This window comes from Oryza glaberrima, chromosome 10, assembly GCF_000147395.1.
Source record: "Oryza glaberrima chromosome 10, OglaRS2, whole genome shotgun sequence".
NCBI lineage: Eukaryota > Viridiplantae > Streptophyta > Magnoliopsida > Poales > Poaceae > Oryza > Oryza glaberrima.
This window is the reverse complement of record NC_068335.1, coordinates 20,541,782-20,766,709: the sequence shown is the minus strand read 5'-3', so window position 1 is coordinate 20,766,709 and position 224,928 is coordinate 20,541,782. Positions and strand designations below refer to the sequence as shown.

Here is a 224,928-nt window from a genome sequence, read left to right as displayed (position 1 = left end):
CTATTTATACCCGAGAATTACAAGATACGTCCATAACGAACACGACTATTATCTCTAACAAATTCTAAGATACCATAAGTCTTTACGGCAGACTTTTGCCCAAATATATCTCTAAGGAAATTACACAGAATATCCTAATTAATAGATACAATTGCCTTCCCAGGACTCTATCCATGCATGGCAATCATCTTGAAGCACATCAACTTGAACCCGATGACGTACACCGAGTCATATTATCGGAATCGGCTGTATCGGCTAGCCCCGTCCGACTCGAACTCTGCCGACCTGACCTTAGCCGATTTGGACTGCAGCCGATTCTTACTCTGTTTCCGCAACGATCTTCATCTTGGATTCCACTTCGATCTGATCTTCACCTCCGATGCCAATAGTGATAGAACTTACCAAATTTGGTCGTTAACAGGAGCAACAAGTACAGGGGGGTTTGATAGGTAGCGCTTGAGTGCAATAAATGCCTCTTCGGCTTCCTGTGTCCATATAAATTTGTCTTGTTTCTTCAATAGAGCGAAGAAAGGTTGTGCTCGTTCTCCCATCCTAGCGACGAATCTGCTTAGTGCTGCCATGCATCCAGTTAGCTTTTGTACCTCCTTGAGTCTCGTGGGCGACTTCATGTTCTCGATTGCTTTGATCTTCTCGGGATTTGCCTCTATTCATCTACCAGAGACAAGGAATCCGAGTACCTTGCCCGACGGTACTTCGAATGTGCACTTCTCAGGATTGAGCATGAGGCGATATCGTCGGAGGTTGTCGAACATTTCCCGCAGATCGTCAATCAATGAGTCGCTTGTCTTGGTTTTGACAACGATGTCGTCAACGTAAGCCTCGACATTGTTGCCAAGCTGGTTGCTAAGTGCGCCCTGGACCGTGCGCTGGAAAGTATTCCCGACGGTTATCAGTCCGAACGGCATCTTAACATAGCAAAATACCCCGAACGGCGTGATGAATGCTGTCTTCTCTTCGTTCTCTTTTGCCATGCTGATTTGGTGGTAGCCAGAGTAAGCGTCGAGGAAGCTCAATAGCTCGCAACCGGCTGTTGAATCCACCAATTGATCTATTCGAGGGAGAGGAAAGTGATCCTTGGGACATGCCTTGTTGAGGTCGGTGAAGTCGACACACATTCTCTATTTTCCGTTGGCCTTCCGCACCATGACTGGATTGGCTAGCCACTCTGGATGAAGTACTTCTCTGATGAAGCCAGCTTTGAGAAGTTTGTCGAGCTCTTCTCGTATGGCTTGTTTCCGGTCTGGTGCAAATCTCCGCAGTTTTTGCTTTACTGGCTTGGCATCGGGTCGCACCATTAGTTTGTGCTCAATCACCTCCCTAGGGACCCCCGGCATGTCGGACGGCTGCCAAGCGAACACGCGGGCATTATCGCGGAGGAAGGTGATGAGCACGAGTTCCTATTTCTCGTTTAGTGTCGCCCCGATCTTGACAGTCTTGTCGGGATTGGCACTGGAGAGTGGAACGATCTTGATGGCGCCGTCCGGCTTCGGCGTCTTATTTGTCTTGCTCACTTTCTTGGGTGGCTCAGTCGTGGCGGGTGGGCTGGGCGTTTGCTCGTCTATGTCGAGGCTCCGCTTGTCGCACTGCACCGCCAGCTTTGCGTTCCCCTGAATAGTGATTGTTCCCTTCGGTCCCGGCATCTTGAGCACTTGATACGCGTAGTGAGATGCGGCCATGAACTTCGCAAGTGTAGTTCTCCCGATGATGGCGTTGTAAGCTGTATCGAATTCAGCGACATTGAAGGTGATCTGCTCTGTTCGGAAGTTGTTGGCTTGGCCGAAAGTCACAGGCAACATAATCTTGCCCAAAGGTCTGGATGATGATTGGGGAGTAATTCCATGGAAGGGTTGATCAGTTGGTGTCAACTCACTTTGCGGAATTCCCATTGCGTCTCGAGTACTGGCGAAAAGAAGATTGATCGAGCTGCCACCATCGATGAGAACTCGCGCTACTTTGATGTTCCGAATAATGGGTTCGACCACGATCTGACATCGTCCTGGGATAACGGCGGTCTTGGGGTGGTCTTCTTCCAAGAACTCTGTTTTCTGCTCAAACCACTTCATCTTGGGTGCAGCCCCCCGCCATGTCGAACAGACTTCACGTTCTACTTTCTTGTATTCTCACTTGGAGGAGTACGTTGTGGAGCCGCCGAAAATGTGTGAGATTGGAGGTCGGAGTCTGGATACGCAGAATCTGATTCGTGAGGAGCCGTCTCTTCGTTCTTCTCGACAACGCGTACTCGCTTGCCTTTTTCAAACGCCATGTGCTTCTCGAGCGACTTTTTGAAAACAAGGCAATCTTCCAGAGAATGTCTGTCCGTCTTGTGTATGGGGCACCAAGATTTCTTTGTGTCGCTGCCTTGTGGGTCTGGGCGCTTGGGAGGGTTCGCGTATTCTGCTGCGAGGACTTCCGCTTGAGCTTTCATTTTCCCATTTTTGCGATTTTTCTTCTTGCTTGACTCAGATGCGTCTGTGGCTGATTTGTTCTCTCCCCCGGTCTTCGGCTTGTCGTTCTTGCGTCTTAGCGCATCGTCCACATGGGCGCATCGCTCAACGATCTCGAATAACCTACGAGTGGTTGTGATGCGTCTTGTCGCCAATTCCTGGGTAGTGTAGCGATCTCTGACACCGGATTTGAAGGCGCGGATTACAGAAGCGTCGGTGATTTCAGGAATTGTGTTTCTGCATTTGTTGAAGCTTCGAACATATTCCCTCAATGATTCACCTGAGTTCTGTGTCAACGCGTGTTGGTCGTCTTCGATCGCGTGGCGCTTGTACGTTCCTTGGAAATTGGCGACGAATTGTTGCCACAGGTCTGCCCACGAAGAGATTGAGTAGGGAGGAAGATGCATCAGCCATGAACGTGCAGAACCCTTCAACGCGGTTGGTAAATAGTTCGCTAGCGCGTTGTCGTCTGCTCCGGCAGCATAGAGTACTGTGGAGTAGACTTGAAGGAATTCTTCTGGGTCGGTGCTCCCATCATACTTTTCAATTGCTCCGGGTCGGAATCTCTCAGGCCATCGGACATCACGTAGGGAACGACCGAAAGCCCTGCACCCAGCGTTGGGGGCGGTGGATTGTCGGCGGTCGTGTGTCCTTCGTGGATGTCTGTCTGACGATGAGGAGGACGCAGATGATGATGATGACGATGGGTCGCTTGGTTCCGGCGTATGATTACGAGGATGACGGCCTAGATCTCGGGAATCCTGTCGTTGTCTCTCGCTGTTGTCTCGGCGCCGATCTCCATTATTGTCGTCGTTACGGCGGCGGCCATGACCAGTATTGTCTGGCCCCCGTCATTCGCGATCATTGCGATTGCGGTGGTTGTCGTGATCCCGGTCCTCGTTTGAGCGGTCTCCTCGATTTCCGTTATCATGGCGCCGTGAAGAGACATGACGCCGAGAGCGATTTACATTGTCTCGTGTGCGTCGTGCTTCTCGGCGGCCATTGATTTGATCTCGGAGATCGCCAGCGCCGCGAGGTGGAGGAGTGGCTCGTTGAGGTGATTCCCTCCGTTCCGGATCTTCACCATTGGCGTCGCCAGTTGGCGGCTGATCTTGGTGCGCTGCGGTAGCGGCTTCTTCAAACGCGTTGCTGAGGTTGGTCACCGATTCCCGTAGTCGTTCTGTCCAACGCTCGAGGTCATCATTCAGAACGGGATCGTAAGGAGTTTCCCTCAGTATAGCTTGAACGGCCCTGATGTGTTGGGCTGGAGTAGTCGATTGATTCGCCGCTTCTGCGTTGACTTGCGCTGACGTGCCAACGTCATCGATAGCCAATACCTCCCGCGGCACGCTCATTGTCGATGACCCATAGTCTTCGAGAAGATGTAAGACCGATGGTTCGTGAGGATCGATATCGATTACCCCAACGAATCGATCTAAGGCTGGAGTCGCTCCTTGTTCCTTGCCGTTATCCCAGACGAGGACGTATGACTTAGAAGACGGAGCTTTCATGGCGCCGAGGAAGACTTTGCAGCTCGAGAGGTCATGATTCTTTGTCTTGTGAATAGGACAATAGACATCCCGAGTTTGAGAAGTACGCTGAATTCCACATTCTTTGCAGGCGCGAATTTCAGCACGGACGTTGAGGAAAACCCAGCAATCTTGCAGGGTGTGTTTCTTGGTTTTGTGGATAGGACACCAAGACCTTGTGGCTTTGGAAGTCATCTTTGCCGGCTCGTGGTTCATGTCGGAAAGACAAGGTTTGGCCGTATCAGAATCCTTCCTGAGCTTGGATGTCGTCGATGATCCATTCTCCATTTCGACGGGTGGATTTTTCGACATGAAGTCGCCTTGGTTTGTAGCCACTGCATTCTCGTTTCCGGTCATTGGAGGACCGGTTGAGATCGGCGTCGTGGTGTAAACCGGGAAGACGATTTCGCCGACTTGAGTCCATACCAGCATTGTTGAAGCAGGGAGCGCTTGGCTGAGGTTGGTGTTGACGTTGTTGTCGACGAAGCTGGATAACATAGTAGTAGAACCTTGAATACCAAGTCCCCCTACCTGGCGCACCACTGTCGACGGGTGATACCCGTAGATCGGATATAGAGGGTATTGGGGTACGTTGGTACAAGGATCTACGTAGTACGACATCGAACAATCAAAAGACAAGAATTATACTGGTTCAGGCCCCTTGGTAGGTAATAGCCCTAATCCAGTTGATATGAGATTATATGGTGGAAAACACAGGTTACAAAGGGAACGATGGAACTTGTCGGATCCGGCGAGATCGTAGTCGAGTGGATTCGACTAGCTCTCGATGACTTGGCTCCTCGCAGACTTCGGCTTTGTAGGCTGTGTGGGTTGTGTTGGCTCTGAGATTCGATGATCTATGCCCTCCCCGGGGGGGTCCCTTTTATATCACAGATCTGGAGGTCTCCAAGTAGGACTCGGAGATATCAGACCCAATACGATACGTCGACGACCCAGTTCTGTCCGAGAAGGACTCTTCCCATCTGTAGATTTCGTGAAAGGTTTCCTTAGGATATGTAGAAAACATCCGCGTGCGCGTGGGTATGCCATGTCGATATGTAACGTATATCGAAGGGTAGAGGGTATGCCTGACTCGTAACCCTAACAACATGTCCTTTGTTTTAGACTAGGGCAGTGTTTTGCCACTTAGGACAAGTGACTTTGAGTACTAAAGTTAATTAGTGTCTACTAGGTGTCATTGTCAATCTGTCTTTGCACAACTTCTGCTAAATATGTTGGTTTTTATAATGTGTAGAACTTGAGATATCTTATATCTTGTTGTATGCATTGCATGTCACTAGTTAAACTCAGTTTTTGCCAAGAAGAAGCTTCATTCTCTAGTGCATATTGCTGGCTTGATTTAGTTGTGTCGACGTTGTTCAGGTGGTCTCAACTCTCAACCTTTTTCTTGGTTTATGCTTTCCATGCCCTGAACAGTAAGTAGCAACATAAATCATCAGCCACCAATTAACTGAAAAAAGCTTTGTTGTTCACTCGAAAAAAATATGGCAAAAAGGGATCAGCCACGTGCCCAGGAAGTGAGTGTTGCCCCGTCATTGTCGCCAGAAAGCGAAGAAAAGCAAAGCAAATCTAGTCGTTTCTCTTCACTCCAAAAATAGCAAAGCAAACACATCCGTCTCTCTCTCTCTCTCTCTCTCTCTCTCTCTCTCCCCCCTACTACTATCTCCTCCTGCCCTTCCAATTTATGTTACGAACAAATCGTTGGTTCCTCTTTTTTCTTCAGTTTGTTTCAGTGCAACTCAGTTCTTGGAAAGAAAGGTTGGATTTTTACTCTGAACAAAGCGAAAGGTAAAACCATCTCTTTTGTAATGCAGCAATTTATGTATATTTTGGCGTCCTTTCAGTTATTTTGTTTGATCAGGTGTGGCAATGGGCGGCAGCGGAACGCTGATCTCCATTTACCCTGAGGATCTCACTTTCCTATGTAAGTTCAGAGGACTTCTTGAGATTATCTAATGTTGTTAACATTTACGGATGGTTAGCCTTAACCCACTTGTGTGGGTTCTTCACTCCATTAAATTCTCGTGTGTAGTTGAGCTGGATAAGCGGTGCTATTGCAATCTCAAGGTGGTGAACAACAGCGAGCATCATGCTGCATTCAAGGTCCATGGCCTTCCATTTCATGACCAATATTTTCTGAAACTTGGCGAGAAGGTTTGATGAAAGTTTGTTTCAGGTCAAGACGACATCACCGAGGAAGTATTTTGTCCGGCCGAACGCGAGCATTATCCAGCCATGGGATTCTTGCACAATAACAAGTAAATAGTACCTTCGCCGCATAATTAGTTAATCTAATACGAGATGTGACATATCCCAGTACTTGTCTAAATTCATAGTACTAGTATATATCACATCTTGTATTAGATTAATTTATTCTGGGACGGAGGAAATACATGTTCCTAATTTGGCCATTTTATGGTATGCCAAGCCATGGCTCTCTTCAGGCTCCTTGTTTGGTCTTGATATTTGGATATCTGCATTGTTCTTGGGTGATGTAGTTACGCTCCAGGCACAGAAAGAGTGCCCACCAAATATGCAATGCAAGGATAAATTCTTGATCCAGAGCACCAAGCTAGTAGCTACCAGTACTGACATGGATGAGATTCCCCCTAATACTGTGAGCATAAAATGCAAATAGATGATTTGCAAGCTTTATTAGTGATGCATTATTGTTACAATGACATGACTACTGACCCACCAACTATATGCCATTTTTGTATCGGTCCAGTTCAACAAGGAAGTCGATAAGGTGATTGAGGAAATGAAGCTTAAGGTTGTTTATACAGTTCCCAGTGGAAGTTTTGATGATTCTAGTATTACATCTTTAGGAAGCATGAGCTTCAAATTGGGGTCTGACGATCTCACGGTGAGAATACTATGCTGGAATCTTGTGTAATGTTGAGCAAACTTCTGTGCAAGGGGACTCACATTTTGCACTACAACTATATGCAGATGTTGAGGAATGCAAGCATTGAAGAGGTAATGCGATTGATCCTAAAGGCATTTATCATTTTATTGGGAAACTACACCTAGATAATAGTATGACAATAAATATCTCTCATGAATTCTGACAAGAAATTATCATGCCATTTCGGGCATTACCATGATAATGCTTTTCTAGTGAGAGAAGTAATGATTCATCTAAAATTACTCCATAAGAGTTCTTTTATTTTATTCACACCGTTTTCTGGCAGGTGGGGCCCCCGCACCTTCGCACTCTCTGTTGTTCGTGGTTGCCGCCGTGCCGCTGGTATCGAAAGGGGAAAAAAGAAGTGGTGGCTTGAAGAATAGGCTAACTTAGCTTTGGCTTTGGCTAGCTCGCTTTCGCCACGTCGGATGGCAATTCTTTTTTGTTTTTTTCTTGGATATGATTTATTTCTCTCTCTGTTTTTTTTTGTTTTAGGATTTCTAAGTACTGCTTCCTCTATTCCAAAATGTAGCTATTTATAGCACAGTAGCTTGTCCTAAAATGAAACTATTTTTTTTCATCTACCTCCTTCAACCAATCACAACCATTTTTCATTTATTTATTTCATCAACTTTCTATTCTTAACCAATCACAACCTTCCTTTAATCATTTCTATCAACTTTCTTGATACACATGCCCATCTTAAAAATGCCTACAATTTAGGATAGAGATGTGCTAGTGGTTCTTTTGTTATTGACACGTCACCTCACTCTTGGCGTTGTCATATGGTCAATTTCAGCGACATATCTGTTGAAGTCACAAAAATATATACTCCCTCTATTCCAAAATATAAAGGATTTTGGATAGATGTGATGCATTTTAGTACTATGAATCTGGTCAAGAAGCTTGTCCAGATTTTTAGTACTAGGATGTGTCACATCCACCTAAAATCTCTTACTCCCCCCATCCCAGAATATAAGAAGTTTTAGTGTTAGACACGATTATTAAAAAAGTAAGTAGAAGTGAGTGATAGAGGATTGTGATTGGATGAGTAATGGAGGTAGGTGTGAAAAGTGAATGGTTAAGGGTTGTGATTAGTTAGGAAGAGAATGTTGGTGGAGAAGTTGTTATATTTTGGGACAAATCCCGGAGGCTAAAAGTTGTTATATTTTGGGACGAAGGGATTATATTTTAGGACGGTGAGGTATATAAGAAGATGATGTGATACATAGGACAATCAAACAAATATTATAAATTGATATTAAAACATAATGCATTGGGGGTGTTCAGTCTTTCCTGCAAGCTGCAATTGCCACCGTGAACTACTAGCGAATACCCCCATTGACTAACGTTGTGGCTGATTGTCTGTCCTCATTTGTCTAACGTGTGATATCAGTCTATGTGTAATGCTCTTGACACAAACATCACAACGTTTGCAATGCTCTATCAGTAGACACAAATAGTCAAATAGGTATAAGAGAAGTGTATGCTAATTACGGGAAGAATGCTTGATGTGTCTGTAGACATAAGTTGAAGTATCCTGGAGCACGATTGCTTGATTTCTAAAACAATATTTTCAACAACCACAGGTGCTAGCTTGCAACATATGGATTTTCCCACAACGGCGTTTGGATTGAATTGTTTTTAGCTATAGGATTGAATTGTTTTCAGCTAGGGTGCCCATTATGTTTTCAGCTATTTGATGATCTCCTTTTCATGAACGCGCAAAAGGATTACACGTCAATACATTAGAAGAAGCATATTTTTTTAAAAAAAAAAGAAAATACACGTCACAATGGCTGAAGGCCATTGTCAAGGAACAAAAGGAAAAAAAAAGGCTTTTCTTGGCTCTTCTTGCATTATGCTCTATCAATATACTTGCAACATATGTTCTTTTCCACGACAACGTTTGGATTGAATGCTTTTAGGTATTGGTTTGAATTGTTTTCAGCTATTTGATGCTCTTCTTTTCACGAACGTACAAAAGTATCGTACGTCAATATATTAGAAGCAGAGTTTTTCAAAAATATGCATGACGCAACAACTGGATGCCATTGTCAAGAGGAACGGGAGAAAAAAAAAGGCTTTTCTCCAGGACATTGCGCAAAAGAATAAATTTGATGCTCTCATGTTCTATCAATATATAAGACAATCTTCTTTTTTTCTTTTCAAATTTTTTTCCAAACTCAAACTCGTGTCTCCACTGCTATCCAATAGAGGTCTTTCTCTAGTGCTAGCCAAGTGTTGTCCATTAAAATTTCAACTACTTAATCAGCACGCACAGACCTATATCAGTCCCTAGTATTGGTTCCAACCGATCGAGTGATGTGCTCTCATCCATTCATTGCCAGATTGTCCGTGCAATTGTTTATTTTCATTGTCAAATATATGAAACTTAAGTGATAAAAATGTTTTTTTGTTTGTGTCAATCGCATTGTTTCTTGGTTAATTCTCTAAAAGTGATAAAAGTTTTTTTTTTGAAAGTGCAACCTAATGAAATACTAGATTTTGACATGCATCTTGTGTTTCTCGTGACTGCAAGAATATCAACCTGTCACTAGAGAAGGAGAATAGAGAAGATTAAAAAGATATGCAAAATGAGGTGTACCATTAGCGTAAGATAAATTGAGTATTAATCATTTTAAACCTGAAAAATGGATTAATATGATTTTTAAAACAACTTTCTTATAGATTTTTTCTTAAAAAACACACCGTTTAGCAGTTTGAAAAGCGTACGCATGATAAACGAGGATATTTTCTTTTCAATGTGCTTGAAACGACCAAGGATTGTTGACATGTCCTTTGTTTTAGACTGGGCAGTGTTTTGCCACTAAGGACAAGTGGCTTTGAGTACTAAAGTTAACTAGATGATGTTAGATATTGTGAAATGGTTAAATGATTTGGGTTGAAATATTATGAAAATGATTTGAGAATGATGATTTAGTATGTGTATGTTTAGTTTTAGAATGAAATAAATTGTAGATATAATTAGTATATGCTTACATGTTGAGCCTTGTGTGTTTAGTGTGTTGATGTGATATGCTTGCATGTTAGATTTTAGGAGTGCTAATAAATACTATGCTTGCATGTTGAGCTTTAGGTATTTAATGGGTATTAGCTTTATAGAAAGAATAAGGGATTAGTGTCTACTAGGTGTCATTGTCAATCTGTCATTGCACAACTTCTGCTAAATATGCTAGTTTTTATAATGTGTAGAACTTGAGATATCTTGTTCTATGCATTGCATATCACTAGTTAAACTCAGTTTTACCAAGAAGAAGCATCGTTCTCTAGTGCATATTGCTGGCTTGATTTAGTTGTCTCGACGTTGTTCAGGTGGTCTCAACCTTTTTCTTGGTTTATTAGTCATGCCCTAAACAATAAACAATAACATAGATCATCAGCCACCAATTAACTAAAAACAGCTTTGTTGTTCACTCGAAAAAATATGGGGGAAAGGAAACTGCCACGTGCCCAAGAAGTGAGTGTTGCCCCGTCATTGTCGCCAGAAAGCCAAGAAAAGAAAAGCAAACACATTTGTTTCTCTCTCTTTCTCTTCACTCCAAAAATAGCAAAGCAAACACATTCGTTTCTCTCTTTCTCTTCCCTGCTACTCGCTCCTCCTGTCCTACCAATTTATCCTCGAAAGAAATCGTTGATTCCTCTTTTTTCTTCAATTTGTTTCAGTGCAATTCAGTTCTTGGAAATAAAAGGTTGGATTTTTACTCTGAACAAAGCGAAAGGTAAAACCATCTCTTTTGTAATGCAGCAATTTATGTATATTTTGGCATCCTTTCAGTTAATTTGTTTGATTAGGTGTGGCAATGGGTGCCAGCGGAACGCTGATCTCCATTTACCCAGAGGATCTCACTTTCCTATGTAAGTTCATAGGACTTTTTGAAAATATTTAAAGTTATTAACATTTACAAATGGTTAGCCTTAACTTCGTTAAATTCTCCTGTGTAGTTGAGCTAGATAAGCCATGCTATTGCAATCTCAAGGTGGTGAACAACAGCGAGCATCATGTTGCATTTAAGGTCCATGGCCTTCCATTTCATGACCAATATTTTCTGAAACTTGGCAAGAAGGTTTGATGAATTTTTTTTTTTCAGGTCAAGACGACATCACCGAGGAAGTATTTCGTCCGGCCGAACGCGAGCATCGTCCAGCCATGGGATTCTTGCACAATAACAAGTAAATACATGTTTCCAGTTTGGCTATTTTATGGCGTGCCAAGCCATGGCTCTCTTTAGGCTCATTGTTTGGTCTTGATGTTTGGATATATATCTGCATTGTTGTTCGGTGATGTAGTTACGCTCCAGGCGCAGAAAGAGTACCCACCAGATATGCAATGCAAGGATAAATTCTTGATCCAGAGCACCAAGGTAGCTGCCAGTACTGACATGGACGAGATCCCCCCTAACACGGTGAGCATACAATGCAAATATAGATGATTTGCAAGCTTTATTAGTAATGTATTATTGTTACAATGACATTGACTACTGATGCACCAACTATATTCCATGCATTTTTGTGGTTCAGTTCAACAAGGAAGTCGATAAGGTGATTGAGGAAATGAAGCTTAAGGTTGTTTATACAGTTCCCAGTGGAAGTTCTGACGACTCTGGTATTACATCTTTAGGCAGCAGGAGCTTCAAATTGGGGTCTGACGATCTCACGGTGAGAATACTATGCTGAAAACTTGTGTCACGCTGATCAAACTTCTGTGCAAGGGGACTCATGTTTTGCACTGCAACTATATGCAGATGCTGAAGAATGCAAGCATTGAAGAGGTAATGCAATTGATCCTAAAGGCAGTACCAATTTATTGGGAAACTACACCAAAATAATATGACAGTAAATATCTCTCTAATGAATTCTGACAAGAAATTATCATGCCATTTTGGGCATTACCATGCATGATTCATGGCTTCCTAATATCATCTTATGCATGGATACTCTGCTGCCTCTACATGTGTATAATGCTTTTCTAGTGAGAAAAGTAATGATCATCTGAAATTTCTCCATAAGAGTTCAAATGCAAGACACGCTTGTGAAGTGATATTGAGATGCTGGCATTGATTAGTAAGTTCATGTCTGAGAATTAGGAAGATAATGAAGCAACGATATAGATGGTTGAAATGATCATAAAGTAATAGTTTCCTTTATCTTGATTGACATATTCCAAATAAGCAATTTGGATAAATTTTTTGTTTCCTAAATCTGGATAAAGAGTTTGCCTTATTAAATGTGCCTTGTCTTATGGCAATTCTCTACAATTTTAACCAAGCTTGTCTGAGCAAAGAAACATCTTTTGTGATATGTTCTGTTATCCTTTTTGTTTCTTACTTAGTTCCTTGTTTTCTTCTATCCAGATACAGACAATACAACGCCTAAAAGACGAACGAGACACCACCCTGCAGCAAAATCAGCAAATGCAACGTGAATTGGTCAGCCTTTTTTTTTCTTTTTTGCACTTCATTTTGTTTTGTGATCATCACTTTATTTCATTGTAGCTTTTATGTTTCTCAATATTGACACCTGAACTGTGAACCTTATACTGCTCTTGCTCATTTGTTATCATTTGAACTCGCGATGAAAAATGTTTAGCATGGAGAAAAAACAATTGGTTTTGATTAAATATATATGTCTGACTTTGAGAAAAATGCAAAAGAAATTATTGGTCCTTGGTGGATAACAATTTTTATATTTCTACAATTGTGATCGATCAACTTTTCATTCATAATGCAACTTTAGTTTGCTCAACATTTATTTCTTTAATGGGTCGCTGAAACAAATGTGTCAAGGGAAACAAAAGCAAATCAATAAACGTTTCCTACTATTTTACAGTTGAAACTGAATAATTGTAGGAATGCAGATGTGAAAAAAATCCCATTGCTCCAAGCATTTCATGGATGTAAAATATCCTTGTTAGCAGTAAAGAATTCAAGATGAATCGTTTGTGTACCCCCTTTCTCCCTTATATTGTATTTTCTATTTTTTTTCAGGATGTGATCAGGAGGCGTAGAAGCCGCAAAAGCGATGCGGGTTTCTCCTTAACGTTTGCTGCTTTTGCTGGGCTCATAGGTGTCCTGATTGGGCTCTTGATGAGCCTCATCTTCCCTCCCCCACAGGCTGCTGCTTAATAAAATGCCAATTTCACAACCAAGTGATACATGTTCAGCTTAATGCCCAACAATGTGGCCATTATCGATCAAACAATCATAGCTAGGTTAATAATCGAGTCAGCTGCTCTGGGGAGGAAAAATATATGGAAAATTCTACTTTAGTCTCAATTATTCTTTTGTTCTTTGCATTGTAGTTAATATGCGTCACATCAGAAAAGGGTCACGATGTTTCATCAACCCAACTCCCCCTTCCTTTTTTTATTAAAAAAATTGTATTTTCCCTTCTTATGTAATCTTTTTGTACAATTTAGTTTGACATAAATATATATCAGGGAGAAGCTGTATGCATTCACAGATTGGATATAAGGTCATGCTCAGTGAAGGACAACTTCATGAGCTCTCCTCATGTCCCTATATGTTCGATTCGATAAACTAGGATAGGTTTGTACGTGTTTGATATGATAAACTGGTCCTCTCATGAAAAAATATTCTCTAGAAGAGTGGTAAGAGGGCTGCCTGGGCCACCACCGTTAGCACGGACCGGCGATCATTTGCCACGTCAAAAAAAAGATCTCTTGGAACCCGAGGATGAGGGTTATAAATCTGTAATGCTCCTATAGTTTCTTCTGTACATAATCAGCCGTTGCCAAGATTTGAATTTGAAAACTTATTTAAAGTTGATTTGAAAGTTTTTATCCGAAGTTTATTTTTCAGCAATGGCACTTAAATAGTTAAGAATAAATATATAAAAATTTTATTGACAAATTATTAATTTAGCCAAATATTAACAATGCGCCAAATGACATGTTAGCAACAATAATAATAATAAAATACTTTTGTAAATATGAAAAAAATAAATGTAAAATTTAAAAAAAGTTCCCCTCATCCCCTCCCCCCCCCCCCCCCCCCCCCCCTCTCTCTCTTCCCCAATCCAAAACCTCCCACCGAACAGCGGCAGCGACACCCCCCCTCCTCCCGCCTCCCATGGCGACGGCCCCGCTCGCCTTCCACCTCCCATTCCCCTTCCCCTCCGCCTCCCGCCCGCCGCCTAGACTTCTACCCCCCTCACGCCGCCCTCCCGCCGCCCGCCTCGCCGCCACGCGCCGCTTCCGCCCGCCCACCGCCGACGACGAGCCCCCCGAGGCGGCGGAGGACTCCTCCCATGGCCTCAACCGCTACGACCAGCTCACCCGCCACGTCGAGCGCGCCCGCCGGCGCCAGCAGGCCGAGCAGCCGGAGATCACCCCCGACCACCCGCTCTTCTCGTCCCCCCCTTCCTCCCGGGAGGCCGGCAGCTACGACCCCGACGACGAGTTCTTCGATGAGATCGACCGCGCGATTGCCGAGAAGCGGGAGGAGTTCACGCGGCGTGGGCTGATCAAGCCGTCCGCCCCGGCGCCCTCGCCCTCGCAGCCCGAGGAGGAGGACGGCCTCGCCGACGAGCTCTCCCCCGAAGAGGTCATCGACCTCGACGAGATTCGGAGGCTGCAGGGACTCAGTGTCGTGTCCCTGGCCGACGAGGAGGACGAGGAGGCGAACGGCGGCGGTGGCGGGGTGGATTACGGCGACGACGGGGTGCCCCTCGACGACGACGGCGAGGTGTTCGATGTGGCCGATGAGGTCGGCATCGAGGGAGCGAGGGTGCGGTACCCGGCCTTCCGCATGACGCTGGCGGAGCTCCTGGACGAGAGCAAGCTCGTGCCCGTGGCGGTGACCGGCGACCAGGATGTCGCGCTCGCCGGGGTGCAGCGTGACGCCAGCCTCGTCGCGGCGGGGGACCTCTACGTGTGCGTTGGGGAGGAAGGGCTTGCTGGGCTCACCGAAGCTGACAAGCGCGGGGCGGTTGCCGTCGTCGCCGACCAGACCGTCGACATTGAGGGCACCCTTGCTTGCCGCGCGCTGGTCATCGTCGATGACATCACGGCAGCTCTCCGTGTGCTCCCTGCCTGCCTCTACAGGCGGCCCTCGAAAGACATGGCGGTGATCGGTGTCGCTGGCACGGATGGGGTCACCACCATGGCGCACCTCGTCAGGGCAATGTATGAAGCCATGGGTGTGAGGACTGGCATGGTGGGCGTTCTCGGGGCCTATGCGTTTGGCAACAACAAGCTGGACGCACAACCTGATGCCTCTGGTGACCCCATTGCCGTGCAGAGGCTGATGGCGACGATGTTGTACAATGGCGCTGAGGCGGCTGTGTTGGAGGCAGCCACCGATGGTATGCCGTCATCTGGTGTGGACAGCGAGATAGATTATGACATTGCTGTGCTGACTAATGTTAGGCATGCCGGCGATGAGGCTGGCATGACCTACGAGGAGTACATGAACAGCATGGCCTCTCTGTTTTCTAGAATGGTTGACCCTGAGCGCCATCGTAAGGTGGTGAACATTGATGATCCAAGTGCTCCATTCTTTGCTGCACAGGGAGGGCAAGATGTTCCTGTGGTGACATATTCATTTGAGAACAAGAAGGCTGATGTGCACACTCTGAAGTATCAGCTTTCCCTGTTTGAAACGGAGGTCCTGGTACAGACACCACATGGGATCCTCGAGATTTCGTCAGGCCTTCTTGGGAGGGACAACATCTATAACATCCTTGCATCTGTGGCAGTTGGTGTTGCTGTCGGTGCACCACTGGAAGACATAGTGAAGGGCATCGAAGAGGTGGATGCAATTCCAGGCCGGTGTGAGCTAATTGATGAGGAGCAAGCATTTGGGGTGATCGTTGATCATGCAAGGACTCCAGAGTCTCTTTCGAGGCTTTTGGATGGTGTGAAGGAACTAGGCCCACGTCGAATCGTCACAGGTATTGTACTTTCGTCCATAGCTTCATTAAGATTGTGAATATGTTGGACATCTTCTCTATTTTGGTTGTAGTATTACGCATTGAAGTTCCTGCTATGATGTTTGATGTAGTTATTGGATGTTGTGGTGAGCGAGAAAGAGGGAAGAGGCCAGTGATGACAAAAGTTGCAGCTGAGAAAAGTGATGTTGTTATGTTGACATCCGACAACCCAGCAAATGAAGATCCATGTACGGTTCTTTCTATTTGATTATGATATCATATTGTGATGTAAATGCATTGGGGGAGCTGAAGTTTTACACAAATTCTGTGTCCTATTTCTTAGCAGTGGATATCCTGGATGATATGCTGGCGGGAGTAGGGTGGACCATGGAAGAATACTTGAAGCATGGCACAAATGATTATTACCCACCACTGCCGAATGGACATAGGATATTCCTACATGATATTAGAAGAGTTGCTGTACGAGCTGCTGTCGCGATGGGTGAACAAGGAGATGTAGTTGTAAGTTTTCTATGAAGTTCTTATTGTCAAGTAACATTTCCTGTGGTTCTTACAACCTTACTATATATAACCCTGTAGATTGATGAATCATGCTACACTTGAGTCGCCATGCATATACTCCTGTATAGAAATGCTTAATAGAGGCCGGACTTAAAATTTCAAGAATGAAGTAGTTCAAGTACCTAATCCCATTAGATGAGGAATAAAAACTTGCAAAATAGGCTACTGTGTTGCGATCTATCTGTTTTTGGGCAATTCTATCTAGTAATAAGCTGCTCTAGTTTTTGTATATTTGCACTCTCTTTCCATTGGAATTGCTAGTTAAGAGTGAGTTGGTAGAATTGATCTTCTGAGATAACAGGCTTGGTTGTTGAAGTCATAAATTATATGGTTTTAGCATTCACCATCTGCCCCGCTCTCCAGTTGGGAAGTAAGAGTTGGAGAAGGGCAAATGCTCATTCTTCAAACCAACATTTAAGATCAAAGAGACAGGTGGAGCACTTCTTGTTCATCTTGCTGACAGTTCTGCTTCTCCTTCAGGTTATCACTGGGAAAGGGAATGATACTTATCAGATTGAAGGCGATAAAAAGGAGTTCTTTGATGATAGGGAAGAATGCCGAGAAGCCTTACAATACGTTGATCAATTGCATCGAGCTGGAATAGACACCTCAGAATTTCCATGGAGGTGTGTTTCCTTTTAAACCGCTAATTGTTAGGGCTTGTTCACTTTCTGATACTTTAGGCTTTGCCTTTGTTTTACCAAAAGAAATCCAGAAAATTTTCCAGGCAATCACCACCTTTTCATCTAATGCACACTTTGTGTTTTAGTTTAGCATAATTTCTTGTTTTTAAGAAAAAGTTTGGTATAACTTGCTCAGAGTTATTTTATGAAAAAGTTTACTTCAAACCAGACCCTCTGTTATACTGATTCTGTCACTCGATTTCTTTTGTTTCATGTGAAAACCACCAAATTACTTATTTTGCTTCGTTGTGATTTCCGCAGGTTACCCGAAAGCCACTGATTCTGATGTATTCAATATAGCCGGGCTTCTTTGCTTGCTCAAGGAGCAGCATTTTAGACTCTCCCTTTTTGCTACGGTAGGATGTACTTCAGGCCAGCGGGTGCTCAAGGTTGACTACTTGACCCCCAGTACTAACTGCTAACTTCTCAGTGATACTCAGTAGTAGGTACAAAATATATGCAATGCAGCTTCCCCTTAATTTCTGCTGCCATTTTCTATATGCTTTAGTCTAAGTTATACATGTCCCATAGTCACAATTCAGTAACTCAACACACAAATACGTACAATGAAATCCTGATTGTGGTATATGTGCCAAACATCATTCAACTAATTCTGATTCATCAGAATGGAAGATTGGCAGGACATACCGAGGAAAGCGAATACTTGTATGGATAAACTAAAGGTGCAAAACGTCATGATCGGAACCAGAGGCCCCTTTGGCATTTATCAATCACCATATTATAGTCCAGCACCAAAAGGTCACCTGGGGGATCAGGCATTTGGATATGCAAGATGCCAAATCCCTTATCTTATTCTTCTCTTACAACAGCCAAATTCAGAGATCACATAAATTTTAATATCCACTTGAGCGGTCAGCACACAAAGACATTGAACTTGGCTGTAACTGGATCCTCTACATGATTTTTAATATAAACAGGGGCATCTTTTTAATCCAAAGAAAAAGGCAGAGAGACATGGTATGAATGATTATGAAATTGCCCACGTTTTGGTCTGATTCTGAATTTCCTGATAGGATTGCGACAAGTTCAGAATTCCGGAGGAAAGTCGCCTCCTTCGTGTCCCACTTTGTCCATGTATATCACTGTTCCCCGTGTTGCTGCTGCTGCCTGGGGCTTCAATTCCTCTCTCTCTCTCTCCCCTCCCATGGCGTCACTGTCGCCTTCTCCTACGCGAATCGAGAGGACAGCTTAGCTCGATGGATCCGGCGACGCGCACGGCGGCGGCGGCGGCGGTGGAGAAGGTGTTCGTGGCGCTGCCGGCTGAGAAGGGGAAGACGACGCTGTCGTGGGCGCTCGGACATTTCCGCGGCAACGGAGCCAAGCTCGTCGTCACGCATGTGCATGTGCCGCCGCAGACGATCCCCGTCAGTACGTGCCCTGCCCCCCCCCCCCCCCCCCCCTCTTGATCATCATTAGATGTTTAACTGTTCGGTTTAAGAATGTGTCGTCTAATGATCCTCCATGGCTGCCTGTCCTATCAAGGAAGCTCGTGTGCATCGTGAAAGATTCGTGGACTGTGACTCTTTTGTTCCTTGGGGAAAGACAGCAGTAGGATGTTCATGTTGTCCTCTTTTGCAAAATACATTCTCTAAATATTAACTAAGATTATCTTCTTCTTTTAATCTCAGTGGGAGTTCAGTTTCATGTTAGTAACGTGAGTCCGGAGCAAGTAAGCTTGTTCAGAAGAACTGAGCGTGAAAGGGTGAATAAGCTTTTAGACGAATACGTCCATCAATGCTGGAAAATGAAGGTGCTATCCATTTTCCCCGTCTTCCTCCATTTCTCCTGCAGTTTCATGCACCTGGCATCAGATTTTTGTGCAGTAGTTATCATTAAGATGACCTTTTGGCTGGTTGCTGCCACATTAGTAGTGGTACTTTTTTTTTCGCGAACACGCAAAGGATTGCACGTCAATATATTAGAAGAATAGAGTTTTTGTTACACGACGCACTCAGCCAGACCAGCCTATGCCAAGGAAGGAAGAAAACAAAGATAAAAAACAAGGAGGAAAAGGAAAAAAACTCGATACGACGGTAACTCTACTCCAAACAGCGGGAGGGGGCAGAAGTAGTAGTACTAATTACATTAACCGTTGAAACTTTGCACAGAATCAAAATGTTTTCGAAGGTGAAGATTCATGCTTAACCTTGATTTACAATGGTTCGTATATTTCAGGTCAAATGTGAGAAACTAGTCATTGAGAAAGAAGATGTTGTAGCTGGTCTTCTTGAACTTATTGCCTCTCATGGCATCACCAAGTTAGTAATTGCAGCTGCTGCAGACAAGCACTACTCAAGGTACATCTAGCATTACAAAATTGTTTCGGTGTAAAGATTCAATTGTGCTATGTATTTGGTAGAATTAGGAAGTTCAGATTATATTTATCCTTCTCGGTTTCAGAAAGATGGACAAACCAAAGTCCAAGATAGCAACAGAAATCATGCAGAGAGCTGACGCATCATGCCAGATTTGGTTTGTGTGTAAGGAACAGCTAATCTGTACCAGGTATAATCTGATGTGTTGCACACTTTTCGATTTCTGATGACTATTGAACATCGAACCCTCAGAATCTCTGATTCAGTTCTCCATGACAGGGACAAGAAAGTAGAAACCACACAATCAGTTACACCTCTCAGCCAACTTTTCAAGATTGATACTCCTCCCAGCCCTGATATTGGTCAGACCATTCTGCAACCGTCAGCTGAACAGGAACAGGTTTCATCAGATTATGCAGTAGATATTCTGATTTTTAAAATTGTATATTCAAAGCATGAGTATAACATGATAGCGGTGCTTTTGTTTTCAGAATGACAATGAGATGGAATTGGGGTTTTCTGATGAGCTCAATGATGCACGCGTAGCAGCTGAGAACTTGATGGAGAAAGCTTTAAGCGAATCTTTGAGGCGCCAGAGAGCAGATGAACAAGTGGTTTCATCTCTTCAGAAAGTAATTATGCTACCCATTTGACTGATTTCTTCATAAATGCTAAACTAAAAGTTGGCAATTCTATTTATTTTAAAAGATTTTGATAATAACTCTGAACCTCCCAGGTCAAACAATTCGAGGAGTTGTACTTGGAGGAGGTGAAAAGGAGGAAAGAATTGGAAGGAGCTCTTGTCAAAGCAAACTTAGAACTTACACGGTTAAAACAAGAAATGGACATACCTAGGAATCACCAGAGCACAATCTTGGGGGATCGACAAGAAGTGATTACCGATAAATTTATCTTGAGACAACAAACTGTCGACATGAAGAGTGATTTCGGAGCCACAGGACAACTAATCAAGCCACAGCAGGAGTATCTTCAGTTACATCCTGACCATGACAATGGTGTCAGACAACCGGAAACGTTGCTACACCGAAGGAGCCTGACTGCATTTTCTCCAGCATCAACTATACCATCACAGTTTGATAAAGACTCCATTCCTTCCCACTTCATCTGCCCGATTTCTCAGGTTTCCATATCCTCAGACAAACAAAATCTCAAAATTCTGTACTTTTCTTTACAGTAATATAAATACTGTTGACAAATTATGTTGCTTCAGAAGAGACGTTTGAGTTGACCATGTTTTGATTTGCATGTAATTGCAGGAGATCATGAGGGAACCCTGCATTGCAGCAGACGGGTTCACCTATGAAGCTGAAGCGATCATCAATTGGTTTGATGAAGGGCACGAAGTGTCTCCCATGACCAAGCAGCCTCTTGTGCATCGCGACCTGATCCCAAACTTTGCTCTTCGTTCTGTAATCCAAGATTATACAAGGAGAAAACAGTATTCATTTTCCTGATGCTATTTGCTCCTCTTCCCCTTCTCTGACTCACTCAATTTTTTTTGTGAATATTGTCGTGGGTGACATCTCACTGACAAATGGATTCAGCTGAAAGCAACAGCATTTTTAAACAGTTGTCATGTGTTGTTTGTTTTGAGCTGTCAGCTAGTGCAGCAACAGAGATGCTTGTGTTGATGACCTTTTTTTGCCTCTTTGATTTATAACCAATCAGGTCAGACAAGATTATGTGCTGGCATAAATCATAATATCCCTTAATGTCACATTTTGCACGATGAAGCCTAAACAATCACATGAAAACATGATGGAAATGCAGCCCATCGTTGATGGCAAATATAGTAGCAAGCTGATACTTTCTCTCCATCGTTGCCAGAGCACAGGAAGATATTTGAAATAATAATAATAATAATTAAAAATCAGATTGAGAATTGTAGAATCAGTTGATGGTTCAGAAAGGAACAAAACAATTTCAAGGCAGCGAAACAACTATGTTAGCATACGTGGCACCTCATTAGCCAAGAAATACAGCTCTTAATGCTTAACCTAGAAGGTCAATTCCCATGTTTGTTGACAAACTTAATACCCAAATTGTTGTATCTGAGACGCTAATTTATATCAAAATTATTCAACCAAATCAGAGTACTCTCACAAGCATTTCAGCGCACTAAATTAAAGGCATGTTTGATTCAGCTTAGGATTATTATAATCTAGATTATTATGAGCAAGCTAAAACAAACAGATAGCTTATTATGATAAATTATTATAATCTATAAGCCAGATTACTATAATATGGTAATCCACTCTAAAAATATTTTTTTTAATTATTGGGTGGCTAACAACTAATAATCCAGAAAATCAAACAGGTAACAGCTTATTTTATATTGGCTTATTATAATTCAGTTTATACAGTTTATAGTAATCTGATTTAATAATTTATATTATATAATTATCTTAAGCTGAAACAAATAGAGCGTAAGCTCTCTACGGGAAGAAATGGAGGAAACGAATTTTTGGGAAGAACCAAACATGTGTTCCTCCCTGCATGGCCATGATCATGAGACTCCAATACAAGTTCTCTTCCTCTTCGTTGCTCCATCTTTTCTGCTTACACGTAGGCCGTGTCATTGAGTTATGTGCTTGCGATCACCTCGATTGAAGGAGAGGAATGGATGGGTGCTTTGTTCTGTACTCCATGCCTCAGCCTCTTCTTTTCCTCCTTCTTGTTTTCTCCTTTTGCTTTGGTTCTTCTTTTGTTCCTTTCTCTTTTTCTCTCATGTAAATCTTGATGACAGGTATCAGAGGATGCCTTTGTGTCGTTTTTTATTTCGTGTAAACCTTCTGCTGGTTTACCTTCTGATTTTCTGAATGAGAAAATACACCCACTGAAATAGTGAGTGATTTCATGCACTGAATAAGCTTATCACTTAAAAGAAAACTTTAATTTTGGAACCTAACTGTGGAGTTTCTTTTTGTCATACTCTGTTTTTCAGCTTTAGCTTTTAAACCGTAAATAATATAGATATAAAAGATTTACTTATAAGCTATTTTTATTATTTCATTTATGTTTTCATGACTTATCAACTAAAGCTCAAACGATCAAAGCCCAAAGGCACAACAAATCACTTCAGCTTGGCCGCGTTCTTTCCAGTGGTTGGGTTTGGACGATTAGCCAAATGTAAAACGAGAAACACGAATAACATAAGTATTAATTATTAAAAAAAATTAAAAAATAAGTTTATTTTTTCTTTAAAACATCTTTTATAAAAAAATTTCATACAAAATACACCGTTTAGTAATTTGAAAAGCGTGCTAACGAAAAACGAGGAATGTCTAAACGGAACTAGCTGTCTAGAATGTGGACCCTGTTTATATCACGTGTCGTTTGTCAATGGCACGTATTTCTCATGTGATTACACAGCTCCAACCTTTCACAGCGATGATATAAAACTTTCACTCACTGACAGCATATATATTTGTAGTCATTGTTTTTCTGAGCGGTATATTTTTAGTCATTAGCCAATAAGAAAAACAACTTTTATCCTGGAGTAAATAGTAATTAGCTGGTAATCACATGGGCAAAGTTGTAAAATTACCTAACAGCGGGCCCCACAGGTCAGGCCCCATCCCGTCAGGGGTTTAATCCAGCCGAAACGGCGAGTCGTTCTCGTTCCCCTGAGGCCTGATCACCACCCTCTCTCCTCCCCTTTCCCTGACCCCGTGACCGCGCCGCGCGAGGCGAACTCGCCGCTCCGATCTCTCTCTCCGGTGACGCCGCCGCCGCCGCACAGGTAGTCACCGGAGCCCTCCCTTCCGATCAACCCTTGCGCGCAATCTACCCATGCATGTTCATGGACATGACCTGCTGCGTTTGTTTTTCACTGTTCATTCTGATGTCTCTCTCTCTCTCTTTTTAATTTAATTTTATTTATGTTGTTTGATCCGTTTTTGTTTGTGATGGTTGGGGAGTTAGGGTTTTGCTCTCTCTCGCGCGGAATGGAGAGCGGCGGGGTCGACGGCGAGAGGCCCCTGCTGCGCGAGGCGGGGGATTTGGGTGGCGAGGACGGCGGCGCAGGCGGAGTCCCCGAGGAGGGGGATGCGAAGGGCGATGTGATGGCGGCGGCGGCGGCGCAGGGGGGCGATGGCGGTGAGGGTGTGGAGGCGGTAGATGGGGACGGGAGTAACGAGGAGGAGGAGGTTGTGCAGACGCCCGATGTGAAGCAGACGCCCGGCGCCGCGGCCGCGGCGGCCTGGCGGGAGGCGGCGTGGGAGGAGGCTGACGGCGAGGAGTTCGTGGATGTCTTGGAAGGGGACGTGGATGAGAAGCGTGAGGATGGATCGGCCTTGGAGAATGGGGAGGATTTGGTGGCCTCCCGTTCTCTCGCTGTCGAGGGTGACGAAGAAGGGTATGGTTCTTGTGCTGATATTGGTATAGAAGAAGACGCTGAGGGTGATGCGAGTCGGGAGCGCTTGGAGGAGGAAGCCATGGCGGAATCAATCAGGGAGTATGTGACAGAAGCTGTTTTGGCTGACCATATCCAGGAGCAACCGGACGAATCGAAGAGTGAATCTGAACATGTGAAGGTTGCTCAGCACAAGTCGCAGATTGCGAAGGGCAGGGAAGAGGGACCCAAACAATCTGGAGGCGAACCGTCCGTTGTTGTCGAGGAATTGAATGGATCAAGCTCGTCTGATGATGAGAGTAAAGCTACCTCCGCTCCTCCTGCACGATCCATTAGTGGTGCTGCAGGTCGTTCTAATGGCCCCTCTTTGCCATCTCGTCCTGCTGGGCTTGGAGCATCGACTTCCTTGTCGCAGCCCTCTGCTCGACCTGTTCAGCAGACCCGCGCTAATGGTCCAGTTGCTGTGGACAGAGAAACTCGGCAGGATGTTGAATCTCCTGAGGATGGAGACGAAAATGATGAAATCCGTGAGAAACTCCAGATGATCCGGGTTAAGTTTCTGCGTCTTGCTAACAGGTTTGGGCAAACACCTAATAATATGGTGGTTTCTCAGGTTCTTTACCGACTTGGGCTGGCAGAACAGCTTAGAAGAAATACAGGCCAGGGTGTTTTTAGTTTTGACCGGGCACAAGATATGGCAGAACGTCTTGAAGCTGCTGGAAACGAGCCCCTTGATTTTTCTTGCACCATCTTGGTTCTTGGTAAAACTGGGGTTGGCAAGAGTGCTACCATCAATTCTATTTTTGATGATGCCCGGTTGGAAACAAATGCTTTTGATACCAGCACTAGAAAGGTTCAAGAAGTAGTTGGTGCAGTTGAGGGAATCAAAGTAAAAGTTATCGATACTCCTGGCCTGTCATGCTCATCTTCAGACCAGCACCACAACCAGAAGATTCTCAATTCTGTCAAGCGACTTATCAGCAGAAACCCTCCTGATATTGTTCTTTATTTTGATAGACTGGATATGCAGACCAGGGACTATGGTGATGTGCCTCTTCTGCAAACCATTACAAGAGTCTTTGGAGCATCAATCTGGTTCAATGCCATAGTTGTGCTAACTCATGCTGCATCTGCACCACCTGATGGTCTGAATGGAATTCCCCTGAGCTATGAGATGTTTGTAACCCAAAGGTCTCATGTAGTCCAGCAAGCTATAAGGCAAGCCGCTGGTGATGTCCGTCTTATGAATCCAGTGTCCCTGGTTGAAAACCACTCAGCGTGCAGGACCAATAGGGCAGGCCAGAGGGTGTTGCCAAATGGGCATGTCTGGAAACCACAGTTGCTATTGCTTTGTTTTGCCTCAAAGGTTTTAGCAGAGGCCAATGCGCTTCTCAAGCTGCAGGACAATCCTGCTGGTAAACCTCGTATGAGGATTCCTCCACTTCCTTTCCTATTGTCTTCGCTTCTTCAGTCTCGAGCCCCACTGAAGTTACCAGAGGAGCAGTTTGGTGATGATGATGATATTGAAGACGATTTGGCTGATGATTCGGATTCAGATGATGGTTCAGACTATGATGACTTGCCTCCTTTTAAACGCCTCACAAAAGCTCAGCTTGCAAAGCTAAACCATGCTCAGAGGAAGGCATATCTTGAGGAGCTGGATTACAGAGAGAAGTTATTCTACAAAAAACAGCTAAAGGAGGAAAGGATGCGCCGTAAAATAATGAAGAAAATGGCAGCAGAGGCCAGTGCAAGAACAGATGACTTCAGTAACAGCAATCTTGAAGATGATGGCAGTGCTCCAACAAATGTTGCAGTGCCTATGCCCGACATGGTATTGCCCTCATCGTTTGATTCTGACCATCCTAGCCATCGCTACCGTTTCCTGGACACACCAAGTGAATGGCTTGTCAGGCCAGTGCTGGAGACCCAGGGATGGGATCATGATGTTGGTTATGAAGGTCTAAATGTTGAAAGGTTGTTTGCTGTGAAAGGTAAAGTTCCTTTATCAGTGTCTGGTCAACTTTCAAAAGACAAGAAGGATTGCTCCCTCCAAATGGAGGTCGCAAGTTCACTTAAGCACGGTGAGGGGAAAACCACTTCACTGGGGCTTGATTTGCAGTCTGTTGGCAAGGACATGGCATACACTCTTCGTGGCGAGTCGAGGTTTAAGAACTTCAGGCGCAATAACACGGCTGCTGGGATATCCGCCACACTCCTTGGAGATTCTGTATCCGCTGGTGTGAAGGTTGAAGACAAGCTTGTTGTGAACAAGCAGCTCAGGGTTCTGGTTAGTGGAGGCGCTATGAGCGGGAGGGGAGATGTGGCTTACGGAGGGCGGCTTGAAGCAACATTGAAAGACAAAGATTACCCAATTGGCCGCATGCTTTCTACCATAGCGCTCTCTGTTGTTGATTGGCATGGGGATCTTGCTGTTGGCTGCAACATCCAGTCTCAGATTCCTGCTGGAAGAGCTAGCAATTTGATTGGTCATGCGAATCTAAGCAACAAGGGAACTGGTCAAGTTGGCATTCGCCTCAACAGCTCGGAGCATCTTGAGATCGCCCTTATTGCCCTCGTGCCTATATACCAAAACATCAAGAAGTTATTGCAGAGTTAATCCGTATCAACCAGTATTTATGTAAGCGAGAAAAGGCAGCAAGATAAATCCATTAGAGTTAATGCAAGCATAAATTAGAACTAGAGTTAATGCAAGCATAAATTAAATTAGAACTATCTATTTATTTTCTTCTTCCCTTACCTACACGTAATAGTGTTTTCTTCCAAGTTTTTTTTTTTTTGATGAAGTTGGATTTGCAGAACACATCCTTTTCAGGATTTTTGTTGTTATCCTTGTACTCTCAATAGCTGATAAGAAAAAAAAAATGCACTACTGTTTTGAAGGCTGCAACCGCCGAGTATCAGATCGTTTTGCTATATTTGTTAATATCGTTTTGCTATATTTGTTACTCATATTAAATTGTATAACCATATATTCTTGTCCCAATCGACTTGGAAAATACTAATACTCCACATTCTATTGTGTATAGATATTGTTTGGTCTTATGATTCTTGTGTTGTCATTATTGCCTCTAGTGGAGTGGTTTTCAAGAGTGATGTGATAAGTTACAAGAATAATTTGTCTTTCAGTCAGCTTGACTGCTTCAAGTGGGAAAGCAATGAATTAGCCCCATCATTTAGCAGTTTGGTTGTTTGAAGGCAAAGGCAAAACAACATATTTACAAATGAAAAATAATTTATAAATAAAATTTTTATATACGTGTTCTTAACAATATAGAAATAAAGATTAAAAAACAAACAAACGATGAAAAAAAACTCTAAAATCAACTCTAAATTAATATTGAAAATTTAAATTTTGGCTGATAAATATAAACGAAAAGAGATGGTACCAAATATGTATATTTTCACCAGTCTTCCCATACAAAACCAATTAACGTCTCAATTGGGTCCCACTGCCTTAGGCAGTTGACTACTTGACTTTGATTCCCGCCAAGTCTTCGGGGGCCCCACCTGTCAGCCGTGGACCCGCGCTTCTCCCGAACAAAATGAAAACGACTAGTCTTTATAACGAACAGAGTAGCATCATATCTCCAGTTTGTTAGACAAGTTAGGATCCTTAAATAACGTCCTAAACTAACCCAATCTGCGACATAATCTCGTTTAGTTCGTGGACTTAATCCGCGTCTCCGTTGGTTAATATAGTTACAGCTCTAGCTCTGGATCATCGCGAGGGAGTTAATTTAGTTCGTTAATCATTTGGGAACACACACGTCGGCCGTCTCGTCTCGCGCCATTTTTTTTGATGGGCTCGAGGGGCGGCGACGCCGACGCGTGGGAGACGGCGAGCGCGCGGAGCGGCGTCTCCTCCTCCTCCTCCGGCCGCGCGACGGCCGCGGCGGCGGCGCCGGCGCCGGAGAACAAGGTGTTCGTGGCGCTCCCGGCGCAGCACAAGAGCGGCAGGTCCACGCTCGCGTGGGCGCTCCGGCACGTCGCCGACCTGGCTCCGGCGGCGATCGGCGGCGGCGGCGAGGTGGTGGTGGTGGTGGCGCACGTCCACTCGCCGGCGCAGATGATTCCGATGAGCAGTACGTGTGTCCTCCCGCTTCTTCGCCTTCTCTCGTCGTCGCTCTGCAAACCCCAACGCCACAGGCTGCAGGGCTTATCTCAGCCGTTCGATTAGCTATGTACGGTCAGGATTCAGACGGCCCTGATTGGCTGATGCATTTTTGTGAGGAAGCCCCTGTAATTTTTTCGTATTCCATTCTGATGCGTTTTTGTGAGGAAGCCCCTGTACTTTTTCGTATTCTATTCTGAACTCCTTTTTAGTTCACTACCGGGTCCTGAATCCCCCAATGCGGCGCCCCCTGCCTCGCCGGGGACGGCGGCGAGGGGTGTCGCGACGGCAGCTCGCTCCGGCGACGGCGAGCATCTTCGCGCGCACAATTATCCCGAGGATGTGGCTGGGCTAGGTTCGTGCAGAGATTCCCGCTTCCTTTTGGTCCAAATGCGACTGGGTTTTAGCCTTTTAGGGCAAAGGGGAAGTATTATTTCCTACTGAGTTGTTCATCGATTCGCTTGTCTGAATTGCCAAATTTGGTTAGTGTCTAGGTGATTGTATTCGTTTTTTTTTTCAAACTCTTAGTGCGAACTGATAATTTCTAGGATTGGTGCCCATGGATGCACGCCGAGTCAGTTTAGAATAGAACTGAAGAAGCGGTCAGTCCACAGTTCACAGTAAATGTTCTTTTTTAGAAGAACAAATCGCGTGAAGGTTGATTAGATGTTGTCCTCATGTGTTAAATTTCAGCTAAACCGACTATTGCAACTTTCAAATGGCATAATTTGTTCGCGTGGTGTACTAATTACTAAACATCTCATCTAATTATACATCGTAGTGGGAGGCAAGTTTCATGCAAGTAAATTGAGACCGGAACAGGTCAGTACTTACAGAAAATATGAAAGGGAGCAGGTGGAGAAGAATTTGGATGAATACCTCGAGCAATGCACAAAAATGAAGGTTCAGGCAATCTTCTCATTCATTCTTAGTATTGAAGTCTGAATTGCTATGGGGAACAAGTTAAGTGTATTATATTTTTCAGGTCAAATTTGAGAAAATTGTTATTGAGAATGAAGACATTGCTAATGGGATTACAGAGCTTATTTTGCTGCATGGGGTAAGTAAACTCGTCATGGGAGCAGCTGCTGACAAGCAATACTCCAGGTGTGTCTTCATTTCTGCTACCGATTTGTACTTTTGTTGCATCATATATCTAGCTAAGTGATGCCTCAAAACTCTAATTTCAGGAAAATGAAATTGCCCAAGTCCAAAACAGCACTCTCAGTCATGGTTAAAGCAAATCCTTCATGCAAGATTTGGTTTGTTTGCAAGGAGCATCTGATATACACTAGGTATTAAGAATCTAAAGTATTGAAAGTAGTAAACTTTCTCAAAACCTGATTGAGCCACGTAAGCTACAAATTAAACACCGTCCAATGCATGCAGCAAGTAATATAAACCGTTGGATTATATTCTGTACAAACCAAAGATCAAGCAATAAGGCTTCGGGAGCTGGCCTTCAAGAAGCTTCCAGCAGAAAGCTCGCGAGCCGGGAAGCTCCACGAGACCAGCACCACTGAACGTGCATAAATAAACTACCAAAGTGATCTCTAAAAAAATTAAATGTTGTAAAACAATGGGAAAAAAAAAGCCTAACATCTCAAAACAGTTTATATTATGGTTGTGACTATGATACTTAATTTTATTCAAAATTAAACCTATAATATTTATGAACAGAGGAGTAATAGTAAAATTCTACAGCATTAATTTCACAAATTTAGCATAATCATTATAAACTATTAATTTGCATGAAAAAAATTATTTATTACATATGAAGATAAATTTATTTGTGTTATGCTTTCTTGCCAAATACGTTTTTTGAGCAAGTATCCAAGTATGTAAAAGATAATTTGCTAAATGAAGAATGGATAAAATATAATAGGAAAATAAAGGGCTCCTGCTACAACAATATAGGTGGCCATTGGTGATTTGCGGAGCTATCGTTTCACTTATTCGCGGAATAAGCGAAACGCCATATTTGCAAACGAAAATGATTTTGTGAATAAAAATTTTATATATGTGTTTTTAATGACCTAAAAGTAAAGGCTGAAAAATAAACTTCGATGAAAAAACCTTAAAATCAACTCCAAATTTTAAGGTCTAAAATTCAAATTTTGACTGATAAGCATAAGCATAAGCGAAAAGGTGAGCCTATTTGGTGGCAAAGCGGCAGCTAAGGCGCAAACAAAAAAATAGACGGTTATGGTTGAGTAAATAATTAGAGGAAAACTGTGACAGAGAAGATGAATATGAACCCTAACCATATCTGTTACACTAACTGAAACATTTAATTATTATGTATGAATTATTTAAAAGGTTATAAATAAACTGCCAATGTATGTTTCAAAACCACGAATTGCAAACACATTTTGTATAGAGAGGGTTAAAGTCGTGCAAATGCACGACTATATATGCTAGTCTAAAGTAGTGAAAGAATTAATCTTTCTTGAATCCTAATTTAGCGACGTAAGCTACAAATTGTCCACCGTTAGATGCAGGCAGCAAACTGTATAAACCGTTCGATTCGTACTTCAATACTCAAAAGACACTAGCAGCTTCCAGTAGAAGCCTCGCAAAGCTGCAAGCACCGCATGTTGGGCGGGCGAGTAAAAAAAAATCAACGGCATAGTTACGTTCACACTTGAGTTTCATACCAACTTCATTACATTCATTATCTAATGGTGGAGCCATGAACATCGCATTCTATTAAGTGTCATGCTTCTCGAGCTACATATGAAATTCTTAAAATATTGTTTTAAATCCATTTTAAATTTTATAATAGTTAATAAATTCGTGTATACTCCTAAATAAGTATCACGAATTATTCAACAATTCAATTTTTTTTTGCATATATCGTTTATATTCCATTCAGTAGAAAAAGGGCCTTAAAAAAGACCTAATATATCATCATAATAGTTCATTAATTATGCGGTGCTCTAGAGAAGCATTTTATAGTGTTGTATTGTTACTTACATCTTAATCAAATGAATATTTGTATATACTGGTGAATTTATATTGATTGCCAATGAGAAATCAATACAATGAATTAGCTTCCCACGCTTGGTTCCGTTATCTCGATAAATATGATTATTTTTTAAGTACTATTCATTGTACATATTTTTCACTTCAATATATATTAAATATTTTTTTACAGGTGGGTATATATTCCTTGTCGCACAAAGTGCGACTTAGTGGCTAGTATGATCATGAGCAGTATGCATGCCATACCTCTGGACCGACCAGTCATCTGTATATTCATTTCATACTGACTTCATATATTGTTTCCTAGATACTAACCATTCTGTTAGTGTTCTCCCTTTTCCAAAATCATTTTGAGTAATTCTCTCTTTAAACTGTGTTCAGAGATTTTGTTGCTCCTATTTCTGCAAATTCACAATCACCTGACACTATCAGAGGCTCAATATCCAATCTAGCTGCACGGGGAGGAACTACAAACCAATATGCAAACAATGCAGTTAACGGTTACGTACAGAGGTCCATGTCTGAAATGGTTGTCCCTGCATCTAGCAGGGTATCATTGCAACTGCATTCTCGATCATCGTTACAGGAGTCCCTTAGCAGGCTAAACATGGAGGGCACCTCTGTTGATTCCTGGGATAGAGGAAGCTTTCCAAGTTCATACCGAGCTTCTTCTACTGTGACTGAAGAAGTGTTGAGCGATTCTAGCTCATCTGGAATACCTAGAGATGGCATCTCAACACTTGCAGGTTGTGATTTTCCAAACTCAGCACTGCACCATGAACAGGTAAGCTCTAATACCAAATTTAAGCTTTGGATGATTAGCTAGGAATCTCATTCCATTACATGGTGCTGTATCCAGGGTGACGCAGGTTCAAATGCTAACCTATTTGATAAACTTGAAGAAGCCTTCGCAGAGGCTGAGAAGTATAGGAAGCAAGCATATGATGAGTCACTGAGAAGACAAAAGACAGAAGAAGAATTGATTTCATATCACCAAAAGGTAAACCCTTCACCAAGTTAGCATAAAAAATTGCAGGGTTTTTTACACAAAGATCTAATGGACCTGGTTACAGGCCAGGAAATCTGAGGATTTGTTCTTAAATGAGGCCAAGCAAAGGAAAGAGGTTGAGGAAACCCTAGCAAAGGCAAATGTGGAGATACAATTATTGATGGAAGAAATGGATGCACTGAAACACAACCGAGATGACCTCAGCAGTAAGCTTTCCGAGGTGAGTGAACAGAAAGTGACACTAGAGCAACAGGCCGTGGAATATGGAAGCATTATCATTGATCTCAAGGATACAGTTGCAGCAAGCCAAGCCCTCATTGATTCAATGCAAATGGAGTTTGAACAATTGAAGCATGAAAGGGACAATGCACTCAAACATGCAGAAGAGCTGCACAGAGAGAAACAAAACATGGTATCGAGCTCAGACTTGGAATGGAGCACTGAATTCTCTTTGTTGGAGCTGCAGCAGGCAACACAAAATTTCATTGATGCAATGAAAATTGGAGAAGGTGGGTTTGGGTGTGTCTACAGGGGTCAGCTTCGTAACACAACTGTTGCAATTAAGATGCTTCGCTCTCAGAACTTGCAAGGGCAGTCACAGTTTCAGCAAGAGGTAATAGATTAATAGCAACTCTGAAACCATAATTGCAAATTGATTTTGTATTTCTTTAGTTGTACTAAACTAATGTTACTGGGCAGGTTGCTGTTCTTAGTAGAGTAAGGCATCCAAACCTTGTAACTCTTGTAGGTTATTGCTCAGAAGCTTCAGGTCTTGTGTATGAATTCTTACCAAATGGAAGCCTTGAAGACCATCTAGCTTGTGAAAACAACACGTCTCCGCTTACATGGCAGATCCGTACACGGATCATCGGTGAGATATGTTCGGCGCTCATCTTCCTTCACTCTGACAAGCCTCACGCAGTCATCCATGGTGATCTCAAGCCAGCAAACATTCTTCTTGATGCAAATTTGGTCAGTAAGCTTGGTGACTTTGGAATCTCTCGCCTCCTAAATAGGTCTAGCACAGTGTCCACGAGCTTCTACCAAACAACAAATCCAAGGGGAACTTTTGCTTACATGGACCCTGAATTTCTTACAACTGGGGAACTAACAGCACGGTCTGACATATACTCATTTGGCATTATCATACTGCGACTGGTGACTGGGAAGCCAGCTTTAGGCATTGCAAGGGAGGTGGAGGTTGCACTTGATAAGGGTGAGTTGGAGTTGCTTGTTGACCGATCTGCTGGAGACTGGCCGTTTGTGCAGGCTGAGAAGCTGATGCTTCTTGGCCTGCAGTGTGCAGAGCTTAGCAGAAGGAAGCGCCCTGATCGTATGAATCATGTGTGGAGCGTCGTCGAACCCCTTGTAAAGTCTGCTTCGCTGCCAGTAGAACCAGAATCCATTGGACATTGGGTGAATAAGAACCGCACGCCATTCTACTTCATATGCCCAATTTCTCAGGTATGCATGTCCAACCTCTCCGCGGTGCAGTAAATATAACATGTCATAGACTTTTTTTTTTGCCGGGCCAGCCAAGAAAGGCCAAGCAAATTTACTTAGGATTGAAGAATATATATAAATATACAAAGTTATAACTTCAACAAGAAGCTGTCGAAGTAATGGAAGTTGTCACCGGAGCAACCTCCCAAAAGCAAAAGATTACACTAAGGATTACTCTCCTATATTTCTAAAAACCCCAGCTTCCTTCCAAATCGCCACGATAACTGGGATTACAAATGTGGTAAGGAAAAGCTGTGGATGTTTTGCTTCTTTATTGCAATCGAGTATGACGGAAGCACAACACCATCCATGTTTCTCAGTACTTGGCTGTGTACATCCGTTTGGATGCAGAGGCCAGTTTAATCCATTATCTAAAAAAAATGTTTCTCAGAACTATCCAAAAGTTATTGTGTTGGCGGTTCTGTGTATAGTACGACTGAATTTAACTTTGATATTTTTAGACTTATGGCATGTTAGTTTAGAAATACAGCATCTCGTGCTTAAAAATCACCAATGTTCAAGGCTTAAAGATACTAGGAGCTATCTCTGTTCTAAAACAAGTTCTTGTTTTACCGAGAGTTGCCACACTTAATGAGGGACAGAGATCGGAACTTCTTTCTGAGGGAAAATATGAATGTTAACAAGTGTGCATGCTTTGATCTCTTTGTTCTGGAACTATTGTTTTTTTCTGATATAACTTTCTGAATAATTATATTATGCTTGCTGAAGTAGAATATTAAAGTTCCTTGCAGCATTTTTTGGTGGGGAATAATAATATGCTACTAACAGTCTAACAGCTTCTGAGCTTGGTTGAAACAATATTGTAGGAGGTCATGAGGGATCCTCACATTGCAGCAGATGGGTTCAGTTACGAAGAGGAGGCCATCAAAGGATGGCTCGGCAGCGGGCACAACACCTCCCCCATGACAAAATCAACTCTGGAACATCTTCAGCTGATCCCGAATCTCGCTCTTCGTTCTGCCATTGAGGAATTTATGCAGCAGAAGCAGCAGCAGATTCCATCATAGTAATTAGTTCAGTGAACTTGATTATTCTTAGCTTCATAAGTTGTAAAGTTGATAGCTCATTCTTTGTTCAGAAGTCTGCTCGTGTAGTGTAGCTGTTTTGTTTTGTGAGCAGCAACTTACAATAAATCGTGCATGCTCATATGAGCAGGTGATGATCAGCTAGCAAATGCTTGATGTCAGATTGTGCTTGAACATAATTGTTTCAGGCCACTTAGAATCATGGGACTTATCAGTTTACTGTTGTTGGAAATTGGTAAAAATGAATATGGAGATGGTTTTTTCCCCCTCGAGGTGATGTCTCCTAGTGGGGAAGTATCCGGTGCAATCACCCAATTCAGTGCAACTATGCAACTCTCATCCTACACCATTGGATCGAGAAATGGGCGTCCGAGATTCGTCCACGTCACCATGAGTTAAAATTTAACTCTTAGTAAATTTTAACTCATTAGTGAATTTGCAAGTTAAATTTTAACTCATGGTGACGTGGACGAATCTTGGACGTCCATTTCTTGATCCAACGGTGTAGAATGAGAGTTACATAGTTACACTGAATTAGGTGATTGCACCGGATACTTCCCCGTCTCCTAGTGAGAGTATTTTTAGCAAGTGCATCTAGGATATGCATGTGGTATAAATAGTTAAATAAAAATATAAAATAAAATTAGCAAGATATATTGTGATAATATAATTTGGTATACAAACATGCAACTACAAATTCGATCTTCAAGTAAATAAAAATAACAAGTTGTGTTTGTATTTTTTTGTTCAAATTTTGTTATTTTTGTTTCTCAAAGGAAATCATATTTAACTATACATGTATATATACTTCTAGCATCACATCAATCTAAACCTTTTTTTTGAAAAAAAATGCACAACTATTTAGATGACATGCAAACGTTTGCATAGGTGCGATTCCACCTATGAGTAGAAAATCCATGTCCGTCTTCTCTTAGCGTACGTGTAATATTATAGTAACAAATATTACCGTATAATATTTTTTTTCAACTTGTATGTATTGAATTTGAGTTTTCGCAAAGTGACACATATTTATCAAAACTTTTCATAAGTATTTGGATAGCATACAATAAATAAGGGGACACATATAGCAAAAGACTTTCACAAATGAAGATGCGAGAAAGCAAACTGTTGTTTATCATAGTAAATCTTCCCGGAGAATCAGATGCTCAGAATTCATAGTGTTCTTCAGCATCTTACAACTTACAAGATGGCGCAGATATACAAGCGCAACTATCTCAAAGTAAGCTGTAGGAGGAAATGAAACCATTTCTAACAACGGGAAAAATATAGGTTATAGAAGGAAACCTTTTGAACAAATTAATAGGGAAATAAATCAGGAGGATCGTTCCCCTCCGATCTCAATAGAACTGGACGTTTGAGACGTAGACGGCGTCTGGCATCCAGTTGACCGGGATGACGTCCTTGGCGATGAGGCTCTTGCCGGACTCGGTGGTGACGCGAATAGAGAAGGGGGCCTTGAGCGGCGTGGCGGTGTCCATCCTCCAGATGGCGCCCCACGACAGCTTCATGGGCCTCCAGGCTGGCAATCCGGCCTCCTGGAGGTCCATCTGGATGACGTCACCGTCGTCGGCGACGAACTTGACGAGCACGGCGAGGTAGTTGGGGTTGGAGCCCTTCTCGACGTGGAAGGTGACCTTCTGGCCGCTGGGGTACTTGCAGCGCACCCTCCTGAACTGCATGTCGATGATGCCGGCCTTGCGGAGCTCGGTCTCCTTCCCCGGGCAAGCCATGGCGCCGAACGCCTTGCCGGAGAAGTCGAAGTGGTACGCCGAGATGGGCTCGTAGTTCATGTCCGTGATGAACACCGTCACCGGCTGCTTCGAGCACGCCGCCGGCTGCTCACACTTCACCTGGACTCAAAATGTACTCGGCCAAATTAATGCCCAAATCAAAATGTACCAAACGTAAATCGATGTCCATTAATTTAGCAAAATTCCATATATTGATATATATTGCATTGAATGTTTGTGAAATATAAACTGCCAAAAATGTTTGTGAAATAGCAATGCAGTAAACACATTGACTTGTTGATAAGATCAGGCCGCCTTAATTTGAAACACAAGAGTTTTACTGGATATATTTTCATTATATAATCACTATAGTTCTAAATTAACCCTTATGAAATTCTTCTATGAAATTCCTTTGTTTCGAATGAGATGTACGAATACATGTCCTCGGACAATGATTAGGAGAGTACGAGACGATGAGGGTGTGTTAATTAATTGGTGAGGTTACCTCGTAGCATGAGCCGCATCCCCTGCCGTCCTTGAAGATTGGGACGTTGCCGCAGGAGATCATGCCGTTGTAGGGAGGCAGGTTGACGTTCTTGATCCCACACGCGCCACCTGGAAAAAAAAACAAAACTCAACCAATTAATTGATCGATCGCCATGGATCATGGATGAGCTTCACAGTTACTCCATCGCCATGGATTTAGACACTGTTAAGATTCGTTATTCTATCGTACTATCTTGAGACGAAAATAGTAACATTACATGATGAGCCAGTAAACTAATATTTTGAAACGGAGATAGTAACATTACACGATAAGATAGTAACTTTACCGTTGTCGGCGGAACTAATATTTTGAGACAGAGAAAGTAACATTACACGATAAGATAGTAATATTACCATTGTCGGCGGGGCCCGAGCCGTAGGGCTGGCCGTACCAGGTGGCCCTGGCGGGGAGCCAGGGGGCGTTGTAGTTGGTCGTGATGTTCGGGCCGGGTGGCACCTTGGGCGGGCCGCACGACCCGCCGCCCACCAGCGCCGCCACCACGGCGACGGCGAGGACGATGTTGGTGGTGAGCGATCCCATTGTCGCTTTTATTTGGCTTGGTGTGTTTTGGTTTTTTTTTTCCCTTTTTTTTTTGGTGGTGAGATGGATGACAAGATCAAGCAGATGCCTACGTATTTATAGTCGGCGAGGTGAGGGCGCGGACGGGTCACGGGTGGACGGCCGGCGGCGGCGGCGTCCGTCGCGCGCGATCGTGTCGTGGGGTTGGGCGTGCGTGCGCGCGCGCCGCCGCCGCGCGCGGGAGCGATTCTTCTCCGGTGGTTTTGATTTGGTCATGCGTTTTGTACGGAATTTGTGCCTGTGCGCGCGCCGAGTTGACATGTACGATGGGTGGCTGAGAAAGCTAGCCTGAGATGGAAGGCCAGTGTGCGACGGTGAGACGACAGTTAGGCTGGCTGCTGCGTATATGCGTACACTGTCAGTGTGTACAGTAATCAAGATGGAGAGATATATATTCTGCTGGAGAAGGCGAAATATTTGGTGATTAATGTTGAGTCTTTTCCAGTCCCGTATTTCTTATTGCTTTCCAGTTTTGTAGATTTGCTCATGAAATCAATACTATATATGTAGTACTGGTATAAATAATGACAAGGTTACTTCCTAATGCATGAACACGCTTACACGCCCGCATGCAGGCTGTCATATATGCAGCGCAATTAGTAAGATTTTGCATGCGGCAGATACGATCTTGCATTAATTCTTTCATGATCCTGCGTCCATCCATCGTAGGTAGTAGCTATCTATCCCGATGTATCGCGTGCAAGGCGGTGCAAAGCGCAGAGCCGGGTCGGCGGCGGCGGCGTGCTCGCTTCCGGCGGAAGCTACGGCGGCACGGCCACCGGCCGCCGCCTTGCGGGAAGCCGAATCAAACCCTACGCGAACGCGGCCGATCCTGCTGAGTGATCTGGAGATCTGGACCGTCCAAACACATGCGACATGGGCCTTATGTCCTCCCTTCCCAATCGTGCTCCTGCTACCTATAATGGGCCGCACCCCCGTTCTGGCCCAGCTAATTATGGGCCGCATTTTGCTCGCTGTCACGTTCCGGGCCGAAAATACGTGCTCGGACAGAAAAGCCGGCCCATCAAGATCGTTTTTCATGAAAAATTCTTTAACATTTTTTGCCTGCACAGAACGTTGTTCGACTGATCTCTGAGTTTTGGATGGCCATCACACTTCGCAACGGAATGAAGGATACACATTTGCCTCTTACTACCATTTTACGTGTTGTAACCCAAGCGAATAATGCTATGCCTGCATTTAAACTTCTTCAGAAAGAGGCTGACAAACTCGCGACATAAAGATCTGAAAACTACACTCATCTTTTGCACTGAACAAAAGTCGGTATGAATTTGGCTAGTTCTGAATAAAAGTCAGTATGGATTTGACTAGTTCTGAAGAAAAATCTGTATGAATTCGGCTAGTTCTGAAGAAAAGTGATCATATGGACATGCTGTGTTTACTGTTTCCTGTTTTTGTGCTCAATTTCTTTTCTTTTGTCTGTACCTTGGAATGATCAGTAGATGTTGAAAGTTAAATGGATAATAGCATGCTTTGGGGTAGATGCTTGACCACGGGATGCTGTCATGCATTTTGGGAAACTTCAAACCATGCTTGGAGAATTTTCCTCCGTGTAGCGGCCATCAACAGACTTCTTTACCATACTCGCTTCAGAGAAGTTCAGAGAAGAAGAAAGAAAAACTGGCTCCTATCTTGTCCTCCCCTATTACAAACAGATTCTCTTAATAAAACATGAAAGATGCTTTTCAGATAGTTCCTTTCTCAGTTTTCCCTGGCTTCTAGCCTGCTATGTTTTTGCAATGGCTCAGTAAACAACTGGATTAGCTAAATTGAAGCTAGTGTTTAGCTGTCTTGCCAGGAAAAGCTGGTCTAGCTCAGCATGCTCCTTATCAATACAAGACAGAGTGATTTGCTAATTGCTACTAGAAAATGACCCATTCAATAGGACCATTTCCTGTGAACTAGTGATCAAAGTGGACCTAAAATAACTGCTGTTTCTATCAGTGAGCAGCTCATTTGGCTCATAATAACACAATATAGTATTATAGTCATATATATTTCTGATGCTGTGTCCTATGAGGCTATGATGATGGATCAAATCCATCTCTGATACAGTCAGCTTCAGGTGTGTAGAGCTGCTCATGTTTGGATCGTTGCGCCTTACAAAATCATGCATAAGGAAACACCATGTTCTCACAGATTGAGGTGAATTAATGCAGCAGCTTCAGTTGATCATTTCCAAATTTCTTGTTATCTCCTTACATCTCTTCATATTCCATTTGAGGAAACTATGCTGCTAATGCTTGTGATAGAGTATGAGTGCTCAGAGCAATTTTGGTATTGAGCAGTGAATTACTACTATGATATCGACAATAAAAGAACAGCATATGCTACAAGCATTGAATTGTTTGGCCAAAATTGGTAGCTAATTCTAAAGGCGCAAAAATGTAAGATAGAGAATTATACGAGGAAACTAGTAGCTAATAACCAATATCACTTTCTAGTATAACTGGGTAATTGGGTATCACAAACCTTGAGCAATCTCCCAGAGTTTATTATCGCAAATTATGCCTTTTGTGGCTGCTTAGTTATTCTTCAATAAAATGTTGTTCATTAAAAAATATCAGAAATCTGGAAAAGCATTCACATTGTGGCTAACGCAAGATTAGCAAAACATCCAGAGTAGGAACTTGAAAGTTGAAGGAACCTATACAGTTATATGCTAGTTGAGTAGATATGAAATTGTTCATTTTGTCGACCTCCAGGTTTACTACCTTACCTTAGTACTTTGCACGAACATTATGTGAGCGAGCTACAAATCGGAACTAAAACCTACTGGAAGGAAGTTTGTTTACACAATTAGTCACTTAACAAAAGCAAAAGGACAAAATTAAATCAGTTACTAAGCGTGATCTGGCCACAACACTAAGAAAATAGGTTAATTTCTCCCAAATTTTAACATCAGTAGACATAAGGTGACAATATGAGAATCACAAGCTCAATTTTTTTTAGATAATCGATCACAAGCTCTAATGCTTCAATTCTTAGACGATTACACAGAGATACCACCAGTAATTTGTTTTCTTTGGAAGAAAATACTACTAGTACAAGATTATTGAGCAAAATAAATACCTACTGGGCGCCGTCCTCGGGGAAGCGCGTGTCGACGCCGCCGTGGCCGTGCTGCCCCGCAGCGCCGGAAGCCGCAGCCGCTGCGCCGCCCCCGCCGCCGGGACCCGCGGCGGAGGCACTTCCGGCGCCGTGCTGGAGCTCGATGACGAGCCAGCGGACGGCCTTGCTCATCTGCTCGAGGCGGACGGCGCTGATGGGCTTGATGCCGGGGGCGGCCAGCGCCGCGGAGGAGGAGGAGGCGCCGGTGGCCTCGTCGACGAGGCACTCGGAGCCGATTCGCTGGCGGATCGACTCGACGAGCTCCTCGGCGTGGTCGCAGGCGACGCGGAAGAGCTCCCACCGCTGCTTGAACGCCTCGAGCGCCGCGTCCGTGGCCGCGTTCTTCTCTCCCCCTGACTGCCCCCGCGCCTCCACCACCGCCGCCGCCGCCGCCACGAACTCCTGGTACGCCTCGCTCAGCTCGTCCACCGTCGCCTCCATCTCCCCTCGCCGCCGGCGGCTTCTCCCCGACACGCTCCGCCGCCTCCGCCGCCTCGATTCCCCACTTGACTTCTACTCGTCACAGTGTCAAACTCCCCCAACCAGTAGCGTAAAAAAAAAAAAACGAATTCCTCGTGGGCCGCAGATTCGCGGCCCACCGTAAAATGGGCCGTCTCGTGCTGTATCTCCTTACTGGGCCGCACGTTAAAACTTGGGCTGGGACGCGAGGCGAGGGTTTCTCTCGAGGGATATGGGCCTCGCCGCTCGCCGGAGCGGCGGTGGCTTCCCCCTACCGCGGGCGCTCACCGGCGGTGAGCGGGCGACCCCGGTGGGATCCTATGAGCGCCTCGCCGCGAGCTGATGTTGCCGTCTCCCTGCGCGATTCCGCCGCCGCCGCCGCCGCCGCCGCCGCCGCGGCGATGTATTTATTCGGTGTTCGCCATTTCTAGTCAATCGTCAAAGGTGATTTGACTGTACCACGATGATTTAATTTCATATGCAGTAGTGGGGATGATGAGATGTTTGCTTGATGTCAATTTTGTTCGCCTCAAATGTCATATGCTATTACTGCTGAATCGTCAATTCATCACTACCCGTAGGTTGTTTCTCCCGTTCATAGGGAGTAAGTAACTGAAATATGAGGCTGAGAGCTTTAGATTAGATCACTAGATAGACTGATGGCTCTATCACTGACACACAACCGATGCACTACATCTTTTTTTTTTATTAGAAATGAAAGGCAGAGAATTTGTGTTGAGCAATGGGGGGTGAAGGATGTGACAAATGTAGAGTCTTACATTAATTCATAGCATGTCCCTGTTCCCAGCAAATTTTGCCGTGTTGTACTGGCATGACAGCGTACCAAATGACTTTCCTCAGATAATCCATTCACTGCGACTTGGTAGTTGAGTGTTGCGTTGTCTTCCGATAGTCTCAGTCAAGAGTCAACCTTTTTACCTGGTTAAACTGGAATCTTATTCTTTAATGCTAATACGCAGTGTGTTCCCTCTTTTAGTTGTCCAAAGTGGGAAACGCAAACTGGTAGATAGAAGTATCTCTTAGTTCCATCTTCAAGGCCTTACCAGTTGCATGCATGAGTATGATGCTCAGGCAGAAAACTCTGTTTAGAGACAAGGTTTATGTTGCTCTCCCTGAGCAACCCACCGATGGCAAGTCCATACTGTCTTGGGTTATCGATCATGCATCCAGTAGCACGGAGATCATCATCATCCACATAATTACTACATCGAACTTTGGTTAGTTATGTGCAGTGGCTTTATCTAAAGTTATTTTTCTCGATGTCAATAAAGGAGGTGATATAGTCATATAGCTATCTTATGATGTTTGTACCATAATCTTTAGCTTCTGGCTTTCTGCCATGTTCTGGTTTATTTCCTCTAACCATTACTTCTTGTTTCTATTGTGCTTTCGGTTGCATAATCCTTAGCAAAGTTCTATTGTCTTATTTGATTCCTTTTTTGCTGAAGAAAGCCGGATGCAAAATTTGGACAACTATCTGGACCAGTGCTCAAGAAAAAAGGTGCAAGATAATGATATTTTATTTTGTTTTCTGAAAAGTTCATGTGGAAAATATTTTTATTCACTCTCCCCACAAAGACTTCTATGAGTAAATAACTAATTATAGAACATAAGGAAAAAAAAGTAACACCAAGCAAGAGTGAAAATGGTTATTCTTTTACTTGATATGTCCAAATACTGATTATTCATATATTATAACTGAAGATAGTTCTTATAGTAGTATTATCATTGCACAACCAAAGCCACGCCCAGGTATTTTTTTCGTCTAAACAAAAACAGTTGGTATTGAAGTAGAATTATTTTACAAAGGTACAAAAATCCACTCCGTGCTAATGAAGGTTGGGGACATCTCTTCCATAAAGACCATTCGTAGGAAATTTATACAGGGTATCTTGTTTTGGGTAGAAGCAAGTTTTGGAAGAACTGGGGGGATTTTTTATTTTATTTTATTTTATTTTTTGGTGAAGCTTTCACCATATCTATTTTTGCATTGATTTTTTTTTTTCTGAATACTATAATGAACCCTCTGGTTCCATTTTTTTATGTGACAAAACTGTAAAAAATCCATATTTCAAACCCTGGTTAGGTAATAATCCAAAATTTTGTTTTAAACTGATCGAGATTAATAGGGCATCAAGGCTTTCTGCCACTTGTATGTTGAATCATATGAATCACTGAGGTTTACATATTGAAGTCAACTTGTTTGACTATCTATGGATACATGTTCTGCAATGCTGTTCTATCTATTTTATCCATGATGTTGAAAAAAAAAAATCGATTGCAATAAGTTAACATTTTTTGTAAAGAAAGTTTAGGGGGAAAATTAATGCAAAAAGTAATATTTACTTCATCAGAGAGCAAATTTCTTATTCTTCCTTGACCAGGTTAAAGCTGAGAAAGAAGTGTTCTTTTTTACCAAAATTGACGAAGGGCTTCTTCATCTGATAGAAATATATGGGGTCACTAAACTTGTTATGGGTGCTGCATCAGACAGACACTACAAAAGGTTTCTCTCTCTTCTCTTTCTCTGAGTTCTAATAATCGTGGTACAGTTTCACATTATCAGTTCTTATTGATTGGGACAAAAATATGACTATTTTTGTTGCCCAGAAAAATGAAAGCACCACAATCACAAACAGCAATAAGTGTGATGCAAAGAGCACACTCATACTGCAATATATGGTTTATTTGCAACGGGAAGCTAACATGTGTCAGGTAGGGCTTCAACTACCAAATGGACTCTTATATACATCGGACTTTATTTTATTGTATTTATCTTAAGCCCCAGTTTTGGCATTATTTCACAGCAAGGAATCTCAACATAACAGTACAATATGCAGCTTAAAATAATCACATGTAAATCTTTCAGTATAGGGCCTATAGGCAGCCATATGATTGATACTTCAGTTTTGAAACTCCAAGGCACCGAATCGGTATTAATTGGACAAATAACAGAAGGGATCACAGTCTTGACTGTTTACCAAGCACGCTGTATGTAACTGAAGGACGAATAGTTTTCCAGAATCAAAGATCACAAGCCTATTGCAGCAGATAAATTCTGGCAGAACTTCACATATTTAGAATGAGTAGAACTGAGAAAAAAACATGTGTACATTTATTTTTGCCTTGTGTATTCTTTCTTTGCGAACACTTTGTCCTGTATATGTTATTAGGATAGTCTAGGTTATGGTCGAGTTTGTACCATATTTAGCTGATCTACAATTCGACATGCCTTATCTTATAACTATCTGCATTTTGTCATGTAAAGTATCTGTTATTTTTCCATAAGAGAATGATTATCACAAGTTTATTGAAGCCTAAATAATTCTTAATTTTTCACTACTTTGAATTTTTCTTCCACTAAATGTCTCTGTTTCTTTTCGCCTAGGGAGGCCAGTTGTTGCCCTGTAAAAAGGTCAAAATCAGCTCGCCTACCTTCTTCTGTAGACAGTTGCAAGGTGGATCTTCAAAGTTTGCTTGAACCTAATATAGAGGTAAATACCACTTTGTACTACAATTAACATGAGCTTTTCTAGCGCGGCTTAGTAGATGTTCACACAGGAAGACCATTAAGCATGTACTTCAGAGATACCAAGAGGTCTCTAAAACTGTTCTGAGTTAGGAATGTGGAAATGCTATAATAAACTCGAAACAAAATGAAACAAGGTAGTCTTGGCTCAGCAGGAAGAAGTTAAAATAGTTTTACTGTGTGTTTCAGATCCTTTGTGCTTGGTATGCCATATTACATAATATCCAAACTTTTACAGTATTTTCTGTTAACAATCGCTGATTGCATTTGCAGGCTAAAAGATTGGGATGCATGTATATTAATGAAATGGAACTAAGGAAAGAGACAGAGGCAAAACTCTCACAAGAAAAGGAAGAGTCAGAATCTCTCAAACATGCCACTATGGTGCTCCAAAATGACCTGGACTGGCTCAAATATCAGTTGAATGAGAAAGCCAATAGATTACAAGAGCTAAACCAACAGAAGCACCTCCTTGAACACCACATCTCAGAGTCAGACTCAGTTGCCACTTATCTAGAAGAGAGCATGAAGGTTACGGAATCTCGTGTCCAGTCACTGAAGTTAGAGTACAGTAAAATGAAGCGAGAGCGAGATGATGCAGTTAAAGAGGCAAGGAGCATGCGTATAGAGAAGGAGCTGACGAATTCTTGTGCCTATGGAGCAATAAGCTCTGAGTTCTCCTTGATGGAGTTGGAGCAGGCAACTCAGAATTTCAGCAATGCACTTAACATCGGTCAAGGTGGATTTGGATCTGTATACAAAGGTTCTCTGCGCAATACGACAGTAGCTATAAAGATGCTTAGTACTGACAGCTTGCATGGCCAATCTCAGTTCCATCAAGAGGTACAATTCAAAGGCCTATCATCCATTTGTATAATATTGCATTGAGAAAACGGAACTAAGATAAGCTAATCATTATTAAAAGTTAAGCTAATGCATTCTGCCGTTCCAATTTGTTTTCACAGGTTGCTATACTCAGTAGAGTAAGGCATCCAAACTTAGTCACCCTTATTGGAGCCTGCATGGAAGCTTCAGCGCTTGTTTATGAGCTCTTACCAAATGGAAGCCTGGAGGACCGACTCAACTGTGTTGACAACACCCCGCCACTCACTTGGCAAGTGCGCATCCAGATCATCACGGAGATTTGCTCTGCACTTATCTTCCTTCACAAGCACCGGCCTCACCCAGTGGTGCATGGGGACCTCAAGCCAGGCAACATCCTTCTTGATGCAAATTTGCAGAGCAAACTCAGTGATTTTGGGATTTCACGCCTCCTTCTGGAGTCCAGTGTCACTGGAAGCGACGCACACTACACCTCCAGGCCTATGGGAACACCGGCATACATGGACCCAGAGTTCTTCGCCACAGGGGAGCTGACGCCACAGTCTGATACTTACTCTTTTGGTGTTACCATCATGCGTCTCTTGACCGGACGGGCACCTCTACGCCTGATTAGGACAGTGCGGGAGGCGCTGAACGACGATGACCTGCAGTCAGTGTTGGACCATTCTGCAGGTGACTGGCCATTGGTGCATGTGGAGCAGCTCGCACACATTGCGCTGCAGTGCACAGAGCTCAGCAAGCAGAGGCGTCCTGATCTTGAGCATGACGTGTGGGAGGTGATTGAACCTATGAAGAAGGAAGCTCATTCGCCGTTGTCCCAGTCTTTTCGATCTATCTGTAGTGCCATTGAAACTGCCACGCCGTCCTACTTCCTTTGCCCAATCTCTCAGGTACTACAAGTTAGAAAGGTACTCCCTCCGTTCTAAAATATAGCTACTTTTAGCTTCCAAATTTGTAAGCTAAAGGTACCTATATTCTAGGATGGAGGGAGTAGAATTTATAAGTTGCTGCCACTGTTTCGTTAGAAACTGTTACGATGCTTCCAGCATTGCTTCTCGTCTGAAACTCTAATAATGATTTACTGCAATTGCATATCTTCAGGTGATCATGAGAGATCCTCAGATGGCAGCGGATGGCTTCACCTATGAAGCTGATGTTATAAGAGATTGGCTGGATAAGGGACATGACAGGTCTCCAGTGACTAATCAAACGCTTGCTAACCGTGACACTATCCCCAATATCGCACTGCGTTCAGCCATTCAAGAATATCTCAAGCAGAACAAGTCATTTGCACTATATGAACAGCAGCATTAGTGGCCTGTATTGAGTTTCATCTGTGCTTCGACTGTAATAGATTTCTGTCGCATGCTTTGCGTAAGCGTAGTCAGCCAGTAAGAAACTGAGGAGGTAGTGTTAGAATAGTGTTTTTTTTTCAGTTGAGCTGTAAAATGTTTTTCATTTTACCTGATTTTTTTGAAAATAAAGGGTTGGGTCTTCTTTGAACTAATTCATGTGGAAATCCTACAAAACTGTTAAATTCCAGCATTCTAAATGAGATCTTAATGGATATACTGAGTTCATGTTCATCTTTCCTTCTGGATCTCTGATAATGGAATGATGAAATCATGTACCATACCTATTTCATTAGTTAAACAGAAAAAATGAACTATTTCAAGATACAACAGAAATGATTTATATCTATAAACTTTTATTCATTTCTGAATTGAGTACTACTATAGATATAACCTAGTTGTACAACTCATGTATAACTAGACATATGCCACCATAGATAAATAAAAAAGAACACGTTCATATGCACTACAATCGTTTATAACCTTTAATATTTGTATGCATAGCAATTTTCTTCCAATTGCACTCATGGAGGAACATAAAGCAGGATGGGGTTTAACAGACTGACAGGTAGGTCCCACCACATGTAGTAGGGTCGAGCCAATCTGCTCCGGGCTTTTAACTATTTGCCACTTTTAGATTTGGCAAATAACTATTTACCACCCCTATCTCAATGACATGTGAGTTCACATGTGTCTATGACATGCGGGTCCAGTGGCAAAAAGTTAATTGTCACATCTAAATGTGGCAAATGGTTAAATATCTCAATCTGCTCTACCTGGAATTGGAAGGGCTAAATCGCAAAACCTCCCTGCCGCTTCGTTTCCTTTCCCCACACTTCATCCCCACTTCCACCACGCCGCCGGCGGTCGCCCGACCTCGCCGGCGATATGCCTGAAACGGTATCCCACTCTATCCTTCTCTCACTTCTCCATCTCTCTCCTCACTTCCTCCGGCACTCACCCCCTTTTGGCTTTCTCCTCTTCAGGCGGCGGAGGCCAACCTCCGCAAGCAGCTGGAGCAAACCCTCGCCGGCGAGCCATCCAGCCCGCTCCACCACTACAACCTCGTAACCTTCGCTGCCTCGTTGCACGAATCCTCGCCGTGGCTGCGGCTCTCGCTCCTCCATTGCGGGCTTATCACGCGGTAGTCGTGTGCGTGCAGGGCCTCTTCCTATGGGACCGCGCGGAGGCGGCGGCGAGGGAGGAGGGCGAGGGCGAGGAGGAGGTGAGGCGGCTCCGTGCGGCGGCGGCCGAGCGCTTCCTCGCCGCGGCCAAGCTGGACCCCAACGACGGCGTCCCCTTCCGCTTCCTCGGCCACCATTACGCGCGCGCCGGCGACGCGCAGCGAGCGGCCAAGTGCTATCAGCGGGCGGCGACGCTCAACCCTGATGATGCCGAGGCTGGGGTGGGTTGGAATGCATATGAGCGTGTGCCTCGAAGGTGTTTGTTCTTTTGCCTGTGAGGGTGTTTTGGTATGATATGCTGTTTGTGTGGTTTGGTGCAGGAGGCGGTCTGTGATTTGCTAGATTTGGAGGGCAAGGAAAGCTTGGAGATCGCTTTGTGCAAGGAGGCAGCTGGCAAGTCACCCCGGGCATTTTGGGCGTTCCGGAGGTTGGGGTACTTACAGGTATCTATCTATCCTTGGTTGGAGTTGCTTGACAGCTTGAGTATATTGTTGATTGAAGTTATCATGGCCGTAATACTTGTGATCAACTCTGGCTCCACCTAGAGGAACAATTTTGCAAAATATTAAGGCTTCATTCGATGGAATAGATCCACATGGACTGGTTTTCAATCACACCATCTCAGACACACCGAAACAAAGCCTACAGGTATTAGTTACTTTGATCCTAAGTCCCAACACTGTTGAGATAATTAAATTCTGATCCAATCTAGGGCTAGTCCAAACTTAAGTCCCCATATCCATGCCTTTCGATTTACCAAAATGCAATACCATTCATATGCCATTAATATATCCAGCGCCAGTTTCTTTCACGCCATGACCACCAGGGTATTCACCTCCCTTCACGCCCTTTAGCCTCATACTAGCAGATAGTATTGGGCATGTTCCTGTAATTTTGGATTAGTTGATAGAGAATATGTGGAAATCTATAGGACAACACGGCTAGTTTAGGCTTGATATTTCGCATCTCTGCAATACCTAGTTTTGGAGGCCTGCTTTGATAGGGAGAATAGGATCCAAATCCTTAGGATTTGTATCATCCCAAAGGAAAAAAAACACCCTGTTCTTCTTCAAAACAAACCCTAAATTAATAATGTCCATTGCCCAGCTATAATCTCCAACTTTCGCTTGCTTAGGAAAATGTAGGTTTTTCCTGGAGCAAGGAACAAGTAGACTACTCCCTCCATTCCATAATATAAGGCACAACCACTTTTCTTAGATGTTCCATAATATAAGGCATGCATGCAAGCATGCAATTAACTATGACATCTTCTCCATTAAATTATTACCTTTTTTAATCCTCCACTCTCATGTTATCTAATCCTATTGGATGCATGCATTATATTTATTAGGATGATCCAAACTACAAGATGATAATAATTATTTCTTGGTCTTTGGGTTAAGAGTGGTTGTGCCTTATATTTTGGAATGGAGGGAGTATGTGCTTTGCTTAAAGCTAAAGTTATGCGGTTAACATCTCTAGATTTTTCTTCATAGTTTTCTTGTTTATGCATGCTAAATTATGCACTGATGTATTTTCAATAAGTATTGACAATTATGGCACATTTAGGTTCATCAGAAGAAATGGTCAGAGGCTATACAGAGCCTTCAGCATGCAATACGAGGTTACCCAACATGTGCAGATTTATGGGAAGTGGGTATTTTTTCCCCTTTTTTCCTTTATTTTGTTAATGTTGGTGAAATCTAAGTCAGGCACGCTATTTGTATGTTATTAATATTCCATATTATGGTATTAGGCACTCGGTCTGGCATACCACCGTTTGGGCATGTTTACTGCAGCAGTAAAGGTGTGTTACTTTTTTTTAGCATCATTAGTGAATGCTACAGTATACTATATCGAGGCTTCTGAATATGCTTAATTCAGTTTATGCTGGCAGTCGTATGGGCGAGCTGTTGAACTGGATGGTTCCAAGGTCTTTGCATTGATAGAAAGTGGAAACATCCAGCTAATGCTTGGTTATTTTAGAAAGGTAGGAATTTTTTTTCACTTAATGGAACTATTATAATACTAGATATACACAATTTTAATCAGCACTATGTATAATTTACCATTGCAAATTCTATGCCAGCCCTTTACTGCTGCTACCGCTAATAATTTCCATGATCTTATACGTGTTGGGAAATATGCAATACCAGGGTGTTGAACAGTTCCGCTCTGCCTTGGAGATGGCTCCTCAAAATCATTCCGCGTACTTTGGTCTTGCTTCTGCATTGCTTGCTTGGGCAAGGCAGTGTGTAATGACTGGGGCCTTTGGCTGGGCAGCTAGTCTGTTGAAGGTATTTGGACACTAGTCTTGGTTTCAATCGAAACATATCCTGCTATATTGTCTCAGTGTAGTTTGTTCTAGGAAGCATGTGAAGCTGCCAAAGTTTGTACTTCTTTGACTGGAAACCTTTCCTGTGTTTGGAAACTGCATGGAGATGCTCAGGTATTCTCTATTTTACTGTTAATTAATCATTTAAATTTCAGTATCCTATAATTTTAAGCTCTTGTTTTATGTCAGCTCGCACTTGCAAGATGCTTTCCATGGGATGATGGTAATATCAAGGGGGGTATGGATGATGGTACTTTCAGGACTACTGTACTTGAGTGGAGAAATACATGTTTGTTGGCTGCAAATGGTGCAAAGTTCTCGTACCAACGAGCTTTGCATCTCACTCCCTGGGAAGCTAATATTCACAATGACACTGCTATATGTCTTGATCTCATTTATACCATTGAGGAGAATAACAGTCTAGATCCCATAACTTGGTAAGTCTTTTATTCCACATTAATAGCTTAGTAGCATGTGGCATCTGTTCTTAACAAGCGTACATGATAAAACTTTATTTCTGTGTACAACAGGGAACTGCCAGAGAAAATGTCGTTGGGTGGGTTGATACTGGAACCAGTCAATAAGGATTTTTGGGTTACATTGGGCTCGGTGTCAAGTAATCAAGCTTTAAAACAGCATTCTTTTATCAGAGCACTGCATCTTGATATGTCTCTATCTGAAGCATGGGCATACCTTGGAAAGGTAGTACTCCCCCCGGATACAAAAACATGTCGTTTTAGTCATTGACATGAATACATCTTTGGCCACTAATTTTTGTTGCAAAATATTTGACAAACCCCCCAAAATATATAATATTGTGAAATTACTTTTCGAGGTAAATCTACACAAATGATTTTCACACATGGCATATAAATATTAAAAAGAATGTTTATTTTTTTTTAAAGTTTAACTAAAAAAGAAAATCCAAAATGACATGTTTCCATAACCAGTGTTAGTACTATTTATGCGGCAGCTGACTGTTCTTCTATTAATTGAGAGGTAAGTGATAGTTCGACCTTCAGATTTACAGGCATTCAGGTGATAAGCAGTTGGCAAGACAAGCATTTGATCGAGCTCGAAGCATTGATCCTTCACTGGCCTTGCCATGGGCAGGAATGTCAGCTGAAAATTACCACCAGCCTGGGTATTTCTCCCATAGAATTTCATAGAAGATTTCATATATTGTTACAGATAATTTCTTATTAAGCTGATTATATGCTTTGGCATGATCTTCAAGGGACGGGCCAGTAAATGAATGTTTTGAAAGCTGCTTGCGGGCTGTGCAGATACTTCCTGTAAGATAGTTCATTTGTATCACACTTGTTGTCAGTATAACATTAATGATTTGATTAGTTTTTCTCCTTCAAGTTTGTTTTGATTTCATTATAATGATGTTTTTGTATTAGCTTCCAGAGTTCCAGATTGGTCTTGGAACAATTGCAGCTCGTTCCGGTGAACTTCTATCACCTCAGGTATGCTTTCAAACTGCCCCCCCCCCCCCCCCCCCCCCCCCCCCCCCCCCGCAAAAAATAACATTTTTTTTTAAAAAAAGAAGGTACTTCATGGTTGAAATAAGTCTTTTCTTTCCCGCAGTGGTGTGCTTTAGTGGCAATTATCACATGCTCTATTATCGTTATGTTCTAATTGCTGAAGCTAAATGCTACTGTTATGGTCTCAGATCACAATAGCTACATATTGCTTCATTATAATGTCTTGTATGCGAAGTGTTACTAGCTGTCTGTACATTGTCTGCAACTTTAGATTGCTTGGTTTTTTTTTGGATATTTTAGAGTACCAGACTACATGGTTGACACTTATTTCCTGTTCTTTTCCCTGTAACACATAATCCCCTTATACTTAGTCCTATTATTTAGGTATTGATGGCTGTAAGGCAAGCTGTTCAACGTGCACCTCATTACCCTGAGTCGCACAACATAAATGGCTTGGTTTCTGAAGTGCGATCAGACTTCCAATCTGCAATTGCATCGTACCGACGAGCAAAATTTGCTTTAGATATGATGCGCAACTCCAAAGCAGACTGCAGATGTCATATTGCTGATATTTCTGTGAATCTTGCCCGGTCACTATGTAAGGTAAGAGTATTATCATCCGCTTTGATGACGACAAAAAATTCCATATCAAGCAGCTGAAAGATCATGTTACTTCAAATGTTTTATGCGCAATAAGTTTGCATTTTCTGTCACATTATTTACAAATGTTTATGGAACAGTTATCCTTTAACCGTTGCTTTGACTGTAGGCTGGTCTTGCAACTGAGGCAGTGCGAGAGTGCGAAGAATTGAAAAGACAAGGTATTTTTTTATTTCATGTAGCAATGGAAGGATCTTTTTTCCTATTTTCTCCTGAATTGGCATGCATGGCAAATAAATTCCTGTTAGTTATTTTCTTATGCTATAAAACACAGGCTAACAAGTTATCTCAAATTTCTAGGATTTCTGAATGATGACGGATTGCAGATATATGCTCTTTCATTATGGAAACTTGGTCGGCATGATGAAGCTCTTTCAGTATCAAGAAACTTGGCTGAAAACTTATCGAGTATGAAGCAGGAGAGTGCAACTGCAGCTTTAGGATTCATATGCACGTTGACATACAACATCTCTGGGAAGGACTCTGCAGCTGCGGTCATTCATAAACTGCCTGGTCAACTCAATTACAGCACACAGCTGAAATTTATTATCTCTGCATTAGATGCTTTACAGCCAAACAAGCGTTTTCAGTTACCGCAGCTGAGTATGCCTCCTAGGCTTACATCTTATGAAGTCATGAGTGAAGTCCACTCAAATATTGCTCTTGGAAATGCTGTAAGTACGGTTTTCTAAAATTCTGGCATTCTATGTGAAAAATTGCTTCTTTTGGGTATTGCATAGATGCACTGATATAGATTAAAAATAATCCTTGTAGATTGCTGGGGAATCAGACAAGTTTTTAAGGGTTGATGGTGGCCTATCTTACCTGAAAAAGGTTCTACACATGTATCCCGACTGCAGTTTAGTAAGGTAATGATCTTTCATGCACTGGTAATATCTAGGTTCTAGACTTGTGGCTTCAATCGAAATGTTGTGCACTATATTTCTTTTGTTGCATGCTGTAGAAACCAACTTGGATCTCTGCTACTGTCAAGTGAAGATTGGATGGCTTCTCATAAAGCAGTAAGGGTTACTTCATTGTCCCGGGGATACACATCCGACAGGGGCTTAAGATCTCCACACCAAATTCAAGCATGTGCAGCAGTTTCTTGCTATGCTACCTGCACTTCTTACCCAAAGTTCTCCTTTCCAACATGTGAAGATCAATACCTAAGCGGATACAATGCAATATGCCGCCTGCAAAGGTACATCTTCTCTTACTATATTTACCATGTATCTAATATTCCTGTGTGTGACTTGACTTTAAGCTTGCGGTTTGACTGTAACAATCTTACACATATTTGCCAAAGAACAATTTATCCAACTAAACAAGCTCTTATGCTTATTCCCACGGGAGATGTAACCATTCATGCTTTATGTTTCTAAACCTTCCATTAATAAATAAAATGGCATGAGTCTTAAAAAAAAAACTAAGTGTGTGACTTTCTTTGCAGGTGGGTTCATCTAGAACCGTGGAACCAAGATGCACGTCGCCTCCTTGTACTTACCCTTTACCAAAAAGCACGTGAAGAAAAGTATCCGAAACATATCTGCACCATTTTGAAGAGGCTGATTTTGCAAGTTCTCTCCAGTGGTAGCAATTCACAAGACAATAAGGTGGTTCAGTATGGGAACTACTTGCTACTTCTTGTGGCTTCAGAGGTTAGTTTGCAATCTGGTGACCATGGCAACTGTATTGCTCAAGCTACTGAAGCTCTTGGAGTAACTTCTTCGTGCGTGGATTCTTTCTTTGCACACTTGCAACTGTGTCGGGCCTATGTGATACAAGGCAATCTTTTGAACTCTAGGAGTGAGTACATGAAATGCCTGCAAAACCGTACAGATACTGAAATTGGCTGGGTAGTACTTAAGCAACTTGCATCTATATGTTCACTGGAGGGTACCCCTGATGAAATAGAGATACATCTAAGAGGATGCGTTGAAAGGAAAGGTAGCAATGCATCCAAATGGACGTCTCTTTTTTATCTAGCATGCGCTCAGTGTTCAGTATGGAATGAGGACTTTGCAAGTGCTGAGAAAGCTATTGCTCAGGCATGTGCTGAAGGGGATCCTGACAGCTGTGTCTTATTTCTCAACGGTAATTGGCATGTTACTTATTTACTATAATGAAACTAAATTGGAATGTTTTATTGTTATTTTTCTTAGTAGTTTTCTCTACACTAGCCCGGAATAAATTCTAACTAACATTCTTGATGTTTATTTTTGACAATGTGCTGACTGAAACATCACCCTTGTAGGCGCAATTTGTATGGACATTGCTTGGAGGTTCGCGGCCCCTCAATTTATAGCCCGTGCAGCTTCCAGCCTCAGAAAGGCACAGCAGAAATCACTTGCTTCTTTACCTATTGTGTCCCTCTTACTGGCCCAAGCAGAAGGCAGCCTTGGCTCCAAAGCCAAGTGGGAGAAAAACCTTCGTCTAGAGTGGTTCTCATGGCCCCCAGGTCTGAGCATGCTTCATACAAAGCACATTGTTCTTGAAATTTCACCATTTAATTTACCTTTTTCCGATTCGTCGTGCAGAATTGAGGCCTGCCGAGCTCTATTTCCAGATGCATCTTCTGGCGACGCAGTCAAATGCAGCAACTTCCCAGCAGAACCAGCTAGTGGAAACCATGCAAACCCCGGAGAAGTGGCTTCTCAGGGCGATACACCTGAACCCGTCGTGCTCTAGGTACTGGACGGCTCTGATGCAACTCGTCTACGTGTAATAACCCTTAGAAATTGGAAGCACTGATCTTTGCAAGTTACGACCACCCTCGTATTGTGGTGTAACCAACCACAATGTAGCGCATTTCTTGACTCAGCTGAAGCATACGGATTGGCTGTATGAACTGCCGACCTGTTTGTGATAAGTTAAAAACCTGCATATGCTTGCTTACCGTGTTGAGGGTTGAGACGTGAGATGTTTCTGGAAGTACCTTTTCCCTGGTAGATTGCAGGCATATTGTCTTGTTGTGAACTCTTCTCACAACCCCCCCCCCCCCCCCCCCCCCCCCCCCCCTCCAGAACTGGTCTGTAGTTTGTGTTGTAAACCGATTGGTGACCTTTCCATTAGCAGCAAGCAAGTCGTAACTAATCAAAAAAAAAGGTAAGGAAGGTGAGGCCTAAGCCTGTCTATCGGTGAACCCAAAAGCACCCAACTCAGCAGCCTAATGGAGATTCTCAAACAAGTGTCTAGAACCTTGTTCTCCTACCCATCCTCAGCACGTAGCGTTTTAACCACCTTTTCCTGTCAGATTTTTTTTTCCGTTGATTTTGTGCCCATCTGGTTGTAGTTTGACAACAAACACAGCCAAGGACGCCACCACATCACGGCGGCGTCGCGCCGGGAGCCGAGCTGCCACCTCCTCCACGCTCGTAAAAATAACCCAAAGCGCGACGCCGCCCAGCGACACGCGGCGGCGCGCGGCGCGCGACGCGCCCAGAGCGCGCCACGCCGCGCGGCACCTGTCGCCTTAAACCTCGCACTTGTTGTCCTTGCGCCTCATCACGGTCACTTTACTCCCGCTCCAACCAAGCCAAACCAACGCGACGTCGCAGCCAGAGCGCGAAGGAATCCGCACCGACGCCGCCACCGCTTTGATCACTCTCGTCGCGGGCGCGGCCATGTCAGGCGGCGTAGGGCCGACGTGCGGGGGCGGCATCACGCTGCCGTCGACGGGCGCGCCGCTCCCCCCGCTGCACCCGACGCCGACGTCGCCGACGGCGCGGCCGCACCACCACTACTACCTCTTCTCCATCAAGCAGCTCAACTCGTTCGGCGCCGCGGCCGTGCTCGCCTTCTCCACCACCGTGCCGCTCTCCGACATCGCCTTCGCCCTCCTCGTCATCCCTTACCTCGTCGTCCTCTCCGTCCTCGCCTTCCCGCAGAGGCCCGGCAAGCCCAACCCGGGCGCGCCGGTCTTCCTCGGCCGCGGCCGCTTCCTCCTCAGGGCCCACGACGCGCTCGGCTTCCTCGTCGGCGCCGCGCTCCCGGCGCTCTACATCCTCGACGGCCTCCGCTCGGGTGACACGGCGGGCGTCGCCGCGGCGTCCCCGCACGCGTTCCTCCTCGCCGCGCAGATCTTCACCGAGGGCCTCGCCGCGGCGTGGCCCGGGAGGTTCTCCCTCCCCGTGCGTGCCGCCGTGGTGGTGATGTACAGCGCGCGGAGGATGTTCGCGGCGTCGGAGTGGCTCCGCCAGGAGATGGAGAAGCGGGACCAGTTCGGTGGCGGCGTCGGCGGCGCGCCCGCCGTGGCGCGCCGCAGGGTGGTGGCGGGGAGGGTGCTGGCGGTGGCGAACCTCGCCTACTGGGGGATCAACCTCTTCGCCTTCCTGCTGCCGTTCTACCTGCCCAAGGCGCTCAACAGGTACTACTGCGGCAGCGACAGCAAGGAGGACGACGCCACCGCCGCCGCCGGCGCCATTGACGCCGACGACGCCAAGAAGAAGGATTCCTAGAGTGTGTTTGATCGTTCGTCGCTGCTTTCTCACTAGCGTTTGTGCAGTTTGGTGTATTAGCTCTTCTTCTTAATTTTTTTTCTTTTGAAAAATTCACGCATGTATTAGTTCCCTTTTTTTTTCGGAAAATTCACGCATGTATTAGCTCAACTTGCGTTTCGTTTGGTGAAGACAAACTTTTGAGTTTGAGGGTGTTCGGTGTAAAGAGATTTTTCTTTAAAAACAGTAAATTTTATAGAACCATATATCCTTTAACCACTATCACAAAACTTAAACAAAATATTTAAGCGTTTATTAGAAAACTACAGATTTAATATATTTAAGACAGAAACTACTGATTTTGGAGGAGAATTGTGCAGAGTTCAATTCTCTGTTTTACCGTTATGTTGGAGATGTAGTTTTGTGATTAAAATTGTCACTAAACTTACCATTTTGTGATAAATTTGCTGCTTAGTTTTATGATAAATTCGATGCTAAATTTGTACGTCTGGTCTTAATAAATACTAGTACTAGTATATAGTTTTGCAATAGTTTGTTGAGTTTTACTGAGCTAAATTGTGCATGAAATCCTTGGGCCTTATTTGAATGGGCCTTAGTTCTGGCCCATCAACTTGTATAGGCCCGGAAGACTGAACTAGAAGTCCGACCCATTCACGTAGATGGGCCGGAATCCAGGCCCATACAAACGAGGCATGCTCTGTTTGCTCTTAGATACGGCCCATATATGCAGAATCGTTTCTCCTCTCCGCGAGTCCGACACGGCGACACAATGAGTGACGCCATGACGGCGACAACAGGATTAGCGAGCTCCACAAGCGAAGAGAGTCAAGAAACTACTATCCCTTTGCGTGGATCTTTTGCAGGGGATGTTGGAAGAAGAAGAGGAAGTGGTTGCGCCGACGACGAGGTGAGCGGGTTGACGGAGGAGGAGGCCGCGCGCTCCGGCTTCGGGTGTCGTTGTCCCTGCTCGCCAGGTGCTCGGTACAATGCCCCACTGCGCTTTGTTTCTTCAGAATATTAGTAGAACCCTTTGAAAGAAGGTAGAACTTAGTACCTTACTCTCTTCGGAATGTTTGTTTTCCTATGTTCTTAGGGTGCATGGCATCATTTGTGATGCTGTTAGAAATGTTCAAAACACTTAAATCACCAATTGGCATTGGCACACTTGGAATTAACTTGGAAGTGATTTGTTCATGCATATTGATATCAGCGTCTCCATCGCCTGCAGTTGCTCCTCCAGACTGCAGCTAGCGTGACGAGAAACATCATCTTGAGACGATATCAGAAGGTTTTCTCTACAAGCTTCCCTTCGATCGTGTAGCCAGCATCTGTAGGCTATAGCTCGTTAGCTGTAAAACTTGTGCTAGCTCGTTTATTGGTTCTTTCATTTGTTCCCTGTTAGTCAGTTTCTCCTCCCCCAGTTTTTTAGCTTGTTCTCTTCTGTTTTCCAGTCGAGTGCATGAATGCGATTTGCTCGGTCGTGCACATGTCGAGCTTGACGTGCGCTTAGTCCGCACGGAGCGCGTCGCGCGGCTTGATCCCGGTTTGATCCCACGTTTTTACTTTCTGTACTGAATAAAAGGAAGAAAAAAACAGAGAAAATGCTGGAACGTTTCTACGCAGCGCCAAAACACACCTGAGTTCATTGTGTTCTTGTGTTCATTCTCTCTCTCGTTCTCTGCTCGAGTGACTGTGGTTGCAGGTTGTCGCTGACATTGCTGAGCAGAAAAACCAGCACCCATCGGCTTACCTGTCTGCTCTGCTGTCTCAGCCTCCCAGATTATCTGTCCTTATCTTACCAAATAAATTCTTCTGCGAATTTTTGAAGAAAAATCAAACTTTTAGTACTTTGGAAGAGTAGTAAACTAGATTGCTTTGGCCACATCACATGCTATCACTGTCAGAGCCATACCTTAGCAACAGCATTTAGCCTGTATATGTATATATCATCGGAGTAATCTATGCCGAACTTTACTCAGGTTGCAAACACCATATCCCAGAGCTCGACGCCACCCATGTGGTTTTTCAACTTCAACCGAAATGGCCCCTCTGGCTTCTCCGGCGCCTCCACCGCCGAGGAGGTCACCGCCGGTGTCGACGCCCGGGGCTTGGTCGCCGTCGTCACAGGTACAATCATTCAACCAATGCTGCTGCCATGCCATTTAAGCTCGCAACAACGTTGGTCAGAGAGATTCAGAGTGAACTTGACGACCTGGCTGCAGGCGCGTCGAGCGGCATCGGGCTGGAGACGGCGCGCGTGTTGGCGCTGCGCGGCGTGCGCGTCGTCATGGCCGTGCGCAACGTCGCCGCCGGGCACAAGGCCCGCGAGGCGATCCGGGCGGAGATCCCCGGCGCCATAGTCCATGTGCTGGAGATGGACCTCAGCTCCATGGATTCAGTGAGGAGGTTTGCATCCGAGTTTGACTCTCTGAACCTACCTCTCAACGTACTCATGTAAGAACAGGAACACGGGTCAACTCGAACATCAGATTTAACCTGTGCTATACTGATTCAAACTTCCTTTTATGACAGCAATAACGCTGGAATCCTGTCCAAGGACTGCATACGCTCCATTGACGGCCTAGAATTGCATTTTGCAACTAATCACATTGGTATGCGAAATTGCATATAGCATTCCTCGTGCATCTCGATATTGCTTAGTTGTGGATCGATTACTTCTACGACTTGAATGGCAGGCCATTTTCTTCTAATAAATCTTTTACTGGAGAACATGAAGAGCACAAGTAGGACAACTAGTGTCGAAGGAAGGATCATAAATGTGTCGTCTTCGGGGCACATCTTGACCTATCCTGAAGGGATATGTTTCGATAATGTAAAGGATCTTTCGAGGTAATTAATAAATCCTGAGACTCCAAAAATTAGGACTAGCTAGTTAGGCCATTTTTGCATTTCAAGGAGCATAGATATGATGTCGATTCTAACAAACTCTGTTTTACATTACGGACGCAAGGAGGTAATTTCCTGTCATCCGTTAGAGAATTGGATGACCAAAATTATTCTTCTTTTACATTTAAGAATTAATACATTCAGGAGGGCCATCTCGGGCTCTCGGCCATCTATTAGAACTTTAGCTTTTGTCATTCTAATGTTAACATGAGGAATTAAGGAGCCTCCAATTAGTAAAGATAAATATATTTATTGTGCACTTGATTCATCTTACCAGATTCTCCACTTATATGGCTTACGGCCAGTCCAAGCTTGCCAACATTTTGCACTCTACCGAGCTTGCACGAATTCTGAAGGTAGTGTTCTTATTTGCTAAGCATGCCTATGAGTAAATTTTGTATGTTATCTCTGTTCGCATATGATTATAGCCAAATCTATGAATCATAAGTTGGAAACCGTTAAGTATGAATAGGGAGATGGTGTGAACATTTCAGCAAATGCGATCCATCCCGGTTTTGTTGGAACCAACCTGTTCAAGAATTGGACTATGGCTAATGGTAATCCCTAGACCTTTCAATGCAAAATTGTTGAAGATATTTTTTGGAACAAATTAGTAGTTCTTGAAGAAGCATACTCTTCAAAATATTAATTTGGGATGATTCCCAAACATTTTGATCCTTGCTGTCTGGCGTGGAAAGGTTGCATTTCCTAAACACATGATGTTATTTGTGAATACATCTCCTTTTATACCATTATATCATTTTCAATTGTTCTTCTCCATTGCAGCTGTAGTGAACACCATTGGAAGAATCGTATGTAAAACTGTTGAACAGGTGACATTTTTTTTTTTAAAAAAAAGAAAAATCGTCTTTTATGTTGTTACGTTGTAGTGTGGAACATCTAGGCGACTCTAACCTCGTGATATTATTTTTTAGGGTGCTGCAACGACATGTTATGTGGCATTACATCCTCAAGTGATTGGAATAAGTGGGAAGTACTTCAGCAACTGCAATTTAGAGACCCCAAGCTCACAGGCTTCAAATGCAGAGTTGGCCAAGAAACTATGGGAATTTAGCTCCAACATTGTGTCGGCTGCCAAACTGTAGTTTGAGTTATGCATATATGCATGCGCTACATTTTATTTCGTGTAAGCCGAACACAAAATTTTCATAGAAAGTCTACAAATAAAGAGTGTAGTTCCTCCCAAGAATCTTCTCTGTTATACTCCATTAAAAAAAAATTGTCCGTTTTGACATTGAGTTGCCGAACTTCGCATAAAAGTTGCACTTTACCAATAATCCTATATACTTATATAGTTCATCCCACTAAATGTAGTTATTACTATTTCTCTCTTCTCTCATTAAGCCACGTCACCCTAATTATTTGTAGCCTTTAGATGATAGATCTATGGTTCAAATTGTCTTTTCTTTCTTCTCTCATAACACCATACAATCTCAATTATTTATGGGCTCAATTTATAAGCATCAATTTGTTTTGAGTTTTAATAATCATATTACATCATATTTGTTCATACTATATAACTTAATTTCCCGCAGCAACGCCATGGGGTATTCATCTAGTATCTTATATATCATCTATTCTGGGTCAAAACAGATGAGTATTCGCGATGGAGGGAGTATATTGCCTTGTTGGCGTGGAGATCCATCCCACCTCTCCACGTACTCCATCCGTCCTAAAATATAACATATTCTGATTGGATGGAACACATTTTAGGGGGTGTTTAGATTCAAGGGTGTAAAGTTTTGACGTGTCACATCGGGTATTATATAGGATGTCGCATGGGGTGTTTGGGTACTAATAAAAACACTAATTACAGTATCCGTCAGTAAACCACGAGATGAATTTATTAAGCCTAATTAATTCGTCATTAGCACATATTTACTGTAGCATCATATTGTCAAATCATGGAGCAATTAGGCTTAAAAGATTCGTCTCACAAAGTAGTCGTAATCTGTGCAATTAGTTATTTTTTAGCCTATATTTAATTCTTTATGTAAATGTTCAAACGTTTGATGTGATATGGTGTAAAATTTTGGGGTGGGATCTAAACAAACCCTTAGTGTTCAAATTCGTAATACTAGAATGTGGTATTGTCTAGATTTATAGTACTATGTCTCATCCTATCAAAATACCTTTTATTTTAGGATAGATGAAGGAAGTCCGATCACTTTATAGGCCGACATTTGAGGCTCTTATACTGAGGTCAAACAAGTAGATGGGCAGGGATCTCATTTTGGCCCAACCAAACGAGTAGCCCCATCATTTGAAATAAGTCAAACGAAATATTTATAAAAAAATAATTTATAAATAAATTTTTTATATATGTGTTCTAAACTATCTTAAGAAAAAACTGAAAAAATAAACTATGTTAAAAAAACCCCCTAAATTAACCTTAAATTTAAGGTCGAAAATTCAAATTTTAATTGATAAGCATAACCATAATCGAAAAGATGAGAGGCTTATTTGGTTTGGAGCTAATTTTTATCTTGTCAAAATCTTGTAGTGCCAAAATATTGACTACAAAATTAGGTAGTGATCAATTTGAACTATCGTGGGTAAAATTTGGTAGCAAACCGAATATGCACTTGCTACTGTTGAAATTACTAAAGTTTTGATAGGCCCATAAGTTGGAATCAAACCAACCAAGCCCGAGGCCTGTTTGAGGAAGGCGAGGCGCACGTCTCGGCGTTTTCCTCCGTTCGGCAGCGCAACCAGAAACGTGTCCGGTCTCTCCTTCCCGGCGATGGCCATGGCGACGACGAAGGGTGCTCGCGACGGAAGAAAGGGTTGGTAGGTAGGATTAGCGAACTCCTCAGGCGAAAAGAGAGAAGAAAATAGTACTATCACTCTGCCTCGACGCGTCGAGGACCACCATCTGTTAACCTGCTTGGGGTGGGTGGCTCTTTGCAGGAGACGTTGGAACTTGGAAGTCCACGGCACCGTCGACGGCGAGGCGATCGGGCGGACGGAGGAGGAGGCACGCCGCTGCGCCGGGCTCCGGCTTCAGAGCGTATGACCCGCCGGATCCGTTGTGTTGTCCGTGCCCGCCAGGTGTTCGATACAATGCTCCAGCGTGCTTTGCTTCCCTTCTGGTAAGAGAAAAAGTTGCGACCTAAGACAAATGGGTACGTCATTTATAATGCTGTTTCAAAGGTTAAGGCAACTCAAATCACCAAATAGATGATTGGAAGTAGAGTGAAGAAGAAGAAATGTTATAAAGGGTGATGCTTTTGGATAGCATACCCGTTTTCTTCAGAAATGAAATTCCACTGTCAACGATAAGCTCTTATTTCTACTCAATACTAGAATATACTAGTATTTCGTTTTGGATTGGATTCTAGTAATTGGATTACTCACAAGAAATGATGGGACACCATATATATACTATATGACTTTGAAGACAAAAAATGATAATTTGATATAGTTTGTCCACCAGTTGACATTGGCACACCTGTGGAACTTGGAAGTGGTTTGTGATTTGTCAATCAATATCAGCATCTACATTGCCATCGGCCACAGTTGTAACTTGGAAGCGGTTTCTAGTTTGTCAATGCTTATCAGCATCTCCATCGCCATCGGCTGCAGTTTGTCCTCCATACCATCGTCTGTAGCATGCTGAACTGAAGAGCATTATTCTTTTGCACCCAGCCACCCACAGAGCTGCAGCTGAACAGAAAACCAGCACCCCACCTCGGCTTTACTTCTCTGCTCTGCTCATCGGCTGTGTGCGGTGTTCTTATCTTATTGAAGTCTTCTGGGAATTTATGGTATAAAAACAATATCTTTAGTACTTTGGTAGAGTAACAAGCTGAAACTGCTGTGGCCACATCACATGCTATCACTGTCAGAGTCTAACCATATAATTTCAGGCCATCTGGTGCCGAAGCTGAACTCAGCTTGCAAACACCACTACACCAGTAGGCCACTATTCCCTGAGCTCGACGTTACGCCAGCTTGGTACGGAGTCGGCGATGTGCTGGTTCAACCGCAAAGGGCCCTCCGGCTTCTCCGGCGCCTCCACCGCCGAGGAGGTCACCGCCGGCGTCGACGCTCGGGGCTTGGTCGCCGTCATCACAGGTACGGATATGATTTTTTTTTATTTTTTGAACGACTCGCACAAAATGGTGCGAAGTTCTATTATCACAGGCAGGGATGGAGCTAAAACAAAATGAAGGGGGTTCCACTCGCTTGCTTTACTCTGGTTTGAATCAAATTTAGCTTGATATGGATGCCTAAGTTTAAACTAATGGGATATATATATGATGGGATATATATATATGATGAAAATAGATAAATTATAGGTAATTTTTTTTTAACTGGGTTCCTGGGCACCCCCTTAGCTATACTAGCTCCGCCCCTGATCACAGGTACGAATATGATGATGCTGCTGCTGGCCTGCTGCCATGCCATTTAGCTCACGGTTTCGACGTTGGCCAGAGAAATTCAGAGTGGTGGCTTGATGAGCTGCAGGTGCGTCGAGCGGCATCGGGCTGGAGACGGCGCGCGTCATGGCGCTGCGCGGCGTGCGCGTCGTCATGGCCGTGCGCAACGTCGCCGCCGGGCATAGGGCCAGCGAGGCTATCCGGGCTGAGATCCCCGGCGCCGGTATCCATGTGCTGGAGATGGACCTCAGCTCCATGGATTCGGTGAGGAGATTTGCCACCGAGTTTGAGGCTCTGAACCTACCTCTCAACATACTCATGTAAGAGCAAGAATCTGAACGCTTCTTCTATATGTACTCCCTCCTCCGTTTGTTTTAGCAGATGACGCCCGTTTACATTTGACATGACGTTTGACTATTTATCTATTTAAAATACTATTTATTTTGTTATAACTTGTTTTACCATCGAAATAATTTTTTTAGGGAAGACAACACTAGATTGTGCCTTTTCATTGAATATAGCAGAAGAAAAAACAATCCTTAGAAGCAAGAAAAGTTAAAACTTTGTACACTTTAAAATAACTTTTAAGGATTGACTCATATTTTTTATATTTGTACTAAAATTTTTTCAATAAGATGAACAAAGTCAAATGTCATGTCAAAATTTAACACCATCATCTATTAAAAGCCAGATGGAGTATTATTATTTTGTCAACTTAAATAATAAATTTTAACTGTGGTTATAAACAGTAATAATGCTGGAATCATGACAAGGAACTGCACACGCTCCATGGACGGCCTGGAATTGCAATTTGCAACAAATCACATCGGTACGAGAAATTACACAGCATTTCTTCATGCATCTCAATCTTATTAACGGATTAGCTGCTTGAGTGATTTGGTTAATTCTTGAGACTTTCTGGGTTGTGAGAGGATGCTCATAGTGCACTAACTGTTGACTTGAATGACAGGCCACTTTCTTCTAACAAATCTCTTGCTGGAGAACATGAAGAGGACAAGTAGCGAAACTGGTGTTGAAGGAAGGATCGTAAATGTGTCGTCTTCAGCACATTTTGTGACCTATCCTAAAGGGATATGTTTCGATAAGGTGAAGGAGCCTTCAAGGTAATTAATTCTGAGATTCTAAAAATTAGGACTGGACACCACATTTTCGTATATGATACATACTATATATCATATGGATAATAACAAAAACAACCCAATTTTACATTAGTGGATAGTGCACAAGGAGATGATTTCCTGCTGTCTGTGGGAGAACTGGATGATCTATTCTTTTTCTTTGAATTAATGTTAAATTTTTGACTGTTTAATATAAGAATTTTTGGCTTTTTTTCATCCAAAAATTAGCGTAAGGGCCCCTTATCAAGGGAGCTCCAATTAGTAAAGATAAGTATATTTATTATGCAGTATGCACTCAACTTATTAGATAATATTAAGCACTTAACTTTTCTTACCAGATTTATCAGTCTTATTGCTTATGGCCAGTCTAAGCTTGCCAACATTTTGCACTCAACTGAGTTGTCACGAGTTCTGAAGGTAGTAGCTTATGCCTAAATTTCGTATGTAATCTCTGATTATATATATTATATGTCAAATCAATGGAGAATAACCGGGAAACCGTTAAGTATGAACAGGAAGATGGTGTGAACATTTCGGCTAATGCAGTCCATCCTGGTGTTGTTACAACCAACCTGTTCAGGCACAGGACTATTATAAATGGTAATTCCCAAACCATTCAGAACAAAATTTTGGAGTGTAGTTAGATTTTTGGAACAATTAATAGTGTACTTGAAGAAGCACATGCTCCATAATGCCAATTTAGGATGATCCCCAACCATTTTGATTACTGGTAAACACAACGAACAATGCTGCTTATAAATATAATATTTCTTAACTGTTCTTGTGCATTGGTTCTCTCTTGCAGCTCTAGTGAAGTCCATTGGAAGATTCATACACAAAACTGTAGAACAGGTGGCTTTTTTTAAAAAAAGTATATGTTCGTGCGTTGTAGGTGTGGAACATATTATGTGTTTCTAACCTTATGGTTTTATTGTATAGGGTGCTGCAACGACATGTTATGTGGCACTACATTCTCAAGTCACCGGGATAAGTGGGAAGTACTTCAGCAACTGCAATTTAGATACCCCAAGCTCACAGGCTTCAAATGCAGAGTTGGCAAATAAACTATGGGAATTTAGCTCCAAGATTGTGTCCTCTTGATCTGACTATCAAATTATAGTTTGTGTTATGCATCATGTGCTACAGTCTATTTTCTGCAAGTTTGAACATAAAATTTTCACATAAACAAACAAAGAGATCCGTGCAATTCCTCCAAGACTAGTTAGAACAATCTGAATTGTAATATATCCGCCTCAGTTTAGTTTAGAAGTTCTTCCTATAATCATGGGCTGGCTCTGGCTATGTATTTCTTAAACTAATGTTTGGACTTTGGAGGCCCACCTCACCTCTTTATGTAAGCCTTACGCTTCATGGACCAACACTTCAGTGCTTCTACTTTCCTAAAATTTACATAAACACTGAGTAGATGTAACGTGCTTGTGCTGAGGTATTGGACTAAAGATATTCTTTTGAGGTGCCATTGCTATTATAGTGCTAGGTGTGTCATGTGTGTGGATTCAATCCTAGGATCTCATGTTTGACTCACATTCACATGTCTTCTTGATTAATTGACAGATAATTTTATCATTCTTAACAATTCACAAGGTACATAGAGGTATCATATTATCTAGTGTAAAATTTGATATCTCTAGATACTAGGTATTTTAATGTGTCCTGTAGCAAAATGAGTTAGATGTTTGGGCAGTGTCTTAGATGATGTTCAACCTTTATCTAACTCATTTTTTGAATAAGTTTTTTAGCGCAGTTGACTCTTATAATGAGTTTTTAAGAAGGGCCGGATTGTCAAATTTTCGGTACATATTGGCGTCTCCATCGCCTGCAGTTGCTCATCCATACTGCAAACATCATTATTAATTTCTGAGATAACGTCGACTGCTATTCTTCTTGGTGACCCATACCTGCAGCTTAGCTGTAGCTAAACAGAAGCACCCTTACGAAAAAAAAAAACGAATTCCAAATACCTTGGGCAAATCCAGAGAGAAAAAATCCAGCTTTAAAAAGCATTCTGCAAGCGAATTTTTGGAAGCAAAATGGAATCATTCCTCCCTCCGTGTAAAAAAGATAACCTAATACATATACTACGATAAATCAAAATATAAAATATGTCCGAATTTATTATATTAGAATATGTCACATCCTAAGATGATATTATTTTTTTTAATGGAGGGAGTACTTCTCTGGTACGGTATCGAACTAGAACTTATTTGGAATGGAGGAGAAACACAGAAAAAATGAAGGATTTTGGTTCCTATGAATTACTTTACTGTGGCGTCATTCGGATCACAGCAAAACGTTCCTAGGAAATACATAGGGAAAATTCCTGCGCTAGCCATATCAATGGAAGATCACGGGAAAAAAAAATCCACGCTGACCTCTTTTTTCTCTCCCTCCGTGTGGGAACGAGGCAAATCATGCCATCAAGCAACTAAAGTATATTATTAGGTTGATTAATATTGTTTAATTCACTAGTAGCATGTGATAATTTTGTAATAGTGCACCTATTTTCTTAAAGATTCCTATGTTTTTCCTTTACTCCATCCAAACACCTATTCACATGAAATTCCTATGTTTTCACATATTCTATTTTACATTTGCATTCCTATCGTATTCCAATATTTTTTCAATCCTGCATTCCGAATGAGCCTATGTTGGCCGGTCATTGTACTACATCATATGCTATGAATGTGACTGTCAGAGGCTCAGAGCCATGCATTAACATCTATACTTTCTATATAGTTGGTACCCACTAACAATTATTAGAAGCTAAAGCTCAACATGCAAGCATGCCACATCATCACCCACTAGCAATTATTATCCTAGCCCATTTAAAATCCCATGCAAGCATGCTACATTTCCACTCACTAGCAATTACTATTCTAGCCTATTTTAAATCCCATGCAAGTATGACACATCAACAAGCATATGTAAAATCGTCTTCCCTACATTATTTTCTTAATATTTCAACATTCATCATTTCGACAATATTTAACATATATTTATCCATGAATCCCGCAGAAAAGCGCGGGGTATCACCTAGTTAGTAGTATTTTTAGCCCCAACTTGATTGCAAACGCCTGATTCCAAGAGCTCGCCGGAACCGCGGATGTGGTGGTAGCTGAACAGAAAACCAGCACCCCCCTCGGCTTTACTTCTCTGCTCTGTTCATCGGCTGTGTGCGGTGTTCTTATCTTATTGAAGTCTTCTGGGAATTTTTGGCATAAAAACAATATCTTTAGTACTTTGGTAGAGTAACAAGCTGAAACTGCTGTGGCCACATCACATGGTATCACTGTCAGAGTCTGACCATATAATTTCAGGCCATCTGGTGCCGAAGCTGAACTCAGCTTGCAAACACCAGTACGCCATACGGAGTCGGCGATGTGGCGGTTCAACCGCAAAGGGCCCTCCGGCTTCTCCGGCGCCTCCACCGCCGAGGAGGTCACCGCCGGGATCGATGCCCGGGGATTGGTCGCCGTCATCACAGGTACGATCGATCATATGATGCTGCCGTTTAGCCTCAGTGCGTGTTTCAAACAGCTAATTGATATATCGATTAGTGCCACGCTTTTAAGCTAATACGGTTTAAGTAACTTTTTTCTAGCCTTTTTTTTTTCTGAACTACAGTGTTTGTTAGCTGTATGATTTTTAGTTTAGCCATACAGCATTTCTTAGGGACTCAACTTCAAAAACCGAATATAACTCACCCTCAACTTCTAAAACCGCTCAATTTACATCGCTAATTCCAGAATGAGAATGAGGTGGTTTTCATCTGACTGCATACTTCTTGAGAGAATAAGTCAAATGGTATATTTACATAAAAAATTAATTTGTGAATAAAATGTTTATGTATGTTTTCTTAGTGACCTAAAAACAAATGTTAAAAAATAAATTTTCATGAAAAATATCTTAAAATCAACTTCAAATTTAAAGTTTAAAGTTTGGTTGATAAGTATAAGTGAAAAGACGAGGTTGCACCTCTCTCGAGCCGCCGACTACCGCGCCTCTCTACTCGTCGGAGGTTGGCCACCGCCGCGCCTCTTCTTGACCTCTCTACGCACATGAATTTTCCCCTAAATTCTCCCACCGCCCGCTTCGCAGGAGAGGGCGCATGCCGCGAAGACGCCAGAACAGACAAGAAAACGAACAGGAGAAGGGGGAAAAAAATTGAAATCAGATCACACGAAGATCACAAGAACAGGTAAGAACACGGACAGGTTCATCTCAACCGATATTTCGTCGCAAGTGGGAATCAGAGAGGAAAAATAAAAAAGAAACACACACACGGCCACGCGGCCACGCGGGATCCCTCCCCATCTCGATCTCTGCTATCTACCGGAGCGACGGCGGCCGATCACGTTGCAATTGTACGGTACGGTCCTTAAGACCATGAGGTACCAAAAATTTAGTGTAAAATTTGGTATCTCATGGTACCTTATAGTATCTAGGTACCAAATTTACAATAAAAAATGGTACCTCGTGGTACCTCCTCAAGGACCGTAAAATTGCTCTTAATAGTATAGTCAACTACTAGCTCCAAATCATCTATAGCCAATTCATATAATAGCTGCTTACTATACTATTAATATCTGGTCCCACCTATCATACACATATTATGTCTTAGAGTCCGTGCTGCAGCTAGCTACAGATTTATAGCCTGATGCTCTTCTCTTTCTTTCTTTATATTTTTAAAATATGTTTACAGCTGACTTATAACTTGCTATCATACCTGCTCTTGAGAGAGGGGCCGGCTGAGGACAAGCCGGCAAAGGATATCTCCCAATATGTGGCCACGTGGTCAAAACCACTCTCATCTCATCGCCACATACCTTAAAACCTCGATCTTATACATAAGGTAGCTAGAGATCGTCCCACAATTTCTTATTCTTTATTTCATTATTGAGTGACTCATTGGTTGTTTGTTTTATGGAAAATAATAGCAAAATACTCATAGTCTGTTATGATAAAATGTACATACTCATGTATGTGTGTGTGTATATATATATATTGTTCACTTGATTTAAATAAATATTAGATTATTACATAGTATTAGAATATATCAAGAACTAACTTGTAAGGTGGTGGATTGGTGGTAGATATCAGTTAAATGCCCATATGTTCCAACGGGAATTAATAAAGACTTTAAAACCTCAAACACTAAAATAAAATTATCCCCATTGTAAACCATCTATATCATATTTTTCACCATTTTGTATCTCACTTTAAAATAAATTTTTCTTGTTTGATGGCTTCTGATTAAGGAAGGGATAAAAGCCTACCTATCTCACTATTCGGGGGACCAACATGGTAATGATGGTGGGTAGTGACATATTCACCATTCACCATCACCATTGGTCTTTTAAAGGAGTATAGATATAAATATAGATATAGATATATATAATGCATTTCTGTTACTAAAAGTTTCAAGCATATTTTTCTGTCATAATAATATATCTAATCGTCGAGTTAGAGTGTTTACTTGCTCATCTATATCTATACCTATTATAAAAATTCAATGTGTTTTTGTCTGAAAATTTGATACGTCATCTATGTTAGAATCGGTTTTAATTAAATATGTTTCCGTATCAGAATGTTTGTTTTATCTGTATTTTGGTTTTTCCCCCTTGGCATAAAAGGGGTGAAAAAAACGTCCGTAGAAAAAGAAAAAAAAAAGAGCGAAAGAGGTCCCAAAAGAAAAGTCCGATTCCCTGCGAAAAAAGTCGTTCGTAAAAAAAATAAAAGAAGGCAAAAATAAGATCCGATTTCTATGCAACGATAAAAAACGAAAAATACGTAAAAAAAAGCGAAAAAAAGGCCGTGAAAAAAATTATATCCAAAAGGATAAAAAAGGCGAAAAAAACAAGAAAAATAATAACAAAGGCAAAAAAAATATGCCTTTAAAAAAAGAACAAAACATTTCCGTCATAATCTTTACCTATTATATAAATTAAAGATAATTTCATACTCATCGTATTTTCGGCCGTTGTCCTTTCATTTTAACGAACCGTCCTATTCCGATTTATATATGTTTTTAGCGTTGTGATAATATTCACGTTTTGCTTTTTATCTCCACATCCAATATGTTTCTACACATATGGGCCTAAAATTGTAAAAGGGTCCAAAATATTGCCCATCTGTCAACACGAGGCTGTCTCGGTGAAAAATATTGCCCATCTTCTAAGCATATGTCACATACTATTTATTTCAGATTTGTTTGTGTTTATTTTAATAATTTTGCACACATGCAAATGCAAAACATACTAAATTTTGTATGGGCGGCTTTCATGCATGTCCGTTTATTTTGTAAAAGATTCATCTACGCATGATTCTTTTTAACATTATTTTTTCAACATATGATTTCGTTCGGCTATTTAGGATTAAGTGATTTATTATTAAAACTGAAGTTGTTTTCGCCGATAGTTTTGGTACGTTGTCTGTATTTAAGCTGGTTTTAAAATTCGTTCGCTTTTAAAAATGCAATGGTTTAAACTTGGATATCAATCTCAAAATAAAAATCACATATACTTTTTTAGAAAAAAAATATATCTAACAATAATACGATTAAAATTAGTCTTCACCCGTTGTAATGCACGGCCTTTTTTTTCTAGTAAAAGAAAAAGAAAAAGGACGGTTGCAACGTTGATCAGAGCGAGAGCTAATTAATTAACGAGAAGCGCGCAGGTGCGTCGAGTGGCATCGGGCTGGAGACGGCGCGCGTCCTGGCGCTGCGCGGCGTGCACGTCGTCATGGCCGTGCGCAACGTCGCCGCCGGGCGAAATGCCAGCGAGGCGATCCGGGCGGAGATCCCCGGCGCCATAGTCCATGTGCTGGAGATGGACCTCAGCTCCATGGATTCGGTGAGGAGGTTTGCCTCCGAGTTTGATTCTCTGAACCTGCCGCTCAACATACTCATGTAAGAACAGAAATACTCCCTCCGTACTTATAAAGAAAGTCATTTAAGACAATGATACGGTCTTCAAAACACAACTTTGATTTATTATTTCTATAAAAATATTTATTAAAAAATGATATATGTATATTTTTATAAAAGTATTTTTCAAGACAAATATATTCATATAATTTTTACATTTTCAAACTTAACAACTTGAGAGTTATTCATGATTTATATTCTCAAGGTTTGATTTAAACATTGTCCTAAACGACTTCCTTTACGAGTACGGAGGGGTATACTCCATATTAAAGTATTAATTGTTACTGCCCCTGGGCATAAATTCTTCGGCGTTTAAGACCTAATTGTGTATCAATAACTTCTCAAATGCCTCATTGTAAAAAAAAAAAAAGAATGTGTGTTGTTTTGCCTCAAAGTATTATCATAGATAATGAATTTTGTTGTAAAATTGATGGTTAGAGTTTTAAAAGTTTGACTTGATTTTTTCGCATATGTGAGAATATTTATGGCCGTAGAAAGTATTATGATTGTGTCAACTCTAACGGCAAACATTTTACTCTGTTTCCAAACTTCCTGTGACGACAGTAACAACGCTGGAATCAAGGCATGGGGCTGCACACGGTCCGTTGACGGCCTGGAATTGCATTTTGCAACTAACTACATTGGTATGCGAAATTACAATGCATTAATTCTTCATGCATCTCAATCTTGTTTGCCTACTAAGTTTCCTGTGTGATGTGGTTAATTAGTTCTTGAGATTTAAGGGTTGATTATGAGTTATATGCTCATAGTGCAGTACTTTAATGTCAGGCCATTTTCTACTGACAAATCTCTTGATGGAGAACATGAAGAGCACAAGTAGTGAAAGCGGTGTTGAAGGAAGGATCGTAAATGTGTCGTCTTGGTGGCACTTTGCTATTTATCCTGAAGGGATATGTTTCGATAAAGTGAAGAATCCTTCGAGGTAATTTATAAATATATACTACAAATTAGGTCTTATTTGTTTCAGCTTAAAATTATTAAATATAATCTAGATTATTGAGCAAGATTACTATAAGTTAGATTATAATAAGCTAAGTTGTTAGCTATTTGTTTTTTTATTAATAGTTGTTAGCCACCAAATAATCTTAAAAAAACAACTTTAGAGTGTATTACCATATTACAGTAATCTGACTTATAGATTATAATAATCTATTATAATAAGCTATCTGATTGTTTCAGCCCACTTCTAACGATTCATGTTATAATAATCATAAACTGAATCATACAGGGCCTTAAATACCTCCCTCCATTTCCCAACGAAAAATAATAATAATCTTCCATGCCCTTATTTGTTCTTAACAGTATAAGTGGCGTCCCAACTCTAACAAAAATAACCCCTTCTACATTAGTCACCACCCAAGTGTTTCACGTACTACTGCTGTTGCTATTATAAATACTTCTTTTGAAAAAAAATATTGGCAATTTTTCAAATTATAATCACTTAAACTAAAGGAAGACATACTCCGCACGTTAGTTACAACTTGCAAACTATTCATTTTATATTTTGGAATTAAAATAGTATAATATAAAATCGAGGGTCCATTATATTTATAACTACATATTTAATTTGAATTTTAAATTATTAATTTTATAAAACTAAAACTAAAGAGATAATGGTATTTCTCTATGCATGTTTTATTTCACATGAACTCTGAAAATAATTTATGATTTTGGAGATCTTAATTTTAATATGGATGCTCTCTCATAGTGCTCAAATAATATAAAATAATATAGATATAGAGATGAAAAATATTTTGAATTGTTTCATATATCCCGCAGCAAAGCGTAGAGCTTCATCTAGGATACTCCATTCGTTTTACACTATAAATCGTTTTAACTTTGGTTAAAATCAAAATGCTCTAAGTTTGACCAAGTTTGTAGAAAAAAATATTAACATTTTAACCCTAATACAAATATATTATGAAAATATGTTCCATTATAGATTTAATGAAACTTATTTTCAATGACTCTTTTTTCCCAACGTGTAAGCATGTGTTTGGTTTGGGGACAAAGTGGGATGTGTTAGACCTATCCTAGTTTTGTGGGATGGGATGATTTCAGTAGTCTGTTTGGTTTATGGTATGTGATGGTTATAGTTTTTATTTGGTAGAAGGGATTGAGGTGGGATTGGATGAACGAATTTGTACTGACCGTTAATGCCGTTTGGGGGTGGAGGAGCTCGGCGGCGCGAGCAGAGGAGAGGTGGTGGCGGGTGCGGACGAGCAACGGCAGTCGAGGAGGCGAGGCAGCTCCCGGATCTGAGAGGAGCGGCGGCGGTCGCAGAGGTGGCGGCGGTCGCAGACGAGCGGTAGCGGTCGCGGAGGTGGCGAAGGACGTGAACGAGGCGGCAGCGCTCACGGACGAGCGACGGTGCTCGCGAAGGTGGCGAAAAGCGTGAACTAGGCGGTGGCGCTCGAGGACGAGGTGGCGGTTGTGGACGAGCGGCCATGGTCGCGGACGAGGCGGGGGAGGGTGCGGACGAGGCGGCGGCGCTCGCGGAGATGGCGGATGGCACAGTGACGCCGTTCGCTCGTCCCAGGTGGGACGAGTTCGTCCGCGAGATTTTTACGGATCGGTTGGTCCCGGATCTGAGAGGAATATTTCTCTCCAGAGACTAACCCATCCCACTCACTTCTAAACCAAACACTCCTAAAAGTAGGTTCACTCCATCTCATCCAATCCATCATTGCAACCAAACACTACCTATCTTAATGGTTCACTTATGGTCAACTGCAATATTTTGACCATCCAAATTTTCTTTGTTTGATTTGGCGTCCGGCGTATGTGTAGTTGTGCCTACATAGAAAAGGAGATGCTTTCTTGCAATCGTTTAGAGAATTGGATGACCAAAATACTTTTGTTTTAGCCTTTGAGATCTAATATATGGGCCATTTCGGCTATCAGGAGTTAAAAAAAATCATGGTCTTTCACTTGTTAATGATGAAATTTGTAACTGTATTTTTATTTTGAGTGTAATGCAGGAATTTTAACTTTTTACCATTGTAGTATTAACGTGAGGACTTTAAGGGGCCTCCAATTAGTAAAGATAAATATATTTATTGTGCACTTGATTTATCTTACCAGATTCAGCGGTATTTTTGCTTACCCTCAGTCCAAGCTTGCCAGTATTTTGCACTCCACTGAGTTGGCACGAATTCTAAAGGTACTAGTGTTGTTATTTGCTTGGCGTGCTTATGCCTAAATTTCATATGTAATCTCTATTCGTATATGATTATATGTCAAATCAATGAATGCTAAGTTTGAAATGGTTAACTACAAATAGGGAGAGGGAGACGGTGTTAACATTTCGGCAAATGCAATAAATCCCGGTGTTGTTGAAACCAAAATGTTGACGCACAACAATATTGCTAACGGTACTTCGCATAACTTATAATATACCTATGTTTATACCATTATATTATTTTTAAACTGTTCTTATGCATCGGTTCTCTTGCAGCTCTAGTGTTCCCCATTGGAAGAATCGTACATAAAACTATAGAGCAGGTGACTCTTTAAGAAGAAAATATTATGTCGTTATTTATGTTCTTGCGTTATGTGTGTGTGTGGGGAACATATTATGTGCTTAACCTCATGGAATTATTGTTTAGGGTGCTGCAACGACATGTTATGTCGCACTACATCCTCAAGTCAAGGGGATAAGCGGAAAGTACTTCAGCAATTGCAATTTAGATAGCCCAAGCTCACATGCTTCAAATGCAGAGTTGGCAAAGAAACTATGGGAATTTAGCTCTAAGGTTGTGTCCTAATGTGGTTATTAAAGTATAGTTTGAGTTACACATATGAATACATATGCTATTTTATTTCATGTAAATTTAACACATAATTTTCACATACATTCTAAAAGCAAAACGAGTGTGGTTCCTCCAAAATACATCCAAATTAAATGTTTTAACTATAATATATACATCTGCCTCTAATTAGTCTAGAAGTTGGGTAAATAGACTTCAAGCAAAGTTCAGGTTCAAAAGTAGATTTTATAATCCATTTTTGAAGTCAACCTTTGCTCGAAGTCTATTTTTCACCCTGAATTTATGAAGGCGGTTTTTTGCGCATAGTACTCTTATGGTATATATTTTGTTAATGATGATCACCTAAGACCCCACTCAGTGTAGATGGACCAATAGGTTATTGCTACGGAATATTTTCCCCATGTTTAAGAAAATAAAATTTATCCAAAAACTTTATACATTAGCATTGCTTAGACCACTTGTTCTGAGTTATTTGTCTGTAAATAAGTAGATCATCCATTTAATAGCTTTCATCATATTTTATCTAATTAATCACTATCATATCAATCTAAACTACCATGAAAAATAGTTTATAGTGTGGTTTGTCCTTTCTAAAATTGGAGATGAAAAATAACCGGTATTGTACTTTGACCAAAGATTAAGGGCGACATATGGATTTTACACTTACGAGTTATTCCTAGAGATGTAATGTGCTTCATTGTTTAGTAATGTGGAGGCCCACCTCTTCTAAGCCTGATCACTTCATTGGCCGACATTTGAGTGATTCTTCATTAAGTTATGGCCTCCATCGTTTCCTATACAAAATCAGCCACTACCAAAAATTTAAATTTTGAAAGTTAATTTTCAAGTTGATATTAATGTTTTTTTTCATCGAAGTTTATCTTTTAGCATTAACATTTAAATCGCTAAGAACACATATATTATAAAAGTTTTACATACAATCTTTTTTTTTAATATGTCTGTCCGTGTTACATATAAGGCATATTAGCAAATACAAGACCACCCGGGAGGATAGGCCAAGACAATACAACATACGCCAACACAAATCTAAACAACTCCAATACAAGACAACTCCAATCTCACCGAGTTCATATTCGAGGAAATCGATTGTCGCTCGCCGTCAACCACATGTGAGGGCTTTATGACGCAAGGCTGACAGAGACTAGATTAGATCATCCTCAATATTGTACTCGTATGATATTGATATATAATGGCAATATTAGCTTTGGCCCGTAAGAAGGGGGCCTGAACCTGTATAAAAAAATTCTCTTCTCTCGTCTCTTTTACCATATTCTCGCGTATGCCTTGGTATCAACGATCCACATACTATCAAATACCGTAAGTAGGAATAGCCCATCAACAATATTGTACTACGTATTTTTAGCATTTGGCTAAAAGATGGGGGCCTACACAAATTTGGGGTGAGTGCCCTTTTTACCTGACCCACTTGTGTACATCACCATTAATTCTTTCACGTCAAACTAGTTTGCTCGTGTCACTGCACTGATCATTCAGATAATTGTTTTACATATCTAGCTTGGGGTTAACTCGGCCTTTACATGAGAACTTTCCACTAGTAGAAGTAACATTTATTTATTACAGGAAAGATCATGTATACCAGACATGAAACTAACTTCTGGAGGCTGGATGTTTCAAGAGATGCATGCAGTGCCATGTAAAGTTAGCTAGCTACCCTCAAGTTAAATAGCTTTATTGTGGTGTAGTTAGCATACATGTCTAGTGATAAAAAGTGAGCATCAACAGCCAAAGCCCAAAAGCATTGCCTAGCTAGATGGAAAATTTGTTGTCACAATGCCATTGTGCAACCAATGGCAAAATGTCTTGTCAGGCAATTAAAAAACGGATTGATGGATGGCCATTGGACTGGCCAATACTATATCATCCTCAGCACATAGTGCAAGAGAGTGATAATTGAAAATGAAAGGGAGAACCCTACACATTTGTTTTATTCAGAATATGATATAAATCTCGCTTTTCTCAACACCTTTTTCCTTAAAGTACGACATGAGATATATAGGGCATGTAATCAAAGATATTTCCTTTCCTTGCCTTTTGTTTTAAAGGAAGATTTTTTTTTTCTTTGTTGAGATCATTGGTAAATTAATTCAATGCACTTATTTTTGTGTAAGGAAAATCGAGCAATTTATTAATTTGTTTTGTGGCCGAGTTGCCACAAGTTCAGATGTATATCTTTCTTTTGAGAAGGTTGACAAATTGAGTTAAAAGTTAGATACTACTTGACTGAAAAATAAGGACAAATGGATTAAAGCAAGCACGATCTTTTTTTAAGAACACAAGAAAGATCTTATCACCGGCATATATGCTTGTAGTCCTCATTGCACATTCTATAATAAGATACCTGTGTATATGCATGCTTTTTGTAAAGGCTTAAATTGCCCCCTGTTAGTTTGTTGCACTTATAATTAATTTGAAACTGTATAAGCTCTTCATTTCTTAACAACTGATCACTGTTGACTTTCGTTGTTTCAACTTTGACCAGTAGTTACTCTAAAATGATTACATTATTTCAAGTAGCAGATTCCCTACAATTTTCCTATGATACATCCGAATGCAAGTTTTTTTTTTTAGAATTCGTGAGGTTTAGCTTCCCATAGGATTGGAGTCTATAGCTATTTCTATTCCTCCTTTTTTTTCTATTTCTATGGATGAAATTTTCTTCAAAATGAATAGCCCTTAGTATTTAGTATTTGCAATTTTTGGGAAAAAAGATGAACGGTTAAAGTTTAAAATGAATAGTGTCCAGCGTCAGTTATTTGAAAAATTAATGGAGGGAATATTTAAGTTTCAGACTGGTCGAGCTTACCAGCTGGAACCGATGCAATTCCAATTAATCCTCTAATTGATTAAGATTCCTACCTAAATCCTCCATTTCAACAGCAGAGACTTATCAATTTATCACTTTCTTTATGTCACCTCACACATACCCTGCCATGGTTAAGCAAAACTACAACCGTACAAGGTCAAAATATCTAGTCTATATATCATTACTACCTGACTACATGAAGATCATTATATACATTAACAGCGATGTGTATACTATGGTTTGACAAGTACATTGCTAACAGGACGAATGTTGGACCAACACACTAGCTAGATGATGATCTTGACAAGTTTTTTTTTCTAAATTAAAGTTGTTTTTCAGTTATAAGAAAAATGCCAACTTTTTTATCGTTTCAACGCGGTTACATTGATCAAAGTAGCTAGCAGACAAGTATTGTCAATTTGTCATGGTTAGTGTACCGTACGGCTGTCAAAATTCCACCATCTTGATCTATCTATCCGACTAGGACACCACCAGGCACCAGCCATGGCTGCACCAGCAGGATAAGTTTTTCTGAACTGTACTGAGTGGCCAAGCGACTTGTTGGACACACATATTTGTAATGTTTTTATTTCTTGCACTTAGCATAAGAGTAATTACACAGTAAAGCTAAGCCACACAGCCACGCAATGTGCCAAGAACCTAACATATTTTGCCCAAACATATAAATATTCTTCACTGCATATACATCTTAGTTTGTTACTCGAATGAGTGTTCTTCTCCCTTTCCTTCATTTTTCCAAGGAATAGATTCTAAACTCTCGAGAGAAGATGTGCCCTCGTTTTCTTATACCATCCAAATAGTTATATTTCCTTTTTTTTTTTGAAAAAAATAACACAACAGATTCTATCTAGATTCGTAGTTCTATGTGGTGTCTAATTCAGTATTATTGTTATATTTTAAAACAGAGAAATATGTAATATATCACTCCACAAACATACAAATTTAAATTTGACCGCTACAATTAAGTTGTAAAAAAAGAACAAACTAAATTATTGCTAGTATGCGTATATTCACAGTTATATTTATTTTGTTTTTTTTACTTGTAGAAATCAAATTTAAGCTTCCATGGATGTTTGTGGAGTGATGTATCATGTATTAATCTATTTTTTAATTTTTTTTTCATAACTATTTAGATGACATATAAGAAACAAGAGGACATCCTCTTAAGAGATTAAAATAGTATGCCCCTTTTTTCACCACCTTTTGTTTTAATTTCAATATATAAGGTGAGTACTTTTGTACTATAAAGAGCAGTAAGTACATTTACTTTTCAATTCCATATAACATTTCCTTTTCAATTTCATATGCTAATTGTCTAGCTAGTGTGTATATATAACTACATGGAGACATATATAGGGAGTGGAATCAAGAGGGGACCAATGCACAACACTCTAGCTAGATATTATAAGTCGCCATCTTTGATATATCTTTCTTATTCGTACAAGTGGCCAGCATAGGAGGTAGAGAGCTGTTACGTTGGTGTGACCCTGATTTAATCTGATCAATCTATCTCCACTGAGTGCACGCATGCATCATTAATCTCACTAAGATTAATTAGGAGACGTAATATGCGAATGAATTAACAAACGTACGGTCGGCAGAGGCCGAAGATGTAACCATTGAAAGAAAATAATGTTAGAGAACAACATGCCTAGCTAACTTAAATGTGCAATCTAGCTACGTACGCACTAGGCAAGATCGGTTAAACAAAGAGGGAGCAAATTGACAAGTGCACAAAGCCAAATTAACTTTATTAAAAGTTCAAAACTGATTGCAAGTTTGGAGCAATGAGGTAATCCGGCATGCGTACTTGAGTCACTAGCTCATTCGCTAGTGCTAGCTTTGTTGCTATCAACTTCATTCAAACAGAGACCAGCTGGCAACAGGGATACAGTACATATATACATGCATTAGTACATATATACATGCATTCTGCTGTTCATTTGCCTTATTACCATGCACCAATATAATGCATCCTCCTCTCTAGCTTATCATAAGTACTAATTAACTAATTATCCCAGAGCATGGCACCAATATAATTGATCCACTTGAGACCAAGCATAGTGTACACTTGAACACATGCATGCATTGGCATGCACATAGTACGGCTTGATCACAAACTTAATCATCATACTAGCTTCCTTGGATTAATATGATCATATCACATCCCTTGTAATCATACTAGCTTCGATTAATATGATCATATCACATCCCTTGTAATTTGCATGAATTCTTGCATGCTCGATCATTCTGCCTTCTTCTGATCGTTGTAGATAGTAGCTAGCCGGATTATATTAATTAATTAATTTAATGACGACTAGATGTTGATCTTGCCGATGAGAGGGATGCCGATGGCGGTGACGACGAGGGTGGATGGGAGTCCGAAGATGACGTGGTTCCAGAAGGTGAGGTCGTAGGCGTTGCGCGTCGCCCGCCTCGCCTGCTCGCACACGATCAGGTTCGCCGCCGACCCCAGCAGCGACAGGTTCCCCGCCACCGTGCTCACCCACGCCAGCAGCAGCCACGACCGCGTCACCGCCGCCGGTGATATCGTCGCCGCCGCCGCCGCCACCTCATCCCCCATCAACAACACTACACCCACATATATAAATTAATTTACAATTACCACTCAAATAACATGTAAAAAATGAGTTGTTCTTTTTTAATTATGAGAGACAAAAAAATTCTTTTTTTTCTTTTAATAATCATTCATCTTATTAAAAAATATAATTACACTTATTTTATTTTGACTTGATTTATTGTCTGATTTAATCTTTTTATATTTACAAAAGAAATTGAATAAGATCCATTCATCGATAAAAAAAAGTCAGATATCATGTATTAAAAGAAACTGTATAGTACAAATGTTAGTGCTGGGTGAGTCGGGACACATTGGGTACTAGCAATAGCATGGTGCGAGAAAGGTTGTGAGTAAGTACGTACCGGTGGGGACGTTGGAGGCGAGGTTGGAGAGGAGGAGGATGATGACGGAGAGGACGGTGACGCCGGTGACGTGGTTGATCTTTGAGTATGGCGCCATCACGTTCCAGATGGCCCCGGGTAGCCCCGTCTTGTTGAACCCGCTCACCGTCACGAACATCCCCGAGAAGAACACCAGCAGCGAGTACGACACCTGCATCATCCATTCACATCCACGCACACGTGGCACCCAGTTCACATATTGCTTCTTGTCCGCATGGCCGCCACGTGTACTTGCTCGTGTGGCCTAGAGTTATAGTGATTTGGACGGATATGGGTTACCTTGTCGAGGCATGGCTCGGCGTCGCGGAAGTCGACGACGACGAGGGCGATGGCGGTGGTGATGGCGGTCCACGACATGTTGAGGCCGAGCATGTAGGCGACGAGCATGCCGACGGTGACCACGTACGCGAAGCTCTTGAGGAACAGCTTCCGCCGGTGCTCCGAGCACTGCATGAACCACCGGTGCTTCGTCGAGATGTTCTCCGACATCATCGACTCGGCGTCGCCGCCGTCGTCGTCCTCCGGCGATGCGGGGGTGGCGGCGTCGCCGTCGTCTTTCTTGTTGTTGTTGAGCGCCGTGCGGCGGCCCTCCTCGATGGCCTCCATCTGCTTGCCGGCGGCGACCTCGTCGGGGCTGCAGGCGCCGCCGTCGAGCTCCTTCCAGTACATGCAGAGCAGCATGAGCATGTTGATCCCCATGCCGGCGAGCATGGCGGGGAGGATGCCGAGGAGGAAGGAAATAAAGGAGATCTTGCTGTTGAAGGCGATGACCAGGTTCTGCGGGTTGCCGATGGGCGTCGCGCTGGAGCCGATGTTGGCGCTGGTGGCGAGCGCGAGCAGGAACGGCTTCGCCGGGAGGTTGCGCTCGGCGGCGAGCTCGAGCACGAACTCGGTGAGGACGACGCAGCAGGTGTCGTTGGTGAAGAGCGCGCTGGCGAGCGCGGTGACGACGCAGACGCGGCACATGAGGTCGCGCCCGCCCTGGCTCCGCCACGCCAGCAGCCGGCCCAGGTGCCTGAACATGCCGGCGTTCTTGAGGTAGCCGCCGACGACCATGGTGGCGAAGAGGAGGCCCAGGATGGGGAGGTCGATGGAGGCGTAGGCGTCGTCGGCGCTGATCACGTGGAACACGATCATCAGCACCGCGCCCAGCAGCGCCCCCGCCGTCCGCCCGATCGGCAGGAACGGCACCGACGGGAACACCGCCAGCATCCAGAACACACCGAACGCCACCGACCCCATCACCACCTTCGGCAGCGACGCCAGCGCCATGGCTGCCTCTCTCTCTCACTACAAGGCAGCTAGCGTCTTGGAGTGGGAGGTGGTGGTGGCGATGAGAGTGAGGAAGAGAGGCGACTCCCCGTGGGCTTAAGTACTCCCAGCCAGGACGAACAGCTGGCATCAGTTGCAGCTGATGTCAGTGTCCAGCTAGGTAGGCAGATGATTACGATCCAGAGGCAAGGGCATGTACATCCAAGCACTTAATTGACATGCCATTCTTTTGCTAATTTTTTCCTTTTTATCTTCCAGATGGTAATCTTGTAACTTTTTCTACTATATCTATATAAACTTCTACTCCCTCTATTTAAAAAAAAGGCAAACCCTAAGTTTCCGTATCTAACTTTGACTGTCTGTCTTATATAAATTTTTTTTATAATTCGTACTTTTATTGTTGTTAGATGATAAAACATGATTAATATTTTATACGTGACTTGTCTTTTTAATTTTTTTTATAATTTTTTTAAATAAGACAGACGGTTAAATGTTAGGCACGGAAACTAGGGTTTATCTTTTTTAGGACGGAGGGAGTAGATTATAATCTTATAACTTTTTTCTGCTATATCTATATTAACTTCGCCTGTACGGTGCGAGTAGTTAATTTTTTTTCCTAATTGTTATAATGATGACATTAATTAGTGATAATGTTAATTATTATCTAATACTGTATTAAGTAAACTACAAAACAACATAATAGTATGCTGTTTGACTACTACTGCTACTCCATACTCCTTTTAAAGGAAATCGTCTTGGGAATAAGGGAGTACATTCATGTGCAGCAGCAATTCCGTAACATTTATGTGATACTACTAGCTACTATTCCGTACTACACATCTACACAGATGCATGTGTAACACATCATCTATGTAGGGTGGACACGTGTACGTGCAGGATTCATCCTTAGCCACGACTGGAGCTAAGCATCGATATGGGTCCATGGGTCAACGTGTCAGTGTCATCAAATGTTCCTGTCCGGTTCGTGTCTGCGAAGAGAATGTACTGTATGAAAAATGGCGGAGCACATGCACGCAGTGATCTCTCTCTTACCCGTTGCGAGTGCTAATTTCAGGTTAAGCCTTATCTAAATAATAAACAATACTGCCGTATAAATTAATTAGTTAAAAGTATTAACCAACTTGCTAAGCAAATTGTCCTTTATTTTACTTTATATAGGAGAGCATATCAACGTCGTCAGACAAGTTTTAGAGGGATTTATTTACCCGACTATATGTATTTAAATAAGGAGAAGAAGATAAATTTATGGCTTAAGAAAATACCTCAAGCTATTTGCTCCGTTGATTTTAATTATAAGTCGATTTGACTCTTGTCAAAGTCAAACTATAAGTTTGACTAATTTTGTAGACAAATATAATAATATTTACAACATTAAATCTATAATTAAATATATTTTCATAATATATTTGTCTTAAGATAAAATATAACTATTTTTTTTATAAATTTGGTCAAATTTGAAACAGCTTAACTTTGACTAAAGTCAAAACGACTTCTAATCTGAAACGGATATGGTAGTAACCAATGTTTACATAAAAAAAATATACCTCCTAATACTTTCTTAAATATGATAAAATTAAAGTAGAATGCATGGAGAAAAAAGCCGTTGCTAGCTTAAGCGTGCACCGCCATGAGGCCATTAGGATGAACAAGTGATGATCATCTGATCAAAAGGTGGCAAATGCTTATTACATTTTAATTACTAGGGATATGTCATAAAGCATGATTAATTAGCTAGCTAGCTTCCTGTTCGATTAAACATGAAAGCCATACACCTATATGCTTTCGTAGCGGCGACCTGGTTGGATCGATGGATCTAGCCTTCACGACTAGAAAAAACATTTTCGCCGATGTTGGGTATTAATTTTCGCAGGTGGACATGATCCTTAGAGTCAAATAGCCGTCTACAAAAATATAAATCGGGGTGAAGTTCGCTGTCTATTTTCGTAGACGGACCACTTAAGCTATGCCTGCAAAAATGATTTTCGCAGGCGGACCACATGAGATGTGCCTGTGAAAATTAGCGTGGTATATATACAGTGACACATCGGCTGATATTTTTCTAAGTGTCATTTCTCCCCTCACTCACCTCTCCTCTCCCCTCCCCTTCACCTCCCTGGCTGCTGGCGGAAGGGGCGGACGCGCGCGGGGCGGCCAGCGGCTGGCGGCGGCTCCCCTCCCCCCTCCCTCTCAGATCTAGCCGGAGGAGGGATGGGGGAGGCCGGCGGGGGCAACGGCGGCGACTACGGCACAGGGTGGCGGCGACGACGACGGCACGGGGCGGTGGCGGCTCCCCTCTCCCCCTCCCTCCCAGATCTAGCCAGAGGAGGGAGGGGGGAGGCCAGCGGGGGCAGTGGCGGCGACTACGGCGCGGGGCAGCGGTGACTATGGCGCGGGGCGGCGGTGACGACGACGACGTGTGGGGCCACGGCGGCGGCTCCCCTCCCCCCTTCCTCCAGATCTGGCCGGAGGAGGGAGGGGGGAGGCCGGCGGGGGCAGCGGCGGCAACTACGGTGCGGGGCGGCGGCGGCAACGATGGCGCGGGGCCGCGGCGGCGGCTCCCCTCCCCCATCCCTCCCAGATTTGGCTGGAGGAGGGAGGGGAGAGGCTGGCGAGGGCGCGGCGGCGACTACGGCGCGAGGCAGCGGCGGTGACGACGACGACGGCGCGGGGCAGCGGCGACGGCGACGCCCAGTGCGGCTCCCCTCACCTCCCCTCCCAGATTCGGTCGGGGGAGGGCGGCGGCGGCGGCGAGGCGCGGCCGCGTTTTTTTTTCGTTCAATGGATTTTCGCAGGCGGGCCATTACCTCGACTGCGAAAATCGTTGGACTGCAGACGGTCCAACCCCCGCCTGAAAAAATCACTTTTGATCGCCTGAAAAAAAATACTTTTTCTACTAGTGCTTATGGCCAGATCCGGTGACCTCGCGTAGTAAGCAAGACGGTAACGGCGCGCGCAAAACAACGTCAGGCTTGTTGCCGGTGCCGAAGATCATGAGGCGCGACGTTGGATCTAAGGTCTAAGAGCCTCTTATTTTCTTTTGTTATTCCTCGGTTAAGTCTAAGTGTTTGCTACAACCTTTAGCTGTTTTATATCCACATATAGATCTAGACGCTGGATTTCTATCCATTTCTTTTTATAAAATACACCTGTGCGCTGCTGGGACAGCTTCAGACCATAGCTACCATTCCATGATCAACACGTATATATAAGAGCAGGATAAATTAGGTCACAGCCCTGTAAATTAATTAATTAATCTGCTCATTTTGCAGCCCTGTAAATTAATTAATTAATTTGCTCATTTTGCAGGATGCTTTGCTTTGTGATAAGTATATTATTATGTAAAAAATAAGTTGTCCAAGAGATCTTGTGGTTACACGTTCCTTTCTCGCGGCCTTTTGACTTAATGAAATTAAATTTCTAAGATCTTCTGGTCGATCACCGTTTCGTTCGTGTATGCATAGCTTAAGCAAAATTTCCACTTCAGTTTTACAGTATGTTAGTTCTTGATGGCAACTTGCATTGTCATTGTTAATTTACACTGCTGAAGACCAGCAGGTAAGTGTGTTGGTTCAAATAAAGTCTGGTGGAAAATGAACTTAAAACTGTATATTATTCATATCTATTACTCCCTCCATTTTAAAATGTACGACGCCGTTTGATTTTTTTATAACGTTTGATCAAAGGTCTGATTAAGAAAAAAATTAATATCATTTAACATGTTTATATTATAAATTTTTAATAAGATGAATGATCAAATGTTATAGAAAATCAATAACATTTTGAAAAGGAGTTTAGTACTAATAATTAACTTGATATATGTATATCAGCTATGTCTTAGATGGTGCCGCGAGATCGTGAGACTCACCACGGTCTCGCGGACCGAGGGTGCAAGGCCGCGACTTCACATCCGAACTAGTGCGATTAATCATTAATAGATTAATTAGCATCATTAGCAATTAATTAATTTATTGTTATTTCTTTAATTAGCATTATTAGTAATCAATTATTCACTAATCATGATAACTAATTACAATTATTAATCATTTCCAAAGGGGTGTCACTGTCATCGTTTGACCCTGTGGAGGTCTTGTTCGGTTAAAGTATTCGTTCCGGGTCGGGAATGATATGTATAACAAGAAATTTATAATAGATACAACAAAAGACCGAGATTTATTCTAGGTTAGGAATCAATTTAATCATATTAGGTATAACAAAACATCCAGATTAGTTCCACACTTCTTGACTAGTGGATTGATTCCCGGTCTCTTATTCTCCCTATCATGAATAAATTGGTTCATGGCCTAGAATAAATCTCAGTCTCTCGTTGTATCTATCATAAATTTCTTACTATACTTGTCATTCCCAGCCCAAATCGAATCCTTGTGTAACCGAACAAGGCCTGAGACTGCTCGAACCGCAACACGTCGTCGTTTTTCTTAACGGTTCAGTGATATCGGGTCAATTTTACACTCCCATACAGCGACAGCAGTATATTTGTGAAAAAAAAAATATATCCCGGATATTTCTGAGAAAAAATAAACAGTATATTTTTAAATTTAAATCTTTTCTTGGCGGGTATTACTATGACCACAACCAATGTACGTGCTATTATAGTTGATAGATATAGATTGATCGTAGTGGTTTCGCGTTGTTACTTGAGGTAGGCACCGCTAATGGATGTCAATTTGCTCTTGAAAATCTGGATGCTAGTATCGATCAAATCTTTTCATTGAGCTGATCATATATACTGATCCAATCATATCTCGGCTAAGAAATATAATGCATGCTTGGTCATCCCTAAGGTTGGAGATATTTTATACAAGTCGGCACACATCAAGCTAGTCACTTCGGAAATGAACACAAAGGCTTCGTTCCGAACATGAGAATTCCATCATATACGATGAGAGGATTATAATTGTAGAGCATGATTCAAAAAGACGCTAGACGCTAATTAGACGACTAGCTAGGTGACACCTAGGCCAAACCAACAAGTTAAATTTAAGATATTAAGAACCATATCACATATATAATAACAACTAAACTATATATATAGCACGAAAATAGCAACGAAATATCAACAAAGGCAGTTTAGCCGTCTAATGCATCATCTAATGCCTAATTGTGTGGCTACCCGATGCCTAGCTAGCACCAACTTTTAAAACATTGTTGTAGAGAGCTTGTTTCAAGATCTACAAAATAATCCATGATTTTTTTATGGGCACAAACCACCAAGGATATAGCATCAAAACCGTCAAGTAATATATTTTGTCAGCCAACCGAGTAATACCCGCCAAGTCTAAAGAGCAAGGAAAATTTTATTTTCTTGACGGCTAACCATTATTTATGCCCAACTCTTATAGATGTCATGTGTCGATCTACGAAAAATGGTTAAAGTTGTGCAAGCATGTATAATAGTCCTTGTCCCATAATATAGTTATCTTTATGTTTTTATATAGGGACTAAGAAAGTGTTTGGAATAAGGAGAACTATGTAAAAAAATAAATGAGATGATCGTGATTGATCGAAATGATCGAGAGAGTATACAAAGAAGTAACTGTTGTATTTTGAAACGAAAGAAGTAGGTGATAACTAGCCTTCCAATTTCCAACATAAAAGCTTGGGTGTGCAAATCCGTATTATCCTTAGCACTTTCCAGGGAAAAATGTTTTGTGTGTATATGTATAAAGGAGGGATTTACCCCAGGCCCCCAAAAAGCCTAATAAAACAAGATTCAAGGCCGAAAAGATCAGCACGCGTTGACGTATATGGTGCAAAAATTAGGTGAAAAACCTTAGCAACCAATTACATGTGTAGAACTGTATATGCGCTGATGTAGATAGATGGCAAAGAGAGCAGTGATGTGAAACAAACAAAAAATGATATGGCAAGGAGAGTGCTAGCTTTCCCATGCATGCTGCAAAGCTAGCTTATGTACGGTATATTAGTATGAGTGTGTGCACCATGCATGTATCCTATCTTTTGGGCGATTCTGTTTTGCCCCACTTGAGAAACCAGTGTAAAAGTAGCTAGTAAGCTATAGCTTCCACTTTCTGCACACCGATATATAATGCACTGTAGTCTATTCTATTGCTAGCTAGATAGGAGTTGATTAAGTGCTAGAAACATTATCTTGTTTAAGCTAGCTAGTGTGTGTGCATGTGTCATTTTCAAGTTTTCTCTTTCTGTCTTCTGGTCACTTTACAAGCACTGTATAATAGTGCGTTTTTTTTCTATTACAAAAGTACAATATAGCAGTGAAAGAAAAATAAATAGCATTGGAAACATGTCTCTTTCTATATATGAAGGAGACTCTTCCTATTTTTTAAGAGGAAACTAGTATGTTCTCACATGCTCACATGTATGGTATCCATCATTCATCAATTGAAGGATACAGTATGCACGCATGTTGTAAAGGATGTTCCATAGGGGATGTTTGGTTGCTAGCTACAATTTATCACGTGCACGATTAGATAAGTTTGATCAACTTGATAGTTGTTCGTTTGTAGCTGCAGTTGTAACAAGATTTTTTTTTTCCCAATACTAGCAAAATACCCATAATTCACTATGGGTAAAAGAAAATATATTATAATATATCATACACAAAATATATTTTTTATCAGATATGTTAGCATCACTTGTTTGCTTATTTAAATATATGGTATTCACTTATTTGAAACAAATATTAGAGTATTCCATAAAATTAAAGAATATCATAAGCTAATTTGTAAAAACTACGAAAGAAGTGGTGGGTTTTGGCAGTGGCAAATTCACTGCCGCCACCACTAGTGCCTTAAAGGATAATAGAAATTGGGTCTCATACATCAATAACTCTTCAAGAGTAAAGCGTACGGGCGATCCTTAAATTTGTAGAGGTGTGTCATCTAGATCCCTAAACTCTCAAAATGCATATCCAAATCCTAGAACTTGTCATAGTGTGTCATCTAGGTCTCAAATCGCCACAACCCCTTCAGAATCCTACGTGGCGCTGGTGTGGCATGCCACATGGACATGACGTGGCATAATGTTGATTGACAAATGGGACCCATTTAACTTTTTTGCTTTTTCTTTTTTCTTCTCTTTTTTCCCTTTCTTCTTCTTTCTCTGTGACCCGAGCAGAAGAAAGGAAAAAAAGAAGAATGAGAAGAAAACGAAAAAGAAAAAGAAAAAGAAAAGAAGAAAAAAAAAGAAAAGGACACGTCATATCCATGTGGTATACTACATCAGTACCACGTAGGATTCTAGAGGGGATGTGCCGATTTGGGACATAGATGATACGCTTTGACAAGTTCTAGGATCTAGATATGCATTTTGAGAGTTTAGTAACCTATATGACACAGCCCTACAAGTTTAAGGATTGCCAATGCACTTTACTCCTCAAAAAAAGTACAACAAGATTTTCTTAGATTTGCTATGGTGTAGTAAAAAATTTGACAGTCTCAACTTAAATAAACGTGGTAATTTTTATTGGTAAGTGGTGGTGAAGTGGGTGAGAAACTATCTTCTGTTCCTCATTTGGAACGGAGGATTCCTAGAAATTTTGGAAGAAATAAACTAGTTCATGTGAAAATCCTATAAATTACTGTATTTCAAAGAACCTTAATTGACTGTAGCGGCCAATGTAGAAACACAAATAATGATAGATGAACCCAGACTTATCAAATATATAAAGTTGTAGCTTTTTATCAAATCGTATATTATTATTGCAATTAGTTAAAATATTAGTTAAAATTGTAGCAAAACTGATAGTTTTGATAAAATAATCGTAGATTTTTTGAATAAACCATATACGCATTTGTTCGACCGATGTAAGACTAAAACGACAGAATGACGCAATATGTGAAGCGTGAGATGGCAGTATGACTTGGTCCTGTATATATAGTCATTGACATCACACACACATTACGGTCATCCTATAATTAATCGGACGTGTTGGTCGTGTGTATAATATTTTCCTTTTGAAATTTACTCTTTAAAATATAGAATAATCTAGGTTGGCATAAGCCCATTAATTAAACAGTGTATTTTCTGAACAATGTGATCGATGCGATGCACAGTCCAGCCAGCGTGCACGAGAGCAGTCTAGCACACGAAAGCTGCTCAAACATATTCCTTCAGTGCGGAGAGCGAAGTCGAATCCCTCCCGCCAGAATCAAAGCACAAACCGAAAGCAAAAGAAGAGCACGACTTTTCCCGCCAAAAAAAAAGAAGCCAACGACGCGGCCTCTCTAGTAGAGTAGTAGTCTCTACAAAGCAGACCATGCAGTAGTAACCGTCATAGCATCGATCGCCAGTTCGCCACAGCACAATGCCGACGAGGAGGCGAGGGATCGCGGAGGGGGGGCACGCCACCCGGGCGGCCGTGGTCCGGTGCATCGTCGCCGCGATACTCGCCGCCATCGTCGTCGCCGTCCTCGTCGCGCTCGTGTTCTGGCTCGTCGTCCGCCCCAAGCCCATCGAGTACACCGTCACCAGCGCCGCCGTGCGCCACCTCAACGTCACGCCGCGCGACCGCGGCCCGGACTGCAGCGGCCCCACCGTCAACGCCACCTTCTACCTCAACGTCACGCCGCGCAAACGCCGCCCGGGCTGCAGCGGCCCCACCGTCAACGCCACCTTCTACCTCGCCCTCGCCATCGACAACCCCAACCGCCGCGTCTCCATGCGCTACGAAGACAGCGTCGCGCTCCGCGTGCTCTACGGCGGCTCCGAGCTGGAGCTCGCCGCCGGCTACGTCGTGCCGGGGTTCCACCAGCCCCACCGCAACGAGACGACGCTGCCGGTGCGCGCCGTGGCGCGCTCGGCGCCGTGCCCGGTCCCGGTCCCGGACCTGGTCGCCTGGGAGCTGGAGCACGACCTCGCCGCCGGCGAGCTGAGCGTGGACGTTGAGGTGACCACGGGCGTCCGGTTCATAGTCGGCGGCGTCGCCTCCAGGTACTACCAAGTCAATGTGACCTGCTCGCCGGTGAACATCGGCTTGTCGCCGTCGGCGGCGCGGTCCTTCAACAGCGTGCCGTGCGACGTCGAGATCTCGTGAGGCAACCAAATGCATGCATGTTTCCGTGTCCGACCAAAGTGATCGTTTAGTTTGGATTGGATTTGTTTATATTTTACAGCACATGATCTACTATTCTTTTGATACGTACTATCTCCGTTCCAGGTTATAAGACTTTCTAGTATTATCCACATTCATATATATGTTAATGAATCTAGGCATATATATGTGGGTAATGCTAAAAAGTCTTATAATATGAAACGGATGAAGTGCTAATTTGCGAGGTTGTAAATTTAGCTCTAGTTGGAGTAGCCTTCTTTTCTTCATCATCTCTTTAGGGGATTATTTATTTATTTATTACGCGATATGCCATTATATTGTGCTGTGATTTTACATATTTGACACATATAACCTCTATTTTTTTTCATATATGACACAATTGATTTTTTTCTCGAACTTTGATCAATAATATTTATTTATTTAGTTGCGTACGGGTTCCAATACTAATATTGCCTAGAGATGCCATAGCTTTTCTTTTTAAGATTGCCTAAAGTTAGATAGTCAAATTTGATACCACACTTTTGCTAGCAAACTACAATCTTTTTTTTAGACAATGAGGTGCGGATTTAAGATGTTGAAAAGAAAATATTGTCATAAATGTGACAATAAATTAAACGCATGGATAACTTAGTCAAAACTACGTAAGTTAAGATACGTCAAAGTGTAGCCATATACCACATGTAAATTGGAAAAGGGTATGACTAGATCTTTTATCGAAAGTATTTTAAACATATTTAATATGTTTGTCCATTTGTACAAAAACTTTTAGAAAAATACGAATAGTTAAATAAATTATAAAAATTCAAGTACATTGTGTATTAAAAAAAAAGGAGGTGGTATATATACTGTCATGCTCGTTTGCTGAGAGTGGCGCTCCCATTTGGGAGAGTTGATCCTCCTATTCAATGCCTTATCCCAAAAAATGGCATTTTTTACATATATTTATTCAGATCAAACTCATCTCCTTTTGTTTTTGTTTCTACTATATTGAAGGTATTGCGCCTTTTTTTTTGTCAATTTGTTCTGGACTTCTAGCTAGCCATTGTCCTTGGTCAGCTGACCTTACAGCTACATATATTCTTTGAGCGTGGCTTTCATTTCCTAATTCCTAAAGTGAACAGAATATATAGAGTAATAGCTAGTAGCTCTTTCTAATCCTTTCCACTTTATTGCCTTATTACCTTTGTCTTTTTGGTCTTTTTCATTGAACACAGTGACCACTATGCTAGCTAGCTCATCAGTGGGGGCAAAAACAAGTAGCCTCTCTTCTTCATCCAGAATGTCCTGCAGGTAGCCGTTGATTCAGGGAGACATTTGATGTAATGCCACTAACTAATTATTACCACAATAAATTATCATTGCTTGAGTATCGTAATTAACCTCTACTTTGGACATGTGGACACAGCAAAACGTACATAGATACTCTGTCTGCTGAACTACGTACACAGATGGAAGCTTCTAGTATGCGATCATGCTAATTAATCAACTGATCACTTTGCTTTGTGTGAAGAAGGGAGAGTCCATCAGATTATGCAAACTGATGAACTGATGTAATAATCTTCCTCGACCACATGATACATGGTCCATTTGACATTTTGCAGCTAGCATTGTGATGAATATCATCTCTGAATCTTCAATGGGTTCTTACGCACACGGCACTGATGCAGAGTTAACATAACTAGCTAGCTAGTTCCATCATGCTGGAGAGTGTGTCAGCACTAACGTTTCCTTCTCTGACCGGCTTTCTTTCTTTCTTCTCTGTCAACTAATTTCTCTCTTGCAAGATAGGATTATATTGCGCCGTCAGTTCAGATTTCAGAGGTCAGTCTATCTTCCATTATGCTTCCAAGAGACTCGAATTTCTTTCTCGCAAGTTGAAAATGAAATAAAGGGCGACAAGTTGTCCTGAAGTTAGAATAATGGTCACGGCCTATATGAAGTCTAGTGGTATATCGGTGAAGTCTGAACTCTGAAGACTTTCAGAAGCTACAGGTAATGATGCACATGGAGCCTGAAGATGTTGGAATGTGGCCTGGATAGATGATGGCAATCGTAACTTTGTTTGGATTACGCGATGTGTGGGTTGAGATGACAGTAAAGTAGTGCGATGCGGTGTGGTGCGTTTCAGTGCCCATTCGTTCAGTTTGAAATGATGAGATGAACTGACGACCATAGAGAAACATGAAGGCGTTATGCTTGCTTTCAGTCTCCACTATGCGTTTTTGGCAAAAGGAGAGTTTTTGATTCTATACACCGATACGTTGTTCAATGTGCTAAATTAATCTTTATAATTATGCATTTGTGGAGCGAATTCTTCTGAAGTAGTGAATGAGACGACTCTCCTCTCCACACATTGTGCACATACCTTTGGATGTTTGCATGTATTGCTAATATATATTCTGGGACATTCTCAGATCAGTGCAGCTTTCTGAGGAGCCTGACTCGCTGACATGGAGATTGGAGTCCTCAGGGGAGTATTCTCTCTGTCAGGGGAGTTCTCAGATCAGTGTCTTGTTCTTGGGAAGAATTCGCTTCCAGCACAAGCCAATTTAAAAGTCTTTGATGTCTCCTAGGTGCCGCTACTTTCTATGGTTGGTCGCTCTGAACAGGTGCTGGACGGCAGACCATCTTCGGAGCCACGGCCTGTCGCACTCTGATTGTTGTGTTCTCTATGATCAATGCGAGGAGACTATCGATCATCTTTTGGTCGCATGTGCAAAGTCTCATCAGCTGTGGTGGATTGCTCTTAGAGCGATTGGGCATTCGGACTGCTTGCTGATCAATGAATCCTCCTTTCACCTGTGGCTTTGCGACAGCCGGAAAAAGATGATCAAGGAACTCCATCGGGGGTTCGATACCATTGCAACCTTGGTAGCGTGGACAGTTTGGAAGAAAATAAACAATAGTCTTTAATCAGCAGAGCAGAACTTGGACGGAGGTTGCAAGGGCCATGGCAGGCGAATCAGAACTCTGGCGTTTGGCCAAAGCAGTACCCTGTATTGATAGTTCCAACGGATGGAGCGGGGTCGCCAAATTTAGCTAGAGAATAGGCTTTTGATCTTTGGTTTTCTTTATGTACTCTACCCCCTGTTGTTTTCTTTTTTCGATCTGCTTCGTACATAAACTTTATTCCTTCTTAATACAATGACACGCTCCTTACGTATTCCAAAAATTAAATTGCTAATATAAATTCAGTCTACATTTCACACGGAACAAAATCTGTCCCTTAATTAAAAGATTGCCTCCATTTCTTCAGGTCAGATGATGCAATCTTTAGATGTGATTTTGAAGTTCGGTTTGAATCAAAATCTCCATGATCTCTCCTAGTATATCTACCTACAGCTACTTCCTCAAGAGTCAAGCCACGACCAGAGATCGTGCATACGTTGATAGCTATATCTGACAGGGTTGAATCTAAGAGGATATAGATATAGATGAAGGTCGAACAGGTGGAGATGGAGGTGTTATCGCAGGATTGGCCGATTGGGTTACTGATGGATGTGACGGCGAGCACCGCCCGGCCCGGCCGGGTCGCCGTCGCCGGTCGTCACAGGTGGTTCAATTCTCCCCTGTCGCCTACTCTCTCCGTAAAAAAAAAAAAAGACAAACTCTTCTGTATTCAATATTTGACCGTCCGTTTTATTTAAAAAAATATAAAAAAAAGTAAAAAGACAAGTCACGCATCAAATATTAATCATATTTTATCATCTAACAAAAATAAAAATACTAATTATAAAAAAAGCTCATATAAGATGGACAGTCAAAACGTTGGACACAAGAATTTAGGGTCTGTTTTTTTAGAACGGAGGAGTACGAGGCGAGGCTACGGATGATGACGCAGCGCGCGTGGCGCAGTGGGAGCGATTGCGGCGGTCACCCGGTGCGCCCCAACGCCCGACACTCGGCGCGTCGCTGAGATAGTATGATCTTGGCGTGTCATCGCCGGGGATCTGCCCTACCTAGCTCGCTTTGCCGATATGGCAAGTGTGGGATGTAACTAATAACTACCCAATTGTTTCCTAGCTAGCAGAAGTTACTGGCTAAATGCAGATAATGTTTTTGTGTTTTGGTTACTTCTAGATGTAAGATATTTTTGTCTGATAAAGTAGTACATGTTCTCTTATTTTCACTGTTTGTCCTAATAAAATATAAAACGTGTTTTTTTTACACAGTGCAGGGAGTAAATAAAGCACAACATATCGAGTTATTTGATTGTTTTTCTGGCCCATCCGTTTCCAGAAAAAAAAAATCCCATTTTATAAGAAAGACAACTCGTCCACGTATATATAATCCATTAAGTGATAAAATAAACCTGACCTCTGCATCAACTAAACATATATTCAAAGGAAAAAGAAAGGGAAGAAATATAAGATAATATGAATGTATCACGCCCTGAAACAACGCTTCAATAAGGATCCAAAGTTTGTTCGCTGATATTGTTCGAACCTACCAGAACAATTGGTATTGAATTTTTATCTAGTGACATATCTAGAATAACGGCTTCAACAAATAATTGACAAACGCTTACATTGTCAAAGCTAGATATATAAACCAGATAAGGGATTGATCACCTCGAAGATTCTTGCCAATGGATCACGATGCAACCTACCGCAAAATACTCCCTCCATCCCTAAATATTTAACGCCGTTGACTTTTTTAAACATATTTGACTATTCATCTTATTAAAAAAATTAAGTAATTATTAATTTTTTTCTATCATTTGATTAATTGTTAAATATACTTTTATGTATACGTATAGTTTTACATATTTCACAAAAGTTTTTGAATAAGACGAATGGTCAAACATATTTAAAAAAATTAATGGCGTCAAACATTTAGAGAAAGAGAAATTATATAGCAATTGGTCACAACATATGCCATCGTCTTCTACCCATCAAAATATAACCAGAGAAGGACCACACTTGTGATCAGTCACAATTGCCAAGCCACCTTGAACCATCCTCGACCGATCTTCTCGATCGCAACGAATGTCATCCCCCGTGTGACTACCTTCGAATGATTGTCATTAGCTTATAGTAGGATTGGAGTTGAGTCATCCATCTAGAGAGGCACCATCCCTTCACTAACCTGTCTCAATTGGATATATGCATGAGGCATGTCGTTAATAACTACTCATCCCTTTCATGTTATAAGTCTATCAGAGTTATGGATACCACGTACCAAATAGTAGTTGACTAAATCTCGGCAGAACCCACCACATATTATATCTTATACGAAAACAACCTTCGGATATAGAAGGAGTTCCGCATAAGGAAAGATAAATAGAGTTCTACGTGGAAACGATAAGGATTACTCGAATTGTATCCATATTGGTTTTCCTAGTTCTACTTGGAAAAGGGAACACCTATGGGTATAAATACAAGACCCCCTAGGAGGAGAGGGGGACGGAACAATAGATCAAGACACGAAACAATAGATCAACATACAAGCCAACATATGCCAAGACAAGACGCCAGATATCGACTTCAGAGATAAGCATGGCTAGTCCCTTACGGTGTCTATGGATACTGATAGGAGAGACATAGTGTTGTCTTTGATCTTGCCGGATGCGGATTCGAGGAGGAAGGCTACCCTGTTGTTGACTACGAGTCAGCACTTCAGACCGCCAAGTCGACAACAATTAGATAGGCTACCCCAAATATTGTGCTGGCGTGATTATGATGAATAAGAGCAACGACTGGCCTCGGCAACAGGAGTAGGATTATTACCTGACAATTCAGGGGTCCGAACCTATATAAAAATCCTCATCCCCATCTTTTTTATTACAATCTCGCATATATACTAGTACCAACGATCCCCGTACTATGCAAATACCGGAATCGCGACATCAAACGTCGATAGTGGTGCGCCAGGTAGAAAAATAACAACACTTATAACACCAAATTAGTCTCATTACATCTAACATTGAACATATTTTGACAGTTTTCTTGTTATGTGATAAAAATATTACTATGTTTTTCTATAAATTTAGTCAAACCTAATGAAATTTGAACAGTATTGTAGATTATTTGAGGTAGGGAGCAGATCATAGCGGCTAGGCTAAAAAATGCCTTTCTTTCAACAAACTAGATCCACGAACGACAAGTAGGTGTAGAAAAAAAAGGCCATATTACGAATAATGCCCGATGCATGTTATTTAAAACGGAAATGCTAGGGGACAGGATACCATCCCCCAACGGAATAGCTCCTCTCCAGAACACGATTCTTATCCATACACTCACTCGCCGCCGTCGCTGTCCCCCGCCGCTGCCACGCCCGTCCCCCGTCGCCTCCGCCGCCGCTGCCACCGCCACCGCCGCCGTGCCCGTCCCCCGTCGACGCCGCCACCGCCGCCGCGCCCATCCCCCACCGCCGCGGCGTCCGTCTCCCGTCGACGCCGCCGCCGCCGCCGCGCCTATCCCCTACCACCACCGCACCCGTCCCCCGCTACCGCCACCGTCGCCGCGCCCATCCTCTGCCGCCGTCGTCGCCGTCCTCGTCTGCAGGGGGCGACCGCGCGTCGGGGTGCTCCTCCCCCAACGGGATGCCCAGCTATATCTAGTAGGAATCACCTGATACCTGGTAGGTATCATCCGTTACCTCGCAAGTATTATGTGAAACATGGTAGAAATCATATGATACCTCGCGAGTATCACGCGATACGTGGTAGAAATCGTCTGATACATGACAGGTATACCTCGTGAGTATCACGCGATACGTGGTTGAAATCATCTGATACCTGACAGGTTTCACATGATACCTCGCGAGTATCACGCGATACGTGGTAGAAAATCGCATGATACCTGATAAGTATCGCATGATACTTATAGTTATCACCTGAAACGTGTGTAGAATCGTCTGATACCTGATAGGTATCACACCTGATACCTACTCGGGATCATCTTGTTGTGTAGAATCGTTTGATACCTGATAGGTATCACACCTGATACCTACTCGAGATCAACCCATTCGAAAACGGGATACCGTTATATAGCAGCCCCCTATTTAAAAAGGAGAGAATTATGCACACAAATCTAAAACGAATTGCGTTTAGAGTCAACGGGAGTGATTATAACCTTTGCTCATTTTCTTTTGGCTAAGTAGTAGGACCTGTAAAAAGTACTCGTAACAAAAGCTGTAACGCGTGTCACCTAGCGTTGGGTAGAAAGTTGCAAACTTGCAAATGCACTGAGACGTTGTCGATGAGCAAAGGATCCGAATATTCGATCACTGCGCGATATGTGTAAAGAGCCAAAGATCAAATTAAGAGTAGCACTTCATAGTTCAGGTAATGGAATCCAAGTCCTTTCCTAAAGTTTCTCATTGCAATTTGAAAACCAGAGGAGTGGCAAATGCAGTGGTAGTAGTACATGCCAAATAAACTGGATAAGGCAATATCGCCGAAGTGAACAAACACAAACAAAACTAACTACCAAAAAAAATCAAAATAAAAAAAACAAATGTTAATATTGGAGGAGAGAGAGAGAGGGGGGAAAATACTGCCCAAAAATGGGGAAGCGAAAACGAGGAGTTCGCGGCTCATTTGCTAAAAAAAGATGCCAACATCCTCACCGCCTCCTACGATTTCCTCGCCTCGTCGCCCCAATTCAATCCTCGGCTCCGCCTCGTCTCCGCATTCGCAGCTTGGCGGCCATGAATCGATGATCCGCACCGCACCGCGCCGCCGCGCGCGCGGAGGAGGGCGATCCGGGCGGCCCCGCTTTGGGGACGGGGGGTGATTCGGTGTCCGTTTGGGCGCGAATAGGTTTGGGGAATTGAGAGCGGGAGGGCGAGATGTCGACGGAGCTCGATCGTCGCGGCTCATCGGATCGGCTCCGCGAGCGGGTCAAGTTCAGGTTCTCCGGCTTCCGCGCCGTTCAGGTCAAATGTTTTTTTCTCTTTTCTTTTTTTTTCCGCATTGAGCAGCGCTGCATTGTTGAGCGATTCGTAGGAGATCAGTCTATCCGGGGAATAGCGATGAATGTACGACCCTATGTCGTGGTCTGTTGCGAGATTGAGCATTTTACTATCGATAATGGTCAATTGTTGTGTGAAATTTACTAGAAAAAAATCAATGTTGTGACTGGTGCTAATGCGTTGAACAGTTTTATTACAACACGCATTGCTTGTAAGTAAAAGAAATGTATATGGAATACTTTCCCCCCTTAGCCATGCTGTTTTGTTTTGATTCGGCAAGAGAATGCGATGATATTTGTTTTAGATGAAAGGTCAGTGTAATGATGATCGTGGAAAGTTGGGATGGACCTTTAATCTGATTATGCATCATGGGGTGTTCTCAAGAAAATATGTATCGCGAGGTTGTGGGAGGTTAAATTAGTACGATGTGGGAGGCAAGTTACTTTATGAGCATTTTTTGCAGGCTCCAAATATTTAAGGTCATTTTTGGTAAGTGGTGACAATTCTTTTCTCAAATATGATATTCCTAATGTAACTATGATAGTTTGAATAGAAAAGGGACATCCAGGTTTCAACATTTCTGCTAAGTTCATGTAACTATTTTTCTAGTAGCAATTTCATCGAGTGTGACTTGGTGTGCACAACAATGAGTGTACTTGAGTACCGGTGCAAAATGGAAGACATATGTTTCTTTCCCGATGACATTTCTTATTCCCGATTTGTCAGCAGGTTCCAGTAGTATCAGACAGGCTGATGCTTTCAATAGTTGCAGTGGACACTGGAAAAACAATTGCCAAGTCCACTAAAGCCGCTGCACTTAGTGGAGCCTGTCAATGGCCTGATTCCATCCTGGAATCAATTTGGTTTTCCCAAGATCAAGTGTCTGAAGAATTTCAGGAGTGTCAGTGCAGGTTTGTTGTTTCCATGGTATGGCTATTGTTCGCATGAACTTGCCTTCCCGATTTGCATTTATGCACTGTACTGTTGTTTTACTAATAACAAATCTTATGTTATAGGGATCAACAAACAGTGGTATCCTCGGGGAAGTTTTCCTAAATCTGACTAACTATCTTAGTTCATTAGAATCTACTGCTGTCTCTTTGCCACTGAAGAGATGCGATTCTGGAACAATTCTACAGGTAGATTTTAGTTAACCATACTTGTTTTCTTCTAGATATTTCTAATTACATCTTTCCCCATATGATTATTTTGTTTTATTCCTAGTAGTAACATAATGCCAGCTCATTTGGATTTTCCCAAAAGAGAAGTTTTTCACATGATCCTCTCTTTCAGATATGCTTTTTAGTCCATCTAACTGTAATTCAAACTAAACCATGTGAAGTTCCCTACAGTTGATAGTTCTCTAATAAAGCTCCTTTCATGTTCTGTACTTCTGTTTGTTGACCTAGCATATAAGCTATTTGGTTGTTGGATTTTCAAAAATGGGACTGCTATTGGGCAGTCGTGTATGTGTTGTACATACCTGTGAGTTTTCTTCTTTTGTTTCTAACAAGAAAGTTGCAATGCAAAACATTTTGGCTTTTGAGATGCTCACTTCATGTGCTAGCTGACTGGTATGAACCACCTATTGTTATATGAGATGCCACAAGTTCTACTGCCATTGGGGTGCTGGGTTTGAGGGACTTTCTAATGGCAGCTTATATACTATATTTCGTTTCTTGCTTGAATCACCCACCCACAACCAACCCCCCAAAAGGTGGTTGACAAGTAATTTTCCCCATGTGTACCACTTATGATGATCTCCAATGTTTCTCATGTGCAGCTTAACATTCAATGTCTTGGAGCAAAGTCTAAAACAAGGTAAATGAATCTCTTTTATATTCTTTTAGGGGATGTTAGTAATGCCTTTTATTACTCCAGTTGATTCAGCAAACATCTGTATCTTAGGTCTTTAGTGGTCACTAAGTTGATAGCCTTAACTGTCACTATTTCTTGTTTATTGACAGCTCATAAAACTTGTTTTTCTGTTTCATCTTGGCATTATATGGCAATGTGAAATAATGGAATGAACTATCTCCTCATTTTGATGATTGTAGTCGAACCAATGATGATACAGAGTGCACATCAGATGGCTTTGACAGCATGCTGAATAGGACTACTCATTCTTTGTCAGGAAATGACTTAGGTGGTTCTTATCAAGATGAAGCTGGAAATAGGGTATAATTCCCTTACTCAAAACTCATTAATGCCAATTCTTTTTAAGCAATATTATGTTGGGGGACAACTAAAGCTTACATGTTTTGTGTGAGTTAGTCCAGATATACTAGAAACTAGAAGAGCCACAAAATGTAGTGATAATGTTTGGATGAGACTCTACATAGCACAGATTGCAGGAGCTCCCAGTGTGGTGCTCAACAGCCCGCATTTGATTCTCTCCAAAGTCCAAACTAAGTCTTTATACACCAAATCTACACCCTTCTTAAAAAAGCCATCGACACTAAGTCCCTCCTTAATGTCCCACTTTTTATACACTGTTTAGATGCCCTAAAAATATATTATTTTTTTGCTTGAACAGTCATATCCATTGATGAGCAGCAGATTTGACCAAAATAGTTTTTTTTTATAAGCTGAAAATAAGAGCTAGTCTTGTTATAGCTAATATGCTGCTCTTTATCTGTCCCATCTTCGAATGCGGATAGAAAGGATCTATTACAAAATTTGCATCCATAATCTTCTTACATCTTACATTTTCAAAGCACACTTTCATTAGACTTAGTGATAGCTTCGATTGTCAGCTATCTTGTTATTGGATTTCAGTGCCTGCCTGCCGCTATGCTTTCCATATTATCTTTATAATCTAACTACTTCCGTATGTTCAAAAGAGCCTATTGTGTTTTGTACTCTTCTTTCTTACGTACTATGTGTAAATGGCTAAATGTGGACTGCATACATGATTTCAGGATGCAAGTTTGTCAGCATCAAGGTCTTATTCTGGAGATAGTACCACTGATAGAACAAACATGCCTCCTAGTGACAACTTGAATGATGAATTGAATACGCAGAGGCATAATTTTGCTAGTCCAGATGCCATCCATGTTAGTGCAGATCATGTTGACGAGGCCAGTAGATCAAACAATTCATCATTCAGTTCTCAAACTCCATCTCGAAACATGCTGCAGGGTAATAATGCACAACCATCTGCAAGTGATCTTTCTCAGTTATCATCAGGGGTATCTCATGCATCCAAAGATGTCCTTGAAAATGCTGAAGAGACAATTGATGAACTACGTGGTGAGGCAAAAATGTGGCAGAGGAAAACTCGCAAACTGAAACAAGGTCTAGAGACATTGAAGAAAGTAAGTACTGACAAATCTAAGCAACGTTCTGAGCAAGATCTGGAAAAAATGTGGCAGAGAAAAACTCGCAAACTGAAACAAGGTCTAGAGACATTGAAGAAAGAATGTGCTGACAAATCTAAGCAACAGTCTGAGCTAGAGCTGGAACTTTCTATTTCAATTTCTGAGCAAGATTCCCTAAGGCAAGAAATTGAAGAACTGAAACGTTCTTTGGAAGAGGTAACTGCACGCCAAACTATTTCACGAAGTCCCAGATCTGGGGATGCGATTGAGCTCCAGAAAGAAGTGGAAGATGATGTGCAGTTTCTGAAAGAATCGAATGCAAGCTTAGCAACCCAACTGAATAAGGCCCAAGAGGCCAACATAGAGCTTGTTTCTATCCTTCAAGAATTGGAAGAAACAATAGAAGTTCAGAGAGCGGAGATTTCTAACCTTTCTCATACAAGTGATTTGATAGATCATGAGGTCTCCCCAAATAATCTGTTAATTCAAGAAGATGTGGAATGGGCTAGAAAAGTGTCACTAAAAGAAGATGAAATTCTGATGTTGAGGGAAAAAATAGATCGTATGCTTCATGTAGAAAATCCAAACGGTGAAGGTTCTGGTGCTATTTATCTTGAATTGGAAAAGGAAAATGACTTCTTGAAGGTCAAAATACAAGAACTCGAGAAGGACTGTTCTGAATTAACTGATGAAAATCTGGAGCTTATATACAAGTTGAAAGAAGTAAGTGAAGTAGCCAAAGGAGAGGATCCTTCTGTTCCTAACAGTGAGGAAGTGTCCAGTGAGGGTGATCTTTCTGACAGATTGACATCTAAGGTAAAATATCTAGAGACAAAATGTGCTGATCTTGAGCTGAAGTTGATTAGTTTTAGGTCTGAGTCGAGTGAACTAGAAGAAAAGCTCCAAAAAAGCCAAGAGGAGCTAAAAGACAGAATTCTTGAACTATCTGATCTGAGAGATAAGCTTAGTGGTTTTCACGCCACGGAGATGGAGGAAGGAGACACTGATAGTGCAAAATCTTACAAATTGAAAAGTGAAAAACTCGATGAAAATGATAACAAAACCGAATTAGATGCTCTGAGGAGTACAGTTCTACTAAAAGAACAGGAAATAGAGAGCTTGCAGCATTCTACAAAAGAAATGGAGAGCTTCATATCTGAAATTATGAACGAGAAGAATAAATTGGAGGAACTTTTAGAAGAATCACTTAAAGAATGTAGCATCACTGCAGCTTGCTTGGATGAAATGCGAGAAGAACTCCTCCTTCTCACCAGCAGCATAGATTCCCATGTTTCCACCAACAACGTTCTCGAAACAAAGATTACGGAGCTTGAAAGCTGCAAAGTTAATCTAGAGTTGCATATATCAAAGCTGGAACATGAAAATGTAGAGCTGTCAGAGTTCATATCTGGACTAGAGTCTCAGTTGACCTATCTGGCAAATGAAAAGGAGTTAAGCATGCTACAAATGGATGAGTCTAGATCACTTATCACAAACCTTAAAGATGAACTAGAACAAGTGGAAGCTCAAAAGGTGGAACTGAAGCTACAAATGGATGAGTCTAGATCACTTATCACAAACCTTAAAGACGAACTAGAACAAGTGGAAGCTCAAAAGGTGGAACTGAAGCTACAAATGGATGAGTCTAGATCACTTATCACAAACCTTAAAGATGAACTAGAACAAGTGGAAGCTCAAAAGGTGGAATTGAAGGAAAACCAGCTAGAATCACACAGAAGGTTGTCAGAAGTACAAGAGGATTCAGAGGCCCTAAGAAGGTCAAATGCAAAACTGCAGGCTACAGTTGATCATGTTGTTGAAGAATGCAAATCTCTGCAGACTCTGACAGCTGATCTAAAGAAGCAGAAGCTGGAAGTGCATGGGTATGCTTCACATCTGGAGCAGGAATTGGAGCAGTCAAAAAGAAAGACCATGGATTTCTGCAAAACGTTGGAGTCCCTAGAGGCAAAACTTTCTTCACTTCAGGAAGACATATCTTTGAAAGAGCAATCGTTGCTTTCAGAGCTGGAGAATATATTCCAAGAGCACAAGGAGCATGAAGAAAGGATAGATCGTGTACATTTACTTTTAAACAAGATTGAGAAAGAAAAGACTGTTGAATTAAGCAATCTTGAGAGGGAGGTTATTAGTCTTACTGCACAGTTATCTTCAACAGAAGAGGAGCGAGAAAGTTCCACATTGGATACCATCCGTGAGGTTTCCATCCTTCGAGCAGACAAGGCTAAACTTGAGGCTAATCTTGAAGATGTCAATGCACAGATGATACATTACGAGTCTCAATTGGAAGATCTGCGGGAGTCTAAAACCAAGATTAAAGACCTAGTTGACTCACTTAATGCATCCAAACAGAATGAGGAAATGCTCACTACAGATGTTGACAATATGAGAAGATCGATAGAAGCTGCTAGATCCAATGAAGATAACTTAAGGAAAACTTTGTGTGAACTAGAATTGAAATCCAAATCCAGTGATTATGAGAAACAGCAGATAATTGAAGAAATTTCTGTACTGAAAATCCAGGTCCACAAAATAGCAGGCCTCCAAGATGAAGTTCTTACATTACAAAGTTCTCTTGATGAAGCTAAGTTTGAGAAAGGGAAGTTGGAAGGGCTGATTCAATCATTGTCTAAAGAATGTGAAGAACTAAAGGCACAAAAGGGGATGTTAACAGACAAGGTCTCATGTATGCAGGACACTTTGAATGCTGCCAATGAAGGAAAACAAATTGAAATCTCTGCACAAACAAAGCTTGTGATGCTAGGAGATGAACCACCAGTTAAGGAAACATCAGATGTACTTGAAGCTGAGCTAAAAAGTGAACTAAGTATTATCAGGGGAGCTAACGGTGAATACCAACAAAAAATATATTCTCTTCAAAAGGAAAATGAGGATCTCACAAGGAGAAATCAGCTTATGGAGAAGGAGCTTGACCTGAAGACAAGCCAAAACAAAGATGAAAATACCAATAAACAGGTGAGCCTCCAAGATGAAGTTCTTATGTTACAAAGTTCTCTTGATGAAGCTAAGTTTGAAAACGGGAAGTTGGAAGGGCTACTTCAATCATTATCTGAAGAATGTGAAGAACTAAAGGCACAAAAGGGGATGTTAACAGACAAGGTCTCATGTATGCAGGACACTTTGAATGCTGCCAATGAAGGAAAACAAATTGAAATCTCTGCACAAACAAAGCTTGTGATGCTAGGAGATGAACCACCAGTTAAGGAAACATCAGATGTACTTGAAGCTGAGCTAAAAAGTGAACTAAGTATTATCAGGGGAGCTAACAGTGAATACCAACAAAAAATACATTCTCTTCAAAAGGAAAATGAGGATCTCACAAGGAGAAATCAGCTTATGGAGAAGGAGCTTGACCTGAAGACAAGCCAAAACAAAGATGAAAATACCAATAAACAGGTGAGCCATTTAAATATAATCAACTGTGGAAATCTCTATGCCTGTAGAGAACCAGTTTTAAAACAGGGTAAAGTACATCAAATGTGATAAACTCAATCAGCTGTTTTCTTATTGTTTTAGGGTAATGATGCTAATGAAAATGGAGATTCTCCAGTTAATGAGGTCCCAGAGCTTCAGTCAAAGATCCAATTACTGGAAACTAGACTTGCTGAGGCACTGGAGGAAAATAAATTGTATAGAGGACAACTGAAGAGGTACAGTGATTCATCATATCTACACGCCTTGTCCTTCTGACAATTTTTACTAGCAAAATGCGTTGTCCACCAGATATCATTTGCTATCCCTTGCATACCAAAGTCCTGTTTAGGCCCCAGGTTCTGACTCATCAGAGCTATGGGCTGTCGTCCTTAATAATAACAGCAATGATACTTTATGGAGTAGTATGTGTCATACAAACTAAGGACTATGTCAACAAATAGTTTTTGGATCTGAAGTCAGTATGGATCAGTACACACTGGTGGATAAGTCATATCTAAATCTTTGGCTAGAATAAATAAAGAAGTACTGTCGAGAAGATAAACTAATTAGTGCTAAGCAACAGCTCTAAAGAAATTGAAGCTTTACTCTTGTGAAGAAAGAAGATACATTTTTCTCAGCATCATGATTTAACAAGTCCATGTATGAACTTGAAACATAACCTTTATGATCCGTAAGCATAGCTGAAACAATGTGTGTAGCTATATTTTTTAGAAGTAAGACCAGAAGAACTCTCTCCGTTCCATTAAGGTTGTGTGCAACAATATATGCAATTATATTCTTTAGAAGTGGGGGCAGGATTACTCCCTCCATTCCATTAAGGTTGTGTGCAACTATATGTGTACAACATCACATGAGCAAAATTACACGTGAACTATACGTGCTTTTTTTTTTTTGGTTTCATGATGATTCATAATCTGGCTCATGTGTTATTATACTTGCTGTAAGTATCTTTTCGAGTTCAGGCAATATAGAACATAGCCATGACATGCTGTAGAATTGAATTGTGAGCACGTGCTGAAATGATAGTACTTATTGTTGACCACGAATGACCATCCAATCCGTGAAGATCTTTTTGGGGGACTAATTCTAATGCCTAATTACTCCTGTATTGTTCTACCCCTAGTAACAAATTCTTATAGCTCACCAAAATGAATTATTTTAATTGATTCTTAAGAACAACAGATGGAGATTTCGTAATAAGCTGAGAGCTGCTTCAATCTTTTACAGAAACTCTTGTTTGTTGTAATCTTGTTTTCAATCTGCTATGCACAGACTTGATTTAATAAGATTATGGCTTTGTGCATCTTTTGATGCAGAGCCTGTGAGATTTTCTTCTATATCTAAATAATATCTCACCAAAATGTTTCAATGACCCGATTAGTGATATTGCGACCTTCCAAAGGATCATGTTCTCTTTTTCTTTATCATCTACAGTCCAATGCCAGAGGGGAAATCTGCTAGTAAGGATGGCAAAGAGAATGATGATGACAAGATATCACAACTAGAGTCAGAGCTGAAAGATATGCAAGAACGGTTACTCAACGTGAGCTTGCAGTATGCAGAAGTAGAGGCGCAGCGTGAAGAATTAGTAATGGAGCTCAAAACAGCAAATGCAAAAAAGGGACGGTGGTTCTAGTGAGATAGGGAACTACTGCGTGCCATAATCGTAAGGCCCAAACAGTACAGGTACTCCATGTATTCTCTAGCTTCTCACTTCTCAGAAATCTGAATATGTGCAATTACAATTTGGAAAGATAGCATTAACATGAGTGTTCAATGTAAGTTTATGACTGATGAATATTTTCCACCATTTAACATGTACCTTATATTGTGCTATCAAACATATCTCAGCAGATGCAGTATTTGAAGGATAGCATCAATGTGGGTGCATGATACAGTGTTGATACAATTTAAACATAATTTTGCAAAGATGTATTATGCATCACCTAAAATGAGCCAAGTCATTATCAGGATTTGCAGGCCGGCTTACAACTTATTCATGAACTGTATGTCTGTACATGAGGAAGTTACCCCTACAAATTACTCTTGTAGCATAGCACTATGAATATATGGACCCATAATTTAGTGATTCATCCCATATTATTATGTTGACCTTGGAAAGCTAGTAGATTTTCTCAAATAATTCGTAGCCATAGATTTACACCATTAATCAGCTCAACAATATCATGAATGCTGGTGGTAAGGAAATCCCTTGTCCATGCAGGAAACACTGTTAATTCTGTACTTGTCCACCCAAATAGGTGAGTACTGCAAGACAGTATTATGTGACCCTGTCCATTTAACAACACGGTTGTGTAATTTTCAGGAAGAATGAAATCAATTTGGCGGCTACAAATTGCAAGAAGCTGAATAATTGCAAGCAAGTGCAGAACTAAATGATGTCCCCTGACTGTACTAAAGGCTCTACCCCAAAGAGTAGAGGACTGTAAATTTGGCTGAGGCCCTGGTGAACAGTGGAGATTCTCACTGCAAGGTTAAGAAATAACTCATTTTTGACCAATCACTGTAAGTTAGAGTAAAATTATTGGTTCATATGACCACTGGAATCACCCTGGCCTTTATGCAGGTCCAACCTAATATCCTAATTGTTGATAAGTGTAGCTTTTTTTTGGGTGAATTATGTGTAAGAAGTAGGTAGTATATAGTTCATCTCACTCTACACTTTGTAGGCTATTGTTTTTTTCACGTATATATACACACTCGATTCTTTGTTCCAGCAATTACTGATCTTCTGGCCAAGGATATAGCGACTGAATAAAAGCTACCAATTTTCTTGTTCTTGTGCTCAAGTAAAGCATGGTTCATCCGTTATTGGAGAGCATGAATAATCAGTCTCATGTGCGCCTGGGTTTTTTCTAAACCGTTGTTTAAACGCAGGAATTTTACATGAATATAGTATGAAGTTTACATATAATATCTAGTTCCTGCAAGAATTTTACCTCTCATGGTAATTTTAGACAAAGCAGTTCAATCATTGTATAGCCCAAACTACGATTTTTATTATTGTTATCATCATTTGTGATGCCAAACAACGACAGTTGTGGATGTTGCCATGTTGAGAACATCGCAATCTGCAGAAGGAATCGAATGCTCTGTATTTGCCTGGACTGGATGTCACCTGGTTTGCTTGCAGAAAATATCGACCGTGCTGGGAGAAAAGGATTGTCTTTTGTCTTTGGTTTATTATGCTAGTACTAGTACTATTTCTCAATTTTGTCAGTGATGGCCGTGACGGCGATCGTTGTCGCCTGGCCCTTGGCATTGTGCATTCCTGCTCCTGTCAACGGCTGACCATGTGGTGCCTGATCCATTTGAAGTACAAAGGATGTGGGAATTTGTCATTCGTGCAAATATGTAGCAGTAATGAACACAAATTGAGTTTGTTGGTTAGAATTCTGAAAGTCTGCCTCAATTTCAATATACATTTGATGACATTTAACGGTTGTATGGACCTTAAATGCACATGGATGTTTTGCCTCCTTTTGCATATCAACATTGAACAGCAACATGACGAGCAAGGTAGGGAACGGTGGTTTGTTGGTAGGTCGTGTCATCGTGCCTAGTACGCTAAACTCCAGCCTCCAGGCTGTAGGTAGGCTCATTTAAGCAACCGAAACAATTTGTGGGTAAAACTTACTCTAAAATTAAGTTTCAAAATTTGAATTTTGGCTACAGCTGATAAGCCAATAATCAGATGATAAAAGCCTTGATACTTTGCCCACTGCTACATTTTGCAATGAAATAGTGGAGCCTCTAGCATTGATCTTGCAAAAGCTTGACGTTTAACAGATGGTGGTTATAATACACAAATCATTTTTGACGGAGACAGGAAATACATGAAACTGAAGATGAATCGGTCGTGTAAGTGACGAAAGATGAAATAAGATGGCTCAAATTGGGTTTGCTTCCTTTTTTTCGAACGCGCAAAAGAATTGCACGTCAATATATTAGCAGGAAAAGAGTTTTTGTTGCACAAAGCAATCAGCCAGACTGGCTTATGCCTAAAGAGGGGAGAGGGGTAGGGGAACTTGAAGTTAGGAACTACTACGACGGTTAAAAACGCAACTCCAAATAGCGAGAGGGGGCAGAGCCACGCTACACTCCCAAGAAATCCTAAAAAAAGTAACGCCGGCTAAAGACTACAGCTGGCCCTCCGAGCGGATGGACTCCAGAACCACTGCAATCGAAGCGAGCGAAGAGTCGAAAACCCTAGAGTTCCGTTCCTTCCACAGATGCCAGGAGACTAGGAGTACCAAGAAGTCGAAGCCGTTGCGGAGGTGCTCAGGTAAACATACCCTGGAGGATGACCACCAATCCTGGAGCCAGCTGCCACGAGGCGGAGAGAGGGCAGCCCAGAAATTGGGTTTGCTTCCATTGGAGCTGTCACTGTCCACCATCTTGAATATTTTGCAAATGACAAATTGGCAAATCCTATAACTGGACTTGTGATGTTATGGAAATGTAGTAATCCAATCAACCACCAAACCCTCTATCCAATTAGCTTGACAATTTGATTATATTATAATCTGGAGGGGCAGGTGGGGAAGAAGGCAATGATTCTTGCCCCCTTTTGCCACCAGAGGAGGAGACTTCTTTCTCAATTTCAGGTTTGCTGTCTCTAACTGCATATTTGTGTCATATATATAGACAAATCCTAATGATGATGTACTTGGGAATAATACTTAGCTGGACTTATAATTTCTCCAGCTAAAGTTGGTGGTTGATTATATTCCCCCAGCTTGATTACAACGAAGTTTTAAATTTGATCCCTTTTTCTGATGCTTCCCTCTAATTTTGCCTCTTAACCTACCATGCTGGAATTAACAACGTGCAAGGCGTGTTTTAGAGAAATGAAATAACAAGATGCCTCGCAACCATTTCTTGATCATAGAGCCAAGTTGTTCTTGCTGCAGAATTTTGATTATAAGGAGCATTTGGATATATTTCAAAACGAATTTACACAAACCAGCACAAAAATGCTGCAAAAACATGGGGTAATTTTAATCCCTTCTATCTCTCTAATGTCAGTGTGCCACACCAAAGCTACAAACCGAACTCACCTAGTGAAGTTAGCTGCACCTGCACAACCCAGGGATGAGTGCGTCATCATGACGTCATCAACCCCTCGCCTCCCCCGCCACCGCTCGCCGGCGCGCGCCTCGCCGCCGCCTCCTCTTCCCTCTGTTCTTCTCGTATCGCCTCGATCATCGCAACCACGCGCTCCAGGACGACCTCCTGGTCGTCGTCGTCGTCGTCGACCACCACCGCCGTGTCCCTCGCGCGGTCGGCGTAGTAGCAGACGACGGCGCAGCGGCAGACGGGGCAGGAGTTCCGCACGGCGAGCCACTGGTCGATGCAGGCGGCGTGGAACACGTGGCCGCACGCGGGGACGACCTTGACGCCGTCGTCGCCGGCGAAGGCCTCGAGGCAGACGGGGCAGTCCTCGACGAGCGGCCCCTTCTTGGCGCCCGCGGCGGCGGCGGCGGCGGAGTAGGGGAGGACGGGCAGCGCGGCGGCGGCGGCGGCGGGGCGGAGGAGGAGGACGCCTGGGACGCGCTCCCGGATCTCGCGCATGACGCGGCTGCGCGCGCCGGCGATGGCGCGCTGCCTGGCGCAGCGGCAGTAGGTGCAGAGCAGGATGAAGCAGAGGACGATGGAGACGAATACCACGGCGGTGGCCGCGCCCGACGAGAGGTTGAACTGGGGCCGCCCGCCGGACGCCGGGCCGACCGCCGGCGTGGCCGGCTGCACGTCGGCGGCGGCCAGGCGCCTCGCGCGCGGCGCCGTGGCCATGCTCTGGCCGCCCTGTGTGCGCGACGCCGACGCGCTCTGGGTGCAGCTTCCTCGGGCGTTTGGGCTTTGGGAATGCGAGGAGGCGGAGGAGAGTTTTTATCTTGGGTATAGGTGGCATTTGCGCAGTTGATAGCCTCGTTTTGCTTGTGGCATTTGCTAACCATGCAAATTTGAATTGAAGCAAAATTCTAATAATTTCTTTTTAGATAATGAAACTTATCTTGGCCTCTATTTTAAAGAAGTTATAGCGATATATTTTTCTTAGATAATGAAACTTATTCCGACTTTTGTTTCAAAGAAGTTATACCCAGTTATCACAAAAGTTACAGGACGAATGAATGCGGAATATATATTCACGGCTTGATTACAACGACAAAACTACTGAAGAGACTATTTCTCGTAAAAATATTGTTTCATATTCGGAAAAGTTCCATATTATATCGCTCAATAATGATCTTGGTCTAGTTTTCGTCTTAACGTGAAAATTGTCTAAATTTGATGATTTGTCACTCACTACGGAGATTTGATGATCTGTCATTCTGATTTTGATGTCGTTCACTCGAGGATCCTACGTGTTATTGTCAGGGGATGGCATGTAGTAGTAGCAAAGAGACACGAATCATCAAATTTGACTTTCTAACTTGTTAACGGAAGATCAAACGGCAAGTTTTGCAACTTATCAAGGCATTGTAGATACTATTGGAGGTAGTGACATGACTTGCATGAAGAAGTTTACGTTACCAGCTGGCCATAAGTCAATTGGTATGAAATTCAACGTAGGATACTGTTGTAGGGTAGACAAGAAAATACTAAAATAATTACATGTGTAATTTATTTTCCAATTTTCCAAATCTTTTTAACCAATGTCGGTGTGCATGAGTTTGTCGACAAATCCAACTCGTTTGTAGCTTTGCTGCTTGGTTTTCGACTATACGTCTACTATCCAGGATCTAATCATTGACTTTGTATTACGAATTGTGATGCCAGTTCACGTGTTGAATATTAACTTGCACTGATTTGAAATAAAATTGAAATATCTTGTGATAAATACTAGCATATAGCGGGTTAGTAGCGAATTAGTGTCTAGTTAGCGGATTGCGGATAGCGGGCACTAAATTCCAATAGCGGATTTTTTTTCAAATAACTATAAATTTACATTGTACATCAAGTTTAACTAAAAATTTATAATTTATACTGAAGCGCTATAGCGAGATGCTATTGCAGTGGTGAAACGTTGTAACAGCCTCTAAGTTCGAACACGCTATCTTCGATCTGCTACCTTGTAGCGGTAGCGGCAAAGGTGAAGCATCTAGGCCCCCATTGTTAATTTTGGTAATTAATGACAAGCACTAATTGTGGACTAACTATTGACTTTGAGCTATATATTTTAAGTTAGGACCAAGTCATATGTGCGCATGGATGATTATCAATGGATTAAAATTGACGGCGCAAAGCAAAGAGAAAGAAGACGGTAAAACTAGTGCTTTAATTTAGAATTGATCGAGGTGTAGGGCGATCAAATTCGCTAGTTTATTTGTTAGTTTCGCCGTACTATCAAGGGGGGTAATGACCTAGCAAAGAGATGATTAAATTGTCACATTAGGTCATTGCATTTTCACTTTGCTATCTTTTTCATCACACACACACAATCATTTGCCCTTTCATTGGGCTCAGCTTGACCAGGGGCGGTCAGACCGGCCACATTGTGGCGGTCTGACCGGCGCATAAGGCCGGTCTGACCGGCGGCACATGCTCGGTCAGACCGGCCCCCTGGAGGCCGGGATGGTGCTGCTCGGAGTGGCCGATACAAAGCCGATGGAGCCGTATTCGGTCAGACCGAGCCGATGGAGGCCGGTCTGACCGCCCACTCAACGCCGGTCTAACCGGCCAGGCCGATGGGGCCCTCTGACAGCGCTACAACGGCTAGTTTTCTAGCCGTTGTAGAGTAGCACGGTCTGACCGGCCGCATACCCCCGGTCAGACCGGCAGAGCACAAAGTTGGGGGATTTCACCCCCAACGGCTAGTTTTGGTTGGTGGGAGTATAAATACTCCCCCTCCAGCAGCAAAGGGGCTCTCTTGGCACCCAATTCAATTGCATACACCCCTTGTACCTCTCTCACACCCACTTGAGCTTTGTGTTCATCCATCTAGTGTGTTAGAGGTTTGATCTAGCCAAGAGTCAAGTGCATTGCTTCCATTGTAGAGCTAGTGTGGCACTTGATTGATCATCTCCACGCCGGGTCATTGCTTATTACTCTTGGAGGTTGCCGCCTCCTAGACGGCTTGTGGAGGAGTTGCCCGGTGACCTCTCCGAGAAGATTGTGGAGGAGGCCCGGCGCCGGTTTGTGAGTAGTTTGGAGTTCACCACCTTCGGAGTGAAGAAAGAACTACCCTAGTGATTAAGGCTTGGGTAGTCCTCTCCGTGGGCCGGCTCCCGTCTTGCCCACCCCTTGACGAAGGGGGCGTGCGGTAGCTTCGTGGTTGAGCGGTGGAGTTGGGGCTCGCCTCAACGGGGAGTAGGAAACCGGCGAGTTTCCGAACCTCAGTGAAAAATCTCTTGTCTCCTAGTCTCATTTGATTGTTGCATTTATATTTGTGCAATTTACATTTCTAGAGACAAACTTGAGATCATATCACCCTAGGATTGCTAAACATTGACATAGGAGTGTGATTTACTTTCCTAGAGATATAATTGAACCACTATCACCCTAGGTTTACAAAACATAACTTAGTTGCTTAGTTAGAGTTGACCCTCACCAAGCCTAGCAACTTAGGTTAGTTTTGATTAGGTAGCATTTAGTTTTAAATCGCCTATTCACCCCCCCTCTAGTTGACATCTCGATCCTACGAAAGGCCGCTAACGCTATTTATTAGCTTGCTTGTAAATCTTGGCATAGCTATCACCAGGGTTTACATTATCGGTTGACCACTAAATTTCGAGCTCCATCGGTATCACGGTTTTCGATAAATTTCGACTAAATTTTGACCAATGCCGTGTTTAGTTGTTTAGGTGTAAAAATTTTGAAGTATACGGACACACATTTGAAGTATTAAACGTAGACTAATAACAAAACAAATTACAGATTCCGCCCGTAAACTGCAAGACGAATCTATTAAGCCTAATTAATTCGTCATTAGCAAATGTTTACTGTAGCACCACATTGTCAAATCATGACGTAATTAGGCTCAAAAGATTCATCTCGCAATTTACATGCAAATTGTGCAATTGGTTTTTTGTCCATATTTAATGCTACATTTATGTGTCCAAACATTTGATGTGACAGAATTTTTGGAAGTTTGAAGGAAATTAAACACAACCCAAATCTACTATTTAACATTCGAAATTACAATCGAAACTTAATACCGAGCCGTGTTGAAACATCGAAATTTCGTAGAATTCGACCGGTTTTCGTCGGGATTGTGAACCCTGGCTATCACTTTATCAACCAAAAAACTAGGGCATCAGCCTTCACTTGCGTTCTCTGTGGGCCCAAGCAATGGAGAGCCATGGGTGTGCGACTGCCACTGGGCCCAGGTAGCACTGTCAACAGCGGCGTGCCTTTATCCACCTCTGACCTCTGCAATGGAATGAAACGTTGCCACCCCACCTACAAATCAAAAACGCGAAGGCGATGGATATATACACAAGCTTTGCTGCATTGGTTCTAGTTAGAACAAAGAACAAAAAGAAGAAAAAAAAGGAGGTAGAAACACTGACATACACATCAGCTTCCATGTCAAGTTTTTGTATTTTGATGTAAAAAATCCATCGTTCGAATGCGACGTGGTTCTTTTCCTCCTCCTTTTTTCGATGATGTGTTCACAAGCTGGACAAGGACTTTACACGGCCGCACGCACACCTGAATGAGACGTTCAAATTTATTTTTCGAAAGGCCAGTTCAATTTCCTTTTGACGCGATGGAAGTGATAACTTCTGGTCTCTGCACATCGTAAACTAAAACAAAGTTTATGTTAACATCTTGGTCTAATTAACTTGATCTTGGTTACTTGAAGTGGAGATTCCATTAGGCATTCAACAATTGATAACTTAAGACATTTTTCTCTTGACTCTGACTCTACTTTTATGCGTGATCATGATGAACTGACATGTCGTTGTCGCTGGCATATCTAAAATACTCCAGTGGACGTATGGAATCTCAGAATTCTATAGAGAAGAGTAGTGGAGTGCTAAGGTTTAATACTAAATCCTTTGAATCTTTTTTTTATATATGGTCCAGAAGGCACTTTCATGATCTTCTCCAGCTTGTTTTCTTTTTTTTCTCTCTCTATACATATGTTTTCTCTGTTGTTTTACTCTTGTCCATCTTAATGTAAATACACCCCTACAAGAAAGACTTTATTATATACTCTATTCATTATGGCCTCATGATATCGGAGATTGCAAACTAATGCACATGTTACCTTAGCGCGCACTCTTTTTTTGAAACACAATACAAACATAGGGCCCACAATTCGCACGCACTTACCCCTATGAATGCATACACGCACACCTCGCATACTCTGATAGGCTGGTTCCACCACAAGAAACCTAATCAGTTGAGCTACACTCACCTCGTAGCGCACACTTTTTTTGTTCTTTCTTTTAGTAGTATTTTCACAGAACTTTCAACTCACATCATACACGCCATAGCCTAAAAAACTTTCATCTTGAATTACAATTTACAAAAGGTTCAATTCAAAATTCGAAACTTTAACTTGAAAGCTACAAAAATTTATAATAAAATCATACAACTTTTAACTCAAGATCATATGAAACTTTCAATTGCGTCCTCAAACATTCATATTGAACTATAAAAAAGTTCATTCAATCCAAAATCCCAAAACTTTCAACTAACATATCTATGGGCCGAAATAACACCTCCCTTTAGCCCTTTAGATAGGTTTCGGCCCATATGCTTCCTAGCTTCTAGAACGGGATTCCGCGTTGCCCCCCGTAGCATTCAAAACTCGCGCCCTGTGCCATGCGCTTCCGCCGCTTACAGGTGGGTCCCACTCCGCACTGCAATCCCTTCCCTTCCGCTTCCTCTCTCAATCTCTTCTTGCCTCGTCTCTTCCCCCAAATCGGGCGAATCCCAAATCAACCAAACCCTAGCCCGCGGCGGCCACCGCGATGGCCACCTCCACGCGGCTGCGGCGGCGACGGCCGCCTCCGCCCCTTGCATGCCTCCCCCACCGAGGAGCGGTGTGCCAGTGCCAGCGGCGGCGGCGGCGGCGACCGGATCATGGCGCTTCTCCTGTCGGTGGACGGCCGCATAAGGTGTGGGGGTGACATCGCGTCGGTCGAGCTCGACGGCGTGCGGTGACCTCCTCGGCGGCTCGTTCTCCCTCCTCCCTCTCCTCGAGTGGGGCCGCGCGGTTTCGTCGTCGTCCGCGACCACGCCGTTTCCAGGCACGTGCTATGCGAGAAAGGGGCTCGTCGCCGAGGTATCCGAGTTCCTCTTCGGCTCCGGGTTTTCCACCGCCTAGGACGCGCTCTGGAAGGTGCTCTACCTCCCCTCGCCCTCTCTCTCAATTCAGGATCTTTGGATTTTACGGTGTTTCCTGAGCGAATGGCAAAGTGAGTATTCTATAGTTCGGTGAAATCATCGGTATCGGATTTAGCCTGCAAATTTTCATGTGAATTATGTGCTTGTGTTTTAGAGTTTTCTGAAGGATATGGACCATTCAATCATGTGTTAAGCGGTAATTTTGAGTTAGGGATAAGATATTCTTATGTACTTAGTTTCATAGGGTATCATGGATTTCTAGGGTTTTGGAGATAAACAAGATACTTTGACGCCCACCCAAAAAATGCCTCTGATCTTTACTTGAAAGTTGTAGAAACATACATTTGGGGTGAATTTTCTGTAGTTTTGTGATTTGGTTGTTTTAAGCTGTTTGAAGTCGTTATTTAGTTTCTCATATTCGTGGAGGAAGCTTTTTTGCGTTTTGATTTGGATAGGATTGTACAACGGTACTGTCTTGCAAATTCCAATGTCAATAGATTTTGTGTTTAGTATTTAGTATTAGTGTTGTATAGGAGTACTAGTATACTTCTCGTTGTGTAGCTTCTCGGAAGGAGTAAACAGATTACAGATGCCACTTTTCAAATCAAAGTGCCGAGGATCATGATTCCATATTGGAGTAGTATTCCATGTTGTGTAGCTGGAACTAGTATAACAGATTAACTACCGCTTTCCTTGCAGATTAACTACTGATCTCTAGGCTTCTTAATAATTATGAAAACAAACCAACGCTTGTTGTGGCTTCTGAAATCTTCTTGTATAATTCACATGGCTAGCCGTTTTCTTACAATTCCTTGTTTTTTCTTGTTCCTTTTTATGTGCTATCGACTAATCATTAATTTCTTCTTGAACTTACACTTGTTTTGGTATCTGTTTGTGTGAGATGTTGATTGCACCATCTCTAGACAAGAAATTTCTAGTGTTTTGGAAATGCGCACCAGATAGAGTTTACCACTGGTCTTCAATTGAAAGTGAGAAATTTTTATCTGCGGTGAAATTTCTGTCATTTGGTGATTAACAGTTTTACTCTATTTTGGTACTTTGGTTGTTTAAAGCTATTTGGAGTAGTTTTTACAACATTCTGTTTGCTAAAGAAATTTTCATTCATACATTCAAAGGATTATGCAGTGGCCTTGTCTAATATGATTTGATTTTGTGTTGTTTTAGTATTTGGTAATATAGTACCGCTTCTTTTGAGTATCTCCTCCAAGGTTGTAAGTAGCCCTTCTTGAATTATGATCCAGATTCTGCACCAGAATAGTGTTTTATGTTGTGCTCTGGAACTAGTATAACATACTGATGTGCACTAGGGTTCCTGATCTTCCGAAAGGTTCTGATAAACAACGATTTGGGCGGAGTCGCGACACAAATCGATCCGGCTTCTTGAACGCGCACGCTCTTGAGCCCCGCAATCGCAGCACCACGTCTCCTCTGGTTATCACCCGTGTCGAAACACAGATGACCTCGCCGAGAAGGCTAATCCCTGTTTGCCAATCGAAGAACACAAACAAGAACGAGATAGAAAACAACCAAAATTGCAGATGAATGATTAAGCTCACGAGTTGGGGTCTTACAAACCGATCTAGCGGCGAAACTGTTCTCGACAGATTAATCTAAGCAAAACCCAAAAACCTAAAGATGGCGGCGGGTACTGATATATAGAGTTTAGGGTCGTGCAAACCCCTCTCGACGCAACCCTAATGGGTTCCAACACGATACACGGGCCAAAGGCCCAAATACGGTGACGCAGCACCGGGACAGATTCTGGACGCCAACTTGTTCGGTCAATTCCCATTGACTCGGAAAGAATTTGGACGTGGGACCAAAACCATTGGAAAGGTATCTTCTTAGCTTTCCATCCACATAAAGAACACCCCAATCCGAGCACGTATGCGACCTGGGCACCCGTTTTAGTGCAGACTGGTCCTGGACTCCGAATTGCACCCGACGTCGACTTGGTTTGGGCCTCCACCTTGACTTGGACGTTCTCGATGATCTTCCATGGCTCTAAGTCCTTCTCCAAGTGTCTCCTTGTCCCCTCCATTGTTCCTAATCACAATATAATCATTAGGTAGCAATCTATTCTCGAATTCATACAAAGAAGAACATAGGAACGAGCTCACCTCTAAATTTAATTGTCGCGCACGAGCTCTTGTTATCGGTCCTTGAATGACCATTGGAGGATTGTTGTGTGTATCCGAGGTAGTGATGTCCGCATCACATACTCCCTCCATACTCGTAAAGGAAGTCGTTTAGGACAATGTTTAAGTCAAACCTTGGGAATATAAATCATGAATAACTCTCAAGTTGTTGAGTTTGAAAATGTAAAAATTATATGAATATATTTGTCTTGAAAAATACTTTCATAAAAGTATACATATATCACTTTTCAATAAATATTTTTATAGAAACAAGGAGTCAATGCTGTATTTTGGAGACCGTGTCGCTGTCCTAAACGACTTCCTTTACGAGTACGGAGGGAGTATTATCAATTGGTTTCTATGATGTTCAGAATTATGAAAAAAGTGTGATGCTTGTGGGTTTTGGTCTTTTGGAAGCCCGGAACGTCAATGTCAAGAGTGTCATAGAGATGAAGCTAGAGAGAGGTTTCATGCCCTCTTGCTCATTGTCCTTTTTCCTTTTTGGATTTATTCTCTATTATGTGATGAGGAATGGTGATTTGATGCGATCGGAATCAAGCTTATATTATATTTTCTGAATTGTCACTTACCATTTAGTTAATTACTTGCTCAGTTAAAAAATATAAGGCGTATTCTGTTTTGTTAAGACAAGACTTTGACCAACAATTACTCTATTAGGATATAATCTTTGTGACACAAAATTGATGTTATTAGATATTCACATTGAAAGTACCTACTAGTTAATGCCTTATCCTAACGAAACAAAATACGCCCTATATTTTTTAACAGATTACTTGCTATCGTAATTACATCTATATCTTAACTTCACAGCTAATCATCTAGTGAGCAGAGCACAACAGTTCAGTCACTCTGTATTGTCTGCATAAACTTGTGTTATACTATTTCATTCAGCAGTCCTGCATATTCAATAGTCCATTTCATATTCAATACTCGATTGAAATGCTATAGTTTATTTAGTTAGTTTACTTGCTTTCCATTATGCTAACTGTAAGCGGTATTCTATGGCCTAATATTCATGTTATTGTAGTGACGGACTGACGATCTGTGGACCTATTAAATTAGCTGAGTTACTGTAAGAGTCTGATAGTGAATTTTGCTGAGTTAGTCATTTTGCTTTAGGTTTTATACTGATGTTATATACTTTCCAGACTTGTTTGCTTTTACTCTGTTTGTTGTCGTAGTATTTAATTTGTGTACACTCATTGCCTGAAAGGGGAGCTCGTATTATACACCTTGACCCCCACCTTGTTTTAAACTTTTAATCCTTCCTCCATATATATGTAAGCCTTATCTGATTCAAGTAGCAACTGGTGTGTTTTGTGTATGTTTTATGCTTCTTCTGGTGTATAGGGTAGGGTATGGCATCCAATAGTTCATTCATGCCAAACTAACACTAGGTGTATAGGGTATGGTATGGCATCCAATAGTTCATTCATGCCAAACTAACACTAAAGATCAAAGATGACAATAAGTGCAATTTTTTGTTCTTTTCTTCTTCATTAATACAACATGCATATTTTCTAGTTATTCTCATGTATTTGATTTTTTTTCTGTTGCATTATTCACATCGCTAATGCCTTGTTATACAATGACCATACTACATGCATCTCTGTTTCAGTGAATAGATGAAAGTACTACGTCAAGCTACAAAACCAATTCAAGGCTAAGTAAGGTTAATATGGAGTACTGACAACTGGTCAAATATACTATGGTGGCGCTTACTTTGCTGTATCATAGCCATCTATTCAGAGCATGAGAATGTTGGGCAATGTCAGCTGGCTGCTGTCAGAGCAATGAGGCCTTTCCAAAGCAAGCAATTTAGCGACCAAAGAAGAGTCTTATTCTCAATGATTAGCACCTCAGTAGGTAACCAAAGCAAGCAACAAAAAAACAGAACAAAGAGTGCAGTAAAGGTAGAAGTTTCTTTTTTTTTTATGGTCTACAATTTGGGCTTGGTTTGGGGCTTCGAGTGATTTATACTCTGGAGATGAGGATGCAAATTGACTTCTTTTTCTTTTGTTTGTGGGAAGTCAGCACCTGGAGATGAGGATGTACCCGTTGCAGTTCTCGTTCAAAACTTTGACTATACAGAGAAAAGGATATCAATGAATGATCACCTACAAAGGTTTGCTTCAACTGCTCAGAATGGTTCAATGAAATATTCAAGATCAGATAGTTGAGGCAAGAAAATACAAGTGCTTTTGATTACTCTGAATATGAGCATGACTGCTGTCTTTAGTGGGTAAAAACTGCGGTGGCAGAGGTAGAGGACACAATGATGACCAAGGAGAAGCTTGCAAGTAAGATGGGGACTGGCTTTTGTCCAAATACAAAGGTCAACTGCAACCGGTGAGCAAACATCTCTGCCACTTCATTTGTCTTGTTGACTAGAAATGTTTTTCCAGCATAATTTTTCTTGTCCCAGTCCTGGCAATTTAAATTTTGCATGTGGTGTTTGTAACCAGCGCGGAACACTGGAACTGATTGACCTTCTGATGTTTTGGAATAGGTACTGCCGTCCTGGAACTGGCAGTAGGGGTGGAGACCTTGGCAGAATTGATTCATGGAGAAGTCACTTCCCCCTGTGCTGTTTGGAACAAATGATCAACCATGTCCAATGCAGTGAAGTGAGAGCACCTTGGTAATTGCTACTGTTGTTCTCTTTTCCAACACAAGTACATATGATTTAACACAGGTATCTCTAAGTTTCTTGGTGCAAACTTTGCATTGTTTTTTCAGAGAATCTCTTTTATTTTAGACGTGGCAAACTTTGCACTGTTTATTTAGAGAATTTCTATCATTTTTAGAGAATATGGAGAACTACGTATCTTGGCACTAAAGAAGCAAGCTTGCAACTGATGTTGCGAACTAAAGCTATATATAACCTATTCAGCCACCCATGGGTGCTCCGGCAAGTTTCTAGGCCAACTTTGCATTGTTTATTTCCTTGAAACCATCTTCACATTAGCTTTTGGTCTTGTTTATGAGCAAAACTGGACACATAATTGAAATCACACTACTTTGGCCATTATGTCTCATGCAAACTTATGCTAAATGTCAGGCCATATTAACACAATATAAGTGGAATTTTTGCAAGAAGCTAAACACTTGCTAGCTTGTTATTCTTTTCAATTGCATTCTCTATAGAGATGACATTTCCTTTTATCAATTGTAAGATTCATCCGAGGGAAAGGCAGGAGCAGAGAAGACGGAGTCAGGGACCTTGGAATAGAAAGGGGAATGTATGTGGGGGGGGGGGGGGGGGGGGGTGGAATAGGAGATGGAGTACATGATTTATTATTTTAGAACTTCAAGTATTTTGCTTGGTGATGTATTTGTTAGGACTTGAGATTTTTCACAATAACCATTGTACATGGACTGTTGTCGGACTTTGTGCTGTTAATTTGGTTTCAATATTTGTTTACCGCATGCATGACCCGTTTTCACAACATTTGGCTGCAGCAGATTGAGCAAATTGATACAGGATGTACATTGAACTTGCACTGGTCAACCGACTGTACAGTATTAGTGTATTTTATGTCGTCTTACGGCATATATTGCAGGAAAACTATATTGGACCGATCTAAGGCAAGTTCGTAAACATGGACGGTTAGTAGGCCCAATATGATGAGATAATCGGCCATTAATGGGCCTTTTCTAACCGCAAAGGAATAAGATCACTTTGACTCCCTCAACTGATCACCAAATCTAAATCGTATACCTCAACCGTAATACCAGAAATCTTGACCCCCGAACTTGCAAAACCGGTGCAATGTGACTCCCTTGGTGGTTTTGGATGGCGGTTTCGTTGATGTGGTGCACACGTGGCAGTGTTGACTTGGTCTTTGTTCCACGTGGCATTGACGTGGCGCTTATGTGGCATTAAAATAAAAAAATATATGCGGGACCCATTTGTCATTCAAAAAAAAAATTGTGGGACCCACTGACATGTGGATCCCACAGGTCACCCTCTCCTATCCCTTCTTCCTCCTCCCCTTCCTCCCTTCTCTATCTCTCGCTCTTTCTCTTCGTGCGTGGGGAGCGGCGGCGGCGGGCGATGGACGGAGTGGCAGCCGACGGTCTTCGCGCCGCCGCCCCGCCGCCGCAGTAGCAAGGATTCGGCTTCGGCAGGTCCGGGACTGGAGCGGCGTTGGCGCCACGGGAGATGGGGATGGTGGCGGGGCGAGGGCATGGCGGCGAGGGCACCTTGAGCGCCCGCTCAGCGAGGGCATGGCGGCGAGGGCACAACAGCAACGAGCAGGATGATTCCGGCGACGATGGCACGGGGCAGCCGCGGCGGGGACGGAGTGAGCCGGGCACGGTGGCATGAAGGAATGTGCGCGGCAGAGGACACTGAGCGCACCGAGGAGGAGGAGGAGCGCGAGGACGCTGCCGCCCTGGCGGCCACCGAGCCCCCTGCTCTTGCCGCCAACTTCTCGAGCCTCCGCGAGGCCACCGCGGGCACGGCTGGCGGCAAGTCCAAGAGGAAGAAGGGGGCGGTCTCGTGGCGGACGTGGTCGGGGAGGGGGCCCGTGTTGGAGGAGGAGGAGCTCCAGTCGCTGCTCCGCATCATGGCCAGGTCGACGCTGGAGCGCTCAAGGCCAATCTGTCGCCGCGCGTTGGGGCGTGCGAGCTATTGCTCCCTTTCCACTGCGGCCACCGCCCACCTCGCCGTCGACGCCGCGGCCGCCGCCCACCTCATTGCCCTCGACACAGAGTGGGGATGAGGAGCGGCGGCTGTGAGCGTGCTCCCATCTCCCCCGACGCATTCCGTCGCACGTCGCCCGAGGTCCACCGCCCACCGCAGCCACCACTCCGGCACCCACTCGCTGATGCCGCCACCGAGCCCCCGCCTGCCATCGGCTCTTGTCAAGGGGAGAGAGAGAAATAAGGGAGAGGAGGAAGAAGGATAGTGAGAGAGAAGATGACATGTGGGACCCACATGTTAGTGGGTCCCACAATTTTTTTTTGTGTGAATGATAAATGGGCCCCGCATATATTTTTTTATTTTAATGCCACATAAACGCCACGTCAATGCCACGTGGAACAAAGACCAGGTCAACACTGCCACGTGTGCGCCACGTCAGCGAAACCGCCATCCAAAACCACCAAGGGAGTCAGATTGCACCGGTTTTACAAGTTCGGGGGGTCAAGATTTCTGGTATTACGGTTGAGGGATACGATTTAGATTCGGTGGTCAGTTGAGAGAGTCAAAGTGATCTTATTCCAACCGCAAAACAGCCGTACAAAACTCTGTTAATGGGCCTACATATTCCAACACACCGCCAATGGGCCGTAAGTGGGCCTAAACGCTCCAATATGGGCCGGAAATGGGTTATCAACATGGGCCTACTTCGGCGAATATATGGGTTTGAACGGATCATAAATGGGCCAAATGTGGGCCTCTGATTTCCATAATGGGCTTCTTCTTCAAATATAAGGGCCAAAGTTGGGCCCATGATGGGCTTGTAGTTCGAATATACAGGGCCATAACGGGCCTGATGATTGTAAAACGGACTGTGGATGGTGCTGATTTTGCTTGAGTGGGCCGTTCTTTATGGGCTATACGTGGGCTCACCTGATACCGGCCATGAGCCCATGACAAGATCATTTAAATGGGTTGCTTAAAGGCCTGATCTTTAGTTTAGTTCGTTAAGCCCACGCAACAGCTTATGCGCGCAGTACCAGCCTAAAGTAACCGAAATGATATTACTCACATATATATATAGGCCTTTTGTGGCCGAAAGTTCTATGCGCCTAACTTTCTCTTGATGAAATTGTTCACGTAATTGGGCCTATTAAATATCGGCTTTCTACGCTATAGAACGGGCATTGCGGACCAGATTCTCGGGGATATATAAGCATACAACGTATATCCATAAACAATAAACGAATTATATCCATGCTTTCGAGCTTCGTCAACCTGTACGCCGATATTTACCACCTGTGCACAAAAAGGCAGATATTCAGACAGCTAAACTAGACAAGCAATAAATTTAAACTTGTAGATTACATCTCATGTGTGTCGATGTACATCTTTTGCTTTTCTGCTTTGAAGCTGTTTCCTTCCGTTCATCTGGACCCACTGAAAGAGGAAAATGATAGTATGTTAAACTATGGAAAGTATGTACAACGACCACCTAGTAAAATTTGGGCTTGAAACGGATTAACTGATACATTAAAGCAACATTCATGAATCATCATGGTGCATATGTACCTGAGTGCAAAATCAGGTTCCCTGTCAACTTTACGCAGACTTACATTCATATACAGGCCCTGCGAGAAAGAAGAGTATTTTAGTGTATTTTTCAGATCTGAATAAGATGGGAGGATTGAGTTCTGCTGTCAATTGAAGCAAATATTTCTTCATTTCCAGCATCCCGTCTGCCCATTCAGGTAGAAGCTGGCAACTTACAGTGACTATATGCAATAGCTCCAATTGCAACATGACCAGATTTTCCAATTTCCTCGACCAAGTTTCAACTAGTTTTTATTTATTTATTTATTTATTTTGGGCGAGGAGTGGTATGGTGAAATATGCAGGAAAAGTGACTACTTCTAAACTCTAAAGCTGATCTAGACAAATTATAAACTCAGATCATGTGCCCTTTACAAGTGTGACGATAATTATCTCGTTCTAGGTTCTTTCCTACTTCCTCCGTTTCACAATGTAAGTCATTCTAGCATTTTCCACATTTATATTGATGTTAATGAATCCTGTCAGCATTTCCCACATTCATATTGATGTTAATGAATCTTGTCAGCATTTCCCACATTCATATTGATGTTAATGAATCTAGACAATATTCATTAACATCAATATGAATGTGGAAAATGCTAGAATGACTTACATTGTGAAACGGAGGGAGTAGTAGACAGGTAAGTGGTTTAGTATTTGTTATATTTCAACATTTAATGCCATCTGCTAGCAGTCATAAGCATTGACAGTGGAACACTTACATTGGTTGTATGAATTGTGGCCCCAGTAGTCATGTTAATTTTTTGATCTGGCACAAGCTCAATGTCCATCTTCTGCAACACAACAGCAAGTGCCACAATTGCTTCCAAGAGAGCAAACTGATCTCCAACACATTTCCGAGGACCTCCACTGAATGGGATAAATCTGAAAAAGAGAAGTGACAGAAAGGCAGCATAGTTTAATTTGTGTGTGTGTGTGTGTGTGTGTGTGTGTGTGTGTGTGTGTCCAGATGATTTAAAGTCAGTTCGATGATAAGTGGACACGTTGTAAAAACAGGTTAAAAAAATATCTCAAGATGACCTGTATTCAGTGTTTGTCTCATTTGGAACAGGTCCCTCTAAATCAAATCTCTCAGGAATAAAATCATCAGCTCTGTCCCAAACCTTTGCATAAGGAACAAACAATCAATTGCAACAATGTATAATGTTATGGTCGTTCAGACATTGCTAAGAGGATGACAATATCATAAAGACAGCAGAATGATTGCTTATTCACTGTGACATAAATTTCATTGCCAGTCACACCATTTCAACTAGTGAGCAGATAACCCTGCAATGCGCTGCTAAAGAAAATCTACATTTCACAAATATGCTGGACATAGATATGGTACTTTCACTAAACAATTGGCATAAAGAGCTTAAAAAACGCCAATCAATAATGCATGTGCTCCAATATTCAGATGGAAAACGTACCTCAGGTGACCTGTGTATATTGTACACTGAAATCATAATATCTTGACCAGCTTTGATCTTATAGTTTCCGGGAAGCACATCATCAACTATGGCTCGCCGTATCAACACCTGTTAACAAGAAGCCCTTGAGTAACCTAAACTAACTCTGAAGTTGGTTGACTAAGCGCAAGGAATGTACAGGTGGGTGTGGATAAAGCCGCATAGACTCATTTATACAGCGCATCAAGTACTTCAGCTCTTTTAGATCTTCATATCTGGGGAGTCTACCTTGTAGAACACGGTCAACCTCTGCTTGAGCTCTCCTCAGCGCTGCTGGATCCTTCAGTAGTGCAATACTGAGTAGTCAACATATAGTTAAGGGATAGCTTATCTTAAGTAACGTTTTACTTGTTAAATCATTAGCGCAAGGCGCAAGCAATAAGGGAGTACCTTACTGAGAAGATAAATAGTCCACGTCAGTACAGAGCCTGTTGTTTCATGACCAGCAACTAACATTGACAATAGATCATCACGTAACTGCACACTGGTTACCTGGACCGCATAAAGAAAAGCATGTTAGGTAACGGCAGTAAAACAAGTCAAAAGCAAGATGCATGCATGTGAGATAGTGAAAAAGAGTATTAATAGGAAGTTCCATTCAAATGCATCATTAGTTTGAAACAAAAGCTTTGTGGATTCAGTGAAAGTATTACCCACAAAAACAAAGGAACTGTGCATGGAAACTGTCTTATAAGATTCAAAAATCAATAATAAGTCCATGTCACAAAATTCTATGAAATGAGGGAATAGCTTCCTACTGGTACAAAAATCAATGAAGACTACAATTGCTGTAAAACAACATCAAGGCTTTAGATTAGTCAAAGTACCTCTTCACGGCTAGCAAGTAGGAATCGCAGGATGCTAGGGTCTGCCTCATTTACATATTCCTCACCCTCAATTTGTTCATTCTCAGCATCTACAATCTTCTTGCATTTGGTAATTAGGTCCTCAACGGTATTCCTGATGATGTTAACTGCCTTTTCTGCTTTTATTTGTCTAGGAACAATCTTGCACAGCAAATCAATCTATCAAGAACAAACAAGGGCTACATCAGACATCAGTCAGCAATTTCGTCTCACTAGAAGTTAGATAGGCCAACCATAATTGGATTTTTTAGAAAATAACATGGCAAAAGGAACATTACCTTCCAGTATGGTAAAAGATCTGTAGAACGAAGTTCTGCTTCCTTGAGTGCAGTGTAAACAGCATCAATAACAGGGCTATCTGATGTGAGGGAATCAAAATTGTAATTGAACAAGGACAAACCAATCACATCTAAAGTCATTTGAGAGAACCTTGCTTCCATATTTACAGGTTTGCCACTTAAAGCAGATGTCTCAAGCTTCTCCACTAATCTCTCAGCACATTTACAAAAAACTCTGTCAACCATCACCGAGAGAAATCGTTTGTGTAGAGATGGTACAACTGATCGACGTCTCACCTGAACAGATACCAAAACAAGTGTAAGTTGAACAAGAGATTATCAATTAGGTAAGTAGCACATAAAAAGGTAAGGGGCAAACAAGGGATTGTAAGAAAACACCAAACCATGTGAATTAGATATAGGAACCATTCACCTTTCAGAACCAACCCACAATCACCTTTTTGTTTTCATATTTTTTTATACTAGTTTCACTGTTCCAGCTACAAAATGAAATACTACTCTAGTACACTACAGAATATCCTCATGTCCACAGGAGCACCTATATTCTGTTAATAGCTTGTGAGAAGCTACTGTAATACTAAATGGGTAATAACATTGACTTCTGATAACATTACATAAGATCTAATAACATTGCAAGGCAATACCTTCGTGTGTCCTATCCAATTCAAAATGCAGGGAAATTTCTTCAACACATACGAGAAACTAAATGGCTACATCAAACAGCTTAAAACAACCAAATTACAAAGTTAGAGGAAAACTGTTAACTTCACCTAACTATGCAAAATTCACTCCACACCTAAATTTCTATCCTTATCAAGTGAGGACCAGAGGCAATATCTTCTGGGAGCGGTAAAAAGTTAGCTATTTATTTCCAAATCCCTAGGATGCTATGCTATGAACCACCAGCACATCAATACAGAATAGATTATCCAGAAAAAAAAAAAGGACAGCCATAAAGGAATCACGGGGTAATGTCAAAAACTCTAACTACTCCACAATTACCGCTTAACAAACAATCGAATGGCCCACATCCTTTGGTAACTCAATCTAAAAATAACCAAATTCTAAGGATTTACTACAACGACATAATCCGCTATAATTTTTGCAGGTTTAAGCCAATCAGGAACATTTCACAGCACTATACTACTATAGGATAGTCACTTAGCCATCCCCTCAAAAACAGCATTAGTCCAGAACACGAAGAGAGACAGAGAGAGAGAGAGAGCACCGTCCAGAGAGCGCCCTCGGCGATGGCGAACCCGGAGCCGAAGAGGAACTCGGAAACCTCGGCGACGAGCCCCTTCTCGTACCTCGAACCGTACCCACGCAGCACGTGCCTGGCAACGGCGGGATCGCTGACGACGACGAGATCCCGCGGCCCCGCCGCGAGGCGGTAGACGGGGCCTTCCTCGCGGAACCACTTGAAGAGAGGGAGGAAGAGCGCGCCGCCGAGGAGGTCCCGCACGTCGTCGAGCTTGGCGGAGGCGACGGGGATCCCCGAGTCGTCGCCCCCGCCGAGGCGGGTTGCCACCGAGCGGGAGAGCGCCGTGAGCCAGTCGGGGCTCACCCACGAGGTGGTGATGGGCGGCTCGTCTCCCCCCGCTCCGCCTCCGCCTCCGCCGCCGCTGCTCCTTGGCGGCCGCAGGCGGAGGCGGACGTGGCCACGGCGGAGACGCGGCGAGACCAATGGCGGAGGAGGCGGGCACAGGAATGGTACGCACGGGACGGCGGCGGCGGCGGCGGCGGCCATCGCACTGGCCGCCCGCGAGCTAGGGATTCGAGATGGATTTTGGGGAATTGGGGTCGCCGGATTGGGGGGAGAGAGAGACGAGACGAGATGAGCAGTTGGCAGTTGGGCGCGGGATGGATGGGAGGGGGAGGAAGGGGATGAGGTGGGACCCAGCTGTAAGTGGCGGAAGCAGCACGGCACAAAGCGCGTGAGTTTTGAATGCTGCGACTCTCGTGGTAGGAAGTTCTTGGGCCGGTGGGCCGTTACAGGCTTACAGCAATCGGTTACATACCAAGAAGGAAAAAGTACACATAAGGTCCCTCAACTAGTCATCGGGATAAAAAACGTCCTCAAACCACAAAACCAGATATGCGGGGCCCTTAACTATACAAAACGGGTCACCCGAGATCCTTCGGTGGTTTTGACCCCGGTTTTAGTCTACGTGACGACTGAGTCAGCGTGGGCCCCACATGTCAGCTGGCCACGTCATCACCCTCTCTCCTCCTCTCCCTTTCTCCTCTCTCTCTCACTGTCTCACACTCTTCTCGTTTGGGTAGGCAGCTGGGGAGGATGTCGGAGGGCTGTTGCCTTCGACGGGGCTAGGTGGGACGAGGGCGTCAGCGGCCGGCGACGGGCGACACGACGGCGGCGGCTGGCAACTGGCGACGCACCGCCGTTGCAGAGGCCGCAGGAGCGAAGGTGGGCCGCCGTCGAGGGAGGAGGTAGGCAAGCAAGGGGGGCGGGGAGGCCGGCGATGACCTCCTCACCGGCTGCGAGGGGGAGCAAGGCGTCGGCGGCAACGAGGCGGTTCTTAGCCGCGGCCAGCTCGACCCGTAGTCTCTCAAGATCCTCGCCGAGCAGCATGGAGGGACGACACGGCGGCGGCAAGCCAGTCGCATCATCGGGTTTGATTTCCGACAGCAAATTTCCCTGCGCAAACATCAGATCGGGATGGCTGCGGCGATCGGGATGCATGATTCGGAAGAAGGTCACTACAGTTTTCACTCAATTTTGTCCAGGTCGTTCACTCAATTCGGAATGAAATTCATTTTCAGTAGCACTGGCACATGATTTTTCAAAAACATCAAGTTGTCTCAACTCTTCGGATCGAACAACTGCTTTCTTGGATCAACATCAACAAAATAGGATTATAGGAGCACTGGCCGCTGCACATGATTTTTTTGGTTGGATGCGGCAGATTTGGCAACGCTGAGGAGCTCCGCGGTGTGCAGGAACGTGTCGCCGCGAGCGTCGTGGTGTGCGGAGAAGGAGAACAGCGGGCAGCGTGACGCGGCAGCGAGGACGACGACGCCCAAGCCCGCTCTTTGCGCGGAGAAGGAGAGCTACCGTCTGGGCAGAGAGCTACCGTCTAGATTTTTTTTATGTTTGCGTGTGATCAAGGCTAGACAGAGAGCTAGATGGTAGCTCTCTGCCTAGGGCCCAACCTCAGCGCCAAGAAAAATAGCGTTGAGACTTAAGACCTCAGCGGCAAATCAAGTGGCGCCGAGCTCTGGGACTTAACCGCGTGCTTGCGGCCGACCCAACATCCCTTTTGTGTTGGCCGTCAACTTGGCGCTGAGCCTACAAACGTCAGTGCCAGGAGTAATGGCGCTGAGGTCCTCAGTGCCAAGGCAACGCCCAACATAGGAGCTATGTTGGGTGGGCTGGCCTCGCGCGGCTGTTGACAGAAAACACGAGGCCTGGGAGATCTGCTTAACTCCAGTGCAGGTCCAAAGCTCGCCTTCGGATGTATGAGCGTGCCAGTTGATTTGATATTGCAATCAACAAGAAATAGAACAAAGAAACCGCAATTAATCCTATAAATGATAGCCGATCGGCTAGGTGTTGATGACACATCATTTATTTCAAGCCGGTGTCATGTGTACATCGATCGACAAATATCAATAAGCAAACCAGAACTAAATCTACTCGATCGGCTGTAGATATTAATGATATATAATCCTTATATCGATATATACTTAAATCAAATTATTGGGATAGATCGGTCGCCTTGCCGAGACAGTATAAATCACTTAGATCGAAATATATATTAATAGTAGGATTATATACATTCATAGCATAGCCGATCAGGTGGATCTAGCATATATTGGCTAATACTCCGATACTACTCTATACTAAGATTTTAAAGCAAGTAGAATATACTAAACATAAGCTTAATATACTTAGATGCGACAAGATCTTAACATAAGGGCAGATTTAACATATAGATCAAGCATATAGAATAAAAGTAGTTAAATCAGATAAGATCGGCTGAAACTCCGATACTACCCTAATCAGCAACCAGAAAGCAGGCTAGAGATTGCAATTCTAAGCACGACTTAATAGATCAAACTCAACTAATGCAGCATTAAGTATGAAAAGAAAAACAATATCTGGACAATCAAGCCGCTGGAAGTTTCATAGAGTGGTAGATATATCACATAGTCTAAGTTAACATCATTGTCTAACCTAATCGGCTTCCTTCCATTAACAGATGTTAGCCGATTACAGATTAGATGAAGATATTATCGAAGATTATGTGAGATATATGATAACTCGACGAATTATATAGACAAGATTAGAGTGTCATAAAGATGTAAGCACTAATCTTGAGAACATAAGTCGTCATGACAAGCTTTACCTCTTGTTGAAGATCGAAACCGATGCAGCTCAACCCGAGAGCACGAACTCGTCGAAATAAAACTAAAGCATAAAGGGTGGCGATGCGCCGAGATTGTATTGAATGTCTTGTCTTTTTTACATAGGACTCGGGTCTATTTATACCCGAGAATTACAAGATACGTTCATAACAGACACGACTATTATCTCTAACAAACTCTAAGATACCATAAGTCTTTACGGCAGACTTTTGTCCAAACATATCTCTAAGGAAATTAAATAGAATATCCTAATTAATAGATACAATTGCCTTCCCAGGACTCTATCCATGCATGGCAATCATCTTGAAGCACATCAACTTGAACCCGATGACGTACACTGAGTCATATTATCAGAATTGGCTGTATCGGCTAACCCCGTCCGACTCGAACTCTGCCGACATGACCTTAGCCGATTTGGACTGCAGCCGATTCTTACTCTGTTTCCGCAACGATCTTCATCTTGGATTCCACTTTGATCTGATCTTCACCTCCGATGCCAATAGTGATAGATACCAAATTTGGTTGTTAACAGCGGCTAAGTCCGAAACCTCAGCGCCAATGTACATGGCGCTGAGGTTTGTAGGCTCAGTGACAATCTCAATGGCGTTGAGATTTGCCGGCTCAACGCGTCCTTGCGGCCGAACACAGGAGCGATGTTGAGCGGCAAGGACGCGAGCATCTAAGTCCCAAATCTCAGCGCCAAGCAAGCTGGTGCTGAGCTTAGTGGTTTAGCGCCAATGAGACTGGCGTTGACATCCTGCCACGTAAGCGTGAGGATTGGTAGGGGGCTCAGCGCCAACATGGTTGGCGCTGACCCCGTGGCCTATTTTTGGTTGAAGTTTTTAGCAAGTACTAGTTTTGAAATAAGTTTTCCCTAAGGACCAATTTGTCAAAAACTCCCGAGGACCAGGTGCCAGTTGGAGAAGTCAGATGACGAGACTTTTCCGATCCTATCCAACCCATCCGTCCCGCCCCGTTGCTACTCCCTCCGGGTTGATAATTCTTGTCATTTTGGACGTTATTTTTTATTATAATATGTATAAAAGTATTAACAAATATATGATTTTATTAAAGTATTTTTAAGACTAATCTATACATGTTTGAAAGATAAATATTTTAAAAATGATTTAAATCAAATATTCTAAAATTTAATCTCACCCTTATCTAAAACGATAAGTATTATCAGCCCGGAGATGGGAAGAGCATTTGTTCTCCAACGATTGTGCTGAAGAGAGACTGATTTGTACAAGTGTGAATGCCGCACGTGTGTCTATGTAATGGACTTGAGTAATTAGTCTTAAGCATCCCTAATTCGTGGACAAGAAACTTAAATCAAGCGATCCAAGACGAAGACAGCCGATCCCGGGACAGGAGGGCATGTCTGACACAGCAACTCTCTCTTTCTCACACACACACACAGGACAGTATGGCACACCATGACCACCGATGACGCAGCCGCGAGATCAGTTTGGGGAGATGCAGCGCAGCTAGCTAGGAGTAGCGATGTTCGGTAGCAGAACAGACAGAAGGCAACCGTGGGCAACCAACCAGCAGAGCCCGCGTTTGCGGATGACCATCCAGCTGCACTGCATGTACTACCGATTCGCGCCGCGGGGGGGGCTACGCCAAATTATAAACCGGATCCGATCCTAGTCCATTCATTCACAACACACGTGTGTTCTTGATCTTGGATAGGAGTAGTACCTGGGTTCAAACAACGAACCAGCGAAAGCACAAAACAACGCAGTGTCGATCGAGCCATATGAGTGGAGTTGGGATCCTATCCTGTAAATGTACGTGCAGTAAGTCACTGATATATGGGCCTGAAATTTAGGTGGGACCCACATGTCAGTGACACATACCACAGGTACAGTAATGTACAACAGTGGATTTGCATCCGAGTGACCATTTTAATTTTAATAACCACCCAAGATGGATCGGACCGGTTCCATCTCACTTTTTTTTTAACCTTTACCGACCTCATCTCACCTCAGTTGTATGACTGTATCTCCTCCATTCGAGTCATGTTACTGTTCACAGATCCCCACACGATGCTGTAGGGCCTCTGCATTTCGCCAGGCCCGTCAATAAAATATGAGTGTCGTATGATAAACACACTCTCTTCCTCTCACGACAGTAGATACTACTACTCCTATATCCTACCAATGGATCAAAAGGAGACAGAAAAAAACGGACGCGGAGGAAAAAAACAAGGAGCAGCACGCATGGTCGTTCGTACTCCTCCCCCAAGCTGTTAATTATTCAAAATACTTACTGCTACCACCACCAGTTCGTCCCGTACCTGTAGTAACGAAGAGATCAGTTTAACTGTCAGACACTCATGTTCACCCAAAGGAATACAAGGCGGAGTAGGATTCTCTCGCCGATGCGTCGCGGCGGGAGAGGACACGTCGGCACTCGGTCGGCAGCGGGAGAGATCACGACAGGACGACGAGCGCGGTGCGTGGCGTGGCCCACTGGAGTATACTACTGCTCCATCTATCATAGGGTGTGTTTAGTTGAAGATAAAATTAGAAGTTTGGTTGAATTGAAATGGTATGACGGAAAAATGTAAAGTTTGTGACTCCCATCGTTTGGCTTTTTCCCTGATAAGCCAAAATGGCTTATTAGGAAATAAAAATAAATTTTTAGGTAAAACTTTTATATATGTGTTCTTGTTGACTTAGAAGCCAATGCTGAAAAAGAAACTACGTTGAAAATATCTCAAAATCAATCTCAAAATTAAGTTTATTTAAATTTTGTCTTATTATTTGGCTGTTTAGGCCATCCGATGGGAGCCTGTGTGTAGAAAAATTTTGATGTGATAGAAAAGTTGGAAGCTTGAAAAAAAAAAGTTCGAAACTAACCAGACCCTATAAGTACAATCCTATCTTAAGTACGGTTGTGGGTCTTTTTACTAACACTAATAGTTCATCTTATTCAAAATTATTTTATAATAATTATTTTTATTTTTCTTAGATGATAAAATATAAATAGTATTTTATATATGACTTGTTTTTTATTTTTAATTATGTTTTAAAATGATTAAACGTTTAACATAAACTTGGAATGAGACGGATGAGTAATATACTGCGAGTTTAGGCGCACGGGCGGCGGGGGTGGGCATCCGATGCGGTGGGGTTGGGGGTGGGGGGCAAGCAAAAACTGGGGCAAGTACAGTGGTGTGGCGCCGCTCCGGAAATTCGCTTCGCTTCGCGGCGCGGCGGCTGAGGATCAGCGTCAGCCGGATGGGAATCCCAGGCGTGGAAGCGCGATTTTTAATTTGGGCGGCCCCCGAGGCGGTATCCGATGATCTCCTTGTCGGCTACCCGCGTCAAACACACTGGTATAGTGCGGCTAGGTACCCAACCTTTCTGCTGTTTTACACAACGGTCCTTCCTCTATTTGACCATGCCTACCCGTATGGTAGCAACTTATTTCCTCCTGTTGTAGTAACTCTTAACATTTTCGATAATGATATTGTCTCCAAAATATATCTTTAACAAATTTTCTATATTATAGTACTTTGTAAAATAAATTTATATGTTGTTCTAGTACCTTTCAACTATATATTTTTTAAAGTTATTGATAATAAAGTTATAAAATTTTAACCTCAACTTTGGGTGTGTTTAGTTCACGTAAAAATTAGAAGTTTGATTGAAATTGAAACGATGTGACGGAAAAGGTGAAAGTTTATGTGTGTAGGAAAATTTTGATGTATCGGAAAAGTTGAAAGTTTGAAGAAAAAGTTAGGAACTAAACCAGGCCTTTGTATAAAACATCAAGAATTATAGATTTGGAGGGAGTACTCCATATCCGTTTTATATTGTGAAAAATTTTGGGTTTCATGCTGTGAAACACTTCAAAATGTTGATGCATTTCTTTTATTGAACTTGGACAAAACCAAAATAACTTATATAATATACTAGAATAGAGTGAAAACTGTTTCTACGCAAACATTATTAGGTACCAAGATGTTTACAATGTGGAAAGCTATTGTATGTATTAATAATTCATCCATTTCATATGTAATTATCGCTTTTCCGTGATTATCTTTCATGCAACTTTTTTTGTTATTATGTGGAAAGTTAGCTTTAAGTGTCTGTTCACTTTGATGTTATTTTCAACCTTACCAAATTTCGGTAAAGTTACAAAAAGAAAGTGGCTATATTTAGTTTGTTGCTAAATTTTGGTAACTATATAAGAAATCCTGTTCAAATTTTGGCAATGCCAAATTTTGGTAAGGTTTTTCTTGGTATTAAAGTGAACATGCCCTAAAAGAAAAAAGGCTTGCTTATATCTTGGAACAAATTTATACTCCAGCAAAGTCAAATACACATGGATCGATCTAGCTAGCCTTTTCATACTGTGCACTCAAAACCATACCTTTATTGTGGAGGATAACATAGGATCCCACTACTATTCCACTGCTATAAAACCCCTAGTTTATTGAAATAACAAAACAAAGTTCTACAATTAGCAAGCCTTAACTAGGAAGGTAATGAAAACAAAAATCAAACTACATTAGACTAGGTCAAAATGCACCCACAACCACAACGGTTATGTGCTCGAGCCAGTATCTCATACTACCGATACTACACCAACACCAACACTACATACTACTACTAGCTGCACTGTACATACAAGGGGAATAATACAAGCTAAAATAAAGCTACTCCACTCCTAGAGAAGGAGGACCTAAACGCAATAACCAAGTCAATTAAACACGGTTGGTACAAAAAGGACACCCGCCCAATACAAAAACGCCACTACAAATGCAACCGCAAATGCACGGCCCTTTCCCCCAAAACCCCCACTGCATTCCCCCCCAAACCCACAAGCCCCGCCGCTGGATCAACACCACCTCAAGCTCGAAGTGAGCCGCTGTCCCAAGCAACCTTCCTTCTTCTCCCCACCTCGTTTTCTCCAAATCGCCATACACAACCCATACACACTCTGTGTGTGTGTGTGTGTCTCTATGATGTCGGCGTCGCCGGAGTTCTACAAGCCGGCGCCGGTGTTCTCGCCGTGCAGCTCGCCGCTGCGGCTGCTGCAGCAGCAGCACGGGGAGGATCATCAGGAGGAGTACGGCTACGGCAGCAGCGGCGGCTGCTGCAGGACGCCGACGGGAGGGGAGAGCAACCTGAAGGCGCCCGGGACGTGCCCGCCGGCGCCGAGGAAGCCGCGCGCGCCCGCCGCGCCGTGCCGGAAGCGGCTGTTCGAGGTCGAGGTGTTAAGCCTCCGCCTCGAGGAGCTCGAGCGCCTCTTCTGGCGCCCTCCGCCGCCGCCGACGACGACGCAGCCGCAGCCGCAGCCGCAGCAACCGCCGCAGAAGCGCCGGAGGGTGGCCAAGCTCGGCAGCTAGCTAGCTCGCCGGAGTAGCACACGTGTGCGTGGATGGCCATAAGTGGTGTTGGTTGGGTTAGTTACTAGAGCTAAAGCTAGAGTAGTTCGGAGTTGGTAGGATTTAGGCGTACTGGCGTTTTTACTGCTGTACTTGCACTACATTTCTACTGCTCAAATTATCTCCATGGCTAGTATAGCTGGTTGTACACTTTGTACTATACCTGCCTAGCTAAGGTTGCTACTACTACTACTGTAGCGTATCAGTGCAGTTTATACTAGTATCTGTGTATGTGATGGCATTGGGGGTGTGTACTCCTGGTACGTATTAGCAATCAATAGGAGCTTAGCTTGAATTTGCTTCCATGCATATATGGCAGTTGCAGTGCAGCCTGTGAAGTAATGACAAGTTGTATGATCCGTGTATACATCCATCAATGTATCAGTGAATCAATCCTTGCAACGAATACAATGAGAAGCAGCTCAATCCTCATATGTTCTACTATTGCTTCCATCCTAAAATATAGCTACTTCTATTACATGTTTTCTCTACTTTGTGCAACAGATAGGAGTAGTTCTCGAAGGTATGGAGATACTGATCCATCTGCGTAGCAACTGGCAAGAATGCAAGATGGATGGATTCAGTTTCAGAGTGAGCTGCACCTCCCAGGCACAGCACGCAGCTGGGCTGCAGGAGGTTCAGGGGGAGAGGAATCATTCAGGAATGTGAGACGAGAGCAGAAGGCCAAAGCATCGAGTGGTAGTAGCAAGCAGCAATGATGTGTGTCGCTGCTGTGGCTGGCTTTGTAGTAGTAGTAGTACCGAAAATTTTTCTGCAGGCTTGGCACCCGGCAAGGCTGCAGCAGGGGAGCCTGTGCTGGAGGTACGAGAAGGAATAATTTTGGCCACCGGTGCCAGTAAATGTGAGGACGTGTGGTGTTGGGGGTCTTGGTTGGGGATCCGAGTCCATCTATCATCACAGGAGCATCGCAAGCAGCAGCTGTCCATGTGTTCTGGACTTCTGGTGCGCTCGCAGATAGAGCAGCGAGGAATACGGTGATGGCGAAATGCATATGAACATCAGGCTAAAGCATGAATTGAAAAAAAATAATACTGTCACTCCATATGCAAATGCAATCGTAATTTTACGGTATGAATTTATTATAGCATCATTAGTTATTACTACTACAGTAGGAGTGAGGTTTAAAGCTGCAGTGAATACGGCAATTTAAGCATCTATGACGCATCTGTACACTACAGTCATTTAAGACATCTGGAGCGAGTTTGCAGGGTAGTACACACTCCTATTGAAACAGTTGCTCTGTTGCCCCTTTGTTTATGAGTTTTGAGGACATATGGGACACGTAGAAAAAGATTGGTATTTATTGAGCCAATGCTCCATGTATGGTGTACATACATACTGTTATTTTTGCTGTTGAGTACTTACCCCAGTAATATGATACAAAGATCGACGCTTCAATATACACCAAGGGTGAATCATGGGGTTAGCTTCAAAATGGGCCGAAAGGTGAAAGAATCGACAAGAAAAAAAAGAAATAATAATAAAAGGAAAAAAAAATAAGGGAGCAAAACACAACAGCTCTATATGCAGCTGAAGAAAACAAAAACAATTACAGCCGTTTTCGCCTATGGTCCTGCCTCAATCCTCTCGATGGTTTCTAACCTCGTTTTCCGTTTCCATCCTTTCATAGTCGCAACCAGGTTAACCAACCCGACAACCTGACTTTTGCTGTATTCCTGTAAGATCAGACAACAAAAACATAAATCATTTTGTAGAAGTATCATTACCAAAAGTGAAAATTTACTCAAAAAAATATATAGATTAACAGGGTTCTTACTGGATGAGACCGTGCCCAATGAACATACTCGGTCTCTGGCAAATAATAAGCCTGTAAAGAGTAAAAGGCTTTGTCAGGTTCTTATAAATGAAAAGGCCAAATTAAGCATACAAAGGCACTCGGTCTCTGGCAGATAGTACGTGGTTGGCATAGCGGGAGTACTCCAAGCCAATTACTACTGCAGAAGCGTGGTGTAAATGAAGCCTTGACTGGTGCATGCAACGTACCTTTATGAAAGTATCCACAATTTGCAGCTTTGGCCTAACATTTGCGGATACAATGTGCAGCAGCCCATTAATTAGTACCTGAAGGAGCAGAGAATCTTTATGAGTATTCATCCATGCCTTTCAATCTAGATAAGCTACTGGGTAAGAATAAAAAAGATTACAACCTGAAGGTCCAGTGACATCAAAGCCCGTCCTTCATCTGTGCACCGTTTTACCCTAGAGAGACCTTCAACTAAAACTTCTGCGATGCTATCTATGCCATACTCCAGCAAGAGGTCTTGGAGCTGGGAAGAAAATTTACAAGTTCAATCACCTTTAACATCAGTATAACATCGATATATAGGCTGTGTTTAGTTCACACTGAAGTTTGGAAGTTTGGTTGAAATTGGTACGATGTGATAGAAAAATTGTGTGTGTATGAAATGTTTGATGTGACGGAAAGTTGGAAGTTTGGAAAAAAACTTTAGAACTAAACAGGGCCATAGTTTGAAAACCGAAGAACTATCTTAATGACGAAGCAGAATGAAGTACTCCCTCCGTCCCAAAAAAAACTCAACCTAAGAGGGGTGACCCCTCCTAGGACAACGAATCTAGACTAAGGGTAGTCCAGATTCATTGTACTAGGGGTCAAATTCCCTCCTAGGTTGAATTTTTTTGGGACGGAGGGAGTAGGTCCGAAAACATTGTATTGCTCGCCACATAAAGAACACAAACAAAGCACATTAACCAAAAAGGGAGGAGGGGGTGCCCTTGGCTTGTACTAACCTCCTTGGAAATTCCTCCATGGTCCAATCTAGTTTTGTAGTGCTTGAATTCACCCAATAACAAATCAACATAGCTGTAATAAAAGGTGCAAACAACATCATCAGTGGCACTCCAGGTCACAATTAAAAAACACCACTATCAACCATAATCCTTTAACTATGCAATTTGTAATCAGATCCCTAACTATGATACTAAGAATTAAACACATTCAATGCAGCCCTGAATTATTCCAAATGCATGTACAAGTTACAGATTTTTTGATATATCACAGCATGGCGAATTTTGATATGTTGGCTTCAAAGTACAAGGACCTAATACTCCACCCAATTTTTTTAGCACACCGCGAAAGGAAAGGTGTGGTTTTTCTTTTCTGTAAGAGTAAATTCAACAAGACCCAATATTTCCAAATGATCAGTAGTAACACATTTCCATAGAATACCTACCGATATTGCACTCATAAAAAAATGATGGAGTACAACATAAATAACAAAGAAAAAATTGCTAGACATCAAATGACCACAAATTACTATTGAATCAGTCACCAAAGACATCAATATAATGCATACTTTAGACATAGACAATTCAAATTACTAGAAAAAAATAGTGGCTAAATGAGATGAGGTGCTGAAAGAGGGTTCAAAAGAAGCGTAGAAAAAATAACCAAAGGAGCAAAAATAGGGACTCAAAACAGGACTATTCAAATTGTTCATGCTAAGATGGCTTAAATAAAAGCATACCCATTATGCTCCATGCCAAGCTCCTTGACCTCCCATTTGGCATTTGCAATCTTATCTGGATACCTGAAAACATGGTAGGTGATCCAATTGAGCATAAATGGCTGAGCAAGATACTTTTTGCCCTAACTTCTACGCTTCTACCTATACCGATGCAAATGGCCATGAGAAATAAGAAACCTAGAAAGGAGATTCGTAATGCACGAGAAAGATTTCATTGAACATACCCATTGATATGCAAAAGCATCCTTGCACTTGTTCTATGAATGTGCTCAGCCAAATCTGGAACAGAGTCAACCTATCACAAAAAATAAAATCAGGGCATCCAAGTTATCAATTGTATCTTTGCAATCTACAAACTGAAAAATGGACTTATTGACTGCACATGCACACTACAAGAAAAATATCAAGTTATGTAAAACCTCTAAGTTGGAATTTACCATTGTCCCAAAGAATTCTTCAAGAATGGAAGTGTTACTTTGAGACAGAACGGAATGTAGATGTGCTCGAGATCTGTTCAAAACTCGAGCAACCAATGATATTGTTTCAGCAGCTGCACAGCGCTCCTGAAAAGAGAGAGAGAGAGAGAAAAGCTTCACATATGGATCTATTTGGTATATGATATTTTGTAGCATTGTATAAGCACCATCTTGTAAAACCAGTAGATATACCTTCAAACCATACGAGGTGAACATTGAGCTGGGAGGCGCAGTAGGCATCACATCCATTGATACGGGTGATGAAGGTGAATATGAAATACTCTGTGGTTTGATCCACTGGTCAGAGTCTTGTGTTATTTTTGACAAAGCCACTCTAAGCCGAACTGAATACATCACAAGCGTCACAAAGGATATTTAAGACTCAAAAGTATAATTGCATTTGTGCAGCAATAGAAAAGAATCATAAAAAACTGCACAGAGCAAACCTAATTCTTACACGATTGATGATCAGGTAAAGACTTGCCACTTTGACCCCTGTCCTGGTTCCCAAATGTCTCGTATATGTAGTGATAAAAGATGCCAAACAGTTGGCAGATACCCTGAAAATTTTGTCTAGCATGAACAATAGGAAATATTCTACATGTCGAATATCTTACGATGGGTGACTTAAACTAACCTTAAAAAGCTCAACATTGACAATTTCCAGCTTTTGCATTAATCTGGCATATTTATCCATCATCCTGATTCCAGTGAGGAAATCACACCTTAGCATAGGAAGTTATGTTACAGGAACAATCTGAAAGTTATGGCATATTTGATACCTTAATAAAGAAAGCGATGATCCTGTCTGTGATGAAATGTCCCCATCCTTCCAATGGGAAGAATTGCCTTTCACAATTTTTGTTTTTGCTAACCTACTAGGCAACTGACTATCTTCATCAATAAAATCTGCAAGAAGGTCTTCATTCTCTTCGTCAAGAGGTGCTTTATTTCCATTGCCATTGTTAGTACTTCCATGGGCAGAACTATTGTCAACTGAGTTGAACATCATATTGGACTTCGGGGATTCCGTGGTGCCATTTTCTACCTTGTAAAAAAATGGGTTTTCAATCTTAGTCCAAGCAGCAAATCCATTTTTTTCCTTCCCTGTATCAGCCATAGTAGAACCATGTATTGGCAAGGTGGAGATACGACTGGTTGGTGAGATTAGAGCAGCACCATCACCGGTAAGGCCTGCTAAACTAATTATCCGTGATGCTTCAGCAGACATTATTGTCCAAGATTCCCTTTCCAGTACCATCTTTAGTGCCTGCAAAAGCAAAAGGGAAAAAAACTTCTGCATCAAAAGAAAGGGTCAACCATGGCCTTGCCAAATCAAGAGTAAAGCATAATACTAACTAGAGCAAACAACGTTTGCCTTGTAACTCTTTGCTACAAAGTACAAATTTAAACTAACACAGAAAAGTATCATAATTTATTATTCAGTTCATAATTGACTAACACTGCATATGAGCATATCACCTGTAAATTTTCCGTTGCGAAAATAAGCAGCCAAGTACAACATATAAAAAATAACCTACAATTACATATCAATGGCTAAAAAAACTCCGAACAATGTTCTAAAGAACTGAAGTACTCATGTGCTGCCTATAATGGACTCATGAAGAGTAAATTAAAATATGATTAAAGGGTAAGGTGAGTGGAAGCATGCTTGCTGCCTTTGGGGGGTTCCAGTGCTGGATAAATATCTAGTTATGTAATCCATTAAAATGCTTGTTTCTAACAACTCAATAGGAATTGTATACTTTTATGACATACATAGATATTTTGCCGGTGAAAGGCCACCGAATAGTTCAAACAGATACCCTTCAACTTTTGCCGGAACTCGCTCGCTTCAAACCCACAAAATGCTTCACCAGCCAAGATAAAAATGGTGAGATCTTCGTAGTTCTTCAAAAATTGATAGGTGCTAGTTGAGAAAACAACTGAAGAGGACAGTAATACAGATAAGCGACTTGTTGCTAGTTGCCAAAGATTTCTCCGCCCTCTTTCAAATGCATGTGCAACAAGTTTTGCAGCATCTGTCCTTAGCTGATAGAATGGTGAATCTGTTCCTGATGTGCTAGTATCAGGATTGCTGACATCAGAAGATGATGTCCTGTCACTCATTTCAGCTGCATGACCTCTACCTGAATCACCTAATGATTCATCTGCACTCTGGGATGTGTTGTTCCTTCCTGTCAGAGAGTTTTCGCCCTCGGACTCGATACTCTGAAAAGTAACCACAGTAAAAACGAATAAAGATATCAAAAATCAAAACAACTCAACTAAAATATTGCATTAGAATATGTAAAATTATGGAAAGATAAGCCTAATTAACTTACATCTCTTTTGTTCTCAAAACAGGTAATTCTTGGTGATATATTATGTACGGTTCAACTTACAGCATATTTGACAGTTGCCAACTGCCAGCTCCATACACAAAATAGAGTTTAAACTGTTAACATTTGACATCTTTATACATAAAAGTTTGTTCAGTTGTAAGATTCTGGATGCTTTTATTGTTGTTGTTATTTCAACTTCCTAAACTATTATTTCTCAGTTCGGCTTTGCAATTTTTTATGATGGTTTACAATTTTACAAGTGCTGGCCTGCTGGGCCTTGTAAGTGATTGTCTCTCAGTTCATAACTTTCAATCTAGACATATGGCATTATCAAAATTTTAAGAACAGAAGTTACCTTTACTCCTGGGCAAAAGCTCATTATAGTATAATATGAGCACATCAACGAAAACAAACTCTGAAAGGTTCTTAATAAGCAGGGCCGGAGCTTGGGCTCAGGAACTTGAGCACAAAGATCACTATATGTAAATCTGGAAAGGAAACGAGAACAGATTAGAGAGAGACATGTACCCATGGAAACTTATGTGTTTAGCCTTATACTTCAAGTTTCTAGCTCAGATAATTCCATCTAGAAAGCAGAGGTGGTTTCGTCAGTAGAATGTCCCATAAATGATAGGTAGCATATATCTTACACAAGTTTAGATGATCAGAAATGGTCAACATAAGTAAACTTGAACTGGGGGGATCCAACTATTTATGGAATAGACCAGTACTAATTTCAGCAGCAGACCCAAACATACCACAATCTTTCTCAGAAAAAGTACATAAAACATATAAAACAATTAAGTTCACAACTTCAGACAATAACCTTGAAACCTATCAAACATTCAAACTCAGATGAGCAATTTTAGGAAATAATCCCCCTTATAGTATTTAAGCACAGAAATCCATAAGTTATGTACTTTTTTCTGACAGCGAAATAATCCATAAAATTCAAAACCACTGACAGTTATATTTAGACAATCAGTGGAACCAAGATAAGTGCTAGTACATACCTATTTCTCTGCGTATTATTTCCAACCTCCTGTAATTATTTTCCAATTAGAAAATGGATAAAATAAACTATCAAGAAATTGGTATATTAACTGATCAAATCCAATACCTCTTCCAACATTTCTTTCAGGACATAATGAGTCTGAGAGAGTACTTCTTGCAAAAAGAAACTCTGCATCTTTTCAGCCATGCCACCGATGTCACCCATCAGTGCATAGGCATCAATAACCTATTGTCCACGTGTAAACATATAAAGAATGGAACTTGTAAATTAGCAAAGCAAATAGATAACTAAGACTTCCCTAACAACTAAGCCAATCAAGGGCTCACGAGGAAAACAACAATGGAAATACTCACAGTTAGATAGCTTTCCTCATGGAAGGTCTGACAAACCCCTAGTAAATGGGTGTCTAATTTTTGGATTGTTCGTGCCAACCATGCCTGAGGATGTATTCATAGTATAAACACCATCAAAAGGACAAACATTATACAGCTATTTGTTCAATTTGATGGTGGACAAGTTTCTTTTGCTCTTTGAACATACCAAAAGAAAGCTTTGAGATGAAGATAGGTTCAATGCATTCTACACTTGACATAGAAGCAAGCAATAAATGCAATAAAATAATAACAATTACCTCAATCCCACGCCCCATTTCTTGTACAGAAGAAAGGCCTGAATAGTTCTCCAAGATTTGCAAATATTCAGGCAATAATTGAAACGCCTGCAAACATCAGCAACATGGCATAAGAAAACTACCATAAATATAAGAAGGCATAGGTGATTAACAGCATAAGAAACAACTACTGTGGTAGTTCAGACTGTGGAGCAACCAACATACTACAACAGGTCAGGTGATTTATGGGGTTGAAAACTACTGGAGTAAAATAAAGCAGTAGCTAATATCACCCTAGAGTAAAAGAGATGGATTCATGAAACAGATAGAGAAAACAGCAGTCATGGATAAAATTCAGCTCACCTGAAAATAGTTTTCTTTCTCCACAAAACTTTCAAGTTCCATCTGCATGTCTTGTGCATTACGAAGTTCTGTAAGAATTGGAAGAACATCCTGCGATACAGAAACTAAATCTTTTATTTATAATCTTCAATTCGTGTAGCTAATGGTAGCGATTACTTAAATATTATATGCACATGAATTTATCAACACAATTAATAATCCATCCTTGAAAGACATTGAAAAAAGAAGGGTTGGACCAGAAACATATAAACACATTAAGAATATTGCTTCACAGTAGAATGGTAGTTCAGTGATTGACATGTAAAGTCTGGCGCCAATCACCATTCACTAAGATTATCCAGTCGATGCCGCAAACAATAATGAGACAAGAGAATTTATTTACCAGCAAAGCTTGTTTCTTCTTTGATTTTACATTGACAACCAGATCCCTTGATACCTCATTCTTTGAAGAGGATACATGCCTCCGTCCATTCTGTAATATTGATTAATAAATCGTAAATGCAAAAATATAAAAGGAACAGAACAATGTTTGTAAATACCATCCAGAAGTTTCATGAGATAATACCATGCAGATCACATTTGCAACCTTTAAATCTTGTTCTAACTCCATCACTAACTGCATCCCCTTCACTGGCCAAAACTTATTATCAGTGATCTGGGATTTCCTTAAAAGGAAATCAGTATAGATGCATTTTTGGTAGCATAACACAGAACATGTTATTTTAGGAAAATTGAGAAAAATACTTATAACAGGTATGTCTGAAAACTAGAAATAAAAGGCATGTGATTAAAATATATCTAATATGACACAGCAAAGTAAGGAACCAAAAACTGAACCTCTTCTATATTCTGATGGGAGACATACCCATTTCTTCATGATGACCCATAACATGATGTGATAGTCGTTCTGCAATTTTGTCGAGCTGCGCTAATCTCAAAGTAGACTGCACAGAAAAAAAGGAAGACGTCAATTTTGCTACAAAAGCACACACTCATGTGCATGGATGGGCCCTTTTGTTGGAACATATGTTCATTGGCAAGAACATTGCTCGAACACGACAAGAAGTACTCGGTTTCTTCTACAAAGGGCATGCGTGTTGTTTGTTGAAAGAAATGCTTCCAGCTATCATTAACAAAGCTGTATGCAAGTAAGCATGAAAACTCCACTCACTCTCTATCATACCCACCAGCACTAATGTCTCAGACATGAAAAAACATGTGAAGGTAAACCGCTGCACTAACCTGCTTATCGAAATAGCTGGAATCACCCTCTGCAGGGATACTTTGCAGAATGTACTTTATTGGGTCGAACTCCTGCAGACAATTCAAAACACATCAAGCCCAACTGGCTGAAAGCCGCGGGAAACCACAGCTGCGGAAATACAACACATACCTCCTGAAAGAACACCTCCTCGAGCTCATCCACGGCATGCCCCTGCGGGTTGCTCCCGTAGATGGAGACCAAGTCCTCCGAATTCGAAGGCAGGCTGATCTTCTCGTGCGGTGGCAGCCCAGCGATCGCACGTGCGGCCGCCGCTGCCGCCGCAGCTCTAGCTGGAACCTAGACCGGCGAATTACAAAAATGAGCAACCTCTATCGGATCCAACACAGGGTACACCGAGTGAGAGATTGACGAAGGTGGAGGAGGGAGGAAGTGATTAGGGACCTCGGGGCGGGAGGCGGGCGGCGGTGGGGTGGGAGGGAGGAGGCCGAGGGAGCGCGCGGAGCGGACGGAGCTGAGGAGCTTCTCGCCGACGCGGGAGAGGTCCATGCCGCCGCCCTGGATCAGGAGCAGGGGCAGGAAGACGAGCGGCCCAGGCGCGGACCCGAACAGCTCGCCGCCGCCGCCGCCGCCGTCTCCGCCGCCGAAGAGCGAGGGGGGTGACGATGCCGATGACGAGGAGGAGGCGGCGGGCGCGTCGCCTCGCATCTCAGCGGCAGCGCAGCCGGTGGCCGCCGGTGGGCCCCTCGGCGCAGCGGCGGGGGACCATGGGAGGGAGGGGAGGGGTGGAAGCTCCCAGATCCGGGGGGCGGGGGGAGGCTAGGGCTCGCGCGCGCGCGTCGTCGTCGTCGTCGGTGGCCTCGGCGGCCGGTCGGATCGCGCGGGGGGAGGAGAGAGAGAAAGAGAGGAGACGAGAGGTGGGTGGTCTCGTGGCGTGGCGTGGCGTGGGTCTGGCTGGGCTTTTTTTTCCCTCGCGGTCGCGGCGATGTGCGTAAAGCGGAGGAGAGGAGAGGGGAGGGGGCGAGAGAGGAGCAGCGAAGGGGACGACCACTGGAGCAGACCAGTCTCGTGCTGAGATGATGATGCTGAGTCTTTTTTTTTTCTTTTTACCTTACCTTTGTTCCTCTCCAAGTTACAGCGCAGTTTGTTACAACCTCCGTCCTATGATACCTATCGTCGTTTTGAATTTAAAATTTTATTTGTAACGTTTGATCATTTATTTTATTTTAAAATATTAAGGAAAAAAGCTAATGTTTACCATTAGCCACCACGAGTGATGATAACCCGAAGATGATGTTTGAAACTAATGACAAAGGTGAATATTCCCTCCGTTTCAGATTATAAAACATTTTGACTTTGGTGTTTGACTAAATTTATAAAAAAAAAGTATTAACATTTTCTACCCAAGATAAATTTATTATGAAAATATATTCGATTATTGATTTGATGAAATTAATTTAGTATTATAAATATTATTATATTTATCCATAAATTTAGTCAAACTTGAAACATTTTGACTTTAACTAAGTCAAAACGTCTTATAACCTGAGACGGAAGGAGTATTAAGTTAGCCCACATAATGTGTAAAACCAGTAGTACATGATTAATTAAGATTTAATTATTACAAACTTAGTAAATAAATATTTTTGATATTTTAAAGCAACTTATATTTATATATAGAAAGTTAACTTACCGTTTAGTAGTTTGATGAAAAACATTATAGCAAAAATCGAGATAAAATTTAAATCTTAATAAAAACAATTGAAGGCTCAGATTATTGTTTGTGATAAAAGAGTTTTCCACTCTCCTCTAAAACATTTTTTCATGGCTTTCGTGTGAGGTGAACAGTACAACAAATTAAGTTACTTATGTATAATTCGGGATGGTATATTCTGATATTCACAATACCTACACCTCTTATTGTTGGAATTGTGGATAAAACACATCATTATATCCTTTTAGTACAACATAGGAGTAGATCTTAATAAAGGTTCGGTCCATAGATGCACTTGCATCGTAAATATCCTCTTACCATTTACATTTAACCCACTAACAACAGACATAAAAGATTTTACCATTTTTCCATGGTTTATCAGCCATAGCAAACGATCAAATAAGGTGGTGTTTGGATTCAGAGACTTAACTCTAGTCCCTGTATTTATACGCTAATTTAGAGTATTAAATATAGATTACTTACAAAACTAATTATATAAATGAAAGCTAATTCACGAGACAAATTTTTTAAGCCTAACTAATCTATAATTAGAGAATATTTACTGTAGCATCACATAGGCTAATCATGGATTAATTAGGCTCAATAGATTCGTCTCGCGAATTAGTCAAAGATTATAGATGGGTTTTATTAATAGTATACGTTTAATATTTATAATTAATATCTAAACATCCGATATGATAGGTACTTATTTTAATCCCATCTAAAGAGAGTAAGCTGGTAACTATTGCAGTCGAAAAGTTAAACATTCTGTCCAGCCTCTACTTTCTCTCCTTTTTACTGACATCATCCTGCATTACAATCGGGCGATACCAGTTCCATTAACGCTGAACAGATCATTATAAATGAACAAACTCATCCGCATACGCACGCTGGCCCAATACTAACTATAGAGTAGTACTACTACACTTTGCATGATGATATCTATCCCGTCGCACGTCCACATCTGTGACCATGATCCAACTTTCTACCCGCGCGCGCGGCGTCTTCCAAGTTGGCAGACAAAATCACACCACACCACACAACACCAGTGCGACACAGAGCCCTGGCCGGCTGGCCCTGCCCTCTCAAGACAAAACTTGACAAAACAACATTATCTGATCCTCTCTATCGAAATATTGCTCTTATACCAACTGGAAATTTACATGTACAGTGATGATGGTGAGTTACAGGTTTTACATATGACTACCAAAATTCTGCTGCCCTCGCAGCTGCCACTGCCGTGGCAGTGGAGGAAGACAAATAAAGAATCGAATCAGTGGAACTATGTGACATAATTTTATAACCACTATATGAACAAGGAAAACCGAATGGATCCAGTCCAGGCAGCTTCCAGCTTCACCAAGCTCTCCTTCGGAGATGAGAGGGAGATCGAAGAGGTGAGAAACAATGCGTATTCACAACAATGCTGCGTTCGCGCTTTACCTCTTCCAGCTGCAATAATGTGTTCGATTGCCGTATGACAAAACATGGTCTGGTGGGTTGAGTCTACAGCTGATGTTGATCAGAAGACTTCCTGATTGTCATTGTCCAAGGGGTTTCTGCTTGTAACCGGACTTTTGTCTTTCGAGCAACTTCACCTTGTTCTTGAGTTTTTTGTCCAATTTCTTAATGTATTTCTCCTCTCTCTCACGGTCAGCGATACCAGGCCAGAACACCTGACCAGTCAATGGCCACAGCCATTGATCATCCCCAGCATGCATGCCATCATCCGCTTCCTCTGCCAGATCCTCATCCATGCTCTTCAGTAGGGTGAAATTGAAGAACTTCACCCACATCTCATTTCTATCATCAAGAGGGTGCTGCTCTCTGATATCTCCGGTGACAGGATTTAGGTAGGCCATCTTCTTTCCGCTGTGATAAGCCCAGACATTCACAAGGACTTCAAGGATTCGACAATAGCAGTGCCTTTTCTGAGGTAAAGAGGGTGGTTATGTTCAGATCACATGCATATCCAAGTATACGGATGATTATAAACAAAAATAGGGTCACCTCAAGCTGTGATGCTCCAAGCAAGCATGAAGCTGGATCTGTACCATTCACGTTTAAGCTATGAAGATAATCTACAAACATCCTGCAAAGTTTCTCAGATAAAATAAAAAGCATTAAAGAAAAGGGAAGTGTGCCATGGAAAGATGATAGGTGCACTGTAAAACAATACCTTGAGAACATGATGAACTTCAAAAATGACGGAGTAGGCATCACCCAACTATGCAGAGTAGACCAATAATCACCATCATTGGGCATTGGTGGCAGGGCTGTGATGCCATCTGAGAGCCCATACATAGTTCTGAATGCGTCTTCAAAAAGTGTTCTGGAAAAAAAAACAATGCGTTCAAAATAAAAGAAAACTAAGCAGGCAGGATAAGAAAAGGAATATTGTAGAAAATAGCTCAACTAGTGCATCATAGAACTGTATATTACATCAAACAGCAATAGGAAAATTAGTAACCAACATCACTACTCCTTGCTCGCAGGCCAATTTTGAAGCTATACTACACTAAGAAGCATGTAATGAGTTAGACAACAGTTCTTCAGTCTATTCCTCGAATTTGACATAAAAGAAACTGAAAGGGAACACTTAAAAAAGCACCTGCAACGACCAGCATTTAGCCAATCACACATTGACCAAAAGTTTGAAGTTTGATCCATATCCATTGGTGCCCAGTAGTATATAACATCCTCATTGTTTTCGCCAGCCATAGTTTCCTCTAAGGTTTCTTCGGCTTTTTCAGACAAGGATACCTGATGACATAAGAATGTTTAAAACTTATTTCCATGTCATTATCAATTGAAAACGGCCTCATTCAAGTGTTCAAGCAATCTCAGCACATGGAAAGCATAGAACAACAAAAGGAAAACATAGGCATGGCAAGCCAAAAAAAAAAGGCATTTTCATGGAGATGAAACCAAATAGAACACATGGAAAGCATAGTTCCAATACTTTTTAACATCTGAAGCAACAATTGTATTGCAAAATTGCATTTAGCTGGTGCAGCATAGAATTGCCTACATGATAGGCATCATGAGTTCATGGCTAGAGGGAACTGTTGCTACTGCTTAAAAAATCCTCTATGAAAAGGTCGAGGAACCTATTTTATTATATTGTATGTCCAGGCAAACTGGAAAACTGAGATAGTTTGGGAGATTTGGAAGCACCGCAACGACTGCGTTTTCAATAACGCCAATCCTAGAGTAGCGACGGTCTTGCAAGTGATAGAAAATGAGGGCCATCTTTGGGGTGTTGCTGGAGCTTCTCGCCTTCAAAAGCTCCTTAGTGGGACGGCTAACCTAGGCAACTAAGCTCCCCGGGCTGTCTAGTGTGTGTGGGTCTTGGTAGGAGGGCTCGGGCACTCCTACTTTGTTTTTTCTTTGTGTTCTGTTTTTTGTATTGTTTTTTCTTCCCCTTAATGAAATGAAATGCAGCTCTCCTGCATTTTCGAGAAAAAAAAGAAAACTTGAGGTAGTGAAAAATTATGTCTAGTTCATAGTACAGAAAAATATCGAACACCACAAATTTAAGTAGCTTTAGCCACTATAAGGCATATCCATAATAATAGCATTGGACAATAATACAAGAACGAATTAATTTCCACAGTTTGAATGAAAGGACAAAAAGTGGATCTGTGAAAAAAAAAAAGTTCAGCAGGACGAATGCCAAATTGCCAATCCAATATGACCAAAATCAGCACATGATTCTATGAGAAATTAACTTATACCTTTCTTCCAGCAGCCTGCCATGACTGGAAACCTATCCATGGTAACTTGTGAACAGCATCGATTCTGTTCGCAACGGCAAACATAGCACCAAATTCACAAAGACGATCTGAGTAATATGGATTGTCCAGAACTGAAAGATGAGTTACGGCATCCACATCATCTGATCTGGGTCTCCTACCTCCTTTTGACTGACACAAAATGCATGAAAAAACAAACATAAGTGGTGACCAAATCCTTAACTATCAACATAAAAGAATATAAGAACAGAGTAACATGCAGAGAAGTTAATTGCTAGAGGCACTAACAGTGGCAATCAACTCTTTTCTTTTTTCTTGGCGCATAGTGACCATGAGTTTCAAACAAGTGGACTTAACAAGTGCAGATTCAACGGTACAGATAGAGTAAGCCAGGAGGGGTATGACACATCATGTAAAAACTACAGGTAAAATATTGTGGCATTCCAGAATTTTCCTTACCGTACAGCTATGACCTAACTGACCAATTTATGGTGTCAATGATGGAAAATAAGTTCTGTGTATAAAATTGAGTTCGAACATAAAATTGAAACTGATCTGCACCTTTTCAATTGAATTAGAGGTTCAACATACAACTAAAAACAGGTATATTTTAAACCAAACTTACAAGACTAATTGTTCGAGAAAAAACTTACAAGAGTAATGCCACGATATAGAGAACCATGGTGTAAAAATGGCCATGCCCCTTCTCCACTGTAAATCTCATATATACACACAGGTTGCCCAGTCCTTTCCAGTTCACCTTCATCACGCTCGTTTCCTTCAGGCTTTAGTCTTTCTGATTTTCGGGCATTTTTGTATACCTCATCCCATGATAATAAAGGTCTTTCCACCCTTTCATCAATCTGTATTGCAAAATATAAATTTGATTCTTTTTATAACACTAGTAATTAGTATTGTTCAAGAAGAATATAGAGATTATGTGAAAACAGGAAAAGGAAGGGGGAAAAAACTGGCCTCCTCAATTTCCCTCCTCTCAATGTCTTCAAAGATTTCAACTTCATTTAGATCATTCCAGTCAGATAGGCTAGGGTAGTTATATAAGGAAGTATCATTGCTATCAGAATAGGTTGTTTGGTTACTTTCGTGAGATTCATCGACAAGATTATCAATTATCCTTGTGAGGAGTTGGCTGTCATCGTCTGAAGAACTATTTTCTAGTGCGGCTTTTGTCTCGAAAAGATCCCATAACCATGTTCTCTCTTGAAGTTTAGAAACAGGAGATGGTAGTTTAGCGTAGGAAGGATAATGCAACACACTCTCAAGAAGCATAACATGAGCAGTAATACAATCATAAGCTAACATGTTTTTGGAAAGCAGCTTCCCCTCCAGAGCAACAGAAAAGGCTCTAGCTGAAAGCCTTTTTTCTCCTAAAATTTGTGCAAAAGCTGAAACCATTGTGCTTGGGTCATCAGCATTAAAAAGGAAGCCATGGGTGCCATCAATGATCTGAAAACAATGATATATTGTTAAACATAGAAGAATCATTCAAACATTGGCAAAACAAATAACAGCTCATGGACTGGATGAAGAGACATACATATTTTGTTATAACAGTTAGATTTGGCACAATGATGGGAATTTCAGAGGCCATGGACCGCAATAGCAAAGGAGGGAAAACAGGTTCTTGTCTTGAAGAACCATAGAGAACAATATCAGCAAACACTAACAGGTTCCTAATATCATGAGTCAGGGAGAAATGCTTTACGGAACCAACAGGAAATCCCATATGAGAAGCAAGTTCCTGCAGAAGAAATTAAGATGGTCAGTGAAGCCAAATGGTGAGGGAAAAACATTTACTACCAACCAGAGACAGCAAATATTTATGGAAATAAAATAGAGCACATATTCATGACCTAACACCAGTCATCAAACCTCCCTAGTCTAACATGCTACGATACCTAGCAGTTCAAATGCTGTTGAATAGAAATTGTTGTTTTCTGAAGAAAAACATAAGGAATCTCAGGTATGTTTTCCAGATGGCAAATCACAGTGACACAAGGGCTTCCCCAATGGATCTTGATAGAAAGTTTGAAACTAGCGAATAATTATTACCTGGAAAGCAGAGTTATAGGCGTCAGTGTCATTTCCGCAGAAAAAAATGAATTGCACACCCAAATTTTTAGTTTTTGCCATGTCCATAATGTGTGGGGCTGATGCACGCAAAACTGTTGCAAAATCCCATGGTAATTCATCAAAGAACAGGTAGCTCCCAACAACCAAAACAACAACATCATCTTCTTTGCTCCCATACTGATTCCTTGCACTTTCTTGAGTATGTGATGAGCTGTATCTTTTTGTTGCCAAGATATCAACTGGTGAACCAGAAATAACCAAGAAGTTCCCAGTATCAAGGGCCGAATGTAACAACTGAAATAAGATATTTAAGAGTCAGAGAAGCAAATGTTTCTTCTTGATTTAATTATTCCAGAATCTAAAACTGACAGTCACACGTACAGGAAGGTAGCTATCTGGAAACACAACATAAGTGCATGCATTAAAATGAGTTCTCCAATCTTCAATATGATTAGGAATGGACTGGTGCAGTTCGGGATTTCTAAGGAACTGCCCAAGAGCATCTTCATGAATAAGCCAGACCACAGGTAGAAATTGGAAAGGTTCCTGCATAAGACTGAACACGATATGAATGTGCAGCACTGCAGACCGAACAAATGATGTGATAAAGGGAAAAGAAACACTTGGGATGGAAAACTAGGAACAATATAATAACACCTGTCCTTTCCATACAAATTGGATCTTTTGTCATAACCGAATTTATACTATTTTGGGAAAACTTAGTTCTGAAACGTTATAGCTGCTCAACACTCAACAGTCAAATAGAAATGATGCCAAAAGAAAGTTCCAGTTTTATAAAACAAACAGCAATACAAGATAGAATGGGAAGAAGAATACAAGACCCTACATGACTATACAGAAGTAGGTCTAACTGTTCTCTAGATTTAATATTTCAACTTCTGATAACAAAAAAATCAACTGAACGGAATCAACAGTCCATAAATGCCGCATTAAACTAAATTAGCTGATATTTTGTAGAACCGGTGTATGACAGTTACTAGCATTTGCAAATGGTGGGTTAATACTTAACATTGGATAAGATCATATGGTACTGGTAGTTAAAGGGGCAATAAAAGAGTGGGCTGTTGTCCTTCTATATCCTCCTATGCTATTTTTACTAAATAGCAAGGCATGAAGTAGCAGAGAACACAACTACGTAAGTATCCAAGCAGTTGAAGATAGGTAGGTTAAAATTAACACTCACATTGAAACGACCATTTTCCCTTCCAGAGAGCTTAGAAGCACAGCATTGTATCTGTAAAATCAAATAGAAGTCAAAATCTTAAACCAAATCAAGTAAAAGCAAAAGCAAAATATCCTATTGTAAGTTTCCAGCACTTACTTTGACCAATCAATGTACTTCAAGCTCAGAGGGCTGACAACATTTACATGACAAATATTTTCCAAAATATCGTTAGCTTTCCCATCCGCAAATGCTAAAACCTGTTCCATAGCAACTGAATGAATTACTGGAACAAGAAGTGTTATTGACACAAGCATTTCCTTTTGTATGGTGCTTAACATATAGGAGTTGGAGTACGATAATGACCGCCAAACAGTCACATGTTAAAAATGGCAACACAATTTCTAGTACGCTATTCAATGACCATTTTAGCAAAGCAACTCACCTCAACCTCGTAACCCAGATTCTTAAGACTTTTTGCCAAAGTAGCAACCATCAGGGACTGTGCATTTATGTTCATGGTTCCCACAAACTGAAATAATACAGAGCCAAAGTCAACTCTCCAGCATGTAGTTTCAGTATTAAAAATTCATAAGCACAAGATTAAAACGTGCATCTGTCTAGGTAAGCATGTCTGTTCCTTCCGTTTAATAATGTGACCAGTACAGATAAATAATAGTATCGTGCACGCAATTAAACTATTCCACATTTCGTCCATAATCCAACCCCGAGTTCCAGTGGATCATTTACAAAGCTAGCATTTCTCACTTGGAAACAAAATGTGCAAACAAATGCAGTGAAACCACTATGCAGCGAGTGATCCATTAGGGTTTATATAAGCGAGCACTCACGAGTGCCAGCCTCACGGGCGCAAGGCCGGGCCACCACCGCCGCTCGGATCTCGCGGCCTCGAGCCGGCTCTCGCCGTGGAACTCCCGCAGCGCCACGCTCGAGGCCGAGAACCGCATGACCCCACCTCCCCCGCCGCCGCCGGGCCGCGGCAGACCCTCGACCCCCTCCTCCGCCTTGCCGCCGTCGCCGATGGGGAGCAGCTGCCACACGACGAGCAGGGACGCCGTGAAGAGCGCGACGAGGAGCGCGAAGAACAGGTGGCTCGGCCTGCACGACAGCCCCGGCCGCCGCCGCCTCCGCGACGCAGCTCCTCCTCCGCCCGCGGACGACGAGGCCGCCCACCCGCCACCGCCCGCCGCGGCGGCGGTGGGGAGGTGGTAGGCGGCGTCCGAGTGGGACCCGCGCCGCCACATTGGAGCCCCCCCACCTCGCCCCCCGCGAACGGCCGCGTCAGTGTGCGCTCCTCCGCCTCCGCGCGGCCGCGCTCGACATGGACGGGAGATGGCCGATCGGGGGCGCGGCGCGGGTCGCGTACGGGAATCCGGCGGTGGCGGCGGCGGCGCGAGGTAGGAGAGGAGGCGGGGTAGGGATCAGGAGCAACCGCCGCCGCGGCGCCGGGGGGGAGGGAAGGAGGCAACGAATCTGCGTGCGGGCCGCGTGGGTGGGGGAGAGGAGTGAGGCAGCTGAAGCTAGAATACCGGAGCTGAAGCGGGAGCCGTATATATCCGTATCGAATACTACCGTACTGTATACGGTGGGGGGAGTATAATACTGGTTGTATTTCATACAGGGCAGAGCTTTTTTTTTCAAAGAAAAATACAGCAGACTGGTTAGTGGAGAGATGCCGACTGAAATAATGTCAAACAGTGTTATACAGTGATTTGATGGGTTGGTTGTGCATGTCGATGTGGTTGAAACTTAATCTGCTTCTTTCATAATATAGTAACCTGAAAACATACTACCTCCGCTATATAAAAAAACGAATCTAGAACCGGATATAATATATTCTAATACGATAAATCATACGTATGTCTAGATTCGCAGTACTAGGATGTGTCACATCTGATACTACATTGGTTTTTATGGGACGAATGGAGTATTAGATATAAAGTACAATAAATCTAGATAGAATGTTAGTCAAGATTCGTTATACTATGACATGTCTTATCCGATATTAGATTACTGTATTATGAGCGGAGGGTGGATGAAAATTTTGTACTAGTACACAAAAATCTATAATTTTTAACCAATCAGAGGCTTTTGAAGAAATCTAAACATTTTGAATCTAACACTAATGTGGCTAAAAGAACTTTTCCTTTGAACTAAAAACGTACTAGTGCAAAATAATATTAGTATTTGTTTTATTTTTTGGACAAATGGAAGGACTGTATATGAACTTATAGTACAAAATGATTGGATAATATTGCGCATGATGGTGGCATGTGTAATTGTTTTTTTTTGCATACGTGATATGTGTTATGCTTTGTATTACCAAGTACTTCCTCCGTTTCACAATGTAAGTCATTCTAGCATTTCCCACATTCATATTAATGTTAATGAATCTAGATATATTGTGAAACGGAGGGAGTACTTCTTTGGTTAGTACTATTTTGTATTGACATCTTGCAAATGCCATAATCGGTATTGCCATTTACACTCGAGATTCATATAGCTTTAGGTTGGAATAAAACAAAGTATAATCAGAAACTCACAATCCGACAATATTAGCTCAAAAGTACTATTGCATATCACAGACACACCATCAGTCCATCGCCGTTTACAAAGGCCAAACAACACACTAACAACCAACGGAATTATTTCTGCGCGTTCTCAAAACCATTGGATATCATATAACGGAAAAAACTTAATTTATAGGCCCGCTACTGAAAAGATCAAAAGACGGTCGATCAGTAGGTGGCACCGTCCTTAACGTCACATTGGGACAGGGTGAAGTAGAAGGGGCCGGCGGAGTAGGTGACCCTTCCGGGGTAGACATGGGAGGGGCGGCACGGCCGCTCGCCAGTCTTACCGCCATTGAAGTTGGTGAAGACGGCGCAACCGTGGTCCCCGGAGGAGGTGAGGCGGACGAGGCATGCTGATGGGTGGAGGTGGGCGCTGCCGACAGTGTACGGCACCTCAATATTGAACATACCCTTGTCATCCGTCTTGTCTGTCCCGTGGTACACCGTCCTTCCCGTCTCCTTGTCTAGGCAGGTGATGCCCACCATGCTCCCTGCAGCGCACATCATCTATAATTATCATCGATTGCCTATGGTTGATAAGTCGCGAAAAAATTAAACGAAACAATAAGGGGTGGAGATAGGAGTAAGACAATTAGGAGTATGTTAGCTAGTCCTGCGTCTAAGTATCCATTGAAAACTACACCTCAAAACATATAAGATAAAGGTAAAATTATGTTGCGCTAGCCGAGTTCTAGACTCGAGAAATTTTTGATTTCATCCTTGGAAAGAAATAAGCACTTCACAAGTAAAACTTTTATATTTACCAGTGTTTTAAATAGCGGCTTAAGACATTTAGCGGTTAGCCTTGTCAAACAGCTATAGCAGGCTAAATAGAGCTATAGCGGCTAAATTGTACGTGAGAGCAAATAGCTAGAACCCTTCGCAAATAACTATAGCCGAAGATAGCGGCAGTTATAGCGGGATATTTAAAACCTTGATATTTATACTTAAAGAGCCAATGTTTAAAAATAAAACTAAAATAAAACCCCTCAAAATCAAATATTTTTCTGGCAACGTATGTAAAGCCAACAGGGAAACAATGGGAGTGCATGGCATCAGCCGGCGAGGAAGGAGAAAGCAGCTTGCGGTGGCGCGAAGCGAACCTGGAATGGGCTTGGCGTTGTAGGCGTAGGCGTTCCAGCTCTTGGTGCAGTCCTGGCACAGCACCGAGCCGGTCACCGTGAACTTGGCCGCGCCGTAGTTGTGCCACGCATCGGCGCGCGTCGCCGCCGCCGCCGCCGCCGCCGCGACGGCCACCAGCGCGAGCAACGTCCTCCTCCACGCCATCTCACGTACGCCTGCCTCGGTCTGGATCGACTGGAGGGATGATGATAAGTGTGGTTAGATGACTGCTTGTGAGAGGTGATGATCACTAATCAGGTGCAAATGCAGGTGTGCTTCTTTTATATAAAATCGTGATGCACGACGTGAACCCGACTTGCGCAAATGTTTTTTTTTTTTTCTGAGTTGTTGACGAGGATGGCCATGGGCGGAAGACGTGCGCGCCATGCGTCTCTCTCTAGTCTCCCCCCCTGTGTCGGTAAGCTAGCTAGGTAGCCTGGTTTGATGGCACGACGAGTTACTTGGTCCGTCGTGGAGGCCACACACGGCCGCCCAGGCCCCAGGGTGACAAGATGCCCGTCAGGAGAAAATAGAGCTTGAGGGTACAAGATGCTCATAGACAAAATGAAATGACGGAGAAAAGCAGAAAACAAACTCTGTTTCTCATGCAGTCAGGTTTATTGATTTGCATTTTATGTTTTGATCATGTAGTTACAATAAGTCATCTAGCAGTTTCAGGGATTCCGCAAAACCCATCAGGGAACAGGTAATAGTCATTTGATCATGATGAATTGAATAGCATGTTGGTGATGGCATGTTTTCCTTCAGCATGAAAGCACCAACTCAAACAATCGCTACAAGTTTATAACCATTTTGTCATTATTCATAGAACATTAAGACCCTGTTTGGCACAGCTCCAGCTCCCAACTCCAACTTACCTGGAGCTAGAGTTGTGCCAAACAGTCCAGATTCTCCGTTTTTTGGGAGCGGAGTTGGGAGAGCTGCTCCACAAAATTATACTACGGGGGTGGAGCTGGGTTTTTGCTGCTCCATAGCTCCACTCCACCCCAAAAGACACACTACCCTTTAATTCTTTAGTGTATTTACATAAAAATGCCATTGAACTACCCCTAGTCACCTCCTCTCCTCCCGTTCTAATTTGAGTACCTCTACGGGATAGACCTCAACAGAAAACTGTTGAGTAACGGCTGCAAGTGATTGAGTTCAGTAGTTCCTCATAGAAAATTATTGACTCTAGAGATATGGTAATATGGAGAAGACAAGATTGTTTGAAGCACGCACAGAACCGGAAGCGCCCATTGTTTCAAAGAGAGGAGGACGGGTTATTCACATTTAATTTGATGGTCAGAGGCGAATTGAAAGCTAAGCAGTGGTAATTAAGACCCCGGGGGAAAATAGGGATGTCTCCTACGTTACCCATAATATGTAGAAGTATCGACGTAATTTCATAGAGTCATTTGATCTGAATGCTACATGAAGAACATAAGCCAGATGACGGAACGTGGAGACCTAGGATGTAGAAGATCATAACATGAGCGATTCGGCAGATTTGGATTCCTTTCCTATATATCCACTCATGTGGTACTTCATCATACGATTCATATAAGATCCATCTGTCTAGAGATCGTCATATACATCTAGAAAGCCGTATGCTTTGGAGGAAGCTTGTACAGTTTGGGAAGGGTTTTTTTTGAGAGAAAAGAATAATATACTTCAACCGATATGCCCTTAGGCACGGCCATACATAACATAGAAATCACACGTGGAAGTGGTGGGCAATTAGCTAGAGCAGCAGGTGCTGTAGCGAAACTGATTGCAAAAGAAGGTAAATCGGCCACTTTAAGATTACCATTTGGGGAGGTCCGTTTGGTATCCCAAAACTGCTTAGCAACAGTCGGACAAGTGGGTAATGTTGGGGTGAACCAAAAAAGTTTGGGTAGAGCCGGGTCTAAGTGTTGGCTAGGTAAACGCCCCGTAGTAAGAGGGGTAGTTATGAACCCTGTGGACCACCCCCATGGGGGCGGTGAAGGGAAAGCCCCCATTGGTAGAAAAAAACCCACAACCCCTTGGGGTTATCCTGCGCTTGGAAGAAGAACTTGGAAAAGGAAACAAAAATAGTGATAGTTTTATTCTTCGTCGCCGTAAGTAAATACGTAACTAGGAATATGGAAAATTGCATTTTTGGAATTTGCAATAATGGGATGGGCGAACGACGGGAATTGAACCCGCACATGATGGATTCACAATCCACTGCCTTGATCCACTTGGCTACATCCTCCCCTTATCCAGCTAAAGGATTTTCTCTTTTTTCCATTCATCATTATTCTATTTATTCTGACCTCCATACTTCGATCGAGATATTGAACATCGAATGCCACTCTTTAAAATGGAAAAAAAGGAGTAATCAGCTGTGACACGAAAAAAAACGAATCCTTTTGTAGCTCATCATTTATTGGCAAAAATAGAAAAGGTCAATATGAAGGAGGAGAAAGAAACAATAGTAACGTGGTCCCGGGCATCTAGCATTCTACTCGCAATGGTTGGCCATACAATCGCGATTCATAATGGAAAGGAATATATACCTATTTACATAACAAATCCTATGGTAGGTCGCAAATTGGGGGAATTCATACCAACTTGGCATTTCACGAGTTATGAAAGTGCAAGAAAGGATACTAAATCTCGTTGTTAACTGAATTCAGAATAGAAAGATTCAAAATATAAAAAAAAGAAATACCCAATATCTTGCTTGGGTATTTCTAGCTTTCCTTTCTTCAAAAATTACTATTTGTTAGCAGAAAAGCCTTATCTATTAAGAGATGGAACTTCAAGAGTAGCTAGGTCTAGAGGGAAGTTGTGAGCATAACGTTCGTGCATTACTTCCATACCAAGATTAGCACGGTTGATGATATCAACCCAAGTATTAATAATGCGACCTTGGCTATCAACTACAGATTGGTTGAAATTGAATCCGTTTAGATTGAAAGCCATAGTACTAATACCTGAAGCAGTGAACCAAATCCCTACTACAGGCCAAGCATCCAAGAAGAAGTGTAAAGAACGAGAGTTGTTAAAACTAGCATATTGGAAGATTAACCATGAGCGGCCACAATATTATAAGTCTCTTCCTCTTGACCAAATCTATAACCCTCATTAGCAGATTCGTTTTCAGTGGTTTCCCTGATCAAACTAGAGGTTACCAAGGAACCATGCATATCACTGAATAGGGAACCGCCGAATACACCAGCTACACCTAACATGTGAAATGGATGCATAAGGATGTTATGCTCTGCCTGGAATACAATCATAAAGTTGAAAGTAACAGATATTCCTAAAGGCATACCATCAAAGAAACTTCCTTGACCAATAGGGTAAATCAAGAAAACAGTAGTAGCAGCTACAACAGGAGCTGAATATGCAACAGCAATCCAAGGACGCATACCCAGACAGAAACTCAGTTTCCACTCACGACCCATATAACAAGCTACACCAAGTAAGAAGTGTAGAACAATTAGCTCATAAGGACCGCCATTGTATAACCACTCATCAACAGATGCAGCTTCCCAAATTGGGTAAAAGTGCAATCCGATCGCCGCAGAAGTAGGAATAATGGCACCAGAGATAATATTGTTTCCGTAAAGTAAAGAACCAGAAACAGGCTCACGAATACCATCAATATCTACTGGAGGGGCAGCGATGAAGGCGATAATAAATACAGAAGTTGCGGTCAATAAGGTAGGGATCATCAAAACACCGAACCATCCGATGTAAAGACGGTTTTCGGTGCTAGTTATCCAGTTGCAGAAGCGACCCCACAGGCTTGTACTTTCGCGTTCTCTCTCCTCCCCCATCTTTCTCCCGAGTCCCAATAGCTGCGGCGGGTGGTGGTGGGCGGTGTCGGCGGAGGAGGAGGAAGAGGGATCGGGGGCGATGGCGTCGGTTGCTACGGTGGAGGGCGCGGCGGCGGCACTCCGGTCAGTGCTATCCCGCGGCGTCGGCGGCGGCGGGACGACGCACGGGCAGCGGCGGCAGGCACACGACGGTAGCAGGGCGATGGGATGACACGTGGGTGGTGGGCAGCGAGCTAGCGGGCAGCAGCCGTCGGGCAGTGGGCGGCACGCGCTGCGACGACGCACGGAAGGCGTTCGGCCGGCGGCGGGCGGGGCACGCGGCGACGACGCACGGGAGGCGGCCGGTCGGCGACGGGCGGCGCGCGTGGCGACGACGCGCCACCGGCGGCGGACGGCGCCCTGGGATTGGGCTGCCGGCGGCTAGGTTTCCTTTTTTTTTTCAAATTTTCTTGCATTTTTTTTTGCAATTTTTTTCAGATCTAGAGCTTAACTAGCCAAACACTTCTCAACGAGTCTCCAAGTCCAACAGGAGCTAGCTCCCACTGGAGTAGGAGTTTGGAGTTAAAAATTAGAGTTTGGAGCCCTACCAAACGGGTCCTAAACAGCCAGTATGTTAAAAATTGAGATAACCGCCAACACCAGGTATCAAAGGGAACCTCTCTGATCTTGGTTAAACTTCAAAATTGGGCAAAAAAATGAAAACAATTGATGCATTCCTCTCAACAAGGCACAAACTTGTCTACACAGATATCGCATCCAAAACAAACCTGAGGTAAGATTGAGAAACAGAAAGGGCACCACATGATTAATAATTAAGATAATACATAATCTCAGCAACAAATTAATGACATCGCATCCTCTTTGGTTTAATATGCATACTGAACTCATTTATATAGCTAAACTACTATCATGCAATAGCTTTTCTTTCAAAGACAGAGGCCACGGGCCACCGGAAAAATCGGCTCACAATGTCTCCAAAGGCATAGGAAAAGTTCAGATAACACATGACCGAATCTCCGACAGCACATTCTTTGTAACATCATTACTCCCAGAAATTCACTTTGCACAGCAATGTTATCGACATTGAAACCCCTGATACCAGCCAAAAGGGTGAAACTACCACTGTCTCCTTTTATTTAGTGCTTCTGATAAATGCGCACATAACTATGCAACCATGTTTCGAGTGAAATCGACCAATATGCCATTTAATAATAACTCTAGCAAGTAAAATCTACCATAACTATGCACAGACTTTCCAGCCAGCAACTTAGTACCAGTACTTTGAGATTTGAGTAAAATCTATGCATACTATTCCAAGAACAAAAGACATACTTTAAGAACTATCACTCCATATTCAGCATTTGCAAAACTAGCATGCAGAATTACACAGTCAGGCACCAAAAATAGAGACATGTTGGAATCTGATTTGCAGATCTAAAGGTTCTGTAAGATAATCTAAGATCCAAATAAAGATCAGACACAAAACATATGTACTTTAAAGACCCATCAACATTACATTCGCATAGAACGAATATCCCAACTTAGACGCAAACATCAAATCATGACATTCATTAAGAACATGTCCAATTAACAAGTTAACATCAATAAAATAGAACAGCAAGCTGATTCCCGGTACTATTGGATAAAAAAGAATGTGTAATTGAGCTGATTCCCGATACTATTGGATAAAAAGAATGCGCAATTGTGTTAAACCATGTCCTGTCATTATGACCCTAACAAAGTTTCCCTTACCCCTGGCTCAAAATTACAACTAAGATTACAACAGCCTCAATTGAATCACTATGCGGAATGTTACAAGTTACAACAAGAATCACTATGCGGAATGTTACAAGTTACAACAAGAAGCAAGCTCATAACTAAATTCAATTAGCTAAACATCTGCAGGAGCTGACACCCTATTTGGCAGATATGTGATACCACTAGATGACGAGATCATAGCTGATATAAAAATTCAAGTGTTAATAAGGGAAAATACAGGCAAGCTCACATTGAAGAGATGATGGTGGATTAGCTGGAATATCTGACACAAATTGCTCAAAATTTATAGCATTAGAACAATCCACATTACTCAGTGGAAGGAGTATACCAAATACTATTGCTTAAAAAGAATAAGTATAATCGTGTTCAACCGTCACTCAGTCGTTATTCCCTAGCAAAATTTCGTTTGCCCCCTGGCTCATGGTACTACTAGAATTACAACAGATCCAATTGAATCACTCATCTGAAATCCCAAAAATTCATTTGGGCAATCAAATCTATCTGTGCCTCAGCGAATACGCACTTAAGATCTAGATCTTAAAAGCAGAATGCAAACAAAACCTTATGAGCTCGACTTGGCTCCATCCAAAGCAACCGCGGCCGTCGCCGACTCTTGAGAGGCAGCGGCGGCGGCGGCAGCCTCCTCCTCAAGCTTCTTCTTGTTGCGCTCGAGCGCCTCGCCGACCTCCTTGGGCATGTACTTCTCGTCGTGCTTGGCGAGCACCTCGGTGGCGCTGAAGAAGCACTCGCAGTCCCGGGCCTTGTCCGAGACCTTCCTCCCCGCGGTGTCGCGGCGGAGGTCGTCGGTGAACGGCTTGAGGAAGCCCTCGACGACGACGGAGTGGCCCTCGCGGAAGAGGTCGGGGAGCGCGCCCTCGTAGCGGACGAGGACGTCGGTGATGAGGTCGGTGACGACGAACTCGATCTCGGAGGAGGAGGCGGAGGGGTGGGCGACGGAGCCCTCGAGGACGAGCCCCCCGAGGCGGACGCGGGACTTGGACCGGTCGGTGGCGTAGCGCGCGAGCGCGTCGGTCGGGGTGAGGTAGAAGACGAGCTGGTCCTGGAACGTGGCGAGCACGGTGACCACGAACCCGGCCGCGCACCCGAAGGTGAGCGCGTACGTCCACAGCCGCCTGCTCTGCAGCTGCCGCGCCCGCGCCCCGATGTCCGTCGCCCGCGGCCGCGCCGGCCCGCGCCGCGCCGCGGAGGAGAAAAACCGCGCGGGCCGCCGGAGGAAGGAAGCCACCGGCGTTCCCCCAACCTCTCCGGCGGCGGCGGCGCGTGGGATTGGGACGGGGCTGGGCGTGTGGAGGAGGGCGGGGAGGAGGCGGCGGGAGGAGAGGAGGCGCGAGGACGCCATGGGTGGGGGATCTGGAAGGTGCGGGAAGCGGAGCGGAATTGGGGAAAGAGGCGAGGCGAGGCGAGGCGAGGGAGAGGCGTGCGCCTGGTTTGGCGGCGGATCGGCTTGCTGCCCACGCCACGGCCGCACGCCGGAGCAAGTGGGGGGAGGTCAAACCGTCAAAGTGGGCTGGCTCTTCCGGGCTGCGGCGTCTCTCAGGGTGGGCCCAACCCAATAAGCGTTGACCAGGGTCTGGTTTGAACTGCAGTAATCTGAACGAAATTCGATTGAAATGTTTCAGTTCCGGTATAGTTTGACTAAGATCTTGTTTAGTTGGGAAAAAATTTAGATTTGGTTATCACATTGGATATACGGACACACATTTAAAGTATAAACGTAGTTTAATAATAAAACAAATTATAGATTCCGGCAAAAAACTGTGAGACGAATTTATCAATCCTAATAATCTATCATTAGCAAATGTTTATGGTAGCACCACATTGTTTATCAATCCTAATTAATCTATTATTAGTAAATGTTTACGGTAGCACCACATTATCAAACCATATCGTAATTAGGCTTAAAAGATTCGTCTCACAATTTTACACATGATCTGTGTAATTGTTTTTTCCCTACATTTAATACTTTATGCATGTATCCAAATATTCAATGTGATAGTGTAGAAATTTTTGTTTTAGGAACTAAACGGGGCCTAATATTCTCGTCTTGTTCTAAAAAATGAAAAAAGGTGCCTACGGTGGCTATCGCCTACCTGAGTTACAACGAAACAGGCATCAAACACAGCCCACGGAGAAACGACTAAAAGGCAAATTGGCGACTTCTTTTTGAAGAGAAAAGAGCGTGAGATTGTGCCTTTTCAATTGAATATGACGGGAGGAAAAAGAGGGGGGCAAATTGGCAACTGAAATGAATCAATTGGAACAAAGACTGAAATGAATCAATTGAAACAACGAATGGCCAATATTCAGAAACAGGCTATACATGGGAAACACGTCGTGACATTGTGAACCTAGGATGTATGTGACGATTGATGAGAGTCCAAGTGTAGTGTAACAAGCGGTTGATAACACATAGCACATGAAGAAGCTGAACATTTCTTCAGCCAAGATGTAAAGAGTTTTTAGTAATCAGTAATAATTCAGTACCCCGTGGTGTGCCTGACACTACAGTGGGGTAGTTAACTTATGCTATATCTGATGAAATTGTCCACAAAGTGGCATTTCAGTCCAATACACTGTGACGAATGATCTCATGAGGCAAAATAGACCAAATTCAGCATTGGAGATCGACTGCCAACATTGCTGATCATTCAGGAAGCGAGTAGAGTTACAACTCAGGTTCTTCAGGTGAGCATGTGCCTTTGCAAGGGGCATCAGTGCACCGGCAAACGGGTTGTCCCGAAAGCTCCCATCCATTGAACCCACGTTCCAGCACCATGATGTTCTTTGTTCCTGATTCTTCCTTGGTCTCAGATAGATAGTCGGAGAACATCTTGGCACACGATGGACCTCGCACCTGCAGCGTGATTTGATCTTACTGTGTAAGAAATATGCACTTTTGCATGTTATCTCAAATAAGAATATCAGGCGGGAGAGCACAACGATATGCTTGATTATTATATAATAATGAGCTAAAAAGAGATTAGAAAACTTGCCCTTTCCATCTGCTATTAATAAATGTGCTGTTACAATATAATAAAAAACATGAGCTAACGCAATCAGCAATGACGACAGCGTTCTAGATGCAAAAATCGAACATGGTACCAACTCAGTGGATGTGGACAAGTATAAGTTAACAAAGAACACTCTCTATTATTGATAATATTAGAAGATAATGCAATGCTTCAAAAGTATTAACTGGGGATTTCCAAAATCTTTACTATAGAAAGCATCAAAATCAGAGTTTGAAAGACTATCTGCTTGAACCAGAAATAGGTAGCCTTTCATTTATTTTAGATAATGGATATCAATCCGGCCTCTACATCCCTAAAGGACGTGAAGCACATCAAACAGAAATTGACCCCAGAAAAGTCTAAGTCATTACTGATAGACACTGTTCAAGTTTAGGTGAAAACCAGTGATGTTCCGCATGTATGGATTGCAGTGGTACTGTGTTATTCCATTTGCAGTGGATGGAAATAGGGAAACCCTTAGAGCAAGAAAATGTTAAACCTGAATGACAGGTCCACGTATAAGTTCCTGTATCACCAATATCGGAAATTTTGTCTCGACAGGACTACAATTTGCTAGGACATTTTTCAGGCAAATTAACTCCAACGTGAAGGGAATAACTCCTGATATCATATCTCAAAAAGCATCCTGGTTTAGATTCAAGCCACCAAGTGGATATTAAGAATCCTAAATTCCTAGTGTTCAATTGAAACAAGACCATTCAGCAGGACCCGAAATCTTAGTCCAACCTTTAGCTACAAACGTTGCCAGAGAACTAGGACAGATCATGCCATCCAAACAGGTAATCTAAGTTGCAGACAACAGGCACTTAGCCTGATGCCTTTTATGGTGTATATCTCAATTCTTTAAGCTCCATTCAACAATGAATAAAGCAGTACACATCTCATGACATCTACCCAGATCAGTACTAAAGAGTAAAGAAGCTAACAAATTCATACTTCATCGGGTAGTGACAACAATAGCACGATGGCGAAGGTTCAATGATAATATAGCTAGGAGACTAGGATAAGCTTTCGATTTTTCCTATCAGAAACCACGCAATCGAGTAACCTAAATACGAACCACACGATGTCCTGGTAAATATCAGTAAATCAAACAACGTTGTTGCAAGGTGATTGGTGCCATGTGCCTGCATCCTGTAGGAGATCGGGTACAGTAATCGCAAATTTGCAAAGTGCCTGGCATGAGATGTGTGGGGGATCGGACCAACCTTGCTGAGGGCGCAGTGGAAGACGACGGTGTCCTTGTCGCCGGTGGCACGCGCGAGCTCCGGCAGCCGCGCCGCGAAGCTGCGGCTGGAGAAGTGGTGCGACCCCCCGATGTGCGCCTGGTAGCTCCTCTCCTCGTCCCTGCAATCCCCCACCACACATAGAAAAAAACGAACAATCTCATCAACATCAGCCACCAAATCAGCGCGGCGGAGGGTCGGAGAGAGACGAAGAGCGGAAGCGAGCGCGCGGCACCTGACGTCGATGATGGCGACGCGGGGGTTGCCGCGCGCCATGGCCAGGAGCTTCGCCGCCGACACGTACGACACGCTCCGCGCCATCCTCCCCGCCTCCGCCTTCCTTTCCCCTCTCCTCCGAGAGAAAGGCGCACTGATGAGGAATCTGCACATCGAGTGGAGGACCCTTTCCTCCTTCGGAGACGAAGCTATTTTTGCAACTTGCTCCTCACAAATCAGAAATCCCTGTCTAAACTATTTTTTGCAACTTGCGCCTTGAAATTCCCATACCTAACCTAGGCTACGCCTTTCACAAATTTCAAAATGGAAAAGATCTCATCAATAAAGAAATTTGATATTTTAAGAAAGAAAATATTTAGATTTTAGAAATATAAAATTTATAAAATATACAGATTTTGGAAATATAAAATTTATAAAATACATTTTAAAATAGTCATTTCTAGGGAAGAAAACATTCAGAATTCTGGGAACACCGTTTGTAAAATAGTCATTTCTAGGGAAGAAAAGATTCAGAATTCTGGGAACACCGTTAGAAGGGAAATACCCGATTTATTATTTTAGTCAAATCCCACGGTTAAGGTTCCAAATTAGGTAAGCCCAAGTCAAAACCTATGGGCAAAGTTTAAAAATGTATTGAAATTTTAAATTAGAGAATTGGCAGGGGCCGCGCGAACGCGTACCCCCTCTACCACAAATTATGACGTCCACTCTCCCGCTTGGGGAGATGGTAAGCCAACGCGCCCACCAAGTGCAATGTGGGCCATTGGCCTAGGCCACGGCTCTTCTTGATCGGCCGTCGACCCCGTCCAGGTAAGTATGTTGCAACGAGGGCAGGGGTGCCCATTATATACTGCTCCTCCCCTCCCCCACCTCCTCGAATCTCCGAGGTGGTACTAAACTTATAACAGCGAGACACAACGCCCCTCCGCGGGTGCGGCGCGGACAGCCGGACACCAATCTATTCCTGGGCCCATTTCTACGGCCCATTGGAAAGCCCACGAGATCCAAAGGCCCAAATCTTTTTCGCTCCTGCGCGCCAAGCTTTTCAGGCGAAATTTTCATGGCGCCATTGCGTCCAAAATTTCCCCTTCTCTCCGATCCCCAATCCCCACGACGGCGATGGAGGAGGCCGGCGACGAGGAGGGGGAGCAGGGGCTTCGCCTCGGGGGAGTGGGGGACGGCGCCGACGGCGAGGAGGAGGTGGCTCGAGGAGTGGTGGCGCCGCAGGTGCTCGAGCTGAGCTCGTCCAGCTCGGGCGAGGAGGGGGGCTCTTGGGAGGAGGAGGAGAGCCAGGGATCTGTCGAGGTGACGAGAGGCGGGGGTGGAGATCGCGAGGCTAGGGTTTCCGAGAGCCGGGACAGCGCGGAGGTGAACGGCGGCGAGGCGGAGAGCCAGTCCCTTCCCGGCTGCCCCATTTGCATGAACGCGTGGACCGCGGATGGCGCGCATCGCGTAAGGTGAGGAGATTTTTTTTTTGTTTTTACTAAATTCGTGGAATTGCGCCATATGCTTCTATGTTTTGATTGTTCTCATGAGTGCATATCTTAAGTTGCTAACTGTGTGATGCTGTATATCTAGTTGCATTCCTTGTGGGCATGTCTATGGCAGATCTTGCTTAGAGAGATGGTTACTGCAGTGTCGGAAGAAACCTGCGACAGTATGTTGTTCAATGAATCTAGTTCTGAATTATATATACAACCTGTAATGTTATTTGGAGAACTCCTTTGAATGACCCCATGTTTATGTTTTCAGTGTCCCCAATGTGGTAGGAGGTTTAAACTAAATAACATTATCAACCTCTATGCACCAGAGATTTCTGTTCCAAATAATGATCTTGAAAAGGTTAGCTTTGCCTCGTTTCCTTTCTTTGGAGGTATTTCTGCCCATGGGCTGAAACGTGTTTGATTTATGCAGCAAGTATTGTCATTGAGGGAGAAAAATGTATCTCTTGAGAAGCAAGTAAGCTACTCCTTGTACAGTATTTTGTACATGCTTATACATGCTTTAACAGAACATTATTTTGTACGATGTGATGTGTACCTTCGAACCGTTTCAGTTCAATGTAATAACTACTGACTATTTTCATTTCCGTGAGGAAAATGTAAATGTTTTGTTGTTGGTTTATAGGACACTGTTAGCTACTGCCATGACCCTTTCCTATAACTATTTTATGCAGCTAAAATCACCACAAGTTCCATGTATCTTTTCTAACTTAAGCTTTCTTACCATTTTGATTCAGAATCAAGAATTGGTCCAGGAGATAAATGAGCACAAGGTACTTACCCAATTTCTTTTGTTATGGTATCACTTTTTTTAGAAGGTGAATGACATTTTGACTGCAAACCGTGCATCTAATTTACATAGGAAAAGAAATGCGACAAGCATTTTTGTGTATAGATAATGTTTGCCAAGCGTATTCAACATTTCTTTTTTTAGCAAAGGTCTCCCTTGTATGTTTCCTTAATCCTTATTTAAATCAAAGTTGTTAGATTAAATATCTATTTTTTTTTCATTGGCCTTTCCAGTGTCAGGAAATAAAGTTTTCTTTCCATGGAGCCTCATGTTTTTTCCTTTATGTTTCCTTGTATGCAGAGGCAGATTATACTTCAGCAAAATTTCATAAATGAATCAAGCTTAAAGAGAAAGGTAGCTTTTCTTAAATTTTTAGTGATTAACCATGATTACACAAGCCTTGATGTTAACATTCTTTACAACAAATTGTGAAGAAAATGGCAGATCAATCATCACATGGAACAACAGATGCAGATTCAGTAGCATCTCTTACAGCAGATGATGGTCATAGCAGTCCTTGCAGTTTTGTTCTCCAGGTTTCTCTCTAGTCTCTATATTTTATGTTTATCTGGGTTCCAGCTTCTATTATTATATTATACTTGATCAATCAAACTCTAGATCTATTTGCTACTCCATTTCCATTTGGTTGTGCCTAATTTAGCTATGGTCATGTAGTACGAGCAGGAATACTTACGATGCATATAACTTGCTTGTCATGCCAACTTCAGCAATACGGATGTTTGAGCAGTTCACAATCACCTACAGACTACAGAAAGAAAAACTGGCCAGATTTAATTTATTGCTCTATTGGACTTATAATTTTTCAGTCCAATACTATTCCCTGGCTTCCTTTCATGTATTGCATACCTCAATAAGCAAGAAATATTCACAAGCGTGACAAGACAATGGTTAAAAACCTATACACGTGTTGCAGGAAAATTGACCTTTTACTCAATCTTAGGTTACCCTATCATTTCTGGCTATCCATGCCTTTTTCTATCGAACAGTTTACGGTCAAATGGTTGTAATCTAGATTTTGAGTGGGAGCTATTGTAGGTATGCTCAGGGATGGTATAATTATTAAATAGGTATTGAGATTTTATCCTCCCTGAATGTTCCATTCACTTTTCTTTAATCAAAGAACTGCGTTTTGAAATGGTAATTATGTTTTGTAGAACGAGTTTTTCCTTGATGGAGCTCGAGTCATGGGCATAGATGCATCGAGCCAGATTATACTCACTTCTGGCAGGGCACCTGGAATTGGTGCTGAACATGTCCTCACAAAGGTACATGTTCTAAACTTGATGCTTTCCCTAATGATTTTATGTAACCTATCCTTCTTCTGATTATATTTGGTCGTTTATTCATATTGTGTACCTTTAATTCTTAATTTTGACAGCTCAGCATGTCTAGACAGGGATTGCAGAAAATCCACCTTCCATCTGATACTAAAGCTATCAGGGATATCTGTATACTGCTTGGGGGTCATGTTGTTTTTGCATCACTAGGCAAGAAGTTGTCACTTTTAAGGTCTATCTTGAACATGTTCAAATTATTTTTTTCACAACACATTTACTCAGAAGTTTGACTTCTGTTCTTGTGTTTTATTTCCCAGCATGACAACTGACAGTGTCGTCCTTCATTATGATCTACCGGTGATTCTTTGACCTTGCAGTTTCACAACATTCGAAACTATTTTTTTGTTACCTACTTGTTGATTCGAAAGTGCTCACCTCATTCACACAATTTTTTGTGGCTAACTCCATCTCCCACTTTATTTCATGAAAGCACATTCTAGATATTATATATACATTTTCTTCTCCTGGAGGTGCTATTTTGTTTGTCATGTCATAACCCTGAAGCTCTTTAAATATGGAAATGCAGCACGTTTTTCATGCCAATTTACATTTTAATCTTTACGAGATCACCAAGTTTGCAATCTTTATAATTTGAAGAGTATATGCATATTCTTTAAAAAAAAAGCATCATGATACTTTTTTTTTCTGACAGAGATGCATGTAAATTTTCTTTGCCTTGATCTAAAGCTGTTGAGTGAAAAAAAAATTGAATCTTGACCTGTTATTTTGGATTTCATTATCTTGCAGGCTCCTGGCTGGTCCTGTTCAGGCGATCAAAATAGTCCGAATCACATATATGCTGGACTACAGGTTGAGTTTTCAGTATTTCGTGCAGTTCTTCCTTAACCATTGTGTGCTCTTCGAAGGGTTGACTAGAAATCTCTATTGATGTTTCACAGAATGGCATGCTGTTGACCTTTGATATTCGCCAAACTGTTGCACCGTTGCATTCCATGATGGGTCTATCTACACACCCTGTTCATACGATCCACTCTGTTGTAGATGGCGGTGGTTCCAGGAAGGTCATTTCTGCATCTTCCATAGGACCCTGCATCTGGGATGTTGACGGGAGCAGAAACAGGTATGAAACAGTTTTAAAACTTACAACAAAGTTCATAGTTCTTTGTGGTTTCCAATGTTCATTTTTGCTAGTGTTTCTGATCAGGCCAGATTTGCTAAATGGAATGGAAAACCACGGAGTCTGCATCTCTCTTGCGTGCAATCCTCCATCAAGTGATCTCCTAGTGGCTTCCTTCCGGCCAAAAGTTGAGCTGTCCGACGACGGCACATCTCAAGCCGGCAAATCACAGTCACCGACACCCTCTGCATCAGGGAAGCTAGGCTGCCATGCACTCATAAGGAGGACGAGCAACACGTCCTTCGCCAGAGACCAAATCTGCAGAGGCAATGTGAGCGGATTGCGAATGTCCAAATCCGCAATCATACCCTGCACCGGAAGAAGCAATCAGCAACATCTCTTCGCCTATGGCGACGAGTCGCTGCGCGGAGTCCGGACATGGCGGCTGCCTTCACTCCAGACGTTTGCTGATCTCAGGCCACACCGGCAACCGATCCTTGATCTGAGGTTTGCAGAGAGCTCGTCGACAGGGGAAAGGTACCTTGGATGCTTGAGCGAGGACAGGCTGCAGGTTTTCAGAGTAAGGTAGCCCGTAGCAGCAACATCAGAGACAGTCATTTGACTTCAGTTCATTGTCTCTGTCTGTTAGCAGCTGTTCCCTTTGCTGCTGTGTTATACTATAGCATAACACATCAGCACTTTGGTTAGGTTTGTTGTACAAGCACAAGCAAGTCTTGCAATCTTTCTCTGTACAGTACTGATCTCTAGAGCATAACATCATGTGTGATTTGTTTTGGGTGATAAAACCATGTATTAATTTTGTACTAGTATCATGAGTGGTTGAATCTGCCACAAAAATCAAAGGTACAGTTGGGTAGTGATATGTCATACCATTGATGCTCAGGGCACTGATATTTTGTCCAGTTCTTATCAAATCATAATCACCTCATCTGTCACTGTATTGTACCATCACAAATTCATGTTTGCTCTTTGTGTACCTTGGCAAGTTCGGTGGACTCAGCATTCTCAAAGTCTATACTCATTCCTCTACCAACACAACAAACTAGTGAAAGAGGGTTGATAGCATAGTACAACTAGAACTTCAATTCTGCAAAATAGACAAATAATAATCTGTGATACTGCATCGCTTCAAAGTTGATAAAACACTTACGGGGCTCAATTAAGCTCATGATATAACTAATGAAGAATAAAGAATTTGATCAACTTATGAGACAGTAAAACACTTTCCTCAACCAATACAAACTAGTGGCAGAAAGGATTGTTATAGGCAACAACATAGTTTGTAGCTCAACAAGAGCCTCAAACTATACACTACTGACAAACAATTTGTGACAATGCATTGCTTCGAAGTTGATAAACACTTATACAATGCAGCATGACACAACTTTTTTTTTTAGATAAAGGTATTTTTTTACCCGGCTTCTATATCTAACCGGATGTATACAGTCTTTTTAAATTGGGAATTTGACCCGTCAAACAACCCAATATGAAATTTGTTCATATGGAAATTTGAACTTAGGATCTTATGGTGCTACTTAAGTCACTGCAACCATATTATGATACAACTGACGCATTGCATACGATAATGATTTTAATCAACTTATGCACGCCTCAACTACCAAATTGCAGCTGTGCAGCATGAAGTTCACACTAATTCGATCACACTTCACATGAATCCAACGAAGCAATGAGCCAATGAGCAATAATCTTGACGCTGTTCATCAGCACTCGGGGTAGAAGGTGTGATCCCTGGAGTAATCCTGGCAGTAGTAGTAGACCATGGCGTTGCGCTGCGCCCACGCCATGGCGGCCTCCTGCTGCGGGCTGAGCGCCGCGGAGCCGCCGCCGGACGACGCCGGCACGGGGCTGCACGCCGGCGGCGCGGCGGTGGCGCAGCCGCCGACCTTGAGGTCGGCGAAGCGGGAGACGAAGGGCTGGTAGCGGTAGTCGGCGCGGTAGCGGCCGCCGTCGGTGGCCCAGTCGGAGGCGTCCCAGATGGATCCGTACGCCCACATCTCCCGCTCCGGGAACGTCCCCTCCACCTTCTTCTCGTACCTCCTGATCGGCACGTCGTCCACCAAGAACCTGACCACTCGCCACCGTCGGCAGCAACTTGCTTAGTTTAATTAATTACTACCTCGCACTAATTTAATTTGATTTGTCGGTTAAAAATCACACTCACTAGTCCAGTACTATAATTACTGCCCTATGAAATGACATATATATATATATATATATATATATATAATGATAAATATTGATTATAGAAAAACTATGGGAAAAAACTCGGAGAACAAACAAAAAATTTATATGTCATTTCATAGCACTACCTGCGCTATGAAATGATATATATAATGATATTCATTTTGATCGATGCAATTAATTAGGATCTCGATGAAACGGAGGAATTTTAAATAAATTATGTAAGATGCTTAACATGAATACTCGTATTTACGGCTAATTATTCTTTCAATGATAGGCGACGTATTAATCTATAGTAGGAAGTCTTAAGATATATTGGTCTAGTCTTTCGGAGATACTTATAGAGATAGGGTATACCGTATATGTGTGCGTTCATAAGTGAGGATGTGAGCGTTTGTACTGTATTTCTAAATCACGTAAAAACCCTGTAAAATTCGTTACGTTCGAAACAAGCTCTAATTTACTGATTGAGCACACGGTTTTTGAACGATCGCCGCATGAGTTACATGCAAACTTACATGAGACTTTGAATGCTTACAAGATTTGGTCGGGGTTCCAGAGGATGGCGTAGTGGTGGAAGCCGGCGGTGGGGTCGAACCAGAGGTGGAAGCGCATCTCGCGGCCGACGATGTTGCCGTCGCCGGAGCCGCGCACGTAGACGTTCGTCTGCAGCGTGTACGGCTCCCCCGGCACCGTCCCCAGCAGCTCCATGTCGATCTCGTCGTGGTGCCCCGGGTACTGCTCCGTGTTCGACAGCTGCATCCATACAACACAAAAACATAACTTTTTCAGCGAAATTCTACTGCACATTTCACTGAAATTTGCATGACAAAAGTTGATCAATACGTAGAAGGCCGTGTTGACGCCGGCGGTGTAGCCCGGCTGCACCCTGATCGACGCCCCGAAGTAGCCGTTCCGGTACGACCGTGTCGACTTGAACCCGCTCCCTATCAGCATCGAATCGACCGATCAGTTCAGCCCAAAAGCCGAAAAGTATTTACAAGTATAACTACCAGTTTCACCCAAAAGCTTAAGATGAACAGAGAGTACAGACATACCTGAGCTACGGTCCATCCACAGGGTGAGAGACTTCTGATCCTGGGACAGGGTCTGGTGCTGTGGGCCCCACAGGGTGCTGTACCCTTCATAGAAGGCCATCGACCTGAACATCTTGCTTGGGTAGTAGCCAGGAGAAGGCTGAGCTTCTGATGGATGCAGTAGCAGCAGCAGCAGCAGCAGAATCAGAAGAGGAATGCATGCTGATCCTGGGATGTTACCACTACCAGGCCTTGCCATTTTGTCAGTTATAGTGATGTGAATGAATGATGGGCTACTAGTTTCTCTTCTTCTTTGTGATGAATCTCTCACTTGTTGGAGTGAGTCATTTATAGGATGATGTGTGGCTACTAATACATGCATGGGATGGGACCAAGTGATGGCAGGTTGATGGATGGAAGGAAGTTAATTGCATGAATCTTAGGTAGAGACAAAAACTGGGAGATTTGGATGAAACTGAACACTGCTGGCATAAAGGCTGAACAGGATGTTGCCCCCCTAAAGAGGGTTTGTGTGATACGGCACACAAATTTTGGATGTTGACGCCTCACGAAAACAGGAAACCTGAGAAAGTGAATTTGCAAATTCTCACCATGAAACTGCATACCTTTGGTTACTGGCAGCATTAACAAAGTTGATTTCCCATGCTGCCTTTCTTCCGATGGTAACTAAGTTTGCAGCCTCACTTTCGGTTACTACACATCAGCAGCAACGAATATCATATATATGCTTATAATGCACCTGAAACTTTTTCCTTTTACCTTCTTTGGTGAATTACTCCACGAAATGTTCCTTCCTCCATTGCTCTGTTTTGGTATTTTGGCTCCAATTGGGAGAAATTATTGGAATTTTTTCTCATGGATCAGACAAAAGGTACCATCACGTACACACTATCTTAACTTTTTTCAGAAACTTAATTCACTGTTCACATAATTCATCTTCCCAATCATATGATAATTCTATTAATTCACACATATATAATTCATCTTCCCAATCATATGACATACCGACACACGTTTCATTGACAAACTGAAGGGAAGAACAGTTGAGTAGCTGCCCAACCAATGGATTAGGCCTAAATGATGAGCTTTTCCTTTAACAGTGGACAGTGGTCCACATCTTCAGTTAATTGCCGAACTAGTATCATGGTAAACTTCCACAGGATATGATCTCTGCCAGTAGTACAGTAAAAACCATACTAGACACATGCAGGAAATGGTTAAGACATGCACATTCTTGAAGCTGAACTGAACTGATCAAGCGTGGATATGCAGTTTTGCATAGTTTCTCGTTGGCACATCGCCTTCATAGTCACAAGCAGCACAGGTGGATCAATCATTAGATTCAGAGCTCCACATAAGCGCCGGTGCTGGATACTACGATTGATCAGAGGGTGTTGTACTGTGCATAACGTCCTTGGAGCATCTGAATGTGACTGATCAGCTTCGTGTCTCTTGCATCTTTGTGCTGCCCTTAATTCCAAACAGCCCCGGACGCAACTGGTGTTCAGTTGGCTGTTCAGAATTGGAAGATTGATTCTGCAACCTGCACCGCACCAACAAGAGGGTAAGTACACAAATCCAAGGTTGAATTCTTTAGGTTGTCTTCAAATGGTCACTAACTCACTACTACCAACTCTAAATACGCATTGTGTCAGTGATAATTAGTAAAAGAAAAATTCAGGAATGTGTAAAGCCTGAAAGCATGACAAAAGATAGCAGGTTAAGAGAATCTAGCTCCCTGTAGACCCACACGATTGAATGCGCACAACATTCCAAATGAGAACAGATGCTCCTTAGAAATTAAGGACTATATGTCATGAAATCGCAGAGGACCCTTCAATTGTTCACATGATCAGGGTACTGGATACAGCACTGCTGAAGGTTCTTATATTAACTATAAACTATGCTATCTGCCTTCCTGACAAGAGGCTCAAACTGAATGCGTTTTTCTCTCATGATAAACTTTACATTTTATCTATGGTACCTACACTTATCCTTGAGGCCTTAAACTTGTGGAGATGAAAACAGGTGAAGTCTGCAATCAGTGCAATTGCAGGTACTTTAGAGTTGCTTGAGAATTCATTCCTAAATCTCTCTTCAGTCACATCAAAATCCAGTGTAATTGTCCACTTCGAAAAATCCATTGTAGCTGTGTGCAACAGTTAGGTAATCAAGCTACAGTTTACAGGCATCTATTCGTACTCAGGGGCTGGAGGGCTGGGGCCCTTGACCCTCCATGGCGCATTTAAAAGGAAATCTCCCCTAGCTTCACTGACCGACACCAATGAAGAAATGCAGTTACATGGAGAACATAAGAATATTTCTGAAAAAAAATGGCATTTCCAATTTCAAACCTTAGGTCCCTGCAGCTTTCAGTTTCAGCAGATAAGTTTAACTGTTATCCCTGTCTGATGCCTGGATATATCTGAATGCGTTCAAATTTGGGATAGCAAGTGTCAATTTAATTAGCAAGAAATGGGCACCCAAAGTTGATTTGGTGGATACCCACACACCTTCGACCAACTGAGCTAAGTCAATTGACTCAGTTCTTATCTTACGTCTGCTCAAGTCTGTAACAACTTTCTTGCGCTTGACCATTACATATAGATAGAAGCAAACTGTGGTCTGAATGTCTGAAAGGTGCACAGTTCATCACTTCAGGCTGAAGGTTGATGAGGCACCTCTTCAGTTTTCTCATAAGTCGATGAGACACCTTAAGGTTGACAATAACGATGCGCATTACCCACTCGATCATACATAGCAGTGTAAATTATATTTGTTTGCTCACTTCTGCTGATCCCTATTTTGCCATGATTTTAGCCTCACTCTGGAAATCTGGTGAAGACTTGGAGCATCGATCGTTTACAAACCTTTGTCAAAGTCTCTTGCTTATGATATGTGAGAACAATAGGAAAGCTTGATTGAAAGATGTGATTGCCAGTCACTGTGCTAGGTTGGTGTTAGTCAAAATGGTAGCATGTGGCATTGTGCGCTCCCTGTCAGCAATGACATGTTGCTACAAGTCTAGGTGAGCAAGTGTTATAGATTATTAGTATGTAGAAATCAATATGCTAGTCTAACAAGATTTAGCAGCATTAGCTCCAGTGCCAACTACCAATTTCCTCCCAAAAGACCGTTGAACTGGAATTCGCTTCCAAAATACCGGTGAATCATTAGTATTCGACTGATGTGAAGAATTCGTCCAAAAAGTTGTCGAGAATTCAAAGGCACAGCAGGGTAATATATGATCATAAAATGCTAAAACCTCTTAACTAGAGAATAAATATTCCACAAGCTTATCAGATATCTAAACCAACGCAGAGGAGGTACTGAAAACTAAAAAAAAAAAGGAGCAACTAACGTGTACTACCAAACTAGATTGGAAGTGGTTTAAACTAATTCAGAGTTCATAATCTGATCTCAAAGGAAAGCGAGATCATTGACGTGCTATACACTATTTGGACATACAAAGTTACAATCCAATGTGCTGTAGTTGAAATGCTTGCGAGATATTGTTGCGTAGCCGCATGCCAACATCAAGGCATTTCATCGAACAGAGAGGAGGCGCTTACCTCCAAGCGAGGAGGTGGCGACGTCGCCGGTGTGGGATCAGCCGTGCAGTACAGCTCCCTCAGGGTGTCGATGAGGGGGCGGAACCCGTCGCGGAGAGGCACGACGGAGACGGCGCGGAACCGCTCGGCGGCTCCCTTCGCGAACGCGCGCATCGCCACGCGGCACGCCTCCCCCTCCAGGGCCTCCTCCGCGGCGCGCGCGGCCCCCGCGTGCGCCGCGAAGAAGCGCGCGAGCTCGTCGGCGGGGCAGCCGACCAGCACGCGCGCCGCGCGGTCGAAGAGCACGACGGGCACGACGCGGTCGTGGGTGGCCACGGAGGCGCGCAGGCGGTAGACGCGCGCGGGCACCGGGCCTCCGCCGCCGCCGCGGCCGGTGCAGGCGGCGCATGCGTCGGCGTGGTCCGGGAGCGCCCGCTCGCAGCGCGGGCAGGAGAGGTAGCAGAAGTCGGACATGTCGGCCGCCACGACGGTGCAGTACGGCGGCGTCCACGTCGCCGCCGGCGCCGCCGCCTCGCCGTTGCTGCAGCCGACGAGAGCCATGACCTCCCACGGCCCAATAAGGCCCAAGGCCAATACGCCAAGTTACAACGGAGTACTACGTTAGGCCATCCCAACCTTTCAGTTAGTGTCTTGACAAGAGAGTTTAGCGAGGAGAGACGTAAAAAAGATGAATAACCATTTCTCAAAACTATCTCTACATAAAAACCAAGAATAAAATAAAAAGATAGATGGATGAAAGAAGATAGTAGTAGAAGAGATATGATTAAATAGGAATTTAATTTGAAAACACTATCTATTGAATATATATTCTATATAGTTTATATGACATGACAAGTATGAAAATTATTTGATAGTTTCAGAGTTAGAGATGGCCTAAGCCACAATAACTCTTAACTCAAAGATCACTAGTTTGTATCACCCTAATAAATATGTTGCATGCAACCCAGAAACCATCAATTAGTTTTTATATGTATATAAACTATATATATCTAAAGGATGATCTCTTCAAATTAAATAATCATCCAATCACATTTTTTCTATCTCCTTTTATCTATATATCTCATTCATTTTTGGTTTTTACTTAGAGATGGTTTCTTGCATGAGAACTGGTTTCTTCATCTGTTTACTTTGTCTTGTTAACTCTCTTACCACATTAAATTTTTTTCTTATGTAAAAATATATTTAATACCGTGGATACCAGATGATATGGAGGATCAGGATAACCTCATCACTTTGGACTGGAGGGAGTACTTAGATACCAATTTTGGCGTATTGGGCTTGGGCCTTGTTGGGCCGTGGGATGTATGGCTCGTGTCGGCTGCAGCAACGCCGACCTTTCTTCTCACGGCCCAAATCCAAATCCGGCAATCCCCAACACCTACGAGTAATCTCCACCGTCCATTCGAGATCGGACAGCCATAAAACGCACGTGCTCTCGCTTCGGTGGAGCTCTGGATCTGACGCGTCCTCTTCTTCCTCCTCCTCGAGACCTCGGCACCTCGCACGCCACGCTTCTCCTCCTCTTCCTATCCCAATCCACTCGGCGGCCCCCCTCGCCGTCGCCGCGCTGCGCCGGCGAGCGCCACGGGAGCAGCAGCCCTCGCCGCTCCGCGGCTAGCTAGCTCGTCTCCTCGTCCGCCTCGCGCCTGCTGGAGATCCGCCCCCCGACCCCCGTGGTAAGCCCTGGACCTGGGGTTGGTTTTCGTCTGTCCCTAATCTGCTGCTGATGTGCGAGCCGAAATCAAATCTATCGACGAGGTTTCGTGCGGTTAGTGTGGGATCGATCGATTTGCTCGGTAGTATCTGTAAATCCGCTCGCTGTTACTGGTTTGGTCGCTCGCTCGTCAGGTAGGGTTTCGTTCGCTGCTCTCGCAAATTGGTCGTGGACTCGTGGTTCAGCGCGCGTGCATGTTTGTAGGATGGGAGCGTAGGTTGTGGAGTAGTCGAAGCAGTAGGATGGGAGCATAGGTTGTGGAATAGTCGAAGCAGTATGAATATGGGAGCATAGGTAGTATGGTTGTTGAACTTGAATCCTATGGTAAAGATATGATGATTTGTTGTAGATTGGGCGGTTGTGTTGGGGGGACTAGGAGGGAAATCTTGTGTATGAGCAATTGAGCAAATGGCTCGATGGTCCTTGTTTGTAGTAATCAAGGATGGAGGAAGGTGGGGCATTCGGAGAGTCGTTTGCCCTACTGTTGGAATTCGGGCCTGTGCTTAGGAAAGGATGGTTGCTGTTGTTTGGGCTCATGGAGCTGGAATTCAGCCTGTGGTTTTGTTGTGGACAGGAAGGAAGGAAGAAGGGAGGGTTGTAACAGCCTAACAGGTTGTGGGAGTCTTGGAGGTGCTGGTTTTGTGGTGTGGTGTTCGCAGTTTGGTTGGAGCTTGGAGATTTAGAAGGAAGGTTTGACGATGAGCAGCCGCAGCCCGCCACCAAAGGACCGCAGGATTCGTACTGAGCGTACCTCATACCGTGATGCGCCATACAGGAGAGACAGCCGCCGTGGTCCTAGCAGGTTTGAGTTGTCTTGTTTAAATAAATAAAGAAAATGAGTATCTGGCACCGTATATCAACCTCTCTTGATCATGTTGGCAGGATAACCATAATTGTCATTTCTGTTTGGATGTATATATTCTCTGTTTTTCTTCCACAATAATTACTTATGCATGTAGTATTTGTATAGCCTCTTGATCTAAGGCCATGAATCCATGACCTATGTTGCTCCAGTATGTAATATGGATAGGGCGACACTACATGTGGTCAACCCATTGCAGTAATCTAGGCTAAGGCAACAGTTACTTTATCTTTTTCTTTAAAGGAGAAGTTGGTTTGTCTTCATGTCTTTTGTCTATATCTATACTCTATATACAATTCTAAAAGACTCCAGTGGTGGTGGCAGTGAATCTGCCACCACCACCTACTCACTGTCATGTGGGCCCATGACGATCCTACTTTCAAAATTTAAGCAACTTCTTCAGAGTTGGTCAATACCCAATATACTTCTCCATGACTCCCAAATTGTACAAGGTTCTCCAGTGTAGCAAGTGACCATTCCCTCTACAATGAATGAGGTCTCTAAAAAAGTGAAGAGTTTTCTCCTTTTAGATAAAATGAAGTTCCCCATTATGATGTCTATACTTACTATGCCCAGACTCGAATTAAAACAGTCGGGTATATGTATCAACTATCAATTCTAACATGTCCTGTTGAAACTCCTATAGTTTATTATTATTTCTTCAAAATCCATTACAACGCATGGGCACTCTGCTAGTAAAAGTAAAAGAGTACATGGAGTACGATGGACCTCATTCCCTTTATTAGACGATCACTTGGTTTAAGTGTGCAAAATGTTCAACAAGGCATAAGCTAATGTTGTTTCATGATTTTCGGAAAACCCTCTCATGATTACATTAGTTTGTCATGATTCATGACCTGAAGAGTGCAATTTAATAAACGAATTTCAGATTCCTGTCAATCTGCAATGTATCTGAGCTTTTGTATCCTCCACTTCTTTGTTTTCTTCCCTGCAGATTTCCTAATGATTTGTGCAACAATTGTAAGCGTCCAGGACATTTTGCTAGAGATTGTCCAAATGTGGCTCTTTGCCATGCATGTGGGCTTCCAGGGTAAGGACTATTTGTTATTCTGTTTTGCAGATATTTCATGTTGTTATAGCCTTTAAAGAAGTCTTCCATTATTCAGTATCTATTTGTGGTGTACTTGTGTTTATTTTCTCTTATATTGTTTTGCCATGCTTTTAAAATTCTGTATTCTCAATAGCACTGCTTGTTTATGTCATTGTGTATTTAGAACCATATCCGTCTAGATTACAAATGTGCAGTGAATGAGACGTGATCTCAATAATTGTGACAGTTCAACCGTAATGAAGTTGATGTTAGGTGAACATGATAGATGGCTACATTGATTTGCTAATATTTAACAGTTTTGAGGTACCCCATGCTCCTTTCGTGATGGATGAGACTTAGTGTTGGCATCACCAATTATTTGAGATTTGTTCCCAAAACACGAAACATGGTTCATTGTCTTTTAACAGTTCAATTTATAGTATGCATCTAATATTTTTTTATTAGCTTATTCATATTTATGACAAATCAGCAAAAGGTAGCTAAAGAAACTGAAATGTTGAAGCTTAAGCCATGCATAAAGTTGCCAGAAGATGGTTAGTAACAGTTAAGCAATAACTTGTGGAATTAAATAATTGTAATTTAAGTCACAGATTATAGTTTCATGTGATCAAGAATGCTTACATGCTTCACCTTCTTATCTGTGAGCTAGCATTACTTACTCTAATGCTTACTTTGGCAGGCACATAGCAGCAGAGTGTTCTTCCAAAGATCTCTGCTGGAACTGCAAAGAACCTGGCCACATGGCTAACAGCTGCCCAAATGAAGGGATATGCCGCAACTGTGGCAAGTCGGGTCACATTGCAAGAGAATGCAGTGCTCCACCAATGCTGCCAGGTGAAATGAGGCTTTGCAGCAACTGCTACAAACCAGGGCACCTTGCTGCGGAATGCACCAATGAGAAGGCCTGCAACAACTGTAGGAAGAGTGGCCATCTTGCTCGTAACTGCCCTAACGAGCCCGTCTGCAACCTATGCAACGTGTCAGGACATTTGGCCCGAGAGTGCCCCAAATCTGATGCTATCAATGAGAGGGGTGGGCCTCCTCCCTTTCGTGGTGGCGTGCCTCCTCCCTTCCGTGGTGGATACAGTGATGTGGTCTGCCGTGCTTGCAATCAGGTTGGTCATATGAGCCGTGATTGCATGGCCGGTGCGTTCATGATCTGCCACAACTGCGGTGGTCGTGGTCACATGGCTTATGAGTGCCCATCTGGGAGGCTTATGGATCGGTTTCCCCCTCGCCGTTTTTGAGTGATTTTCCAAGTGCTCAATCAGATGACACTTCGTTGGGACCGGCATTATGAATAATCATTTCTCGTGCTTTATGCCTTAAGAATGTTAGTGGATTTCAGATACTTCAGTTTTCATAGTTTGTCAGCTTACTTGTATTTGTCGGTTCTGCTGTTTAACTGCAATACTCGTTGATCGGTGAGGATGAATTCCAGATGGGATACTTGTTTTAATTCCTACAAACTTGAAGTTAGTCTTATATGCCTTGCAGTTGCATCTGTGTGTTTTTATACCCCAAACTGTAGTCTGTACTTCCAATCCGGTACTGAAGCGCCCTTTTGAACTGGCACACAAGCTCGGCATTGCTCCGTTGCAAGCTTTTTTCCTACCCCCTAATTTTGGTGTGTGAACGTAATTCGGGTAATTCGGGAAGAGTATGCTGCTGATTTTCTCCTGTTTATTGCATATCTGAGCCAAGTAATATTTCTGGAATGGACGTTAACATGCCTCGATAGTATCAAAAGGCATAACTTGTTATCCTTGCCTACGATAAAGTCTCGATTAGTAGTCGATTTGGCATCAAAACACCAGAGAAATGCAGATCATTTGCTTCTACAGCGCATATTTCACCCAAAAAAAAAAAACATATACAGCAATTGGTTCTGACTCTTTCAAGTTGAGCGCAAACCACATAAAGACTACCCGAGTCACAATGTTATTGGTCAGCGTAACAAGTTCTATGGATGCTCACAAGTCACAGCCACAAAACAAAAGGCACAGCAGCACGACACTACTACAGAAATCGAAACAAAATCAAAACACTACACAAGCCGTAACGAACAAAATGACCAGGGAGGCATTCCAGATTTTGGCTATATATAGGACAGTTTAATCCAACTTCGCGTAGCTCAATCCATTGCTATCTGCTTTCTCGCCTTCCGTTTGCCCCAGAGCCTTCATCTGTTTCATCCAAGGAAACAGGAAGAGAGAACGAAAAAAAAAAAGGTCAGCTACTCTGTCAACTGAGTTGCCCATTTGACACATTACAATTGTACAAACTGAAAATTCTCTGGAATTGAAGCATAGAAAATGACCGGAGATAGCAACAGTGAAAAAGAAAACTACCTTTGCTTGGTACGCCTTATGGTATCTGTAACCCTGAAAAAACAAGAGCACAACATAAATATGTCGTTCTTGTGTGTTGGGGGTGGGTGGGTTTAAACAGTTGCATTGTGTAAAAGCAGATACTTACTTTGTCGGTTCCATATAGATAATCACAATACGTGAAAACAGAAGCGAAATTGCTCTGACTCTGGCGTCCAACATAGTGATGATAATCATGGTATTCTGCGCCTCCATAGAATGGAATATACTTTGTCAGGTTGAACGGGAAATCAAAGCTGCAAAAATAACAAGATAATTTTGTTATGCCATGTAAACACTACACGAGTGCAACAGCAATGTGATGGGCGATATCATTTGGTCAGTGCAATAGCAAAGTGATGGGGAATACGGCAAAAAGTATGGTCATGATACTCAAGTTTTATGAGTTGACGCTGACACAATATTGATATGACCAAAGCATATACATGTCTTTTTATTTATTTTAGAAAAGGGGTTGGCGGCTTTCCATCCTTTTAAGTTAAAGTTCAAGCAACTTAATTGCTTCTATATCATCCATGGTCACATACTACAATTTTATGAGTGAACACTTGCAGAAAAACAATGGATCAGACCCAAAACAGTCTAGTAATCTTGCATTGTTGCTAGTTCTCCATGTCTAGCATAGTATCATATACACTAGTAAATATGCATATCTATTTAAATTTGACAAGCTGCTTAAAAAAACTAATATCAATCATTACACTCCAGATTGCTTAGAGCTGTATAATTTTGTAATTAAAATCACAAATGCACTTTTTTCTCAAATTAATTAGTCTAATCAACTTTAATGAATTGAAAGTGTAGTTGCAAAATTGAACAAGGTTACTCATTTGCTACTTAAATTTCTTTCTACTAAAAAGCTGCAGCGAATGCTGAACCATGGTCTGTAGTCTATTCTAGCATTATTCTGGAAATAGTAGATAAAAGCATCCTATTTCTAGGTAAACCTTTTCTGTTCAATAACTCCAAATGCATCAACATAGGTACCTGTATCCTATGTTCCAAACTTCCAATTGGAAACAAACCCTCTGTCCAAAAATCCATTTATCACTAACAAATCAAAATGCCATGCAGCTAGATTTGCAATCACCCACTAAATCTATCCACAACATATCCATCCATCACTAGCAACAAATCCAAATACTTGCCAAGTCAACACAATGCTGTGCACATCGTTAGACTTATCTTACGTGATAAATTATGCATCCTCCAAACAATCCAAAGAAGGGGGGAAGTACAAAGTTTCCTTACCCGCTGTGTGTCTCTATGGCCTCCATCTGGCGGAGTACAATCCAGAGCCAGAAGGTGATCATGTGACCAGGTGCAAGCGCTGGCCCGACAAAGGAGGGGATGCCGAGGATGAGCACCTCAGCCCAGTGTGCATATGGCGCGGCGAATCCAATGGGTGCCGTGAACTCATGGTGGACACGGTGGATCTTCTCATAGCCCCACTCCCCATGTAGCAACCGATGGATCCAGTAGTTGAGGTAGTCCTCAACCAGGAAGTACACCAGCAGCTGCGCCGCCATCTCCCCCAGCGATGGCAGTGGCAGCCCTGTGTGGATTCCCACCATCTGCAATGTTCAAAAACGACCTATCTTCTTTATTTGATCTCTAGAACTACTATAATAATGCACCACATATAAATAATAGTAAATGATATAAAAGGAACAATCTTCTTTTACTTAAGAGTATTAAAATATCATCAAGACGACCTTAGATCATGTGATTGCATCTCACAAGGGTTCCCGGATCACAAATCCCTTCAAATCTCGCAATCTCGAACTGATGGATCACCCACCATCTTACAAATCCAAATTCTAAGCGCCGCATACGCGTAGTAACCAAATGTCGCGTTCTTCCTTCGAATCTAATCCCCGCGGCACAGCATTGCGCGGATTCATCGACGAGAGCCGCAGAAAAAAAAGAAGAGGAAACGCACCTTGACGGTAGGGTAGGACACGAGCTGGAGCGGGCCGATGACGAGGAAGAAGAGGCGCATGACGTCCCTGTAGCAGCGGAAGAACTCCTCCCGGGAGAGCCGCACCTTGGGCTGCAGCTTGAACGGCCCCACGGCGGCCGGCGCGCGGAGCTCGAGGAGCGCGACGGGGAGCGGCGCGAGCGTGAAGACGACGAAGAGGAAGAGGATGTTGTGCCAGAAGAGGACGTAGTCCGGGATCCCCGCCGAGTACCTGAACCACAGCGACTCCGCCGCCGTCATCGCCCTCCCCAGCGCCGCCTCCGCCTCCGCCGCCGTTGCGTAGGGCAGCATCTCTCCCCGCCTCCGCCGCCGCCGGCGAGCCACTCGAGATGGCCCCCTCTTTGCGATTCCCGAGAACTCTAGGGGGTTAGGTGCAAAATGCCGCTTCGAGTGGCCTCGCGTCGTCGTCCACAGCTGGACAGTGCTGCTGCTCTCTCTGCTTTTTATGATGGCATGTTTGTCTCACTGACATGTGGGGCCCACGTAAGGCGCGGTGTGCGGTGGGCTCCACCTGGCAGTGAGTGGGGCCCGCTGCTCCTTTGTTGTTTTTGCTAATGCTGTGTGGCTGGATCTCGCATGCATATATGGTATGGAGAATTGGAGATGGAGATTGGAGAGAGCATCTGTTGCTCTTTGACTTTCTGTGGCCATGAATCCACTCCAAAAACTACAAATACTCGAAAATTCGATTGTTTGTTCAATGCTGTGGAGTAATCAGATGTTCGATCTGGAGATTAAGAAACAAATTAGCTGCAATTTGTGTTACAAGTTGGTGGCAGATCAAATTAATCAAACCACCAAATCATATTTTTACAGCTGAAGCGTTGGATACTCCTCCAAATTTCAGCACAAATGCGTGCCTAGCCAGTGCATTCATGATAGAGAGAAAAAGATATCCAGTGCTACAGGTCATAGACAAGATGGATTTCATTTATTATGGGGTTTTTTTTTATATAATTTACATCTTAGAACAGCTATTAAAATACTGGAAACTATTGAGATGGCAATAGTTTTATCAGAGAATAAAAGAGCTATAGTAGCAATAAGTGATCAGGGGACAACAATGTGAGTATATAGGATTTAATTTGTTCGATCGCCCATACAAATATGTTCGTGCTTTTAAAGTAGCACACGTACGTACGTACGTCGAATCGTCGATGCATGCATTGTTTGGTCATCCGTATTTATAGCCAATGCAAATTTCTTACGTGCGAAATGCAACTACACATATGCCACCTATGCATCCACGTTCCCTAGAGTCCAACCACCAGCAGCCATAGATGTCGATGTCATGAGAGCACTACGGCTAGGGAAAAGAACAAATTCAAAATGTTGCCATCAATGTGCATTTTGTCACGTTATATTTTGTTTTCCCGATTACCCAGCAGAAATATACGTACAATACCACTACACGCAACATCACACTTGCACGCCCGTCAAAATAAACACACACTAAACAAAATGAAAACCAACAATGCTTATATAAATTTATTATTATTTTATTGAAAGTTCATCTACGTATACTCGTAGCTTAATTTTCATACACGCGAGGATTTAAATCCGGTAGGTAAAATTATATATCGATGACTCCACCATTATTCCGTATCATTTCTCATTTCAATTCAATGCTATAAAAATACTACAATGCACTTGCTTTTCCTCAACAACCTACCCGTCAACCTCTTTCCTAGAGAGCGACGTGTCGGGCATATACTCCCTCCGTTTTAAAATGTTTGACACCGTTGACTTTTCAGTACGTGTTTGACCATTCGTCTTATTTAAAAAATTTAAGTAATTATTTATTCTTTTCATATCATTTGATTCATTGTTAAATATACTTGTATGTACACATATAGTTTTACATATTTCACAAATTTTTTTAATAAGACGAACGGTCAAACATGTGCTAAAAAGTCAACGGTGTTAAATATTTTAAAACGGAGGGAGTACATTCATAACAAAATGTCGTACATTTTTATACTTCGATCTTACCAAAGTTAATTGGATTAGCTATCTATTATCGTTTTTTTGCTGGTCCATTTCGGAAAGTAGCTAGCTAGATGCATTTTTCTATGGCTAGCTAGGTACGATGTCGAGCTAGCTATGTGTCATCGCCTCAAAATTTCGGCAGTTTTTCTTCCTCTCCTCTCGTGACTTCTTCTGTCGACAAAGTGGCATGGTTTCCACGTCCAAATTCAGGTATGCCAGGCCGCCGCCTATGCATACATGTATACTCAAGCAAAATTGTTAGGAAATGATAAGCGAACAAACGATAAAAAATAATAGATCAGTCACAGAAGACACGAGATTTAACGTGGAAAACCCTCTCAATACAGGAGAAAAAAAACCACGGGCGCCAGCCAGAAAAATATCTTCACTATATCTGGAGTAAGGTTACATCGCCGCACGGCAGTTTACAAGAGGTATATATATGGTGGAACCCTAAAAGGGATGACGATCCTTTTGCGGGGGCTCCGGCCCAAGCCTCCCGGTGACGGGCCTCTGCTCTGCTAGGCAGAAGCTGGCCTTTATTAAGTGCAAATGAATTTGGATCACAACTCAACAAAAATGAACATGTTTTGTTATGATAAAATAAAATATATAATAATATATCATATGTAATATATTTTTAAATAAAAATGCTAGTATGATTTGTTGCTTATTTGAATATATTTTATTTACTTGATGCAAACAAATATTAGACTATTATGTGATATTAGAAACTAATTTAAAAAGTCCAAAAGTAGCGGTATATCTTTCATAGTAGTAGTTTAGATAAACAGGTATGCAATACCACGCACATTTCAGACCTCTCAACTTCATCAAGCAATTAAATTTCTGAGTCCCCTCATGTACTGTGTTAGACACTTTGGACTTGAGTTTGCTTAATTTGTCCCATGTATAGCCCCATAAAATTTATTTTTAAATATAAGTGGTTTGCATTTAGTTTCAGGCCTCCATCCTTAAACACACAAGATACCATCACAATTGTATATTTCTATGAGAGTATGAATACTACTTATATAGCTTTATTTTTTATAACTATTAGGTACAAACTTTTTAACAGTTCATAGTATAATTATATTATAACTCATATATATTATATATGTATTTAACTAATTAGAAGTAGTCTCGCCGAGGAGCACTTTTGCTCACGAGGTAGTGCGGCTTTTTTCTCTTGGGCCTGTTCGGCTGCACTTAACTTTATTGTTGTGCAGCCAACACAAATAGTAAGTTGAGTTTGCAGCTGCAGCAGCAACGGCTGCGTACAATGGCTATACCAGCTAGCCGAACAGGCCTCTTGTAGACACAAATCTCAAGACGACCCGACGGTCCACAAATCAACTGTTTGGCAAAACAAATTTATCAACAATTGTATAGCAATTCAGATCCTTTAATCCACGAACAGAGGATAGTTTCTTTTTCCGGCAGGTACAGTAAAACACACCAAAAAACATCTATAAATCCAAGGATAGTTCATCATCCTTGGCCCTGTTTGGTAGAGTTTAAGATTCTAAGAAACAACTGGTGAGAATTTGGAGAAGCTGGGAAACCCAGCTTCTGACTTCTAGTTTATTTTTTGTATTCTACAACTACAGTTTCTCATAATCTAAGTGAAAATCTGGATTGTTTGGGGAGCTTCTAGCAATAGCAGCTTCTAGAAAAATCTCCAGCTACCAGAAGCTCCTCCAAACAAGTCCCTTATTAGGTGCATCACCAAACATGTACATCCTCTCGTACTCGATCCTCCTCGGATTGACGACGAAGCGGTGACCGAAAATAACACAAACACGTGATACCGAGCCAGCATGCACGGTAAGGATGTAAGTGGATCGATCCGTAAACTCACTTATAGTACACAAATGAATGGGTAACCGCCGCCGGCGGACTGTACAGAGGCGTCGTCAAACGGGCGGCGCACATAGTTTCCCTGGGGCGTGCAGACACCGAACGCTCCGACGACTTGCACGCTCCATGCATCGCCGGGAAACCTGTCTCTCTCTGACGGCTCACGAGCAATTCGCCTGACAAGTGACCACCCCTCATGCTCAATGTTCTGCATCACAAACTGACACGGCAATACAACAATTAATACTGGTGCTTAAGTTTAAACTGCTTGCTTGTGTCCATCTTGTATTCATTGTTTGCTGGCTAATTTGGCCGATCTCACTTTGTATATCTCCAGTGGTTGAGCACGTGAGTCGTCAAACATCCACTACAGGCGGCAATTTTACAGCAAGGATGATCAAATCTTCAGATTAATAATCTAGCACCTGCTACTGCTTTGTCCCTTGTGCTGTGTCCCATCTCTGCACTCTGCAGCTTCAGATTTGGACCGGTTCATTGATCCCACATTCCACCACTCGATCCAAAACATCTCACATACTCACATGCCTGGATGCTCAATCAAAGGTAGTGGTATCATCTGCATCTTCAAGTGCACTGTGTGCAGTGGCAGTCCATAACCAGGACACGAACTCCATACATGCATGCACAAATGCACTGGATGCAGAAGAATTGTAGACATTCAGAGTTCCGGATAAATGGCCGAAGGATGATTGATGGAGGCGTAGACGACTGTGAGCGGAACAAGTTGAGGTCTGTGGTAGTTAGAGGTCTTTTGTTCCATTTTAGATGACGTAATTCATATAAAATACCGTTATAAATTCTAAGTGTTTTCTATTCGGTGTTTCAGTTAGATATCATCAGGAGGGACATAGGGGTTTGTCCCATAACCTTGAGTATTTTATTTATCTTTTCTTGACTCATTGGTCATGTACCTGATGGCAGAGACCAGAGATGTAAATCATTTTCATGTCTAAAAAAATTAGAAAATCTGAGAAGGAACATCTCTTAATCTCTTATGCATGTTCTTACAGAGAACTCTAGCAATCTGACCATATCCATCAGCCAACCACCATTTGAGCCATTATGGTTCATGTTTGACATGGTTAATCTCCCTCTGATTCTTAGAGCCTTCCCATCTTAATTGTAGGCATTGTAGGTACTGACGTAGAGTAATGCACCCACGACTCTAATACTTTTGGCACCGACGCCATTTAAGGAAAAAAAATCCTAGTTTACACATATAATCCTAACACTTGGAGCTGGTGATTTCAGTAGGTGAGTTTGATCACTGCTGCCTGATTTCTCTTCATGGGCCTTTCCATCAGCTTAGCCCAGTGGCTACATTAGATTCTCTTCATTGCTAATTCGTTCCTGTATGCAGATTGTATAACAGAGAACATATAGCTCAATTTCTCCAAATAGGAAATACAAAAGAATTATACACAAGTTAGAACAATCAGAACAAACCAGCATCTCGTGGTCACCCATTATTTCCTCGATCACCTCACCAAGAATCTTGTCTGCACTGTTAGGAACAAGTGCTGCAAAAGCAGCTGGTTCCAACCCTGAACAACAAGTAGCAGCTCATTAATTTTGACAACACATGATCTGCAAGCTTCCAAAGTTCATTTATATGATCCCAGTTAAGTGTAATAAATTTCACAGTTTACATAGGACAATCGAGTTACCAGTTTCTGGGTAGGAATTGATGAACATCATCATCTCTTCACCAGTCAGGCCAGAAAATATACAAATTCTTGGCATTGACTTTGCAATCTGCCAATTGAAAATGAGTGTTAACCGTTAACAAGTGCTCAATATCCTGATCTAAGGTCAGAGATTAATTGATTGGCATTTGGTATCTGTAACATCAGCACAATAGTGATGTGTCAGCTGTTAGCAGATTAAGACTGAAAAGAAACGTGAAAATAATGAAAATGAATGATTCAGACCTTGACAGCTTCTATACTAGGTTGCTCAGTGTGCATGGCATCCCACAACGTTTGCTTTGTCATTTCTTCTGTACAATGAATCACCTGAAACAAAGCCATATGAGCATATAACTGACCTTTCAGATTATCCATAGATTCATATAAGCATGGTTGCCATTTCGTCCTTTGAATGATGCACTTGCACGCTATGAATTTTCTCCCTGAATTTCATCTTAGATGATTCTTGCCGATGAGACTAAAGCTGAGTCCCCATATTTTATCCCTTCTTCTAGCTCCTATTTGCTCTCATCAGAAGTCAGAAGATACATTTTTGTTCAAGTTTACTACATGCGCAAGAACAAATAGGAAAAACTGTTCTATGTTTTGATGTCATAAAAACCAATATCATTACATGCAAATGGCATCAGATAACTATTTTATACCTTGAGAAATTCTCCGTCAAGCTCTCTCAGGAACTCCTGAACCTGCACAAATTATGCATTTCAGGTAAGCTTATCGAACATTCAGAACAACAAGAAGCACACACACCAAACATACAAATCAATGCACCATATGTCTGGTAATTTCAGACAAACAGGACCGTTCTGTTCTGCGTGAACAGTTCATTGACTGCGTATTTACCTTGTTGGTTTCGCCTTCCTCGAATCCGATGAGCAACAGCGCCTGACGAAAACAACCAATTCAGATGGAGATCAGCACAGAAGCAGCAAATAGCAAGGAAGAGGAGCCGCAGCTAGCAACTCACCGGCGGTCCGTACATGGGATCCTCGGCGTTCAGCGGCACGAACTTGGAGTCCTCCTCCTCCTCCATGAGTTCGCCGGGAACCCCTGCGGCGGACGTCCATCAGATCAACGCAACCAAACCAATCAGCTAACCGTGGATGCATCCGCACCTTCGGGAGGCGGCGACGATCGGAGCAGCCGCCACCTTCTCCCCCTCCTTCGCTGCGGCGCCAAGACGCAAGCGGAGGCGCGCGGAGATCGAGATCGAGGGAGTAAGATGGTGGCGGAACGGCGGAGGAGGAGGAGTACGGGGGTGGCTGCGGCCATGGCCATCGTCGCCGGCGCCGGCGGTGAGGACGACGACGAGGGGAGTTATCCTCCTCTGTGTGGTCTCCGCTTCGTCGGCGTTTTCCCGCCACCACCACGCAATCTCAGCCGTCCGATCACCATCCTGCGTCTGAGAGTGGAGGAGGCAGAGCCTGCGAGAAATCGCGCGGTTCGTGTTGGGCTTCGCGCCCCGCTCCCAAATGGGCCGGGCCCGACCCAATCGCTTCCGGCCCAGTACGGCCCATCAAGCGGCGCATTACACGCGGGCCAACGCCTTCGCCTCTCCGGTCTCCGAAGCTTTTCTCCCCCGCACGCGACGACCTCGCCGTCGCCGTCGCCGCCGCCGCCGCCGCCATGGGGAGGCGATCCGGGGGGAGGAAGCTGCCCTTCTTCGCCTCGAACGCCTCCACGTCGTCCTCCACCAAGCGGACCCGCTCGGCGCGCCGCCTCCCCTCGCTCACCAGGCCGCGCGCGTCGAGCTCCCCATCCCCGGCGTCGCCGTCCCCGCCGCCGCCGTCCGCGTCGCACCCCGCCCCTCCGTCCCCTCCCCTCGCCGTATCTCCCGCCGGCGCCGGTAAGGTCGGGAAGAAGAAGGCCGGGGCGCGCCTCTGGATGCGGCTCGACCGGTGGGGCGTCTCCGAAACCCTCCATCTCGACAAGGGCTCCATCATCCGACGCGCCGGCCTGCCGCCGCGGGACCTCCGGATCCTCGGCCCCGTCTTCTCCGACTCCTCCAGCATCCTCGGTGAGCTCGACCACGCCCCCATTAGTATCGATTGCTGCTTAGGGGGTCGCTTTTGTTGTGACAATACACAATGTTTAATTGTGCAGCTAGAGAGAAGGCGATGGTGATCAACCTAGAATTCATCAGGGCGATCGTTACGGCCGATGAGATCCTTCTACTGGATCCTCTCACGATCGATGTGATCCCTTTTGTTGAGCAATTGACACATCATCTCCCTCTCAAGAACCTGGTGTGTGGGAATGGTCAACCTGGTGGTGATGACCATGGGGAAAAGCATGATGACTCGCCTGGAGATCAGCTACCCCGCCTTAACGAGGCCACCGGAGCAGAGCACGAGTTGCCATTTGAATTCCAGGTGCTGGAGCTCGCACTCGAGACCGTGTGCTCATCATTCGACGTTAACGTGTCTGGTCTTGAAAGGCGCGCCACTCCGGTACTTGAGGAACTGACCAAGAATGTCAGCACAAGGAATCTCGATCGTGTGCGAACTCTCAAGAGTGATCTTACCCGTTTGCTTGCCCATGTGCAGAAGGTACTATTAGAGATAGAGTAGTGCATGCCTTTGGTCTGGCAAAGTTCAAAGTTTTCATCCCTGTTTGACTGTCTTTATTATTGCATATTAATTTGACTGATCAAAAGCTATATTCATAGTATGTTCTAGCTGTTCTTTTCTGTGGTTAAAGTTTAATTGCACTAAGGGGCATGGATGATCCAAACAGGCCCTAAGACAATAATATTTCTTCTTTGGAGCTATGTGGATATAACTGAACTTAAAAGCAGTACTGAATATTTGTTCAAAAGAATAGTGTGCCTGACATAGCCAGTATAATTTTACCATCTCAAACTTATAATAGTTATGGTTCACCGTGGACCAATCACCAACTGAAGTCTGCTGTGCCGTGGTCCTGTGTGCACGGGGGAACAATTGTTTCATGTACATAGAGATGTTGTAGTGCATGTGTTGAAAGAGCCAAAGTCTTCAGGTGTATATACTTTGGATTATCAAAATACATGTTTATATAATTTTAGTTCTTACTGTATGGTTGGAACTTGGGGCATATAAAACAAAAGGTGGTTATAAACAACTGATTTTTTTTTTGTTCGTGATGTTCTATGTACCTACCTATTCATTTCTTTTTAAAGCTTGTTGATTTTATTTTATATGCAGTATTGCTGCTGGGTAGTTTGGCTGTACTTTTGAGAACCTTGATGGTTACCTGCATGCTGCTCTAAACAAGGGTTTCTTCTGAAGATATGTATCTTAACCCTCATATCATTTCAGGTCAGAGATGAAATAGAACATCTTCTGGATGATAATGAAGACATGGCACATCTGTATCTAACAAGGAAGCAATTACAAAACCAGCAAGTTGAGGCTTTAATATCATCGGCTGCTTCCAATAGCATTGTTCCTGGAGGAACAAGTCTGTCCAGGTTGAACAATAGTTTTCGGCGCAGCGTGAGCATCGCTACAAGCATGCATTTGGATAATGACGTGGAAGACCTAGAGATGTTGCTTGAGGCTTACTTCATGCAATTGGATGGAATTCGCAACAGAATTTTGTCGGTTAGTCCTTTTACCCATATTGAAATGGGGTAGTTGCAGTTTTACTTGGATCTACTTAATGCTATATGACTTATCCTAGTGTTCATTTGGACTTATTCTCTGCTGACTTATCATAATGAATATAACTGTAAGTTCTTGTTGGAGATAAATTGTAAAGATACACAGCCACGTCTTGTTCCTAAACATATATTTGAGTTAGTATTCAAGTTAGCATTAGATGTTGAATTCTTTAACTACTAGAAGTTGCTAAACATATATTTGAGTTAGTATTCAAGTTTGCAATAGATGTTGAATTCTTTAACTACTACTAGACTAGAAGTAGAAGTTGCTAAACATAGATTTGAGTTAGCAATAGATGTTGAATTCTTTAACTACTAGAAGCACATCTCTCTTTTCTGATGAAGAAACAAGGAAAGTATATCACTTTTCTGTATAATTCTTTGGCGCCCTTATGCTATATCTTGGCGTGACATAATTTCTCGTTTGGGAATTAAACAGGTTCGAGAGTATATTGATGATACAGAAGACTATGTCAATATTCAACTTGACAACCAGCGTAATGAACTTATTCAGCTTCAGCTTACACTGACTATTGCATCCTTCGGCATAGCTGTCAACACCTTCATAGCTGGGGCTTTTGCGATGAACATCCAGAGCAAATTGTACAGCATTGATGATGGTAGCTTCTTTTGGCCATTTGTTGGGGGCACCTCATCGGGCTGCTTCATGATCTGCATCGTCTTATTATGGTATGCCCGGTGGAAGAAGTTGCTCGGTCCTTGAACACAATGTAACAAGTCACGACTCATGAGAACTGTCTCGCTGTAAAGGGCATGCATTTTGACTTGTAACGTCTGCAGAGGAGCAGTCATTTGAAACATAAAAGAGAATCCTAGGATTAGGGAGAAACTCTAATGCATTTATGTTTCACTGGTAAATAAGATACATTTTCTGTAGTTTTCCCTTGGTAAAAATATAGTATACTAACATGTTATGATCATCAGCACCCTTGAATTGATTGTGGATTTGTGGGTTATAGGGGATCCAATCATCCTGAGGCAGCAGTATGTCTTCTTTGCAGAGAGATAGCTGATGAATCACTGAACTTTATGGACAATACTGAATAGTATATCGGTATGTCATTAACTCATTATATGCCAGTTAAACCATATTTAGACAAATATTGGTTATGGCCAATTGAAGCTTTCTTCCATGGCCCTGTGTACATGAAGGATTGACGGGGTTGTTTGGTTCTACACCATTCTTAACATTACCAAATAATTGGCATTGCTCAAATTTGTCCCTTATTTGGCTTGGTTAAGTTTGGCACTAGCCCAGCCCTAAATTTTTTGCCTTGCCAAATCTTGCCAAATAAAATGGCAAGGCTAGGAATGGTAGAGAACCAAACAAACCTGAAATAACCCAGCGAAATTTGTTGAGGGAACCCAGACATTTGTGGAGGGTGACGTGCATTTTTGCTTGAGACGTCTGTACTCTGTAGAACGGGAGCATGCATTTTCACGTTTGAAGGGTAAAAGAAAACCGTAGACTATAGTGAGAGACTCTGATGTTCTACGTTTCACGAGCAGTAAACAACACAAATCATGTTCTTGCTATTTCATCCATTATATAATATAAACTCATTTTATCCTGCTCCAATGCAATCCTGTCAATTCATGACACAGTTTTTGCATTAGTTCTAAATTCATTCCTGTGACACGATTACGAAAATGACACGCCAAAAGAAACACATACTTCTGAGAAACGATCAAACCAACAAACATAAACAAATCTCTCAAACCCCCTGAAGAAATATTCCACCAAGACATCCTAAATTATTTATTTTCCCCGTAATCTGATCATGCTAGTTGGTTATTCAGATTTCATAGTTTTGCTACCGAGCGTTGGTACGCACGCTGAGCAGCGCAGGAACCAGTTAACCACATGTGCCGCACCAAACTAGCAACAGATGCATCAACTGAAAAGGTGAACACAAAATGCATGCAATCACAACGGCTTCACCGTTTCATGCTGCCCCCAATTTTGGTTGACATCTGTCATAATCATGTAAACAGCAGGATGCTGACAAAGGCTGAGTTCAACAGATTTTTACAATCATCATCTTCACAGGCCACTTTTGATTCATCATTGAATTCATGGTGGCTGGAAACTATTATCATGAAAGCAACCTGCTGCTCATAGAAAAGGTTGTCTCAAGGTGACGCGATAAAACAGCATTGTGATTTCTGAAGGAGTTAACAAAAGAAGGGATGATGAACTATTATCACAAGATGATCCAGAGAATGTACAACCACCTGATATCCCATGAGCGTGAAAAAAGGGGTGAAAAAGAAAAGCTAAGAATAATCTAATCTTATACCTTGCTATCAGTACACTAGTCACCAAGTTTGAATCTAAAAAGGTTTTACAAGAACAACGCAGAAGAAATCACGCAACAGTTAATCACAACTGATGCTCTCTTCCTTTTCCTTTTCTTCCTCTTTTTTTTTCTTTTTTTTCTTTTTTGGTCTTCTTGCATTCTTAAATTCGGTGCTGTTTTTAAAAAGAGCTTCTTAGCTATGTAGGAACTGAGAATGGAGCAAGGGAATTTGCAGGGAGAGTAACACCACCCCCTCGAAGAGAAACTGAAGGTCGGCTCCAGTTAGCAGTGGTTATGGCATTCGAATCAAAGAACACCACAACAACTGTTATATCATCATGGAAGTGCCGCCTTACCCCACGATCGATTTTCTTCAGATCTGAATACCTCATCTCCCTCTTTTTTGCTGCCTGCTGCATTGCAGCCTTTACTAGTCTTCTAGCAATCCCCTGATACGCAGGAAGTTATAGTAGCATTAGTAAGATAAGCAATTAATTGTTATCTGTAAGATGAATAAAAGCACAAAAAAATAGAGTACAAGATTTCATTTGATGAGGCTGGGTTGCACTACATGATCTGGAACTAATAAGTTTAGAAAACCATTTAAGATGGATCCGTAGTGAGCATCTTGAGGTGGACAGATATAGTGTGTGAAGTTGCAAGGAATATGAACAAATTAGCAACGTAACAGCTCATCAGTATTGATCTTCATGTATAGTGCATATATTAATAGGATCCATATCATATCAACAATTGAAGAATTTCAGTGCAAACAATTTAACTATTTAAGTGACACATGTATTTTCATGAATCGAATTCATTCAAGGATTAAGAATCAAATAAAGTGATAGGAAAAGGATTATACAGCGTAAAGAAAGAACCTGCTAGATTATCAGGGGCATAGGATTGGATGGAGAAAAATTACAGAATTCGGACCAAATACAGTGCAGTTGTCTCAAACAACATTAACAAATTGATCATACCCCTAATAGCAGATCCCGTACAAATCTGAATTCCTAAAACACCTACAGGGCTACAACCAATAAACAGCTACAATCCTAAAGGCTTTCTACTCACAATGTAAAGGTGCCTACATAATTTCATATGGTATCGTATTAACATATACCTAACAAGTTCTTTCTGAATATTTGTTACATTTAAAAGAAACTTAGAACAGCAAGTTCTAAAGATATTCAACATGATCTTCTCTACTTTCTCAGACAATTGACATCCAATCATCTATTTACCCTAATGATAATAACAATCAAAGCATGTAACTATTACAAAAACGTATCAAGATTTCTTTTATTGGACAAGCAATAATATGAACAAGCACTTCGCCATTGAAATAATTAATTTACATAAGATAAGAACACATACATTGCGGGGATTATGTTGGACAAGATCAACTGCTTCCTGATTACTAATATGCTCCCATAGTCCATCAGATGCAAAAATGATGAACTGATCAGTTGTCTGTAATTGGTGTACAACAATAGCTGGTTCAGAACTAAGAAGAGGCCTCCTGAAAGTTTCTTGAAGCCGAAATTTGCTATGCAAAGGTTCTCTGTTGAACTCCGGTTTCTTCAGATACACATCTCCAATGGATCTTGTTATCTGGAACACACCATCACACCACGTAAGATGTGCTGTGGGAACGCAGCAGTCTAAACAAAATATCACGGCACCTCTTATACACACTAATTACCAGAAGCAATCAGAATAATTGTTCCTTCAGGGAGATTGCAATTGAATTCAAGAACTTTACATCATATTGGTCTTGGTCCATAACAGCAGTGTCATGTTATTGCAGTTGCATTAGTTTTAGAGATAAAAAGATCGATTCATGGTTATTGAAACTTGAAAAGAAGCATAATTATCGAATCACTTATATTTATTTAGCTGTGATAAATGAGATTTTCCTCTTACCAAACAAAGAAACAAAAGACACTAAATTCTGCAGAAGTTGCCATCACATAGCATGTTCTAAAGGGTTTGAAATTACCAGATTAATTGGGAAAAAGAGAAACATGTACACTTATTTTATGAAGGCAGGTCCAGATTATAACAGTACAGATGGATGGCGTACATAATAGAGCATTACTCCATCCGTATCAGAGAAGTACAATTCTAATTTTGGACATAAACCTAAGAGTGGCACAGCAAACACAATTATGCTTTCAGTTGGCTGACTATAATCTAGTCCCATGCCAATCGCATGGGAAAGTCTGCGAGTTATTATTAGAACAAGACGTCAAGATTCTACAAAATAATTAGATGAGTCAAAATGAATAGACAACAAATAGCAAAATAATTAAGACGTCCAGATATGTACCTGGATAATACCCTTCACACGCCAAACATTGTGCTTTAGAACCACAATATGGGGATCATCAGGATGTGCTGCCTGCAGCTCTCGCCTGACCTCTTCAAAGGATGCATTGTGTTCTGCTGACAACTGCATAGCCAGAACCTCTCCAGTTCCCTTCACAAGTCTACCGAGAACAGCACGGGAATCGCCAAGGTTTGCAATATATAGATTTCCAGCACAGATCACACCAACCAGACAGCAAGAGCCTACTGCCGCTAATTGAGGCCTCATCGACCATTGACTACTAACTACAGAAAAGAATCCCTCCTCAGTTGCTCGAAACGCCTTCCGAATCACATCCGCTGACATGCACTTGTGCTCAGAAGCAAATCCTGAAAAAGGAAGGTAATCATGGGCATGCACAACTGATGATTGGCAAGTAATTAAAGCTATAGAGATGCACAGGCAGAAATGATTATTAGCAGTTACTTGTAAACAAATAATTATACAATCAGATGTAACTAGAAGATGCCATGCTTTATATTCATAAAAAAATTCTTGCAGTCAGTTTCTAAACTGGCATGTGATGTGTTTAATTACATTCCAGAAAATCATCTATGGGTCAAAATTAGGGCAATCCTGGCCCCTGGTCTAATAGTAGATGCATTCAAATACGCGCGCGCTTTTTCGCGGTAATATGCACAGAACCACATCTCATGCAATGATGCAATGCAGCTTATAACAGATATCTACTCAACTGAAAACCATTTTCGCTCGACAACTATCAATATCAAACACATCTACACTTGCAGCACATCATAAACAATTGGACCAATCACCTATTAATCAGATAGCACAGCGAGATCGGCATTGGATCAAAGGGTGAAGATTTTCAGCAGCAGTAGTCAGTAGAGGCCTCACCCCTCAGATGGTTGAAGAGATGGTCATTGATGTAGCGCGCCGTCTCCGGGCCTCCATGCCCATCATAGACGCCCACAAGAGTGCCCTGCAGGTTGGGATCCGTGGTGCTCAGTGGCCCGGATTCCACCTGGCTGTGGTCCTCGAGCAGGTTGTTGGCCTGGACCACGGCCATCGAGAACTCGCCGGCGACGAGCTGGCCGGCGTCCTTGTACCACAGCAGCCCATCCTGCCGCCCCGCCGCATCCGATCCTTTGCGGGGGCGCCCGGCCGGCGACGACGCCGGGCCCCAGCAAGATCTCAAGTATTCCATCGCAGCAGATAGCATCCTTCATCTCCGACACCTCCCCATCGCCCACTTCCTCACAAAGCCCATTCCTTTACCTTCCCTCTCCTCCTCTCGTTTCTTCGCGAAACCTGCAATTGCATCCAAACAAACACGCATCCCAGGATCAAGAACCACAAACCATATGATCATCAGAGGGAGAAGGATCAACGAGACAACCCTACTCTACTTGCATTTTGGAACATAAGGAGAAAGAAGCGAAAAAGAACTCGCCTTTTTTTTCTCTCTTTCTTTCTAGGATTAGCTTCGAGATTCCTGCGCGATCGATCTCGCAGCCGAAAGGGGTGGCCTTAGATCTGGAAGGAACCAATCGATCTCAAGCTCGGAGGAAGCAGCAAGGATTGGGTTTTTGGTGGAGAAACGGTGGGCTCCTCCTCTCCTCTCCAGGATCCAAAAGAAGCAACCAGGAAACTGAACCAAGACGACTAAAAAAAGATGCGCTTTTTCGCTTCTCCCCCCCTGCCTACCTCTCCTGCCAAATCTTGCAGACAGCCTCGATGAACAGATAGATCAGGGTATCTTTTTTATCTCCTCCTCCACTACACAAACAAACTGCACAACACAATCAAGAGAGGAGGAAGGGAAAAAAAAAAACTGCAAAAGAAGCAACCAGGAAGAGAGAGAGGTTCAGGGCCAGCAAGGCAGGGGCTCAGAGATGGGCTCTACAAGTCCTAATTTCTGAGAGGGATTTGGGAGTGGTGGTGGTGACTGTTTTTGTGCCCTTTTGTTCCATTTTAAATCTCTTTTTTTCTTCTTCTTTTCTTGCTCTCTACACCTTTCTTACCTAGAAAGAAAAGAAAAAGGGACATTTATGTATGTAGCTCTACTATACTAGTACTACTCTTTTTTTCCTTTCCTCTCTATCTCTTTTCTTTTCCTCCTCCTTGTCAATATGCATGACGTGCTGTTTTGTATCTTTGCTGGTCTCACATGGTTTGACCTGTTTTGTTTCTTCATCGCTACTCTTCAGATTTCAGATGTACTTGAAAAAAATATCTTTCATGTACAAATATCAGTGAAAATTAACTGCAAAAATGCAGGACTATTCGTATAAGTATTTGATCTGAAACTTAATAGAGTATTGGACCAGCTACAGTGCCTTTAATTGGAGATTTGTCAAGTACTCTGAAATCTCACATAATACATAGAAATCATTCAATGTAATTTCATGCCATCTTTATGACATGTTCAAAACGTATTAATCGTATTATTGTCGTATAATATCTATTTTTATTATTACAATAAATTAAATGTTTTAACAAATAAACCTAACAAATAGTTTAGAATTAGTGGGCTAAGCACTGTATTAGAAGAAATTTTGAAAAAAAAACATACTTTTGTATAGATGTGGAGTAAATAAGCCAACCATCCGATAAAATAGCTGAAAATAACTATTGTATAATAACTTAGGGTGTGTCCATATATGCTGGTTTCCAACCCGAAAATAACATTGAAAACGGAGCAATCCATTAAAACGTGATTAATTAAGTATTTGCTATTTTTTAAAAAATGGATTAATATATTTTTTAAGCAACTTTCGTATAGAAATTATTTTAAAAAAATACACCGTTTAATAGTTTGAAAAGCGTGCGCGTGAAAAACAAGAAATATGGATTGGGAAAAAGGGGTGCCGAACACACCCTTAGTGATGCGCCTTGCTTAACTGACAGTGGCTAATTAACTTATTTAAACCACCAGCCAAGCTCCATGCACGGATGGATCGATCGAACATGGCGTCCAAATTGGCGCGGCGACGTTCGGAGAAATTTCATGGGATTTGGACGCTAGCCGAGCCGAGGAGCAGGAGGAGAAGATTTATCGATTAAACAATGGTGACCCAACGCATTCAGCCTGCCTGCCAATTGTATGAGGTGACGCGGACGAAACGCAACTCGGCGCGGCGCGCGACACACATGGCGTTGCCGTGGCGGCGAGCGCGATGCCACGGCGAACGCGGCGCGCATGCGTGCGCCACGCCACGCCACGGCGATCGGCGCCGACGACGACTTCTCTCGCTCGTCGCTACGGAACAACGGATATGATGACATGTACTAGTACAATCTGCATTCTGTGCTTCAGCCTGAAGACTCCCATTTGGGCCTCTGGATGGATTCATATTCTCGTGGTGTTCGAATGGCGGGGTTTACATTATCTGTTGACCACTAAATTTTAAGCCCCGTCGGTATTACGGTTTTCGATAAATTTCGACTAATTACTATTTAACCTTCGAAATTCTAATCGAAAACTAATTCCGAGCTCGAAAACCGACCGGCTTTCGTCGGCTCTGTTAACCCTGTCGTATGATACATTTATGCTGAGTTGTAAACTTCGATTTCAATGTACAACCTTCTTTTGTGTTTCAGTTCCAAACGGTAATATACTTTTACAAATTTAATAGTTAATATTTAATTAATTATACGCTAATGAGTCATCCTATTTTACTTATAGTTAACACGCTTCTCCAATAAAGAGTTTCAAACGGGGTCTTAGAGATTTAATCAAAGAGGAAAAACGTAATTTTGGTTGTGTGTCATTTCGTGGACGGGTCAAGAGATACGAGGAATGGAACGGACGGTGGTGCCATTACGCGGTTTAGTGACTAGTGAGTATATCTTGGCATGGGGTTTGGGCTGTGTTTAGATTCAAACTTTGGATCCAAACTTCAGTCCTTTTCCATCACATCAACCTGTCATACACTCACAACTTTTCAGTCACATTATCTTCAATTTCAACAAAAATCCAATCTTTGCCATCAACTAAACACAGCCTTGGTGATTTGCATTTGGTCGGTGGTGCGGATGAGTTCATCATGGCTTGGGTGCCGGATATTTGACATGGAGAGATAACAGTGCGCCGATATTTAAAAGTGATGTTTAAAATAGCACGAACTGAACTTTTATTTATTTTCAAACTAAAAGATATACTACCTTCTTCGTAAAATATATATCATTGAGCTTTTACGTAACATTTAATCATTTGTCTTATTAAAGAATTAGTATAAATATATAAAAATATTAGTTAAAAGCATATTTATTTAATAATAATAAAATTAAATAGAATAAATAACATATATAATTTTTTTAAAATAAAATATATAGTCAAACGTTATGCTGAAAATAAACGGCGACAGGCAGGTGAGCATCGAGCACTGGGCCGGCAGGCTGTGGCCTCGCTGGCCGCCACTCCGGCCGCGGCAGCTGGGGCCGTGGGCCCTGCTCCAACGCATCTTGAGCCGTCCGATCAAAATCCTGCGTCTCCTGTGCATGGGCCCAACGGCGACAGGTTAATCAATGGCTAACTTCTCCTGTGCTCTCTGCGTCGCCCGGTCACCGGTCAGAAAAATCATATAATTGTACAGTAAACTTGCATCACTATCACGTGCGGAACTCTATTATTTCTGAGAATTCTTCGTGGATTCGTGCATGTGTGAGAGCCTCGCGAAATCCCAGATGCATACTCTCTTTATCCTATAAAAAACCTAATCTAATTCTGAATATGATGTATTCTAATTCTGAATATGATGTATTTTTAAGTATATATAAATATGGACACATCTCTGTCTAGATTTATTATATTAAAATATGTTATATCTAATTTCTGATTTTTTTTAGGACAAAGGGAGTATGTTTGATTTGGTTAACATAATTTCCATGAAAACTAGTACCAGTACTAACATTTTCCCCGTGAAAAGATCTGCGAATTTGATTTTACTGAAAGTATAAAGCAGCTGGTACCGTAAATTCACGAGAAGAATCGAAAATTCGGAACCGAAGATTTCCGTGACAGAGAGAGGCTGGATATATATGCAGCGACTAAAGATCTGCATAGTAAAATCTCTAGTTTTTTTTTTCCTTTACTACAAAATCTGCATCTGTCACGTACATATGCTCGGTTACTTTTAAGCTTTCAATTAACAGATGGATTAATTAATTTAAGGATACTTAACTAACAGCAAACAAAACGAGAAGGCAACAGCAATAATTGAGACGCGCTTTACAAAAGCTACACAAACCAAATTCCAGTTCCTCCGATTAATCACAAATTCGCAATTCACACACACACACACATCAAGAACGTACGATCGAAGATCAATCACGCACTCCATCGACGAAAGCCGTTGCGACCTTTTACCAGTTCGATCCATTGCACATGATATGAGCGATGCAGATTAATTAACTAAAGTTAGCTGCAAATCATCACACATATGCGATCGAGAATTAAGAGATTAATTGATCGGTGTCAATCGCAATTATGCAAAGCCGAGGGATAATCGCCTACATCCATGCAAAAAGGTGTACAATTGATCGATGATCTGCTCTGCAAGTGGGCAGAGGCCATGCAAACGTAATTAAGCTCGATCTGGATGTGACATCTCGAACCTTGGCATGTGATCCATCCAGCTTGAGCTTGAAGAAATAACTAGCTAGCTCGGCTCATTTCCTTATAATTAATTATTCATGGAATTATTAAAATAAAATATTTACTTCATATTTTAAAAAAAATAAGTTTTTTTTATAAAAGTTCTTCTACTAGGATAATTTGTTCTAAGCTATGTGTTAAATTTATGTATCAAAATAATACTTAATTTGTTCTTGTAATAAATAGATAATCCGTGTCAATAATTCGCTTCATATAATCTAAACCAAACCATTAAGAATGCTCTCATGGATCCATCAATCATTAGTTCGAACCTTAATTTTTTTGCTCCTTAATTAATTACCACCGTTACTCTCATGGAGTATTTCTTAATTAATTTGTCTGTTACCATTTCTGATAGATGATTCCTTTGCGGCGAAAATATTAATTGTATATTAGTCAGGTCGTGGAAAGCGGTCAAAGTGGCCGGGTGATTTCTTGGAGTGTAATTTACGGCAGGAACTACGAAGGATTAATACTCACTGACCCGGTTGGAGTCAAGCGGCAAAATTCTACGGTGACGATGCTGATGATGGCGTGAACGTTATGTACATATGCATATGCAATGAGCAGTTACTGATTAATTAAGTACAGTACTACAGTGTTGTATTGTTCGTGCATATGCATATATACGCAATGATCAGTTACATGTTCATAAACTGAATGAATTTAACTGAAGAATTATAGGCATGTTTACTTATCAGGACGACCAATACATATTTAACATAAAACCCTCTACTAAATCTTATGAATTTTGGATCATTCGATCAAGATCTAACACCCCACAACCCACCCCACAACGGCACAGCCCTCCCCCTTTCCTTCTTCAGATCTTCCTCTTAACTCGCGAAGCATGCTGCCGCCCTCTACCCTTAATTTATTTATGAGCTCCAACGATCCCTCCATTAGTAGGTGCCAATACCCCACCCTCCTCCTCTATCCCCGGCGATCTCTATCATCGAATCCGTCATTATCATTCGCTACCACCTATCTAGTTAGCCAATATTTTTCCACCTCATACCCCTTTTCCATCTCATCGACGTCGCCCTGCACCTTCTAACCTCTTCGCTTTGCCCCTAACCCCTATCTTGCCCATTGCTAACCTCCCTCTAAGGCATGAAACTCCTCCGGCTTCCACCTCTCCCAACCCCTCTTTCACCTTAACTCTATCACCTAAACCTACATAGATGTTAGGCCAACGCCATCACACCGGAGTAACTCGTCGGAGCTAAAGGAGAAGAAGGTTGGGCAGGATGCGATGATCCAAAATCCATTAGATTTGGGATTCTGTTTTTGTCGCATGTAGGACTTTTTTTATTGTTTATATAGATGTGGATTTTATAACTATATATATAGTGCCATGAGCAGTATAATACTCCTTTTAATTTCTTAGAGTCGTATAACCTGCCAGAAAAAATGCTCTAGTACGTGCACGTACGGCCGGCCGCCCTCTCTAGTTGACCTGGTAATTTAATTAGTTTGTATGCTGGATCTAATAATGGCTGAGTCGGATTAGCATCATCAGCTGGATGCTACGTGCAATCTAAATTATGAATGTTGTGCTTGCCTTGACCATCGATCGATGGAATGGGATTCGACGGCATGCAAATGCACGCATGCACCCTCCATTATTCTTCCCAAGGGGATCATCATGTTATTTGACCTAGCAAGATAGCAGGTAATTAATTAGTTTAAGATGGGTTTAATTAGAGAGTCCGGCTAGCTAGGTAGCTGACTCGGATCAACATCAGCTCAAATGTTCTCTCAAACTCTGCTGCTCGACGTGATTCTCGGCCATACTGTTCAAAAAAGACTTCAATTTTAATATATCTTATATTACCTCCATCCTGAAAAAAATATTTTTATACGCCTCATTTTTATACATGTAGATGTAGATAAGAGTGAAACGTACCAACGTAAAGCTAAAATGACTAAACCTTACATTTTTTTCTCAAACTCCAATACATTTATTCCCCCATTTTCTCAAACTTCAATGAAATTGTCCTTCATTTTCTCAAATTATAATATTTGTTTTAAAGATAAAAGTATTTGCAGGATAAATAAAGAGGAAACAAAATAAAGCCCGTGTAGGGCGGAGGGAGTAGCAAATTCAGCGAGCACAATCGGCAATCATGCTTTTTTTTTTCTTCCTTTGTTTTTATTGCGATACGATGCATCAGAAGTTAAAATTAAACAGAGGCACGCGTCCGATGACTCGATGAGTAGTACGATGAGGCCACCTGCTGTGACGTACTCCCTTCGTTTCAAAATAAATCGGTCTCTTACCCGCATATAATATAATGAATCTGAATATAAAGATATTTAGATTCATCGTATTACGATGCATTATATTTCGTATGGGATTGATTTATTTTGTAATGGAGGCAGCAGTATAGACGATGTTGGTATTAAAGTTAATGATTAAATTGGTAATAATTTTCAAACCCATAAAGGTCTTAGGCAAGGGAATTTTTTATCTCCAATTATTTTTAATATAGTGGCTGATATGCTTGCTTTACTGATTAAGAGGGCTAAAGATGCTAGTTCTATAAATGGTGTAATTCCTCATTTGGTAGATGATGGTTTATCTATATTGCAGTATGCAGATGATACTATTATTTTTCTAGAGCATAATTTATAGCAAGCAAAGAATCTAAAATTGATTTTATCCGTATTTGAAAAGCTCCCTGGTTTGAAAATTAATTTTCACAAAAGTGAATTGTTTTGCTTCGGTCAAGCGAAGGATCATTACGATCAATATTCTAATATGAGTAAAATGCACCATCGATCCTTAAACTTGTCAGGAGATTTCACTTCGGTCCACGAACTTGCAAAGCGCATATTAAGGCCCCTAAACTTGGTTTACTATATCATCCCGGTCCAAAGCCGCGTTTGACCGTGGTCTTGCCTACATGGCACACCATGTGGACGATGACATGGATTTTTATTTTATTTTTTCTCCTTTCTTCCTTCTTTTTTTCTCTTTCTTCCTTGTCGAAAAGATGAAAATGCCTCATACACGTCATCGTCCTTTCATAAAAGAGAAAAGAGAAGGAAGAAGGGAGAAAAATAAAAAAAATCCATGTCATCGTCCACGTGGCGTGACACGTAGACAAGACCACGGTCAAACGCGGCTTTGGACCGGGATGATACAATAAACCAAGTTTAGAGATCTCAATGTGCGATTTGCAAGTTCGTAGACCTAAGTAAAATCTGCCGACAAGTTTAAGGACCGCTGGTGCATTTTACTCTTCTAATATCTTTGGTTGTAAGTTAGGCTTTCTTCCTGTCAAATATCTTGGTATTCCAATACATTTTAGAAAGCTAGGTAACAAAGACTGGAAGGTTATTGAATAAAGAATTGAGAAAAAACTTAGTAGTTGGAAAGGTAAGTATATGTCTGTGGGTGGTAGATTGGTGTTGATTAATTCTGTACTTTCAAGTTTAGCTATATTTATGATTTCCTTTTTTAGATACCGAAAGGGGTACTTCAAATAATTGATTATTATAGATCTCGCTTTTTTTTTGCAAGGAGATGATCATAAGAAAAGGTACAGACTTACTAGATGGGATATCATTTGCCAGCCCAAAGATCAGGGTGGTTTAGGGGTTCATAATTTGGAAATACAAAATAAATGTCTTTTGAGTAAATGGTTGTTTAAGTTAATTAATGAACAAGGGGTTTGGCAAGACTTATTGAGGAGGAAATATCTTCATAATAAGTCTATTACTCAAGTGGATAAGAAGCAAGGTGACTCTCATTTTTGGTCAGGTCTCATGAAAGTTAAGGATACTTTCTTAAACATGGGTTCCATAATTGTGAATAGTGGGGAACAAACTAGATTTTGGGAAGATAAATGGTTAGGTAACTTAGCCTTTAAAGATAAGTATCCCTCTTTATATGCCATTGTCCAAAGGAAATGTTCTTCAATTACTAGTGTTATGAGATCTGTTCCACTTAATGTTTCTTTTAGGAGAGCTTTAGTTAGTCAGAATCTTATTTTTTGGTATGAGTTGTGTGCTTCTATTATACATATCCAGTTGAATCATTCTTCTGATTGTTTTAGATGGAACTTTAATCAGAATGGAAGGTTCTCGGTTAGGTTAATGTATCTTGCTTTAATTAATAATGGTTATATTGAGAAATAAAATGATTAGGAAGCTTAAGATGCCGCTTAAGATTAAGATCTTCATGTGGTACTTACTTAAAGGGGTTGTGTTAACCAAAGACAATATAGCAAGACGGAATTGGAATGGTAGTTTAAGATGTTGTTTTTTAATAAAAAATGAGAATATTCAACATCTTTTCATGGATTGCCATTATGCATACTTTATAGGGAGAGCAATACAATATTCTTTTGGTCTATGCCCTCCTAGTAGTATGTCACATATTTTTGATGGTTGGTTTGGGGGTGGACAAGAAAAGGAGTAAGCTTATACTTGTGGGAGCCTCTGCAATATGTTGGGCTCTGTGGTTGAGCATGAATGATTTTGTTTTTGACAAATCACCATCTATTACATATATGCAGGTAATTTTCAGGGCAACATATTGGCTCCGGTGTTGGGCTCAGTTACAAAGATGTGATGAAGATGACGAGTTTATGAAGGTTGCATGCCGTAGGCTTGAGACGACAGTTATGCAACCTTTTGCCAATTATGGTTGGAGATTTCAAATAGACTTTAATAACGTGTTCTCCTTATCTTAGATGGGTTATTTTTTATTTTAAGTGCGTGTTCTCAATGTTTTGTTGAACTACACTCTGAGTACAACTTTGTAATAATTGGCTGTAGCTCGTTTTAAGCAAAAGCCGGGATATTCTATTCCATTATCTTAAAAAAAACAGACGATGTGAACTTGAGAAGAGAGAAGTTAATTAAGGCTGTGTTTATATATAAAGTTTGGATCCAAACTTTAGTTCTTTTCCATCACATCAACCTATCATACAAATACAACTTTTCAGTCACATCATTTTTAATTTCAACAAAAATCTAAATGTTACGCTGTACTAAACACAGCCTAAATTAAGCGTCGGGATCGATGACGCTGGAAAACTGAACTTTTTTCTGAAGAAATCCCTGCATTACGCTGCACACATTAAGGGACGGGACAACGCGGGGCGAGATTTGCTTGAATCGACATGTCAAATCCGCTTGATTATTTAGCATGTCTTGGAGTAACAGTACAGGAACCGAAGATTCGCTCTGTCTGTCCCTGCTTGCAGCCGCTGCTGGTTTGTTTCTGCCGACGTTTTTCCAGATGCATTGCGTAATACTACTTCCGTCCCATATTACTTGTCTTTTTAAGTTTTTGTTTGTTAATATTTAATTATTCGTCTTATTAAAAAAATTTGAAATTATTATTTATTTTTTTTGTCAATTACTTTATTATCAAAAGTACTTTATATATGACTTATCTTTTTTTATATTTACACTAATTTTTTAAATAAAACGAATGGTCAAACGTTACAAATAAAAAATAGAAAACGTCATCTATTATGGGACGGAGGGAGTACTACTAGTAACTGAGATGCTTATTGGTTTCTGTATGATGGCGTCTGCACTGCAAGCGATCGATAAGTTAGCAAAGGCAAGCCTCGATTTTGCTCTAAAATATATACGCTGCCGACGAACTAGATAAGTAGATCGATATATACAGATGAACATACAGACAGACAGAGTCAATATATATATCCATATCATCGTATGATCTTAGATTATATACTCTATGTCTCTATCATCGATCATAAGAGAGGCAAGGAAAACATGCAGAGTTGGGGGAAGTTCAACGTGTGTTTTAACTGTTTATATACGCTGTAACCATCAGACATCTGGAATTAACTAAGGTAGCTAGTCGCGTGAATATCTGCTTATACTTATGGATATGATACATCAGGGCTTGTGTGCCACAGTGACCCCAGCTATATACACGTGTCTCTCCAAATATGCTAATCGATATAGACAAGTGTAGTTTTGACCTTAATTAGCATCAGACAAATAATGCTCAATGATCAGATCAGAGCTTAAACCCAGAGCACAAAACTATAATATTTAAGTCTCCGTCGACTCGTCGAGTGGTTGGTTCTTCAACACAATTGTCAAGTCGTTGTATACACGCTCATGTACTACGGCTCCATGTCGAGCGTTGTCTGCTGCTTCGTCGCAGCTGAATTCTGGCCCCGTCTTCCATTTCTGACTCTGCAAGGGAGCAGATAGCTGACAATCTGACATGCATGTGTCATCCATATCGGACTATTCGTTCGGTCTCAAATATAATTACTCCCTTTATCCTATGGTACACAATATAGCGATTCTGTCCACGTTCAACGAATATGAACTACAATCTAATCAAGCACTATGTTACTATATTTTAAGATGGATTAAGCATTTAGGAGTAATGCATTTTCTTAAAAGATTAAGGTTGAAATGAGAAATGATTATGATCTGTTGAGATGAGAAAGTTGGAAGATAAATAGTTGTATTTTGAGATAATCTTGCAAGTAATTTTAAAATAAAACAGAGGAGGATGCATGCAGATGCCGTCGCAGGCACCAGGACGACGTCAGTGTTCAGAAACAAACCGGAACGCAAGCAATGATGCATCATAATCTGTTTGGTTCGATGCATGCATTTGAATTTTTGTTGGCTGGGGGCCAAAGGGAGTAGGAACTGAAGAAAAGAAGGAAGAACCAAATTCCCTAACCAAAATCAGGGACCGCCCACATCTGAAGCTCTGGTTTTTCAGTGCCTCTTAAGTCTTAATTTGGCAGCCACGAGTTCATAATTAAACAGCGGATTTACGTCGCTTTCCCTCTGCTGGTTTGATTGATCCGTCCACATCTAGCATAATAAGGTGATCAAGATTTGTTTCTAGAAGATCTTTAATTTAGTTTGGTTCTTCTTTCTTTGACCTGAATTTAGTTTGGTACTTTGGTTCTAGGAGCAGTTGAAGCAGTTATTGGACCAAGATGGTGGCCCAGATATACACGTGTGAGAAGGAGGAGAAGAGGGGCCCAGTCATCGTCAGTTTGGGCTCACCAACGGATTACTGGGCTGTGAGCAGAGGCCCATCAGAAGTTTGGGCCTAAAAGCCTAATTTTACAGTGGCTAGCCTATACAGCTCAGTTCCATCTCAATCTGAAGAGTGAGAATTCTGAAATCTGGAGCTGAACATTGTTCAGAATCAACAGATAAGCATACAGCCATTCTTAGCCTTTTAAGTTGTTTTTAATTTCTTAATGGTAGCTGGGAATTTATCCTACCACACTTTTACTTATTTCAGTAAGAACTTGTTGGCTGTGTTATCTTATAACAGAAACCGGGGATATCATATATTTGTATTATCTTAAAAAAGGATAAGCATACGGCCATAGTCCCAGAGCCTGCAAGATCTTCAGAGTTCCATCAGACACACGCAAGCCAGGATCGACCACAATGACACCGAGCCAACCTCTGAAGCAACAACTGTCCTCTTTTCCTTATCCACAGTTTCTGCCAGTTCATTCATCTCATCAAAGTGATTGCTACACACATACCATTTTTTCGCCAACAGTAATTTTACGATTCTTGAAAAGATACCTGAAGTTACAACGATTTTTACTGTAAATTTACAATACATTCCGATACCTCAACGCAACAAGATACCACGGTACAATATTCCCTTCCCGTAACTACTCAAAGACAGTAAAAAAGATTTTTTTTTTTTGGAGGGTCTCATTCTCTCTCCATCTTCACGAGATTGCAATCACTTGCTCACACCCATTCCCCTTACGGGTATCAGGATGCAGTAGTTCGTTCTACTCTACTACACACAACCTATGTACCACGAACTCGATCCACCATTCATCGCCGTGTCCGATTCGGAGTACGATGACATGAACTGATCGTTCATCAGATGCGAGATTTTGATCACGATCGATCAGATGTCTCGCCGGCACAGCGGGCAGGAGCCGTGCCTCACCAGCCAGCAGTCGATGCACGGCACGTGAAACACGTGCCGGCAGCTTGGTAGCCTTCTTGCCATCTCACCTACGCGGAAATCCTGCAAAATTTAACGGATTTGCTATAAACGTGTCATTATAATTTTCACAAGAAAACAGTCAACATGTATTTATTTTATAAGTCTCTAAATTATATAGATAATTTTAGTATATTTATAATGTAAGTCTCAAAATTACATATGTAATTACACTAATTTAACATATTTTTACCAAAAATCTAACATCAGATTTTTAGATAAACCTAAATTTAACCGTGCCAGTCGGATGAATCGTGCATGCTTTCAAAAAGAAAAAAAAAAGGAGACGAGGATTTGGTGAGTAGCCAACCTGGAGGCACACGGAGCAGCAGATGGGCTCGCCGGCGGAGTCGACGGCGTTCTCGCCGGTGATCTTGATCGCCGGCAGCCGGCGGAGCGTGTCCGCCGGTAAACCCTTGGTGCCGCCGGTCTCGAACAGGTCGCTGGTCTCGGCGAACGGCGAGCTGATGGCGCTTATCTGCAAGCAAACGTAACATTCAGATAAATATATAAATAATCTGACGAAAGGTTTACAAACTGCGGTAAATTCCAACAGCGAAACAGTAAAAAAATAATCATCATTTTTTGTAAAGCAGCTATGATGATCTGAATAGCAAATTATATCAGATTGTTACGTCAAACCGAACCACTACATTAGTGTTAGTTAGTTAATTGCAATCATTAGGTACTAGTGCAAGTCTCTTTCTGAATTCTCTCTCTCTCACACACAAAAAAAAGTTTCTTTCATTCACTTGTGGGCGATGAGCTCATTACCCACTACAGTGAGTGATCCACACGATAAGCACAGCCATGTTACTAAACGGATCAGCCCATCAATTCCTTTTCCCAGAAGAAAAAAAAAATGGTCGCATTAGATGAGTAGCAATGGTTGTCTTCTGGGCAATGCATGAACCAACTCCCACTCAAAGAACAACTCAACAAGAACAACAAAATTCTTTTTCCCCTTCAGATTCAGGCTAACAAATGCTGCTACTGCTACTATCATACGCACTATGTATCTGAACTGTGAAGGGTTAACTAAATTGTAAGAGTGGTAGGCCAAGAAAACGCATGTGTGATGGTGGCCTCCATAGATGCGAGAATGAGAGAGCTTATGGGCGAATTTAATCTGGAGCATGGCGAGCCATAACTTGGGAGCATTTGTGCTGAGGTTGAGTGGTTACCTGACTCTGAACCGCGCTCTGAACCGCGGGACCCACCTTCTCCCGCACCAGCCTTCCACTCAGGAGGCTGGAGATGATGTCGACCTGCGTGTACAGTTCAGCAGTACAAAAACACCGTCAAATTCGACTGTTTGAATGGGAGAGTTTGGGGGCATTTTTCGCTGTCAAGAAATTCAGCAAGAAAGTTAAGTTCAGAAGGTTTTCAATTGTGTGTACTGTATGGTTTGATGTGTCAAGAGATGATCTTCTTTTTTTTTTTAAAAAAAAATAAAAGATGTTCTGGTTTTGTTTTTGGATTATAAGATTAGCGTCATCAAAACCTGCCCATGGAAACCTCGGGGCACACCTAATTTCCATCGGCATCAAGCTCACATAAGCTCTGAAAGCGAAAACAAGTGTGCTTAGTTTGTTTTGTTTGACAGGTTTACAGTTGTTCATACCCTTACCATGACCTCCCCAACATGAACAGGTCATCGAATTCAGATCATTTTTGAGATGGACTGGATTTCGGAAGAGGATCCTCCGACGTGAACTTCCCTTGACGTGGTCACTGATAGGTAGGTCCGCGAGAGGTGGGGCCTATATGTCAGTCACCATGTTTCTCGACTTCACGTCAGAGGATCCCAATCCCTGGATTTCCTTTTACAGTTTGGAAATGCTAGTTGAATTCTTGTCAGAATATTTCACAAAATTTGTTTCAAGAAACAAAGATGATTCTAAAAATTTGTAAAAGGGCATGTAGTCTAGTAGTTACATTAACGTGAATAGCACTTCAAGGCCTTGAGTTTAAATCAACGTAGAAACGAATTTCAAATTAGGCAATTTTAAGGGCTAAGTTTCTAATGTAAAATAGTTTCTAATGTAAAAAATACCGCATTTTATCCGGTTGGACGTAGAGGTCGGGTAAGAAAAAACCCTTCTCAAGAAAAAATGATTCCAGAAACAGAGGAGGAGAAAACAACATGAATTTCAGAGGCCAAAAACTGCAGCGAATGATTGATTCGTCTGAACTCTGCTCTTGCGTCTCCGAAAAATATAATCCGGAATGCTTGGAGATGATCATGGGAGGCCAGACGAGAGAAGCAATGTGTGTTTGGGCGTACCATGTAGACGAGGCACCAGACGGCGGAGTCGCTGGAGTGCCAGAGGTCGCGCGACGACTCGGCGACCTCGATGGAGAAGACGGCGCCGGAGATGGCGCCGATGCCGGCGCCGCGCAGCATTCCGCTCTCCGTCGCCAGCCCGATCGCGCTCCCGGTCACCGCCCCGACCACCGACCCCACTGCACACACACTCGCAGTCAGCACCAAGAACCAACCAATCAACCGTGTCAGAGCGCGCCGGCGCATGCACCTGCGGCGAAGACGCAGGTGGCGACGGCGCAGAGCACCCTGCACGCGAAGCCGATCGCCGCCGAGCCAAAGCCGTCGGTGCCGCCGGCCCATTGCACCACCTCCGGCGCCACAGGAGACGACGACGAGGAGCTCGGAGACGCGTCCATTGGTTGCAGACTCGCAAACCAAACCAACAACAACAACAACAACAACAACAACAAGAAGCTCGGAGATGGTGGAAATGGAGGTTAGCTCAGTGTGATTGTGGAGGTAAGCTAAGCGAGGAGAAGAGAAGCTGCTATAAATAGGCGGCAATCCATGGTCGCTCGACTAGGCAAAAGACGCAAGCTGATGGCGACGCCGCGATATGAGGCAGAGCCCACCGGTTTCTCTCGCTGCAATCCACTGGCCTGAATGAGTGGCCGGTTTTCCCTTCCTGCACATTTGGGGGGGCCAGGGCAGTGGTGTGCCCTACCCTGCTACTGTCCGACTCCATCTCGGATTTCGGATTCTTCGTATTGGTCCGTGATGATTATTGTCATCATTTCTTTTTTCTGATAATGGTCCAAACACGGGCAAACTTTACAGAGTACTAGCAGTGTTATATTTTATGGAGTATTTTGGGACGGAGGTAATAATCCCTCCGTCCCTAAATATTTAGCGCGTTGACTTTTTAAACATATTTGACCGTTCATCTTATTCAAAATATTTAAGTAATTATTCCTATCATTTAATTTATTATTAAATATACTTTTATGTATACACATAGTTTTACATATTTCATAAAAGTTTTTGAATAAAACGAACGGTTAAACATGTTTAAAAAAGTCAACGGCGTCAAATATTTAGGGACGGAGGGAGTATTATAGTACAGTGTTATCACCTTAGAAGTGATCTGATCAACCGTTGATTTATGACTTCTATTACTAGTAAAAGAAATTATTGCACTACCAATGGTTGAAGTGATAGTATAAATAAATATGATTTACTGAATTAGAAAAAAAATAAATGGTCTACTACTTCGCCTTAAAAAAATATAAACCTAGCTACGAACCTGGACATGCATGTGTTCAGATTCGTTGATAGGATTGATTTTTTTTATGGAGGGGTAGATTGTTTCTACTACCAAAGTACCAGTAGAGTATTGTAAAACACATCAATTTTACAAGGTATGCAGTTTGGAGATTTTAAGGTAGATAACTGTATTGTAGAAGTAGATCATTTACAGTGGGTCTGCTAGTAATTTAATAAGCAATAGATATCAGAATATGCAACTGGTCTGAAGCAAGGTTTCCTTAATGCTGGGGTGGGATACTGTTACCGCCGGGTACGTCGACCAAATTTAAAAACATTTTAACAAAGATCTAATATTTTTTTTACCAGGAACAAAGATCTAATATTTTAGTAAAATTTGTCCAATTTCCCTTGGTTTTATGTGGTTACCACTTTACCGTACGGGAAAAATATCCTGGTCTGAACATTTCTGCATGTTGCAGTGATTTGTTTTACAGATTAATTGGGGATTTGAGGGATACACCCCCCACCTTAATATTTAAATATTTTTCAATTATGGCAAATATGTCTACAAAGTTGAACAAATTACAGTGATTCAATTAATGTGCTGATTCATGGTAGGAATCATAGGTTATCAATAGCTTATCTGGAGTGTAGTGGCGGTATTGTTTACCCCAGAAAAGAGAGAAGGCTGGTGGTTTAAGGATCAAATGGGTAAGGTACAACAGCAGAAGAAAAGGAAAACATTGCTAAAACAAAAGGGAAAAAGAAAAGACCTAGTGGCACACATAATTGAGGGGTATATGGGTACATTTTTAGGGTTCGATCAGTTTTGAGATAGCAACGTTCAAGGGTTTGGGTGTTATCCACTTATCCATGGTTAACACACAGCAGCACAGTGGTTTCCATATGATTTTGACTCTCCTGAATGAAGCACAAAGAAAGTAGTGGATGTCTCTATCTATAACTCATTATCTACTGAGCTGAAAATGGTGTCCCAATTATATACAAAGTCGAGCGATCATTTTCTTACGCTAAATGCTGCAGAACCTACAAACAATTTGTCATAATTCATCTCAAATCTGATTTGATATCAAGACCAGGCTCAAGGGCACTAGTACATCAACTCGCAGGATGGGACTCTCAACTCGCCAGCTTGATTCATTAAACCTTCACTTTCATGATCTGAAGAGACTACTCTATGCAAAAAGATAGGAAAAATTATAGCGTTTTAGGATAGGGTTGGGTTCTAGCAGAGCAAGAACATGCCTAACTTGAAGCCCAAAACTCCTTCCGGACCTATGACCAACGCTCGTATAGGGCGTAAAATAAAATCCATGCCCATATACATCGGGTATCGGGTAAGCACTAGGTTTTTCGGTAATAATGATATAATCTATGATAGATATAGACCATCAGAATTAGGCATTTATTATTAACTAGCAAGTATAAACCATAAACAATCAATAGGTTACAGTAATTCACAATCACAAAGTATTAATTACATATGAAAATTCATAATTCTACAGCTAAACTAAAATACAAATTATTTCATGAAAACATATGACTAAGCCATCAGTAGTCTATGATCTTGTTGCACTGACAAAATTCAAGTTTTAGTTAGTGCTGACACATAATTATCCAAAAATCACGTATAAACAAGTATATTCGGGTACCCATACCCATGACACACCCGTTTATAACTTGGGTTCGAGTCAGGCATACCTATAAGACACAAAATCTAACCTCCATATCCCTACCATTAGGTGTTGTATCCATAGGTTTTTAAAATCTAAATAAATGATAATTATATAAGTTTTTTAAATGAAACGAATTGTTAAATGTTTGTTCAAAATTAAATGGTGCTATCTATTTTTTTTAAAAAGAGGCTGTACTTCTCCCATTTATTACATATGGCGAGAGGCCGTTAGTGCTAGTTGTACAATGATAGGTGGGCACGCCGTCATCGACCAGATCATACATTCATACCAAGCAAGCAAGCAAGAAAACGGCCGGTACGTACATACTGACGATTGGCCATTTCCAAAGTAAGCAGCAATACAAAGCCTGCACGTTCTGCCTTCCTCGATCTCCTGCAATACCGCCATTGCCGAGATGCAAAGGAAGCCCACAGGTAAAGACTTTAGCTAGCTAGAGATAGATGCAGCCATCGCATTGCTGCTGACACGGCCATATATGCGATGCCAGTGGTTATGGAATGCAATGCACCATTGGCATTGCAATAACTCCTGGTCATCTGCAAGATCTGCCTCCTCAGTTATGAGATCCATCCATCCCCAAGGGGGGGGGGGGGGGGGAAATATCTCCATCCATCGATCGATTCATCGACATAAGAGCATGCGAGCCGAAGTATGGCTTCAGAAAAGGACGTGTTAATGTGAGTGAAAGAAAGAGAGATGGAGATTGGCCAAATGTTTCTGGGATTTTTCAGGCACACACTCTCATCATTTGCTCTATACTCTCTTTGTCTCACAAAAAACAAACATATAACTGAATATGACACATTCCAGTAAAATGAATCTGGATAGAGGAAGTAGTTCATAAGCCATATAAAAGAACAAAGGAAGAAAAAATAGTTTATGGGTGAAACTATTATATCTGTGCTATGAGATTTAAAAGCCAATGTTAGAAAGTAAACTACAATAAAAAAATATCATAACCAACTTTAAAATCAAGTTTTTTGAAAAAATAAATATTATGTGTAACTGATAAGCTAACGAGCAAATGATGGAGCTTTGCTGATTGCAGAGTGTACAGAACATGGTGGTACTGTATCGAATTTGGGCCTCACTTTTGTTAGAGAAAAAGATGGTTGCTGGTCCAGTCAGAAGCTTGTTTTGATGTGGGCGTGGATGTTTGTTAGTGAAATGGCGCAGCCAATTTGATCTGAAGAAAATATCGAGACGCGACAACCAAGTGTAGCTAGTTCAACTACCTGCAATTAAGGGCAATATTAGCGACAAGAACGGCTTAAGCAAACTTCACAAATCAATATGATGTTCTTG

The 224,928-nt window shown here is 42.2% G+C and overlaps 32 protein-coding genes, 1 long non-coding RNA gene, 1 other non-coding gene and 2 pseudogenes across 65 annotated transcripts; 18 read left to right on the top strand and 18 right to left on the bottom strand.

Annotated features, from left to right (window-relative positions):
• Positions 1-5,681: 5,681 nt before the first annotated feature.
• Positions 5,682-13,431, top strand: LOC127753091 (vesicle-associated protein 2-1-like). 5 transcript variants are annotated; one of them, XM_052278557.1, is made up of 9 exons: positions 5,682-5,803; positions 5,877-5,939; positions 6,048-6,118; positions 11,036-11,117; positions 11,235-11,350; positions 11,466-11,603; positions 11,690-11,716; positions 12,299-12,373; positions 12,932-13,431. In XM_052278557.1, exons 2-9 carry the CDS (start codon positions 5,885-5,887, stop codon positions 13,067-13,069), a joined length of 702 nt encoding a protein of 233 aa, XP_052134517.1. In that variant the 5' UTR covers positions 5,682-5,803; positions 5,877-5,884; the 3' UTR covers positions 13,070-13,431. The 5 variants fall into 5 exon arrangements, with proteins under 5 accessions (XP_052134517.1, XP_052134514.1, XP_052134515.1 ...); XM_052278554.1 differs by lacking the exons at positions 5,877-5,939; positions 6,048-6,118 and adding exons at positions 10,740-10,802; positions 10,890-10,960 and having other exon boundaries at positions 5,683-5,803; positions 12,932-13,430; XM_052278555.1 differs by lacking the exon at positions 11,036-11,117 and adding an exon at positions 6,192-6,273 and having other exon boundaries at positions 5,683-5,803; positions 12,932-13,430.
• Positions 13,432-13,984: 553 nt separating this feature from the next.
• LOC127753082 (UDP-N-acetylmuramoyl-L-alanyl-D-glutamate--2,6-diaminopimelate ligase MurE homolog, chloroplastic) lies at positions 13,985-17,636 on the top strand. Of its 2 annotated transcripts, none has more exons than XM_052278541.1 (5): positions 13,985-15,857; positions 15,968-16,084; positions 16,180-16,358; positions 16,899-17,044; positions 17,363-17,636. In XM_052278541.1, the coding sequence occupies exons 1-5, from the start codon at positions 14,036-14,038 to the stop codon at positions 17,379-17,381; spliced, it is 2,283 nt and encodes a 760-aa protein (XP_052134501.1). In that variant the 5' UTR covers positions 13,985-14,035; the 3' UTR covers positions 17,382-17,636. The 2 variants fall into 2 exon arrangements, with proteins under 2 accessions (XP_052134501.1, XP_052134502.1); XM_052278542.1 differs by having other exon boundaries at positions 16,183-16,358; positions 17,363-17,628.
• Positions 17,637-18,201: 565 nt separating this feature from the next.
• On the top strand, positions 18,202-21,108 carry LOC127753084 (U-box domain-containing protein 33-like). Of its 2 annotated transcripts, XM_052278548.1 has the most exons (9): positions 18,462-18,490; positions 18,605-18,670; positions 18,751-18,872; positions 19,298-19,419; positions 19,523-19,627; positions 19,717-19,837; positions 19,929-20,069; positions 20,174-20,578; positions 20,715-21,107. In XM_052278548.1, coding segments are annotated over exons 2-9 (1,215 nt in total). In that variant the 5' UTR covers positions 18,462-18,490; positions 18,605-18,669; the 3' UTR covers positions 20,913-21,107. The 2 variants fall into 2 exon arrangements, with proteins under 2 accessions (XP_052134507.1, XP_052134508.1); XM_052278547.1 differs by lacking the exon at positions 18,605-18,670 and having other exon boundaries at positions 18,202-18,490; positions 20,715-21,108.
• Positions 21,109-23,095: 1,987 nt separating this feature from the next.
• LOC127753081 (translocase of chloroplast 132, chloroplastic-like) lies at positions 23,096-26,723 on the top strand. The gene is made up of 2 exons (XM_052278540.1): positions 23,096-23,200; positions 23,383-26,723. Exon 2 carries the CDS (start codon positions 23,406-23,408, stop codon positions 26,430-26,432), a length of 3,027 nt encoding a protein of 1,008 aa, XP_052134500.1. The 5' UTR covers positions 23,096-23,200; positions 23,383-23,405; the 3' UTR covers positions 26,433-26,723.
• Positions 26,724-27,576: 853 nt separating this feature from the next.
• Positions 27,577-34,753, top strand: LOC127753096 (U-box domain-containing protein 33-like). The gene is made up of 9 exons (XM_052278562.1): positions 27,577-27,918; positions 28,729-28,850; positions 28,933-29,054; positions 29,138-29,242; positions 31,314-31,716; positions 31,792-31,932; positions 32,006-32,554; positions 32,641-33,405; positions 34,272-34,753. The coding sequence occupies exons 1-9, from the start codon at positions 27,636-27,638 to the stop codon at positions 34,470-34,472; spliced, it is 2,691 nt and encodes an 896-aa protein (XP_052134522.1). The 5' UTR covers positions 27,577-27,635; the 3' UTR covers positions 34,473-34,753.
• An 848-nt stretch (positions 34,754-35,601) lies between these two features.
• Positions 35,602-37,397, bottom strand: LOC127753090 (expansin-B9). The gene is made up of 3 exons (XM_052278552.1): positions 37,142-37,397; positions 36,747-36,856; positions 35,602-36,361 (listed from the first exon to the last, which is right to left on the bottom strand). Exons 1-3 carry the CDS (start codon positions 37,326-37,328, stop codon positions 35,849-35,851), a joined length of 810 nt encoding a protein of 269 aa, XP_052134512.1. The 5' UTR covers positions 37,329-37,397; the 3' UTR covers positions 35,602-35,848.
• A 2,917-nt stretch (positions 37,398-40,314) lies between these two features.
• On the bottom strand, positions 40,315-41,042 carry LOC127753095 (mediator of RNA polymerase II transcription subunit 32). The gene has a single exon (XM_052278561.1). The coding sequence runs from the start codon at positions 40,938-40,940 to the stop codon at positions 40,461-40,463; it is 480 nt and encodes a 159-aa protein (XP_052134521.1). The 5' UTR covers positions 40,941-41,042; the 3' UTR covers positions 40,315-40,460.
• Positions 41,043-41,176: 134 nt separating this feature from the next.
• Positions 41,177-46,920, top strand: LOC127753083 (U-box domain-containing protein 70-like). 3 transcript variants are annotated; one of them, XM_052278546.1, is made up of 8 exons: positions 41,177-41,402; positions 42,432-42,480; positions 43,364-43,485; positions 43,590-43,694; positions 44,368-44,473; positions 44,782-45,351; positions 45,474-46,241; positions 46,453-46,920. In XM_052278546.1, exons 2-8 carry the CDS (start codon positions 42,436-42,438, stop codon positions 46,663-46,665), a joined length of 1,929 nt encoding a protein of 642 aa, XP_052134506.1. In that variant the 5' UTR covers positions 41,177-41,402; positions 42,432-42,435; the 3' UTR covers positions 46,666-46,920. The 3 variants fall into 3 exon arrangements, with proteins under 3 accessions (XP_052134506.1, XP_052134504.1, XP_052134503.1); XM_052278544.1 differs by having other exon boundaries at positions 42,428-42,480; XM_052278543.1 differs by lacking the exon at positions 41,177-41,402 and adding an exon at positions 41,414-42,196 and having other exon boundaries at positions 42,428-42,480.
• A 579-nt stretch (positions 46,921-47,499) lies between these two features.
• Positions 47,500-55,268, top strand: LOC127753080 (tetratricopeptide repeat protein SKI3). 3 transcript variants are annotated; one of them, XM_052278537.1, is made up of 22 exons: positions 47,500-47,603; positions 47,690-47,770; positions 47,866-48,108; positions 48,208-48,330; positions 49,457-49,540; positions 49,644-49,694; positions 49,785-49,877; positions 50,044-50,184; positions 50,256-50,336; positions 50,412-50,659; positions 50,753-50,924; positions 51,245-51,366; positions 51,460-51,517; positions 51,629-51,694; positions 52,097-52,315; positions 52,482-52,533; positions 52,673-53,046; positions 53,147-53,241; positions 53,337-53,576; positions 53,826-54,469; positions 54,630-54,833; positions 54,913-55,268. In XM_052278537.1, exons 1-22 carry the CDS (start codon positions 47,592-47,594, stop codon positions 55,098-55,100), a joined length of 3,591 nt encoding a protein of 1,196 aa, XP_052134497.1. In that variant the 5' UTR covers positions 47,500-47,591; the 3' UTR covers positions 55,101-55,268. The 3 variants fall into 3 exon arrangements, with proteins under 3 accessions (XP_052134497.1, XP_052134499.1, XP_052134498.1); XM_052278539.1 differs by lacking the exons at positions 47,500-47,603; positions 47,690-47,770; positions 47,866-48,108 and adding an exon at positions 48,433-48,535 and having other exon boundaries at positions 48,231-48,330; XM_052278538.1 differs by lacking the exons at positions 47,500-47,603; positions 47,690-47,770; positions 47,866-48,108; positions 48,208-48,330 and having other exon boundaries at positions 49,491-49,540; positions 49,772-49,877.
• Positions 55,269-55,998: 730 nt separating this feature from the next.
• LOC127753087 (uncharacterized) lies at positions 55,999-57,024 on the top strand. Its single transcript, XM_052278550.1, has one exon. It carries the CDS (start codon positions 55,999-56,001, stop codon positions 56,830-56,832), a length of 834 nt encoding a protein of 277 aa, XP_052134510.1. The 3' UTR covers positions 56,833-57,024.
• A 591-nt stretch (positions 57,025-57,615) lies between these two features.
• Positions 57,616-60,998, top strand: LOC127752438 (short-chain dehydrogenase TIC 32, chloroplastic-like). 10 transcript variants are annotated; one of them, XM_052277786.1, is made up of 10 exons: positions 57,630-57,806; positions 58,061-58,120; positions 58,812-58,959; positions 59,055-59,286; positions 59,365-59,444; positions 59,529-59,682; positions 60,017-60,095; positions 60,212-60,296; positions 60,526-60,572; positions 60,675-60,998. In XM_052277786.1, the coding sequence occupies exons 3-10, from the start codon at positions 58,848-58,850 to the stop codon at positions 60,843-60,845; spliced, it is 960 nt and encodes a 319-aa protein (XP_052133746.1). In that variant the 5' UTR covers positions 57,630-57,806; positions 58,061-58,120; positions 58,812-58,847; the 3' UTR covers positions 60,846-60,998. The 10 variants fall into 10 exon arrangements, with proteins under 10 accessions (XP_052133751.1, XP_052133746.1, XP_052133745.1 ...); XM_052277785.1 differs by having other exon boundaries at positions 58,043-58,120; XM_052277783.1 differs by having other exon boundaries at positions 57,630-57,813.
• A 1,425-nt stretch (positions 60,999-62,423) lies between these two features.
• LOC127752439 (short-chain dehydrogenase TIC 32, chloroplastic-like) lies at positions 62,424-66,621 on the top strand. Of its 4 annotated transcripts, XM_052277793.1 has the most exons (11): positions 62,424-62,554; positions 62,671-62,852; positions 63,409-63,527; positions 63,630-63,837; positions 64,231-64,462; positions 64,892-64,971; positions 65,113-65,266; positions 65,620-65,698; positions 65,797-65,881; positions 66,087-66,133; positions 66,221-66,621. In XM_052277793.1, the coding sequence occupies exons 4-11, from the start codon at positions 63,732-63,734 to the stop codon at positions 66,380-66,382; spliced, it is 945 nt and encodes a 314-aa protein (XP_052133753.1). In that variant the 5' UTR covers positions 62,424-62,554; positions 62,671-62,852; positions 63,409-63,527; positions 63,630-63,731; the 3' UTR covers positions 66,383-66,621. The 4 variants fall into 4 exon arrangements, with proteins under 4 accessions (XP_052133753.1, XP_052133754.1, XP_052133752.1 ...); XM_052277794.1 differs by lacking the exon at positions 63,409-63,527; XM_052277792.1 differs by having other exon boundaries at positions 62,671-63,527.
• A 13,996-nt stretch (positions 66,622-80,617) lies between these two features.
• Positions 80,618-83,202, bottom strand: LOC127785691 (silicon efflux transporter LSI3). Its single transcript, XM_052313092.1, has 3 exons — positions 82,149-83,202; positions 81,831-82,020; positions 80,618-81,479 (listed from the first exon to the last, which is right to left on the bottom strand). Exons 1-3 carry the CDS (start codon positions 83,139-83,141, stop codon positions 81,205-81,207), a joined length of 1,458 nt encoding a protein of 485 aa, XP_052169052.1. The 5' UTR covers positions 83,142-83,202; the 3' UTR covers positions 80,618-81,204.
• Positions 83,203-91,384: 8,182 nt separating this feature from the next.
• Positions 91,385-92,650, top strand: LOC127753134 (uncharacterized). Its single transcript, XM_052278605.1, has one exon. It carries the CDS (start codon positions 91,468-91,470, stop codon positions 92,194-92,196), a length of 729 nt encoding a protein of 242 aa, XP_052134565.1. The 5' UTR covers positions 91,385-91,467; the 3' UTR covers positions 92,197-92,650.
• Positions 92,651-99,711: 7,061 nt separating this feature from the next.
• On the top strand, positions 99,712-110,441 carry LOC127752748 (uncharacterized). Of its 4 annotated transcripts, XM_052278152.1 has the most exons (10): positions 99,712-100,095; positions 100,861-101,058; positions 101,148-101,270; positions 101,915-101,952; positions 102,189-102,309; positions 103,053-106,445; positions 106,605-106,886; positions 107,007-107,140; positions 108,360-108,611; positions 109,252-110,440. In XM_052278152.1, the coding sequence occupies exons 1-9, from the start codon at positions 100,009-100,011 to the stop codon at positions 108,559-108,561; spliced, it is 4,578 nt and encodes a 1,525-aa protein (XP_052134112.1). In that variant the 5' UTR covers positions 99,712-100,008; the 3' UTR covers positions 108,562-108,611; positions 109,252-110,440. The 4 variants fall into 4 exon arrangements, with proteins under 4 accessions (XP_052134112.1, XP_052134114.1, XP_052134111.1 ...); XM_052278154.1 differs by lacking the exon at positions 106,605-106,886 and having other exon boundaries at positions 109,252-110,441; XM_052278151.1 differs by having other exon boundaries at positions 103,053-106,886; positions 109,252-110,439.
• A 786-nt stretch (positions 110,442-111,227) lies between these two features.
• Positions 111,228-123,655, top strand: LOC127785745 (uncharacterized). 5 transcript variants are annotated; one of them, XR_008019865.1, is made up of 5 exons: positions 117,761-118,242; positions 122,046-122,340; positions 122,462-122,552; positions 122,667-122,776; positions 122,937-123,655. It is a non-coding gene; the product is annotated as an uncharacterized LOC127785745 (long non-coding RNA). The 5 variants fall into 5 exon arrangements; XR_008019867.1 differs by having other exon boundaries at positions 122,458-122,552; XR_008019866.1 differs by lacking the exon at positions 117,761-118,242 and adding an exon at positions 111,228-111,553 and having other exon boundaries at positions 122,462-122,776.
• On the bottom strand, positions 111,805-112,801 carry LOC127785744 (RING-H2 finger protein ATL39-like). The gene has a single exon (XM_052313145.1). It carries the CDS (start codon positions 112,737-112,739, stop codon positions 112,053-112,055), a length of 687 nt encoding a protein of 228 aa, XP_052169105.1. The 5' UTR covers positions 112,740-112,801; the 3' UTR covers positions 111,805-112,052.
• Positions 123,656-125,876: 2,221 nt separating the features above from the next.
• On the bottom strand, positions 125,877-131,178 carry LOC127753455 (carotene epsilon-monooxygenase, chloroplastic). Of its 2 annotated transcripts, none has more exons than XM_052278934.1 (11): positions 130,531-131,178; positions 129,282-129,578; positions 128,965-129,162; positions 128,528-128,629; positions 128,277-128,417; positions 128,099-128,206; positions 127,707-127,789; positions 127,388-127,550; positions 126,645-126,703; positions 126,462-126,512; positions 125,877-126,371 (listed from the first exon to the last, which is right to left on the bottom strand). In XM_052278934.1, exons 1-10 carry the CDS (start codon positions 131,050-131,052, stop codon positions 126,500-126,502), a joined length of 1,686 nt encoding a protein of 561 aa, XP_052134894.1. In that variant the 5' UTR covers positions 131,053-131,178; the 3' UTR covers positions 125,877-126,371; positions 126,462-126,499. The 2 variants fall into 2 exon arrangements, 1 of the variants encoding a protein (XP_052134894.1); XR_008012562.1 differs by having other exon boundaries at positions 125,880-126,371; positions 126,441-126,512.
• LOC127753456 (uncharacterized) lies at positions 131,085-132,888 on the top strand (annotated as a pseudogene).
• Positions 132,889-138,468: 5,580 nt separating this feature from the next.
• Positions 138,469-140,616, top strand: LOC127786348 (cyclin-dependent protein kinase inhibitor SMR1). Its single transcript, XM_052313725.1, has one exon. It carries the CDS (start codon positions 138,670-138,672, stop codon positions 139,054-139,056), a length of 387 nt encoding a protein of 128 aa, XP_052169685.1. The 5' UTR covers positions 138,469-138,669; the 3' UTR covers positions 139,057-140,616.
• Positions 140,393-149,677, bottom strand: LOC127786347 (uncharacterized). The gene is made up of 25 exons (XM_052313724.1): positions 149,098-149,677; positions 148,825-148,992; positions 148,674-148,745; positions 148,297-148,375; positions 147,997-148,061; positions 147,814-147,903; positions 147,432-147,521; positions 147,090-147,176; positions 146,812-146,895; positions 146,564-146,683; positions 146,457-146,485; positions 145,799-145,931; positions 144,878-145,330; positions 143,881-144,368; positions 143,736-143,799; positions 143,556-143,658; positions 143,291-143,442; positions 143,060-143,185; positions 142,847-142,917; positions 142,623-142,685; positions 141,886-141,958; positions 141,285-141,404; positions 141,121-141,198; positions 140,894-140,944; positions 140,393-140,792 (listed from the first exon to the last, which is right to left on the bottom strand). Exons 1-25 carry the CDS (start codon positions 149,359-149,361, stop codon positions 140,682-140,684), a joined length of 3,234 nt encoding a protein of 1,077 aa, XP_052169684.1. The 5' UTR covers positions 149,362-149,677; the 3' UTR covers positions 140,393-140,681.
• Positions 149,678-151,478: 1,801 nt separating this feature from the next.
• LOC127752594 (uncharacterized) lies at positions 151,479-158,960 on the bottom strand. The gene is given in 15 exon segments (XM_052278005.1): positions 151,479-151,989; positions 151,992-152,298; positions 152,378-152,459; positions 152,547-152,699; positions 152,979-153,130; positions 154,105-154,293; positions 154,776-154,985; positions 155,098-155,589; positions 155,681-155,884; positions 156,196-156,510; positions 156,598-156,772; positions 157,421-157,471; positions 157,559-157,659; positions 157,845-157,931; positions 158,251-158,960. Coding segments are annotated over 15 exon segments (3,048 nt in total). The 5' UTR covers positions 158,665-158,960; the 3' UTR covers positions 151,479-151,873.
• A 936-nt stretch (positions 158,961-159,896) lies between these two features.
• Positions 159,897-161,354, bottom strand: LOC127753268 (pistil-specific extensin-like protein). Its single transcript, XM_052278743.1, has 2 exons — positions 161,097-161,354; positions 159,897-160,484 (listed from the first exon to the last, which is right to left on the bottom strand). The coding sequence occupies exons 1-2, from the start codon at positions 161,278-161,280 to the stop codon at positions 160,159-160,161; spliced, it is 510 nt and encodes a 169-aa protein (XP_052134703.1). The 5' UTR covers positions 161,281-161,354; the 3' UTR covers positions 159,897-160,158.
• A 2,527-nt stretch (positions 161,355-163,881) lies between these two features.
• LOC127785955 (photosystem II protein D1-like) lies at positions 163,882-164,927 on the bottom strand (annotated as a pseudogene).
• A 798-nt stretch (positions 164,928-165,725) lies between these two features.
• LOC127752483 (cytochrome c-type biogenesis protein CcmE homolog, mitochondrial) lies at positions 165,726-168,193 on the bottom strand. Its single transcript, XM_052277876.1, has one exon. It carries the CDS (start codon positions 168,064-168,066, stop codon positions 167,269-167,271), a length of 798 nt encoding a protein of 265 aa, XP_052133836.1. The 5' UTR covers positions 168,067-168,193; the 3' UTR covers positions 165,726-167,268.
• Positions 168,194-169,069: 876 nt separating this feature from the next.
• Positions 169,070-171,807, bottom strand: LOC127785657 (arsenate reductase 2.1). The gene is made up of 3 exons (XM_052313053.1): positions 171,221-171,807; positions 170,968-171,106; positions 169,070-169,581 (listed from the first exon to the last, which is right to left on the bottom strand). Exons 1-3 carry the CDS (start codon positions 171,373-171,375, stop codon positions 169,393-169,395), a joined length of 483 nt encoding a protein of 160 aa, XP_052169013.1. The 5' UTR covers positions 171,376-171,807; the 3' UTR covers positions 169,070-169,392.
• Positions 171,808-171,880: 73 nt separating this feature from the next.
• LOC127753550 (U1 spliceosomal RNA) lies at positions 171,881-172,040 on the bottom strand. The gene has a single exon (XR_008012607.1). It is a non-coding gene; the product is annotated as a U1 spliceosomal RNA (small nuclear RNA).
• Positions 172,041-172,341: 301 nt separating this feature from the next.
• On the top strand, positions 172,342-176,898 carry LOC127753255 (uncharacterized). The gene is made up of 13 exons (XM_052278730.1): positions 172,342-172,679; positions 172,801-172,879; positions 172,975-173,064; positions 173,137-173,181; positions 173,462-173,497; positions 173,815-173,868; positions 173,949-174,050; positions 174,690-174,800; positions 174,914-175,044; positions 175,130-175,169; positions 175,620-175,682; positions 175,772-175,953; positions 176,038-176,898. The coding sequence occupies exons 1-13, from the start codon at positions 172,342-172,344 to the stop codon at positions 176,537-176,539; spliced, it is 1,773 nt and encodes a 590-aa protein (XP_052134690.1). The 3' UTR covers positions 176,540-176,898.
• A 260-nt stretch (positions 176,899-177,158) lies between these two features.
• Positions 177,159-179,607, bottom strand: LOC127753257 (xyloglucan endotransglucosylase/hydrolase protein 31-like). The gene is made up of 4 exons (XM_052278731.1): positions 179,232-179,607; positions 179,020-179,120; positions 178,712-178,929; positions 177,159-178,056 (listed from the first exon to the last, which is right to left on the bottom strand). Exons 1-4 carry the CDS (start codon positions 179,590-179,592, stop codon positions 177,693-177,695), a joined length of 1,044 nt encoding a protein of 347 aa, XP_052134691.1. The 5' UTR covers positions 179,593-179,607; the 3' UTR covers positions 177,159-177,692.
• A 515-nt stretch (positions 179,608-180,122) lies between these two features.
• Positions 180,123-183,448, bottom strand: LOC127753260 (uncharacterized). The gene is made up of 2 exons (XM_052278736.1): positions 182,804-183,448; positions 180,123-180,774 (listed from the first exon to the last, which is right to left on the bottom strand). Exons 1-2 carry the CDS (start codon positions 183,341-183,343, stop codon positions 180,748-180,750), a joined length of 567 nt encoding a protein of 188 aa, XP_052134696.1. The 5' UTR covers positions 183,344-183,448; the 3' UTR covers positions 180,123-180,747.
• An 818-nt stretch (positions 183,449-184,266) lies between these two features.
• Positions 184,267-187,910, top strand: LOC127753259 (zinc finger protein GIS2-like). Of its 2 annotated transcripts, none has more exons than XM_052278735.1 (4): positions 184,267-184,479; positions 185,096-185,319; positions 186,335-186,430; positions 187,131-187,910. In XM_052278735.1, the coding sequence occupies exons 2-4, from the start codon at positions 185,216-185,218 to the stop codon at positions 187,696-187,698; spliced, it is 768 nt and encodes a 255-aa protein (XP_052134695.1). In that variant the 5' UTR covers positions 184,267-184,479; positions 185,096-185,215; the 3' UTR covers positions 187,699-187,910. The 2 variants fall into 2 exon arrangements, with proteins under 2 accessions (XP_052134695.1, XP_052134693.1); XM_052278733.1 differs by having other exon boundaries at positions 185,092-185,319.
• A 443-nt stretch (positions 187,911-188,353) lies between these two features.
• LOC127753258 (very-long-chain aldehyde decarbonylase GL1-10) lies at positions 188,354-191,228 on the bottom strand. Its single transcript, XM_052278732.1, has 5 exons — positions 190,784-191,228; positions 190,093-190,415; positions 188,930-189,077; positions 188,803-188,835; positions 188,354-188,637 (listed from the first exon to the last, which is right to left on the bottom strand). Exons 1-5 carry the CDS (start codon positions 191,111-191,113, stop codon positions 188,566-188,568), a joined length of 906 nt encoding a protein of 301 aa, XP_052134692.1. The 5' UTR covers positions 191,114-191,228; the 3' UTR covers positions 188,354-188,565.
• A 4,427-nt stretch (positions 191,229-195,655) lies between these two features.
• Positions 195,656-197,763, bottom strand: LOC127752776 (uncharacterized). The gene is made up of 8 exons (XM_052278184.1): positions 197,517-197,763; positions 197,369-197,451; positions 197,245-197,286; positions 197,046-197,087; positions 196,624-196,707; positions 196,360-196,447; positions 196,139-196,236; positions 195,656-196,042 (listed from the first exon to the last, which is right to left on the bottom strand). Exons 1-8 carry the CDS (start codon positions 197,677-197,679, stop codon positions 196,010-196,012), a joined length of 633 nt encoding a protein of 210 aa, XP_052134144.1. The 5' UTR covers positions 197,680-197,763; the 3' UTR covers positions 195,656-196,009.
• A 204-nt stretch (positions 197,764-197,967) lies between these two features.
• Positions 197,968-200,985, top strand: LOC127786268 (putative magnesium transporter MRS2-G). Its single transcript, XM_052313605.1, has 4 exons — positions 197,968-198,418; positions 198,505-198,950; positions 199,701-199,985; positions 200,484-200,985. Exons 1-4 carry the CDS (start codon positions 198,028-198,030, stop codon positions 200,766-200,768), a joined length of 1,407 nt encoding a protein of 468 aa, XP_052169565.1. The 5' UTR covers positions 197,968-198,027; the 3' UTR covers positions 200,769-200,985.
• A 1,255-nt stretch (positions 200,986-202,240) lies between these two features.
• On the bottom strand, positions 202,241-206,693 carry LOC127786269 (probable protein phosphatase 2C 72). Its single transcript, XM_052313606.1, has 5 exons — positions 206,154-206,693; positions 205,598-206,011; positions 204,701-205,068; positions 203,746-203,982; positions 202,241-202,814 (listed from the first exon to the last, which is right to left on the bottom strand). The coding sequence occupies exons 2-5, from the start codon at positions 205,920-205,922 to the stop codon at positions 202,563-202,565; spliced, it is 1,182 nt and encodes a 393-aa protein (XP_052169566.1). The 5' UTR covers positions 205,923-206,011; positions 206,154-206,693; the 3' UTR covers positions 202,241-202,562.
• Positions 206,694-217,946: 11,253 nt separating this feature from the next.
• LOC127785770 (NEP1-interacting protein 1-like) lies at positions 217,947-221,195 on the bottom strand. Its single transcript, XM_052313165.1, has 5 exons — positions 220,908-221,195; positions 220,658-220,836; positions 219,555-219,638; positions 218,681-218,848; positions 217,947-218,394 (listed from the first exon to the last, which is right to left on the bottom strand). Exons 1-5 carry the CDS (start codon positions 221,053-221,055, stop codon positions 218,272-218,274), a joined length of 702 nt encoding a protein of 233 aa, XP_052169125.1. The 5' UTR covers positions 221,056-221,195; the 3' UTR covers positions 217,947-218,271.
• Positions 221,196-224,928: the final 3,733 nt, after the last annotated feature.

Excerpts from the sequence above, each read along its gene's own strand:
- LOC127753087 (XM_052278550.1), top strand. The coding sequence starts at position 55,999 with ATGTCAGGCGGCGTAGGGCCGACGTGCGGGGGCGGCATCACGCTGCCG.
- LOC127753455 (XM_052278934.1), bottom strand. The coding sequence starts at position 131,052 with ATGGCCGCCGCCGCCGCCGCCGCCGTCCCGTGCGTACCATTCCTGTGC. Across the intron at positions 129,579-130,530 it reads CCGAGGGCGCTCTCTGGACG|GTGAGACGTCGATCAGTTGT; the intron begins GTGCTCTCTCTC and ends GTATCTGTTCAG. Across the intron at positions 128,418-128,527 it reads CTATTTATCTTCTCAGTAAG|GATCCAGCAGCGCTGAGGAG; the intron begins GTACTCCCTTAT and ends GCACTACTGAAG.
- LOC127753082 (XM_052278541.1), top strand. The coding sequence starts at position 14,036 with ATGGCGACGGCCCCGCTCGCCTTCCACCTCCCATTCCCCTTCCCCTCC. Across the intron at positions 15,858-15,967 it reads CCCACGTCGAATCGTCACAG|TTATTGGATGTTGTGGTGAG; the intron begins GTATTGTACTTT and ends TGTTTGATGTAG. Across the intron at positions 16,359-16,898 it reads GTGAACAAGGAGATGTAGTT|GTTATCACTGGGAAAGGGAA; the intron begins GTAAGTTTTCTA and ends CTTCTCCTTCAG.
- LOC127752438 (XM_052277789.1), top strand. The coding sequence starts at position 58,848 with ATGTGGTTTTTCAACTTCAACCGAAATGGCCCCTCTGGCTTCTCCGGC. Across the intron at positions 58,960-59,054 it reads CTTGGTCGCCGTCGTCACAG|GCGCGTCGAGCGGCATCGGG; the intron begins GTACAATCATTC and ends ACCTGGCTGCAG. Across the intron at positions 59,287-59,364 it reads CTACCTCTCAACGTACTCAT|CAATAACGCTGGAATCCTGT; the intron begins GTAAGAACAGGA and ends CTTTTATGACAG.
- LOC127785691 (XM_052313092.1), bottom strand. The coding sequence starts at position 83,141 with ATGGCGCTGGCGTCGCTGCCGAAGGTGGTGATGGGGTCGGTGGCGTTC. Across the intron at positions 82,021-82,148 it reads CCGAGCCATGCCTCGACAAG|GTGTCGTACTCGCTGCTGGT; the intron begins GTAACCCATATC and ends TGGATGATGCAG. Across the intron at positions 81,480-81,830 it reads CGCCTCCAACGTCCCCACCG|TGTTGTTGATGGGGGATGAG; the intron begins GTACGTACTTAC and ends ATGTGGGTGTAG.
- LOC127753134 (XM_052278605.1), top strand. The coding sequence starts at position 91,468 with ATGCCGACGAGGAGGCGAGGGATCGCGGAGGGGGGGCACGCCACCCGG.
- LOC127752748 (XM_052278151.1), top strand. The coding sequence starts at position 100,009 with ATGTCGACGGAGCTCGATCGTCGCGGCTCATCGGATCGGCTCCGCGAG. Across the intron at positions 100,096-100,860 it reads CCGGCTTCCGCGCCGTTCAG|GTTCCAGTAGTATCAGACAG; the intron begins GTCAAATGTTTT and ends ATTTGTCAGCAG. Across the intron at positions 101,271-101,914 it reads ATTCTGGAACAATTCTACAG|CTTAACATTCAATGTCTTGG; the intron begins GTAGATTTTAGT and ends TCTCATGTGCAG.
- LOC127753096 (XM_052278562.1), top strand. The coding sequence starts at position 27,636 with ATGGGCTCGAGGGGCGGCGACGCCGACGCGTGGGAGACGGCGAGCGCG. Across the intron at positions 27,919-28,728 it reads GCAGATGATTCCGATGAGCA|TGGGAGGCAAGTTTCATGCA; the intron begins GTACGTGTGTCC and ends TATACATCGTAG. Across the intron at positions 33,406-34,271 it reads TCATATGCCCAATTTCTCAG|GAGGTCATGAGGGATCCTCA; the intron begins GTATGCATGTCC and ends ACAATATTGTAG.
- LOC127786348 (XM_052313725.1), top strand. The coding sequence starts at position 138,670 with ATGATGTCGGCGTCGCCGGAGTTCTACAAGCCGGCGCCGGTGTTCTCG.
- LOC127753084 (XM_052278547.1), top strand. The coding sequence starts at position 18,319 with ATGGATCCGGCGACGCGCACGGCGGCGGCGGCGGCGGTGGAGAAGGTG. Across the intron at positions 19,838-19,928 it reads CGTCAGCTGAACAGGAACAG|AATGACAATGAGATGGAATT; the intron begins GTTTCATCAGAT and ends TTTTGTTTTCAG. Across the intron at positions 20,070-20,173 it reads TGGTTTCATCTCTTCAGAAA|GTCAAACAATTCGAGGAGTT; the intron begins GTAATTATGCTA and ends TGAACCTCCCAG.
- LOC127786268 (XM_052313605.1), top strand. The coding sequence starts at position 198,028 with ATGGGGAGGCGATCCGGGGGGAGGAAGCTGCCCTTCTTCGCCTCGAAC. Across the intron at positions 198,419-198,504 it reads CGACTCCTCCAGCATCCTCG|CTAGAGAGAAGGCGATGGTG; the intron begins GTGAGCTCGACC and ends TTAATTGTGCAG. Across the intron at positions 199,986-200,483 it reads TTCGCAACAGAATTTTGTCG|GTTCGAGAGTATATTGATGA; the intron begins GTTAGTCCTTTT and ends GGAATTAAACAG.
- LOC127753095 (XM_052278561.1), bottom strand. The coding sequence starts at position 40,940 with ATGGAGGCGACGGTGGACGAGCTGAGCGAGGCGTACCAGGAGTTCGTG.
- LOC127785744 (XM_052313145.1), bottom strand. The coding sequence starts at position 112,739 with ATGGCCACGGCGCCGCGCGCGAGGCGCCTGGCCGCCGCCGACGTGCAG.
- LOC127752439 (XM_052277794.1), top strand. The coding sequence starts at position 63,732 with ATGTGCTGGTTCAACCGCAAAGGGCCCTCCGGCTTCTCCGGCGCCTCC. Across the intron at positions 64,463-64,891 it reads CTACCTCTCAACATACTCAT|TAATAATGCTGGAATCATGA; the intron begins GTAAGAGCAAGA and ends GGTTATAAACAG. Across the intron at positions 65,882-66,086 it reads GCACAGGACTATTATAAATG|CTCTAGTGAAGTCCATTGGA; the intron begins GTAATTCCCAAA and ends TCTCTCTTGCAG.
- LOC127785657 (XM_052313053.1), bottom strand. The coding sequence starts at position 171,375 with ATGTGCAGATTCCTCATCAGTGCGCCTTTCTCTCGGAGGAGAGGGGAA. Across the intron at positions 171,107-171,220 it reads GTCGCCATCATCGACGTCAG|GGACGAGGAGAGGAGCTACC; the intron begins GTGCCGCGCGCT and ends GGGGGATTGCAG. Across the intron at positions 169,582-170,967 it reads TCCACTGCGCCCTCAGCAAG|GTGCGAGGTCCATCGTGTGC; the intron begins GTTGGTCCGATC and ends ATCACGCTGCAG.
- LOC127753258 (XM_052278732.1), bottom strand. The coding sequence starts at position 191,113 with ATGCTGCCCTACGCAACGGCGGCGGAGGCGGAGGCGGCGCTGGGGAGG. Across the intron at positions 189,078-190,092 it reads GCCATAGAGACACACAGCGG|CTTTGATTTCCCGTTCAACC; the intron begins GTAAGGAAACTT and ends TTATTTTTGCAG. Across the intron at positions 188,638-188,802 it reads ATAAGGCGTACCAAGCAAAG|ATGAAGGCTCTGGGGCAAAC; the intron begins GTAGTTTTCTTT and ends TGGATGAAACAG.
- LOC127753255 (XM_052278730.1), top strand. The coding sequence starts at position 172,342 with ATGGAGGAGGCCGGCGACGAGGAGGGGGAGCAGGGGCTTCGCCTCGGG. Across the intron at positions 172,880-172,974 it reads GTCGGAAGAAACCTGCGACA|TGTCCCCAATGTGGTAGGAG; the intron begins GTATGTTGTTCA and ends TTATGTTTTCAG. Across the intron at positions 175,045-175,129 it reads AAGAAGTTGTCACTTTTAAG|CATGACAACTGACAGTGTCG; the intron begins GTCTATCTTGAA and ends TTTATTTCCCAG.
- LOC127753080 (XM_052278537.1), top strand. Across the intron at positions 48,331-49,456 it reads GGAGGTTGGGGTACTTACAG|GTTCATCAGAAGAAATGGTC; the intron begins GTATCTATCTAT and ends TGGCACATTTAG. Across the intron at positions 53,047-53,146 it reads ATATTGCTCTTGGAAATGCT|ATTGCTGGGGAATCAGACAA; the intron begins GTAAGTACGGTT and ends TAATCCTTGTAG.
- LOC127752776 (XM_052278184.1), bottom strand. The coding sequence starts at position 197,679 with ATGGCCATGGCCGCAGCCACCCCCGTACTCCTCCTCCTCCGCCGTTCC. Across the intron at positions 197,088-197,244 it reads AGGAAGGCGAAACCAACAAG|GTTCAGGAGTTCCTGAGAGA; the intron begins GTAAATACGCAG and ends TAATTTGTGCAG. Across the intron at positions 196,043-196,138 it reads TGGGTGACCACGAGATGCTG|GAACGAATTAGCAATGAAGA; the intron begins GTTTGTTCTGAT and ends ATCTGCATACAG.
- LOC127753268 (XM_052278743.1), bottom strand. The coding sequence starts at position 161,280 with ATGGCGTGGAGGAGGACGTTGCTCGCGCTGGTGGCCGTCGCGGCGGCG. Across the intron at positions 160,485-161,096 it reads CAACGCCAAGCCCATTCCAG|GGAGCATGGTGGGCATCACC; the intron begins GTTCGCTTCGCG and ends TGTGCGCTGCAG.
- LOC127753091 (XM_052278557.1), top strand. The coding sequence starts at position 5,885 with ATGGGCGGCAGCGGAACGCTGATCTCCATTTACCCTGAGGATCTCACT. Across the intron at positions 11,118-11,234 it reads GGATTCTTGCACAATAACAA|TTACGCTCCAGGCGCAGAAA; the intron begins GTAAATACATGT and ends TCGGTGATGTAG. Across the intron at positions 11,604-11,689 it reads TGGGGTCTGACGATCTCACG|ATGCTGAAGAATGCAAGCAT; the intron begins GTGAGAATACTA and ends AACTATATGCAG.
- LOC127753083 (XM_052278543.1), top strand. The coding sequence starts at position 42,034 with ATGAGTATGATGCTCAGGCAGAAAACTCTGTTTAGAGACAAGGTTTAT. Across the intron at positions 42,481-43,363 it reads ACCAGTGCTCAAGAAAAAAG|GTTAAAGCTGAGAAAGAAGT; the intron begins GTGCAAGATAAT and ends TTCCTTGACCAG. Across the intron at positions 43,695-44,367 it reads GGGAAGCTAACATGTGTCAG|GGAGGCCAGTTGTTGCCCTG; the intron begins GTAGGGCTTCAA and ends CTTTTCGCCTAG.
- LOC127785770 (XM_052313165.1), bottom strand. The coding sequence starts at position 221,055 with ATGGACGCGTCTCCGAGCTCCTCGTCGTCGTCTCCTGTGGCGCCGGAG. Across the intron at positions 219,639-220,657 it reads TCTGGTGCCTCGTCTACATG|GTCGACATCATCTCCAGCCT; the intron begins GTACGCCCAAAC and ends CTGTACACGCAG. Across the intron at positions 218,849-219,554 it reads AGAGCGCGGTTCAGAGTCAG|ATAAGCGCCATCAGCTCGCC; the intron begins GTAACCACTCAA and ends GTTTGCTTGCAG.
- LOC127786269 (XM_052313606.1), bottom strand. The coding sequence starts at position 205,922 with ATGCTATCTGCTGCGATGGAATACTTGAGATCTTGCTGGGGCCCGGCG. Across the intron at positions 203,983-204,700 it reads GTGTGAAGGGTATTATCCAG|ATAACAAGATCCATTGGAGA; the intron begins GTACATATCTGG and ends GGTGTGTTCCAG. Across the intron at positions 202,815-203,745 it reads TCCAACATAATCCCCGCAAT|GGGATTGCTAGAAGACTAGT; the intron begins GTATGTGTTCTT and ends CCTGCGTATCAG.
- LOC127753259 (XM_052278735.1), top strand. The coding sequence starts at position 185,216 with ATGAGCAGCCGCAGCCCGCCACCAAAGGACCGCAGGATTCGTACTGAG. Across the intron at positions 185,320-186,334 it reads AGCCGCCGTGGTCCTAGCAG|ATTTCCTAATGATTTGTGCA; the intron begins GTTTGAGTTGTC and ends TCTTCCCTGCAG. Across the intron at positions 186,431-187,130 it reads CATGCATGTGGGCTTCCAGG|GCACATAGCAGCAGAGTGTT; the intron begins GTAAGGACTATT and ends TTACTTTGGCAG.
- LOC127753090 (XM_052278552.1), bottom strand. The coding sequence starts at position 37,328 with ATGGGATCGCTCACCACCAACATCGTCCTCGCCGTCGCCGTGGTGGCG. Across the intron at positions 36,857-37,141 it reads CTCGGGCCCCGCCGACAATG|GTGGCGCGTGTGGGATCAAG; the intron begins GTAATATTACTA and ends TTTTTTTTCCAG. Across the intron at positions 36,362-36,746 it reads GATGCGGCTCATGCTACGAG|GTGAAGTGTGAGCAGCCGGC; the intron begins GTAACCTCACCA and ends TTTTGAGTCCAG.
- LOC127752483 (XM_052277876.1), bottom strand. The coding sequence starts at position 168,066 with ATGGCGTCCTCGCGCCTCCTCTCCTCCCGCCGCCTCCTCCCCGCCCTC.
- LOC127753260 (XM_052278736.1), bottom strand. The coding sequence starts at position 183,343 with ATGGCTCTCGTCGGCTGCAGCAACGGCGAGGCGGCGGCGCCGGCGGCG. Across the intron at positions 180,775-182,803 it reads CGCCACCTCCTCGCTTGGAG|GTTGCAGAATCAATCTTCCA; the intron begins GTAAGCGCCTCC and ends GGTGCGGTGCAG.
- LOC127753257 (XM_052278731.1), bottom strand. The coding sequence starts at position 179,592 with ATGCATGTATTAGTAGCCACACATCATCCTATAAATGACTCACTCCAA. Across the intron at positions 179,121-179,231 it reads GTGGATGGACCGTAGCTCAG|GGAGCGGGTTCAAGTCGACA; the intron begins GTATGTCTGTAC and ends CGATGCTGATAG. Across the intron at positions 178,057-178,711 it reads TGGAACCCCGACCAAATCTT|GTTCTTGGTGGACGACGTGC; the intron begins GTAAGCATTCAA and ends GCGAGTGGTCAG.
- LOC127786347 (XM_052313724.1), bottom strand. The coding sequence starts at position 149,361 with ATGCGAGGCGACGCGCCCGCCGCCTCCTCCTCGTCATCGGCATCGTCA. Across the intron at positions 147,904-147,996 it reads TTGCAAATGTGATCTGCATG|AATGGACGGAGGCATGTATC; the intron begins GTATTATCTCAT and ends TCAATATTACAG. Across the intron at positions 140,793-140,893 it reads ATTGGGCACGGTCTCATCCA|GAATACAGCAAAAGTCAGGT; the intron begins GTAAGAACCCTG and ends CTGATCTTACAG.
- LOC127753081 (XM_052278540.1), top strand. The coding sequence starts at position 23,406 with ATGGAGAGCGGCGGGGTCGACGGCGAGAGGCCCCTGCTGCGCGAGGCG.